This window comes from Bombus flavifrons, chromosome 6 (assembly GCF_040668555.2).
Source record: "Bombus flavifrons isolate JBK064 chromosome 6, iyBomFlav1_principal, whole genome shotgun sequence".
Taxonomy (NCBI): domain Eukaryota; kingdom Metazoa; phylum Arthropoda; class Insecta; order Hymenoptera; family Apidae; genus Bombus; species Bombus flavifrons.
In genome coordinates, this window is record NC_138447.1 from 1,475,960 (window position 1) to 1,764,317 (window position 288,358).

The following is a 288,358-nucleotide window of genomic DNA, read 5'->3' on the forward strand; positions in this document are numbered from 1 at the left end:
TATATTTTCGACTTCCTTTTACGCGTAGAATCACCCCCTTTCCGCTTGTACCACCAGTTACCAACCACTCTGTATAAATGTGAATTTACATGTGACAATAGACGCTACTTCCCTGTATTTGACTGCAAAATGTAAGCACATTACGAATAAAGTGGAAACTTTATAAACTAATGGAATTAAAATATTTTTTCCCAAGAGAACAGTTGAATTTGATGAACCTATGATTTTATCAAGACTTTCGATCCTCATGATGAGTAGAATACGATGCAATAAAAATTTGACCTTAAATTTTAAGATCAAAGTCAATTTTGCAGTCACTTTCTTGCAGATCTTCACCGACCCAGAAATGAAGAATAAAATCTTGGTCACAATTCATCTTGGAAGACTCTGTACACAAAACATCATCTTCGTATGCTATTATCATTAAAGCTCCCAATAAAGTTATATTAAACGTTGTTGTTGCCACGAGTAAAGTACCATCAAGCGAAAACATTCGATCACTTCCTTCGCATGTTTAGGTAGGTGGAAATTTCTTATAATAAACGTTAATATCATGTAAAGTATCGTTTAAATCATAAATTGTAAAATGTTACTTCTCAAACGAAATTGTTTCATAAAACAATAGGTCAACATACGAATATTTATAGTTTTCTTCATTTCCATGTCCAAACATTCGAATTTTGCGGCATTGAACCAGATTAAGAGCGCACCAACTACGCGCATGCATAGATGTTCAGTGCATGCGAATATGGGAGCATACTGATGCAGGTAGATGATAATATTTACTGGTATATAATCAACTTCAAATGGATATTCTACATTTATTGTGATAGGAATTAGTAAGAAGAAAGGACCAAATATACAACAAATCGCTGATGTATAAGCACCCACAATATAAATATTGTAAATGCTGCTGCATTTTGCATTTATATATACATTGAAAATGTCTCTTTCAAATTGCTGCGCTTTGTTAACACATTTCACCGTTACACGCATTTTTATTATTTATTATATATATTTATATTATATTATTTTAAACATCAGTGCTTTTTACACAAAGCAAATATTGATGTGAAGCAATAATTGATTAAAGCAAATATTAGGACAAACTGCGTGCCAAATATAAGAAAGATACCTCTAAAAAGAGTAGTTAGTTATAATTAAGTACAAATAACTAGAATACATCGGTTATGAACATTAGAAAAGCGTTGAAACTGCTACCGAATTGTAGATCTTTGAAACCAAAGATTCGACTTTTATTGCGGTCATCAGAAGACGGCAAGCAAAAGATTATAGCTACACTGAGCCAAATAAAGTGAATTACTTTCTCCGATGTTATTTATTTCCTAATGAATCGAATTAAATACGTTCTAATTCGCGCAGTAGGAAGATACGCCTCGATTCTTGAGAGCCAGCAAGTAAATATTTTTCTTTGAACGTAATTACGCAATCGTAAAATTGTCCTGCGCGCACGAGTATGTCAATAAATGATACTCGTAATGTGAAGAAAGTACGCATAGGATAGACGGTTACTGAGAAGGTTTTGTTTTTACGTTGCTAAATGACTCAATGTTAGCAATTATTGGTTATACATCAAAGCACGGCGCGTCATTCCACAGGCGTAAAGGGAAGCTATTACGCACAAGGGGTTAATTTCGTACCTTTCAGAAAATACAAAATGGCATATGGGTATCCAGCCACATATTCAGTACCTCACGCAACAGATCACTTGCGAATGTAATGAAATTACAATGTTAGCTGTAAAACACAAAACGAAAAGTTATATTTTATCAAAGATTTTTATTCAGATGTGTGCATTCCAAAGAAAAAGTAAAATTTTTATGTCTATTTATTTTCCTTGATACAACTAGTTATGAAATTCACTCATGTTTCTTATATTATGGTTCGTGATGATTTATATTATTTAAGTTATTTGTAATGTTAATTTGAAATGTAAGTTATTTAAACCTCAGATTCGGTTTAGGTTTACGTTTGAATAATTAGAGAACAGTATAATATTTCTTTTAACATAGATATTACTAAATTGTATTGTTGTATTTGAATCACTGATTAGAATTTTGCGGAGAGAAATGAATTTTAGAAAAAATAAAAAATTCAGACAGTCGGATTGAAAAATCTAACCCGAACCTAAACCCAGTACACATTGATGATATTTCGCTTTCATCATATTTCTTGCAGCCTTGCATATGCAGTTGTGTACGAGGCCTTTAAATGTTAAACAGAAAGTAAGCAGCCGGAGTAGGGCAATACTGATGCATACGCCACCGCAGATGCACAACTATAAGTAGAAGTAGAAATATATTGTGGTGATATCGATAATATTTACGAATATCTAAAAAATTAAAGCCGACGAGTTATATGTATAGACACAGACGAGACATAGAATAGACGTGACATGTAATGCTTTTTCATGTGTTACGTTTTGAGAATTTCTTATCCCCTTACCATTTTCGTGCCACATACGACGTAATAGATTCAGTATATAGTGCTGGTTTTAATTAAAACTACATAAAGTCTTATACATATAAAATTGCAAACAAAATATAAAACAGGATATCCTATAATCATATAAACAGAATATTTTATAATCGCAACGAAGTATAAAATTCTATACTTCTACAATACTTCAGAAAAAATTATAGAGCCATCAAAATAATAAAATACAGTGCATCATGCGCATTATGTACATTACACATGCACTATCAAAATAATAAATTACTAAACAATAATAGTTAAGTGGTTCGTTTAATTAGTTTGGAATAAAATTGTAATTTCATATGTCTGAAACATAAAAATGTGAATTTTTTAATCTTTTCTACTTTCATCTGTACACTCTCAAATTAATTATTAATTATCAAAAATTACGCCCAATAGGAAGAGCCAAAAGCCACCAAAAAGAACAAAAGATCACCTTCCGTAAATAACTACATATATCAATCAAGGACTCGATCTTCACAAATATACTAAACTTAAGGCTCAAAATAAACACTGCGACTTAGAATCAAAACTTAACAATAACGATGAAAACTAACAACGCAACTTAAAACTAAGATTATAAATAAAGCTTAATATTTCGACTTAAAAATAAGGTTTGAAATTAACAATAAGATTTAAAACAAAGAATGAGTCCCTCGTCGTCCGATAATGAAGCTTAAAGTGAACTTAATGTAGATCTTAACATGATTTTTCTTGAACTAAAGTACATTAGATCGCAGCCTTACCGCCATTCTTTCGTATCAAAGACTCTTGGAGCGAAATTTAAAAAATGAAACTGTAAACGCTTTCTTAAATTGTTTTGTTTAATGATTTAATATTTAAAATAATTAAATAAAGGAGCTTTTAACTTCTCTAATTTGTCTAATCTAAGTTAGACAATGTATCTTTGTAGAAAAGGCGCGCTTTGAACTCGGCCTAGATATATTTATATTAAAATTACTTAAAACTAAAACATACATATCTCCCGATATACCTGCAATATCGCACGGCGTCCAACAACGAGTTATTAGTCTAGCCTAGATCACCCACAGAATCCGAAGAGAATTTTGAATGCTTTAGACTGGTCTACTGTATTAGCGTAGTTGTTAGCTTGGCATCATTTTCCAAAGATTAATTAACTGATATAAAAGCAATGTTAATGTTGAACTATGTAAAGATTAATTTTTGAAAAACGATATCAATTATCAGGCCTCACTATGAGGAGATGACTACGAACGAGACTAAGCCATGAGACACTCAACATTATTAATTTCAATAGCTCTTTCGGTATCTAGTAAATCGCCCTTATTATCTAATATACTTTTTGAATTGACTTCTGTCTCTACAGTTTCTTCTTTTGTATTTTCTTCGACTTTTCTTTGTTCTCCTAATCCACTCTTTTCATTTTGTAAGATTTTTCTCGTATCTTCATTTTTTTTAATTTCAACTTTACCCGATCTCCTAGGTCTGCCTCTATGTTTCGCTTCTCTCTTTGCAATACTAGCACCTTTGTCTTCTTCTGGTTGCTTTTTATCATCACAACTCTTCGATTGCCGACTACGTGATAAGGGACTATCAAATACCATATAAGTATACGAGATATTTTATTCCTAGTACGTTGGCTTAAATTCGCTTCATCAATTGCTGTTATTCTCGTTACTGCATTATCATTTTCTACAGATTTACACCTATCGCTACCACTAGCTGTGTTCGTTAAAAGAACTTCCCTTCGTTGGCGAGCATCAGTTGTTTCGCTTTCACTATCTGAAATTAATTTTTGTTTAATACCTTTTCTTTTTCTTTAATCAATTTATTTTCTACATTTTCCGTTGCTTTTTGTTTATTAATTATTTCAGACTTGTCTTCGATTAATTTCGTCTTTAAAGAGCTTCGCAAAATTTTATTTGTGTTTGACTGTCTTGTTTGATTGTAAACAATTTCTCCAAATTTTAGCGAAGTAGCAGGCTTTATAGCAACATTATAACGGCTGCTTCGTTTACTACTATCTAACATAGATGGAGATAGACTTTTGTCATCTTTATTTTCTAAAGACTTCTCCTGTGTATTAGTATCTAAATTTCTTGACATAAGATCTGCTGAAGTTTTTGGTTCTGCACTGTCACAAGCGTTTTTCGCTTTTATCATTTGGTCTTCTTCTATAAGCAAATTTTTATTACTGTAAGCATTATCTTTTGCCTTTTGTACGAATTATAATGATATGTTTTGTTCAACGTTGTCTGTTGGTTTTGTATCATTTTCAGCGGTTGATTTGCTAACTACCTCTAATTCCTGCATTTCAATTTTGTTTTCTTTATTTGCATCGTCGTCCAAAATATTTCTTATTGAAATATTATCCTTCTTGTTATGATCTTTCCCTGCTTCTTCTAAACTTTTACTTTTTTTATCAAACCATTCTTGTAAATTTTGAGTATCTTGTGACGAAGATTGTAACAAATCATTATACAATGCTGCAATATCCTCTTTCCTTCGTTTCAAAGGCTCTTTCTGGTATTCTGTCGAGCTATTGGCATCAAACATTAAGTCTGTTTTAATGAAAATATAATCCTGTAAAGCGGTGTCAATTGATACTTTCTTTTCGTAAGAATTTTCTACATTAGACTGCAATTCTTTTCAAAATTCTTTCAAAACCATCTCTTCATTTTCTACAGTAACGTCTTTTTTCTCCAAGCTTTTGTTCAAATTATTAGAAACTAATCTACCCTGATAACTCCAACTAGTCGGTTCTTTAATAGTCTCCTGTATTCTTAACTTGATTTCGGCAATTGTTTTTCGTAGAAATTCGATTTCTTTATCGAGAAGTTGACCCTCTTCTCTTGCTTGTTGCAAAAGGTCCATGCTTCTTCGCATTTTCGCGATTTTTTCTCGTATTTGGTTTGTCATTTCAATACTTTGTTCGTCTCTACCAGTGCATGCTTTACCTTTCGACATTGTTTCTAATTCTTTGTCTGAGTCTTTTTCAAAGCTAAATCGTCTGTCTTTATATGTAAAAATTTTACCTTGATTTGTTAGCTTCCGTAGATGCTTCCAATTCCAAAGGCCTTCTGATTTCGTGGATTAAGAATTCGTCGTCGAGGATGACCGTAGTCCAAGTTAGTCCTTCCCGTAGGTATGGATGTCCTTGTTTTCTAGACGAAGCGATGTTTCACAATCCTGCGATTTAGCGTCTGTAGAAGTTTTATGCTTTACGAGTGTTTCTTCCGGTTTCGTTGATAGTTACTTCGTTGTCGCGGATGACCGTAGTCCCAAGTAATTCTATCTTCCGTAGATAACAAAAAATAACAAAAAGAAAATAAAAAAAAGAAATTTGAAGTGAAAAATAAAAAAAGAAACTTTATTTTTCTAACAACAATCCACTTCACAATCCACTTCCGAACTCTAGGCGTGACTTTCCAAGACTGAAGCTCTTACAATTTGACTTTCGATCGGATCCAATTACTTTCTTTTGTCATCCCTTAACATCCCCACCGTCCATGCATTTGCTAGGCGTTCGCGACCGTTGCCACGTGCTGTTTCTTCTAGAACCTTTGGTAGAAGGACCGTTGGGATGTTGATGGTTCATTAGGCACTTCAGTGATATACATTGTCGCTGAGTGCCGCCACATCTTTATCTCCATCGTCAGTCCATCGAATTTGAAGTATGCCGATCGTGACAATGTCATCGACATTCAAACAATGATAAAGTCCGTTAAGAAAGATATCAACAAAGAGGATTACAAACTAAAAATAAAGAATAACCAAGTAAAAATTCTGCCGACTAACCCAGACTCCTATAGAAAAGTAACAAAGTTACTAAAAACCTTGAACGCAAACTTCCACACATATCAACTGAAACAAGAAAGACCTTTTCGTGTGATACTACGCAACATTCACCACTCAGCTAACTTAGACGAACTGAAGTTCGAACTCCTAAAACATGGCCATGAAGTAACCAATATTAGCAACATAAGGCATAGAATCTCGAAAAACCTGTTATCCTTATTCTTCATTGACTTAAAACAAAAGCCAAACAATAAACAAATTTACAACATCAATCGACTAATGAACTCAGTAGTAAAATTCGAACCTCCTTTTATAAAAAAAAAGATAGTGCAATGTAAAAGGTGCCAAAGGTACGGTCACACGCAGAAATATTGCAACCATAATTTCCGCTGCGTTAAATGTGCAAGTATTCACCCCATTGATCAGTGCACTAAATCTCCAGAAACCCCTGCGAAGTGCATCCTCTGTCAAGGAGAGTGTCACGTAAAATCGATACTTGGGTTGTAAGAGGAAAGAAAGCTGAGTCGTAACCCAACTATTAATTTCCTTTTATCGAACTTTATTATAATTTTGGCACTTACAACAGCAGAATAACGTTGAACCGAAAAAGGGGCGTTGTACAAGAACAGCAACTAGAACAAGAACTGCCCGAGCTGGGTGAAGTCTCAGCTTATATACAGCCTGGCTTGGGGATGTTGAGGGGTTCGGTGTGGGTTACAAAGGGATCCGAAAGTCGGGGGTTGAGACCTTATCTCTGATGGGGACTAAGATGCGTCGCAGCCCCTTGGCGTCCGACAGTCAGGGGTCGATGTTTTATCTCTGATGGGGTTGAGAGGTAAATGATGTTACAAGAGCATCCCGCGAACTATAAAGGTTGCTTAGCATACAAGACCTTGTACAAAAAGAAGTATCCTAAACCCAGGGTCAAGGAGATAACCAACCAAGTACTCAGTCCTCAAAAATTCTCTACTCCTTCAATCATCTATGCCTAGGCAGTTCAAGGAAATCAAAACAATCTGAAAATCCATAGTGACCATTCTTAAAATAGTGTTCCCAGTTCACAAAACACGGATAACTTCATTAGACTCGAAAAATTAATCGAGAAACAATCAGAACAAATTAATAACTTACTATCATTATTAACACTCATCATGGATAAATTAATACGCCCCGACGCAAAATAAAACCAAGACGCATAACTCTTTGGAATGCCAACGATCTAGCTCAGCACAAATACGAACTGGAACTCTTCTTAAAACAACAGCAAATCGACGTAATGCTCATATCTGAAACTCACTTCACCGACAAAAATTACCTGAAAATAAACGGTTATAACTTCTACCATACCCAACATCCCAGTGGAAAGGCCCACGGCGGCACTGGAATTATTATCAAAACCAGCATTAAGCATTATGAGCTTCCATCGTTCCAGAAGGACTACCTTCAAGCTACAAACGTAGCGATAGAAGATTGCCATGGTACAATCACCACTTCAGCAGTATATTGTCCTCCTAGACACTCCATTTCTAAAGAAGACTTTGATAACTTCCTTGATGTTTTGGGCAATAGATTCGTAGCTGGAGGAGACTATAACGCCAAACATACCCAATAGGGTAGCAGACTTATCACAGTAAGAGGCAAAAATCTCTTGAATAACATAAACACCAACAGACTCAACTACCTCACCACATATGAACCCACATACTGGACCACTGACACTAACAAAATACCTGATTTACTAGATTTCTTTATAACTAAAAATATCTCGCCAAGATATGACCTAATCAACTCCTCGGCGGAACTCTCCCCAGATCATTCCCCCGTTATTGCAACAATTAACCCAACAATTATCCAAAATCCACCTAATGACTTTACTCATAACCAACTCACCAACTGGCAGCTCTTTAGAGAAGTCTTTAATCATTCAACATCAGCCTTAATTTCCCTAAAAACAAATGAAGATATTGAAACAGCCACGGAATACTTAAACACCAGCATAATAAACGCTATCCGCTCTTCCATACTTATTAAGAGTTCTATCAATAAATATGAATACCCCCTGTTACGTCGCGTGGGATAGTCCGTGTGACGTCCTTCATTGTCTGACCGTCAAGGCCCAAGCACCATTATAGAGACCCTCAATAAACCTAAGGCCCCACCATAAACTGAATCTTATTAGTTCGCAGGAACCTTTATTGCAAGCTAACTTTTATTAGGAACTTTTATTGCTAACCGAAATCATTAAAAACTATAAAAATGACTGTTTCCAAAAATATCTTGCCAATCTGTCTCCCACAGCAGGCTCCAACTACTCACTATGGAAGGCTTCCAGGAAACTCACGCGTCCCCCGCAAATAATCCCTCCAATTCTGTCCGTAATGTGGATGGGCGCGTAGCCCTATAGAAAAAGCCAACCTGTTTGCTAATCACCTATTTAACGTATTTAAACCTCATTCCTCCAATATTGCCGCGGAAATAACGGAATACCTGCACTGTCCCTTCCAAATGTCTCCTCCTATTGAACCTTTCACTTCTCTAGAAGTTACAGAATTAATCCGTCGCCTAAATCCCAGGAAAGCATCGGGGCATGATCAAATATGTAATAAAGCAATCAAGGAACCTCCCATAAAAGGAATTGCACTCATCAAATCAATTTTTAATGCAATTCTTCGCCTTGAATACTGTCCTAAGTCCTGGAAAATATCACTGATTACTCTCGTTCCTAAACCCGGAAAACCAATACACGAAACTAGCTCCTATCGCCCAATTAGTCTTCTACCTACTTTGTCTAAACTATTTGAGAAGATGCTAACGAATCGACTCCTGCCACTTTTAGAGGATTTGGAAACACTGCCAGATCATCAATTCGGTTTTCGAAAGCAACATTCTACGATAGAGCAAATTCATCGTATAACACATATTATCAGACAAAACTTAGAAAAGAAAAAATATTGCTCTGCGGTATTCCTAGACATTCAACAGGCATTCGACAAAGTCAAACTGGTCCTGCTAAAGAAGGAGGGTCGCCCCTTGGACTCGCCGGTGGCGTACGGACCGGTGTGCCTTTCGGATGAGGTGGGCAAACTCCTTGAAAGAATAATCGCCACCCGTCTGGAGGCCCATATATCGGAACGGGTGCCCGGATGGCACGACAGACAGTACGGCTTTCGACGGGGCCACTCGACCGTCGATGCTGTGAATTGTGCAAGGACCATAGCGGAAGCCATGGTGTCGCAGAACGGGGTGGCGTTGGCGGTCTCGCTGGACGTAACAAACGCCTTCAACGCCATTCCCTGGGACGTGATAGTGGAGGTGCTGGAACGCTTCGAGGTGCCCCCCTACCTTGTCCGTGCTCCCGCAGGGAGGACTTGCTTATGTAAGTCTATGGGAGCTGGCAAATCCACGTTCCCGCAGCCAGAGAGGACCGTCGGGACAAGCGTCCCGCTTACGTGAGTGCTCTATGTACACCGCAGGGAAGGTCGCCGGGAGTGTAAGGCGTTTAAATACCGTTACACTCTCTCTACGTGGCCTTGGGTAGTAGCGCACCCACGATCCTGATGCCAAGGATGGGACCGTCGGGATAAGTTCCCGGGTACTTTGTACCTTGAGGCCCCTGCTTACATGAGTCCCATCTGGAACTGCCGAGCACGGTTAGCAGGTCGCTGGCCGGCAGTGACGTGGCCGTACATCCACACGATAGTCCCACCAATGACTTAGGCTGGTACCACGGGGGTCGAGTGAAAGCCCGGAGGGAGTAGCGACCCCTCTGCTCGACCAATTATGGGTTCGGACTCGTGGTGACAGTGGTTGATGGCCTAGATGCTGGCAAGAGGGCCGATTTAAGGGGTATTGGCTCGCCCCGAATGGCCGAAGCCCGAAGGGCTTAGAAAGCGCTCCGTTCGACCTGAGACGAGCGACAGCCCCCGCAGACTTAGCTATTCGAGGTAGCAAGGCACTGGGTGCCTTGTGCGCTGGTTGGGCGTAACCCCAATCCCTATGGCCCTATGGGGAGTCTAAATATACGCTCAGGAAAGCACCCGAAACCAAAGATGAGAATACTTGCCTTCTCCGTGTCATCCAGGCCTATAACTGAGCGACAGGTGGGTCACCTGCAGGGACAATAGAGAGGAAGAAGCATGAAGGTCGGTTGAGCGGGCTGTTCCGTGTGTTGAGGGTTCTGTGTTGGGGCTCATCTTGTGGATCACGGCGTATAACTCGGTCCTCCGCTCCGCTGCTCCCTGCCTCCGAGCACGGGCATTGTCTGCTACGCCGATAACTCTTTGATCCTGGCCGGGGGACGATGGTTTTATGAGACACCCCAACTCGGCCAGGTTGCCGATGCCTGCGCGGTTCGCGCCATTCAGGAGCTGGGCTTGAGCGTGTCACCTGCCAAGTCTGAGGCCATGTGGTTCTTCGACCAATATCGTAGAGGAATCCCTCCTCCTGGCCTCTGTGTGTACATCTGCGGAGACGAAGTACAGATGGGGCTCCAGATGAAATATCTAGCCCTACCGATCGACAGCCAATAGACGTTCAGGCCACACTTTGAGCTCCTGGTCTCTAAAGTGACGGCCGCACCCAACGCCTTATGCGACCTATTGCTAAACATTGGCTGGGCTGGAGTCGAAGTTCGTCAACTATACGAGGGAGTGGTTCGATCCAGGGTCCTAAACGGGGCCCCGGTGCGGGCGGAAGATCTGCTGAGGAATCGTCGCAGCTTACTGCTACTGAGGAGGTTGCAGAGGATTACCTACATCCGAATAGTCAGGGGACATCGGACCATATCCCACGCGTCGGCGTCGGTGCTAGCGACGTCTCCTCCATTCGAACTACTTGCCCTAGCGCTTCGGCGGGTGTACCATCAACTGCGGAGCCCGTGCTCGGGCGGGGATACGCCCTCTGCCGACCAATCGGTCCGTGATGTCCGGGAGGAGGCAAGGCTCGAACCCTGGGAACGGTGGCGCATTCAGCTAGCCGCCGAGGATACGTTGCGGCCTCATCGAGCCGTTGGAGCGATCCTACCGAATTGGGTGGTCTGGAGAGATTGTGGCGGGCTCCTGCCGACATACAGGATGACGCAGGTGCTCACCGGGCACGGAGCGTTCGGGGAGTTCCTGCTAAGGATTCGGCGGGAGGTGACCAGCATGTGTCACCACTGCGAGGAAAAGGAAGACACGGCACAGCACACGCGGGTATTCTGCCCGGCGTGGAAGGAATCACGCCGTGTCCTACGGCTCGCTATCGGCGAGAGTTTGGCCCCCGAGATGATCGCAGAGGCCATGCTGAGGTGGCAACAGGAGTACATCGCCGTCCGCTCCTACTGCGAGCAACTCGTAAAGGAGCGCGCCGAGAGAGAAAGGGTGAGAAGCCATCATCCATCGAGGGTGCCGTCACGCCGGGGAGGGTCTGCTCCCCCCCCCCTCGGACTTGCACGACGGCCTAGGAAGCGAGGCATTAGGAGGAGCGGTCCCTCCTAACGGCCCAATCAACTAAGGATAGCTCCCGATTGCACCATCAGGGAGAAGACGAAGGAGTGCCCCAGCAGTAATACGTAGATGGTCCAGGGCACTCCTAGCAATCGTCGGGACGACTACCGTGGAGGTTTTAGCCGGTACGAACCCGGCATATTTAACCATGAATTGTCTATTGGTTAGGTAGGATTTTAGGATGGAGTAGTAGGTGTGTGGTAGGATTTTCTTTAGTTTAAACAAAAGTTCTTTATGCCACACTTTGTCGAACGTCTGCTGAATGTTCAGGAATACCGCAGAGCAATATTTTTTCTTTTCTATATCTTGGTTGATTTTATGAATTAGACGATGAATTTACTCTATCGTAGAGTGTTGCTTCCGAATACCGAATTGATGATCTGGCATTGTTTTCAAATCCTCTAGGAGTGGAAGGAGTCGTTTCATTAGCATCTTCTCAAATAGTTTGGACAAAGTGGGTAGAAGACTAATTGAGCGATAAGAGCTAGTTTCGTGAATTGGTTTTTTAGGTTTAGGGATAAGAGTAATCAATGATATTTTCCAAGACTTAGGACAGTATTCAAGGCGAAGAATTGCATTAAAAATAGAAGTGATGAGAACAACCCCTTTTATGGGAAGCTACTTGACAGCTTTGTTACTTATCTGATCATGTCCCAATGCTTTCCTGGGATTTAGACGACGGATTAATTCTATAACTTCCAGAGATGAGAAAGGTTCAATAGGAGGAGACATCTGGAAGGGAGAGTGCAAGTATTCCGTTAATTTTGCGGCAATAGTGGAGGAATACGGTTTGAAGACATTAGTTAAGTGACTTGCAAACAAGTTGGCTTTTTGTATAGCCACGCTACGCGCCCATTCACCTTGTGGATAGCGATTTGGAGGGATTATTTACGGAGGACCAGTGAATTTCCTGGGTGCTTTCCATAGTGAGTAGTTGGAGTTAGCTGTGGGATACAGATTAGCAAGATATTTTTGAAAACAGTCATTTTTGTAATTTTTAAGGATTTTGGTTAGTTTTCTTGTTGCGTTATTTGGTTTACGCTTGTCTTCAGGTATTCTATGACTTTGCCATACTCTTCTAAGTCTGCGTGTTTTACCGATTTAACATTAGAAATTGGAAATTTGAATCCGAACACATAATTATACAGCACAATATTGATTACGTTGACTCCCGATTTATCAAACTTCTGGCCATTTAGATAAGTTGAAATACAAAAATAATTCACTAAATATTTATATGGAATAATCGTAACAGAGATATAAGGAAATAACGATATTAGCTTGGCAAAGAACGACATATGTCATATTTATTTTATATATCGTTTAATACAAATAAATAATATTATAAAATAAATATTATAATATAAAATTCAACTTTTAAAAAGGCACACTGTTAATACTTAAACATTCATATGAACATTTTTATAAAAGATGTTATTAATAAAAGACGTTTGGGCATATTAAATGGTTAATGAAATAAAATTATCTTCAAATTAGTAACTGTTACCACATCAACATTAATAACCCGTTTCCTTTTTGAAAGAGTTAGATTTTATGGAATGTTAAAGTACAATTATGATCAATTTAATGCAAAACTAACAATCCAAGTATCACCTTGACCTGAATTTTCATTAGCATTTTATTCATCTTAATTCTTTATGCTCTCAAATGTTCTAAATGCTTTTAAGTAATAGTGATATACAACCTTAGTTCTAGCAGTTTATACATATAATGAAATATCTAGTCATAAGCACAGAGTGATCGTTTGTACTTTGGTCAATAAAATACTTAAAAATAGATTAACTTGTATACAATTGTAAAAAATATTAAAATCATTGATTTCATTAATATTGGATTCGAATGTCAAAAATTTAAGTCCACAGTGCTGTTGGCATCATTCCTTCTACTGTACCAGCAGCTGGTTTCAGATCCTCATTGCATAAAAAGTGCAATGGCATGTTTACTAAATGACCCTAAAATAAAATTAAAAGTGAAAAGATAAAGTTTGTTAAAATAATAAAAATAATAATAATAATTTTTTAAAACTTATACCTTAATCTGTTCAACCATTTCTTGGGCCAAAAGTGTATTTGATGAAGAAAGTGGCTCCTCATCTTGATATTGCTTTAACATAGAAAAATTAACAACTTTATCTGTCGGAATAACATGAAATACTTCTTCATAGATTTCTGTGTTTTGATTGCTCCTAGCACACCATACATCTTTGTAGAATGATTTTTTAATTATATCAGTTACATCTATATCTTCATTTGTTTTAAATAATCCCAAATGTTCAGAAATTAATTGTTTCCGCAATGATCCTGCAAATTTACCACAAGGAAACGGTATATCATTCATTCTTCCTTCTTCGAATTCTTGATCCTGTAAATTATAGAATAGTTAATATTGAAATGATAAAAAATTACACAGTTGAGTCAGTTAAAATAATACTTACATGAATTATTACTGCAATTTCGCTGTCCCTTGTTGCTGTCATGCTTCTATCATTAATATTAGCAGAACCACAGATGACAGTATTATCATCCACAATTAATAGCTTGCTGTGAACGTATATTAATTCTGTCACTAATGTACCATTTAACATTGCGTGTGTCCTTAAACCATGGAATGTAATGTACTCTCTAGGATCCTCTATTCCTGCTTCAATTAGCCGATTTAAAATAGCATCTTTACCCCTATTTATAATACAAATAATTCCAATTTTTCAACTCATTCACTTTTTATCCTTAGTTGCAGTTTAATTTTATAATAGAATTTTTACCTTGATATAGAAGCATAATTCCAATGAGTAATAGCACGTAGAGCAGTACCAGTTGGTCCTCCGACTTCGCCTTCAAAACCTGGTAATAAAGGCATTATTACAAATACTCTAAATACTGCACCTTCACGGTGTGCTCTTAAAATGCGTTTCAATAATGTTTCTCCAATACGATTTTTTACTGCAGATCGTTGCATGGATGCAAGCGTTATAAAAAATTGGTTCTCTATGTATATATACCTGAAATAGAAAAATGTGTATTATAATAGCAGGAGGGCAATTAATCATTTTTCATATTTTTAAAAATTAATTTCACCTTTCTGCTTTACTAATAGCCTCAATATAAGCTTCTTGAATACTTCGCTCTATTGTTTGTGAGTCGAGAAAACCAGCCGACCAAGAACTAACTGATCTTAGTACTTGACAGTTGACGTTGTGTATAGTAGATTTCTCAATAAATGGTACAGAGCTACTGCAATTATTGTACGTTTTTGGAAGCAAAAATGGATAACATGAATTTAATTTTGCTTTTTCCATCTACAAATATAAATTATATAAATGTTATTTAATTATTAGATTGTTACATAATTAGAAAGTACCTGCCTTAATTGCATTCCAACGTTGAATAAAATGTCTGGCAACATCTCTTGCTGTTGCACCTTGTACCATAACTCCTATATCGTGCCATGGCATTCTGGGAGTGTTGCTCCTATCTACTAGATCTTGATAAGGTTTTTCGAGATCATTAAAGTCTTTAACAATAAAATTTACATAGTCTTTTCCCAACCATAATTTAGCCACACCTGGATATTCTGAAACTTCATCTTCGTTATACACTAGTGACTGACTAGTTTCAATTGGAGTTTGCATTGCATAGCTGAAAATGTCAGTGATATTCTCTAATTGGTGCAAAAATATATTCAGTTTTTGCTACATATCTTTCTGAAGTATAAACTTACGTAGTCGTAACATTCTCCTCATCACTATCTTCTTCGTGTGGATTATACACCATATTAATTAATTCTTGTCTTTTCAACTTAATACTGTGTTTCATTTTATCCATGGTGTTTTTTGCCATCCCAAATAAATTTTTACGTTCCAGATTAGGTGTATCACATTTCATAGTATCTGATTCTTCTATTGGTTGTAATAGTAATAAATCACCAGCATTTAACTGTGATGTCGAGAATGGCGATATCGACGTCTTATTATTTATAATTGGCCTAAAGAAAAAAACAAAAAGTAAAATAAAATGAGTAGCTGAGCCAAACTTAAAGAAAATTTGAAATATAAAATTTATGGGGAATAATAAGAAAGAAACTTACAACACAGGTATAGATTTGGTAGTAGCCATCACAACTGTGTTAGTTGCAATAGCCAATGGTAATAAAACATGCTTATTTACATTGGCATTTGATACCTTTTTACTGCTGGTATTGGTAAATCTACCTTTAGATGGAATATAAATACTGGAATGATGGGTGCTGCCTGTAATTGAAAACAATAAAACTAAATGCAATTAATAACAATGATCGGTATTTAATTTCAAGTATCATGTACCTAAGTCTATTAATCTATGTTCATTGTTGTCCCATCGACCATAACATAGATCGATTCCTCCAAGGAAAGCAATACTTTGATCAACAACTACAATTTTTTCGTGGTGTGCCCACAGAAACACTCCCACTCGCGCGTGATCTGGATGACGTAATACTTTTATATTTTCAGGGCATTTTTCAACTAGACGTTGCTTGCTATAGAAACTGTTTATGCCCAGTGCAACTTCTACTTCTTTATAGATCATTATATATACTTTGATTCCTTCAAACTAAATAAAAAGTTGATTATTATAAACATATACATGTGATTTCTTTCAATTTTTGACAGTTGACATAACTGTTATATATTATAACAGTTATATTCAAAATTACATTAACCTTACCAAGAATCCTCAACTTTTGTCAGTATTAATAGGATAGAGTGTTAAAAATATTAGTATGAATAATTTGTAAACACAATGTTTTTAATGATATACTCACAGCTTTTCTTTGTAAAATGTTATCTAATCGCCAGTAATCACTATGAATAGCTGGTCTTTTCATATAAATCTCAGGTGATAACCACCAGTCTGCAATAAAAATTTCTTCTTTTGCATCTTCTAACGCGTCTGCAACAGCAGACATATAACTTGATCCATCTACAAACCATGTGGCTGGAATAGGGGAACGATAAGGTGCAAACGAGTTGTGCGGATTCGATTGTATAAAGTCTCGACCTGTACTAACATAACTTATTAATTAAGTTTTCAAAGTTTTACATTACGCACTAGTCAAAGAACTTACCTTCCCTGTTACTAACTTCTTGTATGAATTCCAGCCATTCTTTGGCCTTTCTTCTTGTCCAGCACTTAATTAGTATGTGCCTACTGAGATTTACTATTTGTATACCATTTCTTAATCCTGTTGTATACAGACCAAAACTGATTCCGAAGCCATTATCCATTAGAATTACTGATTTAATGCTACCATTTTTCGGTTCAATATAGGCAACAAAAGTATCTTTAACAACAAGATGTCGAGAATGCCATTTCCTACATAGAGATGTGCAGAAATGAGTACATCTAATACAACACATGCCCTCAAGAAGACCACAAAAGTTACATCTACTTCTTGCACCTGATCCAGTTCGTTTTAAAACAATTCCTTCTTTGCCTTTCATTCCTAAATCTTCTATAAATGACAAATGTGAGATTTCTAAAAAATCGACCTGAAAATGTTTTATACTTGTTAGTAATCATTATATAAATAAATGTAAATTATTAACTCACTGTTTCTGGATGATGCAAATAAATTTTTATTTTTAATAAATTAGTTAAGTACTCTTCTAATACTTTTTTCCTATGTTCTAGTTGCTCATAAGGTACTAAAACATCAGGCTTATTTGGAAATCTGAAAAAAATAGTTTGTCGCATTTTTTGGTCATTTACAATAAATAAACGTATTTTCTTTTTAAATGTATCTTTATACCTTGGTAGTGCACCTTTACGACCTTTCCCTTCTTTTGTATCCCCCAAACTTTTTAAACTAGTTCTCCTTTCTTTGTGACTTTTAGTTGGGAAAGGTATATTTAAACTGGTGCGATATATTTTCAATTGATTATGCAAATTTTGGATATGTTTGTATCGTTTCTTAATTGTCCAAATAAATGGTCCATGCCTAAATTCGATAGTGTACAAATTTGGATTCAATGGATGTGTTGTTACGCTACGTTCATTGTCTATAATGTCCACATGCACTTCTTCACCAGGAATAAAAACATTACGATACTGGCTTTTAAAATTTTTTGGTAAGTCGTGTATAGCAGAAAAGGGTATCACACCAGGACGTTCTAGTTTAAATAAAGTAAACAATGCACAATACATTTTACTAACATAGTTAGAATGTTATTTTTAAAGGAAGTCAGTTAAATAACACAGAAATAACAAACCAAAGTCATAAACTCACCACTATTATCAGTATCATTATTAGAATTAATATTTTCATTTTCATTTATAGTAATTTCTAATGAATCAGGTACACCCAGTGTATCATCATATTCAGGATCATGAGAAGCACAATTCTCAGCTTTTTCGTTTAAAATACTGTCAGACATTGTTAACAGTATTTTACAAAATTATCAATAGATAACTAAACATACGTAATTAAGTTAAACTAGTTTCACAGTATACTTTTCATTGCCTTCAACTTATAATAACTTTTACATTATACTTCTGTTTCTTGCAATATCAAATAATTTTTTTATGTTACACAAATTATCTTTATTAATGAGAAATAGTACATACAACAGTAGAAGTTATTTAAGAATAAAATACTGACGAATATGTACATCATTAATAGATAGGTGAATAGATAAGTAGTAATATGGTGGAACAAAAAAAATGTGATGACAAAGAACTAATGTATTTTCTTGATTAAGAAAATGATCTAATGCGCATGGGAGAGGTTTAGAATATTGACTATAAATTTGAGTCAGATGTAATTCACAGGAACAAGATTAAAGTAAATTGCCAGACTTGTTTCATTATATGTTTATCGGTATTTATCTATCGATTAAAATTTTTCCATATTGTACACTTTAAAAATATGAACTTAAAGTTACGATGAAAATTATGAACGATATAATAAAAGGATACAACCTATTTATTTATTAAATGTCACATGTCACGTTATTAAGGTTATAAATATTATCGCTTCTTTCCATAAACAGTTTTAAGGTAATGAATTTTACATGGTATTGTAAGAGATTGATATATACTTCTCAGATAATTCCATTATCATAGGTAGTATCGTCATAATTGATTGATTACACGAGCGATTTCATCGCTGTTCATTATGTGACAGATTAAGCGACTTATACATATCTCGTCTGTTCTTTTGTTGACTATTGTAGATCTGACTCTAAGAACTGTCGGTATGGATATTTTCTACTGAAACGTGTGAAGCGTTAGCTTAAAATTGTTTTTTTTTTTTCTATTAAAACTTTTTTCTATTAAAATTTTACATTTTGGAAGTAAAAATATCCAATAGATTTCACAAATTAACTAACTAAATTTTCACGAGTACGTGACTTTATTTATGACGATTATTTTCTGTTACATTGACGTGATCTATGTTTGATCATTCTGTTTTATCAACAAAGTTAGCAATTCCATAGAAAAATATGTATGTATGTACTTACAAATATACAAAATAAAAATCTTGTATTTTTCTTTTCACGTACGAATAATGTTCTGAAATCTTTAGCTGCTTTACGTAACGTGAATTGAGAATTTTGTTTGTCATATATGTAGCGTCCTCTCTTATACGTGATCCATTGATATGCATATTTACTTGTAAATGAAGATTTACTTAAAAGACGTAATAAATTACTGTATTACTTTTCTTTGTGGAGTTGTAGATAAATTACTTTTTCACAGACATTATGGTTTAATAATATGTTTATCTCTTTCGTTTGTTTATCAATATTGATGAATATACCATTACTCATGTTTATTATATTGCGAGTAGTACTTACGTAAGATACACACAATACTAATTAAAAATCAAATAGCAAAATTTTAGATATGTTTCTAAAACATCATCAAAGTCTAATTCAAATCTTTAAATATTATCAAATGATTGTTAGCACATTTGTTGTTTTCTTCAGCTACTATTTTCTAAGAATTATTTAAAAATCTATATATATGCATAGTTATTATCAACGACATCTTAACAATAACTTCTTGTTGTTGATATTTATTGACACATACATACGTTTCAACAAAGGAGACACTAATAAGACATAAAGATATTTGTGTAAAGTCCGTATCAAAATAATCTAAACGTAATTTATAGAAGGCTACGGAAAAAATTTCTTTTCAGAATTTCTTATTATTAAATTAATTTGTATTTTGTCCTTGATAAAAATGTATTTATATACAGATACGTTTATATAAAATGAATTGATCGATTAAAAATCATGACAATCCATGTAGATACAATTCCTTGCCGAAAATCGAATCGCTCTTTTATGTGCAGAACTTCGACTCGAGATGTCATTGAAATCGCAAAAACATTCACCGTACAACAATAACCAGTCAAACATTGTTATTATTATTTCGAACAATCGAGTTTAACGTATATATAGCGTATGTGTCGGATACAAAGAAAAGTGGAACGTTTTATGAAAGGGTTCCATGTAACCTCATTTTCCGTTAATAATATGTACTCTTTACGCTTGCAATCCGAAAACTCGATATTTCTTATATTACGGAGTATAGACAGGAAGCGCGCAGCCGTGTGATTATTAGGAAAAGTAATTGTTCAGTTTTGCGATCTACTTTCGAATTGGAACGCAAACGATCGATTTTATTCCTGGATTAGAATGTCAAGGGAAAGCGATGCAATGCACGCGTAATGCAATAATAATTCAGGAGAAGGAACATCTTTTATTTTCTTTGTATTCTTTTATTAACTTACTTGACGTTGCCTGTAGTTTTTATCGGATTATGATAAAACCTTCCTTAAATATTTAAGCTTGTTATTCAACCATTCTTTTATCTATTCCCATGATCGTATCTCCTTATTAATTGAGGTACAGAAAAATCTATTGCAAATTCTTTTCTTACGTTTGCTTACGGTAGTATGGTAATTTAAGGCCGAATATCATTGTAAATCATTGATTAGATACACTTCTGTAGACGACTAGGAAATCATTGGATTTGACGATTTTAGGTAATTAATCAAGAAATAGTGACGAAACACCGTGCTCCAAATAACGCAACATTTTTTATGATAGTTTAGTTTGTGCAATAACAGATTTCAAAATAATAGGGGATGGAACTGTTCGAGCAAGATACTTTAGAATTGTTTGCGTCATCATTAACACTACGTGTTGCAATGGTGTTTTATTCCTGTGTGTTCTATGGTATACGTAATGTAAATACGTGTAATGTAGCATATAAATTATGTAAATCTAGTTATTAACGTTGGTAGATCAAGGCATTTGTAAATGCGATTCTACATCACTAATTATATAAAATGATTTGTCTATTGAGTCGAATAAACGTATTCCATTTTATGAACAATGTAAGGGAGTGCTTCATGTAGGTACATGCTCTTTAAATGTAATCGTATTAATAGATTACAAAGTTAGAAGTGTTTCATTTTATATTTATATTGGTATTATGTGAAAAAGATTTCATTGGATAATATAAATTCACAAAGTGAATAATTCAACTAAAATTTTGATTTTTTATGGAATTTTTTAAATGAAATTTTCTATTAATATGAGTGAAATTTTAATTGATGAAATTAGCATGTTTTGAACTATATATTTTATTTTTTAAATGACTGCATGATGCAATTTTCATAAAAAAGCAGTTGTTATTAAACTTGTCAAGATTGTTATAGTTTATTTACATTCGTGTAAAATACCAGGACTAAGCGTTATACCTTTTTAATCATTCTTTCAGATGATAATCAAAACATCTTCTAAATTGCAAATATGTAGTTTTCGTAACATAATAATCATGTAAATAGTTGTTTACATAAGAACTTATTCGATTAGCCATTCTTTATTGATATATTCGCTATTCGTTATACTTTTTACTTTTTGATGGAATAACATTATGCGAAGTAATTAAAGGGACTCGTATTTAAATCGTTTGACATCTGAGGTTACAAGTTATATCGTATCTAATCTTTCACTAATTCTTTAACTAGTTCTTATTATGTATTGATTTAAACTTATATCCTAATAAATAGTAATTTTATATGCTATTTACGATAATTTTGCTTTTATACGATTCTCTTCTTTGAATTCTCGATCATCAGCAAACAAAAGGGAATTCATATCGCTTCAAGATTCGATCTTTAAGATCATCTGGTCTACAAACGAAAGAGAATTTGTATCGGTTCAGGATTCGATCTTTAAAAGTATCTGGTCCAAGCAACTTTTAATTTCATCCTTCTTCTGCTATAGTTCGGTTCGATAATCATCGAAGTGGCCCATAATCGAACACGCGTATCCGTGTTAGTAAGTAAGTACGTATTCTCGTATCGCAGGAAGTCACGCATATCAAAGTAGCTATCAGTCAGTAAGAGGAACGAGGCGACGTGTCGCGGGAGGGGATGCTTTCGAAGTACCTGTACCTGGAGGTAGGGGCAGCGTATAGGACGCAGAGAACAGAAATGCGCTGGGTGGTGTGGCGATGGTAGTGGTGGTGGTGGTGGTGGTGGTGGCGTAGAGTCGGGCGAAAGGGAAAATAGTCGGGCGAACACTTTTTTTCTCCCCCATTTAGAGGCAGGTTTTTTGACACGGCGGTCGTTCGATCGACTTCCATTTGTCTCCGAGCATTCCGACGACTAACGTCCCAAACATACTATCACGCGTTGCCATCGGTGCAAAGCCGAATATCTCGCGAAGATGCGCGTTGATCGCTTCCATTTGACCTGATCGAGTTACGTGTACGGTCAATACACTCGTTACAAACTTACTTCGATTTCTTCTCAGTGATTTTCGAGGAACCTTTTTCGTTTTGAACTTGCGGACGTGCAAAACGTAATCAACAAATGGATTGATTCGATAGTTCGATAGTTGAATGTTCTCTTGCTATACGTTTGATACCGAGTAAAACGTGATCCTTGTGATTGATTCTGATAATTTGTGTGCGCTGAAAGCGAGGGCACTTTTGAACGTGTAGGAGGAACCACGACAAGACAGGTGGACTGAAATGATACACTGGATCGGGTTTGTCTAAGAAGTTGCAAGGTGAGTGGAATTCAAGTGCGTCTGGAACATTCAGCTCTTTTGTTTTGACATGGGAAAATCATGAGTCGTCTATTGAAATGAAACTTGGCAAGGTCGTTGTTGCAATGAGCGAAAAATAAGATGTGCCTCCTAGATTGTGTTTCATTTTTTTTCTGGTGTTCTGCGCTTCGTTAGTTGACTTATGGTTGGTTACGTAGTAGAGACGATCCTCGAGGTTGATGGACGATAATAAGGAGCATAGAACGATCGTCCTTAGACTAGTTGTGTAATCGTTCGGTGCGTTTAATCGGTGATATCGATGATCGGGTGGTGCAAAAATATCTCGGCTTCGTCTCGGTATTCAATATCGATAACGCGAAACTAAAATAATTTGAATCGATCGAAACTTAGTGTTTGAGGGAAGAAGATCTCGTCGATATGTCAGTTAGGAATTTTCCTGAGAGTAGCTGCAATAGAAATACATCGGAAAACCCGTTCGAATGATAGTCGGTTAATGAAAAAGTTGGTTATCGAATCTGTGTGCTTGGCTGTTCCGTAATCTCTACGTGAACTGGCTGGTGTTGCAGAATATTAACCGAACGGTCGCGGAATTAACTGACCGTTGCCTGTAACTTGGTAGTCCACTTTCACGCGCGCAAACTTCCAGATGTTCCCGGCATTTCTTACGTAAAACTCAGTTACTTGAGCAGGCCGTGCCGAAATGATCTTTTCTCTGCGACGAGGTTCGGTGCGGTAGTCCGTTCGTCGAGCACGACAAAGAAATTTAAATCGAACAGTAATACTGAAAATTGGCCTCGAGATCAGCGATGCATGAGCAACGTGCTTCGGAGAAATTTCTTTCCTTATCTCGCCAGTTTTCTATATTGTTTTGTTTTGTGAAATGAAAGTATGTATTCTTTTATATATGTATCGAAATTGAGCAATTGAAAAAAAGCGTATAGTTCGTTATATTAAGCCTGAGTTCGCGTTATAATTATTTTCTTTATACGAGTTTTGGTATTTTATTCAAAAATGGTACTAGGCGTTCCATACCTTTGTATATACATACATGTATCCTTGTTTAAGAGGAACAATCAATTCTTTTACGAAAAATTCATTCTCTATTGAAGAAACAGTTCTCTACGGAATATGCTTTACAATCGCGAGCGAAACTTGATACGTGCATATACCGTAGCAGAGAATTTACTTTCGATTGGCACGTAACAGATTCGTGCGCACGAACGATCGTGGAAAGGAATCGGACGCTGGAGTACTGTTCTCTCGAGAACGTTTTTAATCAGAGATTGTAATACATAATATTACAAAGGAATTAACGAATTTCCTTAATTGTCGATAAAAATAATTCGTTAAATCAAATTTAGATCTTCAATCCAATTCACTAAAGCAATTAAAATTTTTTCCATTTTATCGACAATTTTTACTAGTGCATGTTCCCCAAATATACGAGAAAAAGCTATGGAAATCGAGCAACAAACGTTGACAGATTTGTCGGTAGCAAATAAGGAGAAGTTGAATGGACGATGGTAATGAATCGTAATGCAACGCAGCTGAGTCTAACGGTATTTCGAGTACGGTCGTCGATCCATAGCTGATCTTGATCTTCCTCCTCTCCTTACTGATCTTCGCGCTAACAGAGGAAAGAGGATCGAAAGAGCTCACGATCATCACGACTGGCCGCGCACTTGAGACGACCTCGTTAGATCTGCCGTTTGTCAAATTCTCCGCATATAGAAACCGATATTTTATCCTCCTAATTTAGATGAAGTGCTTTTCCTCTTTTGCTTTTCTGATTAAATTCTATAATTTTACAATTCTTTAATTAAGAATCAATTTTTTAAAGAAAAAAATGTGGAAAAATGCACTTCTACGTAGAAATCTGACGTTATGATAGCTGTAAAAAAGTTTTTAAGGAGTTGTCGTTCATAATGTATCTTACATTAGAACATTACGTTATATTTGTTAATGAACTTAAAAATTCTTTAACATTGCACTGTTTCTAATGGTGCAGTATTTAGAATTTACTAGAGTGATCGAGATCTCGAGGAAAATTTTTCCTTTTGTCAAACTTGTTTCCTTTTCTCCGAGAACATTTCTATATGCTCATAGACCATTAGAGACACATGCTTAAATATTGTCATTCGTATACTTCAGTCTCCCAAAGCCTTCCAAAGCGAGGAATATGTTCTCACAGTCGAGCTTCTGCACGCTTTTTTAAGATAACTATGAAAGTTAAATTGGTATCGATTGCTCACGTATGAGAAGCATCGGTGCAACCGATTCAGGTTACCATTTAGTACAGAGGGTGGGGAGGAACTATGGGCATTTTTAAACCTTTGCAGTTGACACGAAATGTACCTTGACCTCCTTTCGAGATGTTACTTTTCCAGGCAGCGGAATTATTTGCGATACCAACGAATTTAATTAAACGACCTAACGCGTCTAACGATGTTTACAATTACATAAACGGAAATTAGAAGTTGAATTGACGTTTCTCGGAAAACCAAGGAATAACGATCGTGATATTATTAAATGACAGCGTGTCAGGTGCTGTTATTTTTAATGGAACGAATAGAGAGGCGAAGGCGTTCTGGTACAACGTTGCGAGATAAAAATAAGGTTCCGATCGATCTTTTTGATATAGAAGAAAAAGAGATAATTGTGTATTCATCCTTAACGACGTAAAAATAATCCGATCCGAGACAAGACACGTCGATGATATAATTTAATATCAGGGGAAATTTCGAAAAAAATATTTTTCGATTCGATGTACAAAAATCGCCCAGTTTTTAGTATGATCTTCTACGTGTTCTCTAACGTCATGGTACGGTTACCGAGAAATATACTCACCAGTTAATAGGCCAAGAATTATACGAGTAAAAGTAGACTTAAATGTAGAAGGTGGTGCTTGACTTTCACGCGTCTGCATTATGGGATCTTGCGTATTGGGTGATCCGAGAAAGGGGATGAAGATCGCAGATTCATATAGTATCTATAAAAATATATAAGCAGGTAATTCTTATAGACGCCACGTTAATCCATCAAGAAACAATAAGTGAAAAAATGTAACTAAAGCAAGTATGTTGTTTTGCAGAATGGTACGAAGATTTTCGTGGTGTACGCTGGTGGCATTGGTGGTGCTGCTTTTCGTCACAACCGATGGTCTTCGTGAGCATAGTACTCAGGTAAGTAAATGATTATCATAGAAGAACCAATTCCGCATAAAGATTACATTTAGATAGCAGCGAAAACTTAATTACATCTTAACGCATAATAAACGATTTCGGTTGATTTAGTATTATAACTTTATACTCATTAATGTTACTTTTAAAATGTAGGAAATCTTTAGAGTATGATTTATTATGTGATAACATATATCATTTAACGATCATATAATAGATACTACATTCTAGAATAGATATAAAGGATGCTATGGAAGATTTTATAATAGATTTTTTTTTATCGAATGCGCTTATGAATGATTTGACTTTTCGTAATTGTTACTGAAATTATAAATTATACTGGAGAGTTTTATTTTATTCGAGACATGATTTATATCTGCATTCTATTCCGATTAAGAAATTAATGATTATATTCTCTTTATACATTAATAAGTTTTTTTTATTTCAGTTTCTTTAAATGTGTTCTTTGCTTGAATATTTATTTATAACAATTTTGTTTCTAATTTTAAACATCGATTCATTTCAGAGATTTTTATGTTTCACACTTTCACCGAAGCCACGAATACATTGATTATACAAATTTTTAATCAACTACAGAGTTGTCCTTATATTTACTCGCGATACTTGTCAGTAATCTTTTTTCTTCAAAATACGATCCAAGAGTACCTCTATCTCAATTTTGTGTCAAGGATACTGTGTTGCTGATACCGCGTTTAGTATGGTGGCGGTGATAATTTACTTTTTTCTTCTTTTCTTTTCCATCGAAGGCTACCGCGCTAGTGGAACGAATTAATCCTTGTTATTTGAATACGTCTCGTAATTGAACCTGCATACGGATAATTAGTAACTGAGGAAGCAAGTTATTTGTATGAATGGCCTGTACGACAGCGGTGATTCGAGAAGGAAATCCTAGGCGTTTTTATCGTGGAGAATGCGACGCGTTCCTTTGCTTCCTGTCGTTATGTCGCATCTTCATCGTGATCGTTTCACTGTTTCCCGTTGGTCTTTGACGCGTGTAACGTTAACCTAATCGCGTCATGCGATTTAGGGAGGTTATCAATCGAAAAAAATCTATCACGTGAATGCGCAGAAACACGAGTTGCTAAGTTGGTAAACCATGATTGGGAGTTAGCAATTTACGGTATACCACTTACGTTAAGCGTTATTTCGAAGCTGTTCGAACATAAAAAATGATTAAACAAAATCGGTTGAAAAGAGGCAGAAAGGAGAAAATTGTAATAGGAAAAGAAACTAATTACATTATTTAGAAGATAGAAACGTGCTGTTGGTTTCTCGATAGAAAGTGTCCGGTATCGATGAATTCACTTTCCATAAAATGAACGTTAATAGAGCCGCGAATTCTTTTTTTTTATTTTGTTTTCTCGATCGAAAGGTGAATCTAGTTGCATCTTTTGATCTTATTTTCAGTTAATGATTTAATCTAAGTTGCGAATCTTTTTATTCTTAAACAAGTTAAGAGATCTTGATATTTTTCTGTGAATAGATAATTTAAAAATGGTTCTTTAGAGTGTTTTGTAGTAAGACTATTTGAGAAATTAATAAACTTTACGTTTTATTCTAACAGTTATGCCAGATCTATCTAATGGAAATTTTATTCGAAGCGCGTATTTCAAGCTTATAATGGTAACGTAGAAAGTAATGGTATTCTGCTTTACGAAGTGATTATTGTTACTTGATTAGAATTTATACGTAACTCAAGTATCACGGTTTACTTTGAAACTGAAATAAACATTCACAACATAACCGTAATGAGATTCTTCTGTAAACCCATTATTGTTATTCCAAAACATACACCCCATATAGGGAAGAGATAGAGATCAAAGTTGTCCGATCGTCGAATTGATTTCCCGATGCTATGCACTGTACAATCACGACGAAGATCATCTCGGACGTTCCCCCAACGCAAAGGTTATCGGAACGTGTTCGCCAGCTGCAAAAATGACCGTCGCGAATCCTTTCATCGTCCAACAAAGTCATAAGCATGGCCCCTAGTCACGTGTCCACGATTGGAAAGTTTTAATCGTAAGTAGAAGTAACGGGTATCGGTTGTAACGTTGCGCCAAACGCACTTCAGTTGTTCGTTAAATCACTCGAAGAAGGAAAGGGAAAGGGAAATATACCTATTACGTTACATTTATTCAAACTATTGAATTTTACGAGATAATCAAATAACAAGAATTTCAAAATTCTGTCATATGATCTTTCTTGATTTGATGGTCATCAATAATGCCAAACATTGAATCTCAATTACACTGATCATCGCATACATCGAGTGCCTCGAACTTTGATAGCACTCTTGCTTCAATATCATAGCATTGTCACGCACGTATTGTTGTTAGAACAGTATTTGAAATTAACAACATAAACGAATCCATCAATCAAGGTCCGTTCTAGTTCGAATTCGACAGCGATACCTCGTCCTTTCGTTCTCTGTCGTAATTACTTTCCTATTCTCGCCTCTCTCGCGAAATCATAGCTGAAACGCTTCAGCTCACTCGCGTAAATACCGGAATCATCGTCACTGGCATGCGTTTTCATTTTATTACGATATTGGAGTTGAATTGCAGTCAAGTTTAATTCGCATGCTAGGATTCACAGAATACGACAGAAGTGTTCAGAAAATTACGGATGATTAAAAAGGTATAAAAAATAGCAACCTTTACATTACTTAGAAGAGAAGACAAATCTCCATTTGAATTTAAATTATTTAGTTGTATTCATAAAAATATAAATTTGCGTAAACATTCGCAGTCTATTTACTAATTTGCTTAAAAACTACTGAAACTAAATATTCAACAAACACTCGTTAATAGCTATCGATACACACGACAGTTCGTGGCATTTTAAAAATTAGTTCAAAAATAAAAATCGTTAAGATCTGATATCTTATAAAAGAGAAGTTCACCTTATTAACTACGGGTGAAACCGAAAATTGTACGAACACCGGCGGGTTACATTGCGTGCTTACCTCGAACGTGCTCGCAAGTGTATCGTTGAAAAGCGGCTCGATAGCGGATAGCCGAGAGATACGGACAGAAATGAACGCGGAGGAAAAGAAAGGAAGGAAAGAGGACTGCAGGTTCGCGTGGACCACGCCTAGTCGTGCGCCGGTCTTTCGTAGCAAATAATACAACGGGTGTTCGTAAATTTTGTGCTTTTCCAATCCCTGTAGATATTTTCGCATGACGAATCCTGTGGCAGCTGGCATTTGCACAGTCTTGGCCTGTTGGAGCGGTGGACGGTGGACAGAACGGTTTAACCGGACGCAATTATGCGTGTCATTGAACAGTGACATTGTTGTGAGCGTGATAGAAAATAGTTGTTCCAAGCTTTGCACTTATTTAGATCTCGAATTTAATGTCAGGATCATTTAATGAATAAAATGTGAATATTAATACGAAGCGATTAAAACTAGCGGTCTGCTATATTAAGTTCAACACTTTGAAGGTCATATTACTTATTTATGGGATTACATTTCTATCGGTCTTCTTTGAGAGTCAGATTGTTGATTATAGTTTAACTATTCAATTCTGCTATTTATAAGCAGAAATTTGATCAATTAAAGATATATGTACTTATGTACTCATCGACTAAAATTAGAATATTTTGGAAACAGTCTACGCCTATCATTTATTAAATCGCAGCGGATCCACCATTTTTCTAATAGTTTATAAGTTTTCATAAAATTCCCTCAAATCACCGAGAATTGTGTTCTATCCACCCGTTATATAAGCTACTCAGATATCAACTATTTATTAAATTTTATACGTTACAGCGAGCGCGCAGTTGTAGGATTATCTGTTTTAGATTTCGATACGGTGTCACCTGAGCTCGCTAAATACGCCAGGATCGTGAAAACAGTCGACTAGTCGGCTTAGAGCGATTAATTATTCTGGTGTAATTACCCTAGATGCGACTAATTAATTCGATACGTAGTTATTTTCGTTCACACGCGGCTCGAAAATTGACCGTTTTTATACTTTTCCTAGTTCCGAGGAATTTCATAGTGGATATTCAGAGGCAGATTTAAAATGAGAAATGATTTTTACATTTGGAAAAAGAAATGCAATTGCAGCGGCGATACGCTCCTTTACATTGCACATAAGCATTTAAACGTTGTAATTTTTCATCGTTTAATTTTATTTTGACAATTTGTATTGTACATGTTGCGGAAGTTTCATTGGTATCAATGGTATTTAAACGTTCGTACAATACGTTCAGAACAGGAATGCAATTGACTAGAAATAATCCGTGGTTGACTTTCATGGTGGTTACATTTACGTCTCTCTAAAGGTAAATAATGTTTCATTAATAGCTTAAAAATTTACAAGTTTTGTCCAGCACTAAGATTAGTTTCATTTGTAGTTGATCGATGAAGAAGTTAAATATCTGTTTGTTCCGCGATGTTTTCTTTCGTATTATAGAGTGTAATATTGAGTAACGCAAAATTATTGGATCTTTATTATTAATCCCAAATGGAGTATTAATCGTCAAGCAACAACGTATCCCAAAATGTATTTTGCAACGTTAAATGAGTTCCGAGTCTTGAGTTTAGTTCGATGGTTTGATTCTCGAAGGATTAGCGCAAGGTAGAAACTCGTTTAGCATTTCGTAAATATGTTGAGATTTAAGCGTATCTCGAATAGAAAAAAAAAAAAGAAAAAAAATAGGACAGTCGCTGGTGTTATTGAATGCCTTTTGTACAAATACGCAATTCGTCTGGAAATATTAATGGTTCCGTTGGCTGTTCGTTGATGAAGTTCGGAGGAGAAGAGGTCGGCCGATCTTACTGAAAGTTAATGCACATCATCCACGATCCTTAATCTAAATTACACATCTATTACAGGCGTTGCTTCCCGTGTTACGGCACTACGTATTCCTTGCTCAGTTTTGCGCAATCGAATCGCAATGCGAAAAAAAAAGAAGCAGTAGGATGAGGTCAGCGGATTTCGTTTCGTCGACGAAGGGGCTGGCTACTTTAATAATGTAATGTAGCGTGTCTTCGTTATACAAGATTGCCCTTATCGTGAGATAATAATGACTAAAGAAGACGGAGAAATATCTGTATTTGTATGTTTAAACTATACAATAGAAATACAGAAAAAGTGGATCTTTGTTATAATAATCAGGAGAACACGAGCGTGAAACCTTGAATAATGAAAGTCGAACAATTGTGAATACGCGCGTTATAATGATGATTCGCGGCAAGCCGAATTAAAATTGCGCGTAGAATAACTTGTAACGAAAGTTGTCTATGCTCTGCAGCTTATTCGAATTTTTTATTATCATGTAAAAAATTATCTATGACTAAAATTATGAATTTCTAATTTTAGTTAATAATGTTTATCCATTATAAATTACCATATGTCTTTCCAAAGGGAATTAAAACATTCTGCAAATTCCGTCTGGTGATTTCTAGCAAAAAACACAGAAGAAAAAATAAATCTGTAAATAAAGCGTAGTGAATGCGACAGAATACTATAGTCGACATCATTCGTCAAACGTGAAATATGTCCGAACTCGATCGTTATCGTTTGTTTCTCTGTCGATGTACGAATACAAATTGATCTCTAATCTTTATTGCGGACAAATATTCCCTTCCTCCGTACGTGCAAACGTTATTTAAGATCATCCAAGCGGACAAATATTGCGTATATTGAAAACTATCGTTTCTTCATATCTCGTACCTAAAACGCATTAAGAGCTCATCTCACTCGTCCACCTAACGAGAAGACTGTATACTCACCGATATGTCGTTGCACAAGAGAAATTTTTGTAAACCTTAGATATAGAAACGACAGAGCGGTAGACATAAGGGAAATATTGCGCAAAGAGAGACGTTTATTAATCTGGAACGGTTTTTATGAGGCTTGACGATGCTTTGCAATATCCCGTTATTATCCATCTCCCTGGTTGCATATAATTATGGACAACATTAACATTTCGAGCATCGATCCGTGGATTTATAGATCGTCTTGTAGAATAAGGTGCACGGTACAAGGTCGTCTACTCTTACCACTGGATTTCTAGTATCCTTATCAGTCTCATCGGAAGGATAGCAGGATCCTTGATCGATTAATGCTGGACGCGAAAAAAATTAGAGCGTATCAGCTATTTCTGAATTCACTCAATGTTGTTTCTTATTGGCCACAGATTGGACGAAGAATATTATTTTAGTTTGTTGACAGGTTTTAGTAAACTGCGATCATAACGCTCGATCGTGAAAACGAGTTTAACGAAATTCATCTTTGCTGAATTAATTTAATTAAGTAGATTAATCAGAAAAAGTTTTGGGTTAATAACGGCAATAAAAATAAAGTTTTTAAATTCAAGGCAGAGAGGGTTGGAAAGGAGCTAGTTTTTATAGTGGCATTGAAATTTTTCGATAGGTTTTTGGACATTTTATTTCTTGTAACAATACGATGGATATACCCCGAATAAATTCTCTGAGGTGAAGGAGTTAAGGAGAAATCAAGAGAAACACGAGTGTTTTATATTTTAAAAAACACAATATATGTAAAAATGTATTGCATACTATTTGTTCTAATTTGTATTACAATAAAAATAGCAATACTGAATTAAATCGTAATGTAGTATCATAATGCGATATCTGAGGCACGATTCCCATAGATCTACTTTACTTGTTGCACGCGTTACTTAGATAACTCACAAAAACAGCTGGTGTATTTTTCCTGACATAGTTGTTCTTTCATAAATTTTTACTAGCACTTTACATTTTAGCTACTAAATTACACACACATATAATAGGTTTTTTTGTATAATAGCATTATCATATTATTTATAACTTATAATATTTACATATTAATATTTCATTGTACGAACTTTGGTTTTTATAATGTTGTATTCTGATGTTATATAACGGTACCTACAATAACCTTAATCAGCGCATATACATATAGTCAAGTAGCGTTAAGTAATTACTCTATGCGGGAACGCATAATGATAAAAATTATGCGTGAAAAAGTCAGAAACGCGTAAAAGGAAAAAGGCCTTCGATATACTAAAAACTAGTTAGTCAGTTAATCAAAGATTATAGGTATTATAGGTATTAAAGATAGAAGTATTTTATTGAGTTATCTATGTACTATTAGAGTTAACTATGATGCTTTATTATTCGATAAACTGGTGATAAACTGGTAGGACTTGTGTCATTGTTCCCTTGCGATGATTCACATTGGATAGAAAATTCTATTCAAATGACAAATTTTGATTTTTTAATTAATCATGTCCTTTAGTTTCGAGGAAAGATAAATATTCTATCATTTATAAATTTTCTTATTCAGACAGTGATATTGATTTCTCAATTGAGAATTTTGGAATTCTTTCACCAACAATTTCAAGTAGTAATGACGGAATTGTCGATCCAAATGTTATAATACCTTCAAATAAAAATTTTTTCGTGGCTTGTTCACCATTGAGGACGGTTAATGCTGGAAACCAAGAGCAGATGCCTACTTATATTTCTTGCCTTTAATCCTGTTACAGGTGTAGTTACGTTCGATATGTTCCATTACACTAACCTATTACATTCCGTGTATTCTGTTGCATCACTGTTGAGGCGAGTTATTTTGTGGTTTGCCGGCGATTGTCGTTCTAATTATACTCAGGAGGAAATTATGAACGATTGCAATAAAAGTTGGCTTGGCCATGGTGTATATTAACGTATAATTCAATTTCATAAAGTAGTCTCAGTCGTTTTTTTCTTATACTTATTTTTCATTCTTCGAAAGCCAGTATTCGAATTTTCCAAATTTTTCTAGGCACATATCATTCTTCATGTTATATCTCAAATACAAATTCGTTTTCGATAATATAAATATTGCCATTACTTCCAGAATACTTAAGTTATTTACAGTTATTTACAGACTCGCGTCTCCATCCTTCTAGATATCGTATACCTAGTTGTCCTAACGCAAATGACGTTCACTTATCGGTAATAGTGCGATGCGTTTGTCGAACCTTTCCATTTGAGCAAGTGCACCCATCTGCACCGGTGCAAGTTTATTGGCCGTGTCTTATACAAGTTCTCGCCGATATGTGCAGCATGATGTATTGCACAAGCATACATAAGCCTAATCTAAATCAGATTTTCCACCGGAGAAAGCGTCTCTTCTGCATCGTTTACTTTGACTGTCTTCCTGAAATCCGCGGCGTTATTTATTTTTTATGTTTTTATCCATGTTACGTCTCATGATTTTTCTGTTGCTACCGCTGGGATAATTGCTTATCAATAAGTGTTACACACACTCCACGAGTCGTTGTAGTCTTTTTTTGTTTCTATCTGTAGCTTGGTCAGTGTAGAAAACCCTTACCGTGGAATTATCTTTTTGCGTGTATCAGGTATTATATGTATTTTACTAGGAACATTAAGGACGTTTTTCTTCACCTTATGCCATTTCATTTATCTTGCGATATTCCATGTTATTCTATATCATTCGTTTTATCTCTGATTTATCACATTTTTAAGACTAATCATTTTCGAATTCAACGAAGCAATAAATACCAGTATCGTTTGTTTAATGTATTTCAATACGTACACCAAATATCTGTTTCGCGAATTATCTTAATTCCCACTTATTTAACAATAAATAGCGCCCATTATAAAACATTACGTAACAAGTTAGTCTGTAATTTAGTATTATTTATTTTCCCTGAAGCGAACTCTGGAAGTTATTATTGCTGAAATTGTCGTATGTCTCGTTAAGTTATGACGATTTGGCCAAAAGAAATGTTTGCATTTCAGAAGAGTTACACACCGGCATGTTTCCGCGTTCCTTTGTAACTTCACAGAAATCATGCAATCGAGAGCACCGCATAAAGGTGAAATAAAGAAACAACCGACGTAATTATTTCGCGTTTCATACGGTCCGACAGACTTCTGTTTGATTTCTCCACAGTTGACCGATGTAAAAGCGATTCACGTCGATCCTCTGGCACTGTGTCTAATTTTCCGTATTCTTCTTTCACCATTGTCGGCGGACTCTCTTTTCTCGCATTGTATGCAGGCTCGTGTGCGATTTTGCAGTTTTCGTGCTGAGCACACGCGTGTCGAGACCACGGTATTTACCTTTAATTTCAGTTTCATTTTTTTTTTTTACAGAAACAAAGCTAATCGGTGATTCTCATCACGGATTCGCTCTGTTATTGCACACCGCTTCTTCGTGCAAATTCGTTTCCGGTTTCTCGATAGGCTTGGTATCTTGTACGATTAAAATTGTTTTATGCTTTGCAGAAATCTATCGCGTAGATTTTTTCGGGGATTACGCGCAATAGAGAGAAATTCTTCGACGAAACGAATAGCAAAATTTCGTCTTTGATAGATGTAAAATGTTTAGATAACAGAGAGATAAGAAATTTGTTGAATCATTTCATTTCTTGGAAAATTGCTTCATACTATATCGTGCAATATGGCGCCATGAATTCTCCGTAATTAAGTTGGTTCGATTAGTTCATGTGTAACTGATTTTTAGTTCTTATGCAATTACACATCCTGCGTCGAGTGCTTTAAATCATATATATGTATATGTATATCAAGTTTTAGTGAATTCATCTACGACGAAAGAATAAATAATTCTAATTTAACGAACGTCAGTGATCAGCATGTTTTCTTCATTTTCTTGAAATGATGTACATTCTTACACTTAGAAGTAAATTAGTTGTCAATTTCAACGTAGAATGATTATGGATGTAATATCAAGTAATAGCGCGAGCTCAGAAATTGTAGTATTAGCATATTGTAGTTTCATAATTCATAGGATCACGATAATCTGTAATCCGAATTAGCGTGATTGGAAATTAGGTCTAACGTGTGAATAGCGAGCTCTGCATAATTCATGCTAACGCCGTGATTTCCATAATTCATAATGACCTCGCTGCTTTAGAACCGCAACTTGTTGTACTCTTCGTTAAAGATCGTGAATTGGAAGACTACTCGTGAATTTTACGCTGAAAGCAGTTTAATGTTCATGCATCAAGAAACCTGGTTTGTAAAATAACGTAACGTACTTAACACTTTACATGAGTTACGAACTAGTAAAATGTATAAGATTTAAAAGATCCGATTTGAAAGAGTTTATAGAACTTAAATTCTTAATTCGATGATAATATTATTTACAAAAGAAAAGGATAATAAAGTTTGAGAAAATTCTTGGTTTTCGGCCAAGATCTGCGATATGTAAATGTAGAGGAAAGGCGGAAGTTGTACGTCGGAAGTGATAGTTAAGTCGAAAGTGATCACATAATATGACGCGACAATCTATCTCTTCCACATTAATTTTCGAATCACTACTCTTTGACGATTCCTACATTTGTGTAATATACAAACATTTTTGAAACTAAAAAAAAAAAATTTTATTTCAAACGAATACAAATATTGCTTTCTGTCTTGATTTCTATAGATGCTATTTTACACAGTACATATAATTTTGGACACGAGCAATGATACAAACGTGAGATGACATAATAATAATAACAAATGTCAAGAAGACTTCTTTGAAAGATGCAAAAAGTGGATTTAAATTTATTCAACGGTTTGATCAATCATCTGGTTAAGTATAATCGCGGTATCAAGTACATAATTATTTATGTTTGTTTGTGTGTAATATACCTTCAGTGTAGTAATCTCAATGTTGAAGAAAGAAATCGAGTGAAACGCTTTGTTAAATCACGTCAATTAATCTACTGCTCACGTCTTGTTAAATTTCTTACGTTGAAAATTCGCGTCCTTCAACGTGAATCTTGCTTAATGTTTCAATTGTACCTGTTGCGGTATCGATCGACTCCGCTAAGAACAGAAACGACCAAATAATAGACGTATGTATTACTTCTTGGTTGCATATTTTATTTAACTCATATTCAATTTCTTTTTCATGAGCTCTTAAATTAAGTTCTAACTAGTTTGTGTCTGTAAATTACAATAATAAAAGTAATCAGTTTTGAACAACAGATAAAATCGATAGAATACTTAGATATTCCATGTACATGAGAAGTATTTTAGTTTATTAATTGACAGTGCTGTATATAAATTTTGTATTAAGCACCTTGGTTCCCACAGTGGTATCGCAAATATGTAGCGGTTTCGATCAACTTATTACGTAGTGAAAAAACTATAATAGGAGCGTTAGTGGGTTTACGATTCATAAATCGTGTGTGGAGGTAAATGATGAAGGGGACCTATGTTGCCTGCGGCACCGTAGAAAGTTGATGCCGTTCTGATTTGCGGTTTGAAATTGTGTTAAAGGTCGTTGTGATTTTGATAGAATGCGGCTCAATGCAAAATTCGAATCATCATTTTTTCCCCATGTCCAATTTCATTGTTATTTATCATTCTTAAAACAACTGTCTTTAAAAGATCTTACTTATTACGGTGAAGTACTGGGAAATGAAATCATCTTTCGATCGAGGAACGGTTTAAATTCGAAACGACTAGAGTGAATGTAGAATAACATAATGTCCCAAGTGAATTGCTTAAGTTGTCAATTTCACGTTGCGTGTAGAACGCAGTGACTCTAGAATCCATTTTGTGACATTACGGGGCCTTGCTCTCGGATCGTGTGCCAGAGGAATTCGAATTATATAAAAATTGCGGCATCTCGAGTCCACGGATCTAGCTTTTTTAATACCACTATCAGAGAAATGCTTAATTCGTTTCCGTCAATTTCTCTTTCGTTTCTGAATACGTTTCTTGTATTTCCATTATACGAAGAGAAACGAACTTTCCAATAACATTCGAATTTTAATTAAAAATGTGCAAATTTTAAGATTGTCAGCCGAAATTTCTACGTTTCTCTCAAGAGAAATTATATTGCTATATTATCGACTAAACTAAACTAAAGAGTGATATAAGATAAAGTAAAATTTAGGAAACGTGGCACATTTTACGAGAATAGAATAGAATTTTAAAAAGGCCGAAATTGCTTTAACGCTTGTAAGTATCGCGTCACGATATTTTATTTACATAGCTAGTGATTAAGACAGATAAAATCATTATAAATTCTTTTATTCGTACCTTTTTAATAAAAATATTTTATAAGACACTTTTGAACTGTATTGTGTACAGTATACGTATGTATGAAGTGAGAAATCGTCGAGGTTCCTTATAAAAGTCTGATACTGAAAAAATCGTACTTGAAAGGATCTCGTAGATCGGGCCAACAGGAACCACACCCTGGTGTTTGTGAACCAGTTTTTTCAGGTCGCTTCTGCATATTAACGTCTGCCACTCGTCGTTACAAATGATCTCAATGAAGAGGTTGAAATTTACATTTTCTTGCGCAATTCTGTCTACCTTTTCTTAGATGTATTTCATTAAATCTATTAGGTCAATGCGTTGCCTGATTTGTTGTTTAATCGTTACGAAATCCGGTTGTGGATTTTGTCCAAGTTTTTCTTTGTTAACTATCGTCATTCCATTTATTCCAACTTGATTGCAGTCACATGTACATGTTGTCAGATACAAGAAAGATATTTAAATTTGGATGAGTTTTTTTTTGTAACGGTTTTGATTGATCAATAGTATCAATGTGAACAATAGCTTTAGTACTAGCATTTAAATACTAATTGCTTCGATTCAATCCTGTAGAAACGATTGATGAATAATAATTCATTTTCAATGTTTATCCGTAAGATATCATCTAGTCTTCAAGATAATATCTATTTGGGATCTAGCTAGAATTTGAATAAATGATTATGAAGATTTCGCAAGACTGTTCCATCATTTTCTGGTTACAGTGAGAAGTGCTGATTAGGTGAAATCGCGTCTATGTCTCGGATCATGGAGTCAAGCGACGTGGAAAATATTTAATAATTCCATGAATAATTCACCGTTCTTGCCAGAGCTTTCTTATTGGTTAAATCGAGATGGTTGAACCGGTGATAATCGTCCTCTAGCTTTAGGAGCCTGTCGGTTTCGTAGTCTTAACCGCTAGATAATCAGCTGTCTTTTACGGATTCACCGATGTCGGAAGTCTAGACGGTGAAAGTACACCTTCGATCGAAATTGAGATGCAAACTGGCAGATCAAAGTCCTGTCGAAATCCAAGGACAATACGCTTAAGTATCGATCATTGACGACGAACACTCTTACTCTTTTTAATTTATATCATACAACAGTTAAATGTAAATAATATGTAGACATTAGTCAGTTATATCAGTTTTGGAAAAAAATGATTATAAGGGGGTAATGGGTATATTCGTCATTTATTAATTCATTTATTATTCATTATTTATAACCCTAAGACGCTTAAGAGTTTAGAATATTTAGCAACGTTTCGAATTCGGTGGATATCTTTTGACTCTCTCTTAAGCCTAGAATGAAGTATATGTTTATTTTATCGATGTATGTAGATTGCAATGGAATAAAAATTTGCACTCTTTAACTAGTAATTCCGCCCGTTTAAAACAAATTAAATAATAGAAAGAAAAAAAGGAAAATACGTATAAGGGTCTGAGATTTAAAATGCTTGGAGACATGTTTTCAAGGAGAACAAAATTCTGGTTGATTCTGGACACTCGGGTAGTGTCCTTCGCGAGTTGGTTCGACACTGGCGAAGCGGTCTACCTTCGAGGATATGAATCGGCCTCTCACCGTTGTCAGCGTAATACACTTTTCCAATAATTTGCAGCGCCCGATATTACATACGATTGCGCTGCCATATCGACAACACGTACATAACAACATAGGACATGATAACAGGAAAGTTTGGCTTCAAATAAATAATTACAGACCATGTGGATTATTTCTATTTTCATTCGATCATATTGTCGATGATACAGATGGTTACAAACAAGATTTATGCATTTCAGTATCTAAGTTATGTAACCTTCGACATGGTACAGTATGCACATTCTTCTTATCTGCCAAAATTTTGAGAAAAGATGTGGGAATTATATGATACCGATATCATGACGTAATTATTGTAAAAGTAATTTGACTATGATTGAAGTTCAAATTTATTTATTTATTAGCGTCGACAAAGAATAAGATTGTTAAAACCGTTTACTTTTGTTTTGTTAGATAATTAAGAGATTAGGTAAGGTTACAGTCAATTTCAAACATTTGAACATAAAATTCAGTAATTCGTTTGTACTAATTACGTGTAATAAAGCTTTACTTTTCAGTGCAATATTTGTAAAAATATAAAAACACCTTTTATTGAAATTGAATTATAGAAAATGCAATATTTTTATTTACTTTATTATTTACTTTGTTATATGATATTTACTTTAGCTCTTGTACACAAAGCCTGTTAACTGTTTTATGCAACATATTATTGAATCTACTATTTTTCTTTTATTAGGAACAAATTATATCTGGCCTATTAATCGCGTAACAATGTTACTTCATCGCGTAACGATTACACATACGAATCGAACCAATCTTTCACATCAGAACTATAGTTACATTTTTTTCTAATCACTGGAACATCGTGCAAGCCCAATTATGTTTGCCATTTCCCGTTACAGGACTGTTACATATTGTATTGCATGTTCATAATCGCCGGAGATGTATTTGAAATTACCAATGGCGAGAGTTCGACCGAAGATTCCCTTAACTAGCAAGAATCTCGTTTCATGTCTTCCAATTACGCAAATAAACAGGCAATTTGTAATTACATAGGGGAGGTATTCGTGTTGCAAGGATCTTCATTGTTACGTACATCCGTTCGAATGGAAAAATTCAAGATTACCTCTTGCTGATTTTTTATCTTATCGGAAAAAATAATCGAATATCACACGTTTGTTAGAAACGGGAGAAACTGCACTTTGATTTCAGCCTTTTAAAGGACCAATTTATTGGTTCGTAGGAAAGTTCTTGGGAAATCCTTCTGAACGTTAATAGCGATTACAAAAGAGAATCATCCAATTTTGTCCTACTTGTATGAATTTCGCGGCAATTACTACCGTTATTTTATTTTCAAATCTGAATATAATAATTGTACTACGATTGTACGACGATTGAAATATGAAACGATACTTAATATTTAAGAATAGAAATTAGGCAAATTATGTTACGTCTTATGTTTATCTGTTAACGTTATGTACATGTAAATATAGTGAAATTGAGCAGACACGAAAATGTTAGAGATATAAACTTGTTCAATAAGTTAAATATCGTAAAAGGATTTAGATTAATAATTCCTAAAATTATTACGATAAATCGCGAATACTCGATAGAGTTAAAGAGATTGGAAAATAATACTACCACCTTCACAGTATTTCTCACATGTTTCTCCTGTTAGCTAGATACACCATTGTCGCTAACCAGATACAGTTTTATGCGAATATCCATATCACCATTATGTAGATTCGATCTGGACACCATTTTGACTGGTTTGTGCCAAATAAGGAAAACTGTTGTTTCGCTTTGCTTCGAAAGCGAGCGCGGACGTAATTGCGACGTAGGTCGGAATGGCAATGTCCTGGTATTATTCATAGCGTTAATTTTCCTACGCGCTTTGCGATTTTTCAACTTCACTTGCGCGCTCATTGTGCAATTTCAAATATCTTCACTCAGTTTCAGAGGATTTTAGGGTACACCTCGTTTTGCTCGAGGGTGATACGTCGGGATCTCGGTTATTGATGGCAGATTGTGAAAATATAATTAGTGATCTCTCAGAATTCATAGAGTACATAGAGTATAATTTAGTCATTTACATTCCACAAGTTGAAAATGGATTGATTCAGTTGTATAAAGAGAGATTGAAGGAAAATGATGATCTTTCTGCAAATCTTCAGTTTGAATACTCGATTTGCATTTCGTGAAGAAAGTTGACTTGATGAATTTCGTTGACAGATGATTATCGTTCTCATCAGACGTTACTTATTCGGTATACGGTATTAAAATCGAGGTCATCTCAGAATGAAATTTCTCTTTTTATGTTAAACACGTAAAGCTTGATTGATGAATTTTGATTCGCCGTTGCAGCAAAAGAAGATCTTTAGTAGGACACATATGGAAAGTAGTATTCTAGAATATATGAACCGAACCAGCTAGAAATTAATATTAAAACTAGTTTTAGTCCACAAAGTCGTAATTACGAAATGTGTAAAATCAGTTTAGATATGCCTAAAATTCAATAAAAACGCGTGCTAGATTTCAGAGCAGATAAAACATAATCAGCTATCCTCCATAATGCTCCATAATGCATTCTATCATATATGATATAAATGGCAAAATTTCTCAACCCTGAAATTAATATTGTGCGCCAAATGAGGAACAACGAGTGTAACTCGCGTAGCAATTTATCATTTTATTTGCAGTAATCTATATTAATTCTTTGATTCTCAGATTTAACAAGTAACTATGCTCGCTTGAATCATAGTCAAGTTAATTGAGCGAGAATGGGAAGGTTTCATGTTACGAGTCTCATCCAGCGAAAGTGCGTTCACTTCTATCGAGATTCGTCTTTCCTTTTATCAGGACTTGAGAACACACCTTTCACAATCGAGAAGATCGATCGATAGATCCTCTTACCCCTTCTTTCGATCGTCTTCCTTGTCAATATCTGTCCTTTCGCTCTTTTATTTAAAGGAGGAGAAGCATATCTATCTAAAACAGTTTGTTGTCGAATCGTTCTATCTAGCTGATTTCAGCTGGTCTGACAAAAATGTCGAGAAAAAAAGTGATTCGTGCTTGGGAAACTCAGCAAAGACGTTATTTTGCAGGTCTATTTACAGTAGTTAGTCGCGCATTCAGCCAGCCGTGTTTAAGGCTGTTCTCGAGTTCGGCTGCATGCTTGACTAGGTAACGTGACGTGAAACACCGACTTTTACTTTCAGTGTCGATTCCACGCTACGTGTACCTTACGGGCAGATACGGATAAACGAAACTGGAACACCAAGCCACGTTCGAAGTATCACTGTCTTTGTATTATAATGCTTAAAAAATTCTTAGGTAAATACAGCCACTTGACCCGTGGTTGTGGAGGTTATTCGTATTGCAGAAACGGTAGAACTATCTTTTTTTTATCGTCAATGCGTCATTATTGCGTGATGCAACGATATTTGTTTCAAATATTGTTGTAAGAAAAAGATTTTTATTAGTTCCATAGAACAGTATGATGCGATGATACTCTGAGTATCAGCAATGTTAGATTTTAAGCTTAGTTTCTATTGGAAATAATTTAGGAAGGATCTATATAGAATAATATTAACATATGATAATGTTTACCCTGAATCGTTGTTAATGTAATCATAATGTTGCACTAGTAGTTTTGTTTCTAATCATAATGTTTCACGTGTACAAAGAACCAAGGAATGATTCATTCTTAGAGGAATAAGTTATCTATTAAACTCTAATTATGAAAATTGTATCGTTTAAAAGTCAAATTTATTAATTATCTATCTATCGTATTATTGTTGAGAAATCTCAAGAAGTCGCATTGATTTGTTGTTGCAATTGAAAGAGTGTAACTAATAGACTAATAAACTAACGTAGCCAACGCAACGGAAAATTATAGTAACTGCTGCTATTTGAGATGTTATGTTTAACTACTCGGAAAGGAAATAACAGTCGGGCAACGAATACTACATTCAGAATTCTATTTCACGATATGTTATTTGTTAATTAATTTCTTGCACAGTTTAATATAGTAAGATCTAAGAGATAGTCTTTTTTGTATTAATCTTCTCAACTGAAAGTGTAATTAAATTCACAAAAATTGTGGGTTCTCTAGGAATTGGAAATCAAAATTTGAGTCTTTTTTTGGCAAATTAATTTCGTGACTGAAGGTACGTTTAGCAGTGACCGAACTGAACGACTAGTAAATGAAATCACGAATCTAGTTATAACGTCGTTTATTGTCGTTAGACACGGAAGAATTGTAATTCAAGATGAATACTGGTTATCTGTTTAAACGGTGAAACGTCAACTTGTTAATTTTTTTAACTATTCTCGGCGAATATCTGATAAATATTTAATGCATATTCTTTCACGACTTGATAGAGTAATTCAATTCCTGCCATTTATACTATTCGATTAACTATAACCAGAATAATATCGATTTATGCGAGCTTAAATAGTCTAAATTCCGATTCACTCCCCTATAATTTCAATAATTTCAGTAGAAATAGTTCAACATAGTACGGAAATATTGTAGATTTTTTATCCGCTTGGCTAATTCACCTTTAACATTTTCGAAGACGTACATACACTTATATGTACGGGGCTAATGGTTCTCTATGATGTTCTAAATAATAAATAATTACAGTGCATGTAGTAGAGCATCATAGAGAACCATTAACTCCGTTTACTATTTCACAATCTAATCTGCAACATTCCCAAGAACATCAATAATCTGTTCTAAAAAGTCAAAGCAGTTGCGAATATTCCTGCATTTTGCTTAAGCACGATGCTTTCACCTTAACTTTATCTCATGAACCTGTTCTCTCTTCCTGATGTAGTAATAAACCATCAGCAGTTTGTTTCCCTTCGCTTCCCGCTTTTTCTTTGCCACATATTTTCCCAACTAAAAATATCAATATTGCCTCGCACTTTTCATTGGCAGTGTCGGCATATACATATATTTATTATAATATCTTCCTTTTACTTTTACTCTCTAGTATAGCAAACCTCTGGTACCGTTTGTGAAAAAGAATTTAAGACACCCTGTATATCGATATACATATGCACCTTCTATAATTAATACATCCTATTACATGGAACAAAACAAGTGCGCGCGTGTTAAAATTATCTGTTAGCCTATTAAGGATATTAATTTTGTCTCATCAACGTCAGAATCGTCAAAGCAAATGTCACCTATTACGTGGCACAACATTCTTCATCGGAGCTCGCCTGTAACACGATAAAGTTCTTCCTCGGCGATCCTATATTTACTTTGTATATGTATATAATGTCGACTATCATCATAACAGGATTTACAAAAGAATCATTGATCGCGATCGTGGTCGAACCGCTGATGCAACATCCTTTACACGCGAAATCGTCGCGTTATCGTCGCATTATGGAAATAGATAATGAGATTCGTCGCATTCTGATGCATTATAAATTGTGGTCCGCAAATCGATCGTTCTACAATTTCAAAACCGGTAGTTAATAGCGAAATATCCGATTAAACGACAATTTTCACTAACCAGGATCTAATGAACGTCGATCTAATAAACGCTGAAATCAACGATCTATTCTTCCCTGTCGTCGCGACGATTATTATGAAGTTTAACCATGAAGATGGAGATCGTGTAACGCATACATTTGAATAAATTTGAATGTTTGAACCAAGTCGAAAGCAGTCTGGGTCTGATTGTGAATGAATTTCTTAGTGTAGAGTTAATTTATTTAAAACACCGACTTAAACACGGAATGCAGGCACGTTACGTTAATGGTCACTGTTTGAGCAGGTAATTTAACCAATTAAATCTCTGTGACGTATCAGTGTTATACCGTTACGATTACCGTTATGATGAGGGAAAATTGTCTTAGGCAAATTGAGCAAACTTTTTGGATTTGCGAGTAGTTTAATACTAATGTCAATATTATAAAAATACTATTGTATTAAAAATTAGTAACAGTATAAAATAATAAATGCTAATGGTCATAATTTGTTCAGATCGATGATCATAAGGCTACAAATCGTGGCACTTTGAGATTCAATTCCAAATCACTGGAGGAAGCAACCACAGTATCACCTTCGCCGCTATCGAGATCCAAAACGAAGTGGGACAGATCAGCGCAATCGGAAACGCTCTCGAATTTCGAAAGAACAATCCAAGCTTCTGTGATCAATTCAGAACCAAAGTTCGACACGAGCGAACATTCGACCGTTAGAACGATCAGAACGACCGAAAGGGGAAGTGTTTCAACAGCGACAGATGTCACAAGCGAGTGGAGAAGAACTTCAGGCAAAAGATTCGAGGAAACTAAAAGGGTAGAGCCAACGATTAACAGACGAGACGGCAAAAGATATTTTTCTGAAAGCAACAAAGGAACAAAGTTAAAAAATAATGAACAAAAATTCGAAACGTCCAAAGGGATTTCTCGAAGAACGTCCAATGGAAGAGCGAATAATTCAACTGTCACTGAGAGATTGGACAACAAAGGACCATCCGTGTTCCTGGCAACCACGGAGTCTTCGAGATCTAGAACCGGAAGAAAGATTCAAACGACTTATTCGATGAAAGATCTAAAGACACAAATCCCTACGTCTAGAAGGTACAACAGTAAGAAATTTAGGGATGTTGAAACCACTACAGCTTCGTTTAGAAGAGAAAGTAGAGGTAGATCGACTACAGAGAAGATTGAAAGGAGTACCAGATCTGGTAGATCGAAGGTGAACAATGCGGAGAATAATTCTATTGCTCGAAGAGGTCCAGATCCTCTTTTATCAGAATCCGAAAGTGTAAGAGTCGATATTCCCCTCACTGTAGATGAAACAGGAAATCCAGCTTCGGATGTAACCACTGGATTTGATGTAGCTTCTCAGAGAAGATCGGACGCTAAGGAGTCATCCAGATCCAGTCGGACAGGATTCGAAAGATCGAAAAGTCGTGGACGGTCGAACGACTCCGAGGCTTCTGGATCATCTAGATCTGCTTCTCCAAGAGGATCTTCAAAGTTCAGCGATTCTACGACGACAGAAGCTAACGAACAGGTTGTTAGTTCGAGAAGGAATACGGTTTCTAGAGATCGTTCCAGAGGTTCCGAGATCAAGAAGAATTCTGTGAACGAGTCTAGATCAAGGTCTAGAGGTAGAAATGTGGAAAATAATATGAAACCTATTTCGGGAGGTGCTTCAGAAAGGAATGTGAAGCGGAAGGTGGCTGGAGAAAGAAACTCTTCGGATAGGAGATCGAGAATTCCCGATGTTACTCCAAGAGCTACCGACAGTCGTAGACAGGATACTCAGGATATGCGTGGAAGATCGAGAAGCAAGTCGAGATCGGATGTTACCACACCTATTACTATGGGTGAGATAATTAGTTAATCATATAATAATAATTTAAATATAGTCTTGCTGTTAAAAGAATATTTGATAACCTGATTGTAGATTGAATTTTGATGCAATAATTTTAATGATACATAAAAAGGTTCATTTATCTTACTTGAGGGTGAAACATCCAGTTTTATACGTAACAGTTAATTAAGTAATTACAATTAGCTGTAAAGAATAAAATTATATTATAAAATATTAAATTCTGTTTATATAAGTAATAAATTATATAACTAATATAAATAAAAATTATAGAAATATAATTTATAATAGAAGATATATAGAAGAATATAATAAAATAGAATTTTATAATAGAAATTATATAAATAAAAATTCCTTAAACAGATGTTACCACAACTGTTGCGCCAGATACAACAGTTTTTACCGACGTAACAGCCACCGATTCTGAGATAACAAGTACGACCATAAGATTAGCGACTACTCCAAGTCCAAGAGCAACATCAAGACCATTATCGACTTCTGCTTCAACCCTCGAAGCATCAGGACGAGGTAGAGGAAGAGGCAGAAGCGGAAGTCACGGTAGAAAACAGAAAGAGGATTTCTTCAATCACGGACTAGGGTTCAGAGGTCGAAAACCCTCGCCTGAAGGATCTGCAAACGTGACAGAGTCTAGAAAAACTGTTTCATGGAAAAACGATTCCCAGTCGCATGGAAATCCAGGCTGGACGCTCAGAAGGCGACCAGCTCATTTTAATTCTGAAAATATTTCGAAGACGATCGTGTCTTCGCCAAGGGATCAAACGAACGAAGTGGTACCATCCAACGAACAATCGACCAGCACCGAAACTATAACGACTATCGAAAGTTCCACGTTTGGCACGAAAAGAGGCCTCAAGAAGCTGCAAACGACGGACGAGAGTTCCACTGTGGTTGAAACCACGACCAAGAGCTACAGAAGAGGCAACAAAACCTTTGGAAATGGCAAGGTGATTGCGGCGCTTGAAGAAAGTGATAATTACCCGCCTGAATTTAAGGCGAGGTTAACTCAGTTGGTGAGTTCTATTTCTTAATTGGATTTTTTAATTGGAATTAAGCTTACATTTCAGTAACGAAATATCCTATAAATTTGTAGTTTCATCGGATAAAAAGAAATATAGATAGCTTTATAGAGACAGATATGTGTACTTGAACGCAATTATTGAATTACAAGGGGAGTGGTAACACTATGAATAGTACTTGTAATAAAACTGCATTGATTAAAGAATAGAGAACTTAAAACAAGAAATTGTATGCTTTCAGCTTTAAAGAATGTTTAAGTGTTGTCACTCCCATTACGAACGAACGATTTCTCAACTGTCTCATTACTTCAATTAATTTCATTGTGTAATAAGTAATAAGTCTCACACGCGAACGACTAGTCATATAACACTTACATATAACACTTTACTTCTTTTTAAACACGTTTCACATATAGTTTCTTTCATGCCTTGTGAAATATTTAAAATTATTTCCGAATCAATATACATATGATATATGCAATATATGGCAAAAACTTAATACGCGTATAACGATTAGCGTTACAATCCTGATTGATAGAATTCTAGAAAGAATATGGTGTGTCCTAATCGAAAAGTATTATTTCAGAAGAATACCAACACGAAAATACCAGCCTCAAAAACCACCTCTAGAACGCCATTGGAGGTAAGAGTTCAGAATGCCCTTCATATCAGCTTACAGCATCTAAATAAAGTCTCTCTTGTTTTTTAATTAATAAAGTGTAACATACATTTCTATGCTTCTATTCTAGTTCAACAGTCTACAGCTTTCATTACGACAGTACCTTAATACGTAGACGTCGTAATAGTTGACACTGACTGATATTATTGCGTTGTTGTAAAATAATGGTACAGTAAACCGCTGAAGGACTAAACAAAAAATTAAAAAACGACAAGTGACTGCGACGAAATGGGACGATGTATTATACATTTTCTAACACTAAACAACTTAATCAGCATGCACGTAACAAATCACACAATTACCACTTTACCGTTCTTATCTTTTGGCGAATTTTTTTCCAACGGCTTCATAAAATAGACACTAGTACTATTTCTATCGTAATAGTCAAGGAATCAGTAATTTGCATTTTGAAGTCAAAACAATTCGTGTAGGAACAAGAGAGGAATATCTATGGTCGACGCTCGAGGAACAACTCGATGGCGTTCGAGCCTGACGACCTCGAAACCGCAGCTTCAGCAAATGTTTTGACGGATGAAACTTTAGTCGTGAATCCCTTAACGTTGATAAATGGCACAGGATTGCGACGCGTAAGACTACAGATAAATCATTGTATTACGTGATCGCTTGTGCTCTATGTATCCACCATCCTCTATGTATCTCCTCGATGCGTTCGTAGAGCTTCTCTTCCATTTTTAGGAGAAACCGACTGCAAACGTTTCTAATGTGTCTCGTTTCTAACGGTTAGCGGCTTTTAATTATTGTTTTATCGATTATCTTTCGATAGAAGTGCTTGGTCTATATTTATGTCGATGTCATTAGTATCTGAAAATTCTTAAATACGTTGTTTCGTTCTGTTTTGCTTTGGTCATTGTGAATTTCATTTAGCTACTATTTTGTTCTAGAAAATGCTGCAGTTTCGGAAAACGTCATATGTGTGTAAACGTAGTACGATTGATTTATAATTATTTCTCAAACTATCGTAAATCTAACTAAGAAAGGTTCTTTGCTTAAAAGTGTTTTGCGAAGAACAGTAAATATCTATATGTCGACTGTATCTTTAATAGTTTAAGAAATAATTCTTTTGTTGTATATTCGCAAATGCTGTGATCGTCTAAGATACTTCTTCTTTCACTATTTTCGCAATGTTTGAAAAGCTTCAAAACAACTTACGTACGAATATGTGTACTAAAGTTTCGCCTTGGAATCAACACTAATTTGTTGGCGAGGTAAAAGTCTACGAACTATGTAATCGTTTGCTTGTAACATCATTGACGACCAATTGAGACTGGACAATGATGCGCGATTAACAAAGGGAAAGAAATGCCAACTGAAAGACAAGCTTTCCTCTGGTGGTTGGTGAAAAATCTGCATCGTTCCCACGATTTTGGTAAAATCAGATGCTTTTGAGATTTTGCGATACATCATCGTAACCAACTGCTTCGATGATATCGTTCATCTCCAAACGCGACTGGATCGAACGATATCCTTTAACACGAGGAACGACGAATCCTCGACGTGGAGTTCTCTCAAGGTCCAAACGAATATAAAACTTTGATCGAAACGTTCTTCGAAAGTGGACTTCTATTTTTACTTTCGTTTATCGCGGAAATGTGCTTACTTATCGAGCCCGACTTATTCAGGGCTCACGTGCATTACGCAGTTTATAAACTGGTTTTTGGTTTTCGTTCAGTTGCTTTTGTATTGGGTTCTCGATGGAGAAAGTGAAGGTTTATTTGACTTACCTGAACATAACGCGTCCCGATTTATTCCCAGCGAGGTAACTTTGATAGGTAGAGTTCGGAGTTACGTCTTCTACTGGAAGAGGTTTTCCACGTAAGATATCTATCTTATTGATGCTTAGACTTCTAAATTTCTTGTTCATTATAGACACGAGGAATGGTTAATGACAGGGATGAAGCAACCAAAAGAAATTATTCTATGTGAAAATAATGAATCGTGAATGCAGAGTAAAATTTGTTCTTGTGAAAATGATCTTAAGTATTTACCGAGCGTCTATATACCCCACGATGTCTTAACTTCGTGACTTTCACTTTAAATCGTTGCTACATTTGTCGCTTATATTTGTTCTTATATTTACCGCGTATGATAATAAATGGAAACAGGAATAAATGGTTTAAAAATTTTAAAAATTGGGAAAATTTCCTAGGTAGCACATTAGAATAATAGAATAAAATTTACATGAATGACGTTTTTCACATAAAGTGATGATTTTCTTAATTGCATCATCGGTTTCGAAACAATCAGAAGTTGTTGGATTTACTTTCAAGGAATTTCTTTTCGGCATTTTCTATTATCTTTAATTCCGATGATATCAGAGGTTCAGCAGTAAATTTTTTAGAACGAAAGGTAGAAGGAGAATTAAACGTGGCAGAAAGTAAACATAAGAGAAGAGAAACGCAATTTATTACAGAGTCAATAAATTTTTTATTCTGTAGGATCATACATTCTACCTCTGTTCGAAACCATGAACAAATGAACGACTTTCAGTCTCGTAATTACATGGAAATTGAGTTTGTTGTAAAAATCCTTTGTTTTCAAGTAAAAACTGTATTTAAAGATATGAAACAAAATTAACAATAATAGATGGTCAGAATGTAGAGTAACTCCTATATATCTAAAATTATTTTTATATCTAAAAATTTTTTCATTTCATTAAATCGATTAATTTAACTGATTTTCTCGAACATGCATGATTTCATTCTACGTCGTCGATAAAGAAACCCACGTTTTTAAGATCGATGCCCGAAATTGTCATTATTCATGAGTAAAACAAGTAACGAAAGATCTATGAACTACAAACTTGTTTCCTTTTGTTCTGCAATCGCTATAATTTACACCGAACCAGACTACAGTATAAAAAGAGCACAGAAGAACTTTCATGACTGTACGGGAAACTGAATTATATCACCTCCTCACCGCAGCTAATCGCTTGATCGGCGCTTTTAAGAACCATCCTCGAATAATCGTTAGATGATACATGATTTTTTTTTCCTCACTGGAACGATAGATAGTTTCACATTAGTACGAAGTTAACCATTCATTTTTATAGCATACGATTAATGGAAATAAGAAAAGCTTCATTGGAGCCAGGCTTGTGTTATTTTGTACATCGATTAGTTTGTCACCGCGTTTGTCACCGTCTCTATGGATCGTTCACAAAATGGTCGTTTTCACACTTCGCTCTCCTTCTTTCGCACTCAATGAAATGTATCCTCGAGTCGCGTGTGCTGATAACATTGATTAAACTTTCCAGTTGTTGTCCAGTACAGTGAAATCGTGGCTCGAGCTCGTTACGAGTCAAATGGCGGCCTGGATCGTCTCGTTTCTACGCTTCCTCAAGCTCCTATTCTTCATGTAGGAAAATATCGGCCGCGCGCTATGTCGTCTTCCCATAATCGAATCGGTACCGTCCTTCGTTTCCCGACCTGTTGCGAGTGTATGCTTTCCGAGCGACCTTGAGAACGTCTCCTGTCGATGGAAAGCTCGTCGAGACCGTGGCACACTAACAGAGTTCCCGCTCGAGCTTCCGGAGCCGGCTTCAGTCTCGACAGCGGTTTTCCACTATCTTAAAACGGAGCTGTTTGAACGACCCTTTCAGGTGAAAAAATCGTCAGCCGCTCTGTTCGCTGAAAGATCGAGGATGAAACTGGAGCTGGCTAGGAGGTTAGTGAAGCCAGAGTTGAACATCGAGGAGAATGATCTCGACGCAACCACGGCCTCCTCTTTCAGCAAACGGAAACCAACCGGCGTGCCGGTGGTCGATGAGACGAGCAAGGTCGCCAAATACTCTAAGCCCGCTGCCGCAGCACCGGGACGCAACAGGCCTTCCACTTCCGTAGAAAGCACTCAGGAAGAGGTCAGCGTAAAAACCTTGAAACTTCCTAGTTCGAGGAAAGCTCACGACGATTCTTCAAAGGTCACCGGCAGACCGTATAGTTTAAAGAAGGGGCGGGTCATTGCGGAGCGAATGGTCACTTCGATCTCGATCGAAGAGAGAGCCATTGCTGAGGAAACGACCAGACCGTACGCGCTAACCACGAACCCGTCCATGATCACCTCCGCTGAACAGGGATCGGCGACAACCATCGACTCGACGAGAGTTCGTTTAGCCAGTGATCGTGGAGGAAAGAAGTCGAAGGAAGAAGATTCGACGCCGACCAAGAACATGAAGGTTTCGCTTTACTCCACTCAACGCGTCGAGACTACCGATCTCGTTACTACTATCAAACCGAAGAAATCCTATAGCTATCAATCACGTAATAAATTGCGAGAGCAGTCTGCAACGATCGACCAAAGTTTCACGACGTCGACACCTAAGAAATCTTACTCCTCCACACAGAGCAAATCGCAAACGTCCCAGGAAGAGAACATTACAAAAAAATCGAAGTTTGCTACCAGCGCTACCAAGCCCATTTTTAGACCTCGTTACAGCAAACGAACCAATGAGAAATCTTTCGAGAAGAAGACGACGGATGAACAAGCAACCTTTACCACGAAACTACCCGTAGCTACCAGCAGATATTCGAAGAAGAAATCTTCGGTAAAATCTATCGATGATAAATCGGCGACAACGGAGGGGTTATCTGCACAGACGAGAAAGATCGAGTTTCGTCCTAGAACCGCGACCTATCGAAGACATTCAGAAATTCCCACGACTTTAACTGAATCCAGTACGAAGGTCGACGGTGTAGGAATCGCCATCACACCGAGGTCGACAAAATACCACGCCACTTTAAAGACCTCCACGGTATCTCCTCGATCGGTAGCACAGGGACCACAGGTAAACTTGAAGATCGCGAACGAGACGGCGCAGGAGACGCCAGGAATTACCGGCAGCAGCAACGGCGACAGCGGTAACTCGAATGTGTTCAATCCGACCAGAAGCACGTTTCTGAGCGGAAACAGTACACTACTGGAGCAACTGAGAAGCACGGTGGCACCGCTGCTGAGTTCCCTTGGTAACAAGACGCCTGTGTTTTCCGGATCATACAGTAACGTTAACAACGTGGTAAATATTAATCTTGATTATTTGACAAAAATAAAATGTCGATCGTCTTTCGGTTTGTTAATAATTCGAAACTTTATTTAAAAAAAGAATTTCCATTTAGGTCAGTAAAATGTTTATTTACTTGAAGTAATCGATCCTGTCGTTTGTGAACAGAATTCACCACCCAGAGTCACCCCCAGTGGACAACCACCCCGTTTTAGTGCGAGATACAAAGGAGCGGAATTATTCGTTAGAAAACAAAATAATATTTATCAGCCCACCGTGCCATCGATTACTAGTTCGTCGACTACACCAATTACACCCGTAGAGGTAAGATCGTTAAGATATTAAATGTTTAAAAAGATATCGACAACATTCAGGAAGTATTCACAAAAGATTAAACGTTATAAACATGTTAGACTTTCCTACATTCTTCAAATTCATTTTCTAACTTCTTCGAGCAAGATACTCTTTAGTCTCATCATATCTCATTGCACCGCAAGTTTCTTAATTTTCACAATAAGTTTATTGGATATTATTGAGAAAATTTAAGAATATTATGTTCGTTCTCGATAAATGAAAACTATAAAGTAGCGTTAAAAAATTATGGAAGGTCGTATATATGTGAAAGAAATGGATCGTGACGATGATTACCGAGGTAAGATTACGTGGCAGAAGAAGAAAGTTATAGGTGGTTAACAGTGAGTCAGTGTGGTCGTTTTTTCTGTGCTTAAAAGGTTTTCACCACGAAGGTAGCCGAGAAGATCGGAGCAGTCGCATCACCATCGTGGACCGATCACATTGGTGTCATCACAACTCCGTCTGGAAGTCTCGATTCTAATGACATCGATACGAATAAACTGCGTTGATTTAATCATTCGGATTGTACTTAGTTAGACGCGTTACTAATAATTATTAATCATCTTTTCTTTCCATTAATATTATAACGATTCATCGTTCGCAAAGGATTATCATACTTGCCGAGCTTTCTTCAAAATATTATCAATAATGTTAAAAGTCGTTTCTTCTTATCTCTTTTTATCCATTCCATACAGCTAGTACAATTTTGTATTGTCGACATAGATACGAGTATCGCACAATAAGTTTCAATAGTGTGAACAATTCCCGTTTACAAGACGCAACCTTTTCCATGGTTAAATTATAAAAAAAGATTATAAGTAACACAAGAAAACGAATAAAAACTACATAACCATTTATGTTATTAACGTTTATTTTTAGTTTTGTGATTCATGCTAATTGTTATCATGGGTTTGCATTTACTAATATGTACAGGTACTTACGTTGTTTTACTTACACCATAATGCATATATTGTGTTATACAAGATTATACACACACACACACACACACATATATATATATATATCTTTGATAATAAATATTTTGGTTTTTGGATCGCACGCGACATGCAGTTGTTCGTTCTTATTTAATCGCGTCCATAAATTATTCTTTCGAATCATATCAAAATTACTATCAGAATTATTAAAGGTAGATAGGGAAATGCCATAATTGAGAAGCAATAGCCAGTTCAAAAGTACACTCTCCTATTGATCTCTAAACTATAAATCCAGAAAATCATAATGAAAGAATATCACTGCACTGACTACGATGTAAGTCGGTTTGTTCGATTCTGACTTCAATGAATACTCTCACGATGATATCCACGAACTTATGAAAATTGAATAGACGTAACGTGACTATACTCCCAACGAGGCAACATTTTGTTGAAATTCGACGTAACGGGACTTGACTTTCTAATACGAGCGCATTCCGATTACATAGGCAAATTTTCGTGATCCGCGTTTCACAGCGTTCGAAGCGCTAACGAGTGAAAGTAAATGAACGCTGCGTCATGTGTTTGCATTAAAAGTGTCTCAACGTGGATGGTATTTAGGACATGTGGGTGGATCAAAATCATTATGAACGAAAATAAGGATACGCGACTTAAGGTCATGAATTCACTTCTCCTTCATGTAGCCTCGATCTCGGTTTTCTGTAACAAGTTGTCCAAATTCAAGTTTCAAATTAGTTTCATATTGCTTAATACATTTGTCAATTGACATGTGGAAATCTACAAATACCGTATGATATGTTATTTTTGAATCGGTTTGATCGTTGTTATCCTTAACCCGTTCTTTATCAGGTCTTTCTAAAAATATTTAAAATTTCTGTTAAATAAAATCACGTTTCAATGTTGTTCGAAGATACTGTTGTTAAAGACATATCACTGGAGACCTCTGTGAGAGAGGATTAACAGCTACGATAAAAAGGAAAAAATCAAAGTGAGCGGGCAACCAGTCTCTATTGCCCGTATAAACGATCCTTCGCTTGGAGAACGAGTTTCTAGCTCACCGTTCCTTTGCTAATAGCTGTGTTTTCTTGATGCATTAAAGCAACCTCGGTTTCTCCTCTTCCTTGGCTAGTTCGTATTTCTACCAAGAGATGGTGTATGCTCACTCAATTATGAGATCAATTAATCTGCGAAATGACCGATGTACTTTCATAATCCCTCGTTTTACATCGATTTATCTTTCAACTGTCGATTTTAATGAACGAACAACGCGTACTTTAGATCCCTTGTTCCATTGTAAATACACCGATCGACACAACGTAGAAACTGTACATAAAAGGAAGTCACCAGTTCCGATTCGGCACCGAATTTAATGTATAGCACCCCATGCACGCACGTAATTTCTGTTTCTAGAACTCTGGTTCGGCCCCACCAATCGATGTCTCAAGTCCTGGCGAGCCGAGATTCTTGACCCTTTATCAGGCATTGGAGTCGGCCAGCATCAGGAACGAACAGCTACAGGGAAACGCGATTGCACAGCTGCAAAAACAACAAGCTGGCAGTGTTTCCCAGGTAGACTTTAACGCCACCGCCGTTAACGATATCGGCGATAACGCTAACAATGACACCACAAGCCCCACTGTAGCAACTATCAGCCCACAGACATCAGACACCACCGCGAACACTATTCAGGACAGCACACAGACCCCGAGATTACCCGAGGATCCGGACAACTCCATCCCCGCGGTTACCACAGGAGCCCCTGAAACCCCTTCAACGACCGAACCAGTTTTCACAAGCACAGAATCGTCCTCTAGTACCGAGCAAGCCTCCACCAACACAGAATCGCCCTCCAGTACCGAACAACTTTTCACCAGTACAGAATCGGTTTCCAATACCGAACGAGTTTCCATCGGTAGAGATTCATCCTTCACTACGGAACAAACTTCCACCAACGTCGATTCCATGTCTGTCACCGAGTCAACTAGCACAGAGTCGTTTCTGCGGTCTACAGATGCAACGACGATGAACGTCGAAGGTGCGGAAGATGTTCAGACTTCCATGTCGGCAGATAACAATTCGACCAACCAGGAACTCGTGAGTTCTACCACGGATGCTTTTACGACTATTAGTTCTACATCCGAAGGTAGTAGTACCGAGTTCGAGGGTGATACGAGTTCCACCACTGTTAGTACGGCAACGCAGAGCACGACTGGCAATATCGATATTACGTCAAGAATAGACCTTTCGCAGAATACGATGGAGACGACTACCTTTTCGACAACTGTCACCAACACAGCGACAACGTTTGAAAATCTCGAGACTAATACCATACCGCTGTCTGATACTACTGCTACTCAGACAGCCGATATTAGCTCGACTGATGCTCTAACGACCGAAGCAGATTCGAGTAATATGATCGATATAGAGACAACTACGGCGATACCCACGTCCACTATTCGAACCAGGCTGATAGATCTCGCGCAAGATATTCTGTTTCGATTGCAAGCAACTATGTCTACGACCACAGTACTGAGTCAAGATTCGACGACGATGTTGTCTCCCACGACGGAAACATCGAACGTGATACGAGATTCGAGTAGCAATCGTAGTTTGGAGTCCCTGTCGCAATTGAGGGATGAAACGACGATCAATCAAGGAGAATCGGGAACAACTACTCCGTCGTCGGTTACAACGGAGCAATCGAGTTTAAGAACGATCGAAGAAGTAATTACCCAAAGCGCAGATTCAATTGCTGTTTCGTCACCAACAATGGTATTTACTCAGGAAGTCAACACGCAGGATGAAATAAATGCAATAACAACCACAACACCAGCAACAATAACATCTACAACAATCACACAAGACTTTCAGACAGTATCGAACACAGATTCGACCACTGTAGGCGATTCAAACGATTCTTCGACTTCCCCGTTAAATGTTGATGTAACTACTGTGTCGACGATCACTTCCACCGACGACACTTTACTAACAGAGTTAATGTCCATTGCCAAAACACTCTTTTCGGATGAGATAAACGATAATCAGGAAGAAATAGCCGGGCAAAATTCAAACGTCACATCTAGATTAGATAACTTAATGGAAAACGAGATATACCGACCGAGCTTGTCCAACGACGAACTCAGCACTACCCAAGTTGCAGAGACATCGTCTTTTTCCTTAAATACCATGTCAGAAAATGTAGAGTCTTCTACTATTCCGGTCGATCCCTCACAGAATGAGGTAGACTTTACTACAACCGTATCTTCTGAAAATCTGACAGATACACTGACAACAACCCCTCAGAGTAACATGCCCGATGACGAAGTAGAGAGCGTACAGACCGAAACCACACCAGTAGTGTTAGGACCCCTTGCCGAGATCATAGAATCGACGACCCCCTCGTTTAAGACAGAAATTGAGCCACGAGTCACTCTGTCGCTTAGCGGATCGTTCGATGCTGACACTGGCCTCAATACCACGACTCAGACACAGACAACCACCAGCACACAAAGTTCAGAAACGACAACCACATTCGCCATGAATTTCGAGCTAACCACTGACACGTTGGATTTGTTTTCGTCTAATCTGATCACAGCAACCAACCCTCACATAGTTTTCGAACAGGTTACAGAAAGTGTCACTGAACCTACAGGAGTCACCGTACCATTAACCAGTCTCACAACCGTAACATCACGGCTTATGACAGACATTGGCACTACTACTCAACCTGAAATAACTACCGTAGCTCCCGAAACTACCCCTTCCTCTGTAAATACGATCACTATGACACCCTCAATATCCTTCGAACAAACCACATTGGCATCTGCCGTAGAGTTTGTTGAACGTGTAAATGACGTAGAAGTGGAAACTAACCAAACAACAGAGTCCACGACTCAGTTGGCATCTTTGATCACCGAAAGCGCTGATAACGAAACCCCGGAACCCACCCCGTCATCGATTACAACCACTGCGCAGCAGGATTTTAACTCTGTTGACGATACGGGAGTCACTACTAACCAATTCTCGCTAACATCGACTACAATTCCCGTCATGGAAACCACTACTAATGCACCCAGCGAAAACGTCCCCCAAACGACCCCAAATCTTGAGAACAAATCTCCAACTATTGTTGCCCGTTTCCAGGATACGACATCAGCAACCGCCCAAGCGACGGCAGGTTCGGGAATCGGCCAAACGACCGAGATCACAACTCCTACGATCCCAGATACTTCGATCGTCTCATCAACGTCCTCAGAATTTCCCACTTCATCGTATCCCGACGTTCCCCTCATTACAACCACTTCATCTTCGGTCGAAACGACGACGACGACGATCACGACTGAGACAGCGACGTCGACGAGTACAGGACGCGTTCCTGACGGGGGGACATCGACACCTCAAACGACGAGAATGGACGTCGTCACCGTCACCCCTGTGACGGAAACTACTACGGTCAATATAGAAGAGAATCTCGTGTCTACCGAAGTTGGAACATCGACGACAACTGCTTCGTCGGAAAGTACAACTACAATGTCAGGAGGTACTACGAACGACTCCACGAATACAATTTCTGCTTCTACGGAAGCAACAACCGTGTCCATGCAAGCTACCCCTGGAACGACTGTGCGGACAGCTACTAGCCTTCCACCTAGGCCAGCTTCTCAGAGTTCCACGACGCCTTATTTAGGTCGCTTCGGCGGCAGCAGATTGACACCTGCCCCACGTTTCAGCCTAAGCTCGACTACCAGAGCTCCTCTACGAGACTACCTAGTGTACGGAATCTACCCGAACAAAACGATCGTGAGAAAGCGGCCAGAGGACAACCTGATCGATGCTAGAAACGTGGACAGCCCGTACGTGATATTCGGTATCTTCCCGGACGGCAGGCTGGTTCGAAAATACCCGAACGGAACGATAATACCGGATCCACCTAGGAACCCGGTCGAGGTTGTGTTCTCACTTAGCACTTCCACTACCACTAACAGGCCACCACCCAGACCGTATTATAACCAGGCTAACCAAGGCACTTACAATCAATATCGAGGCCCGGTGTACAATAGTAACGATAGACCTGTCGCTGAACCAATGAGAAACGTCCAAAGTCCCAGCATCGTTGATCTTGGCCTTACTGGTAACGCGATCGTCGGCCCCAATGGAGGTGGACCCGATAATACGGGGCCACTTGGTACCCCTGCTAGTGTCCCGAGCACCAACGAAATGGTATCTCTTATTCCACCTGTTCATCATCATCGATCGTTAGCCGTGCGTGCATCGCTCGAACTCGTACGAACATACGGTTTACTCCAAGTGAACCAGTCGTCTCTTTCTCATTTCGCGTGTTACTTTTGCCTCTGCTTAAAAAATTATTGTGTCATTGTTGCATAAAGTGTAAAAGGGTGAAATTTCTTTTTGGAAAAGTCTGACAACGTTTGAGTGTATGGATCAGGATGTAAATATTCGTAATTGTTTAGATATTTGGGGTTTTCTGTAAATATTTGAGATTCGATTTGTTGATTTATTTTATTTTTCATTTATATACATCTTTTCTTCGTTCTTTATGTCTTGTATTCATATACATGTGTGTATGTAAATTTTTTATGACAGGTTTTTTCGTTACTTATAATTAATGTCGTAATTTTTATGATAACAATGGCACAGAACACTTGCTTCTTGTTTAACGCTTTGGTTTTGTTAAAGTAGATTCTTTGGTAGTACTAATTTTCCAATTTCGCGTGGATTAATTGTATCTATTATCTCTCTTTTCAATTCTTTACGTTTCTTACTTCACGTTGTTTTAATTCGTTCTTTCGATTCGGTATCGTCGTAAAAAGAATTTATCCAATGCCTACTTCAACATGTTTTTTCATCCCACACAAAACTTTTTAATTTGTATAATAGGGAGTTGTATATAATTTCACTGTAAATTTGTGAATAATTATTTATATATGTCGCATGTTTGTTATTTTTATGCACCGCGCACTTTGAAACGCACTTTATGTTTAGTAAAGTTGAAGGTGCACTTTACATTGTCGATTACTTCAGTTCAGAAAATTGTAATATTTGAAATTTAAACTTTCCATGCGAAATATGGTATAGTAGGGAAAGAAAAAATGAGAAAAATGAAGAAAGAAATTAATAATTTTATGGTATTCGATAAACTCTTCGGAACAGGATTTGAAAAATATTTCATTTTCATTCATCGTTCATTCCCACCGATTACTTACCGAAGCCCGTACAATATAGCGAAATATTAATCGATCGTTTCTTATTTATTATTATCGCGTTACTAGATAAGCAGAGGAGAACCACTGCACTTTTATTATACGGATTTCTTCACCTTTGATAAAAAAAAAAAAAGAAAAAAAAAAAACGAAGTTCTGCTATGATTACAATTTTTCCTATTTATGAAATCGGAACGATCGATCGAAATTTCGCTATTAGAAGTTTCTCATGTATCGTTTTTGAGATGTAAGTTTGTTTTGAAAGGTTTAAAGAACGAAGGGTATGGTTTCGCATTGTTTAGAGCAATGCCCTGCTGAATACGCAAATGAGGACAGCGTCGGTGACGCCGATAGTAAGTACCGGTCGACCGCCGACCGATTCACAGGGCGGTCGTATCGTCCAGGATCGAGAGAGGGACGAGGCCACCAGGACGAAGGAGGCCGGAGGTCAACGCAGCTCCGTGTACATTGGACAGGTAAGAAAGCAAGAGAGACAGAACATGATTTACAACGATGCTGCGGCTGATTCTTTCAGCGCTGCAACATATCTCTGCAGCGAAAAAAAAGAGCAACGTCGAATGTTTCAGGACAAGTTCGTCAATTATTGGACCGATGGGGCTTCCACCTCTAACCCGCGCGTTCTCAGTGTGAATATAAATTCAGTAGCTGTAAGTTAAAGGAATAAGAGGAATTCAACGGTTTCTTATCTTCATCTTGCATATTTTATCGAAATATTATTCTTTGGGTGGTTTCGATTTGTTTGTAAAATATTTAAAATCTGCAAACCAAAGTTTACCATTATTCGTGAGATAATAATTTTGAATTTCTAAATTATATACATATCTATCTATATTATTTTCTTTAGACTGCTGCAAACGAAGGATCATCACCTTCTGTACCATCGTTTGAGAATCTCCTGAACAATCAACCAGGAGGTCGAGTCACAGCTCCGCCTGGATTCCCATGGAGGGATCCTTTGGACCAAATTTTTGGTATTACTACCTCCTCGCCGATAATAACAGCTTCAGTGTCATCAAACAGACTGGTTCGTATTCATTAAATTTTACCTTCGAATCACTGTTTTTCAGAATCAACTTACAATTACGTACTTCCTTGAAAAAGCATTATTTTTTCTATACTTCAATTATTTCATATTATTTATTATAGATATATTTCGTTGAAATTATATATATGGCTTTCGTTCCCAGGACGATTTGTCAGAACCAAATGGCCCAGCCTTAGCTCGTCCGATTAATCCATTTGTCGAAGTCTTTACTCCATTTTCTAATACGATTGGAGTTCCAAGAGGTAACATAGGATCCATTCCTCCTCCACCACCACCAACAACGCCTGTTGCATTTACAACTACACCTACAACTCCTGCACCTACTACTACTACTACTACCACCAGTACTACAATGGCACCAACGACAACTACTACTACCACTACAGTAGCACCAACAACTACTACTATGATGACACCAATAACAACTACTACTACGATGGCACCAACAACAACTACTACTATGATGACACCAACAACAACTACTACTACGATGGCACCAACAACGACTACTACTACGATGGCACCAACAACTACAACTATAAGGGCGCCGACTGTCACTATAACTACCACTACAAGTACAACAATGACCCCAACAACAGTGGCTGCAATGACGCCAACAACTACCACGATGGCAGCACCTATCATCACTTCAGAGCCTCCAACAATTGTTCAAAGGGTGATGATTGCGTCACAGGCAGGAGCTACTTCTGAAACAACAACTTCTTCTCAAATAAATTCACTTAATTTACCGAAAAATTTGTTGAATACGCGACAGCAGAATGCTTTCGGTACTACGTTCGATGATTTGGCCTTCCTGAATTCATTGGTAAGTAGATAAATTTTTATACGCATTCCTAATAACTATGCGAATTTTTATAAAATATTATGTATATTATATATATATATTTTTTTTTACATAGTTACAGAGTAATTCACGGAGTACCAGTCAGAAGACACTGACACAAGTGGAGCAACTCTTGGCAAATAAGGTAAGTAATGTGTACAATAAATTACATAGTATATAAAATATAAAAACGAAGTATTCAGTATATCCTAATAAATAAATCTCAATCGAAACAATATTACTATATCTCGACCTTGATCAAATGTGATACTACTGTATTTTATACACATAAATGAATAAATTGTTATGTTATGTTGTTATGTTATACTACATAGGACATCACGTTTTTTTAAAAATATGAAGTAGAAGAAATTTTAAAAACAAGATTCTTAGTAAACTTGTGATCTTCCTTGAAAACAAAATGCAATGATCGTTCGAGGGGAAAACCAAGGAACAAGTCGCGTCGCTAACGTTAAACGATCCTTTCACTCCTTTATATGACTGTGCAACGAATTGTGTTCTGTTTCTAATAAGATCGAGCTTCAGCTTCTAAGCTACATCACGTCGATTCTCTTTTTTCTCACTTCTAGAATAAACTTCTTTCTCGTGTTTCTACGCAACGTATAAATAAAATTGCAACGGTGGAAGTCGTACAAGACGAAAAATTCGATAGATCGCAAATTATCTTTAGTCACGCCCTTCTCGGAAAGACATAATGACGGATCTGCGACGATCGCAATCATATGATCGACCAGTCACGGTGAATGGACTGGAACGTCCTTGCCAGCGGCCTTCTCTATTCCTCGCAACAGCCGTTCAATATGTCATCTCTCGTTAACGTTGTCTGTCGACAGAACTTAATGCGTGCGTAGATGGCATTAATATAATAGCAATAAATAGCCCATTGGACGATAACGCTATTAGTACGTACATCGTTATCATATAATGAAATTAGTCCTCATTGTAGTGGGGAATAAAGAGAATATTTTTCCTGGAAATATTTGATTTGTAGAAGGTGTATTCGTAATATGACCGTATAAAAGTTCCGAATATTCCTGTAGATTTATGAAGTATAGGAAAGCGAAACTTTTTTTGTACGTGAAATTTGCTTTGATTCGATTGTGTTTTACGTTCTGATCAATGAATAAAATAAAACATACCATACATTCACGGGTATCCAGTTTTAAATATCTCATATGCATGTATATACACGTATATATGGTGTCCTAAAGAGAAGCATTATCAAATCTGCGCAGTGTAAAACGGAATTGTCATTTCCTAACTTTCTTTCTATATTTTATTTTCAGATTTTGGAACTGGCACTGAAAAATCCGGGACCGACTCGATCACCAAAAGCTATCAGTATCGAAAATGCTTCGCCAAATTCGATTTACAAGTCAGCAACGACATCTCGTTCTGAGCCAATAATAATCGATTTGTCTCCAGCGTCTACAGTTTCGACATCCACGCGGAAATCAGTAGAAACACGGCAACCAACCAGTCAGAGACCAGTAATTAGTAGTTTGACACCCGTGCAAGTGACTTGGAAACCAGTTACAACCACTAGTACCAGAAGAAGCGTGGAAATAAGCACGGCTTCTCCTTCGACCACGGCTAAAACGACTTTGATCAGCACCACTAAAGCTCCTGTAACTGTTAAAGCTAAACTAGCAACCACTCCTCGACCTAGAACAACCACTCAGGCGCCATTAGGCTTTGGTGGTCTTCTGTGGCAGGCTCTCCTCGGTGGAGGTTTATTCGGATCATCGACAACTCCGAAGCCCGTAAAAGCTAAACTTGTGCCAAAAACCACGCAAAAGTCGGTTAATATTATGCCGAAACCAATCCAAACCACGCAAAAGTTAGAAACGACAACAATTTCCTCTAGTGCGACTCTGAAAACTGTGGACATTTCGAAAATTCAAGTAAACAGTCCATATTCAATTGTACAGGAAAAGTCAGTGACCACGCCGTTTACAATCTCGACCACCGATAAACCATTGATTAATAATCCAAATCCGAGGTTGCCTGGCGTGGTGACGTCGACCTATTCTCCCGAAGAAGATGCAAAGTTCATAGTTGAGCTTCTGCGAGCTGTTGAACAGGGTAAGTCGTAAAACGATACTTGTAGATGTAGGGTAAATTACGGTAGGATATGATATATAAAATTGATTGAAATTCTGTAATGATAAGATCACGGAAACGATTGGTATCAGATGTGGCGTTACGTTTGTTTGTTACAGATAATAAAACTGGTTCGAAGAAAGTATCAGGATTAACTCAGGATGATCAATCCTTTTTAAGAGCGATTTTAAGCGGTCGAGCTTTAACAACAACGACTCCATCACCGACGGTAGAAGTCAGTAACGCCGCTTTGTTGGCGGCATTATTGAAAGCTCAAGGTATAGAACCACCAACTCCGGCCAATAATATTAGAGAGCAACTCCAGTTAGCCGTAAGTGTTGTCAATTAAATAGTTTGTAACGTACTGAAATCTTGGCAGCAATGTACTTAGCACATGTTGCAAATATACGATTCGTAGAATTTAGTTATTGATTTCAGATAACATTACTTTGATTAATCACGATAGTCTTTATATCAATTTACTTAGAACGACCATTTTTATCTGACTTAAGCTTACTCAATTAAATAACCTAAAGATAAAGAACTTTTGAAATAACTAAACTGATCTGGGAAACTTTAGGATAGTTGAACATCAATTTTTATGATTAAATTATATTATTCAAATTGTTTCTTACATAAAAAGTACGCAGGTATCCGGATACCCTGGAATTATATTCTTTTCTAATTGCAAAAATGCATAGAGTGTAATAACAGAAAGTTTAACGACACCAAACAATTTGATATAATTCTTACAAATTGGTCCAGTTAGACGCGAGCTCGGCGATAGTTAATCGAATGACAAGGGCGAAGCGCGAGGCAACAAAGAGCGGGGCGCGATGAAAGAAAATAATTGCTGGTCTTGTAACAGAGTCTCGGGCAGAGCGTCACCTCTGCTCCGACCGCGTCCCCTGCTAGCGAGTCTTCGACAATTACGACAAGGCCGGCATCTACTGCTGCAAGCCGACCAACGGATACCACGAAAAAGACGGTGACACCGAGACCAACCTCAGGACCAAGGATACGCACTACAACGTGGTCACCAAGCTCTACGTATCCACCACCTCTCTTCAGTTCTTTCTCCAATTACGGCACGCCGGGGCAGTCAACCGGTGATAATTCTGGAAATAGCGCATTATTTGGTGCTACCAGAGCATTCAGTCAATTTCTCGGTGCTGCGATAAGCGTAAGTTGTTCTTTTATTATCGTTATTCATTAACTTCCTCGCTGTTCGCGTTTTTCACGCTCGTTGGTGATAGATGATGAAGGAAACAGATGGCAACCAGCCCGACGCTCCTGTCACGTTACGTTCAATTACGTTTACCCAAACGTAGTTGAATTCTGTCGACTAGCGCACATAATTTAGAAAGATGAATTTGTTATCTATTACAGTTTTCGTCAGTCTTTTTTTTTTTTTTTAATAATACTCCTCAATTATAAGCTCGATGATATTCCTATTGATTCTTTATGTTTCAGGGAGCTGCGCAACAGTTGCAGTCACTGGTCAGAAATGGTACTAGAATCGTGTCCGAAGTGGTAGGGTAAAGCTTACGAAAAGGAAAGAAATTTAATATAATCTATAAAATAAAATTAATTCGCTCATGTGAAAATTTAGAATGATGCAAATGTGATAATTTAGACCGATCTACTTTGAGATACTTTTGCTTCGAGGGATGCTGTGATAGCAGTACCTCCGATAAGCATGTATTTACTGTCAATTTATTTACAGGTCTCTTTAAAAGATATCATCGGTAGATTAAATGTTTACCTGATGTTGGGATGAAATTTGTCAAATTCTGCTCTGTTATTTGTAATTGCATTACTTGTAATAGTTGTAGGTTGATTACATACTTTAATTTAATCGATCTAGCTAATAGCGAGCATGACATTTTAACTGTGACTTAATTCTTAAAACACGGAGGTTCCTTAACGACCGTTATCGAAATTTCTTGCTTTATCGCGTGTCAAAATTTTTCTTATCCTGCATCGTTTCGTTTCTCGGAAATTTGCTTATACGCTACAATTTGAATGCCTCTAATGACAAACAATGATATCTATTCCGTGTTTTAAGCATCAGAAGTACCTCTTAGCAGAGAGGTCCGACATCGAAGACGAAATCAATACAAAGTCTCGAGCGATGTGAGTCGCGATGGGATCGATCAGTTCCACGCCTTGCAAACGTTTCTCGGGGTAGGGCCGAACGACGCGACAGGGCCCTTTCTCTCTCTATCTCTCTCTTGACGGAGCCGTACCTCTTTGAAACATTTGTAACGTTCGTCGCAATTAAGGTAATTAATTGGAGGCGACGCGCCTCGTCACGATTTGCGAGACAGTGACGATTCGCGGCGTTTTACGTGTGAGACGCGGATCGATTTGCAGGGCCCACCCACAAAGATCGACTTAACCACGACCTTGTCGACGATGCTGCATAAGAAGAAGGTGGTAACTTAAACGTATATCTTTGAATGAGAGCGAGCATGAGAAAGAGTGTGTGCACGTGTGTGTATGTATATAAAAGAAATAAAATGTTTGAGAGAGAGAAAGAAAAAGAGAATATAAGAGAATAAGACAAGGGTATACAGAGAAGCGTGAAGGGAGCATTGTGTGTACGGTTCGCGAGCACCTTTCGCCGCTGGTGCGTCGCGTTCCTTTTCTCTTTTTTATATAATAAAGCTAGAAGCGTATGCACGGTGCACGATCCTTGGGTCTTGTTTGACTTTCGTTCGTACGTATGGTAGCTCAATGATAATGGTAGCGCTTAGTAATAAGCTTGGTTACTTAACTACCGCGTTAAGGGTTGAAACGTTGACGGGTATTTTCCTATTGGACATTTAGCGGCATTGCGTATTCCACGTAGCAAACGACGTTGTTATATTAATTTTTATCGCGCGATATTCCGTCGATCGGTCGTAGCAGTTCGATGGAATTCCAATTTTCCTGAGATCCGTCTCCTTTATTTCCCGGCTTAACTGTATTAGTTAATCGTAGGACTCACGAAGCCTTGTTTGTAAATGGATAATATAATAATAAAAATGTTTCGGGAAACGAACGTATCCTTTTTTCCAGTCCAGTATTGTACCTTTCTTCTGAATAATTTATAAGGTTTAATTTATAGGGAATAAGCTTTCGTTCTTTGCTTTGTGTATAAAGATATATAAAAGTTTATAAGTAGATAGAAATTATAGAGATATGTATTACTTAACCCCTTCACAGTGTAATGAAACGAACGAGAAACGAGGAATTTGGGAAGAACGATTTAAAGAATAATCTTTTTTAGTAGATCTTTTGTATTTCTGATGGCAGATATAAATAGAACGTACTTTCTGATTTTCCTAGTCAATAAATTTTAACAATCATGCTACGTATACATCGAAGATATAAAATATGTAGTAATATACTATTTTTAACTGTTTGTTCAGGTATCTCTCATACTAAACTAATACAAGTTCCTTATAAATGCACGATTGGGAACTTAATCACTAAACAACTATTATATATATATATTATATATATATTATTATATATACTATATATATAATTATAATATATAACAATAATTATAATATAATATATATATTTTAATATATATTTATTATAATATAATATATATATAACAATAATTATAATATAATATATATATATATATATACATATATATATATATATACATGCTATTGCTTTTATCCATAAAAGTTTATGACGCGCATTCGCCGCCATTTTTTCTTACCATGGCCGTTTTATTCGTGTCACCGTAGAACAGGACGGAAATTGTTATTCAAGATAATTCCAGATACAACGTCCGTCATCGTACCATAATAATCAGAGTGTGAAGATAAACTTGTTTCACTAGCATGATTAGCATGACACATGATTTCAACTATTGTCAACAACGATACAACTAACTTAAAATTGGATCAAAGTAGTTTGCAGGATATCCCTTTTTCATAAGAAAGATAAAGAAAAAAGCGAAAGTAAAAAAAAAGACGAAAAAGAGACGAAAACGAAAGGGACTGTAGCTTTTCTTTCTTTTTTCCTGCGCTTCGTATTCCCTTTCTTCGGCAAGAACAACGTCGAGGGTCGGTCTGGAATATTAATCACACGCTATGACGTATTTAACAGTCATTAGGGACAGCTGACTAGATAGGATGCAAAGTATGAAGAAGTAGAAAGTGACAGGAACCTTCCTCTCCTACTGACAGAAACAATAAATAATCCTTTCAGGTCATACAATATAATTACCAAGTATTTATGAGAACAGTTCGTTTTATGCCGTTGTATATACGCCTGAATCGGAGTTGCATATACACCGTAAATATGTAAAATAAAGTAAATAGAATAACGGAACAATCTTTTTATTTATAAAAGTTGTTCATTTTACTCTGTTGCATAGGCAGAGCACGAGGTAAAGTAAATAGAATAAAGCAAATAAAATAATGGATTAATTCGAGGCACGTTGTTTTTCTTTCTTCAAAAGATGAATCATAGAGGTCTTCGCGCACATTTTTTTTATTGTTCGACCTGTTTCGCTCGATCCATGTTGCATTCGTTATAATTTTACTATATGCAGACATTCTTCGTTCATCGTCATGAATATATATACATACTCAGAAAGCAATTATCGAAATCGCTCGCGATTTAATCGTTAAATTGACGGGCTAGATCGAAAAACTTTTTACTTTTTCTTTTCGACGATGATTCTCATTTTTTCTACAAATCGATCGCTTTCGGGTGATAATATGTAAAACTATTATAACGACTACAAAGAGATATCATTCAGTTTTATGGAGAAATTCCTTGATATAGTAGTCACTTGCAATAATAATGATGATTCGAAACGTAGAATAAACTGTGGGTGTGCAGAAGAAGCGAAATGTTTTTATGTGTGTAACTGGAACGAAAGTGTAATTAGTTTTAAATATATAGGGATTTAACTGTAATAATTAACAGACTTTAAACGCGGTGCATCCTTTCTTACTTGTACCATTTGGCGTTCATAACGTACGATGTTGCATTCCAAGATAAATGTGGTATTCGTATAACGTTACTATCGTTATACAGTTAAGTTTCGCTCGTAAGTGCTTGATTGTTTGATGCGAATCGAATAATATATACTACATTTAACTACATCAATGACGTTTAGTATTTACAAAGTATCGTATTTGATAATCTGATTCTCTGTGGCACTATCGTTCTGTGTTTTATGGCACATTCTGCAATATTCAGTGACATAAATTTCATCAAAATCGATTGTTTCATTTCAGTATTATTCCTTAAAGGCAAGGTAAATTTTATAATAAAAGTCGTATAATTAGTTTTCCACAGAAACCATGTGAAGAATTCAAGATAACGAAAGAGTAGTGTATCTTAATTGAAGGTGCCTATTAAATATATAATCAGCGATCATTTGATAAAACTGCTACTGAAAATGCTAAATAAACTATTCCAAGTTGAATAAAGAATAATTACCAGAGGAATATACTAGCCAGGAAAATATTATTACAATAATGTATTACATCGTTAGTACTTGAAGAACGAACTACGATAATTAAATATCATATTTGAGCAGCGGAATAATCCGTTCGTTAACAAAGAAACCTTTCATCCTATGCATACGACGACGATGCCTCTGCCTTAAACGAAACTATAAATCAACATAAATAAAAATTCATTATTTACTACTTTTCATATCTTTTTCTTTTTGGAACGTTCCTAATGATCGAAACAAGAATGCGTCTACCACTTTCGATATCGAACTACTGTTTATACTTCACCATCACCATTACTACCATGGCCCACGAGCAATAGCGTTCACCGTGGCTTAATGGTGGAAGCGCGAACCATGCTCGAGGATAAAAGGCAGAACGTGGTAAACCTATGTGCAGGTTTCACCGGCAGGCTTGCCACGAAAATCCCTGAAACGGAATTTCGCGCCGATAAATAACAAGAGAGCTCACCGACAATACCGGCTCGAATCGTTTGGTACCACATGCCACTTGGTACTCGGCAATTTAAATAAATTAACGGAGAGCAAGCGTATCCAGGCCCGGTTTGCCTATATGGTGGAGGTGAAGCAACAGCAGTAACAACAGCAGAAGAAGAAGAAACCGAAGGAGGAGGAGGAATATAAGAAGAACAAGAAGAAGTTGACGATGAAAGAGGAGGAAGCGTGTGCGTACGCACCGAACGATTGTAAGAGTGGAACACCCACGCGTGCTCGCGATGCCTTCGCGAATTCTTTTTTCTTTCTCTCGCGGATAATTACAGCTAATGGCAGTCATTGAGAATGCGAGATGCGTACCGATCTGCGTACGTGTACTGGTCGACGATGCTGCTCGAGAACTCGACGATAACGTTTTAAGTTCCTTGCAGGCTTCTTCGATATTTAATTTATTGGTTGAATTGCTAAGTAGACGCGGCATTATCGAGGCTGGCTCACTTCCACGATCGACGACGGGCGAGATAGGATCGATCGACGAGCGCACCGTACGGAAGATTCACGGAAGATGAAGAGGTACTGCTCTGCACGGGGATTTTCCGACGTCTCGACCAAAAGATTTATTTTCGTCAGGTTCTCATTTCTTCTCTTTTCTTTACAGATTGTGCCGCGGCTTGTTGTTGCTGCAGCGCGTGCTTGCTACGCCGATCGTTCTGTGTCGTACACGTTGCTCCTCGCGAACCGATAGCCGCACTGTTTGCAACGTATTTGTTCTCTTCGTTAAAGGGTGGATCGTAACAGGGTGTGGGAGAGGGATAATTTATAGGAATATCGCGGTTCGAATGATTCATTTGCGTTGGGAGAAAAGGCCGAATAGTGGATAAGTATTAATCGGTTGCTTAATAATGGTATAATGGAATGTTATCGATTTGATGAAAGGTTCTCCTTTTTGGTTGGTTTAAAATTTACTTCGAATTCCTCTTCGAAGTTCCTCCTTTTTTCTCTTTTTGTAACGTATATTTATATAAACATCTACCACCTTTCTATACTCTTGTAAGGTGATGCAATTTTACTTCGACAGCGATCAACCGTACCTTGTAACAAGGCATAGTTTTACGTCAGCGGTTGCAAATGTGTTAAGTACCCTCATGAACATTCGATATCTCAACAAAGTTGATCATTTTCGTACAAAGCACACACATCCTTTTACAAACAACGCCAGTCTAATTAAGCTCCCAAACATTAATTTTCGTCACCATGATCCGGTTACGAACAGACACCTTATCAAGGCTGGAAGTTTCACGGTTACTCAAACCTCCGTATCATCGATTGAACAACGATCTCAAGGGATAAAGTAACAAACCGGAGCGACTGCTAATCAAGCCGCGAAGAGCAAAATCGTCCATCAACGGACAAGAACGATTTATCGTTTCATTGATCGGTGGGGAGATTTTCACGAAAGTTCGCGATCGGTGTAGCGTATACGAGAGACGATCGAGCAGAGGCCGTGTAATTGCGATTCGATTCTCCATGTGTGCGCAATCGAGCCGCGCATTGTAGCGATTGCGACACCGATCTATCGTGGGAATGCGCGGGAACAGCGCGGTTATTTCTTTTTAACCAACGATTCCAGAGATGACAGGTTGTGACTCAGCTCTCCACGTGTATTGCTACACATTTTCTATGATTCAGTACGAAAAGGATTCGGTGCGCACATCGAACCGCAAATTGGTTCGCCGATCTGTCCAATCGCCGGATAATTAAAGACGTCCTTGCTCGTATATATTTATCGTCTCTCGCAGCCGAGATCAATCGCTATAATCCTATACGAATAGAAAGTTTGGAATCGTGAATATAACAATAGAGGAGATTTCATCTCTGTCGTTTCGAAATGCATTACCCTACGTTTGACTTAAAATTATTATAACGTATCTAACAAATCGAGTAATAATAATTGGAATCGTCTCTTCCTGCTTTTTTTTTTTTTTTTTCAAGCATACAAGGAATCGAATACCAATAGGAGCGACCGGAAATCTCTTGGCTCGAGGGAGGTATTCCAAAGAAACGGCCGCCAAACGGTAGATGAAGCAGGAAATTAGCATCATGTGGGCATTTGGAAAACGAGTCAATCGAGGTAGCAGCGCGCATAACTCGGGGTCCGCAAGCTCGAAGCCAACGGCATCGCATTCTCCCCTTGGTTCGTGTTTTACCGAAAGGCGAGAAAGAGGAGCAAAGAAGAGAGGGGCGAAGAAGGTGGCGAAGAAAGACGGCGGCGACGAGGGGAATAGAGGGAATCACGGTGGGAGTAATGCAGGAGCAAAAGGCAGAAAACACCGGTAGGCAGTTTTGTAGCTGTTTTTATCAGCTTCTGGGCATCGGGGGTTCAGGCCCGACGATGCCAGGACGCATCTTGGGGGGTTCGTGTGGGAACGTACGTCTCTTTAGCGTACTACCTCTCCTCCTCCCTCCGAACTCTGTTCCCTTTTATCCTCGTTCGTTCTCGCGCGGTCCTTTTCTCGCACGGCTCGACGGGTCGAGCTTCCCTGCTTGGCTTTCCTTTTTCCTCTGTTCGCTAGCTCGGCGACTTGTTTCTCTCCCGTTCGTCTTGCCCACCCTCTCGACCGCCCTCCACCTCGTCCCGCTTCTTCAGCCTCCTCTTCATCGTACGGCTGCCTCGGGTACCAAGGGTTATCGAGGTCACCCTCCACGGTGCACTCGGCTACGTGGTGTGCCCTATATTTACGCACGGTAAGAGCACCCTGAAGAGGAGGTGGTCGCCCCTCTCTCTATCTTCTTCTTCTTTCGTTCAATGTTTCTTCTCCGCCTTCGTCTTCTTCGCCGTTTTCTTCTTCTTCTCGTTCTTCTTTTTCTCACGTTGCCATTGTCTCTTTCTCTCTTTCTTCCTCTCTTGTCCCCTTTCTTCCCCCTCCCTCAGTCCCTCCTCTTCTTCTGCTTCTTACAGTACTCCTGTCTTTTTTCTCCACCCCCTACTCAGGTTTCTCTTCAATAAGCGCCGATCGCTTTAAGATCGACTCACAACAATCATTTCAATGCTTCGTTTCGTTCGGCTTGATCGAGTTATCGTGTCTTCGGAAAATTTACAGGCGTGAAACATCATTCTGGTGAAAGATTACGCACAGTAGATTATTAAAAGAGGGCAGAGTACAATCGGGGTGTAATAGGACTGGGATGTTTGTAAGTCCATTACTGTCACATTAACTTTTAGCCCAGAATTGCATGAGACATAACGTTTAGCTTTCGTATGAATACGATAAATCACTGATAAATTTAATGTTAATGCAATAACACGAAGATTAAGGCGCACTGTTTCTTATGCTTCGTTCTCTAACACCGAATGCTCATTAAGAAACTTATGACTCGAGGAGCTATGCGCGAACACCGATGACTCATGTGCGGATAGACATGCCATAACACCCTATGTTGTTACATTGCCAACGAACCGTGATGCAGTTCTTTACTAAATTACTAAAAGCCGTTCGCTAAACACGAATATTGCGTTTATTTCATTTTTTACTCCCTTGTTAGAAAGTAATCCAGTCTTGCAGAATTGATCCATTCTACCGAGGATAATCATTTGATTTCTGTTAAGATCTATTATAATAATCTATTAAGATCAAGAGGTATTTCTTAAAACTGGAATCGATTAATTTGGCTTCCAAACGGAAGAACTCATTAATAACGCAAGTATATAGGGTAAATCATTGATAAATCTAAAAAGAAAAGGTATTTATTGGTATTAATGAGAATTCTTAGCAGCATTTTCGTTAATAAAATAACCACATGAGGTGGAACATAAAATTAAAGTGCATGTAGACTACTTCCATCCAGAAAGGAACACAGTCACGGTAGTCTAATATCGCGTCATCTTATAAATTAAGGTGATCGCTAAAAAGCCGCAGAGCTTAATTTGTATGATAAAACGTATATCGATAGAAAGGACGCATATTCTGAAAGGTTGCAACAGTACCTTCGAAAGGTTACGATACGAATTGCAATGCCGCGTGTCGTAACCTTTCGCGAACCGCATCGTACGCCGCAAATATGTCAGATAATGGCTGGTATTATCTGTTGAGTTGTAATTACCTCGCCCTGGCTTTCACGCCCGTTCGATACACGATTTTTCGATCTGCGTCCTGTCGTTGGTGATTTTATCTAGCGAAAGCTGGCCGACTCGTTTCGCCATGAATCTGCGTCATCAGGTGCAGGTGCGAAACTAATAACTTTCGATGGCGTTTGGCGTCATCGTAGCCACGTTTCACCTCATTCCATGGCGTGAAACATTTCCATGGAATGGTTTTTCGTTCGGTTTAAAGCGTACGCCGGGTTGCTCACCTCGGTTAAGGAACAGTCGTGCTAGGAACACGTAAACGTCTAATGAACCACGCGAAACGCGAATCTGCTGGGCGTAACAAGCGACTGGTTTGTTAATTAGCTGCTTAAGAGAAACTAGACGTGGCGATCATTGCAATACTATCTAGATGAATGGTTGTTAAGCGCGCCGTCGGCTATTAACTCGCCTGAAAAAGAAGATATAACGCTTACTTAGTCCCGGTGAAAGGGAATGGTCTTTTCTGCTAGACGATTACAGGTGTTGGTAAAAACCCACGCAGTCGATTGTGAGATGGTTATTTTACCAAATCGTAATAGAACTTTTCTTGATATTTGAAAAGTACAAATTTCAATTCTGTTAAATATCATGTAAGTACTATCGACTATCCATGTGACACAGAAGATGTCATCCAAAGAAATAATTGTAAAGATTTTTATAGATTCTAAGATTTGAATAGATCGGAAATATTCTTTACGATTAAACAATAGCCACAATTTTTGAAGGTATCGGTATACGGGTGTGTACGGGGCCTAAAGATGCTACGGAGACCTCATGCAAGATACCACAGGGTGGTCGCAATACGCGAACGTTACGAAGATGCAGGACGATGAAAAATCTCTGGTATCTCAAGCCAAGATCCCTCGAACAATGGGATATCTTCGGGACCGACTCGGTTACGGTGGACAATTATTGCTCGATTGCCGGAAGATAATGTTTCATCGTGGATGAAATAATGATTTTCTTTCGGCCGGACGAAAACATGTGAAAATTCCACGATAATGGCGGCCGTAAATTATTTCTGTCCTCGGTTACCGATGGCATCACGATAATTGGATACCGAGATTCTAGCAGATGACCGGAGCACGATAAATTTTGAAGAAAGGAAAAGTGATCTGGTTCACTTTCCTCTCGAGCCTCGCCGCGCCTGAGATACGATAATGTCTCGCCGTTTTGTTTTATGGCTTGCTCCGAACTTTAATCGAATGGTTACAGGTTAATGTATCGGTAAGTTGGTTTAAACGGTTTCTTGATTACTAAGGCGTTTATCATTTTCGTTTAATGAAGCGTGGAGAGGGATAGGATTTGTTCCTTTCAATTTTTTATTCGAGTCATTTGAAAAATACAGATTAACTATCTTCAAATATTTTTATTTTTATTTTACTTAATATTTTTATTTTACTACTTTTGTTTTGATCTTCGATCGAAGAAGATATATATAACGACGAAACCACTTCCGTTTCTTCGATTTTTCTAAGTCTGTACGCTTTCTAGCCTGATTCGTCCATTTCCAAAAAGAGAAGAAGAAATGTACTGAATGTCAACTTATACCGCATATCCGCCACAAATGTCGCAGATTGCGAATAGGGCGTACGTGCCCTTGTACTTGAGCAGTCGCATACGAGCTGCAGTTCTTTCCTTCCCGACATAAATCCTCTTCGTTTTTTCTTTTCTCATGCTTTCTCACAGCTGAACGACGTTAACGCGGCGAACACCGACGTCACTACCAGTCGACCGCTTTTATTTTCTACTCGCTTCTGCCATTCTCACACGATCCTCTCCTGCGAAACAGACTGCACAAAACAGACCGCGAGACGACCGAGACTGTTTTCACTGAAGCAAGTTCCCCCGATTTCCGTCCCAATGACGCAATTCTGCTTATCCAATCAAATCGACGATAAAACAATAATAAGTAAGATGATCTCCCATTAAAGTAATTTAGCCTTTTTAATCTTGCTATCTTAACGTATTAAAGATCGACGATAGTACTTTACGTTAACGTAACATCTCATTTATAACTTTTTTAATCAATCTACATTAGCAAGGGATTGATTCAAATGTGGTGGGAACAAAAAGGAATCGTTAAATTATACGAAATGCCCTAGAGAAAAGCGTATCTGCGCGTGATAATTTGCATCAATGAACGTAAGTCGATTTTTTCAAATGCAAACGAATTAATTTCCCAGCCGGATACAGACTTTCACAATGGGGAAAGACTGATTCGAGCACAGTCACGTAAACTACGTACTTGAGTGGTAGACCTGATCGTTAGCCCGTGAACGGTTTTACAATAACGCTCAAAGTGTTTTTATTGGGTAGTAAGAGCCATTGAAATCGATAGATCAATAGAGCGGTAAAATTTATCATCACGCTTTGTACGTATCTCGTATATTTGCATAAGAATTTTTTGCCTGCTCAAAACAGAATCTCGTGAAACAAAAATTTGGATCAACGGCTACCACCCTGTTCTCTTGTAATCGTTTAAAAATAATCATCTTCTTATAATCTATTTCCGTAATGTCATAATTAGGTAGCTGGAATTTTATATATTTAATCAAAATAATGTTAATTAATTGGAATATTTAATAACTCAAGTGTATAAATCCAAGCAAACGATCCATATAATATTAAACACAATCGATTGTGATTCATTGGATAAAACGTTAGAAAGTCAGTGATGTAAAGGTAAGACAGTCGAAAGAAGAAAATTAAGAGGAGAAAAAGAGAGAAACGAATGCTACCTACCTTTCTTGAAAGACACACGTAATCGTTCGATTTCTCGTGCGAGCTTAGTTCATTCGATGCTTTTTTAAAAGGAGAATTTAGGAACAAATTTACATATATGACGCACGTAGATACAAAAACCAATAGTGATCGTTGCCACATGATTGATCATTTCCTCTAATCAGAATTACATTATGAACGATATAATTAAAAGTTAATTTGTACTTTCAAAGTTAGCAAAGTTAAGTTAATCATTTTTTTCTTCTTTCTTTTCCCGTGGATAAAAGCGTTACGGTAATTTGCGATTTCCGTTACTTTTTTTAGTAAACCGATTTATCTCATTCTTACGTTCGCGCTAAAAGTTTTCTTCCGATCAGATTACTCGACGACCGCATGATCTATAATGCGCGCTAGCACGCGTCTTTGCTAGTGTGCCACGAAACATTTGAAGAATCCTGAGCATTTCGTCTTTTGTAGAATCGTACGTATTGTAGAATAGTAGAAACGACCATGATGCTTAAATATTTTGCAAAATTATTTTTCACAAGATTCAAAGCGTTTCAAATCGGTTCTCTCTTTTGAGGTCTCGTAAAGTATGGTATAAATGAGCAAATTGTAATTTTCATCAAAGAAAGCATCGCAAATAAAGAATAAAGTTTCCTGAATGCAGTGGTTTTTGTCGTAGAGCACGGGTGCAACTGATTATCTCTATGCATTTTTACCATTGTGTACTATTGTACATATTCGTTAAATCTACTGTGGTCCTCGAATTAATTTCTTGTCTCATCATAGATTATATTTCCATTTTCCAAATAATCCCTTTTGTTCCTTATAATCGAATCACCGTTTTTTTTTTTTTAAAACATCTTCCCATTATCTTTAGCATTTACATGATCGAGCATAAGCAATTAGTAATTTCCGGCTTTTTATTGATAGTTTGATCTTTGTAAAGTTTTACAAATGTCTGGACTGGAATCCGTTTCACAATCCTCCAACGGCGCCATCGTCCTGCACCGCCATAAGTCAGAAAGGGCTATTGTGTCCACTTTTCCTCCATAAAGCGTGTCGCGGATCTAATCGCTGACTAATCGCCCACGCAAATACCTGCGTGCTCTCGCGCGAATCGTTAGAGTGCGTTTCCAAGGAGCCCGCTACGCGTGTACCGGGATATTTACTGTCGGATCAAGGCTAGTAGCGGATTCTACTCTAGCGTCCCGTGCGAAAAGAATGGCATAACAAAAGTTTTCATCGGTTATTTTCGCCCTTTATGATACTATTTTTGTTCATATTTCTCTTTTTCTTCATATGTCCTATGTTTTCCTATCGTAATGTCCACGTTAACATGTAATACGTCATAACATTTTGTTTCGATGCTTGTAATTGTCTAAGTATAACTCTATTTAAACTATCTATTTGTTGGAATGAAGTCTTAATGTTTATTTTAAAAGATTGGTCTCTTTTTTATTTCATAAATTATTACAATTAATAATTATTAATTGTTAAGAAATTACGGTTGTAGAATCATCGGTAAAAACGGAGAGAATACTGCGCATGCGCAGGAATCTTTAGTAGGTCGTGTCGACGGCTTGAACGAACTCGTCCCGCGCCGTTCGTTCAGACCAGTCATACCAAAGGTGACTCGAGATATGCCACGCGTATAAATCGCTATAATCGACTGAACAAGTACCTTCGCCTACCTCGAATTCGTGTAATTGTCGTATAACATAAGTGTAATTTGAAGAAATTTGAAAATCAAGTGATATGTGAGTTGACAGAACCTCAAAAACACGTGAATATGTCAAGTGAATGTACCGTACTCGCTACTTTCTCGAGGTTATCACGTTGAAATTGGCGGTTGGACGGAAGGGGTGAGATATAAGAAAGGAAGAGGAAGCTTCTAAAGATAATCGTTCAAGTGACCCAGAGGAATAGATCGGTTCCGCAGAGGGTGCCAGTACGTAAGGATTGTCGGAAGTTTTGCGAGGAAGGCGCGCGAGAGAGGCGCGCGCACGATAGTAGGTCGAGTCGTGTTCGATGAAACTCGGCTAGGCTCGGCTAAGTTCGATACGCTCGAATTCGAAGTTCGTTCGCGGCGACCGCGCGTTCGCTGTTCGGTCAGTCAGTCAGTCGCACGCGGCAAACGAAGTCCTCAAGAAGTGGAGGAGGTTAGTAAACGCGCGAGGAAACATAGCGAACGAGACATAACAGAGAAAGAGACAGAGACTGAACAAGGTGAAGAAAAGAAACGATAAGTGAGTCGAAGAAAACAAAACATTGGGTGAGAAGGCGATACAGCGAATCTTACATAGCGCGTTACATTCACGTGAAGACTGGAGCTACTCTAGCGAGTGAGTCGATCTCTCTGTTCGATTCGAGAGATCGACTGCTACCCTTCGAGGCAGCGTCAATAGGCAGACGGAGAAAAAATCGTCAAAAGTGTAATAGCACAAAGAGTATCACCGACGAATACGACGATGGTATACAGTGGTGGCTTCGACATGGTGGAGACGGTGAGCTATTTGTTTTTGTTTACTTGCTGCGAGCTATAAAATGTGGATAGATACGTTCAATAACAGTTTGAGCGTGTGTATATTGCGTTTGAATAGCTATTTCAAATCGAATAAATCTTAATTATATAATTGCTTCCTGTTATTTATCTAACTTTTTGAGGAATGTAGAATTGTATTTCATTTATAAGATATTTCTTGGGTTAGTAAAGGTAAATATCATATTAATTTTTCAAGAAAGTCAAATTTTGTTAGACTATAATGTTACTCAGTCAGAAAAAAACGCTAATATACTATCAAATTTTAAATAAAAATATCGTAAATGTAAATCCTTTCCTAAAATAGATTTAAGAAATTGTATTGTACGCGAAGTAATGTTTTGAATTAGATGTTGTGTTCTGAATACGTACGTAATAGTAGGGAGAGAATTCGCGCCAAAGCTGACACTGTTTAAACGTACAGTACCCTCGCCATGAATACAATTATAATTAAGCGCAAATTTTGTAACCGCTACTATACTACATGCTATAACTTTAACTGATACATTAACTCGATACTCAAGATGTACAACAATATATTTTCATTATATAAAATAAAATAAGGTATAATAAGATAGAATAAAAGATAAAATTTCAATTGAGATATAATTATAAGCTACAAATCAGTAGGACAATAAACACAACATTAAAATTTTTTACTGGAAGAAGAAGTCACGATATTTATTTTCTTTCTATCTATTTTAATTAATCTAGGATAATGAAACATTATTCAAAATTAATAAAACGTTACAAAATATATTATAGTTTACTGACTAATGATTGTTCTCAAAAATTAGCTATTCTCCGAAAACAATAGGATAACGGACTCACGCGATTTTTAATAGTGAATTCTGACAAAACTCTCGAGGCTCTTTGAGGTAAAACTTATTAGCACGCAAGGCGTACGCACGGCAATTAGAATTAATTTAAGCGAGCCACTTTAAAGGCAACGGGTGTTTTATAAGTGAAATGCCATTCTAAGCCGGCTGGTTGACGATAATGAGCAAAAACGTCGTCGACCTGTCAACGAGGACCCGGATAATTTTTCCGCGAAGATTAAAGTTGTGTCCATACGTAACATCTGTCCTTTCGTTAGTTGTCTCTAAAATTGCTGCTTCTCGAGATGTATTTGCAAATCAGCGAGATAAATTTGTCTGACTGGAATATCTACACCGATGGATAAAAGCCAGGATTCTAGGAAACACCTTGCATAATATTTTTGTTCCTCGACGAACGTTTTCGTGCTCATACAGACATGTGTATTGTAAATAATATATACCTGCATATAAAGTACAAACACGTAATTTTTATCATCATGTGTTTTGCTATATGCGTTAGAAATTTTACGATTAATGTAGCATTTTCATACAACTGCAGTTTCATTACTCAAATCGAATTTCCATACTCGTACTTCTCTTTTTAAAGTGTTCTTTTATTAGTATTTCTACTAGTGTACTTCTTTCTGAAGTAATTGTATACATATTTTATGATTCAATTGAGCTTCATTTAAACGACTAACATAATTCATTATCAATGCTGTTACGAATTGAAGATATTTGTAAATCTATACTTCATTTAATATTATGTAATTCATAAATTTTATTTTGGTAAAAAATAGACTTTTATTAACAAAAGCTACACGTAAATTCATATTAATTATTTTGAATAATATGTCACTCAAAATACATCCAGTGTCTTTTGAATTTTATGCAAATGAACGTCGCGTTCTTCTTTCATAATTTCCTACGAGTCAAAATAGACGTGTTTGTTCTACAATTTAATCGAGGTTGAGTATAATTGAAATTATTCAATACAACTATCTTTCGCGCAGACTGATGAAAATGCAGTTTCGCTGTTATGAACGCATTGTCCCAGTTTGTTTAACTAGATACGGCCCTGTTGTAGAAAGACACAAACAGTCGGAGACGGTCGCGCGGAAGGCTAACTTTCGAATCTACTACAACTAAACAGTTGATAGTCAGATACGAGAAATTCACTCAGCTGGTACGTAATGGAAAATTTTGCAGTAAAAACGAAGCAAAATGTGCTGTTTCTCTATCTCGAAATTTCATTAGGAGATGCATTTTTTGTTTTACGACTGTACCAATTACCGGTCATAATATAATCACATAATTAGATGTCTCTCGACCAACTAGGGTCAAGTTTTCTCTACTGTTATACTTTTGTAATTGCAATATTTAATTCGGTTAATTTGTTATTTCATTCGATCAGGATAAAGCAGAGTAAATAGATAATTCATTTCGATAAAAAATTTAATTATTAATTTAAAACTTCCTCGGGATACTCGATATAAAAATTGCCATTTTCTTTCAGTTATAATATTCTGGTTGACATGACATTCGGATTATTTTCAAAGCATACAGAATTTTTATCTGGTTATGTACACAAAATCGAGGTAAAGCGGTAGGTGAGAATTGATAGGGGAGAACGGTTAATCCATTCCTTTTTATCTGGTTCCTTTCATTCTTGATAACTTGACGATAAACTTGACGTGTAATGTAGTCGCTAAAATTGTTTGTTGCTCGTCGGTGTTTTTCTTTTTTTCTTTGTAGATAGCAGGTAATAGTATAGTATATATAGCAGATAATAATAAATAAAAAGCGGTCAGGAATTTCGCTTTCACAACTTATTTTTACTTCGGTCGAAAAAGACGTAATTGCAGTTCTTCTTTGAAGTTTCTTCCTCGAGCTGTGCGTAACTGTTCGACCTATTTCTGTTTTACACTTCTCTATATGTCACTCATAGGAAATTTGTATCGTTGTTCCGCTTTTATATCGCGGACAATTATTTCACGTGTGGGCTTGCTTTATCTCGCCTCTCAAATCATTTTTTTCTCCATTTCATCGAGTGGTTAATGCGTATATTCTGTAATAGAATTATGTATTCATGAAAGAGGTCTGTAAAGCCCGACGACATGAATTTTACATTACCATATTCACGTATTAGATATATCTAAAATTTCGCTACTCTGCATTGCCACCTTCGTCTTTCAATTGCGCGCATAAAGTTTTCTTTTAAGACTGCCTAGTTGTACGTTATCGATGTTTTCAGCCTTCTTAAAGTCATTTAACGAACTGTCAGAACGGAGTGTTGTTCCTATTAAAATATTCCTTCTTCTTGAATACGATACTTCATTCCGTATTCACTTTGACATTTGCACTCGATCAATCATTGGCAAAGTTACTGTGGAAATTTGAAGAATAATAAAGTATCTACTCTGTTTGTGTTTATGTTAATAGATTTATCGATTTGGTGTGTATCGAATTGTGTCGGTCTCTTTTACGCGATATTTTACCATGGTAGTTATAATTACATTTGCGTTTATACATTAATATTTAACGTTAGTACATTCAGTGATCCATTTTGCATATACATCTAACGGTGATGATTCCTATAACGTATTCATCTTTTCCTAACCCTATTTTAGACTTTTGGTGATGTTGCGTGATAGCATTGAAGTGTTTACGTCATAATACGCATTATTAAGCTTTCTCAATATCCGCTATTATCATTTAATTAGATACACATCACTTATTATTTTATTTTTTAATTTATTATCATTTATTATTTTATGTGTTACCTTCTACAGTTTTAAATAGATATACAATTCTAACACTTTTACAATATCCGTACAAGCTTCTTTCGCGTATCTTTTTTGCCTATAATGAAAATTGTATCTTATTGTGCTCGTAAAATTACTCATAAAACAGCGACACAACACAGGTGCGTACGTTGTCCGCTACGATTTTTAGGAGCGTAAATACTTTCCTGATTCATACGACCTTCGTTTGATATACCTTTTATTTAAACACCGTATTTATAAATACGATCCTGAATTTGAAAAATGAATATTTTCAAACTACGCATAATATATGTTTGCAACATTACGAATGTCCATAGAATACAAAACGATCTAACACGATCATGGTTCATCGCAACCATTTGCAAAACTTTTTCTCACACCTAAAGTATACGTCAAAAAGAAGTCTATTTCATCATACCGTGATTCACCATATCCATACTCAACTTTTTCTACGTAACACGGATCTTTTGCGGAATTCCATGTTCACGAACAACCGCGAAACACCCGGATAATTATCCGAAAAGGAGATCGTCGAAACTTGAGTTAAGCATGGTGAATAGCGCTCGTACATCATAAATCGGTTGGTCGGAGAAGAGACGGTTAGAGCTGGCCAGACATACAAACAGGCAGTCAGACATACTCTCTCGCGGCTGACCACGTAAACAGGGTGTAATTAAAAATCTCACTAGCCGGTCTTTGTGTCGGATGTTGTATATAGTTGATGTCCTTGCCGAGGCAATTCGAAATCCTGTCCCGGTCTCGCATTAGCGAGGGCGTGGTTGGTCGTTCGTTCCTGGTCCGAGGATAGCAGGCCTCGTAGTAATTGCACCAGACTCGTTTCCATGACGCGACTTTTGCGGATTCGACTTCGTTTTTTTTTTCTTCATCGTTTATTTTTGATCGCGCTTTTACGGTGCGTACCGCGTCACCACGAGATGCAAAGAACGCTATCCGCGTAGCTTGTTTTCGCGTGTTGACCTTTGTCTAACATTTTAGTTAGTGTTAAACAGACGCATAGTATGTAATGGAGGAACAAAAGAGATACGCAACATCGAAACGTTAGACGCGTTTGTTATATAACTGGAGTCGCGAGATTGTAATTACGATCTCGCGCGTCTTAGTGTAGAGGAGTACCGTTGTCGAGGCACGGGGAAAAGAAAATCGCGGTGTTTATTAATAGAGTTCTCTTAGACCGTATTGATAAACGATATAACCGGAGTCCTTGAATGAGTTGCACGTAGCTGAGCGTGACCGAATTCGAACGGCGATTCGAACGATTTGGATCCTGAGTAGACGATGCACGGAGCTCAGGGAATGGTAAATGTTATGTTTTATCACAGAAATCTGTATTTTCAGAAATAAGAGGACTAGGGAAATTTTCATAAGAATAGCAAATATATTCGTAGTAATTCATTTTTTGATATTTAGAGAAATAATTTATATCTTATAGTTAGAAAGCACCGCTTGGTAATATGAGGAAAAACAGATAGAAGTCAGCGATGAAAGAAGTAGTGGATTTTCCATGGTATTCAGAGGACGCAACGTAAACAAGCTGAGGTGTAAAAGTGTTGTCCGTGATAATTGTAGTTGCTGGCTGTAGATGTCGCTGCTGGGGTTACTGCTGTATTTTCTTCTTATTTAGATGATGTGGAAGAAAAATCGGACTATGGGCGCCGGGATTTGAACCCAGGTCCCGAACGTTCATAACCTAAGCCGCTAACCACTGCGCTGCCGTTGTCTGGTGTTAGTGTTGAGTGGTGATATTTGCGCTGTCGAGTGCCGCCACAAAGGTATTGTCAGACTCTGAAGACACGCGGTGCTATATAGACAGGAAAGACCAAGTAGGCGTTCTGAATAAGACGCTGGAGCCTAGTTATTTCTCATTTCTAAATCAGAATATCTTCTTCGAATTAAATGTTTTGTTTAATGTATGTCATTTAAAATTTTATTTGCCTCACGAAATACCAATGATTTATCTAAATCCGGTCTTTGCTGCTTTATACACAAAAGATAATTATGCCTATAATAAAATGTTTTTTAGTCGAATTTTATAGAGAACAGATACGAAATTGGATTAAAAGACTTACAGATAATAGAAAACTTGACATATATAGATTTAACTAATCAGTATCTTAATATCAAAATAAAAATATCAAACCGTTTTTTTTTTTAAGAAATTGGCACAGTTGTGTGATCGTCGTTTTTAGTTATTTTTAAACCATCTGTTCGAGTAAAATAATAGTAAGAACAAAAGTTCGAGTGGATTCTTTCGGTAGATTCATTGTTTCATTGGTTTCTGGTAGTCGAGAAAGAGTTCGCGGTGACCTTCTCGACTTTCTTGGAACCGCATCGCGCCTGTCCCCTTTCGCCCTTTTGCTCGTTCTTCACCCTCCGTTCTTTACGCTGCTTCGGGGCCAAACGGACCAAAGAATTCGCCGGTATTATTCCAACGAAAAAATGTTTAAGTGCACCGACGGAACCACGTTTCCCCGCGTGCTACTCAGGTGTCTACCCCCTTTGTTCTCCGGCGAACGTTGCGAACTTTTCAGTTGGGTTGCACGGATTTACACGCATACGGCACAATACAGCGATCATTGCAACGTCCTGCGAACAATGCCGATTTACATACGTGAGATTTGTCGATTTTTCGTTCTACCAACGCTAGATTCATTGATATATGTACATACATCGATATACGTATACCACTGATCAGAATATTTACCAGAGTCGTTATACTTGCTTCGAATATGATTGTTAAAAGATACGAAACAATGCTGTTTCGCTTGATACTTTATAAGTAAATGAAAGAATGAGGGAACAGTTTTCAATAAATAGCAATCTTGCAATCTAGGCGTATTTTAAGATTCTTTTAGCGCGCATAGGGTCTATGTAGAAAGTAAAAGAAATGTGTTCATAACGAATCGAGAACATAGTATAGAATTGTTCGCTTCCTAACACTCTTTTTTTTCGTATCTAATTTTGCTTGGAAATACATATTTGGGAAATTAACGCACGAGAGAATCATTTCAGTAGTTATTATCACCGACGTAATCTAGCGTGTACCTTGGAATTATATCATTCTGACCCGAGAAAGTATAATAGTCGAGGCTTTATTATCGTTTGAGTTTTACACAAATATCGCCTTTCAATTTTCATAGTCAAACATCATTAATTTTTTAAACTTAAATGAAATTGTTTTTATTGGAAGTAATGAAATTCGAAAAACATTTATTACCCATTATTCCATACGAAATTCGCAAATCATCGCTTCGATTTCAAGACAAAACGAAAAGTCGTATCGATTTACATGATATTAATAAATCCACTCGAATGCTGACTGAGTTTGTGGTATTAACCACACCGAAGATCAATGGTATCTCTAGACACCAGTAAGAAGGTCATTTGACCAAGGTTTGAAAAGTGATCACGTGATATTTAGTACTGGCGTATTTTTTAAATTTTATTAAATATTGCTTGTCATAATGCTGTAATGCTTACTGAAAGATTATGATGAACTATGGACGATATTAAAATACTGTTCGCTTTAATAGCTGTATTTTAGGTTTCTTTTTTACAAAAATTTGTTAATTTGTAAATTACTTTTAACGGGCTTATATCTTCTCTCATTTTCAATTATGTCTGTTGACAGAATATTTCTTAATTATAAAATAACATTAAGATAAGAAAATCAAAACTGGATTTATCATATTTATTTATATTTATTATGTTTGTCGTGTCATATGCTAACATAATTATCAGACCCGATTAAAAGAATGGTGCTAAAATTCCCTGTTCCTCGTCAAATGAAATGAGGTAAGGTAGTTTGTCGTTATTCGTATAAATTAAATCGGCTAACGCCCGATTTTATTGCTGACTGACGAATATCAATGGCATCTTTAAATACCAGTAGAAAGGCCGTATCGCGGAGGCCTGAAAAGTGGTTGCGCGAGGCCTTGCACAACCGTTACGATCGAGCGGTACGTCGGTACGTGTAGCAAAAGTGACGCCAGCTCGCGTGTCGGCCCGCCGCGATCTACAACGATCTAGCAACGATCTGGAGCCCGAAATCGGAGGCATTAATCAGCGTTCGGGTGCGTGCACGTGGGTGGTCAGCATTGACGCAAATAGTAGTAATGATCAATACACAGGCGTTTTATATGCCGCGGAGTAGAGAGATAAATCGAGCGAGGTCGAGGCTTTGCCGAGGCTAGAGAGCGCCGATTTTCGAAAGGCAACTTTTCAAAGGTCGATCGCCCCTTGATATTTCTCCGGTTCGCATCGAGAAAGTTACGCGCGGCGATCGGCTCGACCGAGAGAGGAGGAGGGAACGATAAAAAGAAAGAAAGCAGCAAGTAGCTTCTAAGGAACTTGAAAACACGCGAGTTCTCACGACTCACCGCGTGTGAAATGATATTGAAACGCCAGTTGCATGAATACGAGCGATATACCTGGATATTGGCTGCAAGAAAATCGTGATAAAGATACGATGAGATAGTTTGGCGAATTGAATGTGTGCTAGCAACGATTGATTTATTTTTGACGTTAATTTATGATAAACGCAATTATGATTTTGATATTTAGTAATATTGTCGCAGAGTACCTATATATATTTTTATTAAAATTTAATTCATTCATTTCAATCTTATTCATTAATTTACTCATCTTATATATTCTAGTTCGGCTGTTTAAACGCATATAATTGAATATTTGCATGTAATATATTAAGTGCCGAGTAAAAAATTATTGAAATAATATTCATACTATGTTTTAATCGGTATTTGGGATCTTAAGATATATTTTATTCAGAAATAAAATGATTTAAATGGGCAATTTATCAAGTTCCGAACACGGTCAGTCAAGGAACCATTAACCAAAATACCACCCATTTTAATTTCTTAAATAAATATGGAACATGGACGATCATAATGCTAATTTTCTGTAATTACACATAATTACAGTAATCAAGATTCCATTATTCAAAAGCTCAATTGATCCGCCCATCATTTTTTCCTTATATTAAACATATCGTTACCATACGTTGACGCTAACATTAAACGTCGTTCGGAAAACTCACAAAACCCAATATCTTCGACATGTATCGATACTACACGTCACAGACAAACCGCATTGCGTCCATGTGACACTTGTTCGCAAAAAGACGCCCAAGAAGCCGGCTCTCGAGGGTGTCCTTCGCCGTGGAATTATCGCGGCCCGTGCAACGCCTTCGGGGAATTATTCCTACTTAATCCTGTTATGGTGGTTGAAATTTTTTCCACCCAACCGCCTTCTTGTTCCACGAGAAAAGCATTTCTGAATTTTATAGAAAATGAAACTTTCCTTATCATTTTATTCCTTAAATATCACTTCTAGTATCTAATAGGAGAGGTTACGTTAATGATGACTTACTATTTCTTTGAAAAATAGAGAATCCTTTAACAAAAGAAAAACAGGACTGCCTAAAAATGATCCAAGGGCCATGGTAGAGTTAATGAATTGAGGTATATCCTTGATGGTCGATGGATTTCGGCAGAAAGTAGAGATTACGAGAAGATGGTCCTCAGTTTGCGTTTCTCACAATCTCTTCCCCACCGCATTGGGAACGAACGCGTCCCTTTACGCGTTGTGTCGTACGTGAACGTCCATCCGTCTGTCTGTCGGCCGGTGTATCGTTTCGGCCTCGGTAACGCGAAATTTACAGCGGCCATTACGAGCTGATATTCTTTGTCTTGTCGCTCAACCTCGTCCGTTCTTCTCCTCTCGGCTCGTGGTACCGCCTTTAAAATATACTTTGTTGCCACGGCGAGCAGCGCACCAACAACGCTCTTACCTCCCGGGGATTCCCGTCCTGCAGAACGATTTGCTCGCTTCGTGTGTGCACACGCTCTTAATACCCGATCCGCGAGAATGGACCGTTGTTCCACTTTATTTTCTGCGATGCTTATGTCCTAAGCGAGGATAAATCGCGATAGCTTCTTCGAGCTGCGTGGAATGTCTGTGTTCTAGTGGACGAGCATTTTTCGTTGACCCTTACTACTGGGAATCAATGAAGGTGGTAAAGTAGATAGTTAAGGACTTTGCACGGACACAATGCAGTGTTCTAGATATTGGTAATTTGGGTATCTGTCGATTCAAAATGTCGAATATTGAAAACTAGTTAAAAAATATGAAGAGTTTAATAATAATTTCGTATTATCAAAGGAGTATAAGGGGACAATTCGTACTCTCCATTTGTGTGTTTATTCAGTCATTCAGTAGATTCGTGTTTGTCAACGTCGTATGTAGTGAGATAACAGAGTTATTAATTAAGGAATTGCAGGAATCAACGACAATAAGATACCGTCTAATACCGCGTGTGATCATTTACGATACGTTGTTGCTCGTCGAATCGAGATACACTCAAGGTTTCGTTGTCTCGATCTAGACTACGTTGGCGCCCGTCTCTTACTTTCACCTCGTTTATTACACGTACACCTTTTCATCTTATACGATTACACGGAATTCTTGCCGACAATTGACCCCAGCAAAACGCTCGCGTACGCGTGGTTGCATCTCATAAACGGATTTCAGACGCTAATTCGATGTTAACAAATCCATTCCTAGTTACTTGGAAGCTAGCATCGTTGCTTTATCCCTTTCACGTGATCCTCGTATACCAGAATTAATGAATGCTTCAAATAAGTTTCAGTTTGTAAAATATGCCTCGTTGGTTAGTTATTTATTGCGCTGAAAATTTTCATGGAATAATTTTCCATTTTCGATGGAATATCACTATATGTAGTGTCTAATAGATGTCATGATTTTAGAAAACTACCAGTTGATTAAAATATCTTATAAACATATACTGTGGACATTATTGCTTTAATGAAATTTTTAGGTTAGAAGAAAGAATTACAAGAAAGCTACTAAACAGTATTTAACTTTCGTTTAGCTTTGGTTTTATAATTTTCTGTGTTTTCTGTAGCGGTTTCTATGTTAGAAAAGTTGTTTGATGGCTTTATGCATAGTTTCGAACTTTTATAACGGCGAATTTCTCGGTGGAGAAACTATATTTTATACATAACTGAATAATTTATTTCCTAGGAACAGCTCGCTATTACTTAGTAAGTACATATAATTACGTGAGATGACTATTTACTTGTTATCTTAAGTATAGTTTTGCTTAATTTACCAGATATTCTATATAACAATGCCTACATCCGTTGCTACTACTAACAATTTATTGACTGGAAAGAAATATGAAGAAATATGTATAATACAAGATAATATTAGAAAATTTCGTGTCTAGATGCTTTAGAATCTTCTTTCGATATTTAATTAACATAATAGGTATAACTTTCATTGCCAGCCAGCAAATCTTCTAAAATAACGTTTCTCTCTTCCAATTTAGATTGTATTTCCCTAAATATGTATGTATTTCAAATAGAATAATTCCAACTTACATCGTTACAACTAAAATTTCATAAATCCATTGCAATTACTGTTACCTTGTGTGATTGTGCTACTAATTGTAAGATGCTTCGTCGAACCGAGTGAATTCTCTCACAGTTTAACTAAGCTAATTAAACTAGAAACAATGGTCGCAACATATTTTAATGAACCTTCTACACAGCTTGTCTGCCGCATTCATTTTTCCAAACATAATTGCATCACATCGTCGTGTAATGTTCTCAAGTTCCATTTCAAAACTCAAGCAATCGATTACCACAATCGCTTTAAGCGCAAACCTTACACTTCGCCACTGAAAATGAATTTACCTATTGATATGCGTCGTTTGACCATCAAACATAATTATATCACGTGAAAAAAGATATTCGCAGAACACGTGTGCGAAATATACGAGATACACCAGCCGATCGAGGTTAATGAGCAGCTCTCGTAGGTTTCAAGCGTCAGGAAAGGATCATTAATAACGTTGGAAAATCAATTAATTGATCGAATGAATAGTTTCGTGATGCAAGACGCGCGCGCGGCTCTTGCAGCCTGTATCATCTTTAGAAAGCATATAGGTAAATAGCCAGACCTCAAATATGCGCGTGCGAATAGGTCGGTGAGTAATACTTACGGTTAATGTTCTGTGACGTTCGAACGTAAGACGTCCAAGTGCGACCGGATTCCGCGATAGCAGCGACCGTTTCACGCATATCCGGATGAGGAAGATAGAAGGAGCAAAAGTGCATGCACCAACGAGGAACAATAAGTAGCTGTTACACCGCGTTACGCGGGTGCATTTCAATTACCCAAGTCTGCCCTAACATTATCCGTAACTACTCACGCGTCATGCAAACATAATTAAGAATCGTCGCGGGACCGTTCGTCCATTCATGCTTTTGTCCCGTACCTACTACATTCTTTTCTTTTTCCTTTTCTTTTCTTTCCTCCGTATACCTTTTCCTCTTCTCCTTTTTCTCTTTTTTTTCTTCCCTTCTCCGCTTTCTTTGCTTCTCTGATTTTGTTTTTACGTCTTCGTACTCGAACTGAGAGACGAAGGTTCAAGCCACGACCTGAACGGAATAGTAATGGGCGGCATTATTAGTTGAATGCCAGTACGTAATCGACGAACAACGTTTAGTTTGAAATTAGCGTACGTGAGTAGAAAGGACAAAGTTTTTCTATTAACTTTTAGTTGGTAGGTGGACTACAGAGATTGTATGAAAGTCGACTTTCTAAATTTCGAAAAAACATCCAGTTTTTTTTGTGCGCAAATATTATAGAGGGAAAGCACTAGAAAAGGTATTTGGAAAACATTTTTAATGACGATCGAGTTCACGCGTAAATTTTAATTGTAGTTGCATTCTTCCCTTCTTCAATTTTAAAATTTTGTTAGATTTATTTTCTTAGTGAAATTGGACGATAAAGTGGATGATTAAAAGTAAATAGATATCGTTGCACTTCCTTCTCTTATTCTCATAACAGCCTTAAATGCAAAATAGTTACCACGTCATAGTTACCACAGTGTGTTGTGGTTTTACCATTTTATGACGACGCGCTGTTTTTGTTAGAACGGTTTTCCTTGCGCGAGTAGGTACCGTTTTCATGAAAGAAAGTTCAGCAAAATCTCCATGCTATGATGGAATTTCTTCACTCGTTGACGAATGCCATACATATTTCACCGTGTTTCGTCATTCTACTCGGCAACGTGTTTTTAGCATTTCGTTGATATCATTTTTTCGTTGCATACATTTAAAAATTTTGATTTTGTTTATAAAGTAATAGTTGCAAACACAGAGAAAACAGAAATCTTCGAGTGGTTTAATAACATTACTATCAAGGAAAATATACAACTACTCGACTGTGCATGTTGGTAAATTGCTTATTGCGGAAGAACAAAATTAATTACATAAATACTGGCAGTTTGGAAAATATCAAACTTTAATAACATCGAATCAGCAGTATCCAAAGGTTAACGTCTTAAGCAAATTATGTAAATCTAAGAAAACACATGCAACGTGGTTGTTCAGAAAAATTAATTATCGCTCATGTCCTTTTAGGCGCGATAAAATATTTTCAGAGTTTGCAAATTCTTGGAAGAATCATCATTTTATCGCGGCCTGGAGGTGTTCATTTAACATTACTGCGCTTATACCGTAGAGATTATATTTTCTCTTACACTGTAAAACCCTCTAATGGTAATCATAATCAGCCTTTCTTTTTCACGTCTGATCGTGCGAAACGTTTGACGCGCTCGCGAGTTGTCCATAAATCCTATTTTCGCGTACGACTCGATGGAAAGGCAAAGAATAATCGGTGAAAAATTCGCTAACGTCTGTGGAAACTCGTAACCTTCGTTTACGATCGTCGCGAACGTTACAGCCGTGTCACGTCCTCGATGGTTTCGTAATTACAAGGGCCTCTGTCGTTGAATTTTTCTCTTCTAGTATTAAACGTAACGGGTTTCGTGGACGCGTGACAAGAGTAATTAATCAAGATTATGATAATCGCTCGTTAATTTTCTCTCAATCGTTCTGTTTACTACGACTACATGGTAAAATTGATTTTATCTAGGACAATCTAATAAGAATGTATTATTATAAAAATTGAATGTCATTTATGATTAATACGCGAGTTAAATATTATATATTAGAATATAACTTTTACGTACAATTATTAACGGTTGCACAAATTTTACATTAAAATTAGATCAAATCATATATTTTATTGTACAAAATGGGATTTCCTGTTCATTTCGGCTAAAATCTAATTTTTCAAAATGTTTCGGCAGAGTTATTCCGTAAAAATAATCAGTACGTCATCTGCGTCAATCGTTGCTTTCAACTCTTATTACCTTGATTCCTGTTAATCATATTAAATCGGGCGTCGGATATCGAATCAACCGATCAAATTGTTTGTTAACTTTCATGATAGTGCAACTAACGCGAGGAGGATGTTCACGCTTGTACGAATGAAACGCTTGCGGTAATTGGCTTTCCCCTCGTTCTACTTTTATAACCGCGAATGCATGCGTTTTCGAGTTAGACGTGAAACTGCAAACATCAAGAGCTTGTTAATCACGTAACGCGTGCCAGGGATATCAATGTCGGCAATTTTTTCAAACGTTCAAGATTGCATTGTACCTATCGTTTCCTCTCTTGCGTACTCTCTGGTTTATACAGTGTAAAAATCATGAAAATTACAATGGATGAATACAAACGCAGACAAAGAACATTTTTATAAATTCTTGTTGCGACATTTGCGATTATTATCCCATTGTTAATCAGAAAATTATCAGAAAACTCTTCTGTTGTTACGGAAGTTGGTAATGGAGCTTCTTTTTTTCATGTCACTAAGTTCTACGTATTTTCTATGATATAAATATGTATATATACTATTAACGTGTTCGTAATGATAGAGATTGATGACGATATTACTTACACGGTACAGTGTTAGGTTTCGCAAGAATTATTTTTCTCATCCTGAAAAATCGTATAGTTATTAAAATGTGATAATTATTTTTATGCGTCGTTTTGCCAAACTGTTTGGTCGAAGGTAAAAACGTTAATAATTACGTAGATGTATGTATCTTAAGACTAGTTTCGGTGAATGAAAATTCGTTGAGTAAATAAACTTTAATTAATGTACTATATATGATAAAAATACGAATATTTAACGACATAATGTGTCATCGACGATTAAAAACCATATAAATAGTCTCTGTAAACTGCAACATTTTACATTTTACACTATATTACAAATTTCGCTGGAAACAAAGTAGGTCAACGAGCAAATCACATTTCAAGAATTTTACGAATTTCCAGAACAATCAAAGCGAGCTGCTGATGATAGCAATGTTAACTGGTGCGCATATATTTGTATGTATAAATGTTAGTCCAGTTATGCCTTCACATTATTTTACAAAGATCGTAAAATATGTACGGTAGCCGGCCATTCGCGAAGATTTAACGTTCGTGCTAATTAGCTTTTTTTCTTGTTTGGTTGAATTTTCTACGCGTAAGTGACCGTGCTCACGCACCCGAGCACGCACATTAATGCAAAGGTATATACGTAATACGTACGTGTCTCTGGTGGGTAAGTACGTAGGCAGTCGTGCAGCAACCGAGTTTCTTCGATACATGGCTTTACCGTTAGGCCGCTTGATACTCTTGTCCGCGAGTCGCCTACATACGGCCGGCCTTTACGTACGTTTAATGGACGGATTCTCAAAGCTTTTTCTTCGTTCTTTTCGTTTTTCGTGCTCACGCTCCAACGATCCGGCGGTGGTGGTAATTTGAATACGCGCGCAGAACGCGTTTCCTCGATTTAAGACGATCGAAATCACGGACGCTTTTGGCTTAGCTAGAAAGTCTTCCTTGGATGATTTCTCTCAGTCCTAGAATCAGCCTTTATTATACCGCTGCGTTTCTGCTCTCGTTTTTCTCTTATCGGTTCTAGCCGATCCTTCTCATACTATGTAACTAGCATTTTGATCACATGATTGTTTTTAATAGCTTTTGTATATATGTATGTCTTGTGCTTTCTATGTCTTTTTATTATTCGTGTAATATCTAAAACTAGGATTATACGTGTATCTTACAAAATATTCCTAAGATAATTTTAATAAACAAAAAAGCTTGTACTGTTTTACAAAGATCTTCCTTAATCGTAAGAAATTTTTTAATAGTAGAAAATCACGAAAATATCCTAAAGAACGTAACGAGGTCAACTAACAGGTGACAACGCAATGAATTATATATGATACATTAAAACTTGTTCATAGGTTATTTTGTTACGTGAACCATGAAAGGGTTATGCGATTTCATTAGTAGTGTCCCAACATAGTTTAGTCCTCTCCCTTTTAATGAAAACAAATGGCTTCAATTTAATCGCAAATGTAATCGGCCAGCTCGGAATATCAGATAAGTCCCTAATACTTTCGTTAACGCAGGAATTCCAAGTAAAACAAAATCCATGGATACATTGTACGAACAGAGAAAGAAATAACGGTAGGGGGGAGTAAAAGACGTTGCACAGAGGGAGAACACGAGTTTCATTTGAATAGAATAGGTCGATAGTGATTTACGATACCTGAGGCTCGTCCGCTCGTGACTGTTTTCCACTTCTTCTTTATTTTTTTTCTTCCGTGCTACACCTCTCGTCGCGACCTCTGTTTTTAATGACATTACAAAATTCGTGTGCTCCTGTCTTCCCGTACTTCATTCCCTATTTCTCTTCATTCGCTCTGGGTACAAAAACAATGCCCTCCCATGATAATCAATGTTAGATATCTACGAATGAGTCTATTAGTTAACCCCTTAACCTACAACTACGGGCATAGCTCGTAGCACGATGATCGAACCAAACGTAAATATTACGGGCATAGCCCGTAGTACAATGATCGGGCCAAATATAATATATAATATTATATATAATAGCTTGTTTACGTCTTCGGCCCAAAATTCTCGAACGTAAATCGTAGGTTAAGGGGTTAATAGACTATAAATCTTTTAAAGATCTACAACATTTTTCACGGGGTTCAAGATATTAGGTGAAGTAAAAAGTTCTGAGCGCTTTTTCGCTTTATTTCGACGATGAAATTAACATAGTCAAGATTATTCGATTTAGATTAAATATGCGCCGTTTTGTTCGATTACTTTTGTCCATTTTGAAGGCAATTTCATAATTCCGCGGTTGAAGAAGTCCTCGTCCCTATTGGTAAAAAACTTGACCAGCTCATTTTCACAAGCCTCTCTTGAGGCCAGTTTTGTACCATCAAGAAAATTTTGCAAAAACTTAAAAAGGTGATAATCGCTTGGTGCCAGGTCTGGACTGTACGGCGGATGCGATAGAACCTCCCAGCCAAGCTCTCGGAGCTTCTGACGCGTCGTTAAAGATGTGTGCGGCCTGGCGTTGTCTTGATGGAACACAACACCTTTCCTATTGGCCAATTCTGGCCGCTTCTGGTCGATCGCCTGCTTCAGTCTGGTCAGTTGTTGACAATAGAGGTCCGAATTAAGTGTTTGCCCCGATGGGAGCAGCTCATAATGGATGATTCCCTTCCAATCCCACCAAACACACAATAAAACCTTCTTGGCCGTTAATCCACGCTTGGCGATCGTTTGGGCCGGCCCACCGCGATTGGACCACGATCTTTTTCGGCTGTTGTTCTCGTATGTGACCCATTTTTCATCGCCAGTCACCATCCGCTTCAAAAATGGGTCGATTTCGTTACGTCTCAACAAAGAATCGCAGGCATCAATTCGGTCCAAAAGGTTCTTTTGCGTCAATTCATGTGGCACCCATACGTCGAGCTTCTTCTTGAGACCAGCCTTATGCAAATGGTTCCAAACGGTTTTCTGGCTAATCTTCAGTTCCTGGGCAATGGAATAAGTGCTCACATGCCGGTCCGACTCGACGATTTCCATGATTTTATCCACATTTTCGACGATTGGCCTACCAGAGCGTGCCTCATCTTCGACGTCCATATTACCAGAACGGAATCGTTGGAACCACCGCTTTGCTGTTGCATTCGATACTGTACTGGGTCCATAAACAGCACAAATTTTTTTGGCCGCCTGCTCCGCCTTTTCACCTTGGTCGTAGTGGTACTGAAGAATGTATCGAATTTTCTCTTTTTTTATCTCCATTTTCGAACGCTGTAACACACAACTGGCTTCACCGAACACAAAACTGACAAAGAACCTTTTTGATGCGTAATATCACCTTGAAATCGGTGTATACTATGACTCGATGCGATGTGCACATCGTGAGATATGGCTCACTAAAGACATCTAGCGAAAAACGCTCAGAACTTTTTACTTAACCTAATATTCAATAAAGAAAGGATTTTGCTTCGTCGCAACATGTACTTCCTGCCTCTGAATTGCAGTGGTTACAGAGAGTGTTGGCACACCCTTATTTTCCAATGAAGCGTTTTTTGAAATCAAATATTGCATTATATTTTCAGAGCATTACGTTTTTATAATCATATGAAAGTATCAAATATGATACGAAATTTAATATACTTGGACGTAAATGCTATAATAGACAAATTGGTGTATTGATACTACTTCTAGCAGTTGTATCTGAAAACGTGAATCTCTTATTATTTTAAATAGATATCAGTACCCTCTGCCAAATATTTTTCTAAGTTCAAACCCACTAATCTTGATCACATTTTTGTAACGTTCCACAAATGATTCTTCTCATAAACTTCTCGCAAATTCTCACAAATCCACACAAACTCGAGCAATTCTGACTCACATGACTCAGAATAATCCCGATCCCGACCATTCGCACGATCTCTTAACGCGATCGTTCTCCAGCAACCCTAATAAATTCCGGTGAAATTCATTTCCTTGATCCAGCAGCACCGCCAGTCCGTCTGTTGAATCCCTCCGGTCGACGTCTTCCGCCTGGCAAGATTTAATGCATCCTGAAAGAGTTCACACCTGTAGCCTAGCATTGCGCGGGCTCCAACTCATATTTATCAAGGTTGAGTCAAACGGCGGGCCGACGCGTAAACGTCAGATCTGTCGGTGGAAAAAGAAAAATCTGTCGAGGAGTTATAGTATCGAGTTTTAATTCTACACGTTCACGTACACGGCACAGAATTTACGGCACCACGCTCTCCCTCTCACCTTTTCGTTCATGAATGCAAGTTTATAAGTTATGATGCCGAGATAGAGACCGATGCAGCGTATCAGAAGCGAGAAGGGCACGCGAGCCGCGCTACATGAACGGCTTCTGAGAATCAAGGTCCACCATTGCCGCAGTCACCCACTGATATCTCAATAAGGATCCGCGATTTCGATCTAGTCTAATCCTGGATTCCACGCGACATCTATGAAATGTGAGACTTTAGGAACGTAGCGTCGACTGTAGATCTTCCCTTTCATTTTTGTTCATTTTTGTAAAATGTGATTAATGTTTGAAATTTGCCGAAGATAGTATCATCTTTTTTAATTATTCGAAGGCGCGATCTGGATACCTTGCGAACGAAAATTGTGTTCCAAGAGTAAAGATACAGGGAAATTTAGCTACGAATTGCCCGAATAATACTACAGAAACAGTAATATAAACTATTAAATGTGGGAGGAATAAAGTTCATCTAAATTCGAGGTGATTTCGGAATGATTCAGTTATAATGTTCTGCGGCGTTTCCCATAAACGACATTAAAATCCGTTTTGCATCGTTAGAAAGGAAAAGAGGGGGTGAAATCTGAGATTACAGCTACACGGTTACATATATAGATAGTTATACCCCACATTGCACACGCGGAAAGAGAGAGTACCGTGCATATTCTATCTGCTCTGGATACACAGGAGGTGGGTTCTTAGAACAGGAGGCCATTACCGGTGCCCGGCCACATACTGATATCTCAATACAAACCCTTAGTTTGAATCCATTATAATGCCGGACTACGCGAGCACAATCGTCGCGTCGTGTACTCGTCTACGTATGCGGCTATACAGTATTATCTTCCGAGGATGCCATCCATACCACGTTCCAGGAACGCCTGCTGGAACCCTTTCTCTTTCCTAGACATGAATTCTCTCGTGTTTGCCTTTTCGTTTCTTTCATGCATGGCTCGCTTTCGTTGCGTTGACACTCGATTAATTAAACTTTATAGCCAATAGAAATATATCGATTCTCTGTGTATTAGATATTTTAGACATTATATTAGATCTTTTGTTTCAGCATTGTCTCAAATATCAGGAAGTATCAGAATGTTTTGATACAGACGGATAAATCGATGGGTGAAAAAACATTTGGGAAAAGTTAGTAAATGTGAATTATCTTTTCTAGGAATTTGTGTAATTTTTAATATACAGATATTCATATCTTACCGATGCTTTTATGTTTTTAATTCGTTAAACCTTTCTCCCTATTTAAAAACCTCATATACATCAGCTTTTACACAACTCCTTTTTCCGTACATCCTTTATCGCATGCTAATATGATTTAAATATAAATGTTAATTGTAAATAACGAATCTATACAAATATATGCGAAAAAAGTAAAATGTAAATCATTTATATCTCTTACTGGTTATGCCAGATCTAGTCCAATAATTTCACTCCAATTTTTACATTTATCTTTTTTCTGCTACTCCCCGTCTATTTATAGCACACGACAGTACCAAAATATGTAATGTTACGACATTCGATTATTTTCGAACGGTATACGGAAAATATCAAGTTGCCGGAGGATTTTCTATTTTTACTTCTTTCGATTCTCTGGCACAAATTTTCGCATTGACCTTTCGCGAAACCTTTCTCTCGTTTAACTCGTACTTTACACAGAGAATAGAAACCGCAAATATCCAATTCAAAGATATATTATTAGCCTATCATATTTCAGGAACACTTTTTCTGGCCTTTATTGTTTCTTCACACTCTTATCGCGTTTGCCGTATCATTTATCTTCTTTGCCTTTCCCTGCTACTTTGTTGCCAGTCTACATCTCGTTTGAATCGTGAAAAACGAGAGCAATTAATATTACTTTCCAATGTGAGCTAGAAATATCATATTTCAAGAGAGTTCCGGAGAATGTTGCATTGTGCTACCGATTCTAAAGACATTCTTCCTGGCCACTTTCATCAAATATTCTATAGGCTTTCAAATTTCCTTTGTCTGTCTAACTCTTATGAATAATGCGCCATTACTAATTACGAATAATTTCTTCTACTAAAATCTATCCATGATGGAATGTTCGTGGTACATGGATAACGCCTTTTATCTAATTTTCGTAATGCAAAGGTTAAATCTTCTCAAAAGCCTTAGAATAAAACAATTGGGATCCAGCTATATCCGAGTCAAAATACTAGCTCGCACCGAATATACGATTCTTCTACGTATTGTCTTCATAATTCTTGGACGATACCTCCTTTGACCTTTCGATCACGAATCCAAAGATCAAGTCATTCTCAACCTCCGAGGAATCGCACGCGCGTGAACAAAATCGAGACTTAAACGAGTGTGAAATTTTGCGAAGGCGCATACACACACGTAACACCTTTGCCATGGATTGTTCGATGTTCGTAAAAACCGTATCAGCACGGTGAATAAGGCCGCGCCTGTCGCGCGAGCATATTCTTGCGAACAAACTGCGAATAATACGTTCGCGCGGCTACGTACGCCCTTACCCAGCGAATTATCGTCGCGGCCAGGTATCGTAAACATGAGAACGTTATGTCTTTAGCAGCCTCGCAGGAAACATCGATCGGTGCCCTCGATTGCATCGTTGTCGGTGGAACGATAGTCCAGTCGCGGAGACATTCGCCTCCGCAATGTCGATGCAATCGTAGAGCGGAGCTCTTGTTCTGCTCTAAGTATCGCGGCTGTTTCGAACGAGACCGTTCTTGCGACAGTGTTCGCAGCGATTTTACGATAGAAAATACGACGGTGAACGTCTCTTCGGGCCATATTCGATGCATATACGCGCGTACTTTCGTAAGACGGTACAACGAGCACCCGGTGAAAAAATATCAAACGAGAATGACGGTCCTCGTAGAACCCTCTCGGTGATTTTATCGCTCAAAACGTTCTTTTATATTTCTCTTGGATGATCTTGCAATTTTATATTTAAATTTAGGGATGTTTTCCTTCCTCCGTGGGAGATTAGGGTGATTCAAAGTGGAATCAGTGTTCTGTTTTATTGTTTAACAATAAAATAGTTTGATACGTATAGATAAGGTAGTTGCATTTGCAAACTATGATTTCTCTGGGTAATTTATAATTGCGAATAAAATTACAGATAGGAATTGTTTCTGATTGAGATTCATGCATATGCCGCAATTAAGATTCGAGCACAATTGCACCAACAAAACTTCTCAATTATCGAACCCATATCGACTTGTAAATCGACGATAACACGAAGAAAGAAGTAATAACGTAGCACAGATAATATTATTGGCGCAAAGATTAGGTTTCATGGGTTTTATAAATTTTATATGTGCCGATGATTATGAAAGTGACTTATCAAGAATCTAAAAAAGATGGATTTATTAATGGCTACTTTGCGGTGCGTCTATTTGTTATAATCTAAAACTATTTTTCCAAAGTAATAGAAATTGAGCCGCTGCAGTTAGTTGTTTGAATTCAGTTCATGCGTCAGACGCAAAACCGTAGATATCTCGAAACGAAAAATATATGGCTCAGGTCAATTTTATAATCACCTACACATATAATACTAGCTATTGATATAAAACCACACCAACCCGTTATCTTATTGATTGTCTTTCAAGAGATAGCACAATCTACATTTTCAGAACTCGTATACGATATAATAAAATGAGTATATACATAAAATATTGATGATAAGTTTCAGAAAAACCAATACAGATTATCAAATAAATCGCTACGTCGATCAATTACAACTTTTCCAAAGTCGTATGAAATATCAGGGACGTAAATCATCATGCCGCAGCGCACCGATCTACCTCAATTTCTCGAAAAACCTCACGCGTCTATGGAACCTATCCGACCAATTATAATTTCCACAACATCTGTTCTCTGGCTCTACAATACCGTCCCGCGGTAAGATGGATCTCGATCCGAAGGAAACAGTGCCGACGAGTCGCACGAAGTACCCTCGCGCAGCGTCATCAATTCATCATCCGGACTTTTCGAGCGAACGTCACTATATCATCCGAGCATGAATTCACGCTACGACAACACATCGTGTGTCCCGCGAGCGTGTAACGTGCGTTATATTTAAAGCAGTACGCACCGCACGATGTAGCAAATACTACAGTCCACCCACCGGTGTTTTGTGAAGCGCGGGTGTGACGACAGTCGGCGGAACGTGGGACGAACAGGAGAAAATTGTGACCAGAGAACCTCCTACACCAGCTCGCAATTTTCTGCGACAGTCAGACGTTTCCGAGAGCGTATCTTGTCATCCCCTTTTCCTGCGAATCGCTCTTTCTCAACCGTCGACTCTTTATCGGGCGCGAGAGCGTTGGTCGACCGCAAATATGGCAAAGCCCCGACCAGAACCTCTCCAATAAAAACGTCATAAACCAAGAGTCGCGAATGTGTCGTGGATTTTACCTGTCGAATTGTTGACCGATCGTTTAGGTGAAGTCGCTCGGGATAGGGCAAGACGTTTTTGGGAATCTCACTGTCAGTGAAAAGACAGGAGACATACCTCGTGAAAGGATTAATCTCAGTCAGTCCCCTTTAAATCAATTAAGAGCAAGTCACATACAATACAATTAATGTTTTCATCCATCTAGAATCTTTTCTTCGTTGAGCACTTTTTTCTACAGATTCTTCGCCTAATCCGAACGTAGAAGGAGGAAATACATGGGGGTAGGTGAGAGGAGTCAAAGGGGCGAGAAGACCAAAGGCGATCGCGCATCGAAATGCTCGAGGCGTGGAGCGGGTCGACATGGAAGGCGCGCTCGGATAGCGAAAATAAATTATTGCCGCGTTTTCAATTTTTAACCCGTTCCGGCCGTTCTTTTTTCACGACGTTTGCTCCCTCGACCCGGCCAATCTACGCTCAATCTTCCCGCATTCGCCGATCCCTCTGTCTGTATGCGAGCTACGGAGCCACGGTGTTCCGCTGAATTAAACATAAGTCAGCGAGTATAAAATATGCCGCGAACGTTACCGGCAGATATAAAACGCGACTCGTTGGTAGGTGTACGTGCCACGTGCACAGCCGGAATGCGCGGGATACCACCTTTTCTTCCCTAGCCCGGGAAAAGCTTTACGTACCACCGAAAACCGATCGATCGACCTGTCCAATGTCGTAAGCTATGTCGCGATGAAAATCCCAGATATTCCGCAGTCTAGCGTGCGTTCCCTGCAATATGTCGATTGTTATCAACTGAAAACCTAGTGGACGTGCCTTTGAGGAAACGCTGATCGAAAACATCACGATTTCATGGTTTATCAGCTTAGAGATTGAAGAGATTGCTTAGCATAATACGTTCACTGATTTAATAATACATTCACGTATGTATATTATACCTATGATGCATCTATGATACTCCAAATGCAATTTCTCTTTACGCGTAATTTGTTGTCAATTAACATGGTATTTTTGCGTGTATTATGAAAAAATTACTTAGGAGTTTCCAGTAAGTAATATCACGATATCAAGTTAATAAGTATATGTAGTAAATTAACACCAACGAAGGATTCCGATAGTAGTCTGATAAGTAGTTGAAAAAAAGAAATTTGTTTTATTCACGATGACAGGTTTGCAATTTTTCGTTATTAAGGGTGATAGTTATCATAGTAAAATATCCCAAAATACATGTTAAATTTGTAGAGTGTAACCATGGAAACACGTTCCGCGAATAAAAATATGTAAAACAGTTGCCAGTTTGCATAAACGTATGCTTCAAGCTTCTTTATTACCATGATATTAAACGCTATACATGGGTACAAAGCTCGCCACAAATTGAACTCATACCTGTATAAGCAATGAATAAAAGACCTATCGGTGGACGCAATGATGATAGCGTCAGTTTATATCAACTAGTTGTTACCCTATAAGATATTCCATTATTTCAGGGGACAAATATTTTCGAGAAATTTAATCGTTGAAATATTTTTGAGAACGAGTATTCAAATAAGAAATTTTAAATATATGTGCATTTATAAGTACTGATTTACATGAAGCTTGTGTTTTACCTAGAAGCAAAGTAGAAGTTAATGAAATGTAAAAGGATAAAAACTACTTTAAAATTGACACCGTTAACGGATAAGAAATTCTAGATTTCCTTAGAATTCAATATTAACCTAAAATTCTATCCCACATTTACGAAGCTCTCGGATTAATTTGTCGAATATATAATGCAGTATATATAATTTAAGCACAGGAAATATGCTTTTCATCAGTCTTTGACGTGCAAAACACAAATCCCTCGAATTATTCTATCGTACGTCGTATTTAATGCACTGCTCCTTTGTATTTGATTCATAGATCCTTCGTTTCATAAATTTCACGTGTCGTAACATCTTCGATTCTCGATCTGTAGGATTGTGGCGATGAACTCGCACAAAACAAGAAAAAGCATCTAGATCATTTGTACCGAAGGGGAAGAAACGATCCTCAAAGTAGAAGATTGAAAATATATTTGTAGCAATATCTTAACCGGAAGATAGGAAAAATACTAAAGTAGTCAGAAGGCTGACGCTTAAGGTCCTACATAGTGTCAAACGTGCATAGAAAATATCCAAATCGGAAGTACCATCAATCAACTGGATCGAGCACGAACTGACGATCGTCAGTCGAAACGTATGTATAACCTAATTACGTATGTTCGGTCGAAGGAGGAGCGGATCGTCCGAATGCACGACGAATACCGAGTGTTGCTTCGCATGCAAAAAGTTCCGTATTCATTGAACGGCAGCGTTTCGAGATCAGGCCGCCTATACCTATTTCTTTCGTTGGTTACACCGTTGTTCACGGTATTCTCAATTAAACGCGCGACTTAACAACGCGACTTAACAACGCGACTTAACAACGCAACTTAACAACGTGACTTAACAGCGCGGCTCGTTGTTAATGCACGGCGTATAACGCGCGTCAACATTCCCCGGCGTTTTCCCCGAGTTTTCCCTCGCCTTTCGTTCATGGCGAATCGTCGACCGTTGCGACTAGCTTATTAACGAATAAATTATGTCATAACGGTCTGATCGGTACCCGTTGCGTAAATGGTAATAGATGGCGGGCTTTGTGAACACTCTCGACGTGTTACGTGCCGCTCTACGGTGTGCGGTTATGTTAATTAGATACGGGAAACGCAGCGATAACACGACAGGCAAACCGTCCAGCAATTATATGTGGTTCTTAGTCGTTTTCTTTTTAATGTTTTTGTAATTAATTTGTCTGAAAAAGGGTTATTAAACACGGAAGAGAATAAATCATATAGTTTGTATTCACAAATTGGTTTTCATCATATCTCTTTAATTATGCAAAGACAACAAATAGTTCATTGATCCTCTCTACTACATAGAATGATTGCAAACAGTATTGACACATACCTTTATTTTCCAATGCAGTCATACCAAATTTTACATTTCATTTTCATAGTATCAAAGCTTTCTAGTCATATGAAAGTATTGTAGTACTAAATGATATTGTATGATTTTTTTTTAATGTCAATTCGTTCTCCTTATTTAATAAGTTAATAGAGAGAGAGAGAGAGAGAGAGAGAGAGAGAGGGAGAGGTATCTTTCGTTCGAATGTATTCCTTCGTCGAATTAACTCCTTCTTTATATCGCGATACAAATTTCACATATCAGCCGGTGCTCGGACATTTTTAACGCGCAGCCCAGCGTAAAATCACGTAATTCGCGCGGCTTGTTAAGTAGAAGCGTCCGTACGCTACTTACTCACCCTCTTGCACGCATACATGTCCATGTGCACCCACCCAAATCTACTTGCCTACATTCGAGACCGGCGCTGCGCGGCGAAGCACGAAGCGAAGCTTCATAAGAAAAGTCTCTCTCGTCCTGTTCGCAATGCGCGATCCCGTTCTTAATTAACCATATTTCCAGCACGATGTACCGGTCGTGTGCGAGAGTAGTGAACCCCGATTTGACAAATGCGCTCTGAAACGCGTGTTTCATCGTGTTGTACCAGCATCGTGCTGCTTGAGCACAATGCGCGTAAACGAGCACAGTTTAAGAAACGTAAAAGCAATGAATTTCATACGGCTAATAGAGTAGAGCGGCCGCGATCCTTTAATTAAATCCATTTACGAGCCGTACTAATCGAAGGCGGCCCTGACTCAATGTCGGAGCAACGAGTCGGTTATAATTCATATGTCAGATTCGCAGACGAAGCTACGCGTTGTAACACGCAAAGGCGGATTTATACATTCGCCATTCAACAATAAATAAATAACGAATATTCGTCATTCATGGTGGTACCATATGCGTCGAATGTGACTTCTAGATCGAGCCTGGATTGATGCAGTAGCTCATATAGACGTGAAAGGGGTCAAGAGTAAGCTTAAATTCATGATAGAGTTAAGATTAGGTTACAATTTTTTGTATGTCCAAGTAAGTTGCTCATTATGAAATTTAGAGTGTAAAACAATCTATTCATATTGTGTATACAAACATGGATTCGAATGAATATTAGCAGCCTACTTACGGAAGGAAAACAATACCAATCTAAATACTAATTGTCGTTCATCGAATGTCATTTATTAAATAAACGCTATATACGTACATACATATGCTATATGCTATTCCACTGATGAACAATTCTCCGAATCCAGTATATATAAAACTGACTTTATACCAACTACTTGTTAGCCGTGATATCGAATTATTCGGTTTCTCGTGAACCAAATCTCGTTGACCTTAATTAGTTCTACTGTTTTAGTTTGATCTTGGTTCGAGTTAATTATTATCGTTATTATAGTTGCGAACGCGAGGTGAGTCTGACAGTGATTGATTTGTGAGTAGATGATAGCTTTTTCGTGTTACACGGATTGAATTTAATCTAATTAAGGATCGTTTGTTTCTATTTAAAGCACAAACAAACTTGTTAAAATACGATGTTTCGTCAATATTATCTTTTCATTATAAAATATTCAGTTCCTTCGAAGAATTAAACGGGAATGTAAATTTAACATGTAATAACGAAATGTAATAACGAAAAATGAAATTACCTATCCCTTATTGCTGTTAAACTTCGCAAAAACTATTAAGGAATTGAGGAACGTGTATTTTCTTGCGGTGTACATGCGCAATTGCTTGATGTTACGATTTATCGTGCCACTCTGAAAACTGGCGCGAAACGAGTCGGCACGATCAACACATCGCGTAAAATAGTGTTCTCAAGTGAAATATGTATCCTCGGGTGATTGCGCCTCCGACAGTTTATTCTCGCTTCAATAATAACAGTGAAGCATAAAATAGCGATGCGATTTATGTCCATGCACGATGTACTTATAGATTTTCGAAATGGCCACAAAGAAACTTAACTTTTACGTGTAAGTTTTTATTTCAATTTAATCCTAAATTAATTACCTTGAAATATACTTTTGCTTACTTATAATACTTAATATATACTTTTTCGTAAAAGATGTCTTTCAAACCTTTCATGTTCGGCAAAATAACAAGGTGCATTTTATGGTCTTCGAATCTACAACATATCATTGAATCTTGATCAATCGAAAATCGAGAAACAAAGAAAGACTTCGTATTACTGTTCACGTCGTAATATATCTTATGATATTATCCTGAATCTTCGTGACAATAATATTCGATGGTCAATCACACGACAACATTTAATTATGTTTTACCATTTCCACATCGGCTAATCGACAACAACGATCGGTTCAATCTTCGGACAAGTATTCTTGAGTCTGCGCTGGCTGTTTCGATTCTTTCACATTTCTAAATCTTTCAGATTACTGTCGTTATATCAACAGAGTGATTAAATTGGAAAGTACGAAACTTTGACCATTTAAACCGAGTCGAAAGGCTCGAAGAGAAAGTCGTGCGTTGAATAAATATTTCAATCGGTCAAGTCGCTTGGAAATTAACGTAAATGATGCATTTTAATTTTCCGGAGGAGCGAAGCAGTGCGGATGTAACGCGTGTTCTGGCCGAACTATGGATAATTAATGAGCGTATCTTTCAGGCGTTTATTAGGAAATCGATAAAATTGTACGAAACAATTTACGCGGTGATTCACGGGATTCAACGCTTTGCCACGTTGCTTAACGATCATTTATCGCAATGCGATTTTTTATGTGACTCCCGATGGTTTAAACATTGCGATCATGTTGGGCAAATAACTGTTTATCATCTGTAAATTAATTTAAAACGCTCGCGGAAAAATTGTTAATTATTTGGACTGCCGGTGGCTGGATCGAACGTGAAGTTTTTCAATCGAGATTAACCAGATACGGTTCACGGGGCGAAATAAATTATTCAAGTATGTAGTTCGACATTTACCTGCTTAGCAAATCCTATTAAACCTTTTTCTCAGCGATACGTGAAGCATCGACTGGCTTTTGTTGTCTGGAAATGGAACGGTTGCGCAAAGAGAAAGGCGCCGCACGATGCCTCCTTGAATAAAGGAAAAGAAACTACTCTGTCTAATCTTTTATACAGGTTCTGTTGGCCGGCTAACTGCCTTTGGAATTATTTTAGACAGTCGTGCTCGTTCGCAATTGGAAATTAAAATGTTCGATGTTTTCCGAACGATAACGAAATGTTCATTGTGTGAAAATTCGCCTAGACCTTATTTACTCTGATTAGAATTTTAATCGTGGATTGTGTGGTGACGAATCTTCGTATGGGTAATAGCAGCATGATATATTATTTGCTTAGTATAACACGCGATTAAAATATTCGATTAAAAATATTTTTTAGAAATTTTAAGTATAGAAGATAGCAATCTTGCGAAACAACTATGGGTTACTAAACCAAGGTTCAAGACGAAACATATTACGAAGCAAAAATTTTAAAGTTAAAGATGTAACTGATTCATCACGGTAAAGTATCGAGATATTAGAAGTTATACGTATCTTATACGCGGAATACAAAGAAATTCGACGCAAATAACAGGTCTCCATCCCCTCCTCACCACTTTCACCCTGTCAACGTTTCAATCGGTACATATATTGCGCAAGCCACAGCGTGAAGAACCGTAACTCATAACATTCTTCGCTACGTAGCGCTTGAAATAGTTGAACGACTTCGTTATTCGTCGTTTTGAATGTCGTTTTGAATGAGGCGGAAGAACAGTCCAAGAAAATGATGGATCAAAATAACCTATCCTCCTACTCGCTGTACGGTTTAGAAAGGAATTAAGAAGAACAAACGAGCAACAAACAAGCAACACGAATGTACACAAGTTCGCGGGATAGAAAAAAAATATATAAATAGTAGCGCTATAGAAGAACTAAGATAGACACCGTACGAACAAATAGAAAGAAAAAAAAATGAGGAAAGAGCGATCGAAGGAACCATAAAGGCAAGGAAGAAGAATAAATTATAGAAAGAAGAAAACGAAGACGGACGATCATGGTGCAATAAAAAAGATCGAGAGAGACTCCAAAACGATACTGTAGAATAGTGAGACAAGAAACGAGGCAAGGGAAAGGAAAAAATAAGGCAGCAAGAAAGAGCTAGAGAGAAGCTCGAGAAGAGGAAAAGAGAAAGAAGGTTGGAGATTGTCCTTCTCCCGCGTGGAGAACGGCCTGGCACCTCCAAGGTCGGCCACTTCGGGTTTTCCAAATCGCGGTCCCACATGACGAGACCGACTTCCTAACTCTGTCTTTCTTCCTCCCATCGAAAGTACCATCTAACGTGAATGAGATAGAATGTCTCTGTATACTGAGAACGGGGTGCAAAAAAAAAAAAAAGAAAAAAAAAACAGAAGAAGGAGGAAACGAGCGAGTGCGTGCGTGCCAACGTAACCGAATAGAAAGAAAAAAAAACGCGCATGTTTGATGTACAGGGTGAGTCAGAAAGAGTGACTAACTCACCTGTGATTGCGATTTACGCATGCACTTTTTTACCGTGAATATGGAAGCCCGCGACGTTACGATGACACGAGTTAGCGATCTTGTAGCACGCGAGAATCGAGACAGATGCACTCTCAACTGGCGTGGATTGATGGGAACATAAAATTAAAGCCGCTCGTCAACGTGCATTTTAATGGTAATACGACACGTTGTGACGGACACTGATACAAATATTAAATGAAAAATGCGATAGTTCTGAATCAACGGAATATGTAATGTTTCCGTGACTCTGATCGTATCGGGGTTGAGTGACGAATGTGAACTTAGTCATCGTGTTTTATGGGTGTTAATATTAATGTTTAACAAGGGATCAGAGTTGGGTGGCGAGCGTTTTATCTCGACACGGTATCATGGTTAGATAGATGAGAGTGACGTGTGGTAAAAAATTCAATTCGATTTCATGGAAATTTAATTTTTCTTTGGGGTGATTTGGGTAAGGTTGATCACTTGATGATTTCAATTGCTGAATTAAAATTAGTGGACGAATTGAAATTTCAACTCGAAAGGTAAACGAGACAGCAAGAAGACAAAATTTTGACTTGAACTACGAAAGTCGAAACAGTCCGTCTGCTTTAAAGTTTTTCGATTTGTAGAAACGGTACAACCAAACTACAAAAGATTAATATCTCTCTCCAGTAGAAATACGACACGAATAACATACTACTCGCCGAACTGAAAAAAGAAAGAAAAGGAAAGATCGTAGACTAGAAACAGTAGTCATTTTTCGAATACCGAAACACCCATGGACTATTCCTTCTTTTTTCCTGATCAAGAATCAATAATCGTTTAGTAAACGCGCTCGTTTGATGTGTATCGATCGTTATACGTTCGATTCCCCGGGTTTTTTCTACCGCGGACGTGGGTGATCGGCATTCTTCCGTGTAGTTAATTTAAAAGCAGAGCAAGGTTTTATCTTATCGTAAACAACGATTTGTGCTCCTATATCCGGAACTCGACGAGCATCGAAGCAACTCGTTTAATATGTATACACATTATTATGTATACACATCTTTTTCTTTCGCTCTCGAGTCTTGCTTCTTTTTTTCTATTGAAGTTATGATCTCCTTCGAACGGCAGAAGACAGAAGGATAGATAAAGAAGGCAAGAAACGAAGAAAAAGAGAACAAAGCAAAGTCAATCAGGCGGAACAATTTTCAAGAATTATATTTATATTTGTTCGCCTGGAAAAAACCGCGTATCACGTTGGGGAATGCATAAAAAGTCGTAGATTGTATCGGCGTCGTGGCTCGTGATTCTTTAACAATAGATATACGACTCATGACTTCATGAGACGGTTTTTCCCGATACAAATCTTTATTCACTGATTTTCTTATTTAACGATCGTTACGATCGATACGTATCGCAAACTTAGTCGCGATTTACAGTCGATCACGATCGACCAACTACGCGATACAAACTACTGCTCCATTTAAGAAAATTAATGGTCGCATTCGTTTATTTATATACGCGCGCGGTGAACAAGATTACCGGACGATGTTTAAGTAGCTATTGTTTCATACGATTGGGTGAAAATGAGAAAATTTATAGATAATGAACGAAGACTGCATCGTGGAAAATCGCAAAATCTCGTGAAATTGCACATAGTAGATCGAGAGGATACTGGGTTTAGGTAAGTTGTCGATGATTGCAAAATTGTATCTTATTCGTTTAAACATGGTGCGCTCATCTCGTATTAATCTGTAAGAGCTAATTAGAGAAATTTGAATGAATGTTTTCCTCATTTGTCACCTTGCTGAGAAAGACATAAAATCTTGGTGTTCTTAGATTTAGTGTTTTTCAATTACAATAAAAAAGTATATGCTAAAAGCTCTTTCGTGAATACCCACGCAGTTATGGATGCCTTCAAATCTAAATTTCAAATATCTTAAAACATAAATTTACGAACAATACTTCCTCAATAAAATAAGATACACTATGATGCCATTACAATATACACATAACATTATGCTTGCAAAAATCCATAGCATCTATGCGGAAACTTGAATCGTCAGAACGATCCTGCACATTCAATTATCAAAACACAGCAATTTCGACCCGTTACATTATTCCCACGATTGTTAATTCGAGTGGTGACGTTCCTCGGCCCCCTTTCCGCTGATTTGTGGCATTCCTTGGCGATCGGTTCGATTGCTGAACGAGCGAAGAAGTAGAAAGAAAGACCCGCGGCGCGGCAGATGAATACGGTCTGGATCGGAGGCCCCCGCACAGCATCGGTAGAATTGAATCGTTGGATTATGCGGAACGCGAGCTTTTCGCGCCTTTGTTGGACCGCTGTGTGCATCCTCGACGCTGGATCGCAATGTATGCACCGTGATCGCGGCGTTGCACACGTGTAACGCGCGGGACCCACTCGCAACAATGGCGATGCGTGGGCGGCTAAGTGTTATTAATAGCGAACACTGCCAATATCTCGGCTACAAGCGATGCGGCGCAACGGTGCGCAATAATGAGGCAATTATTAACGAGACTCGATTATGCGGTCGAGGTAGCGTGCGCAGAACCGCGTTTTAGCGGCAGAAAGCTTACGTTTAAGCTGATTCGCGTAAAGTAATAGCGGCACTGGTGCCGTTTAGTTTGTTCACGCGTCTTTTACCAAGATTTATCTCCCACCTTGTATCTTGTCCTTTCTCATTTCTTTCGAACGATGAATGCAGAAAATAAAGTTCCCAGGAAAGTAACAAAGTTGATGAAATTGGTTGACGGTAGGCGCTAAATTTTCCAGAAAAGTAGAAGATTGAGTACAGAGAAAAAAGATTTATTTTCCTGTTAAGAGAAAGTATAATGCAAATTTTCTAGAAAGGTAGAAACTTATATATAATGTTTGAAAAATTCAATAGAAAAAGTTTTCTATTTTTCCGAGATAAGATTTTAATATATTGGCTTCTTAGGTTTTTGTCTTCCTTTCTCTCTTTCTCTCTTACTCTCCATGACAATGTACACTTATTGTCTCAAATATTGTCGAGTTATTCGGAACGAGGTACTCGATCATCTTAAGTAGCTTCTACATTATTTTGCTCTGTTTTTTTTTTCTTTTTTTTTTTGAAATTTTACGATCACTCAAGAGAAGTACTTCTCTACTTTTGGTTTTAAATACAAACTGGCTGGAGAGTGCGTTATTGTGCGTCTTACATACCGTTTCTCGAATATGGTTTCAAGTACGTTTCAGTTCCAATCGTTCCTATAAAATCTTGCAACATATAGCGTGGTTGCACTCTCCTCGTTATACCGTCTTCAACCATATTGAAGAGAAACATGTTTCGTTTGAAAGGATTTAAGTGCCTTTAAAATCTTACAGTTTTCTATTATTCTTTGTAAGACGTTTCTTGTTAAAATCATAAAATTTGCATGTACAGTAATTTTTCTTTTTAACTTGCAAAGTATTAATTAAATGTAAAAGATAACAGTTAAAATTGTATTCGATATGTAAACGGAAGAAGCGTATCATTTCTTGAGCTTTGAAGTTTAGGCAGCATCCTGTTTCTTGAGAAAATATATACCTAATTCCGGTGGGCGATAGGCAGTTCGTTTGCTTAAATTCTAATGCCAGGTATTCTCCATTCGGATAATTTATTTTTGTAGGTAGTATACGGTGCAGTAAATGTTTGAGTTTTCTTAAAGTTGTAATGTCTTATGACTCATTGTTTCGATGTGTAATACATATGTGCATGTGGAAATGTTATTTTCGGACATACATGCGGCGATCTTTCCCATCCACGCATCAAAGTCTCCGCAAACCAAGTATCACTACAATCTCAGACAATCTTAATATTACTGTACTATCGTTTCAAACAGTCAAAGCTTAAATTTGAACAGACGAAATAATTTCCATTAAAATAATACAACTTATTTAACGTAGGTAAACTTTTAAAATATCATTTATAATTCTCCAATATTCAAACATAAGTGAAAATATCTATTCTATTTCTTTCAAACTTCTTTTTAATCACAGAACTGTGGTAAATCGCGCATAACAACGATAGAAACGCAAAATTATCATACAAACGAGGCATATTATCGTTTTTCCATGGCAAAAACACGAGAGGATCGTTTGCGATATCGAGTTGAGCCGGTACGAACACCTGGATGTTCGTACTGGCAACAGGTCAAATTTATAACGTCCACGTAGCCGTTCTAGGACAAGGACCTTGCAAAGATCCGACGGGCTCTATAAAACGCTTAATAACGCGGTCTTAAGGGCTGCTCATGGCGGACAAAGCCATACCTGCCGTAACTTGTTCATGGTGATGCACCGACGGCATTACGAAGCTGCGTTATGCCCCCATTATGCGGTATTATGTTACTATTTACGCTATTACAACTCCCTAATTATTTGTCTTCTCTCGCCGACCACGTTTCCCGCTTCATCTTCTTCCCGATTCCGCCATTTTTTCGACATGCGCGCCGCCTAACTTGTATTTACAAATTACGGGTCAAGGTGCCCTTCTAACGAGATCAAATTTGTAAAATAAAAAAGATCCTTCCTGAAACGTGGATAACTCGAATACTTTGAAATATTCGATCGTTGTTTTATAACCTTCTTTAAACTATATACTATATGTTTATAATATATATGATATGATCTAAAAAAATCAAGCAATGAAACTTTATGAATCGAAAGATGTGCAGAACATTAAATATTAAAAATGTTATGTCTTTAGATAAGAAGTAAAAAGACGTAAGATATAATATTGTTCAACAAAACGAATTCACGTTATCTGTGAAATAGCTCTGAAACTGAAGAACATCTCGAATATCTTCTTTAATAACGTATACGACCGATATCCATATAAAATTATTTCTTTCAAGTGACGTTTATATCTACTCTCTGAGATATTGTTACGCCTTATTTAGCGGTTTATTTTATTACCCCACGCTATTGTTTATATTATAAATTACAAATATCTCAATAATGTATTTTACATATTGGCAAGAATTTCTATCCCACTATCTTGATCGCCTTGAAATTGTATGATCTTTTTGCTATTTTGTTCTATGCAGCGAAGTAGCATTGTAATAAAGTCTCGCTGGTGAACTCGACGAAAGACAAGCGTGAGAATAAGGAACTGCGATAGGCTCACAGTTACGTTTGATTATTTAATGTCTGCGACTACGTCGTTTAACTATGCAGAGAACTTGAAAGGGTTTACGGTTCTTAGCGCGAATATCGCCTTGTTATTCCGCATTTTTCAATCACCAGGCGGGTATCTCGTTTTGTATTGTTACACAACTTTGTCGATGTGATCCTTGTTCTGCTACATCGAATACGTGAAATCTAAATTCGAGTTTTCGGTATCATTATCCTGTTTCATTGGATTTAGTATCGAATCTTAAATTAATTATGCACTTATCAAGTTAACTAATAACATTCGTCTACTAAACTGACTTTAAATTATTCAGTTTTTTCAATTTTCTCACTGTCTCATCCCCAAATTTTACTCATTTTAGAACTCATAAAATTAGCCTTACTTTGACAAAAGAAGAATTCTTTTATACAAATTATAAAGTCAACCGTTAAGAATTGCCTGTTAAGAATTGTCTATATTCCGAAGTTCAAAAGAACATTGATAGCCACCAGATGTGTAGGTGTGGATTCCTTCTTGAGCGAAGAAAGATGCAGGAATAAGGAGACCCGTTCCCGCGACCGTGTTTAGTCAACATTATTACCATTCGGAATCTTTAGTTAGTTTACCGTGGCGGCATTCCATATAGCAATGCCACGAAGGTGCAACGCTACGATGCGATGGTTCGCGCGGCATACTCGCATTATATGCGCATAAGTTATGCACATTATCGTTATGCGCCAGTTCGAGCATAATTTCACCTCTCAAGAGGTTCGTATACACGCAACTCCGTACAAGTTACTTAGGAACTCTGATTTCAGTTTCTGTTCCTGGCCGTTTCTTCCCTCTAGCCCTCTTTCACCTGTTTCTCTTTATTCCTGTTTTATGTGTGTCGACCAGCTTGTTTCGCCGTGTCTTTCCTTTGTACTCCATTTTTCTCGTCTACTCCCTTATTGCTCTTATTTATCGTATCCGTTGTACATACGGAACGATCTTTATTCATTTTGGTTCCTACAAACAACTTTTAAGAAGAAATGAGACAAAGTTCTGTGGATGTTTATAGTTTTGTGAATGATATGCATATCTGTATTAGTGTAACAGAATTAATATTATATTAGTATTTTATGAGTATTATAACAAAATTTGAAGCTAATTTAGTTGGGAAGCAGATAATTTTTTATTTCTAGGAAATAAGATTAGAACAGTTAAACATAGTTGGATTATATGGTTGAATTATAAATAAGATACTCGTGTGTTATGTTTTTTGATTTTAGATTAATTTTATTAAGCCAGACATCCTATTGATGTGATCTAGTTAGCGGTTCGGTAGGAGTATCGTGAACACCAGTTTTAGGAATCTACAATTAAAAAGTGTCGAAGGATTTTCAGTAAGGTCACCGAGGTTCGTACGTTATAGATTGTGGTGAATCGATAATTGAGACGTATCGAGGGTTTCGATCATAATTGAGTTCGTACGGTATACTGGGGGCAGTTGAAAATAATTAAGGTAACATCTATGTGATTCTCATAAAGCTCTTGCTAGAGAAAAGAATTTTTTCGTCCTTGTAATCGAGGAAGAGAAAAGGGATAGCTGCGAAGAATAAAAGACAAATATGCGTTTCTTTTTTTTTTTTTTTTTATGTCAAAGTATTCTAGTCCTTTCAGAAAATCCTGGAAAGGTGAGCAAGAGCATTGTAGAAGTTAACATGAAAATTGAAATAAACTTGGAATATTAATAGTCATTTATTGCAAATTCGAAGGAACATGAATGAAAAATTTATGTAAAAATCTATGCAAATCCGACTTCAAAGAATTTTGAATGTATTCTTCGCTATCGTTCATAACTTCGAGTCATGTTTTGTGCATAAATTATGTGCTTAAGTTCAAGGTAGATATTACTGGTGATACTCAAATAGATAAGGATTCATTGTAAAAATTAACAATTACATAGTCTGTAGTATAGAATCTAGGAATAAGTATCGTTTCTAAGAAAAGATGCAAGTGAAGTAGAAAAAATATTTCTCGGAATCAGAAAATAAACGTACTTATGTATGTATATATGTAAATCGATGACTTATTGTCAGGCTCGAGAAATATTGTTGTTTAAAATATCCATAAACTACCAAATGCTTATCGAAACTCAATGTAGAAATTCAATGATTCAATGCAATAAAAATACCACCGTATAAATTAATTGTAAAAGAGACGAAGAAATTCTAAAATTAATCGAGAGAAATGTATGTGGGAATTATCGCTTTTCAATTCCTTACTTAAATCGGGGATCAGACCGTTCATAGACGCGAAAAATTGTGCTCCTCCTTCTAAGAGAAATGGGAGGTAGAATGATCGTGAGGGACAACGATCTTAGATAGTACGCAACTGTCATGGATGGTACACGTGTTTCAGAGCGACGGCCGTTCACGTCCGTTTCAAGTACTCGACCGCCCGCGTAGTCACGTGAGATTTCTAAGACAATATTCAGTTTTCAAGGAGTGTTTTCATCATTCAGCACTTCAGAAAAACATTGGCATTCACGATGCTGGTCAACCCTTTATGATAAATAATAATTAAATTCTTAAAATACTAGTGAGTCTTAGAGTGATCTGTGGTTCAGTGATTTCTATAACGTGACAAATTAAAACAATGCAAACCTTCATTAAATTTTTTGTATAATGAAAATTGAATTCACTTAATATGCTTCGTTCAACGATTATTTCAGTGATGTGAAATTGGAAAAAGTACGTTCTTCGATTATCTTATAGTTACTAGTGCTTCTGATTGATAGAAAATTAAAAGATATTTATATGACAGTGTGTATAATTTATAAGAAATTACGAATCCGTGTTTTTTGAAGTGGATTCTCAATGTCGATGATTTAATAACATTTCTTTCGATGCTGCGAGAATTTTTAAGAAACGGACTACGTGATTTAATATTATTATTTAAATTTACGATCGATTGTCAAGGCTAAAATAATTGAATCTCGCATGGAACATTATTTCTTGATTCTCGCCGTGTCTACAGATAATCGATTTGATTCAAAGACATAATTCATTCCACCGGTTACGTGACTTCAGAAAGATATCTTTGTAATCGACGATTCCTATTTACATCGTTTTCTATCATTTCTTCGTAGCAAGATTTACATCAGCCTCTTTGACGTTCGTTTTATTTTCCATTAATTATCTGACTACTAACATCACATTTCGTACACGCCAGTACTTGGAGCTTCAGTGAAAAGCATACTCTGAAATTATTTTAAAAGTTTCTCAAGTTGTTTGACAATGTTCTAAAGATTCGTGAGGATAGTGTTATTCGTGCCATTTATAAGTTTACTTAAACAATTGCAATTGGTTAATTCTGTCCACTAGTTTAATATCCATTGCATAATTGTTTTTATATTAAAATGCTACATTGTTTTTTATCAATGTTTTTCCTCTACTTTCAAAGTTTAGGTAGAAATGGTCAATTCTCCCGATTATCAGAAAAGAGAAGTCTCGATAACCCGAATCAAAAGCACAGTACGAAGATTACGATTTAACTTATTAATTTTGGCTTCTCATTAAATCCAATTCCCCAGCTGATTGAAACCGCAGAGCAAGTCGGTTTCCGTTATCGATTTCTCAAAGAACAAACATCAATTAAATCCTTTAATTCCGACTATTCAGTTTTCTATTCATCTAATTCCACGTAATTCATCATTGCCCTGTAGATAAACTCCTGATAATCGCGTTACATAATAGAATACGCATAATTGCTCCGAAGAAAGAATATTAATCGATCGTTCTTCTACTTTTTTCTTCTTTTTGCATCGAGTATTATACAATTATCTGTGCTGTCGTCGTGATTGTCATCAACGTGTTGCCATGCAATTACAAACAATATACTCGCAGATTAAACGTTCCAAATGAAAAACTACTTCTCTACCGTTATTCGATGGGCTATCGTTTCAGGAACAAAAAGAAAGCAAAGGTTAATTGAGACCAGACCTTCTTTTCTACATTGTCGATCGACCAAACGGTGTCGAATGAGATTCGATTGGCTTCGTTAAGTTGGCCCCGATGAGTTCTATGCTCGCGGCTCGTTCCACGTCGCCTCGGATGGTAATTATCTGAACGAGAAGTATGCGGATCGGCGCAGAATGTCATGACAGGTAACGGTATAATCTTGTGACATTCGAGCGTATTAATATTGCCGCGCGTTTCGTTCGTTCATGGAAGTGTATCGAACTGGATTCCTGAATACGAAATCGTCTCTCTGCCGTTTCCACGTGGAGGGCGGTTACCATTTAAAAAGAAACACGCGAAGGAAGTTGAAAACAATTTCGATCGACTTGCCCATTACCGAGTACCTATCGTATTTTCGACCGTAGTTCGTAAATTCCTTTCAAAAGAAAATTCTTCCAAAATTAAAAAATATACAAGTACTTCTAACATGATTGTCCTTGGTTTTCATTGATAGGGAAACATATTTAGATATATGTATTTATTTTCATTATAAAACATTAATTATAATCATCATATGTACATACACATTGCAAATTTATTTATTTTTTGAATTTAGTGATCAACGCTTTCGCAATAAGTTACGTCGTTCATTGATTCGATCCATATCCGCAGAAATAATACTTCCAATTGGCAAAGCGCCAGGCAACAATCTGAAAATGACATTTCCGGAGTTATGTTCAATTATGTGATACAGTCGAAGTATGATTTACGCATACACCAGGGTAGCTGACATCGGTTATCCGTGTGTATCGTAACTGGAACTAATTACGCAGAACACCGGCAAACGACACACACATGGCTGAATTGGCGAGAATAGACGATTACGATCGACTCGTGTGTTGTCATAGCAATGATAATTCGCAAGGGAAATCCCTGGCATAAATATTCTCGAACGATAAAACGATCGCGATCGAGACCCTGTCTCTGCAACTGTATTACGACAAAAAGTTACGATCACTGATTTTTTGCTCGTTCGTAACCTTGTACAGTGGCTTCCTATCGAATGAGTATAATCGAGAGAACCATAATGGTCTAGACGATTTTTATGATTTTAACGCTTTAGTTCCTTTAATCGAATACTACTTCTTTATTTAACATTTGGAAGTGAAATATAAACTAGATTTATAAATACTCGTCACATAAAAATTGGATTCCAAACTCTTTGGACATGAAAAATTGTTGACTTAAAATTTTTAATTGGAAGTATATGCATCCTGTATAGATACTAATACCAATTGACCCATAAGAAACATTCGGAGCCATAAAATCGCGCGAAGATAAAATGTAATAAGCCTATCATTGATGGAACATAAAGCTAAGAAATGAATGGTTCACAATCAGATTTGTTGAAAAATTAAAAGTTTAAAACTCGGGAATCGTCTTACAATTATGACTTAAAAATATCAGGCTCGAATGGATTAAACAAATCCAGCCTATTAGTGGCTGAAGAATTAAACTGTGCGAATAATGGTCATTTGCTTATTTATATCCGAGCTTGCCTCATTGAGACTGCTTCTTTAGGAAAGAAAAAGATGCGCGAAGTTGGTTTTCCTTTGTGTTTGACTCAAGGCAAGTAGCCAGACGAGAGGTATAATTGTTTATAACTTCACTTGACTGGTTGTTTAAAGATAAAGTGACGGTGGGGAGTTTGCAACTGATGCGCGTGAATGAGCGAATGAATGAACTCGATGAAAACAACGTGAGAAGTTCTCGCGATGGAATTCTTGTGGTTCCCCTCGTCCATTTTTCGTTGTTTCACACATGATATTGAAATTATTTGCACTGGTTTAAATAAAAAATAGAACAATTTTTATATTTAACAGATATTTATAATAGAAAAACTTTACTTAAATGAAAATGTTGAACTAGCTATAAAACAATATCGTCATCGCTTCATACTCGAGGAGACAATTTGCCAGTAATTTATACTTTTACGTCAGTATATAAAAAATAAGATTATTGCAAAATCAATAGATACTTTATACCAAGTAATACATATTATAATAACCCGAGTGTAAGATAAATCAGAACATCCTCATCTTGGGAATATAATACGATGATAATTACATACTACGTGCAATATTTTGTTTCAATTAAATATTTCACAAAAAGGTCGATATACGATATTTAAATTTCTTCATTCACAAGATTTTTTACCATCAATATTTTTAAACAGCGTGTAGATATTCTTTATCTTCGTGTAAGAACTTTTACCACACCTTAAAACTTCATGAATACAGATCTACTTTTATGGAGTCATCCATTCTCGGATATAAGTATTATCTTTCCTTTCTTCTGTCCATCACTGTATAACACAGTGGATACGCAGACTGACAACAACCGTCAATGCCAACTACGAACGACTAAACGATTAATGAAAGATTAATGTACGCGCGTCTCGCAAGAAACGATTAGAATTTCAATGAAAACGATTACAAATGCACCTGGAGAAAAAAACACGTGCATAATAACAAGCACCAAAAATATCGTTAGATCGTTATCTATTATATAACAGATATCATAATATCAAAAGAAATTGCTTTGATTCCTCTGAAAAAAACGTATTTGAGAAAACGGTCTAATTCATACAATTGATTGCCAGACTAATCAAGCCACCGTATCGACCGGATAAAAGTAGGAAAAAGATTTATTGGAGCTTGGTAAGGCGCAATTTCGTCGTGGCCGTCGAAAAATCACGGTAAAAAGAAGTTGAAAAAGAATTATTGTTAAAGCTGACGTCATTCTCCTTTCTAATTTCGTTACGTCACGATGGATTAGAGATCATCCAAGGCGTATGATCCTATGAACCGTAAAATTACCGTCCTTGAACCTGGCTGTTGTTCTCTTGCCGGGTCAAGAACCCCCCTTGAACCCTATCTTGGAATTTTAGATATAATTCGGTCTCGGTTTAAAGTACATGAATTATATTGGTAGGTGAAAATAAAATGAAATGTTGTATAATGTCATATCTTAATTGCAAGTCTTGACGAAAAACTTGCAATAAAAGTGAATGACTGATCACGAGAAATGGATTTCCGGTCAAAATAAATTCGTCGCCACATGATGAACACAAATTCAAATGCTCACATGGAAATCAATTGAACGCCGCGCCGAGAGAGTTTAACGGAATTCGACAAGAGATTTTCTTCGATCAACGCTATCGAAGGTCAAGATTTTTTAACTGAGGGTACTATCGATCACGCGCAAATTTAATTTGGCTCAGACGTTGTTCGTTATGAAATCCCAACTGTGATAATCCCTTAGTTATCATAAAACGTTGGTAACTGGTATCCTCTGGAAACTGTTTCTTCGAAGGTGCATATCACCGTGAAACCGATAATTTCTTATCGATCTTCTTCAAATTCGACACTGGACTTTGATATTTGCATTTTATCTACGTTTATTTTGGAGCTGGACTGGAAGTTTAAATATAAACAGCTGTTTAAGGGTAAAATTTAGGGCGTCGTATGAAAAATTTTTTAAAATTTATCTATTAACAACATAATATGTCTTTTGTTTAACGTTTTGTTATTTCAATTGTGTAACTTAGATAAATACGAACTTCTAGCTGACAATAAGAAGATTGATTATTTCGCAATGATTGCGAGACGCCAGAAATTTCAGGTTTTCTATTAAATTAATGATTCAGCGCGAATCAATGAGTTACTACCGTCTTATCAGAGTTGTCACGAGTTATAAATATAAACGAATCACGAAAAAGTGTCGAAAAATTGTATCGCTTATGTAATATGAAGCATAGATACGATATTAGTATAACGAAGTCGTAACTTTAAGTTGGGTTAGAAAAATCGTCTTTTTATCACGACGCAATAGAAAGGCATCGTGATCTATGAAAATAACATTTTCTCTCTATAATTACGAATCGATATATTTTATTATGAAAAGAATAAAAATTGGATTTATAAACATATTTAACAAGAACAGTATCAGTTTCAAATCGTTACGTTTCCAGATATTATCAGAAGCAAAAAAATGACAAGTAATATATTCTCTGTTCTTTTTGCCCAATTATATCAAACGCTTCAACCATCCCAATTAATATCCCCAATGAGTTCCGCAAAAAACACAGCTACGAGTCGATTCATGGCCAAGCACGAGCCATTAAAATGACATTTTATCGTGGCTCTTCGCGGAGATACTCGTTTGTCGCGCAAAAAGTAGCCTTTTAAGCAAAATTAATTACGACGAGAAAACCGTACATCGATCTATCGAGCTCTTAAATCGCGGCTCGTCGAAGCTGGTTTTTCTGGACAGAGCAATCGAACTAAGAGGTGTTGATTTCTCGAAAATGATGAGGTCGGATCCGATGTACGAAAGGAAAGATCGCATTTGCACCGTTGGCCAGTGATGTCAATCTCTAGTCCCTAGGAAAGGCCAAGCAGGAGACTGAGGAAATCTTAAAAACTCGTCATTACGGAGAAGATTTTGTGATACCTAACATCCTATCACGTAAAAACGAGACTTTCGTTCGAACGGGTATATGTCGCAATCCATGTTGTCAGTTAATTAAGCAGTTCAAACGATACCGTCTGTTTTTATGTCGTTTGACTTAAGTTTCTTAATTATAACAACTTATATCGTGTGCAAAAAGTATCGGTGGATTTCAAGGAAGCGTGGATTGATCAGTAATTAATCGATAATCGTGTAACTATTTAAAATCTGTTAAATAACATTGGATTTAATTTTCTTAAACAAGATGCCAAACATCAGTCATTCGTCTAGGATACTCTTAATTATAAACCTGTTCTAATCTACATCGCAAAAGTAAAACTCAACGACAACATTTAAAATTTCATTCCAACAAGTTGATCAGTTTCCGGAATACCAATCTCTCCGTGTCCTGCTTGTGCGGCAGAGGGGTTAAAGCAACCCATTCTTTTGCGCAGGCGATTCAGGAAAGCTCGGCCGAGGATTCCATAGTCCATAGATCCCATCAGCATAGATAAACATTCTCTTTCTTGCCGGGACCTTTCGCGGGAGGCTAGAGAGAAGTCGAGAAATACGCGGTCCTCTTTTGTGGCTCGGCCTTCCCGTATCTCTTCTCCTAGAACTGTCCTCTCTTTCTTCCTTCTACTCTTCTCTATCCTCGTTTCTCTAGCCATGACGGTATACGCGATGTTACACGGTTCCAGATGGAGAAGGGATGGTATTGTGTCTCTACGTTGGTATATACACTGTAAGCGTGCAAATCCGCGGCCTCGTGTATGGGTATAATCGTTTATTTCGCGTCGACCTTTGCGGGGCACTACGTCAAAATGTCAGACGCGACCCCGCCTGAGCGTAGGGAAGATGCACTGGGAACGTTGTAATGGGCTTACAAAGCGTAACAAACTGATGCGAGGTCAAACACACGACGGGCAATAAACACACGGAAAGATAAATGGGCCCTTAAGGTGCACAGGCATACCACGTCGGGGAAAGTGTTTCGTTTCGTTTCGGCTCAAACCACTAGGACTTCCTTTACTCGCCCACTTTTACCTTTATTTTTTACCTTTCTTTCGGCCCTAGACTCGAGATAATAGCGAGTCGTTAACGATTATTTACAAGGAAACCAAGGCAGATATTTATTATTACAGCGAGGATCGCGAGACCAGATAGCAAAGCCGCGCTATTTTCACGCCACAATATCCTGCGACTGATCCTATCGAATCCTTTGATCCCGTGAACTCGTACTTGGTGGACCAACCGAATGAAGTTTTAATTACCGCGTGCTCTTCCTTTCACCGATGGTGAAGAGGAATTTTTATTGTATATTTCGCTGAATTAATAACGCTGTAAGACGTAGCGTACATAATTATAAATAATTAAAAAGTATTTATAAAATATACCAAGAGTCTCATATCATTTATGAAAATGATTTTTCCAGCACTTGCTAGTAGGTTAATTTAATGTTATTGTGCATTCTGCATATATAACGCTCGTTTTTATCGCGAGATACATTGAATTTAATCTTATGCGACTTCATGTAACTTAGAAGCTTTTATATCATATGCCTAGATTTCTTAAAATTTTGTTTTACTTGTTCTCATTTTACTGTATTTCAGTAGTATATTCTTCGGTATTTTTTCAAGTCTAATTTTACACGCTTACCACTGTATTAGTTTATTACGTCACTATACCTTCATACTGATACCAAACAGTCTATGTATATATAGCGATTATTGATTCTTAATTTCCAGATCAAAATGAAACAATAGTCGACTATAATTTCTTGTATAATAAAATTATGTATAATAAAATTCCGATTACGCTTACATAGTGTAATATTTCTATTTATCAATTTTCTCAAAGCAGTATGAAAATTTTCAGTGAAAGACGAGAGATAAAGTGCTTGTGAGCGCAATTACACGTTCATATCGAAATGATCATGACGTTAACGTTCGAATTAGACAGTTGACAGAACGATATCGCGACCTCGGCCGGTTCGCAAGTTTCAGAGATGAGTAGGAAGATCGCCTTAAGCCATAAGTGACTTACGAAGCGTAACAAACTGACACGAGTTTAAGCACGGGACGGGCAATAAACACGCGGAAAGATAAATGGACCCTTGGTCCGTCGTTGTACTCTCGAAGAAAGTGTAACATTTCGACTAGATTTTTTTTCACTTGTATACGCGCCGAAATAAATCGTGAGTCGTCGGGGGTGGAAAGTAAAAACATTATAACCTCCGTTGAGTTTCTGTACAGTTCGTTTTCTTCTCGTCAAATCATTCAAGTTATTGATCATTCGATATAAAGTATTGAATTATATTCTCCTGCCTCTTTCTTATGCATACGTGCATTATAATGATATGGGAATGCATAGGTATTGCATTTTATTAATCTAATTTCAACTGCCACATTCAACAAAATTCGAAAATACAGAAGGTCATCTTGTAAAAAATATAGAACATTCTTCGCAACAAATTCTTCTACAAACGTAAAACTCGTAAAATCGATCATAAAATGTTTGTTTCAGATGCCACAGACAGTACCTACTGCAGCCGGCTATTCGCCGTCATTCGATTACAGCACATTCCAGTTCGATTTGTCCCTTCTGTCGGACGATTATGCCACTACGAACACGCAGAGCACACTGAAAGCAACGCAAATCAAACAGGAAGCACAATCGCCTCGCCCCGGTTCACCGACCGCTTACTCGAGTTCACCTTACCCCGGTGCTGGTGGTGAACTATCCCCTAACTACTCGCATGAAGGTTCACCAGGATACCCAACGAGTCCATACTACGTGCCGAGGAGTCCTCAGAGTGCTCAATTCTATCCGACCAGTCCAGAACCTTCCGCGAAGCAACCGGTTAAGAGAGAAAAGAGCCTCGATCTTCTTGCTATTTTGCAGGAGTCCAGGTAAATCATATTCTGCCTATTTTATTAGTTTCTTAAATTAAACGGATTTATGAAACTCTATTTTGACATTTTTCGATAAAATACTAATTTGTTTTAAAGTTGCAGTTGCAAGTTAAAGTTGCAATTTGAATCGTATATTATATTAACAAACGGTCTCCACAATCCTAATTTCAGACTCCTAGCCGAGAGTCTAGGCTACAGGGAGGATTCTACTGACTGTACAGTGCCGTGCACACCACCCAGGACAGAGGAGGATATTTACAACAGCCTTGACGCGGACTTCTTCGCGAAGAAAGAGGATACCGCAGTGCAAGGACACCCGTTGCTGAAGGAAATCCTGTTCAAGGAAGAGCCTCGATCCAGCTGCAGCAGCAGCAATAGCAGTACCAGTGGCAACACCAGCAATTCCTCCTCCCCGTTGTCGTCCTCCTCATCGAGTACTCCTTCCTCACCAAATCCTGTGGAACTCGAGAACAGTTCTCCTTTGAGAAACTTGCTGTTTAAAGGTACCAGAAAGGATTTTGCAGATGCCGCGAGAACAAATGTTCTGAAACTTGAGAGAATACAGGACGAGGTCCGAAATCCTCTGCAAAAGGAGGAGGAGCTGTTCAAGGACGGACAAAAGAGCGATCATCAGTTGCTCAGAGAGGTTTTGAGGGATACCAGCTTTCAAAGAAAGTACAATTTGAGACCCGTGGATCTGGGTAGCGTCGGGACAGGGTTCGTGGAAGACATGGAAGCCGGCGAATGTGTCGGTGATCTGACCAGAGAACAGATCGAACCTGTCCTCAGTCTGGCCATCCAGCAGCTCCAGAAGGACTTCGACAACACCTGCGTGGCTCTTGGTATTCATCCCGGTGAGTGTTTTCTTTGATTAATCAATTAATATTCAAAAAATTCACGTGTCTGCATACAGTACACGATACTTCGTTGTTACATAATAACTGGTCACGTTCTTTGAATATTAAAAGATAAAATATAAAGTATGTGGCGATAGCTGACTCGGATTATGACTTCTGAACTTCTGTTTTTAATTCTTTATAACATGATTCTTCTTCGTATAATTATTAAATTGCGCAAGACCTATGCCTTATTAAATGACATTGTTAGAACATACTTCCAACAAAACAGAGTCGAAAAATTATCATCGCGAACTAACGCAACGTAATGAATAAGTAAACCACGGATAGATGTAACCTCGAGAAGCAATAAGAAGATGCGTGAGCGTCCATTAGACTCTTAGACCTTCTTGCTACCTTGCCGCGGGCAAACGTTCGACGTTATCTTCGTGAACGTAGGAGCGACCGGTTCGACTATTAGTTGGTCGCATGATGTCATGCTCGGAATAAGTTACGGAGTCACACCGTGCTTTCACGGTTACGAAATTTTGAGGGCTTCACTCAAGGTCATCTACGGTTCTTCCGCACCTTCTCTAACTAATTGAAAAATTTTCGATACCTGTGATCGCGTCGCAATGGGATGACACGATTTTAGTGCGAATGACTGTAGTCTCGTTTGCAACCAACGAACAAGAGTTCGCGAGGTAGATCGGCGAAATAGAACGAGCTTCGCGATGGAACGTAGAAAGTTCTGCAGTGAAATCGAAAGTAACTGTATCGATCGCGTGTCGTGAAACTTCGATACGTGTGTTCCAAAGCTAAAAATTGTCTCGACTATATGAGAAATGAGTGTACGCAATGGCATAAGTGTCGAATAGAAGTGACAATAGATGTCGTAAGTATGACAAAATTGTATTGTATCGAGTACGTAAATAAAATCTATGTCGACGTTTCGAGTAGTAAAACTATAACATGGAATTAGAAACTAAAGAGAACAAAAATACATGGAAAATTGTATTGTTTGAAACTAATGAAAATGAAATTTATTTATTTTGCACTATTTATATTAGTCAAACCTAGCGCCGTAATTATTATGCTTCATCAAACGTGTTTTCCTCTTCGCAAATAAATTAACAGTGTGACAAAGTAAAAAGTTTAATATCGAAATAATATCTAATAATGCATGTGTATCGATAATTATTGGAAACAATTGGAATAATTGCAGAGCCACGACGCTGGAGTGCTGCGGACGTAGCAGCCTGGATCCAGTGGGCCAGAAGGCAGCTGCAATTGCCCTCGGTGCCACTGGAGAGCTTCAACGTGGACGGTGCTACGTTAGCTTCCCTGACGGAAGAGGAATTCTGTCAGCGTGCCCCTCAGGTAAGTCGAGAATAATCTTACGAAAGATTGATTACGGCTCTGCTGGTTCTGTCGTTCGCCGACTCGTCTGCTTTTAAATCGGCCAGTGCATAAGTCGCACTTTCAACGGGTACCGTTACGCAATGCCGTTCTTGAGACAGCAACCAACGATGATTATTCGCAGACCGTTTTAACGAAGCAATTAGTCAATGGAATTTCGTGGTGTTTCGATAAATTGCCGGTGCAAAATGTTTGGTTGAACGTCATCGTCGGTGATTGCCGGCAACGATAAACGCGCGTCATCCTGCTGGTGACGTTCAGGAGCTGAATAAGAGAATCGTGCCGGCAGATGAGGAAGTTCCATCGTTGTTACCCACTGGTTACATATAATTGCGTCAATTACTAGAATTGGTTATTAGCGACTCCCATGAAAGTATTAATTTGAGTTTCATTTTGAAAACAGTTCGTTCATCTATCCCAAAGATATCGATTAATGTAATTGGAGATAAAAATTTGATTTGAAAGATTTTCTGGTGTTTCTTCAAAAGGAAATTATATTTATTAAGAGGAAAAATTCATTTCGATTCAGAATAAAATTATGATAAATCTAGCATCAAAATATCTTTTGTTTCCTTAGAAATTGAATGAGCGATCGTTTTATCTTTAATTGCATCCTAGTTGCACAACGTACAAAATAATAATAATGTAACAAGTTTAAAATATGACGTAACATTTCAATTAATAAACCATTCGTTCTTTTAATCGTTTCTGAATTCTTTTATCGGTTTACTAGAATGACTAAAGAATACTTGTTTATAATTAAAGAGAAAAACACATAATCTCGATAGCGAAATGCTTCAATGAATTACGATTGCTACGCATAGGCAATATTTTCGTTCGTTATCTGTCGACAATGTCGTTTGCGTCGATATTTTTAAAAAGAGGTTATCTAGTGTCGGTCCAAGAATTTACAACGGATTTCATTTCTGGCGTTATCGTTGTCGGAATTTCTTTTTAACAGACAATGCACGTGGTTGTGTTATTTTAAATGCTACTAATACAACTTAATTTAACTTAACTTACTAAATCAAATGCAGCAAAGTGTTTTAATTGTACAGAAAGTGTGTACGCTTTCAAAAACAATGCTGTTTAATATCACACAAATTCCAATCAATCAAGGTAAAAATGCAAAAGTAGTTTCAAAAAGCCGTCAAATCCATAACCAGGTAGTTTCCCCGATCGATACATAAAAAATTCTTCAACTACATTGCTACAAAGAACGACTTTTATATGAATAAAACATTTCCAATGTTCGACAGAAAGTGCCCAAAAATTCCGATACACGTCTGTGGAAGCTAATATACGAAACTACGTTTTATCGAACACCATTTTGTACGCACAATATTGCGGTTTAGTGGTTCTCGTTGCGAAAAGCAGGGAAACATAACGAAATAAAAAGTCTGACCTGACCACATTCGATGAAGAAACTAATGGCGCGAGTCACTCGAGAAACGCTCATGGACAAGGTCCGGTGAAAGTGAATTTCCTGGGAATCGATGTGCGTCCACGTTTTTTCCTCGTAATCCATGCTGGACGGGCTAGAAGGAACGGCGCGACGCGACGGTATGAGTAAGCAACTGGCGTAATAATACGGTTTGTGCCGCTTAACGGAACCAGAATTCTCCAGATACACCTTTTGTACGTCGCTGGAATACGTGCTTTTAGCATCACACAAATTGTAGATTTCTGTACTCAGCTCGATAGACCGTTATTGAGTAGAGTCGACGAGCCTTAAAGCGAGAATTCTCCGACTTGACGTACGAATTAAAATAGCTGAACTTCGCGATTTTTTGTCTAGGAGAGTGTTAGCAAGATCGACCACGAATTTAGAAAGTGTCTACTATAAAGAAATTTTTCAAACAGGGAGAAAGAAACTATATTTGTATTTTCGTAGCGTATATGAAATTTTATGAGAAAGTTTCCTGCTTTATTTTCCTATCTTGACGAAGAATAATACGTAATCTCGTTTTCTTGTTTAGCGTGGTTCTATAGGTATATAGATGCGGATTTATGTCTGGTCAGTTTTCAAGTAGCACCACTTAAATAACCACGATGAAGACAAATTAACTCCTGTTAACATGAATATAAAATGTCTTCGTCTTGATTTACTGATTATTGCTTGAGTTGTCACGTTCACGTGATATGTCCTTTCAGATAGTATGTTACCATCTAGTCATGTTTTATGATTTCGAGGAGACAGAATATTCATTAGACATATACGTAGAACGTTCTGTAAATTATTGGATATGAATGATTTTAAAAAATGTCACGCTTCCCTAACGGTGTCCTTAGATAAACGAAAGGGGGCAATAACTCCCGGTTAACGTCTCGAACGAGTGTCCGAAGCTGAAGTTGATGATAATCACGATCCGCGATGAGACGTAGCGTAATTTCGCAGAGTGAACGAAGGTTAACGTTCTGACTCGTAGCACGGAAACCGGTGATCTCGATACGTCGGCAGCCCTCCTGTCTCTTAAAATCATATCTCGAGAACGCAATGGAAATTAATAGCGGGCAGACTGGATATACCTGCATTAGCAGAGGGAGATAGAAGTGGTCATGCATAATGGATTCAGCTTTATATCTTGTAATTGGATAATTGTACCGTACGGCATCCACCGCTGACTTCTTAACATAGAATCATGATCGAACTCACGGTCATGTACTATTCCTAATTTCGTGAATTCTTTCGTCGGTCGCGTACCCTTTGGTCTCGATGTGAAAATCGCTATTAATCAGATGCTAACAGGAAATTTTTAATATTTATCTGACATACGAAAGCCAATAATCTAATATATAGAACTAGTAGATATATTGTCAAGTAGCGTGTGCACTCTTACAATCTTTCTTTCATCGTATAACTCTTCAACTCCTTTCGTACAAAAGTGCTTTCTTATCCAGTCACGCACCGTTACAGGCAGAAATTTCACACCCTGCTTCGATCAAAGTGTGCTCGCACGAATTCTTCGATAATGATCTTCACGCGGTAGCATGGCCGCTCATTGTTCGTCCATTATGGTTTGCGATGTGGCTAGAGTAAGAAGATGGTGGGTTGGCAAGCAAACTGTTTTACCTTTGACCTGAAATTGAACGCGATTCCCGCGGGTTAAATAATTCATACGGCGCCGCAGCGAATCCTGAAGAAGTTATTAACGTAATATTCCGCATTCGTTATGGATATTCGTTCGGCGTGCGAGCCCGGCCTGGTATGTATAATCGACCGCTGAGAATTCGATTCTTCGAACGTTTCGTGGATCGAACATCGTGCCGAGTTCCCATTGCTCGCGTCGCGATCTCACTGCTTGAAAATTACACAGAGCCAGCTCGCGTGCGCCATTCGAGCCTCTGGCCAGACCACGTAACATAGTTCTAACCGATTTAAAAATCTGCGACCACTCTATTACCAACGAGCATTTGCATTTAACGAATATGTAATTTATCCAGTCCCCTCTTCCTCTCTCTTAGTGTTTTCTGCCTTTCTCTGACTGGCTCTGATGTTCCAATGGATGAGTTCATCCGTAGTTTAGCGATCAGAAACGATCATGTGATATTACTTTACTATTTTCGTGTCTCATGTACTTCTTAAAAATTCCGAACGAAAGAAATATGTCTTTCACTAGCACGAATTATTCTAATGACTCTAAGTAGACATTTAAAAGAAGTATGGAAATAAAGATACTTATTCGATGATAAAATCGCAAATTTAAAACCTTACTGAACATGGTACGGTACCATAAGAACACACAACCCCCAAATACTACTCCCAATATCTGCACTGACACGCTATGTTTTTAATTCTGATTCAAATTACAAACTTTTAAGAGATCCAAATAATCACCCTAAAAATAACCCCAAACTTATTCGAATTCCATATTTCATCCAACTACCTCAAGTGCAACCGTTCCAACGCGTCATTCTATTGCCCAAAGTGCAACGACTTCGACGCACGCAACCTGTCGCCATCGCTATCTCTAGATGGTAGAGGTCCGTTGACGTCGCGCATAGAGTCCCTACAGTATGCGTGACACATAGTCACCGTATGCACGGTCCTCGCAGCACATAAATGCATCCAGGTGCGTTGGATATCCCCGTGGTTCCCCTCGTGGGATCCTATGTTCCAGCTTCCAGCGAGTCGAGCAACAGGATTGGTGATCGCGCGTGTACGTGTACAGGACGCGCTATTTGGTCAGCAGAAACGAACGAAAAGTGGGTCAACGGCTGGCTGAATGCCTGGCTCTTTTGCCTGGCTCGCTCGACTGCCTATTGCGTCTCAGCGGAGCCGCTTTCTCTTCTCTTGCGGCTCAACGACATCGTCGCGTCGCAGGAATTCTAACGCTTACGTATTCCAACCTCCCACTTCAAACTCTTCTTCTTTCTCTTCTTCTTCTTCTTTCTTGTCTTCTGTTATTTACGATTTCTTCGTTGTCAAAGTTCATTGCTAGTTGATTGGCAGATAACTATTAGTTGGTTATCGCTCTTTCGAACGTACTACCTCGTTTTGGATGGTCTTGGGTTAGGTTGGTTAATTAAGAAAGGAATGCTGCTGCGTGGACGTGCAACTTTACGGAACGTTGCTGGTCGACCTTGATAAGGTAGCAGCGGGTTCAACAGCGCGTATGTGAAGTTTAAGGTTTCCGGTGGAACCTTGAAACCGGGTCGAAGAGATACGTTACTGCTGTTTAATTAAGTATCGAAACGCGTATCGAGTCCGTTTAATAGATCGTTTCGTACATGTGTTAGGGATCATGTTTGTGCAATTCCTTTTTTCGGTTTACTGTTACAAGTACGATTATTATTTGAATGATATCGAACTTTTATAGAGTCACCGAAGAAAAGAATCCCGTGTGTACTTAAAAATCTCTAACATGCTTAAACGTAATTGAACGCAAAGAATAAAAAATTATTCCGAATTTTAATTACCATAATCAGTATATTATACATTTGATTGATAAAAGAATTGCTTTCTTCTGCTCCTGTACGCCTGTTAGCGGTTCTACTGTACATGGTAATCTCATAAATCCTTTTAATTACGATCTGTCGCATCTTCAAAAGTATTCACTCGTGAATTTACAGTTATCATCAGATACTCCAATTTTTTTTAGCAACTTTTATCGACTGCCTTCAATTTGCATTTCTGTTCATCCACCAGGTGCTTTAAGTGCATATGGTTACCGTGAAGCTTAATTGTTTTACATTACTATAGAATTTGTGCAAGCCGCTATTAATCTTCGGCTATGATAAATTTATCTACTCGGCTCTTCTTGACTTCTCCTCTTCCCATCATTCCTTCTTTTTCTCCCGTTCGTTCCTACCGTTGCCAAATGGCAACCGCTAAAAGTACATTCTTGGAACACCTTACCGTACCGAGAGACAGGTATTCATGCAAATGGGCTCCATATGGAGCCATTAAAGATAACGCGATTTTTTTTTCAGAATGCGAGAGAAAACGACTCTTACGAGCGATTCGACAGGAAAATTCTCGGATGAGTTATAACGTGGTTAATGAAATTTCGATGAACAATTCGTTTTAAATGATGAAAAACGTGGGATAATCTTTTTGTCGATTTTATATGTATGTTTTTAAACATAACATAACTAAAACAATTTATATGTATATTTTTACAGTTTAGTTCTAGAAAATTGTTTCTGTCAAACAGTAAAAATTTCTATTTGAGAAATATGATTGATTAGATCGATAATATATTTCTTTGATTAAATAATTATTTAACTTTTTTATACAATCTTTTGGCTTCTTTTGTTTCAGTGTGGAAGCATTCTTCATGCGCAACTAGAAATTTGGAAAGCAACAGTCGAAGAATCTCCACGTAACACACTAGCAGCTTCCTGGGTTCCCCCAGTTGTGCAAATATCTAACGGTAACAATAACACCTCATCCCCTATTACGAATACAACTCCAGCCAGTGTTAAGGGCTCCACTTGCAGCGGAGATTTCTCCGATGGTATGTCAATCTTTAAACGTTGTCTAGTATTTTATAACTGCTTTTAATATGTCAAGATTACTTTAACCTCTTTTGTCTTACAATGTCGTGTCAGCTCCAATCTAACGAAAAAGGATTTTATTTATAATAGGATTTCGTCAATGATATTATATAACAACCAAAAAAGAAACCGCAAGGCAAAGGGTTCGGATATCTCTAGAACTTAGTTTCCATTCCTGCTAAAGATAGTGAGATTCGTGAATAATAATATACGAAAATCTCATTTGCAAACACGCGACGACTATAGAACTTCTCAAACGATGAAATCATTTCGCTGCTTAAACATATTCATTAAAATTATAATACTCACATATGATGCTCTACTATTCTCTACATAATATGCTCTGCAATTTTCAGCGTAAAAATTTCCATCTTTATAACTATATATATATATATATGTCCAGATTAATTAACTCCGCTAACGTTTAAAAAAGTAACGGCTATGGCAGTAGACTAACTTTAATATTCTAAACATCTTAGCTTACTACAAGAAATCAGGATGTCTGATTATGATTAATTATATACACTCCATAATTATGCATTCTCTCATAACCATTTATTAACTATACACCACAGACACAACATATCAATATGTTAAATTACCATCACAGTGGAGATAGCTTGTATCGATGTGATTAATAAATTATCTTAGACTATAATAACCCGAAGACATAGTTAGAATTCGAAGTAAACATTAATATCGTAATTGTAAAAGTAAATGGTATCTATTCACCGACAGAACACTATAATCTTTTATCGCAACGAACTTTGCGCACTTATTAACCATATCATTATAATGGATTAAGCATCCTTATCACTGTATCTTATCACTGAACCTCATCCAGTTACGAGCTATAATTGTCCGTAAATATTAATATTCTAATCAGAAATAACTTCGTGTTATATGTATATGTGTATATGTACCCACTAACCAAATACCTAACGCATGAACTTAATAAATATATCTACGTATTTAGTCAACGAAAGAATTCACCTTGCAAATTAGATACTGCTAAAGCTTTCATTCCAGTTTTTAATCTAGCAATAAATTATGTAAACAAGAACTTAAAAAGATGATTATAATGACAAACGCGCACGCTTAATATCTAGAATAACTCTAAAAATGAGCATGCCCAAAGATACAACGAAATGGTTGTCCTTCTATCATGTTTCCTCCTTCGCTACATTATCTAAAATATCGTGCATACCGTTATAACGAACACTCGGTATACTTATCAATTAGCTAACAGCAAGAACGAGTTCAAAAGAACATACCCATAACTCATAACCGTATAACTATCCAATAACCAAATAACAAAAAATAAAGCTGGTCAACCATCGCAGCGATTACCAAGAATATCAAGCTACATATACTTAATCATCACACTGCTCGGTAGAAGCACGCCAAAAGAAAATCCTCAAACTTTTAATCGCCAGGACACTATCACCGCACGAAGCACATCCGGGAAAGTCCTAGATGTTTCACAAAACCGAGGCGTTTTGGCTGGACGCCGTTTCTTTTTGCAGACGAGGACGAGGACTGCGGCTCGCAAGCTGGAACAGGTGGTGGCGGTGGCGGCGGTGGTAAAATGCGTAACGGTGGCTCGCACATTCACCTCTGGCAGTTCCTGAAGGAGCTGCTGCAAAGCCCTGGCATCCACGGTTCCTGTATACGTTGGCTAGACCGTGGCAAGGGCGTGTTTAAGATCGAGGACTCGGTCCGCGTGGCCAGACTCTGGGGCAAACGAAAGAATCGGCCGGCCATGAACTACGACAAGCTTAGCCGTAGCATCAGACAGTACTACAAGAAAGGGATCATGAAGAAGACGGAACGTAGCCAGAGGCTGGTCTATCAGTTCTGCCATCCTTACTGTCTGTAAATCCCGGTTCCGTTAAGCCTTTGCGCTCACGGACATCGAACGTGTTACCTCGACGCCTTTCAAAAATGTTTCATATTTATTCCCGGCGAAACACGTGACGAATGGACGAGTCGAGTCTTGATCTCGTTCGATCGCACGATTTATAATATTATTTATTGTAATCGCGATACGTGTCGGGGTAACATCGATGAATAGAGTCGCCTATCTTTGTCGTAATTACTCGTCGATTCTCGTTTATGATTAGAATATATACATCGGCGATAAATTTGTTGTCATTGTGGACGATCGAATTATTCTAGTTATCGATGGTTTATCAAACGAGCGCAAGGAGTTTAACACTTTCTCACCGGTTCGAGATTCAAGGTCGTCTAGGCTGAATACCTTGAGGCTGGCGTTTGTTTTCAAAGGGAGTTACGACGAAGGGCTTCCGACTCTTTCTGCGTGCAATCTTTCCTCATAGGGCTCGTCGCGAAGACGAACGATGGTGTGCGTGCCTGTTTCTCTCGTTGCGTGCGTGTCTGTTCGGTGTGGTTGATCTTTTGAACAAAAAAATGAGAAGACAAAGAAAAAGTAAAACAGTGAAGAATCAGTACGGAGGTCAAAGATAAAAAATACGATCCACCGTGTCCGGTGTATTATCCTTGCAAGGATAACGTCGTGCCACGGGTGGGTACCACTAAGTACGCCCGTTTTGGGCGATCCTGTTTCCTTCCCTCTCCCTCGCCCCAAGTTTTCTTCCCCACTCTGTACGTCCCTTTTTTCATTTCTGCCCCGACTTATCTCGTTGTAACATAAATGATTACCCCTTAAAAAGTAAGTTACTCCTTCGTTTCACGATCCACAATTTCCCCATTCCGATTATCGGAGGCGTCGGGACGTATGCAGAGTCGGTTTCCAAATCTTTCGACTGGTACGCTTTCTGTAGAAATATCATCTTTCATTTTCAACTTGTCTTTTAAATTCTTTTTCTTCTGATATCAAATTTTAAATAACGTATAACTTCATAATAATATCGACGTAATCGATGATCGCGTGTTAACGTATCGATACCACTTAACCACCAACGGTATATTATGGCTCGTACTAACACTAACGTTTTACTAATGTAACGATAACGATATACATAGTACGATAATGCTGCTAGTATTATTACTATATTCCCAAGATATCAGTAATACTACTACAATGTTATGAGCGATGTACTAACCATAATGTTAATGTTATAACATACTGATGGTGGTATTAAATCGGTATTATATACCGTTGTATTATCATTAGCACGTTATCGATGCACTTAAACGCAACGTTACGTTAACCCGCGATATTTCTACGACTATTAAAGCGGCGATCGAAAGACGAGAAGATCGACGCGTCCGAGATCTCGTTCGGAGGTACGTCCTACGAGGTTCGAACGTGCAACGTCGTGATGCCGACATTATTGTTGTTCGAGGATGGAAGAACAACAAGGAAGAAGCGAGTCAGTGGAGATTTCGTTGGAGAAAAGGGAAGAAACTCCTCTTTCCTCTCTGTTCTCACGATTGCTTACCAGCGCCGGTCGCCAAAGCCTCGAGCTGTATCCTATCCACGGATCCACGATCTATGGACGATCCAGCGCGCGGAACTATTCGCTCATGCTGGATCCGTCCCGCCATTTTAATTTTTCTTTTTCATAGGAAATCGGAGTAAATAGAATGAGAGGGAATTATTGAGTCCTTTGATAGTTTTGAGATTACCTATGCTTGGTGCTATGAATCGAATATTTTTTATTAAACATCTTTACAACATTTATATTCCACAAGGCAATGCTAGTTTATAAAACATGAATTTTTTCGCTTGTATAAAAAGAATTAACTATTTTTGATGCGAAATATTTGTAAAATTGTAGTATATATATATAGATAGAAAGATATTTTTGATACTATAGACATATACAAAAAGAACATATTTTTCTAAACATATTTTCCGAGCCTTTACACACTCAAAAGTGCCTTCTTCGATGTTCTTAAAGATAAAGAAAGGAAGAAAGTCCCGGCAATCTGACACGCGTCCTTTTGAGGTACGTGCAGCATCGAGCGTCGAGCGGTGCGGAAAATTTTACTCGCGCGGCGTGAAACGATCGACGCACGATCGATTCGTCCTACGATGCGCGATCACGTCTTTCTTATCTCGAAGAGAAGGCATAGAGTTTTTTCGAAAGACGGAAAGAGAAATAGGAATAAATTGAGAAAAAAGGAAAAACAAAGAAACGGCAGAAAAATGGCGGTCGTGAATAGCTCGAAGCTGATACGTTTGCGCGGCTGGTTCTGGTGATTTTGGTCCCATATATCTATGATATATTAAACATTGTATGTTCCATGAACGATCTAGCGTGTAAGTTTCACTTTAGGTGTATAGATATCATAGCGGCTCACGTGAGCCGTCTGTTAAGTTACTCGAAGAGATTCCCCTCTATATCTTCACTCCACCATTTCCTCTTTTTCTAACCTTTATCTAAATAGCGTTTAATTCCGTTAATCGTCGTGCTAACTTATCATTAATTAACCGTACTTCTTATTAAGATTTATTTAAAACTGCTCTGAATACTTAAAATAGAATTCCTGACAATCATCGAGCTTTGATCGCATTCATTCTATATGTCTTCTCTATCCTTATTCGTTTATTTTTGTTTTTCTTTCATTCAATATCGGCTTAAATATCGAACGATGATTTATTCGAGAATTTTAGGGCTACACGAATCAAATATAAGGATCCTCTGGAATTTAGATCAGCACGAAGTATCCAGCTTCTTCTTCTGTTCGAGGCTTCCGGGTGTAAGTCATCAGGATGCAATTGCTATTATAATTCCTCACGCTTCAGATCCTAAAGTCTGGAATAGAAACGATTTTTTCGTTCGATATTTAAGAAAAAACCTTAGAGATCGAAGATCGAGTGAACAGTTGGAATTCGTCTCTGTGTAATGTTTATTTAATGCGACTTTATTCTATGATTATTTAAGAACTCATCCAAACGAACCCATTGATAGGTTTTGCTAACATCCCAATTGTTTCGCTCACCGATATCGGTTGTATATAATACTCGACGTATAATCATTTTGTATGTTCGTTTTATTTTATTATTATTTTTATTATTATTATTATTATATTATATATTTTTTAATAATTATTTATTTAACTGAGTTCGTTTGTAATCGTATTAATATATTTTATATATGTACGTTACATTGTTAGAAAGTTGTTCTCTACGTAAGATGTCGAGGTCGTCGTGGCGTGGCATGCCATGGAACTGGTTTCAATTTCGCGTTTCGGCTCTGCCTCCGCGGACCATGTTAAATTGAACGATAAAGAAGAACGAGTCACTCGGGGAAGATTTTATTATTTAAAACGATGAAATTGATACGACGGCACGCGATCGAAGGACGACCTGCAACTTTCGCCCCGTCCTGAACTACCGCGCCAAATATATCGGAATCTCGAAATAGGTCTTTAAGCCAAAGAACATGACGACGAGCTCGATTATGTTCTCGAAACTAGAGACAGAGGACGATATGTTCATTCTTAATTCCGCGCATTTGTGATTCGCAAATTTTAATGACTTAAAATTCTGATAAAAAGTTAATTCCATAGACTATATACGTGTATATTATCATCGAGGTCATGAAGTCGTGAACGTTATAAACGTTCATGGAATTCTGTTGAATTTTAACCGGTGTATCGGTCGAATTTCGAGATTACAAACGTACGAGTATTTAAGCCTGTAATATTTCTATTGCCAACACGAATACTCACTGCTATTACCCATGATTCAATCACGTATTCCAAAATTCCAGTTTCAAATAAAAATGCAAAACGAAAGCAACCTGTTAGTTTTTTATTCTAAAAATTGTTCTGAATATTAAAGACTGCATCAACCGTGCAATATCAAATTAATTTCGATATTAAATACAATAAGCTCTGATAAACGAGTAGAATTACCCTCATGGGTACCTGTGAATTTGTTCTTAATGCCAAACGCTGCAGATATCCATCGACATAAAACGTTACACATTCAGTTTTAATGATATTGTAATTTATAAATAGCCAATATGAAACGGAATAAACGAGTAACGTTTTAATCATTTCAATCTGAATATTTAAGTAAAAACGTTTCGGGACGAAACGATTATTAAAGCAAAAGCTTAAACGAGATCATTTACAAAAGCTACCAGGAAACGTTCCTTTTCTTTTGACGAACTTTGTTTAGATTAAAATGTAAATTTGGTCACGTTTCTTAACCTTCTTAAGCCTGTCTCACGATCCTCGTAATATCGCGAACGGAAAGAAAACGAAATCGAATTGTTTCTTCGGTCGCCACTCGAGCGAGCACTTGTACGCTCGGCAATCGCCATAAAGTTGCTGTTATTAGAATCTTAAGTTGACGATACGACATACGTCGCAACCATCTTTTATCGGGATTACTTTTAAAAATAACCTGATCCTTCCCCAATGAAAAAAAAAGACTGCTGTTGTCGTACGTTCGAACGCATTGAAAAGATCGCACATAATCGTAAACCACGGCGGATTATCAGTTTCCAGTTCGGCAATGTACGTGATTTCGATCGGGCATCTCTCAGATTTATCTCCACCCCCTTTTAGCGGCGAGATCGGTGCACAAGCAGCAACATGCAGACTATTCACTTAAGAATCGATTCGTTTGTGACCAATGAAAGATAGTCAGTCTTGCGGTTTCTCTGCAGGTTTTCAAGGATTTCTGTAGAGAGATGCTTTGGTCCTTGTAAATGAAAGATTTATTGAAGTAGCAGTGTAGGTTTTAAATTGACGTTCGTTATGATGTAAAAACGATAAGGCAGTGTGGAGGTAATCGTTCAACCTGAAAGATTTGCATTCTGTTTCTCCGTTTCCTTCACTTCCCGCTGTTTAAAAGGATCGTCAATCGAACACCATATCGTTCCTTCCTTAACAAGATCTTTTTGTTCGCTGAAATTCGATTGAGTTTTTAGCGTTCTTTGGAAGATTTCTTGTTTTTATCATGACAAAATGTTTTATTTCGAATTAGTTGCAAGATTTTATACAGAGAAAAATTTGTATGGATGATAGTCTTTAAATATTCTTCCAGATTAATTTACGAATGGACAAGATCATTATCCTACATTTTTCACAAAATCATCATCTACTCCAAGTTACAATAACAATTAAGAAACAATTTCTAGTAATTAACCACGTGTAACCGAGCGACAGCGTTCAAGATTTCTAAGCAGCTTTCAGTTTGATAATTCCTAAACATTCCATGTAGCACGTCGATTCTCTCGTGACGATCGCAAATCGTTCGTTTTCAACCCGAGACTTTACAGAAATCGTGCACCGGTTTACTAACGCGGCCGTTCCTTCGGGGATTTTACGATAATCCATTGTGTGGCAGGCTTCGTAGCGTTTCGTAGCTTTAGTGGTAGCCGGTGCTTCCGTCAGCAGTAAAGTATACGAGTTCCAAAGTACACGCTGTATTTTGTGGTTCCAACACGATTATATATACGAGCGACTATTCAGAGATAATAGCATTTCTACTTAAGAATTGTGATTAATTCTCAATCCTCCTCGATGACTTTAGGAATTACAGTGGGAAAGCGCGATGGTAAAATTAATGAATGACGAATAAATATCGGTTTATTTAGGCGGCTTTATGGACGATTGTGATCTTGAAAAAATGCTGAAGGAAATTTTTCTTTGAAATTCTTTTACGAGATAAAAGTTTGGATGAAACATCTTGTGAAAAACAAACTGAGTTACTTTCGGTCAATAATTTTGCGAAATTTTTAAGAATGATGTTTATAGGAATAGTTTATTAGACAATGCAAATTCAAAATAAAAGTACACAGTACCTCGTTCCACGTTTCGTTAGAATATAGAAAATGGAATTGCAATAGCAGAGAAGACGAAACCAAGCGTAATAGAAAAATCGTGAGCGTCATAATGACTCCGTTATTACGTTACAAATGATCTATTGTCACCGGTGAGGGGGCAGTGTAAAAGGATATCGTTGAATTATTCCCAGAGATTAGATTAAAGAATCCAGGTAGTCGTTTGTGGTTGGGAGGAGAGCAGCTTGCTTTTCAGTTGCAGCTGCACAACGAGATTTCGTCGTTGCCGTGACTAACAGTCGAAACTAATACGAACGAAGAGAACAATGTCGATAATGCAACTGCCAGAGCACAGTTGTACGCCAACTATCCGGGGCGTGGCAATTAGATAAGTCTTGCTGTTATAAAATTGATTCTAGGACTGATAATTATAATTGGACGGTGTAAGCAGTAGACAAGTACAATAACGAATGTGCAATGTGAAAACATTCCACGAATCGAAGGTTGAAAGTTCTCGGAAGACAACTTTTTCGAATACTTCCTTGTCTTTTCTGTTGTAAAGAGACTGTGATGTTCTTAAGAGAACAGAATTTTTAAGATAGTAAAAAACGTTCGTGTTTCGAATGAAAGTGAGGTATACAATATTTGAAAACTTGGCGAAAATTGGCAAAATAACCTCTACTAAGAAAGATAAGAAGTGAAAGTAATTAAATGTTCTATATAGTCAAATTATAAGACCAGAAATGATCTCGACTCAATTTTACATGAATTAAACTGATTGTATTTAAAGCAGCATCACACCCGAAACTATGTAAAGAGAATAAAAAAAAAAGGGAAGAAACGCGTGCTTCCATTTTCTTGAACGACCGTGAGTCGAATCGTCGAGTCGAGTTGTTATAAATTTGTACATAATCACGAAACGGCGCGGCGTGCGAGCGTATTATTTATCAATGGCGGTGAGACTCATTCATTCGATATGTTACTTAGCGTTAACGAGTTTATTTAATTAGGATTAAGAGTTGTTTCATCGTTACTTAAAACGATCGGTCTTGTTGTAAGGCATTTTGTTATGAGTTAAATATTTATACCATCGTCGATCATTCTACCCTATCACTGTCCCTATCAAATTAGATTAAACTGAAAATACCGCGCGCAATGATTAACAACGATCAACATCAATATCAACGATACCTAATTGCATAGAAATCAGAAATCCACAAACACACGCATGTATGTATGTATATGTATACATTATATTTTCTATTGTATGCCGATGTTCTTGCTGTCGGGATTTGAAAGCGAGATACTAACACAAAGCAAAGATAAAAAGAAAAAAAATAAAAAAAAAATGATTGCAAAACCTCCCAGAAAAGCATTTCATTGAGATTGCCCTTTGTAATCAATCATAGTCTATGCCTATTAGCTTTTTCTTTCTTTAGTTCAGTTAATATTTTAGATATTTCTTCAAATCTTCATAGTTTTGATAAATATAGTAATTATAAAAATGTAATTACCCAATTAACAAGCTAGAATGTTGTCTAATTAACTAATTCTTTAATTGATCGAGGAAAGCCTATTATATGCATCCTATACACAAATAGAAGTATTTAAGGAACATGTTTACGACACAAGTATTTTAAAGAGTAATAAATGACTCACTAGAAGCTGCAACTAATATTTCCTAGAAACTCACGTAAGTGTTTTTTATATCTCGAAGGCAATCTTTACCTAAATGAGTATCATTAAAAGATGAAGGATAAGAAATAAATACTTTCAAAGTAATTAGCAATATCTTCCATTGTACTCGAAAGCAAGAAATCCCTACCATGTAATGTAAAGTAAAAAGTGGATTCGTTGACTCGAGGAATGCAAGAATATTCGAGCGCACGATCAAAACTTCAAGTCCTACTTATTTCCATAGCCAAAAACCAATAACGTAAAAAGAAGCGAAAGCAATTCACGATTGTGGGCGAGTGAAAGTCCTGAAATTATGCGAACCTAATCGACAATAAATTCAGGTGACTCATCTCGATTAAACTTCCATTCAACGATGATATCCAAATCGCAGTAGAATTAAATCTTGGAAGAATTTCGTTTCAGTCACGAAGAGATAAAAAAAAGTAAAGGCAAAGCGGTAAAGAAGAAAACTACGAAGTCGTTAAGTAGAAAATAATTGTTACTGGCTTGTGATTTTCTAAAATGAAACTTCAGGAATGCAGAGGAACATGTGTATACAAATAAAAACATGTTTCATATTATTCCTGCGACGCTTTCAAAAGCAAACGAGACGAGAAATGAAATCGAAGATCGAGGAGATTTTCGAATGAATTTTCACACACTTGTTTCATGTGTTTACGATATGGAAATTGGCATTTACTTTCGAGTCAATTAAAAAGAAGGAACTGGAGGAGAATGGCTCCCTCTTTAATGGTATTAAAAATAACAGTAACAAATAAGGCAGTAATGTGTCGCTTTAATGGTACTACGGTCTAGCAATTTCAATTACAGCGTTTTAATTGGCCCTTGCTACATCGGAGCAATTACGTCGATTAATGGGAAGATGCACGGCAACTGGAGCGCGAATTTTATACCAACGGCCAGGATTTATTGATCGGCAAACATTTCTTAAGGGAAATGTAAACAGGTATTCATGAGCGTACTGTGTGATAAGATGCGATAAATAATTGTAACGTTCACACATATCGTAGCGTGTGAATGATTACGATAGATAGTAAGGATAGTTGGAAAGTTTACATATTCTCTACTCAGTTTACTGCAAATTCGAAACATGTAAAACAAAAAATTTATTGATTTTCACGCTCTTATACAAGCCTGTACGTTAAAAATGACTGCATATATCTCACAACAGATGTCTATACAAAAAATTTCTTCCTGTCATGAAAATCGAGAAAGTTTGGATCTCATAACTGAGTGTACTTTATAATAACTATAATAATTGATAAGTAGCTCAAGTAACTGTGTTTCACGAAACGGTAAGTAGAAACAGATGTTTGAAGTCAGACATAGGTTAAATGAGCTGTAATGCTGGCACAAATCTCGAAGAACGATTAAAGGTAACCAGTGTATTATAAAATAACAATATTCGTGAAAATTTAATAAACAAATTAAAATGTAAATCGTTCAATAAAATGTTCGTCATAAGTATTAATAAATCGGTAATATTGCGTATATCGTTAAAACAAATGTAAAACTTTAATTATGTTCGATTGCATCGTACCATCACCCCCGAGCTTCTATATATTCAAACCAGTGTAACACCAAACTAAACACCCAAAACTTAAACACTTAACATAAAACAAACATTGAACATAAACTTAAACACGCAAAAGGCAGCTGTTTGATCTCCTTCAAATACGAGCATACCAATTTACGCCGTGCAATCAACGGAATAGCGAATTTGCGAACTCGGCCAAACAAACGGAGAGTAAGAGGCCGAGCGAAGGAACAACGGCAACAACAAGCAAAAACAAAAGGGTTGAACTCCGAAGGATGGCGAGAATCTCTCTGCCATAAAGATTCGTATCGCTCTCGAAACGTCGAGCTGCTCTCTTCTCTCTTCGATCTATCTCTCTTTTTCTCGTTTCCTTTTCCTTATTCACCTTTCTGCGATCATCCCTGCGCGGAGTAAAGGGGGCGGGCACGAGGGCAGTGGGCGTCCCTTTTCGAGATTTACGACGATTTAATCGTACAATTAATCTAACACCTTGTTGCAACAACACCTCGCACCGCGTATCTCCGTTACCTCCGACTCTCCACGATTCCAGGGGAAAAAATCGAGCCGTCTGCTCCAGGAAGGAAGAAAGAGTAAAGGAGGGAGGTAGGAGAACGGTGGACGGATCGACGAAGAAGCACAGGCTAGGCCTCTTCCCAACGATCTATCGTGGCTGAATCGCTGGCAGAAAAGGAGTACCGCGGCGTTAAAGGGGAGTAACTAACCAAAGCGATCGAAGCAAGGGTGTACATAGGTTAAGGGAGACGAGGAGCAGAAATAGAGGAGCGAGTGTTGAAGAAAGAGAGACGGAGAAGGATTTTTAAGGCCATAGATATAGCAGTGGTGCGCAAAGTTCATTTTTAACGAGTTCGAGATGAGGTATTCAAGATTGAACTTGATGAGGAGGCGATTTACTTTTTCACGTAGGTGTTACGTATCTTTTGTGTTACGAATTTATGAGAATATTTCCTTTTATGTGCAGTGGCTATGAGAAGTATTTGCACCACATTGTATCCACTGTAGAATGTATACACTAATTAGGTCCAAGTGCATATCTTAAATTACAGTAACATTCCGCTAGAAAACAAAGATGAAAGCAAATACTTTTCGTAGTTATCTTATTAATCGTGGATGAAGAAACAATCAAACGATATTTCATTCGATTATCGTCTCGAAATATTCGTCTCAAAGGTGTTAATATAATAATTTGTCATAATTAATGATTAACGCCTTGTGTATATTTAAATACAGCTACCGTTGCTATTAATAATATTTAAAATGAAGAAACACATAAGGAAGACGTTCGAAAATATTTTAAGAACTATGTCGGCTCTTTATTGTAATCTTTAGATAATCAATATTCTACCGAAGATACATCGAATTGCCTATTAATATCGTATTTAGTGTTTCGATCTCATGGTGATTATGATACTCATTAAAAATTTAACATTGATTGGCGTCTGCAGTGTTTCAACTTAACTCGACCACTTTGAGTGCTTCTTAAAAGGTAGGAAAAATAATTAATGAAGCAACAGTTTCTTGAAACGAACCACTAATTTTACGATTAATCAGAATCTTTTTTTAGACACCTGAGGTTTTAAGTATCTTGCCTGGCATGATGTATTTTCTTGCAACCTTGAATCTAAGAATTTTTTTGGTACCTGATAAGCAACTAGCTATTACGATTTTCAATTACTTAAGAAAGAAAAGAAACCTTTGTGAAAAGAGGATACTAATAATAATAATATTATTATATATAGAAGCAAATCCGAAAAAGCAAAGTTTCAAAGATTTATACAGGTCATGCGGAGCCAATGATTGCGCATCACTGATCCGTAGGGTAGTCTGTATTTTTACGAAAACGTTGGCACGTATAGTTACGTAGAATAAATGAATCCTCCAGTTATTTTATCGGGTCGCCATTGTTTTGCGATCTGAGAGCGGACCCGTAGCCGACACTCTTAAGCAGATGTAATTTAAACGTGGATGTGTTTCGCTTCGAATCGAGAAAAATTGGTATCGTGCCTGTTTTAACGCTCCCCCGAGATAACGAGTCGATAGAAAGGGCGAACCTAAAAATGATTAGCCACAGATATCATTCAAGGTATCGTGTACTGTTCCTATTATTACACGTATAGTCTCTTGGTTAAATTTATAGACTTCCCTTTTATTGGAAGAGACGAACGTGGAAACTTGTAAAACTTGTGAACGTGGAATCTTGTGAACGTAGAAACTTGTGAAAGTGGAAAATTGGTATTTTCTAATATTATTTCCCTGACCGCACTTTATTATTTAGAAAACAAACAAATACATCGATTAAAGTAAACTCCTCCAAAGTAATCATACATCTTTTAAACATTCCTATACTGCATCATCTGTCATTGCCAAAAACCTTCACAAAAATCATCAGATTACTGATTCTCGGTAAGAAACTTTTGTACCTGGAAGACCCTAACCAGGAGTGGAAACAACTGAAAATCCGATTATACGTTGATTAATGCAACGATGGATCAACGGACGAAGAGAATCGAATAACGGATGCGAATCGAAGAAAATTCCAGGCACGTATGAGCGTGGAACTTCTAAGAGGTGTGCACCTGCGATTCCTGCGAGGCCGCTTTTACGGGTCTCGGAGAAGCCGCGAGTGGAAGCCGTCCACTGCGTTGTTCCGCGCCGATATAGAGACTGCCGTGTGCATGGGGACACCCCCGCAAACAAGCGAATCGCGCGTGTGTCCGTACGACCAAGGACAACAACATTCTCCGCAAAACTAATTGCCAGGTAAGTATATACGAGCGACGAGCCTGGTCGAGCGCGGCCGAACACGCGCCGATACACCTTCACGTAAACCGCGAAGCTGCACGTAGCGCGGCGGAGGCGCAAACCAGAGGAACGTAGACGAACAATGAGATGCGAGCTAAGATAGAACCGCGGGAATAAAATGGGTGAAAGAGAACTGAGGAAAAACTTCACCCACGATCCGCGGAAGGTATCCTGCGGAGACGCAAAGAAAGGATTCGTTGAAAAGGGAAAATTGATGCAAAGATGGAAAAGAAGAGCAAGATACAAGGAAAAAGTTATTTCACATAGAAAAATTTGAAGAGTAATTTGAATAATAGTCAAACAAATGCAGGTAATTTTGAATGAATTCTTTACAGAAGAGGAATGAGACAGAAATTGAAACGTCGAAGACGAGATATTGGCACAAGAGGTAAGGGAAGATAGTGATAAGAGTGGCAAAATTAATAAGGAGAAGTGGGAGATACGAAAGTGAAATATGGGACCACCGTGAAAGACGGATAAAAGAAAAAGCAACATAAATAAGAGATGATATTCAAAAGATAGAACACTGTAGAAAATTAAAAAATATGACAATAACAGAGAAATGATGGAGAGGTGAATATTTTTTTACACTAACAATGGAACAAGGAGATAATTAATGAAATAACAATTGTAGAAGGGTAGAAAATACAAATATATAAGAAATAAAAATTTAAAGAACAATAAGACAACTTCTAACTTTGTCGAACTAATTAATTACCAGAAAATTTTCAAAAGCTTAGAAAGACCAGTAAAACGCAAAGGAAGGAGAGGGAAAGGAAGTCTAGATGAAGTGTAGGTGTACGGAAAAACCAAGAGCGAAAGGTACGAAGTGACTGAAAAAGAGAAAGAGGAAGAACAAAGAGAGAAGGAGAATACGGAAAGAAGGGGAGGAAAGAGAGAGGCAGAGCAAAAGTATGGTCTGTATAGCATAGAATTTATTGCAGGGACCGGGTTGGATCTCGTTGAGGAGCAACACAGAGAAAAGGATACTCGTACCAGAGCGCATAATTTATGCTCTCATTATGCGACAACCAAGATTCATTACGGCCAACAAGCATTGTCGCGCCAATTCGGAGATCGATCGTGGCTCGGTAAGTAAATGCACGAACGATGATCGGACACTGGTATTATTTTGCGTAAAGTAATCTGATAGTACAAATCGAAAGAAACGAACCAAGAATATTATGTCCTTGGAAATAGAAAACCGATGAAACATATTAAAATTCCAACATTTCCCGGAGAGTTAACAGTGCGGCAAAAGTAACAAAACTATTAAAATTGTATTTGCAAGACGTGAAACAAAAATTAGAGAAGTCAAGAAATTAGTAGAAATGCGAAAACGAATATTGAATTAATCGATCGATAACAATTGGTTATTAAATCAATATAAAAAGAAGGCAAAGATGCTTAATTTGTCCAGATTATACTAAAATTATTAAGAGTGAACCATGTGTATCGAAGTGTATAAAACGTCGAACTCGAGTGAACCTGCGGCGAAAGAAAAAGGACCTCCGTACCACCGAACCGCAATTATCGCCTTTCTTTGGATTATCCATCGGCCTTGAAACGTACACTGCGCTCTTTATAGAAGTGTACATTAGCAATTTACTTGGTCGTTGAAGCGCGGTTAATGAATTATAACTTTACGAGTAATATTTTGGAGTCGAAATATTCATCTGCATAAATTTTTTCTCATTCTCGTGTAATGTGCATGTCAGCACTGGCAATCAGCAAGCTTTTACATTTACAGCATTAGCCCCCACTTTCTCCTCTATAAAAAGAAACTTTTATCAATCGTAACTTACGTTCTTATAATCGAAGAAAAATTTGTGCAAGGTTAAAGTTGCGACAAATGGATTTTCTCATTTACGACTGCACTTAATCCTTCGTAAAATCGAAATAAACTTAAATTCTATCGTCTCCCTCGGCCGCCGTTATCTAAAAAAAAGAAGCTATGCAATATGCACTGAATCAAGAGATCCCCGATATGTTTCAGCAATGATTAAACGATTTTTCTAAGTAGCTTTTGTCCATTTTCGCGTAATGATATCTCGGAGATGCGTACAATGCCGCGGCCGACCTATCGGAACCACGATTTTCACTTATCCTTGCATTCCATCGGCACGCGTATCTGATTTATCTGCGTCTACTCAGTGTCCCCGTTGGCCACGGAAAGAGATATTCAATTTATCCACGACCGAATCGCGAGAAGTATTCAATTATCGACTCTGAACGATCACCGTGTGTTCAACGTTTTATCTCGATGCCCGTGTGCGACCTCGGAAACGGGTCTGACGTCAGTTCGATATTGTTCCCGGTCCTCATATTCGTAAATCGATCTCGCGAAAAATACGCGTGTTACCTCCGTTTAATTCGAGAGAGAAACGATTGGATTTGCGAATTTAAATTTTGTCGCCGCTGTTCAAGGATCATGTGTCCAGGGATCTGCCTTCGTTTCGTTCGATATCGTAAATGATCGTCCCTCTAGTCGACGCTAATTATTGTTAATCCTCTGATGATGACTTTTTACAGGTTTCCCATTACCTACAATGTCTTGACCTGATTGTGGTAATGGGATCAAAAATTATTCATGGAAAATTATTTGTTTGATAGGCTGCAGTTATGATGGGAATATATAGGATTCGTTTTTGCAAGGAGAAACAATTTTGAGAATTGAGCTTGCCACAAAAATCTAACGATAGAAAATATTTCACCCATTGAAAACCTACATTTACAGGTTATTATATTACAGGATATTAAAAAAGAAACGTTCAAAGTAAATAATTTAGCAGGATAAAAGTGAGAATGATAAATATTAAATGATGACCGGCGTCAACAGCGAGTCGAGTCACTAAAACGTAGACATTGATTGAGCAATTATTAATCGAACAACGTACCAGGGAGGAGGTATTAATAATAAAATATTGTTGCGCGCACATTTCATAATATTCCAAACGAGTTTCTGCTTTCAAGATGATTATCGTAATCGTAATCATCTACAGAATGACCGAGCGACAAAGAGGGGAAGAGGGTGGTGTTGAATCGCGGAGTCGTTCATATATGTACGTATTCAAGACAGAAGGTAACCTCGCGCGTTTGATAGCTGCCGATAGCAAAGCCATCCGAGATGATTAATCTCCTTCGTATTTATCCATCTCACGATCCCGTATATCTCATCCTTCTATCGAAAGAAGGTTAATTTCCCCTCCCTGTTTCTGTCGAGATTCCCACTTATCGTCATAACCTTTAACCTCCTGTTTAATTCTTCCTGTGTGAATGCTTTAGCTTTGTTTTTCCCTCGTTTTTCACTCGTTACATCCATCGTGCCAAAAAATTGTGGAAAATATCTGCAGACGATTATCCAGGTTTTAAAATATTTCGTTTAAGACGAAAGAAAGTATAATTGAAACTGAGAGTTCATTGATAAACTCAAAATAATCTTTCTGACGGATCGAGGATTGAATAATTTTGGTGCTTAGAAAGTTATTTTGTCCATAATAACGTAACGTTGTTACGTATTACTGTGTTATTATATTTTATGAACATATCGTTATATCGAACGGTTCATTCGTAGCAATTATATTAACTTCAAAACTTTACTATAAACGTTGTCCCATAAAATCAAAGAAAACCCGAAGTATTAGCAAGTTTCGCGAACACCTTCAACGCGTAGTATTAACGCGCGAAGTTCGTTTATTCTGTATTCTTGAGTTTCCTTTTACATATTATTACCTCGACATAGACACGTTCACCGGTCTTTCTCCTGCCCTTTCCAACAACCTTGTCCTGCAAGAATGTAATCGGTCCCAAGGATGCGGCGGAACCGAAGAGGAAGAGGTCGATTGGTTAAAGGGGTTAAGAAAGATAGAATTAATTGCTCACCGAGTAATAACTCAAAGAAATACACACGATGACAAGGGACAAATAAAAATCACCAAGCTCGTTTATCCAGAGTCATTTAATTAGAGGCTCGAGATATATTAATTCAATCTCGTTCGCTGTCTTTTAATCGATGCTTTAATATCCGCTCTCTAATGACTAAGCCTTTCAACGCACCTGGAGCAAATTATTTAATTCTGGAAGTCTGCATATACGTGACATTACACGCACTGTTTTTTATCGTAATCTATGGGAAAATATGTCTCGTAAAGTTTGTTCGATTGAATTCCATTTTTATAGAAAATGTTTTTGATAAAAATTGCGATTTATAAAATATTCTTGGATTTTTTATCCGAATGGTTTACGACTTAAAATATATAGTATCGTATCACAGATCAAACCGATGCAGTGGAAGTTATTTGGCAACTTTAGATCTATAAAGGATGTATCAGAAATCATCAGTTATTTAGAGGACTACACACGAAAAGAATCGATATCTTATCGCGAAATGAGATTTACGGCTGTGATTCGTTGGTTTCGGAGCACCTTTTACGCGAATTAGTAAAATCAGTGAATTAACAATGCAAATTGGCTGGCTACTGTAATCGATGTGTCATTTTTAAAAATAGTATTAGGATAAATTTGACGTTCGTAGCATTCCTGATATATTTCGTAATAATTTTTAAATTGTTCAAAACGTATTCAGCTATGATCAAATGTGACATTCTGTAGAAAGTAAAAATGATTCTCTTGATAAGCTTCTGCTTAAAGAGAAACAATTAATATGATAATTTAACACATTATTAATTTATCACGAGAATAATAATTAGCAATTTAGAGGATAAAATACTTGTTTACATGATAAATTAATGTATGCACGTAGAAAGTATCAGAAGCTTGGAATTTGGCAAAAACCGTTTGGCAAAAAAGAAAAAAAAAATTTCATCAAAATTTATATTATACTTGCACGTTTGAAATTCAACGATCATCAAATGATTTCAACGGTTAAAATCAATTAGTACACGCTTTTCAAATTCACTTCAAATTCGCTCCCACTCCTATTACTGCAATTATTGCAATACTAACCAGAGCATTGTAGACAGATAAAAATAGCTATGACACAATTAAAAGTCCTTAATCAGGTAATAAATTCCAAAGAACTCAATAAACACTGATGAGATGAAAACAAAAACTCGTTGCTCATAAAATTTCTTCGACTATTTTCAAGACAAACCATCATCTACGACTTTTTGCAATTTCTTCTACTTTTAAAATAATGCTGTCCTAAATCGATGTTTTAACGCTGGAACATCAATGTCGAGAATCAGAAAAAGAAGGGTATGCTTATTCCCCGTGTTACGTTCGGTGACTCTCTACATAAATCAGAATCCATCCCTCGGTCAAAACGGCCACTAGCTGTGCAAATATAATTAGTCGGATCGCAATAATTCTAAGGAACTATCATAAAACTAAGCATTTTTATTTGACCGTCAAGGCCCTTAATTGTTATAAAGCATCTACGAGTCGAGGCGTTCCTTAGTGTTATTATTCAATCAGGTAAAAAATGGGAATGTCGGATTTTTCCCATATTCAACGGTCATTTCCACCCGCAAGCGACTAACATCCATTAATAATTTTTCTTTGCGACAGCATCGTCACCGAACTTCACTGGTTTTTCATCCATTGATCAGGCAATATCTTGACTGTTTCTCCATTCTTAGATCAGTTACCATCTATTGACTGGTTTTCCGTTCATTTATCAGTCATGAGTTTAACTTACTATTTACACTTCGCTGAGAATGCATCTACACGCACCACGCATAACTACTTATATTTACAAAGTTGTTGGAATAAAGTGCATATATTAATTTGTTAACCAAGTGTTATCATCAGTTCAACCACCTTTATTATGCTAACCGAAATAGAGGATCGACCGACTCGTGGCATCGATTATCAAATCATAACGGTAATTTGCGACTCTCGTTGGCGCGTTTCTTCGTGGTCACGTCTCTCCCGAACGGCCGAACACCCTGAATAAAGAAAGAAACTTGCTTTACCTTTTTTCACTAACAATGTCCACACAAGGTAAATTGCGTATTGCGAGATATAGATACTCGGTTTTTTAATCCCCATAATAGTCGATCTCCTCCTTTTTCCAATTCGTGACGTAGTCAGAGTCAAAACGAAAGGTCAATGCGTGCACGACTGTGAAACTGTTTCCAGCGCTACGATACCAACAATGTTCTGCTTCATTTTGTTTCGCTAATTACAGGGAAAAAATTCTTTATCTCGCAAAAGTCCGGCTCATTATTGATATTTTCTTTACTTTTTGAAACTTTTATTTTTCATGTTATCGTTAAGAAAGCGTTATAGTGGGGTAGTTTGTTTAAAAACATGATTTGAGAAATTCTAAGAGCTTTTTAATTGAAGGGATCGCTGCAAATCTTTCAGAAAAAATTCATCACGACACTGATCAACATCCATAGAGCAGACGTTACAAATACCACAAACTTTGAAATCAGAATCTCCAAACAAATTCTATCCAACTCCACATTCACGGAAGACTATTCTCATTCCCTTGTGGAACACTTTAATGGAAATGATCTCGTCAACCATGCTGATTGCAGCAACGACAACTCGCGGAAAAGACGAGAGCCGAAGGGGTGGAAGGTGCAAACCGACGAGTACGTCCAAGGGGAGCTCTATCGCGGAAACTATCGGTCGTCGTTGGACGATGCCTGTAATCTACGGCCGTAACAACTTGCTCTCGGAAGAGACGGGGGAAGAGGGAAGGGAGCAAAAAACCGGCAGAAAATGAAATACGGATTACAGTGGTTGGCCGAGCCACGATAATGACGGGTAATGACGACCTCGGCCAGTACCCTCGCTACCACGCCGCTGTCCGGATCAGATTTGCCATTTTTTCGCGCCCGCCCCCGCTCTCAACTTTATCTCTCTCCCTGTCTCTCTCTTGCGTGCCATTCTGTCATCGACGGATAAGCAATTTTCGTACAGAGTTACCACCCCTTGTCGTCGATGAGTCTCGATCCACCGATATAAGGTTACCATTTGTCCTCGTCGTCGATTTAATGCACATTTTCGCGCTGAATTACCCGTCGCTTAGCGATCCTACTCGATTCTCTTTTTCTCGGCTGTTCAGCTTGCTTGTTGGGTTACGTGTAAGATTTTCGTATAAGGGTTTCCTTTTTATCTCATTTTTCTTTCCTTTTTTCTTTCCTTTTTGAGAGAGGGAGAGAGAGACAGACAGACAGACAGAGACAGAGACAGAAACAGAGAGAGAGGTTATTTTGAAGTATGTCCAGATTTTTGTGGATAGTTGGATAAATTGAAAGATTTAATTATTTTGGATTTCTGCTTTGCTAGTACTATGGTATAATGATAGAAATAATAGAGAACAAATTTTATTTGATGTAGCGATCAAAATGATCAAAAGTATATTTTCTATTAACAAGAAAAACACGCTTAAATTAGGTTTTTCATTTATCACGAGACGCCCACCACGCTACAAAATACAATGCAAATACGAATGTAGCATTTCAAACAATTAAACTTTTAACTTACTTCGTATTTTTATATGGAACAGTAGGTTCTCTTGTCGCACGAACGCAATTCACATCCTGATGAATTTAATGATCATAGTTAAACAGGGTCAATGAAGGCCATGTCACATAGATAAAGATAAAGGGAAAGTAGTAATATTTCTTTAGATGTTGAAATCATTTTGAGCGATTGAATTTATTTGAATAATGAATATAGCGAATATACAGATACAAAATAGAAAAAGTGTCAATTTTGAAATTACTGAAACTTTCATTGCAAGGAACAATAAGAATTTTAACTTGGTCTATTAATATTTCTCCATAGTCATGGAAAATAGTGAAAAGGAATCTGTCACGTAATGATAAAAAATCATGTCTAAGACAATTTTCGAACAATATTAAAACCAAGTAAATTGTCGCTCGTCCAACATTCTCTCGAACTGGTTCTATGCTCTTCCTCTATCGTAACATCGCGATCGAGAGACGATTCAGAGGAACTTCTACTAAAAGTGAAAAAAAGCGTTCGATCGGAGATTCTGTCGGTAGTGGCGCGAACGGTCGAGCGACGGGGCCGCGACGTGCGAATGCGAACATAAATCCAAATTAGCGGCAACATAACGCAACCATGCGCTTCTATCGGTATTACGATTCAGAGGGGAAGAAGCTCCTCTATCTATCTAGAAGCCGGTGTTCGCGCGAATGACAGTAAATCGTATCGCGATATCGGAACGCTTGATCGCTCTGACTAGTTTCGCGGATGCCACCCTCCTGCTCTTTCAACTACTGTGAAAACCGCCTTGATACCGCCGTGATCTCCTCGTGTTCCGCCGATTTCTGATTCTTCCTGGTTCGTCAGGTCCAGATATATTAGACTTCGCTCGTCGTTGGTCGGACAAGTCAAGTATACTTCTGGCGAAGATGTCAATATATCTGTTTGATAGGATTGCGTCAATGAAAATTTGTACAAGTTTGCTTTGTAGAGTTTTTGTTTCTTTCGTTCTATTTATGAGATACAATTTGAATATGATTCTCTAAGAGATCGTAAAATTGAACGTGCATCAAGTACGTGTTTCCAATGAAACCACCTATTCCCCTTTCACTTTCTTTTCCTTTCTTATTAACACGGTCGTGTTGCTTTTACCCTATGTGACGTTGAGTCAGCAATGCTGACTCCTGTATATATTAATTACAAGTATACATGAGTATACCAGATAGTCTACCTGAGACATCTAACTGACCTATAGCGAACTGGATGGAATTGCGATTCTTTGTATCTTACCGACAATCAAGGACTTCGATGGAATTATTTACCTCGTCGATGATTCTATTAAAACATCGATTATATACAGAATATACCTGACATTATATCATTCATTAAGGACAGGATAGACGTTACATTAAATGGGACTTCGTGTATCACGTTCTGAAATACCGACCTCGAAAAAGATCAGAGTGTTTCTAACGCCCCCTACAACGTATAACATCGCAACGATTATGATCATGTAGCGCTCTGTTTATTTCTACAAGACTCTATTCACTGTTCGATTAAATAAACTTCTGCTCATTGAATTCATTTATGTGAACGTGAACTACTATTATATGATCAAGAAATATTAAGAACATAAGTATTTGTCGTACGACAGGTCCAAATAAATGGAATGCTGCAGTATATTAAATATAGATTTCAGACGTTATTAAATAATAGAACTTAAATAATTAAATTAATAATCCAACTAAAACGACACTTTAACATAATCTTAGATTTATATATTTAATAGTTAATTGTTGAACAACGTTGTATATTTAGAATTAAGCTAAGAAAGTGTATAAATCGCTGTAAAACATTATGGTGGGTTGTGAAAGTTAAATATCTTGTAAAAGAATTTCGAAAAACTTGTAATTATTAAAAATTGAAATATTATATAAACTTCTTTCCGTTTGGAATGGGTGATTATTCTTAACCACTGGTCATATTTGGCTGTATAGTATAATCATTTTTGTCACAAGTGGCATTTAATGTAAATTAATACTTTTGTAAACTAATTCTAAATGAAAAACAAGCATCACAGAAGTGTAAGTTTAATTTTAGCTTATAAATCTTGTATAGAAATTATAAGACTAATTGTTGCAATAAATTGGTGAAGACTTCAATTTATAATAAAAATTTAAAAAATTTAATTAAATTTAATTGTGTTGTAGCGGAAAAACTTTTCATGACCTTGTCGAGGGCATGGCAACATCTGATACATATCTGATGCTGATACATACTGACAAAAATGTATATAAAGAACATCCGACTCGCGCGCGAGTATATATAGACTTGAAGCTTTGTACAATGCTAATCGAAAAAGAAATGTAACATTAATATAAAAGACTTATACCACTAAATTAAAATAATTTTATTGTTAATTTATAATAATATATCATTAAATAAAAATAATTACGCTGTTAATGTGTGACAATTATATCCTCAATTTAAAACAGTTAACAATTAATGCCGTAACAATAAACAACCATAATAATACGATCAATTCGCAACAATTAAATTAATGAGTTATTTTATTTTGTATAATATTAACTAAACCTTTGAAATCCTTCCTGAAATGTTATTTTATTTAAACTTAATTTTAGATACAATACTTAATTTTTCATTTAACTGCTTCATATAAAATCAGTGCCAATGCAAAGTGCAACTATTGACTGACTATGGATGGAATTTAACTCTTTTGTGTCCGCTCAGAGCCAAGGAATCAAGCCGTGTTCAGGGATTTAAGAAACAAAATGCAATCAGATCAAAGGCAACAAAATGTAATCGTCCAATAATGCATGCTACGATTGGTAAAACTTATGATTTAGTTGCTTTTAGTGTATTCTCCGGTTTCGAAAATTTATAAAATTATCTGAGAATCAAATATAATTTAATTGAATTATGTTTAGATTGAAATATCTTTAACAACTTCTTACGTGCTGTACCGTATTCCCTTTAACAAATTAGATATTAAATTATAATTAATAATAAGATATGATGTTGCGTATGAAGGACACATATTTTACGAATAAATAACACTAACTTGCACATTATATTTTGCTAATAACTTGTACTCTCGCGCGCATGTAAATAAAATCATATTAAAATCAAATATTACAAATATATAACGGTAGATTACAAACCTTCTCAGTACCTTTAGACCTTCACTAATAAATTTCAGTTCTCACTATTTTGTTACTATCACGTAATTTTACAGTATCTGCTCCTGATAACATAAATAACGATTACTGGTAAACCATGAACCATAATAGAAACACAAATCTTCTACGTAATCTATCCAATCATTCCCAATTATGCATTACTTTTATAGAAACAAAAACGTAGAATGGATATTTTATCGATAAACATCCTCGTGGCGGGACCTAATAATTGGTATCGTTTTCCAAATATTAGTAGCTTGGAATACTGTTGTAAATATTATTATAAATTAAATTTTAATATCAGAAATACGTTATCCACTACTTGTAAAACGATTCACATATTAGTATTTCTGAGTATGTACTGTTACTTGAAAAACGATAACAGCCTAAGAAATACTTTAACAAAGTCTAATATAGATCATTCAAAATCTTCTTCGGAATCTTTTGGTGATCTAGGCTGCGCTTATACCTCCGTCGTGGGACACCGTAGGATACGTGTGTTTTAGTATGAATTAATTTTATGCAAAATATATCTAGGATAAGTCCATTGTGCACGCTTTTTATACAAACATACAGTGTCCATCTTAGTGCGAGAAGTTCATCTACAGAGGTAATTTATTGGTGATCTCTTTGCTTCTTTCGTTGGTTTTTTTATATCTTTCGTTGGTTTACTTACTCTTGTCGTTGGTCTTTTGCTCTTTTCCTTGGGTTTACTTTATCTGTTTGAGGTATCCATAAATTGTATTGAGAGATTTTCAGGCAGAAGTATGTGGAAATAAAATTTTAAATTATTATAGGACATCCTATTATTCTATATCCGTTTTATATTCTATTAGTAATGTCATAGAAGACTTTAGTTTTTATTTAAACTGTTACTATATTGCATCGATAATGTTGCATATGACACAAAAATGGTAAAGAGGTCAGATGACACCAAAATGTGGGATACAAAATAGCATTATGCAGCACGTTTATTCTGTACCTAGTCAATAATCAAAGTCACGATCGAGGATTCGTACTACTATAGATAGTATACGGAATATCACCCAATGCATTTTCTGTGTCTCACTATAAGCTCAAAATAAAATGAGTCTGCAGAATAGGCCTAGAACAATATAAGACGACGTGTGATATTCTGAAATATTAATAGGCCACCATGAGTTAAAATGATGACTATTAAAATTAGCCAATATTGAATCCAACTACACAGGTTGACAAAGTAAATATAAAAATAAAAAAATTTTATCTAAGTTCTGCCCGTTCTATTCGTCATATTCTATAACGTTATATTATATAACCTTATATTCTATTACGTTATATTATACCATGTTATATACTATTACGTTATATTCTATTACCTTATATTATATCACGTTATGTAATGTTACGTTATATTATACTACGCTATACTATATTACGTTACATTGTAATAGGTTATAGGAACACTAAATTTACACTTGGAATTAATATTAAAATAGTTATATATTTATTATATGGACGATTCACACACATTCATCGATACACACTTGCACGCGTCTCAGTACTTTCTTCCATACCCGATTGTTAACCGACTGAAGAGTTTACATTCATCTGTATTCGAGACACCGCTCACACACATACCTCCACACACTGACACAAACATGCATGTATCTCTTTTTTTTTCTTTTTTTTTTTATTAACGTGGAGGAAATCCGCACGGACATCAGGCCGCTTCTGGAGAAAAGCGGCGTAGTAGTGACGGACTCCAGCCGACCAAAACCTCCACGATGACCGTCCCGGCTGCGATCGAGTGGGGCCCGGGAACTGGGAACCGGGAGTGGGGTTCGTCGACGGAACCACCGTGCCAGGCAGTCCGGTTCCCCTACTGGACTGCTTTGCGGCCCCGAGGCGCTGAGCTGCCAGCGCCTAAGTTTGAACCCCACCGGGGGTTCGCCGGTCAATCCTCTGCGGGTGAGAGTACCGCACCCTCACCCTCTCAGCGGCCTCTTTCCGAAGCATAACCTGCTCACAGAAGGAGGTCACGGCCTCCTCCTTCTCTCGCTTACCAACAATGCCTCGAGGATTATCGGCGGCGAGAGGTCCCATCTGATTTCCACGATGAGGTCGTGGCGCGGCCACGCCGGGCAGTATTCCAGCGTGTGCTGTGCCGAATCCACGCTCGTGTAACGCCAATTCACATCAGAGAACAGGCCACACACCGCGGACAGGATGGCACCCAGATGTATGCACATCCTTGGCGCGTACCTTCAATAGTCCTAAGTACCCACCAGGAGTATTGGAATTTTCATAGTTAAGGTACTTCGGAACAAGCGAGTACTTGTTGCCTAAAGATTTCCTCTACGTTTGTTGTCTACCACGTGTTAGCATAGAAAGATGGCTCTCTTCACATCTGGAATGTTCCGTTAGCAACTTTCTCGCGAGGGCGGCTAAAACCCTTCTTGATCCACCAACTGTCTTATTATGCAACCGGAGACGGTGTCTACTGCGCTCACATCCTTAACCAAAATAGTCATCATCAAATCCGATAGTCCCGTGATCTAGGACACACACACCCCTAGCCTTCCTCAGACACAGTATCGTCAGTAAAATTCACTTATCCTGTATCCTCAGGATAGTCAACATATCTTTACCGGTCTCTACCCTTATAACAGTCGCGTACTAAGTGTTACATAACGTGGTTGGAGTGACTTGTGATTTATGTTAATGCAGTGTGTATTAAATTGTGCTTGCTGAGTTCATAATAAAGTTTAATTAAAACAAAATTAATAGTTGTGTTACAACTCAGCTATTTTATTTCATCAACCAACCCTTAACATTTACGTGACACTCGCATCGCAGTGGTGGCAACGCGCGGTCGCCCCTTTCCGGATTCGGTGCAGATACTCACTGAAACAACCGTGTCCGGTGAACACCTGCGTTACTCTCTAGATCAGGGGAGGCCCGGCGCCGTCCAACCAAACGACCCAGTTTGGAATAACGTAATACGTTATAAAGTATGACGTTATATGGTATAACGTTATAACGTATTACGTTATATGGTATTGCGTTATATGGTATTACGTTATATGGTATAACGTTACAACGTAATACGTTAAATGGTATAACGTTAGAACGTAATACGGTATATGGTATGACGGTATATGGTATAACGTTATAACGTATTGCGTTATATAGTATGACGTTATAAGGTAGAACGTTATATGGTATAACGTTATAACGTAATACGTCATATATTATAACGTTATATGGTATACCATAATATGGTATAACGTTATAACGTATGACGTTATATAGTATAACGTTATATGGTATTAAATTATAACGTAATACGATATGTAGTATAACGTATTATGGTATAACGACATAACGTAATACGTTATATGGTATAACGTTATAACGTATTACGTTATATACTATAACGTTTTTTGGTATAATGTTAGAACGTAATACGGTATATGGTATGACGGTATATGGTATAACGATATAAAGTATTAAGTTATATAGTATAACGTTATATGGTATAACATTATAACGTAATACGTTATGTAGTATGACGTTATAAGGTATAACGTTATAACGTATTACATTATATACTATAACCTTATGTGGTATAATGTTAGAACGTAATACGGTATATGGTATGGCGGTATATGGTATAACGTTATAACGTATTGCGTTATATAGTATGACGTTATAAGGTATAACGTTATAACGTAAGACGTTATACAGTATAACGTTATATGGTATAACGTCATAACGTATTACGTTATATAGTATAACGTTATATGGTATAACGATATAACGTAATACGTTATGTAGTATGACGTTATAAGGTATAACGTTATAATGTAAGACGTTATGCAGTATAACGTTATATGGTATAACGTTATAACATAATACGTTATATGGTATAACGTTATAACGTAATACGTTATATGGTATAACGTTATATGATATAACGTTATAACGTAATACGTTACATAGTATAACGTTATATGGTATAACATTATAACGTAATACGTTATGTGGTATAACGTTATATGGTATAACGTTACAACGTAATACGTTATGAAGTATAACGTTATATGGTATAACGTTATAACGTATTACGTTATATATTATAACGTTATATGCTATACCATTATATGGTATAACGTTATAACGTATTACGGTATATAGTATAACGTTATATGGTATAACGTTATAACGTATTACGTTATACAGTGTAACGTTATATGGTATAACATTATAACGTAATACGTTATGTAGTATAACGTTATATGGTATAACGATATAACGTAATACGTTATATGGTATAACGTTATAACGTATTACGTTATATACTATAGTGTTTTTTGGTATAATGTTAGAACGTAATACGGTATATGGTATAACGTTATATGGTATAACGTTACAACGTAATACCTTATATGGTATAACGTTATAGCGTATTACGTTATATAGTATAACGTTATGTGGTAAAACGATATAAAGTAATACGATATATGGTATGACGTCATAACGTAATACGATATGTAGTATAACGTTATATGGCATAACGTTATAACGTATTACGTTATGTAGTATAACGTTATATGTTATAACGGTATAACGTAATACGTTATATGGTATAACGTTATAACGTATTACGTTATGTAGTCTAACGTTATATGGTATAACGTCATAACGTAATACGTTATGTAGTATGACGTTAAAAGGTATAACGTTATAACGTAAGACGTTATGTAGTATAACGTTATATAATATAACGTTATAACGTAATACGTTATATGGTATAACGTTATGACGTATTACGTCATATAGTATAACGTTATATGGTCTGACGTTATAACGTAATACGTTATGTAGTATAACGTTATAAAGTAATACGTTATGTAGTATTACGTTAAAAGGTATAACGTTATAACGTAAGACGTTATGTAGTATAACGTTATATAATATAACGTTATAACGTAATACGTTATATGGTATAACGTTATAACGTATTACGTTATATAGTATAACGTTATGTGGTTAAACGATATAACGTAATACGATATATGGTATGACGTCATAACGTAAAACGATATGTAGTATAACGTTATATGGTATAACGTAATAACGTATTACGTTATGTAGTATAACATTATATAATATAACGTTATAACGTAATACGTTATATGGTAAAACCTTATAACGTATTACATTATATAGTATAACGTTATATGGTATAACGTTATAACGTATTACGTGATATAGTATAACGTTATATGGTATAACATTATAACGTAATACGTTATGTGGTATAACGTTATATGGTATAACGTTACAACGTAATACGTTATGTAGTATGACGTTATATGCTATACCGTTATATGGTATAACGTTATAACGTAATACGTTATATACTATAACGTTATATGGTACAATGTTAGAACGTAATACGGTATATTGTGTGACGGTATATGGTATAACGTTATAACGTATTGCGTTATATAGTATGACGTTATAAGGTATAACGTTATAACGAAAGACGTTATGCAATATAACGTTATATGGTATAACGTTATAACGTATTACGTTATATATTATAACGTTATATGGTATACCGTTATATGGTATAACGTTATAACGTATTACGTTATATGGTATAACGTTATATGGTATAACATTATAACGTAATACGTTTTGTGGTATAACGTTATATGGTATAACGTTACAACGTAATACGTTATGAAGTTTAACATTATATGGTATAACGTTATAACGTATTACGTTATATATTATAACGTTATATGGTATACCGTTATATGGTATAACGTTATAACGTATGACGTTATATAGTATAACGTTATATGGTATAAAATTATAACGTAATACGTTATGTAGTATAACGTTATATGGTATAACGATATAACGTAATACGTTATATGGTATAACGTTATAACGTATTACGTTATATACTATAGCGTTTTTTGGTATAATGTTAGAACGTAATACGGTATATGGTATGACGGTATATGGTATAACGCTATAACGTATTGCGTTATATAGTATGACGTTATAAGGTATAACGTTATAACGTAAGACGTTAAACAGTATAACGTTATATGGTATAACGTTATAACGTATTACGTTATATAGTATAACGTTATATGGTATAACGTTATAACGTATTACGTGATATAGTATAACGTTGTATGGTATAACATTATAACGTAATACGTTTTGTGGTATAACGTTATATGGTATAACGTTACAACGTAATACCTTATATGGTATAACGTTATAACGTATTACGTTATATAGTATAACGTTATGTGGTAAAACGATATAAAGTAATACGATATATGGTATGACGTCATAACGTAATACGATATGTAGTATAACGTTATATGGTATAACGTTATAACGTATTACGTTATGTAGTATAACGTTATATGGTCTGACGTTATAACGTAAGACGTTATGAAGTATAACTTTGTATGGTATAATGTTATAACATAATACGTTATATGGTAAAACGTTATGACGTACTACGTTATATAGTATAACGTTATATGGTATAACGTTATAACGTAAGACGTTATGTAGTATAACGTTATATGTTATAACGTTATAACGTAATACGTTATATGGTATAACGTTATAACGTATCACGTTATGTAGTCTAACGTTATATGGTATAACGTCGTAACGTAATACGTTATGTAGTATGACGTTAAATGGTATAACGTTATAACGTAAGACGTTATGTAGTATAACGTTATATAATATAACGTTATAACGTAATACGTTATATGGTATAACGTTATAACGTATTACGTTATATGGTATAACGTTATGTGGTAAAACGATATAACGTAATACGATATATGGTATGACGTCATAACGTAATACGATATGTAGTATAACGTTATATGGTATAACGTTATAACGTAGTACGTTATATGGTATAACGTTATGACGTATTACGTCATATAGTATAACGTTATATGGTCTGACGTTTGTAACGTAATACGTTATGTAGTATAACGTTATATGGTATAACGTTACAACGTAATACGTTATGAAGTTTAACATTATATGGTATAACGTTATAACGTATTACGTTATATATTATAACGTTATATGGTATACCGTTATATGGTATAACGTTATAACGTATGACGTTATATAGTATAACGTTATATGGTATTAAATTATAACGTAACACGATATGTAGTATAACGTATTATGGTATAACGATATAACGTAATACGTTATATGGTATAACGTTATAACGTATTACGTTATATACTATAACGTTTTTTGGTATAATGTTACAACGTAATACGGTATATGGTATGACGGTATATGGTATAACGATATAAAGTATTAAGTTATATAGTATAACGTTATATGGTATAACGTTATAACGTAATACGTTATATGGTATAACGTTATATGATATAACGTTATAACGTAATACGTTACATAGTATAACGTTATATGGTATAACATTATAACGTAATACGTTATGTGGTATAACGTTATATGGTATAACGTTACAACGTAATACGTTATGAAGTATAACGTTATATGGTATAACGTTATAACGTATTACGTTATATATTATAACGTTATATGCTATACCATTATATGGTATAACGTTATAACGTATTACGGTATATAGTATAACGTTATATGGTATAACGTTATAACGTATTACGTTATACAGTGTAACGTTATATGGTATAACATTATAACGTAATACGTTATGTAGTATAACGTTATATGGTATAACGATATAACGTAATACGTTATATGGTATAACGTTATAACGTATTACGTTATATACTATAGTGTTTTTTGGTATAATGTTAGAACGTAATACGGTATATGGTATAACGTTATATGGTATAACGTTACAACGTAATACCTTATATGGTATAACGTTATAGCGTATTACGTTATATAGTATAACGTTATGTGGTAAAACGATATAAAGTAATACGATATATGGTATGACGTCATAACGTAATACGATATGTAGTATAACGTTATATGGCATAACGTTATAACGTATTACGTTATGTAGTATAACGTTATATGTTATAACGGTATAACGTAATACGTTATATGGTATAACGTTATAACGTATTACGTTATGTAGTCTAACGTTATATGGTATAACGTCATAACGTAATACGTTATGTAGTATGACGTTAAAAGGTATAACGTTATAACGTAAGACGTTATGTAGTATAACGTTATATAATATAACGTTATAACGTAATACGTTATATGGTATAACGTTATGACGTATTACGTCATATAGTATAACGTTATATGGTCTGACGTTATAACGTAATACGTTATGTAGTATAACGTTATAAAGTAATACGTTATGTAGTATTACGTTAAAAGGTATAACGTTATAACGTAAGACGTTATGTAGTATAACGTTATATAATATAACGTTATAACGTAATACGTTATATGGTATAACGTTATAACGTATTACGTTATATAGTATAACGTTATGTGGTTAAACGATATAACGTAATACGATATATGGTATGACGTCATAACGTAAAACGATATGTAGTATAACGTTATATGGTATAACGTAATAACGTATTACGTTATGTAGTATAACATTATATAATATAACGTTATAACGTAATACGTTATATGGTAAAACCTTATAACGTATTACATTATATAGTATAACGTTATATGGTATAACGTTATAACGTATTACGTGATATAGTATAACGTTATATGGTATAACATTATAACGTAATACGTTATGTGGTATAACGTTATATGGTATAACGTTACAACGTAATACGTTATGTAGTATGACGTTATATGCTATACCGTTATATGGTATAACGTTATAACGTAATACGTTATATACTATAACGTTATATGGTACAATGTTAGAACGTAATACGGTATATTGTGTGACGGTATATGGTATAACGTTATAACGTATTGCGTTATATAGTATGACGTTATAAGGTATAACGTTATAACGAAAGACGTTATGCAATATAACGTTATATGGTATAACGTTATAACGTATTACGTTATATATTATAACGTTATATGGTATACCGTTATATGGTATAACGTTATAACGTATTACGTTATATGGTATAACGTTATATGGTATAACATTATAACGTAATACGTTTTGTGGTATAACGTTATATGGTATAACGTTACAACGTAATACCTTATATGGTATAACGTTATAACGTATTACGTTATATAGTATAACGTTATGTGGTAAAACGATATAAAGTAATACGATATATGGTATGACGTCATAACGTAATACGATATGTAGTATAACGTTATATGGTATAACGTTATAACGTATTACGTTATGTAGTATAACGTTATATGGTCTGACGTTATAACGTAAGACGTTATGAAGTATAACTTTGTATGGTATAATGTTATAACATAATACGTTATATGGTAAAACGTTATGACGTACTACGTTATATAGTATAACGTTATATGGTATAACGTTATAACGTAAGACGTTATGTAGTATAACGTTATATGTTATAACGTTATAACGTAATACGTTATATGGTATAACGTTATAACGTATTACGTTATGTAGTCTAACGTTATATGGTATAACGTCGTAACGTAATACGTTATGTAGTATGACGTTAAATGGTATAACGTTATAACGTAAGACGTTATGTAGTATAACGTTATATAATATAACGTTATAACGTAATACGTTATATGGTATAACGTTATAACGTATTACGTTATATGGTATAACGTTATGTGGTAAAACGATATAACGTAATACGATATATGGTATGACGTCATAACGTAATACGATATGTAGTATAACGTTATATGGTATAACGTTATAACGTAGTACGTTATATGGTATAACGTTATGACGTATTACGTCATATAGTATAACGTTATATGGTCTGACGTTTGTAACGTAATACGTTATGTAGTATAACGTTATATGGTATAACGTTACAACGTAATACGTTATGAAGTTTAACATTATATGGTATAACGTTATAACGTATTACGTTATATATTATAACGTTATATGGTATACCGTTATATGGTATAACGTTATAACGTATGACGTTATATAGTATAACGTTATATGGTATTAAATTATAACGTAACACGATATGTAGTATAACGTATTATGGTATAACGATATAACGTAATACGTTATATGGTATAACGTTATAACGTATTACGTTATATACTATAACGTTTTTTGGTATAATGTTACAACGTAATACGGTATATGGTATGACGGTATATGGTATAACGATATAAAGTATTAAGTTATATAGTATAACGTTATATGGTATAACATTATAACGTAATACGTTATGTAGTATGACGTTATAAGGTATAACGTTATAACGTATTACGTTATATACTATAACCTTATGTGGTATAATGTTAGAACGTAATACGGTATATGGTATAACGTCATAACGTATTACGTTATATAGTATAACGTTATATGGTATAACGATATAACGTAATACGTTATGTAGTATGACGTTATAAGGTAAAACGTTATAACGTAAGACGTTATGCAGTATAACGTTATATGGTATAACGTTATAACATAATACGTTATATGGTATAACGTTATAACGTAATACGTTATATGGTATAACGTTATATGATATAACGTTATAACGTAATACGTTATGTGGTATAACGTTATATGGTATAACGTTACAACGTAATACGTTATGTAGTATGACGTTATATGCTATACCGTTATATGGTATAACGTTATAACGTAATACGTTATATACTATAACGTTATATGGTATAATGATAGAACGTAATACGGTATATTGTGTGACGGTATATGGTATAACGTTATAACGTATTGCGTTATATAGTATGACGTTATAAGGTATAACGTTATAACGTAAGACATTATGCAATATAACGTTATATGGTATAACGTTATAACGTAATACGGTATATGGTATGACGGTATATGGTATAACGCTATAACGTATTACGTGATATAGTATAACGTTATATGGTATAACATTATAACGTAAGACGTTAAACAGTATAACGTTATATGGTATAACGTTATAACGTATTACGTTATATAGTATAACGTTATATGGTATAACGTTATAACGTATTACGTGATATAGTATAACGTTATATGGTATAACATTATAACGTAAGACGTTAAACAGTATAACGTTATATGGTATAACGTTATAACGTATTACGTTATATAGTATAACGTTATGTGGTAAAACGATATAAAGTAATACGATATATGGTATGACGTCATAACGTAATACGATATGTAGTATAACGTTATATGGTATAACGTTATAACGTATTACGTTATGTAGTATAACGTTATATGGTCTAACGTTATGACGTAAGACGTTATGAAGTATAACTTTGTATGGTATAATGTTATAACATAATACGTTATATGGTAAAACGTTATGACGTACTACGTTATATAGTATAACTTTATATGGTATAACGTTATAACGTAAGACGTTATGTAGTATAACGTTATATGTTATAACGTTATAACGTAATACGTTATATGGTATAACGTTATAACGTATTACGTTATGTAGTCTAACGTTATATGGTATAACGTCGTAACGTAATACGTTATGTAGTATGACGTTAAAAGGTATAACGTTATAACGTAAGTCGTTATGTAGTATAACGTTATATAATATAACGTTATAACGTAATACGTTATATGGTATAACGTAATAACGTATTACGTTATATAGTATAACGTTATGTGGTAAAACGATATAACGTAATACGATATATGGTATGACGTCATAACGTAATACGATATGTAGTATAACGTTATATGGTATAACGTTATAACGTAATACGTTATATGGTATAACGTTATAACGTATTACGTTATGTAGTCTAACGTTATATGGTATAACGTCATAACGTAATACGTTATGTAGTATGACGTTAAAAGGTATAACGTTATAACGTAAGACGTTATGTAGTATAACGTTATATAATATAACGTTATAACGTAATACGTTATATGGTATAACGTTATGACGTATTACGTCATATAGTATAACGTTATATGGTCTGACGTTATAACGTAATACGTTATGTAGTATATCGTTATATGGTATAACGTTACAACGTAATGCGTTATGAAGTTTAACATTATATGGTATAACGTTATAACGTATTACGTTATATAGTATAACGTTATATGGTATAACGTTATAACGTATTACGTGATATAGTATAACGTTATATGGTATAACATTATAACGTAATACGTTTTGTGGTATAACGTTATATGGTATAACGTTACAACGTAATACCTTATATGGTATAACGTTATAACGTATTACGTTATATAGTATAACGTTATGTGGTAAAACGATATAAAGTAATACGATATATGGTATGACGTCATAACGTAATACGATATGTAGTATAACGTTATATGGTATAACGTTATAACGTATTACGTTATGTAGTATAACGTTATATGGTCTGACGTTATAACGTAAGACGTTATGAAGTATAACTTTGTATGGTATAATGTTATAACATAATACGTTATATGGTAAAACGTTATGACGTACTACGTTATATAGTATAACGTTATATGGTATAACGTTATAACGTAAGACGTTATGTAGTATAACGTTATATGTTATAACGTTATAACGTAATACGTTATATGGTATAACGTTATAACGTATTACGTTATGTAGTCTAACGTTATATGGTATAACGTCGTAACGTAATACGTTATGTAGTATGACGTTAAATGGTATAACGTTATAACGTAAAACGTTATGTAGTATAACGTTATATAATATAACGTTATAACGTAATACGTTATATGGTATAACGTTATAACGTATTACGTTATATGGTATAACGTTATGTGGTAAAACGATATAACGTAATACGATATATGGTATGACGTCATAACGTAATACGATATGTAGTATAACGTTATATGGTATAACGTTATAACGTAGTACGTTATATGGTATAACGTTATGACGTATTACGTCATATAGTATAACGTTATATGGTCTGACGTTTGTAACGTAATACGTTATGTAGTATAACGTTATATGGTATAACGTTACAACGTAATACGTTATGAAGTTTAACATTATATGGTATAACGTTATAACGTATTACGTTATATATTATAACGTTATATGGTATACCGTTATATGGTATAACGTTATAACGTATGACGTTATATAGTATAACGTTATATGGTATTAAATTATAACGTAACACGATATGTAGTATAACGTATTATGGTATAACGATATAACGTAATACGTTTTATGGTATAACGTTATAACGTATTACGTTATGTAGTCTAACGTTATATGGTATAACGTCATAACGTAATACGTTATGTAGTATGACGTGAAAAGGTATAACGTTATAACGTAAGACGTTATGTAGTATAACGTTATATAATATAACGTTATAACGTAATACGTTATATGGTATAACGTTATGACGTATTACGTCATATAGTATAACGTTATATGGTCTGACGTTATAACGTAATACGTTATGTAGTATAACGTTATATGGTATAACGTTACAACGTAATACGTTATGAAGTTTAACATTATATGGTATAACGTTATAACGTATTACGTTATATATTATAACGTTATAAGGTATACCGTTATATGGTATAACGTTATAACGTATGACGTTATATAGTATAACGTTATATCGTATAAAATTATAACGTAATACGATATGTAGTATAACGTATTATGGTATAAAGATATAACGTAATACGTTATATGGTATAACGTTATAACGTAATACGGTATAAGGTATGACGTTATATGGTATAACGCTATAACGTACTATGTTATATGGTATAACGTTATAACGTACTACGTTATATGGTATAACGTTATAACGCATTACGTTATGTAGTACAACGTAGTGAGGTATAACGTTATTACGTATAACGTTATATGGTATAACGTTATATGGTATAACGTTATATGGTATAACGTTATATGGTATATCGTTCTAACGTAATTCGTTATATGGAATAACGTTATAACGTATTACGTTATGTAGTACAACGTTGTAAGTTATAACGTTATAACGTATTACGTTATATGGTATAATGTTATAACGTACTACGTTATATGGTATAACGTTATAACGTATTACGTTATGTAGTACAACGTTGTGAGGTATAAAGTTATTACGTATTACGTTATATGGTATAACGTTATAACGTACTACGTTATATGGTATAACGTTATAACGTATTACGTTACGTAGTACAACGTTATATGGTATAACGTTATAGCGTATTACGTTATGTAGTACAACGTTATAAGGTATAAAGTTATAACGTTATTCGTTATATGGTATAACGTTATAACGTATTACGTTATGTAGTACAACGTTGTAAGTTATAACGTTATAACGTACTACGTTATATGGTATAACGTTATAACGTACTACGTTATATGGTATAACGTTATATGGTATAACGTTATTTCGTAATACGGTATAAGGTATGACGTTATATGGTATAACGTTATAACGTACTACGTTATATGGTATAACATTATAACGTACTACGTTATATGATATAACGTTATAACGTATTACGTTATGTAGTACAACGTTGTAAGTTATAACGTTATAACGTATTACGTTATATGGTATAACGTTATAACGTACTACGTTATATGGTATAACGTTATAACGTACTACGTTATATGGTATAACGTTATAACGTATTACGTTATGTAGTACAACCTTATATGGTATAACGATATAACGTATTACGTTATGTAGTACAACGTTATAAGGTATAACGTTATTACATATTACGTAATATGGTATAACGTTAAATGGTATAACGTTATAACGTAATTCGTTATATGGTATAACGTTATAACGTATTACGTCATGTAGTACAACGTTATATGGTATAACGTTATAACGTATTACGTTATGTAGTACAATGTTATAAGGTATAACGTTATTACGTATTACGTTTTATGGTATAACGTTATATGGCATAACGTTGTAACGTAATTCGTTAAATGGTATAACGTTATAACGTATTACGTTATGTAGTACAACGTTATAGCGTATTACGTTATATACTATAACGTCATATGGTATAGCGTTATAACGTAATACGGTATAAGGTATGACGTTATGTGGTATAACGTTATAACGTACTACGTTATATGGTATAACGTTATAACGTACTACGTTATATCGTATAACGTTATAACGTATTACGCTATGTAGTACAACGTTATAATGTATAACGTTATTACATATTACGTAATATGGTATAACGTTATATGGTATAACGTTATAACGTAATTCGTTGTATGGTATAACGTTATAACGTACTACGTGATATGGTATAACGTTATAACGTACTACGTTATATGGTATAACGTTATAACGTATTACGTTATGTAGTACAACGTTGTAAGTTATAACGTTATAACGTACTACGTTATATGGTATAACGTTATAACGTACTACGTTATATGGTATAACGTTATATGGTATAACGTTATAACGTAATACGGTATAAGGTATGACGTTATATGGTATAACGTTATAACGTATTACGCTATGTAGTACAACGTTATAATGTATAACGTTATTACATATTACGTAATATGGTATAACGTTATATGGTATAACGTTATAACGTAATTCGTTATATGGTATAACGTTATAACGTACTACGTTATATGGTATAACGTTATAACGTACTACGTTATATGGTATAACGTTATAACGTATTACGTTATGTAGTACAACGTTGTAAGGTATAACGTTATAACGTATTACGTTATATGGTATAACGTTATAACGTACTACGTTATATGGTATAACGTTATAACGTACTACGTTATATGGTATAAGGTTATAACGTATTACGTTATGTAGTACAACGTTGTGAGGTATAACGTTATTACGTATTACGTTATATGGTATAACGTTATAACGTACTACGTTATATGGTATAACGTTATAACGTATTACGTTACGTAGTACAACGTTATATGCTATAACGTTATAGCGTATTACGTTATGTAGTACAACGTTATAAGGTATAAAGATATTACGTATTACGTTATATGGTATAACGTTATATGGTATAACTTTATAACGTTATTCGTTATATGGTATAACGTTATAACGTATTACGTTATGTAGTACAACGTTATAACGTATTACGTTATATACCATAACGTTATATTTTATAACGTTATTTCGTAATACGGTATAAGGTATGACGTTATATGGTATAACGTTATAACGTACTACGTTATATGGTATAACATTATAACCTACTACGTTATATGATATAACGTTATAACGTATTACGTTATGTAGTACAACGTTGTAAGTTATAACGTTATAACGTATTACGTTATATGGTATAACGTTATAACGTACTACGTTATATGGTATAACGTTATAACGTACTACGTTATATGGAATAACGTTATAACGTATTACGTTATGTAGTACAACGTTATAAGGTATATCGTTATTACGTATTACGTTTTACGGTATAACGTTATATGGCATAACGTTATAACGTAATTCGTTATATGGTATAACGTTATAACGTACTACGTTATATGGTATAACGTTATAACGTATTACGTTATGTAGTACAACGTTGTAAGGTATAACGTTATAACGTATTACGTTATATGGTATAACGTTATAACGTAATACGTTATATGGTACAACGTTATAACGTATTACGTTATGTAGTACAACGTCATATGGTATAACGTTATAACGTAATACGTTATGTAGTACAACGTTATAGGGTATAACGTTATTACGTATTATCTTATTTGGTATAACGTTATATGGTATAACGTTATAACGTAATTCGTTATATGGTATAACGTTATAACGTATTACCTTATGTAGTACAACGTTGTGAGGTATAACGTTATTACGTATTACGTTATATGGTATAACGTTATAACGTACTACGTTATATGGTATAACGTTATAACGTATTACGTTACGTAGTACAACGTTATATGCTATAACGTTATAGCGTATTACGTTATGTAGTACAACGTTATAAGGTATAAAGATATTACGTATTACGTTATATGGTATAACGTTATATGGTATAACTTTATAACGTTATTCGTTATATGGTATAACGTTATAACGTATTACGTTATGTATTACAACGTTATAACGTATTACGTTATATACCATAACGTTATATTTTATAACGTTATTTCGTAATACGGTATAAGGTATGACGTTATATGGTATAACGTTATAACGTACTACGTTATATGGTATAACATTATAACGTACTACGTTATATGATATAACGTTATAACGTATTACGTTATGTAGTACAACGTTGTAAGTTATAACGTTATAACGTATTACGTTATATGGTATAACGTTATAACGTACTACGTTATATGGTATAACGTTATAACGTACTACGTTATATGGAATATCGTTATAACGTATTACGTTATGTAGTACAACGTTATAAGGTACATCGTTATTACGTATTACGTTTTACGGTATAACGTTATATGGCATAACGTTATAACGTAATTCGTTATATGGTATAACGTTATAACGTACTACGTTATATGGTATAACGTTATAACGTATTACGTTATGTAGTACAACGTTGTAAGGTATAACGTTATAACGTATTACGTTATATGGTATAACGTTATAACGTAATACGTTATATGGTACAACGTTATAACGTATTACGTTATGTAGTACAACGTCATATGGTATAACGTTATAACGTAATACGTTATGTAGTACAACGTTATAGGGTATAACGTTATTACGTATTATCTTATTTGGTATAACGTTATATGTTATAACGTTATAACGTAATTCGTTATATGGTATAACGTTATAACGTATTACCTTATGTAGTACAACGTTGTGAGGTATAACGTTATTACGTATTACGTTATATGGTATAACGTTATAACGTACTACGTTATATGGTATAACGTTATAACGTATTACGTTACGTAGTACAACGTTATATGCTATAACGTTATAGCGTATTACGTTATGTAGTACAACGTTATAAGGTATAAAGATATTACGTATTACGTTATATGGTATAACGTTATATGGTATAACTTTATAACGTTATTCGTTATATGGTATAACGTTATAACGTATTACGTTATGTAGTACAACGTTATAACGTATTACGTTATATACCATAACGTTATATTTTATAACGTTATTTCGTAATACGGTATAAGGTATGACGTTATATGGTATAACGTTATAACGTACTACTTTATATGGTATAACATTATAACGTACTACGTTATATGATATAACGTTACAACGTATTACGTTATGTAGTACAACGTTGTAAGTTATAACGTTATAACGTATTACGTTATATGGTATAACGTTATAACGTACTACGTTATATGGTATAACGTTATAACGTACTACGTTATATGGAATAACGTTATAACGTATTACGTTATGTAGTACAACGTTATAAGGTATATCGTTATTACGTATTACGTTTTACGGTATAACGTTATATGGCATAACGTTATAACGTAATTCGTTATATGGTATAACGTTATAACGTACTACGTTATATGGTATAAAGTTATAACGTATTACGTTATGTAGTACAACGTTGTAAGGTATAACGTTATAACGTATTACGTTATATGGTATAACGTTATAACGTAATACGTTATATGGTACAACGTTATAACGTATTACGTTATGTAGTACAACGTCATATGGTATAACGTTATAACGTGATACGTTATGTAGTACAACGTTATAGGGTATAACGTTATTACGTATTATCTTATTTGGTATAACGTTATATGGTATAACGTTATAACGTAATTCGTTATATGGTATAACGTTATAACGTATTACCTTATGTAGTACAACGTTGTAAGTTATAACGGTATAACGTATTACGTTATATGGTATAACGTTATAACGTACTACGTTATATGGTATAACGTTAGAACGTATTACATTATGTAGTACAACGTTATAAGGTACAATGTTATAACATATTATGTTATATAGTATCACGTTATATGGTATAACGTTATAACGTATTACGTTATGTAGTACAACGTTTTAAGGTATAACGTTATAACGTATTACGTTATATGGTATAACGTTATAACGTACTACGTTATATGGTATAATGTTATAACGTACTACGTTATATGGTATAAAGTTATAACGTATTACGTTATGTAGTACAACGTTGTGAGGTATAAAGTTATTACGTATTACGTTATATGGTATAACGTTATAACGTACTACGTTATATGGTATAACGTTATAACGTATTACGTTACGTAGTACAACGTTATATGGTATAACGTTATAGCGTATTACGTTATGTAGTACAACGTTATAAGGTATAAAGTTATTACGTATTACGTTATACGGTATAACGTTATATGGTATAACGTTATAACGTTATTCGTTATATGGTATAACGTTATAACGTATTACGTTATGTAGTACAACGTTATAACGTATTACGTTGAATACTATAACGTTATATGGTATAACGTTATTTCGTAATACGGTATAAGGTATGACGTTATATGGTATAACGTTATAACGTACTACGTTATATGGTATAACGTTATAACGTACTACGTTATATGGTATAACATTATAACGTACTACGTTATATGATATAACGTTATAACGTATTACGTTATGTAGTACAACGTTGTAAGTTATAACGTTATAACGTATTACGTTACATGGTATAACGTTATAACGTACTACGTTATATGGTATAACGTTATAACGTACTGCGTTATATAGTATAACGTTATAACGTACTACGTTATATGGTATAACGTTATAACGTATTACGTTATGTAGTACAACGTTATATGGTATAACGCTATAACGTATTACGTTATGTAGTACAACGTTATATGGTATAACGCTATAACGTATTACGTTATGTAGTACAACGTTATATGGTATAACGTTATATGGTATAACGTTATATGGTATAACGTTATAACGTAATTCGTTATATGGTATAACGTAATAACGTATTACGTTATGTAGTACAACGTTGTATGGTATAACGTTATAGCGTATTACGTTATGTAGTACAACGTTATAAGGTATAAAGTTATTACGTATTACGTTATACGGTATAACGTTATATGGTATAACGTTATAACGTTATTCGTTATATGGTATAACGTTATAACGTATTACGTTATGTAGTACAACGTTATAACGTATTACGTTGAATACTATAACGTTATATGGTATAACGTTATTTCGTAATACGGTATAAGGTATGACGTTATATGGTATAACGTTATAACGTACTACGTTATATGGTATAACGTTATAACGTACTACGTTATATGGTATAACATTATAACGTACTACGTTATATGATATAACGTTATAACGTATTACGTTATGTAGTACAACGTTGTAAGTTATAACGTTATAACGTATTACGTTACATGGTATAACGTTATAACGTACTACGTTATATGGTATAACGTTATAACGTACTACGTTATATGGTATAACGTTATAACGTATTACGTTATGTAGTACAACCTTATATGGTATAACGATATAACGTATTACGTTATGTAGTACAACGTTATAAGGTATACCGTTATTACATATTACGTAATATGGTATAACGTTATATGGTATAACGTTATAACGTAATTCGTTATATGGTATAACGTTGTAACGTATTACGTCATGTAGTACAACGTTATATGGTATAACGTTATAACGTATTACGTTATATGGTATAACGTTATAACGTACTGCGTTATATAGTATAACGTTATAACGTACTACGTTATATGGTATAACGTTATAACGTATTACGTTATGTAGTACAACGTTATAGCGTATTACGTTATATACTATAACGTTATATGGTATAACGTTATAACGTAATACTGTATAAGGTATGACGTTATATGGTATAACGTTATAACGTACTACGTTATATGGTATAACGTTATAACGTACTACGTTATATGATATAACGTTATAACGTATTACGCTATGTAGTACAACGTTATAAGGTATAACGTTATTACGTATTACGTTATATGGTATAACGTTATATGGTATAAGGTTATAACGTAATTCGTTGTATGGTATAACGTTATAACGTATTACGTTATGTAGTACAACGTTATATGGTATAACGTTATAACGTAATACGTTATGTAGTACAACGTTGTAAGTTATAACGTTATAACGTATTACGTTATATGGTATAACGTTATAACGTACTGCGTTATATAGTATAACGTTATAACGTACTACGTTATATGGTATAACGTTATAACGTATTACGTTATGTAGTACAACGTTATATGGTATAACGCTATAACGTATTACGTTATGTAGTACAACGTTATATGGTATAACGTTATATGGTATAACGTTATATGGTATAACGTTATAACGTAATTCGTTATATGGTATAACGTAATAACGTATTACGTTATGTAGTACAACGTTGTATGGTATAACGTTATAGCGTATTACGTTATGTAGTACAACGTTATAAGGTATAAAGTTATTACGTATTACGTTTTATGGTATAACGTTATATGGCATAACGTTATAACGTAATTCGTTATATGGTACAACGTTATAACGTATTAATTTATGTAGTACAACGTTATAACGTATTACGTTATATACTATAACGTTATATGGTATAACGTTATAACGTAATACGGTATAAGGTATGACATTATGTGGTATAACGTTATAACGTACTACGTTATATGGTATAACGTTATAACGTACTACGTTATATGGTATAACGTTATAACGTATTACGTTACGTAGTACAACGTTATATGGTATAACGTAATAACGTATTACGTTATGTAGTACAACGTTGTATGGTATAACGTTATAGCGTATTACGTTATGTAGTACAACGTTATAAGGTATAAAGTTATTACGTATTACGTTATATGGTATAACGTTATATGGTATAACGTTATAACGTACTACGTTATATGGTATAACGTTATAACGTATTACGTTATGTAGTACAACGTTATATGGTATAACGTTATAACGTAATACGGTATAAGGTATGACGTTATATGGTATAACGTTATAACGCACTACGTTATATGGTATAACGTTATAACGTACTACGTTATATGGTATAACGTTATAACGCATTACGTTATGTAGTACAACGTTGTAAGGTATAACGTTATTACGTATTACGTTATATGGTATAACGTTATAACGTACTACGTTATATGGTATGACGTTATAACGTATTACGTTATGTAGTACAACGTTATAGCGTATTACGTTATATACTATAACGTTATATGGTATAACGTTATAACGTAATACGGTATAAGGTATGACGTTATATGGTATAACGTTATAACGTACTACGTTATATGGTATAACGTTATAACGTACTACGTTATATGGTATAACGTTATAACGTATTACGCTATGTAGTACAACGTTATAAGGTATAGCGTTATTACGTATTACGTTATATGGTATAACGTTATATGGTATAAGGTTATAACGTAATTCGTTGTATGGTATAACGTTATAACGTATTACGTTATGTAGTACAACGTTATATGGTATAACGTTATAACGTAATACGGTATAAGGTATGACGTTATATGGTATAACGTTATAACGTACTACGTTATATGGTATAACGTTATAACGTACTACGTTATATGGTATAACGTTATAACGCATTACGTTATGTAGTACAACGTAGTAAGGTATAACGTTATTACGTATTACGTTATATGGTATAACGTTATAACGTACTACGTTATATGGTATAACGTTATAACGTATTACGTTATGTAGAACAACGTTATATGGTATATCGTTATAACGTATTACGTTATGTAGTATAACGTTATATGGTATAACGTTATATGGTATAACGTTATATGGTATAACGTTATATGGTATAACGTTATAACGTAATTCGTTATATGGAATAACGTTATAACGTATTACGTTATGTAGTACAACGTTGTAAGTTATAACGTTATAACGTATTACGTTATATGGTATAACGTTATAACGTACTGCGTTATATAGTATAACGTTATAAGGTACTACGTTATATGGTATAACGTTATAACGTATTACGTTATGTAGTACAACGTTATATGGTATAACGTTATAACGTAATTCGTTATATGGAATAACGTTATAACGTATTACGTTATGTAGTACAACGTTGTAAGTTATAACGTTATAACGTATTACGTTATATGGTATAACGTTATAACGTACTGCGTTATATGGTATAACGTTATAACGTACTACGTTATATGGTATAACGTTATAACGTATTACGTTATGTAGTACAACGTTATATGGTATAACGTTATAACGTATTACGTTATGTAGTACAACGTTATATGGCATAACGTTATATGGTATAACGTTATATGGTATAACGTTATATGGTATAACGTTATAACGTAATTCGTTATATGGTATAACGTAATAACGTATTACATTATGTAGTACAACGTTGTATGGTATAACGTTACAACGTATTACGTTATGTAGTACAACGTTATAAGGTATATCGTTATTACGTATTACGTTTTACGGTATAACGTTATATGGCATAACGTTATAACGTAATTCGTTAGATGGTATAACGTTATAACGTACTACGTTATATGGTATAAAGTTATAACGAACTACGTTATATGGTATAACGTTATAACGTATTACGTTATGTAGTACAACGTTGTAAGGTATAACGTTATAACGTATTACGTTATATGGTATAACGTTATAACGTACTACGTTAAATGGTATAACGTTATAACGTACTACGTTATATGGTATAACGTTATAACGTATTACGTTATGTAGTACAACGTTGTAAGGTATAACGTTATAACGTATTACGTTATATGGTATAACGTTATAACGTACTACGTTATATGGTATAACGTTATAACGTACTACGTTATATGGTATAACGTTATAACGTATTACGTTATGTAGTACAACGTTATAACGTATTACGTTATATACCATAACGTTATATGGTATAATGTTATTTCGTAATACGGTATAAGGTATGACGTTATATGGTATGACGTTATAACGTACTACGTTATATGGTATAACATTATAACGTACTACGTTATATGATATAACGTTATAACGTATTACGTTATGTAGTACAACGTTGTAAGTTATAACGTTATGACGTATTACGTTATATGGTATAACGTTATAACGTATTACGTTACGTAGTACAACGTTATATGGTATAACGTTATAGCGTATTACGTTGTGTAGTACAACGTTATAAGGTATAAAGTTATTACGTATTACGTTATATGGTATAACGTTATATGGTATAACGTTATAACGTATTACGTTATATGGTATAACGTTATAACGTACTACGTTATATGGTATAACGTTATAACGTACTACGTTATATGGTATAACGTTATAACGTATTACGTTATGTAGGACAACGTTATAGCGTATTACGTTATATACTATAACCTTATATGGTATAACGTTATAACGTAATACGGTATAAGGTATGACGTTATATGGTATAACGTTATAACGTATTACGTTATATGGTATAACGTTATAACGTACTACGTTATATGTTATAACGTTATAACGTATTACGTCATGTAGTACAACGTTATATGGTATAACGTTATAACGTATTACGTTATGCAGTACAACGTTATAAGGTATAACGTTATTACGTATTATGTTTTATGGTATAACGTTATATGGCATAACGTTATAACGTAATTCGTTATATGGTATAACGTTATAACGTATTACGTTATGTAGGACAACGTTATAGCGTATTACGTTATATACTATAACTTTATATGGTATAACGTTATAACGTAATACGGTATAAGGTATGACGTTATATGGTATAACGTTATAACGTACTACGTTATATGGTATAACGTTATAACGTACTACGTTATATGGTATAACGTTATAACGTATTACGTTATGTAGTACAACGTTATATGGTATAACGTTATGACGTATTACGCTATGTAGTATAACGTTATAAGGTATAACGTTATTACGTATGACGTTTTATGGTATAACGTTATATGGCATAACGTTATAACGTAATTCGTTATATGGTACAACGTTATAACGTATTACGTTATGTAGTACAACGTTATAACGTATTACGTTATATACTATAACGTTATATGGTATAACGTTATAACGTAATACGGTATAAGGTATGACGTTATATGGTATAACGTTATAACGTACTACGTTATATGGTATAACGTTATAACGCACTACGTTATATGGTATAACGTTATAACGTATTACGTTATGTAGTACAACGTTGTAAGGTATAACGTTATAACGTATTACGTTATATGGTATAACGTTATATGGTATAACGTTATATGGTATAACGTTATAACGTAATTCGTTATATGGTATAACGTAATAACGTATTACGTTATGTAGTAAAACGTTGTATGGTATAACGTTACAACGTATTACGTTATGTAGTACAACGTTATAAGGTATATCGTTATTACGTATTACGTTTTTCGGTATAACGTTATATGGAATAACGTTATAACGTAATTCGTTAGATGGTATAACGTTATAACGTACTACGTTATATGGTATAACGTTATAACGTACTACGTTATAAGGTATAACGTTATAACGTATTACGTTATGTAGTACAACGTTGTAAGGTATAACGTTATAACGTATTACGTTATATGGTATAACGTTATAACGTATTACGTTACGTAGTATAACGTTATATGGTATAACGTTATAGCGTATTACGTTGTGTAGTACAACGTTATAAGGTATAAAGTTATTACGTATTACGTTATATGGTATAACGTTATATGGTATAACGTTATAACGTATTACGTTATATGGTATAACGTTATAACGTACTACGTTATATGGTATAACGTTATAACGTACTACGTTATATGGTATAACGTTATAACGTATTACGTTATGTAGTACAACGTTATAACGTATTACGTTATATACTATAAAGTTATATGGTATAACGTTATTTCGTAATACGGTATAAGGTATGACGTTCTATGGTATAACGTTATAACGTACTACGATATATGGTATAACATTATAACGTACTACGTTATATGATATAACGTTATAACGTATAACGTTATGTAGTACAACGTTGTAAGTTATAACGTTATAACGTATTACGTTATATGGTATAACGTTATAACGTACTACGTTATATGTTATAACGTTATAACGTATTACGTCATGTAGTACAACGTTATATGGTATAACGTTATAACGTATTACGTTATGCAGTACAACGTTATAAGGTATAACGTTATTACGTATTATGTTTTATGGTATAACGTTATATGGCATAACGTTATAACGTAATTCGTTATATGGTATAACGTTATAACGTATTACGTTATGTAGGACAACGTTATAGCGTATTACGTTATATACTATAACGTTATATGGTATAACGTTATAACGTAATACGGTATAAGGTATGACGTTATATGGTATAACGTTATAACGTACTACGTTATATGGTATAACGTTATAACGTACTACGTTATATGGTATAACGTTATAACGTATTACGTTATGTAGTACAACGTTATATGGTATAACGTTATGACGTATTACGCTATGTAGTATAACGTTATAAGGTATAACGTTATTACGTATGACGTTTTATGGTATAACGTTATATGGCATAACGTTATAACGTAATTCGTTATATGGTACAACGTTATAACGTATTACGTTATGTAGTACAACGTTATAACGTATTACGTTATATACTATAACGTTATATGGTATAACGTTATAACGTAATACGGTATAAGGTATGACGTTATATGGTATAACGTTATAACGTACTACGTTATATGGTATAACGTTATAACGCACTACGTTATATGGTATAACGTTATAACGTATTACGTTATGTAGTACAACGTTGTAAGGTATAACGTTATAACGTATTACGTTATATGGTATAACGTTATATGGTATAACGTTATATGGTATAACGTTATATGGTATAACGTTATAACGTAATTCGTTATATGGTATAACGTAATAACGTATTACGTTATGTAGTAAAACGTTGTATGGTATAACGTTACAACGTATTACGTTATGTAGTACAACGTTATAAGGTATATCGTTATTACGTATTACGTTTTTCGGTATAACGTTATATGGAATAACGTTATAACGTAATTCGTTAGATGGTATAACGTTATAACGTACTACGTTATATGGTATAACGTTATAACGTACTACGTTATATGGTATAACGTTATAACGTATTACGTTATGTAGTACAACGTTGTAAGGTATAACGTTATAACGTATTACGTTATATGGTATAACGTTATAACGTACTACGTTATATGGTATAACGTTATAACGCACTACGTTATATGGTATAACGTTATAACGTATTACGTTATGTAGTACAACGTTGTAAGGTATAACGTTATAACGTATTACGTTATATGGTATAACGTTATATGGTATAACGTTATATGGTATAACGTTATATGGTATAACGTTATAACGTACTACGTTATATGGTATAACGTTATAACGTATTACGTTATGTAGTGCAACGTTGTGAGGTATAACGTTATTAAGTATTACGTTATATGGTATAACGTTATAACGTACTACGTTATATGGTATAACGTTATAACGTATTACGTAACATAGTACAACGTTATATGGTATAACGATATAGCGTATTACGTTATGTAGTACAACGTTATAAGGTATAAAGTTATTACGTATTACGTTATATGGTATAACGTTATATGGTATAACGTTATAACGTATTACGTTATATGGTATAACGTTATAACGTACTACGTTATACCGTATAACGTTATAACGTACTACGTTATATGGTATAACGTTATAACGTATTACGTTATGTAGTACAACGTTATAACGTATTACGTTATATACCATAACGTTATATGGTATAATGTTATTTCGTAATACGGTATAAGGTATGACGTTATATGGTATGACGTTATAACGTATTACGTCATGTAGTACAACGTTATATGGTATAACGCTATAACGTATTACGTTATGTAGTACAACGTTATATGGTATAACGTTATAACGTATTACGCTATGTAGTATAACGTTATAAGGTATAACGTTATTACGTATTTCGTCTTATGGTATAACGTTATATGGCATAACGTTATAACGTAATTCGTTATATGGTACAACGTTATAACGTATTACGTTATGTAGTACAACGTTATAACGTATTACGTTATATACTATAACGTTATATGGTATAACGTTATAACGTAATACGGTATAAGGTATGACGTTATATGGTATAACGTTATAACGTACTACGTTATATGGTACAACGTTATAACGCACTACGTTATATGGTATAGCGTTATAACGTATTACGTTATGTAGTACAACGTTGTAAGGTATAACGTTATAACGTATTACGTTATATGGTATAACGTTATATGGTATAACGTTATATGGTATAACGTTATAACGTAATTCGTTATATGGTGTAACGTAATAACGTATTACGTTATGTAGTACAACGTTGTATGGTATAACGTTACAACGTATTACGTTATGTAGTACAACGTTGTAAGGTATATCGTTATTACGTATTACGTTTTATGGTATAACGTTATATGGCATAACGTTATAACGTGATTCGTTAGATGGTATAACGTTATAACGTACTACGTTATATGGTATAACGTTATAACGTATTACGTTATGTAGTACAACGTTATAACGTATTACGTTATATACCATAACGTTATATGGTATAATGTTATTTCGTAATACGGTATAAGGTATGACGTTATATGGTATGACGTTATAACGTACTACGTTATATGGTATAACGTTATAACGTACTACGTTATATGATATAACGTTATAACGTATTACGTTATGTAGTACAACGTTGTAAGGTATAACGTTATTACGTATTATGTTTTATGGTATAACGTTATATGGCATAACGTTATAACGTAATTCGTTATATGGTATAACGTTATAACGTATTACGTTATGTAGGACAACGTTATAGCGTATTACGTTATATACTATAACGTTATATGGTATAACGTTATTTCGTAATACGGTATAAGGTATGACGTTCTATGGTATAACGTTATAACGTACTACGATATATGGTATAACATAATAACGTACTACGTTATATGATATAACGTTATAACGTATAACGTTATGTAGTACAACGTTGTAAGTTATAACGTTATAACGTATTACGTTATATGGTATAACGTTATAACGTACTACGTTATATGTTATAACGTTATAACGTATTACGTCATGTAGTACAACGTTATATGGTATAACGATATAACGTATTACGTTATGCAGTACAACGTTATAAGGTATAACGTTATTACGTATTATGTTTTATGGTATAACGTTATATGGCATAACGTTATAACGTAATTCGTTATATGGTATAACGTTATAACGTATTACGTTATGTAGGACAACGTTATAGCGTATTACGTTATATACTATAACGTTATATGGTATAACGTTATAACGTAATACGGTATAAGGTATGACGTTATATGGTATAACGTTATAACGTACTACGTTATATGGTATAACGTTATAACGTACTACGTTATATGGTATAACGTTATAACGTATTACGTTATGTAGTACAACGTTATATGGTATAACGTTCTGACGTATTACGCTATGTAGTATAACGTTATAAGGTATAACGTTATTACGTATGACGTTTTATGGTATAACGTTATATGGCATAACGTTATAACGTAATTCGTTATATGGTACAACGTTATAACGTATTACGTTATGTAGTACAACGTTATAACGTATTACGTTATATACTATAACGTTATATGGTATAACGTTATAACGTAATACGGTATAAGGTATGACGTTATATGGTATAACGTTATAACGTACTACGTTATATGGTATAACGTTATAACGCACTACGTTATATGGTATAACGTTATAACGTATTACGTTATATAGTACAACGTTGTAAGGTATAACGTTATAACGTATTACGTTATATGGTATAACGTTATATGGTATAACGTTATATGGTATAACGTTATAACGTAATTCGTTATATGGTATAACGTAATAACGTATTACGTTATGTAGTAAAACGTTGTATGGTATAACGTTACAACGTATTACGTTATGTAGTACAACGTTATAAGGTATATCGTTATTACGTATTACGTTTTTCGGTACAACGTTATATGGAATAACGTTATAACGTAATTCGTTAGATGGTATAACGTTATAACGTACTACGTTATATGGTATAACGTTATAACGCACTACGTTATATGGTATAACGTTATAACGTATTACGTTATGTAGTACAACGTTGTAAGGTATAACGTTATAACGTATTACGTTATATGGTATAACGTTATATGGTATAACGTTATATGGTATAACGTTATAACGTAATTCGTTATATGGTATAACGTAATAACGTATTACGTTATGTAGTAAAACGTTGTATGGTATAACGTTACAACGTATTACGTTATGTAGTACAACGTTATAAGGTATATCGTTATTACGTATTACGTTTTTCGGTATAGCGTTATATGGAATAACGTTATAACGTAATTCGTTAGATGGTATAACGTTATAACGTACTACGTTATATGGTATAACGTTATAACGTACTACGTTATATGGTATAACGTTATAACGTATTACGTTATGTAGTACAACGTTGTAAGGTATAACGTTATAACGTATTACGTTATATGGTATATTGTTATAACGTACTACGTTATATGGTATAACGTTATAACGCACTACGTTATATGGTATAACGTTATAACGTATTACGTTATGTAGTACAACGTTGTAAGGTATAACGTTATAACGTATTACGTTATATGGTATAACGTTATATGGTATAACGTTATATGGTATAACGTTATATGGTATAACGTTATAACGTACTACGTTATATGGTATAACGTTATAACGTATTACGTTATGTAGTGCAACGTTGTGAGGTATAACGTTATTAAGTATTACGTTATATGGTATAACGTTATAACGTACTACGTTATATGGTATAACGTTATAACGTATTACGTAACATAGTACAACGTTATATGGTATAACGATATAGCGTATTACGTTATGTAGTACAACGTTATAAGGTATAAAGTTATTACGTATTACGTTATATGGTATAACGTTATATGGTATAACGTTATAACGTATTACGTTATATGGTATAACGTTATAACGTACTACGTTATACCGTATAACGTTATAACGTACTACGTTATATGGTATAACGTTATAACGTATTACGTTATGTAGTACAACGTTATAACGTATTACGTTATATACCATAACGTTATATGGTATAATGTTATTTCGTAATACGGTATAAGGTATGACGTTATATGGTATGACGTTATAACGTACTACGTTATATGGTATAACGTTATAACGTATTACGTTATGTAGGACAACGTTATAGCGTATTACGTTATATACTATAACGTTATATGGTATAACGTTATTTCGTAATACGGTATAAGGTATGACGTTCTATGGTATAACGTTATAACGTACTACGATATATGGTATAACATAATAACGTACTACGTTATATGATATAACGTTATAACGTATAACGTTATGTAGTACAACGTTGTAAGTTATAACGTTATAACGTATTACGTTATATGGTATAACGTTATAACGTACTACGTTATATGTTATAACGTTATAACGTATTACGTCATGTAGTACAACGTTATATGGTATAACGATATAACGTATTACGTTATGCAGTACAACGTTATAAGGTATAACGTTATTACGTATTATGTTTTATGGTATAACGTTATATGGCATAACGTTATAACGTAATTCGTTATATGGTATAACGTTATAACGTATTACGTTATGTAGGACAACGTTATAGCGTATTACGTTATATACTATAACGTTATATGGTATAACGTTATAACGTAATACGGTATAAGGTATGACGTTATATGGTATAACGTTATAACGTACTACGTTATATGGTATAACGTTATAACGTACTACGTTATATGGTATAACGTTATAACGTATTACGTTATGTAGTACAACGTTATATGGTATAACGTTCTGACGTATTACGCTATGTAGTATAACGTTATAAGGTATAACGTTATTACGTATGACGTTTTATGGTATAACGTTATATGGCATAACGTTATAACGTAATTCGTTATATGGTACAACGTTATAACGTATTACGTTATGTAGTACAACGTTATAACGTATTACGTTATATACTATAACGTTATATGGTATAACGTTATAACGTAATACGGTATAAGGTATGACGTTATATGGTATAACGTTATAACGTACTACGTTATATGGTATAACGTTATAACGCACTACGTTATATGGTATAACGTTATAACGTATTACGTTATATAGTACAACGTTGTAAGGTATAACGTTATAACGTATTACGTTATATGGTATAACGTTATATGGTATAACGTTATATGGTATAACGTTATAACGTAATTCGTTATATGGTATAACGTAATAACGTATTACGTTATGTAGTAAAACGTTGTATGGTATAACGTTACAACGTATTACGTTATGTAGTACAACGTTATAAGGTATATCGTTATTACGTATTACGTTTTTCGGTACAACGTTATATGGAATAACGTTATAACGTAATTCGTTAGATGGTATAACGTTATAACGTACTACGTTATATGGTATAACGTTATAACGCACTACGTTATATGGTATAACGTTATAACGTATTACGTTATGTAGTACAACGTTGTAAGGTATAACGTTATAACGTATTACGTTATATGGTATAACGTTATATGGTATAACGTTATATGGTATAACGTTATAACGTAATTCGTTATATGGTATAACGTAATAACGTATTACGTTATGTAGTAAAACGTTGTATGGTATAACGTTACAACGTATTACGTTATGTAGTACAACGTTATAAGGTATATCGTTATTACGTATTACGTTTTTCGGTATAGCGTTATATGGAATAACGTTATAACGTAATTCGTTAGATGGTATAACGTTATAACGTACTACGTTATATGGTATAACGTTATAACGTACTACGTTATATGGTATAACGTTATAACGTATTACGTTATGTAGTACAACGTTGTAAGGTATAACGTTATAACGTATTACGTTATATGGTATATTGTTATAACGTACTACGTTATATGGTATAACGTTATAACGCACTACGTTATATGGTATAACGTTATAACGTATTACGTTATGTAGTACAACGTTGTAAGGTATAACGTTATAACGTATTACGTTATATGGTATAACGTTATATGGTATAACGTTATATGGTATAACGTTATATGGTATAACGTTATAACGTACTACGTTATATGGTATAACGTTATAACGTATTACGTTATGTAGTGCAACGTTGTGAGGTATAACGTTATTAAGTATTACGTTATATGGTATAACGTTATAACGTACTACGTTATATGGTATAACGTTATAACGTATTACGTAACATAGTACAACGTTATATGGTATAACGATATAGCGTATTACGTTATGTAGTACAACGTTATAAGGTATAAAGTTATTACGTATTACGTTATATGGTATAACGTTATATGGTATAACGTTATAACGTATTACGTTATATGGTATAACGTTATAACGTACTACGTTATACCGTATAACGTTATAACGTACTACGTTATATGGTATAACGTTATAACGTATTACGTTATGTAGTACAACGTTATAACGTATTACGTTATATACCATAACGTTATATGGTATAATGTTATTTCGTAATACGGTATAAGGTATGACGTTATATGGTATGACGTTATAACGTACTACGTTATATGGTATAACGTTATAACGTAATACGTTATATGATATAACGTTATAACGTATTACGTTATGTAGTACAACGTTGTAAGTTATAACGTTATAACGTATTACGTTATATGGTATAACGTTAGAACGTATTACGTTATGTAGTACAACGTTGTAAGGTATAACGTTATAACGTATTACGTTATATGGTATAACGTTATAACGTACTACGTTATATGGTATAACGTTATAACGTATTAAGTTACATAGTACAACGTTATATGGTATAACGTTATAGCGTATTACGTTATGTAGTACAACGTTATAAGGTATAAAGTTATTACGTATTACGTTATATGGTATAACGTTATATGGTATAACGTTATAACGTTATTCGTTATATGGTATAACGTTATAACGTATTACGTTATGTAGTACAACGTTATAACGTATTACGTTATATACTATAACGTTTTATGGTATAACGTTATTTCGTAATACGGTATAAGGTATGACGTTCTATGGTATAACGTTATAACGTACTACGTTATATGGCATAACGTTATAACGTACTATGTTATATGGTATAACGTTATAACGTATTACGTTATGTAGTACAACGTTATAAGGTATAACGTTATTACATATTACGCAATATGGTATAACGTTATATAGTATAACGTTATAACGTAATTCGTTATATGGTATAACGTTATAACGTATTACGTCATGTAGTACAACGTTATATGGTATAACGCTATAACGTATTACGTTATGTAGTACAACGTTATATGGTATAACGTTATAACGTATTACGCTATGTAGTATAACGTTATAAGGTATAACGTTATTACGTATTTCGTCTTATGGTATAACGTTATATGGCATAACGTTATAACGTAATTCGTTATATGGTACAACGTTATAACGTATTACGTTATGTAGTACAACGTTATAACGTATTACGTTATATACTATAACGTTATATGGTATAACGTTATAACGTAATACGGTATAAGGTATGACGTTATATGGTATAACGTTATAACGTACTACGTTATATGGTACAACGTTATAACGCACTACGTTATATGGTATAACGTTATAACGTATTACGTTATGTAGTACAACGTTATAAGGTATAACGTTATTACATATTACGTAATATGGTATAACGTTATATAGTATAACGTTATAACGTAATTCGTTATATGGTATAACGTTATAACGTATTACGTCATGTAGTACAACGTTATATGGTATAACGCTATAACGTATTACGTTATGTAGTACAACGTTATATGGTATAACGTTATAACGTATTACGCTATGTAGTATAACGTTATAAGGTATAACGTTATTACGTATTTCGTTTTATGGTATAACGTTATATGGCATAACGTTATAACGTAATTCGTTATATGGTACAACGTTATAACGTATTACGTTATGTAGTACAACGTTATAACGTATTACGTTATATACTATAACGTTATATGGTATAACGTTATAACGTAATACGGTATAAGGTATGACGTTATATGGTATAACGTTATAACGTACTACGTTATATGGTACAACTTTATAACGCACTACGTTATATGGTATAACGTTATAACGTATTACGTTATGTAGTACAACGTTGTAAGGTATAACGTTATAACGTATTACGTTATATGGTATAACGTTATATGGTATAACGTTATATGGTATAACGTTATAACGTAATTCGTTATATGGTGTAACGTAATAACGTATTACGTTATGTAGTACAACGTTGTATGGTATAACGTTACAACGTATTACGTTATGTAGTACAACGTTGTAAGGTATATCGTTATTACGTATTACGTTTTATGGTATAACGTTATATGGCATAACGTTATAACGTGATTCGTTAGATGGTATAACGTTATAACGTACTACGTTATATGGTATAACGTTATAACGTATTACGTTATGTAGTACAACGTTATAACGTATTACGTTATATACCATAACGTTATATGGTATAATGTTATTTCGTAATACGGTATAAGGTATGACGTTATATGGTATGACGTTATAACGTACTACGTTATATGGTATAACGTTATAACGTACTACGTTATATGATATAACGTTATAACGTATTACGTTATGTAGTACAACGTTGTAAGTTATAACGTTATAACGTATTACGTTATATGGTATAACGTTAGAACGTATTACGTTATGTAGTACAACGTTGTAAGGTATAACGTTATAACGTATTACGTTATATGGTATAACGTTATAACGTACTACGTTATATGGTATAACGTTATAACGTATTAAGTTACATAGTACAACGTTATATGGTATAACGTTATAGCGTATTTCGTTATGTAGTACAACGTTATAAGGTATAAAGTTATTACGTATTACGTTATATGGTATAACGTTATATGGTATAACGTTATAACGTTATTCGTTATATGGTATAACGTTATAACGTATTACGTTATGTAGTACAACGTTATAACGTATTACGTTATATACTATAACGTTATATGGTATAACGTTATTTCGTAATACGGTATAAGGTATGACGTTCTATGGTATAACGTTATAATGTACTACATTATATGGCATAACGTTATAACGTACTATGTTATATGGTATAACGTTATAACGTATTACGTTATGTAGTACAACGTTATAAGGTATAACGTTATTACATATTACGTAATATGGTATAACGTTATATAGTATAACGTTATAACGCACTACGTTATATGGTATAACGTTATAACGTATTACGTTATGTAGTACAACGTTGTAAGGTATAACGTTATAACGCACTACGTTATATGGTATAACGTTATAACGTATTACGTTATGTAGTACAACGTTGTAAGGTATAACGTTATAACGTATTACGTTATATGGTATAACGTTATATGGTATAACGTTATATGGTATAACGTTATAACGTAATTCGTTATATGGTATAACGTAATAACGTATTACGTTATGTAGTAAAACGTTGTATGGTATAACGTTACAACGTATTACGTTATGTAGTACAACGTTATAAGGTATATCGTTATTACGTATTACGTTTTTCGGTATAACGTTATATGGAATAACGTTATAACGTAATTCGTTAGATGGTATAACGTTATAACGTACTACGTTATATGGTATAACGTTATAACGCACTACGTTATATGGTATAACGTTATAACGTATTACGTTATGTAGTACAACGTTGTAAGGTATAACGTTATAACGTATTACGTTATATGGTATAACGTTATATGGTATAACGTTATATGGTATAACGTTATAACATAATTCGTTATATGGTATAACGTAATAACGTATTACGTTATGTAGTAAAACGTTGTATGGTATAACGTTACAACGTATTACGTTATGTAGTACAACGTTATAAGGTATATCGTTATTACGTATTACGTTTTTCGGTATAACGTTATATGGAATAACGTTATAACGTAATTCGTTAGATGGTATAACGTTATAACGTACTACGTTATATGGTATAACGTTATAACGTACTACGTTATATGGTATAACGTTATAACGTATTACGTTATGTAGTACAACGTTGTAAGGTATAACGTTATAACGTATTACGTTATATGGTATATTGTTATAACGTACTACGTTATATGGTATAACGTTATAACGCACTACGTTATATGGTATAACGTTATAACGTATTACGTTATGTAGTACAACGTTGTAAGGTATAACGTTATAACGTATTACGTTATATGGTATAACGTTATATGGTATAACGTTATATGGTATAACGTTATATGGTATAACGTTATAACGTACTACGTTATATGGTATAACGTTATAACGTATTACGTTATGTAGTGCAACGTTGTGAGGTATAACGTTATTAAGTATTACGTTATATGGTATAACGTTATAACGTACTACGTTATATGGTATAACGTTATAACGTATTACGTAACATAGTACAACGTTATATGGTATAACGATATAGCGTATTACGTTATGTAGTACAACGTTATAAGGTATAAAGTTATTACGTATTACGTTATATGGTATAACGTTATATGGTATAACGTTATAACGTATTACGTTATATGGTATAACGTTATAACGTACTACGTTATACCGTATAACGTTATAACGTACTACGTTATATGGTATAACGTTATAACGTATTACGTTATGTAGTACAACGTTATAACGTATTACGTTATATACCATAACGTTATATGGTATAATGTTATTTCGTAATACGGTATAAGGTATGACGTTATATGGTATGACGTTATAACGTACTACGTTATATGGTATAACGTTATAACGTAATACGTTATATGATATAACGTTATAACGTATTACGTTATGTAGTACAACGTTGTAAGTTATAACGTTATAACGTATTACGTTATATGGTATAACGTTAGAACGTATTACGTTATGTAGTACAACGTTGTAAGGTATAACGTTATAACGTATTACGTTATATGGTATAACGTTATAACGTACTACGTTATATGGTATAACGTTATAACGTATTAAGTTACATAGTACAACGTTATATGGTATAACGTTATAGCGTATTACGTTATGTAGTACAACGTTATAAGGTATAAAGTTATTACGTATTACGTTATATGGTATAACGTTATATGGTATAACGTTATAACGTTATTCGTTATATGGTATAACGTTATAACGTATTACGTTATGTAGTACAACGTTATAACGTATTACGTTATATACTATAACGTTATATGGTATAACGTTATTTCGTAATACGGTATAAGGTATGACGTTCTATGGTATAACGTTATAACGTACTACGTTATATGGCATAACGTTATAACGTACTATGTTATATGGTATAACGTTATAACGTATTACGTTATGTAGTACAACGTTATAAGGTATAACGTTATTACATATTACGTAATATGGTATAACGTTATATAGTATAACGTTATAACGTAATTCGTTATATGGTATAACGTTATAACGTATTACGTCATGTAGTACAACGTTATATGGTATAACGCTATAACGTATTACGTTATGTAGTACAACGTTATATGGTATAACGTTATAACGTATTACGCTATGTAGTATAACGTTATAAGGTATAACGTTATTACGTATTTCGTCTTATGGTATAACGTTATATGGCATAACGTTATAACGTAATTCGTTATATGGTACAACGTTATAACGTATTACGTTATGTAGTACAACGTTATAACGTATTACGTTATATACTATAACGTTATATGGTATAACGTTATAACGTAATACGGTATAAGGTATGACGTTATATGGTATAACGTTATAACGTACTACGTTATATGGTACAACGTTATAACGCACTACGTTATATGGTATAACGTTATAACGTATTACGTTATGTAGTACAACGTTATAAGGTATAACGTTATTACATATTACGTAATATGGTATAACGTTATATAGTATAACGTTATAACGTAATTCGTTATATGGTATAACGTTATAACGTATTACGTCATGTAGTACAACGTTATATGGTATAACGCTATAACGTATTACGTTATGTAGTACAACGTTATATGGTATAACGTTATAACGTATTACGCTATGTAGTATAACGTTATAAGGTATAACGCTATTACGTATTTCGTTTTATGGTATAACGTTATATGGCATAACGTTATAACGTAATTCGTTATATGGTACAACGTTATAACGTATTACGTTATGTAGTACAACGTTATAACGTATTACGTTATATACTATAACGTTATATGGTATAACGTTATAACGTAATACGGTATAAGGTATGACGTTATATGGTATAACGTTATAACGTACTACGTTATATGGTACAACGTTATAACGCACTACGTTATATGGTATAACGTTATAACGTATTACGTTATGTAGTACAACGTTGTGAGGTATAACGTTATAACGTATTACGTTATATGGTATAACGTTATATGGTATAACGTTATATGGTATAACGTTATAACGTAATTCGTTATATGGTGTAACGTAATAACGTATTACGTTATGTAGTACAACGTTGTATGGTATAACGTTACAACGTATTACGTTATGTAGTACAACGTTGTAAGGTATATCGTTATTACGTATTACGTTTTATGGTATAACGTTATATGGCATAACGTTATAACGTGATTCGTTAGATGGTATAACGTTATAACGTACTACGTTATATGGTATAACGTTATAACGTATTAAGTTACATAGTACAACGTTATATGGTATAACGTTATAGCGTATTACGTTATGTAGTACAACGTTATAAGGTATAAAGTTATTACGTATTACGTTATATGGTATAACGTTATATGGTATAACGTTATAACGTTATTCGTTATATGGTATAACGTTATAACGTATTACGTTATGTAGTACAACGTTATAACGTATTACGTTATATACTATAACGTTATATGGTATAACGTTATTTCGTAATACGGTATAAGGTATGACGTTCTATGGTATAACGTTATAATGTACTACATTATATGGCATAACGTTATAACGTACTATGTTATATGGTATAACGTTATAACGTATTACGTTATGTAGTACAACGTTATAAGGTATAACGTTATTACATATTACGTAATATGGTATAACGTTATATAGTATAACGTTATAACGCACTACGTTATATGGTATAACGTTATAACGTATTACGTTATGTAGTACAACGTTGTAAGGTATAACGTTATAACGTATTACGTTATATGGTATAACGTTATATGGTATAACGTTATATGGTATAACGTTATAACGTAATTCGTTATATGGTGTAACGTAATAACGTATTACGTTATGTAGTACAACGTTGTATGGTATAACGTTACAACGTATTACGTTATGTAGTACAACGTTGTAAGGTATATCGTTATTACGTATTACGTTATATGGTATAACGTTATAACGTACTACGTTATATGGTATAACGTTATAACGTGATTCGTTAGATGGTATAACGTTATAACGTACTACGTTATATGGTATAATGTTATAACGTACTACGTTATATGGTATAACGTTATAACGTATTACGTTATGTAGTACAACGTTGTAAGGTATAACGTTATAACGTATTACGTTATATGGTATAACGTTATAACGTACTACGTTATATGGTATAACGTTATAACGTACCTCGTTATATGGTATAACGTTATAACGTATTACGTTATGTAGGACAACGTTATAGCGTATTACGTTATATACTATAACGTTATATGTTATAACGTTATAACGTAATACGGTATAAGGTATGACGTTATAACGTATTACGTTATGTAGGACAACGTTATAGCGTATTACGTTATATACTATAACGTTATATGGTATAACGTTATAACGTAATACGGTATAAGGTATGACGTTATATGGTATAACGTTATAACGTACTACGTTATATGGTATAACGTTATAACGTACTACGTTATATGGTATAACGTTATAACGTACTACGTTATATGGTATAACGTTATAACGTATTACGTTATGTAGTACAACGTTATATGGTATAACGTTATAACGAATTACGCTATGTAGTATAACGTTATAAGGTATAACGTTATTACATATTACGTAATATGGTATAACGTTATACGGTATAACGTTATAACGTAATTCGTTATATGGTATAACGTTATAACGTATTACGTCATGTAGTACAACGTTATATGGTATAACGTTATAACGTATTACGTTATGTAGTACAACGTTATAAGGTATAACGTTATAACGTATTACGTTATATGGTATAACGTTATAACGTACTACGTTATATGGTATAACGTTATTCGTTATATGGTATAACGTTATTCGTTATATGGTATAACGTTATAACGTATTACGTTATGTAGTACAACGTTATAACGTATTACGTTATATACTATAACGTTATATGGTATAACGTTATTTCGTAACACGGTATAAGGTATGACGTTATATGGTATAACGTTATAACGTACTACGTTATATGGTATAACGTTATAACGCACTACGTTATATGGTATAACGTTATAACGTATTACGTTATGTAGTACAACGTTGTAAGGTATAACGTTATAACGTATTACGTTATATGGTATAACGTTATAACGTACTACGTTATATGGTATAACGTTATAACGCACTACGTCATATGGTATAACGTTATAACTTATTACGCTATGTAGTACAACGTTGTTGGGTATAACGTTATTACGTATCACGTTATATGGTATAACGTTATAACGTACTACGTTATATGGTATAACGTTATAACGTATTACGTTACGTAGTACAACGTTATATGTTATAACGTTATAACGTATTACGATATGTAGTACAACGTTATAAGGTATAACGTTATTACGTATTACGTTATATGGTATAACGTTATATGGTATAAGGTTATAACGTAATTCGTTATATGGTATAACGTTATAACGTATTACGTTATGTAGTACAACGTTATATGGTATAACGTTATAACGTAATACGGAATAAGGTATGACGTTATATGGTATAACGTTATAACGCACTACGTTATATGGTATAACGTTATAACGTACTACGTTATATGGTATAACGTTATATGGTATAACGTTATATGGTATAACGTTATATGGTATAACGTTATAACGTAATTCGTTATATGGTATAACGTAATAACGTATTACGTTATGTAGTACAACGTTGTATGGTATAACGTTACAACGTATTACGTTATGTAGTACAACGTTATAAGGTATATCGTTATTACCTATTACGTTTTAGGGTATAACGTTATATGGCATAACGTTATAACGTAATTAGTTAGATGGTATAACGTTATAACGCACTACGTTATATGGTATAACGTTATAACGTACTACGTTATATGGTATAACGTTATAACGTATTACGTTATGTAGTACAACGTTGTAAGGTATAACGTTATAACGTATTACGTTATATGGTATAACGTTATAACGTACTACGTTATATGGTATAACGTTATAACGTACCTCGTTATATGGTATAACGTTATAACGTATTACGTTATGTAGTACAACGTTGTGAGGTATAACGTTATTACGTATTACGTTATATGGTATAACGTTACAACGTACTACGTTATATGGTATAACGTTATAACGTACTACGTTAAATGGTATAACGTTATAACGTACTACGTTATATGGTATAACGTTATAACGTATTACGTTATGTAGTACAACGTTGTAAGGTATAACGTTATAACGTATTACGTTATATGGTATAACGTTATAACGTACTACGTTATATGGTATAACGTTATAACGTACTACGTTATATGGTATAACGTTATAACGTATTACGTTATGTAGTGCAACGTTGTGAGGTATAACGTTATTAAGTATTACGTTATATGGCATAACGTTATAACGTACTACGTTATATGGTATAACGTTATAACGTATTACGTTACGTAGTACAACGTTATATGGTATAACGTTATAGCGTATTACGTTATGTAGTCCAACGTTATAAGGTATAAAGTTATTAGGTATTACGTTATATGGTATAACGTTATATGGTATAACGTTATAACTTATTACGTTATATGGTATAACGTTATAACGTACTACGTTATATGGTATAACGTTATAACGTACTACGTTATATGGTATAACGTTATAACGTATTACGTTATGTAGTACAACGTTATAACGTATTACGTTATATACCATAACGTTATATGGTATAATGTTATTTCGTAATACGGTATAAGGTATGACGTTATATGGTATGACGTTATAACGTACTACGTTATATAGTATAACATTATAACGTATTACGTTATGTAGTACAACGTTATATGGTATAACGTTATAACGTACTACGTTATATGGTATAACGTTATAACGTACTACGTTATATGGTATAACGTTATAACGTATTACGTTATGTAGTACAACGTTATATGGTATAACGTTATAACGTATTACGCTATGTAGTATAACGTTATAAGGTATAACGTTATTACGTATTACGTTTTATGGTATAACGTTATATGGCATAACGTTATAACGTAATTCGTTATATGGTACAACGTTATAACGTATTACGTTATGTAGGACAACGTTATAGCGTATTACGTTATATACTATAACGTTATATGGTATAACGTTATAACGTAATACGGTGTAAGGTATGACGTTATATGGTATAACGTTATAACGTACTACGTTATATGGTATAACGTTATAACGCACTACGTTATATGGTATAACGTTATAACGTATTACGTTATGTAGTACAACGTTGTAAGGTATAACGTTATAACGTATTACGTTATATGGTATAACGTTATATGGTATAACGTTATATGGTATAACGTTATAACGTAATTCGTTATATGGTATAACGTAATAACGTATTACGTTATGTAGTAAAACGTTGTATGGTATAACGTTACAACGTATTACGTTATGTAGTACAACGTTATAAGGTATATCGTTATTACGTATTACGTTTTACGGTATAACGTTATATGGCATAACGTTATAACGTATTTCGTTAGATGGTATAACGTTATAACGTACTACGTTATATGGTATAACGTTATAACGTACTACGTTATATGGTATAACATTATAACGTATTACGTTATGTAGTACAACGTTGTAAGGTATAACGTTATAACGTATTTCGTTATATGGTATAACGTTATAACGTACTACGTTAAATGGTATAACGTTATAACGTACTACGTTATATGGTATAACGTTATAACTTATTACGTTATGTAGTACAACGTTGTAAGGTATAACGTTATCACGTATTACGTTATATGGTATAACGTTATAACGTACTACGTTATATGGTATAACGTTATAACGTACTACGTTAAATGGTATAACGTTATAACGTATTACGTTATGTAGTGCAACGTTGTGAGGTATAACGTTATTAAGTATTACGTTATATGGTATAACGTTATAACGTACTACGTTATATGGTATAACGTTATAACGTATTACGTTACGTAGTACAACGTTATATGGTATAACGTTATAGCGTATTATGTTATGTAGTACAACGTTATAAGGTATAAAGTTATTACGTATTACGTTATATGGTATAACGTTATATGGTATAACGTTATAACGTATTACTTTATGTAGTACAACGTTGTAAGGTATAACGTTATAACGTACTACGTTATATGGTATAACGTTATAACGAACTACGTTAAATGGTATAACGTTATAACGTACTACGTTATATGGTATAACGTTATAACGTATTACGTTATGTAGTACAACGTTGTAAGGTATAACGTTATAACGTATTACGTTATATGGTATAACGTTATAACGTACTACGTTATCTGGTATAACGTTATAACGTACTACGTTATATGGTATAACGTTATAACGTATTACGTTATGTAGTGCAAAGTTGTGAGGTATAACGTTATTAAGTATTACGTTATATGGTATAACGTTATAACGAACTACGTTAAATGGTATAACGTTATAACGTACTACGTTATATGGTATAACGTTATAGCGTATTACGTTATGTAGTACAACGTTATAAGGTATAAAGTTATTACGTATTACGTTATATGGTATAACGTTATATGGTATAACGTTATAACGTATTACGTTATATGGTATAACGTTATAACGTACTACGTTATATGGTATAACGTTATAACGTACTACGTTATATGGTATAACGTTATAACGTATTACGTTATATGGTATAACGTTAGAACGTATTACGTTATGTAGTACAACGTTGTAAGGTATAACGTTATAACGTATTACGTTATATGGTATAACGTTATAACGTACTACGTTATATGGTATAACGTTATAACGTATTACGTTACGTGGTACAACGTTATATGGTATAACGTTATAACGTACTACGTTATATGGTATAACGCTATAACTCACTACGTTATATGGTATAACGTTATAGCGTATTACGTTATGTAGTACAACGTTATAACGTATTACGTTATATACCATAACGTTATATGGTATAACGTTATAACGTAATACGGTATAAGGTATGACGTTATATGGTATAACGTTATAACGTACTACGTTATATGGTATAACGTTATAACGTACTACGTTAAATGGTATAACGTTATAACGTACTACGTTATATGGTATAACGTTATAACGTATTACGTTATGTAGTACAACGTTGTAAGGTATAACGTTATAACGTATTACGTTATATGGTATAACGTTATAACGTACTACGTTATATGGTATAATGTTATAACGTACTACGTTATATGGTATAACGTTAAGACGTACCTCGTTATATGGTATAACGTTATAACGTATTACGTTATGTAGTACAACGTTGTGAGGTATAACGTTATTACGTATTACGTTATATGGTATAACGTTATAACGTACTACGTTATATGGTATAACGTTATAACGTACTACGTTAAATGGTATAACGTTATAACGTACTACGTTATATGGTATAACGTTATAACGTATTACTTTATGTAGTACAACGTTGTAAGGTATAACGTTATAACGTATTACGTTATATGGTATAACGTTATAACGTACTACGTTATATGGTATAATGTTATAACGTACTACGTTATATGGTATAACGTTAAGACGTACTACGTTATATGATATAACGTTATAACGTATTACGTTATGTAGTACAACGTTGTAAGTTATAACGTTATAACGTATTACGTTATATGGTATAACGTTAGAACGTATTACGTTATGTAGTACAACGTTGTAAGGTATAACGTTATAACGTATTACGTTATATGGTATAACGTTATAACGTACTACGTTATATGGTATAACGTTATAACGTATTACGTTACGTGGTACAACGTTATATGGTATAACGTTATAGCGTATTACGTTATGTAGTACAACGTTATAAGGTATAAGGTTATTACGTATTACGTTATATGGTATAACGTTATATGGTATAACGTTATAACGTTATTCGTTATATGGTATAACGTTATAACGTATTACGTTATGTAGTACAACGTTATAACGTATTACGTTATATACTATAACGTTATATGGTATAACGTTATTTCGTAATACGGTATAAGGTATGACGTTCTATGGTATAACGTTATAACGTACTACGTTATATGGTATAACGTTATAACGTACTATGTTATATGGTATAACGTTATAACGTATTACGTTATGTAGTACAACGTTACAAGGTATAACGTTATTACATATTACGTAATATGGTATAACGTTATATAGTGTAACGTTATAACGTAATTCGTTATATGGTATAACGTTATAACGTATTACGTCATGTAGTACAACGTTATATGGTATAACGTTATAACGTATTACGTTATGTAGTACAACGTTATATGGTATAACGTTATAACGTATTACGCTATGTAGTATAACGTTATAAGGTATAACGTTATTACGTATTACGTTTTATGGTATAACGTTATATGGCATAACGTTATAACGTAATTCGTTATATGGTACAACGTTATAACGTATTACGTTATGTAGTACAACGTTATAACGTATTACGTTATATACTATAACGTTATATGGTATAACGTTATAACGTAATACGGTATAAGGTATGACGTTATATGGTATAACGTTATAACGCACTACGTTATATGGTATAACGTTATAACGCACTACGTTATATGTTATAACGTTATAACGTATTACGTTATGTAGTACAACGTTGTAAGGTATAACGTTATAACGTATTACGTTATATGGTATAACGTTATATGGTATAACGTTATATGGTATAACGTTATAACGTAATTCGTTATATGGTATAACGTTATAACGTACCTCGTTATATGGTATAACGTTATAACGTATTACGTTATGTAGTACAACATTGTGAGGTATAACGTTATTACGTATTACGTTATATGGTATAACGTTATAACGTACTACGTTATATGGTATAACGTTATAACGTACTACGTTAAATGGTATAACGTTATAACGTACTACGTTATATGGTATAACGTTATAACGTATTACGTTATGTAGTACAACGTTGGAAGGTATAACGTTATAACGTATTACGTTATATGGTATAACGTTATAACGTACTACGTTATATGGTATAACGTTATAACGTACTACGTTATATGGTATAACATTATAACGTACTACGTTATACGATATAACGTTATAACGTATTACGTTATGTAGTACAACGTTGTAAGTTATAACGTTATAACGTATTACGTTATATGGTATAACGTTAGAACGTATTACGTTATGTAGTACAACGTTGTAAGGTATAACGTTATAACGTATTACGTTATATGGTATAACGTTATAACGTACTACGTTATATGGTATAACGTTATAACGTATTACGTTACGTAGTACAACGTTATATGGTATAACGTTATAGCGTATTACGTTATGTAGTACAACGTTATAAGGTATAAGGTTATTACGTATTACGTTATATGGTATAATGTTATATGGTATAACGTTATAACGTTATTCGTTATATGGTATAACGTTATAACGTATTACGTTATGTAGTACAACGTTATAACGTATTACGTTATATACTATAACGTTATATGGTATAACGTTATTTCGTAATACGGTATAAGGTATGACGTTATATGGTATAACGTTATAACGTACTACGTTATATGGTATAACGTTATAACGTACTATGTTATATGGTATAACGTTATAACGTATTACGTTATGTAGTACAACGTTGTAAGGTATAACGTTATAACGTATTACGTTATATGGTATAACGTTATATGGTATAACGTTATATGGTATAACGTTATAACGTAATTCGTTATATGGTATAACGTTATAACGTACCTCGTTATATGGTATAACGTTATAACGTATTACGTTATGTAGTGCAACGTTGTGAGGTATAACGTTATTACGTATTACGTTATATGGTATAACGTTATAACGTACGACGTTATATGGTATAACGTTATAACGTACTACGTTAAATGGTATAACGTTATAACGTACTACGTTATATGATATAACGTTATAACGTACTACGTTATATGGTATAACGTTATAACGTACCTCGTTATATGGTATAACGTTATAACGTATTACGTTATGTGGTACAACGTTGTGAGGTATAACGTTATTACGTATTACGTTATATGGTATAACGTTATATGGTATAACGTTATAACGTAATTCGTTATATGGTATAACGTAATAACGTATTACGTTATGTAGTACAACGTTATAAGGTATAACGTTATTACATATTACGTAATATGGTATAACGTTATATGGTATAAAGTTATAACGTAATTCGTTATATGGTATAACGTTATAACGTATTACGTTATGTAGTACAACGTTATAACGTATTACGTTATGTAGTACAACGTTATATGGTATAACGTTATATGGTATAACGTTATATGGTATAACGTTATAACGTAATTCGTTATATGGTATAACGTAATAACGTATTACGTTATGTAGTACAACGTTGTATGGTGTAACGTTATAGCGTATTACGTTATGTAGTACAACGTTATAACGTATTACGTTATATACTATAACGTTATATGGTATAACGTTATTTCGTAATACGGTATAAGGTATGACGTTATATGGTATAACGTTATAACGTACTACGTTATATGGTATAACGTTATAACGTACTACGTTATATGGTATAACGTTAGAACGTATTACGTTATGTAGTACAACGTTATATGGTATAACGTTATAACGTATTACGCTATGTAGTACAACGTTATAAGGTATAACGTTATTACGTACTACGTTTTATGGTATAACGTTATATGGCATAACGTTATAACGTAATTCGTTATATGGTATAACGTTATAACGTATTACGTCATGTAGTACAACGTTATATGGTATAACGTTATAACGTATTACGTTATGTAGTACAACATCATAACGTATTACGTTATGTAGTACAACGTTATATGGTATAACGTTATGTAGTACAACGTTGTAAGGTATAACGTTATAACGTATTACGTTATATGGTATAACGTTATATGGTATAACGTTATATGGTATAACGTTATAACGTAATTCGTTATATGGTATAACGTTATAACGTACCTCGTTATATGGTATAACGTTATAACGTATTACGTTATGTAGTGCAACGTTGTGAGGTATAACGCTATTACGTATTACGTTATATGGTATAACGTTATAACGTACGACGTTATATGGTATAACGTTATAACGTACTACGTTAAATGGTATAACGTTATAACGTACTACGTTATATGATATAACGTTATAACGTACTACGTTATATGGTATAACGTTATAACGTACCTCGTTATATGGTATAACGTTATAACGTATTACGTTATGTGGTACAACGTTGTGAGGTATAACGTTATTACGTATTACGTTATATGGTATAACGTTATAACGTACTACGTTATATGGTATAATGTTATAACGTACTACGTTATATGGTATAACGTTAAGACGTACTACGTTATATGATATAACGTTATAACGTATTACGTTATGTAGTACAACGTTGTAAGTTATAACGTTATAACGTATTACGTTATATGGTATAACGTTAGAACGTATTACGTTATGTAGTACAACGTTGTAAGGTATAACGTTATAACGTATTACGTTATATGGTATAACGTTATAACGTACTACGTTATATGGTATAACGTTATAACGTATTACGTTACGTGGTACAACGTTATATGGTATAACGTTATAGCGTATTACGTTATGTAGTACAACGTTATAAGGTATAAGGTTATTACGTATTACGTTATATGGTATAACGTTATATGGTATAACGTTATAACGTTATTCGTTATATGGTATAACGTTATAACGTATTACGTTATGTAGTACAACGTTATAACGTATTACGTTATATACTATAACGTTATATGGTATAACGTTATTTCGTAATACGGTATAAGGTATGACGTTCTATGGTATAACGTTATAACGTACTACGTTATATGGTATAACGTTATAACGTACTATGTTATATGGTATAACGTTATAACGTATTACGTTATGTAGTACAACGTTACAAGGTATAACGTTATTACATATTACGTAATATGGTATAACGTTATATAGTGTAACGTTATAACGTAATTCGTTATATGGTATAACGTTATAACGTATTACGTCATGTAGTACAACGTTATATGGTATAACGTTATAACGTATTACGTTATGTAGTACAACGTTATATGGTATAACGTTATAACGTATTACGCTATGTAGTATAACGTTATAAGGTATAACGTTATTACGTATTACGTTTTATGGTATAACGTTATATGGCATAACGTTATAACGTAATTCGTTATATGGTACAACGTTATAACGTATTACGTTATGTAGTACAACGTTATAACGTATTACGTTATATACTATAACGTTATATGGTATAACGTTATAACGTAATACGGTATAAGGTATGACGTTATATGGTATAACGTTATAACGCACTACGTTATATGGTATAACGTTATAACGCACTACGTTATATGTTATAACGTTATAACGTATTACGTTATGTAGTACAACGTTGTAAGGTATAACGTTATAACGTATTACGTTATATGGTATAACGTTATATGGTATAACGTTATATGGTATAACGTTATAACGTAATTCGTTATATGGTATAACGTTATAACGTACCTCGTTATATGGTATAACGTTATAACGTATTACGTTATGTAGTACAACATTGTGAGGTATAACGTTATTACGTATTACGTTATATGGTATGACGTTATAACGTACTACGTTATATGGTATAACGTTATAACGTACTACGTTAAATGGTATAACGTTATAACGTACTACGTTATATGGTATAACGTTATAACGTATTACGTTATGTAGTACAACGTTGGAAGGTATAACGTTATAACGTATTACGTTATATGGTATAACGTTATAACGTACTACGTTATATGGTATAACGTTATAACGTACTACGTTATATGGTATAACATTATAACGTACTACGTTATACGATATAACGTTATAACGTATTACGTTATGTAGTACAACGTTGTAAGTTATAACGTTATAACGTATTACGTTATATGGTATAACGTTAGAACGTATTACGTTATGTAGTACAACGTTGTAAGGTATAACGTTATAACGTATTACGTTATATGGTATAACGTTATAACGTACTACGTTATATGGTATAACGTTATAACGTATTACGTTACGTAGTACAACGTTATATGGTATAACGTTATAGCGTATTACGTTATGTAGTACAACGTTATAAGGTATAAGGTTATTACGTATTACGTTATATGGTATAATGTTATATGGTATAACGTTATAACGTTATTCGTTATATGGTATAACGTTATAACGTATTACGTTATGTAGTACAACGTTATAACGTATTACGTTATATACTATAACGTTATATGGTATAACGTTATTTCGTAATACGGTATAAGGTATGACGTTATATGGTATAACGTTATAACGTACTACGTTATATGGTATAACGTTATAACGTACTATGTTATATGGTATAACGTTATAACGTATTACGTTATGTAGTACAACGTTGTAAGGTATAACGTTATAACGTATTACGTTATATGGTATAACGTTATATGGTATAACGTTATATGGTATAACGTTATAACGTAATTCGTTATATGGTATAACGTTATAACGTACCTCGTTATATGGTATAACGTTATAACGTATTACGTTATGTAGTGCAACGTTGTGAGGTATAACGTTATTACGTATTACGTTATATGGTATAACGTTATAACGTACGACGTTATATGGTATAACGTTATAACGTACTACGTTAAATGGTATAACGTTATAACGTACTACGTTATATGATATAACGTTATAACGTACTACGTTATATGGTATAACGTTATAACGTACCTCGTTATATGGTATAACGTTATAACGTATTACGTTATGTGGTACAACGTTGTGAGGTATAACGTTATTACGTATTACGTTATATGGTATAACGTTATATGGTATAACGTTATAACGTAATTCGTTATATGGTATAACGTAATAACGTATTACGTTATGTAGTACAACGTTATAAGGTATAACGTTATTACATATTACGTAATATGGTATAACGTTATATGGTATAAAGTTATAACGTAATTCGTTATATGGTATAACGTTATAACGTATTACGTTATGTAGTACAACGTTATAACGTATTACGTTATGTAGTACAACGTTATATGGTATAACGTTATATGGTATAACGTTATATGGTATAACGTTATAACGTAATTCGTTATATGGTATAACGTAATAACGTATTACGTTATGTAGTACAACGTTGTATGGTGTAACGTTATAGCGTATTACGTTATGTAGTACAACGTTATAACGTATTACGTTATATACTATAACGTTATATGGTATAACGTTATTTCGTAATACGGTATAAGGTATGACGTTATATGGTATAACGTTATAACGTACTACGTTATATGGTATAACGTTATAACGTACTACGTTATATGGTATAACGTTAGAACGTATTACGTTATGTAGTACAACGTTATATGGTATAACGTTATAACGTATTACGCTATGTAGTACAACGTTATAAGGTATAACGTTATTACGTACTACGTTTTATGGTATAACGTTATATGGCATAACGTTATAACGTAATTCGTTATATGGTATAACGTTATAACGTATTACGTCATGTAGTACAACGTTATATGGTATAACGTTATAACGTATTACGTTATGTAGTACAACATCATAACGTATTACGTTATGTAGTACAACGTTATATGGTATAACGTTATGTAGTACAACGTTGTAAGGTATAACGTTATAACGTATTACGTTATATGGTATAACGTTATATGGTATAACGTTATATGGTATAACGTTATAACGTAATTCGTTATATGGTATAACGTTATAACGTACCTCGTTATATGGTATAACGTTATAACGTATTACGTTATGTAGTGCAACGTTGTGAGGTATAACGCTATTACGTATTACGTTATATGGTATAACGTTATAACGTACGACGTTATATGGTATAACGTTATAACGTACTACGTTAAATGGTATAACGTTATAACGTACTACGTTATATGATATAACGTTATAACGTACTACGTTATATGGTATAACGTTATAACGTACCTCGTTATATGGTATAACGTTATAACGTATTACGTTATGTGGTACAACGTTGTGAGGTATAACGTTATTACGTATTACGTTATATGGTATAACGTTATAACGTACTACGTTATATGGTATAACGTTATAACGTACTACGTTATATGGTATAACGTTATAACGTACTACGTTATATGGTATAACGTTATTACGTATTACGTTATATGGTATAACGTTATAACGTACTACGTTATATGGTATAACGTTATAACGTATTACGTTACGTAGTACAACGTTGTAAGGTATAACGTTATAACGTATTACGTTATATGGTATAACGTTATAACGTACTACGTTATATGGTATAACGTTATAACGTATTACGTTATGTAGTACAACGTTATAACGTATTACGTTATATACTATAACGTTATATCGTATAACGTTATTTCGTAATACGGTATAAGGTATGACGTTCTATGGTATAACGTTATAACGTATTACGTTATGTAGTACAACGTTATAAGGTATAACGTTATTACATATTACGTAATATGGTATAGCGTTATATAGTATAACGTTATAACGTAATTCGTTATATGGTATAACGTTATAACGTATTACGTCATGTAGTACAACGTTATATGGTATAACGTTATAACGTATTACGTTATGTAGTACAACGTCATAACGTATTACGTTATGTAGTACAACGTTATATGGTATAACGTTATATGGTATAACGTTATATGGTATAACGTTATAACGTAATTCGTTATATGGTATAACGTAATAACGTATTACGTTATGTAGTACAACGTTATAAGGTATAACGTTATTACATATTACGTAATATGGTATAACGTTATATGGTATAAAGTTATAACGTAATTCGTTATATGGTATAACGTTATAACGTATTACGTTATGTAGTACAACGTTATAACGTATTACGTTATGTAGTACAACGTTATATGGTATAACGTTATATGGTATAACGTTATATGGTATAACGTTATAACGTAATTCGTTATATGGTATAACGTAATAACGTATTACGTTATGTAGTACAACGTTGTATGGTGTAACGTTATAGCGTATTACGTTATGTAGTACAACGTTATAACGTATTACGTTATATACTATAACGTTATATGGTATAACGTTATTTCGTAATACGGTATAAGGTATGACGTTATATGGTATAACGTTATAACGTACTACGTTATATGGTATAACGTTATAACGTACTACGTTATATGGTATAACGTTAGAACGTATTACGTTATGTAGTACAACGTTATATGGTATAACGTTATAACGTATTACGCTATGTAGTACAACGTTATAAGGTATAACGTTATTACGTATTACGTTTTATGGTATAACGTTATATGGCATAACGTTATAACGTAATTCGTTATATGGTACAACGTTATAACGTATTACGTTATGTAGTACAACGTTATAACGTATTACGTTATATACTATAACGTTATATGGTATAACGTTATAACGTAATACGGTATAAGGTATGACGTTATGTGGTATAACGTTATAACGTACTACGTTATATGGTATAACGTTATAACGTACTACGTTATATGGAATAACGTTATAACGTATTACGTTATGTAGTACAACGTTGTGAGGTATAAAGTTATCACGTATTACGTTATATGGTATAACGTTATAACGTACTACGTTATATGGTATAACGCTATAATGTATTACGTTACGTAGTACAACGTTATATGGTATAACGTTATAGCGTATTACGTTATGTAGTACAACGTTATAAGGTATAAAGTTATTACGTATTACGTTATATGGTATAACGTTATTCGTTATATGGTATAACGTTATAACGTATTACGTTATGTAGTACAACGTTATAACGTATTACGTTATATACTATAACGTTATATGGTATAACGTTATTTCGTAACACGGTATAAGGTATGACGTTATATGGTATAACGTTATAACGTACTACATTATATGGTATAACGTTATAACGCACTACGATATATGGTATAACGTTATAACGTATTACGTTATGTAGTACAACGTTGTAAGGTATAACGTTATAACGTATTACGTTATATGGTATAACGTTATAACGTACTACGTTATATGGTACAACGTTATAACGTATTACGTTATGTAGTACAACGTTATAACGTATTACGTTATATACTATAACGTTATATGGTATAACGTTATAACGTAATACGGTATAAGGTATGACGTTATGTGGTATAACGTTATAACGTACTACGTTATATGGTATAACGTTATAACGTACTACGTTATATGGTATAACGTTATAACGTATTACGTTATGTAGTACAACGTTGTGAGGTATAAAGTTATCACGTATTACGTTATATGGTATAACGTTATAACGTACTACGTTATATGGTATAACGCTATAATGTATTACGTTACGTAGTACAACGTTGTATGGTATAACGTTATAGCGTATTACGTTATGTAGTACAACGTTATAAGGTATAAAGTTATTACGTATTACGTTATATGGTATAACGTTATTCGTTATATGGTATAACGTTATAACGTATTACGTTATGTAGTACAACGTTATAACGTATTACGTTATATACTATAACGTTATATGGTATAACGTTATTTCGTAACACGGTATAAGGTATGACGTTATATGGTATAACGTTATAACGTACTACATTATATGGTATAACGTTATAACGCACTACGATATATGGTATAACGTTATAACGTATTACGTTATGTAGTACAACGTTGTAAGGTATAACGTTATAACGTATTACGTTATATGGTATAACGTTATAACGTACTACGTTATATGGTACAACGTTATAACGCACTACGTTATATGGTATAACGTTATAACGTATTACGTTATGTAGTACAACGTTATAAGGTATATCGTTATTACGTATTACGTTTTACGGTATAACGTTATATGGTATAACGTTATATGGTATAACATTATATCGTAATTCGTTATATGGTATAACTTTATAACGTACTACGTTATATGGTATAACGTTATAACGTACTACGTTATATGGTATAACGTTATAACGTATTACGTTGTGTAGTACAACGTTGTAAGGTATAACGTTATAACGTATTACGTTATGTAGTACAACGTTATAAGGTATAACGTTATTACGTAATACGTTATATGGTATAACGTTATATGGTATAAGGTTATAACGTAATTCGTTATATGGTATAACGTTATAACGTATTACGTTATGTAGTACAACGTTATATGGTATAACGTTATAACGTAATACGGTATAAGGTATGACGTTATATGGTATAACGTTATAACGTACTGCGTTATATGGTATAACGATATAACGTACTACGTTATATGGTATAACGTTATAACGTATTACGTTATGTAGTACAACGTTATATGGTATCACGTTATAACGTATTACGTTATGTAGCACAACGTTATATGGTATAACGTTATATGGTATAACGTTATATGGTATAACGTTATAACGTACTGCGTTATATGGTATAACGATATAACGTACTACGTTATATGGTATAACGTTATAACGTATTACGTTATGTAGTACAACGTTATATGGTATCACGTTACAACGTATTACGTTATGTAGTACAACGTTATAAGGTATATCGTTATTACGTATTACGTTTTACGGTATAACGTAATATGGCATAACGTTATAACGTAATTCGTTAGATGGTATAACGTTATAACGTACTACGTTATATGGTATAACGTTATAACGTACTACGTTATATGGTATAACGTTATAACGTATTACGTTATGTAGTACAACGTTGTAAGGTATAACGTTATAACGTATTACGTTATATGGTATAACGTTATAACGTACTACGTTATATGGTATAACGTTATAACGTACCTCGTTATATGGTATAACGTTATAACGTATTACGTTATGTAGTACAACGTTATATGGTATCACGTTATAACGTATTACGTTATGTAGCACAACGTTATATGGTATAACGTTATATGGTATAACGTTATATGGTATAACGTTATAACGTAATTCGTTATATGGTATAACGTAATAACGTATTACGTTATGTAGTACAACGTTGTATGGTATAACGTTACAACGTATTACGTTATGTAGTACAACGTTATAAGGTATATCGTTATTACGTATTACGTTTTACGGTATAACGTAATATGGCATAACGTTATAACGTAATACGTTATATGGTATAACGTTATAACGTATTGCGTTATATGGTATAACGTTATAACGTACTACGTTATATGGTATAACGTTATAACGTATTACGTTATGTAGTACAACGTTATATGGTATAACGCTATAACGTATTACGTTATGTAGTACAACGTTATATGGTATAACGTTATATGGTATAACGTTATATGGTATAACGTTATATGGTATAACGTTATAACGTAATTCGTTATATGGTATAACGTAATAACGTATTACGTTATGTAGTACAACGTTGTATGGTATAACGTTACAACGTATTACGTTATGTAGTACAACGTTATAAGGTATATCGTTATTACGTATTACGTTTTACGGTATAACGTTATATGGCATAACGTTATAACGTAATTCGTTAGATGGTATAACGTTATAACGTACTACGTTATATGGTATAACGTTATAACGTACTACGTTATATGGTATAACGTTATAACGTATTACGTTATGTAGTACAACGTTGTAAGGTATAACGTTATAACGTATTACGTTATATGGTATAACGTTATAACGTACTACGTTATATGGTATAACGTTATAACGTACTACGTTATATGGTATAACGTTATAACGTACTACGTTAAATGGTATAACGTTATAACGTACTACGTTATATGCTATAACGTTATAACGTATTACGTTATGTAGTACAACGTTGTAAGGTATAACGTTATAACGTATTACGTTATATGGTATAACGTTATAACGTACTACGTTATATGGTATAACGTTATAACGTACTACGTTATATGGTATAACGTTATAACGTATTACGTTATGTAGTACAACGTTGTAAGGTATAACGTTATAACGTATTACGTTACGTAGTACAACGTTGTAAGGTATAACGTTATAACGTATTACGTTATATGGTATAACGTTATAACGTACTACGTTATATGGTATAACGTTATAACGTATTACGTTATGTAGTACAACGTTATAACGTATTACGTTATATACTATAACGTTATATCGTATAACGTTATTTCGTAATACGGTATAAGGTATGACGTTCTATGGTATAACGTTATAACGTATTACGTTATGTAGTACAACGTTATAAGGTATAACGTTATTACATATTACGTAATATGGTATAGCGTTATATAGTATAACGTTATAACGTAATTCGTTATATGGTATAACGTTATAACGTATTACGTCATGTAGTACAACGTTATATGGTATAACGTTATAACGTATTACGTTATGTAGTACAACGTCATAACGTATTACGTTATGTAGTACAACGTTATATGGTATAACGTCATATGGTATAACGTTATATGGTATAACGTTATAACGTACTACGTTATATGGTATAACGCTATAACGTATTACGTTACGTAGTACAACGTTATATGGTATAACGTTATAGCGTATTACGTTATGTAGTACAACGTTATAAGGTATAAAGTTATTACGTATTACGTTATATGGTATAACGTTATTCGTTATATGGTATAACGTTATAACGTATTACGTCATGTAGTACAACGTTATATGGTATAACGTTATAACGTATTACGTTATGTAGTACAACGTCATAACGTATTACGTTATGTAGTACAACGTTATATGGTATAACGTCATATGGTATAACGTTATATGGTATAACGTTATTTCGTAACACGGTATAAGGTATGACGTTATATGGTATAACGTTATAACGTACTACATTATATGGTATAACGTTATAACGCACTACGATATATGGTATAACGTTATAACGTATTACGTTATGTAGTACAACGTTGTAAGGTATAACGTTATAACGTATTACGTTATATGGTATAACGTTATAACGTACTACGTTATATGGTATAACGTTATAACGCACTACGTTATATGGTATAACGTTATAACGTATTACGTTATGTAGTACAACGTTATAAGGTATATCGTTATTACGTATTACGTTTTACGGTATAACGTTATATGGTATAACGTTATATGGTATAACATTATAACGTAGTTCGTTATATGGTATAACTTTATAACGTACTACGTTATATGGTATAACGCTATAACGTACTACGTTATATGGTATAACGTTATAACGTATTACGTTATGTAGTACAACGTTGTAAGGTATAACGTTATAACGTATTACGTTATGTAGTACAACGTTATAAGGTATAACGTTATTACGTAATACGTTATATGGTATAACGTTATATGGTATAAGGTTATAACGTAATTCGTTATATGGTATAACGTTATAACGTATTACGTTATGTAGTACAACGTTATATGGTATAACGTTATAACGTAATACGGTATAAGGTATGACGTTATATGGTATAACGTTATAACGTACTGCGTTATATGGTATAACGATATAACGTACTACGTTATATGGTATAACGTTATAACGTATTACGTTATGTAGTACAACGTTATATGGTATCACGTTATAACGTATTACGTTATGTAGCACAACGTTATATGGTATAACGTTATATGGTATAACGTTATATGGTATAACGTTATAACGTACTGCGTTATATGGTATAACGATATAACGTACTACGTTATATGGTATAACGTTATAACGTATTACGTTATGTAGTACAACGTTATATGGTATCACGTTACAACGTATTACGTTATGTAGTACAACGTTATAAGGTATATCGTTATTACGTATTACGTTTTACGGTATAACGTAATATGGCATAACGTTATAACGTAATTCGTTAGATGGTATAACGTTATAACGTACTACGTTATATGGTATAACGTTATAACGTACTACGTTATATGGTATAACGTTATAACGTATTACGTTATGTAGTACAACGTTGTAAGGTATAACGTTATAACGTATTACGTTATGTAGTACAACGTTGTAAGGTATAACGTTATAACGTATTACGTTATATGGTATAACGTTATAACGTACTACGTTATATGGTATAACGTTATAACGTACCTCGTTATATGGTATAACGTTATAACGTATTACGTTATATGGTATAACGTTATAACGTACTGCGTTATATGGTATAACGTTATAACGTACTACGTTATATGGTATAACGTTATAACGTATTACGTTATGTAGTACAACGTTATATGGTATAACGTTATAACGTATTACGTTATGTAGTACAACGTTATATGGTATAACGTTATATGGTATAACGTTATATGGTATAACGTTATAACGTAATTCGTTATATGGTATAACGTAATAACGTATTACGTTATGTAGTACAACGTTGTATGGTATAACGTTACAACGTATTACGTTATGTAGTACAACGTTATAAGGTATATCGTTATTACGTATTACGTTTTACGGTATAACGTTATATGGCATAACGTTATAACGTAATTCGATAGATGGTATAACGTTATAACGTACTACGTTATATGGTATAACGTTATAACGTACTACGTTATATGGTATAACGTTATAACGTATTACGTTATGTAGTACAACGTTGTAAGGTATAACGTTATAACGTATTACGTTATATGGTATAACGTTATAACGTACTACGTTATATGGTATAACGTTATAACGTACCTCGTTATATGGTATAACGTTATAACGTATTACGTTATGTAGTATAACGTTGTGAGGTATAACGTTAGTACGTATTACGTTATATGGTATAACGTTATAACGTACTACGTTATATGGTATAACGTTATAACGTACTACGTTAAATGGTATAACGTTATAACGTACTACGTTATATGCTATAACGTTATAACGTATTACGTTATGTAGTACAACGTTGTAAGGTATAACGTTATAACGTATTACGTTATATGGTATAACGTTATAACGTGCTACGTTATATGGTATAACGTTATAACGTACTACGTTATATGGTATAACGTTATAACGTATTACGTTATGTAGTACAACGTTATAACGTATTACGTTATATACTATAACGTTATATCGTATAACGTTATTTCGTAATACGGTATAAGGTATGACGTTCTATGGTATAACGTTATAACGTATTACGTTATGTAGTACAACGTTATAAGGTATAACGCTATTACATATTACGTAATATGGTATAGCGTTATATAGTATAACGTTATAACGTAATTCGTTATATGGTATAACGTTATAACGTATTACGTCATGTAGTACAACGTTATATGGTATAACGTTATAACGTATTACGTTATGTAGTACAACGTCATAACGTATTACGTTATGTAGTACAACGTTATATGGTATAACGTTATATGGTATAACGTTATATGGTATAACGTTATATGGTATAACGTTATAACGTAATTCGTTATATGGTATAACGTAATAACGTATTACGTTATGTAGTACAACGTTATAAGGTATAACGTTATTACATATTACGTAATATGGTATAACGTTATATGGTATAAAGTTATAACGTAATTCGTTATATGGTATAACGTTATAACGTATTACGTTATGTAGTACAACGTTATAACGTATTACGTTATGTAGTACAACGTTATATGGTATAACGTTATATGGTATAACGTTATATGGTATAACGTTATAACGTAATTCGTTATATGGTATAACGTAATAACGTATTACGTTATGTAGTACAACGTTGTATGGTGTAACGTTATAGCGTATTACGTTATGTAGTACAACGTTATAACGTATTACGTTATATACTATAACGTTATATGGTATAACGTTATTTCGTAATACGGTATAAGGTATGACGTTATATGGTATAACGTTATAACGTACTACGTTATATGGTATAACGTTATAACGTACTACGTTATATGGTATAACGTTAGAACGTATTACGTTATGTAGTACAACGTTATATGGTATAACGTTATAACGTATTACGCTATGTAGAACAACGTTATAAGGTATAACGTTATTACGTATTACGTTTTATGGTATAACGTTATATGGCATAACGTTATAACGTAATTCGTTATATGGTACAACGTTATAACGTATTACGTTATGTAGTACAACGTTATAACGTATTACGTTATATACTATAACGTTTTATGGTATAACGTTATAACGTAATACGGTATAAGGTATGACGTTATGTGGTATAACGTTATACCGTACTACGTTATATGGTATAACGTTATAACGTACTACGTTATATGGAATAACGTTATAACGTATTACGTTATGTAGTACAACGTTGTGAGGTATAAAGTTATCACGTATTACGTTATATGGTATAACGTTATAACGTACTACGTTATATGGTATAACGCTATAACGTATTACGTTACGTAGTACAACGTTATATGGTATAACGTTATAGCGTATTACGTTATGTAGTACAACGTTATAAGGTATAAAGTTATTACGTATTACGTTATATGGTATAACGTTATTCGTTATATGGTATAACGTTATAACGTATTACGTTATGTAGTACAACGTTATAACGTATTACGTTATATACTATAACGTTATATGGTATAACGTTATTTCGTAACACGGTATAAGGTATGACGTTATATGGTATAACGTTATAACGTACTACATTATATGGTATAACGTTATAACGCACTACGATATATGGTATAACGTTATAACGTATTACGTTATGTAGTACAACGTTGTAAGGTATAACGTTATAACGTATTACGTTATATGGTATAACGTTATAACGTACTACGTTATATGGTATAACGTTATAACGCACTACGTTATATGGTATAACGTTATAACGTATTACGTTATGTAGTACAACGTTATAAGGTATATCGTTATTACGTATTACGTTTTACGGTATAACGTTATATGGTATAACGTTATATGGTATAACATTATAACGTAATTCGTTATATGGTATAACTTTATAACGTACTACGTTATATGGTATAACGTTATAACGTACTACGTTATATGGTATAACGTTATAACGTATTACGTTATGTAGTACAACGTTGTAAGGTATAACGTTATAACGTATTACGTTATGTAGTACAACGTTATAAGGTATAACGTTATTACGTAATACGTTATATGGTATAACGTTATATGGTATAAGGTTATAACGTAATTCGTTATATGGTATAACGTTATATCGTATTACGTTATGTAGTACAACGTTATATGGTATAACGTTATAACGTAATACGGTATAAGGTATGACGTTATATGGTATAACGTTATAACGTACTGCGTTATATGGTATAACGATATAACGTACTACGTTATATGGTATAACGTTATAACGTACTACGTTATATGGTATAACGTTATAACGTACTACGTTATATGGTATAACGTTATAACGTATTACGTTATGTAGTACAACGTTGTAAGGTATAACGTTATAACGTATTACGTTACGTAGTACAACGTTGTAAGGTATAACGTTATAACGTATTACGTTATATGGTATAACGTTATAACGTACTACGTTATATGGTATAACGTTATAACGTATTACGTTATGTAGTACAACGTTATAACGTATTACGTTATATACTATAACGTTATATCGTATAACGTTATTTCGTAATACGGTATAAGGTATGACGTTCTATGGTATAACGTTATAACGTATTACGTTATGTAGTACAACGTTATAAGGTATAACGTTATTACATATTACGTAATATGGTATAGCGTTATATAGTATAACGTTATAACGTAATTCGTTATATGGTATAACGTTATAACGTATTACGTCATGTAGTACAACGTTATATGGTATAACGTTATAACGTATTACGTTATGTAGTACAACGTCATAACGTATTACGTTATGTAGTACAACGTTATATGGTATAACGTCATATGGTATAACGTTATATGGTATAACGTTATAACGTAATACGGTATAAGGTATGACGTTATGTGGTATAACGTTATAACGTACTACGTTATATGGTATAACGTTATAACGTACTACGTTATATGGAATAACGTTATAACGTATTACGTTATGTAGTACAACGTTGTGAGGTATAAAGTTATCACGTATTACGTTATATGGTATAACGTTATAACGTACTACGTTATATGGTATAACGCTATAACGTATTACGTTACGTAGTACAACGTTATATGGTATAACGTTATAGCGTATTACGTTATGTAGTACAACGTTATAAGGTATAAAGTTATTACGTATTACGTTATATGGTATAACGTTATTCGTTATATGGTATAACGTTATAACGTATTACGTCATGTAGTACAACGTTATATGGTATAACGTTATAACGTATTACGTTATGTAGTACAACGTCATAACGTATTACGTTATGTAGTACAACGTTATATGGTATAACGTCATATGGTATAACGTTATATGGTATAACGTTATTTCGTAACACGGTATAAGGTATGACGTTATATGGTATAACGTTATAACGTACTACATTATATGGTATAACGTTATAACGCACTACGATATATGGTATAACGTTATAACGTATTACGTTATGTAGTACAACGTTGTAAGGTATAACGTTATAACGTATTACGTTATATGGTATAACGTTATAACGTACTACGTTATATGGTATAACGTTATAACGCACTACGTTATATGGTATAACGTTATAACGTATTACGTTATGTAGTACAACGTTATAAGGTATATCGTTATTACGTATTACGTTTTACGGTATAACGTTATATGGTATAACGTTATATGGTATAACATTATAACGTAGTTCGTTATATGGTATAACTTTATAACGTACTACGTTATATGGTATAACGTTATAACGTACTACGTTATATGGTATAACGTTATAACGTATTACGTTATGTAGTACAACGTTGTAAGGTATAACGTTATAACGTATTACGTTATGTAGTACAACGTTATAAGGTATAACGTTATTACGTAATACGTTATATGGTATAACGTTATATGGTATAAGGTTATAACGTAATTCGTTATATGGTATAACGTTATAACGTATTACGTTATGTAGTACAACGTTATATGGTATAACGTTATAACGTAATACGGTATAAGGTATGACGTTATATGGTATAACGTTATAACGTACTGCGTTATATGGTATAACGATATAACGTACTACGTTATATGGTATAACGTTATAACGTATTACGTTATGTAGTACAACGTTATATGGTATCACGTTATAACGTATTACGTTATGTAGCACAACGTTATATGGTATAACGTTATATGGTATAACGTTATATGGTATAACGTTATAACGTACTGCGTTATATGGTATAACGATATAACGTACTACGTTATATGGTATAACGTTATAACGTATTACGTTATGTAGTACAACGTTATATGGTATCACGTTACAACGTATTACGTTATGTAGTACAACGTTATAAGGTATATCGTTATTACGTATTACGTTTTACGGTATAACGTAATATGGCATAACGTTATAACGTAATTCGTTAGATGGTATAACGTTATAACGTACTACGTTATATGGTATAACGTTATAACGTACTACGTTATATGGTATAACGTTATAACGTATTACGTTATGTAGTACAACGTTGTAAGGTATAACGTTATAACGTATTACGTTATGTAGTACAACGTTGTAAGGTATAACGTTATAACGTATTACGTTATATGGTATAACGTTATAACGTACTACGTTATATGGTATAACGTTATAACGTACCTCGTTATATGGTATAACGTTATAACGTATTACGTTATATGGTATAACGTTATAACGTACTGCGTTATATGGTATAACGTTATAACGTACTACGTTATATGGTATAACGTTATAACGTAATTCGTTATATGGTATAACGTAATAACGTATTACGTTATGTAGTACAACGTTGTATGGTATAACGTTACAACGTATTACGTTATGTAGTACAACGTTATAAGGTATATCGTTATTACGTATTACGTTTTACGGTATAACGTTATATGGCATAACGTTATAACGTAATTCGATAGATGGTATAACGTTATAACGTACTACGTTATATGGTATAACGTTATAACGTACTACGTTATATGGTATAACGTTATAACGTATTACGTTATGTAGTACAACGTTGTAAGGTATAACGTTATAACGTATTACGTTATATGGTATAACGTTATAACGTACTACGTTATATGGTATAACGTTATAACGTACCTCGTTATATGGTATAACGTTATAACGTATTACGTTATGTAGTATAACGTTGTGAGGTATAACGTTAGTACGTATTACGTTATATGGTATAACGTTATAACGTACTACGTTATATGGTATAACGTTATAACGTACTACGTTAAATGGTATAACGTTATAACGTACTACGTTATATGCTATAACGTTATAACGTATTACGTTATGTAGTACAACGTTGTAAGGTATAACGTTATAACGTATTACGTTATATGGTATAACGTTATAACGTGCTACGTTATATGGTATAACGTTATAACGTACTACGTTATATGGTATAACGTTATAACGTATTACGTTATGTAGTACAACGTTATAACGTATTACGTTATATACTATAACGTTATATCGTATAACGTTATTTCGTAATACGGTATAAGGTATGACGTTCTATGGTATAACGTTATAACGTATTACGTTATGTAGTACAACGTTATAAGGTATAACGCTATTACATATTACGTAATATGGTATAGCGTTATATAGTATAACGTTATAACGTAATTCGTTATATGGTATAACGTTATAACGTATTACGTCATGTAGTACAACGTTATATGGTATAACGTTATAACGTATTACGTTATGTAGTACAACGTCATAACGTATTACGTTATGTAGTACAACGTTATATGGTATAACGTTATATGGTATAACGTTATATGGTATAACGTTATATGGTATAACGTTATAACGTAATTCGTTATATGGTATAACGTAATAACGTATTACGTTATGTAGTACAACGTTATAAGGTATAACGTTATTACATATTACGTAATATGGTATAACGTTATATGGTATAAAGTTATAACGCAATTCGTTATATGGTATAACGTTATAACGTATTACGTTATGTAGTACAACGTTATAACGTATTACGTTATGTAGTACAACGTTATAACGTATTACGTTATATACTATAACGTTATATCGTATAACGTTATTTCGTAATACGGTATAAGGTATGACGTTCTATGGTATAACGTTATAACGTATTACGTTATGTAGTACAACGTTATAAGGTATAACGCTATTACATATTACGTAATATGGTATAGCGTTATATAGTATAATGTTATAACGTAATTCGTTATATGGTATAACGTTATAACGTATTACGTCATGTAGTACAACGTTATATGGTATAACGTTATAACGTATTACGTTATGTAGTACAACGTCATAACGTATTACGTTATGTAGTACAACGTTATATGGTATAACGTTATATGGTATAACGTTATATGGTATAACGTTATATGGTATAACGTTATAACGTAATTCGTTATATGGAATAACGTAATAACGTATTACGTTATGTAGTACAACGTTATAAGGTATAACGTTATTACATATTACGTAATATGGTATAACGTTATATGGTATAAAGTTATAACGTAATTCGTTATATGGTATAACGTTATAACGTATTACGTCATGTAGTACAACGTTATATGGTATAACGTTATAACGTATTACGTTATGTAGTACAACGTCATAACGTATTACGTTATGTAGTACAACGTTATAACGTATTACGTTATGTAGTACAACGTTATATGGTATAACGTTATATGGTATAACGTTATATGGTATAACGTTATAACGTAATTCGTTATATGGTATAACGTAATAACGTATTACGTTATGTAGTACAACGTTGTATGGTGTAACGTTATAGCGTATTACGTTATGTAGTACAACGTTATAACGTATTACGTTATATACTATAACGTTATATGGTATAACGTTATTTCGTAATACGGTATAAGGTATGACGTTATATGGTATAACGTTATAACGTACTACGTTATATGGTATAACGTTATAACGTACTACGTTATATGGTATAACGTTAGAACGTATTACGTTATGTAGTACAACGTTATATGGTATAACGTTATAACGTATTACGCTATGTAGTACATCGTTATAAGGTATAACGTTATTACGTATTACGTTTTATGGTATAACGTTATATGGCATAACGTTATAACGTAATTCGTTATATGGTACAACGTTATAACGTATTACGTTATGTAGTACAACGTTATAACGTATTACGTTATATACTATAACGTTTTATGGTATAACGTTATAACGTAATACGGTATAAGGTATGACGTTATGTGGTATAACGTTATAACGTACTACGTTATATGGTATAACGTTATAACGTACTACGTTATATGGAATAACGTTATAACGTATTACGTTATGTAGTACAACGTTGTGAGGTATAAAGTTATCACGTATTACGTTATATGGTATAACGTTATAACGTACTACGTTATATGGTATAACGCTATAACGTATTACGTTACGTAGTACAACGTTATATGGTATAACGTTATAGCGTATTACGTTATGTAGTACAACGTTATAAGGTATAAAGTTATTACGTATTACGTTATATGGTATAACGTTATTCGTTATATGGTATAACGTTATAACGTATTACGTTATGTAGTACAACGTTATAACGTATTACGTTATATACTATAACGTTATATGGTATAACGTTATTTCGTAACACGGTATAAGGTATGACGTTATATGGTATAACGTTATAACGTACTACATTATATGGTATAACGTTATAACGCACTACGATATATGGTATAACGTTATAACGTATTACGTTATGTAGTACAACGTTGTAAGGTATAACGTTATAACGTATTACGTTATATGGTATAACGTTATAACGTACTACGTTATATGGTATAACGTTATAACGCACTACGTTATATGGTATAACGTTATAACGTATTACGTTATGTAGTACAACGTTATAAGGTATATCGTTATTACGTATTACGTTTTACGGTATAACGTTATATGGTATAACGTTATATGGTATAACATTATAACGTAATTCGTTATATGGTATAACTTTATAACGTACTACGTTATATGGTATAACGTTATAACGTACTACGTTATATGGTATAACGTTATAACGTATTACGTTATGTAGTACAACGTTGTAAGGTATAACGTTATAACGTATTACGTTATGTAGTACAACGTTATAAGGTATAACGTTATTACGTAATACGTTATATGGTATAACGTTATATGGTATAAGGTTATAACGTAATTCGTTATATGGTATAACGTTATATCGTATTACGTTATGTAGTACAACGTTATATGGTATAACGTTATAACGTAATACGGTATAAGGTATGACGTTATATGGTATAACGTTATAACGTACTGCGTTATATGGTATAACGATATAACGTACTACGTTATATGGTATAACGTTATAACGTATTACGTTATGTAGTACAACGTTATATGGTATAACGTTATATGGTATAACGTTATATGGTATAACGTTATAACGTAATTCGTTATATGGTATAACGTAATAACGTATTACGTTATGTAGTACAACGTTGTATGGTATAACGTTACAACGTATTACGTTATGTAGTACAACGTTATAAGGTATATCGTTATTACGTATTACGTTTTACGGTATAACGTTATATGGCATAACGTTATAACGTAATTCGTTAGATGGTATAACGTTATAACGTACTACGTTATATGGTATAACGTTATAACGTACTACGTTATATGGTATAACGTTATAACGTATTACGTTATGTAGTACAAGGTTGTAAGGTATAACGTTATAACGTATTACGTTATATGGTATAACGTTATAACGTACTACGTTATATGGTATAACGTTATAACGTACCTCGTTATATGGTACAACGTTATAACGTATTACGTTATGTAGTACAACGTTGTGAGGTATAACGTTAGTACGTATTACGTTATATGGTATAACGTTATAACGTACTACGTTATATGGTATAACGTTATATCGTACTACGTTAAATGGTATAACGTTATAACGTACTACGTTATATGCTATAACGTTATGACGTATTACGTTATGTAGTACAACGTTGTAAGGTATATCGTTATAACGTATTACGTTACGTAGTACAACGTTATATGGTATAACATTATAGCGTATTACGTTATGTAGTACAACGTTGTAAGGTATAACGTTATAACGTATTACGTTATATGGTATAACGTTATAACGTACTACGTTATATGGTATAACGTTATAACGTACTACGTTATATGGTATAACGTTATAACGTATTACGTTATGTAGTACAACGTTGTAAGGTATAACGTTATAACGTATTACGTTATGTAGTACAACGTTGTAAGGTATAACGTTATAACGTATTACGTTATATGGTATAACGTTATAACGTACTACGTTATATGGTATAACGTTATAACGTACCTCGTTATATGGTATAACGTTATAACGTATTACGTTATATGGTATAACGTTATAACGTATTACGTTATGTAGTACAACGTTATATGGTATAACGTTATAACGTATTACGTTATGTAGTACAACGTTATATGGTATAACGTTATAACGTATTACGTTATGTAGTACAACGTTATATGGTATAACGTTATATGGTATAACTTTATATGGTATAACGTTATATGGTATAACGTTATAACGTAATTCGTTATATGGTATAACGTAATAACGTATTACGTTATGTAGTACAACGTTGTATGGTATAACGTTACAACGTATTACGTTATGTAGTACAACGTTATAAGGTATATCGTTATTACGTATTACGTTTTACGGTATAACGTAATATGGCATAACGTTATAACGTAATTCGTTAGATGGTATAACGTTATAACGTACTACGTTATATGGTATAACGTTATAACGTACTACGTTATATGGTATAACGTTATAACGTATTACGTTATGTAGTACAACGTTGTAAGGTATAACGTTATAACGTATTACGTTATATGGTATAACGTTATAACGTACTACGTTATATGGTATAACGTTATAACGTACCTCGTTATATGGTATAACGTTATAACGTATTACGTTATATGGTATAACGTTATAACGTACTGCGTTATATGGTATAACGTTATAACGTACTACGTTATATGGTATAACGTTATAACGTATTACGTTATGTAGTACAACGTTATATGGTATAACGTTATAACGTATTACGTTATGTAGTACAACGTTATATGGTATAACGTTATATGGTATAACGTTATAACGTAATTCGTTATATGGTATAACGTAATAACGTATTACGTTATGTAGTACAACGTTGTATGGTATAACGTTACAACGTATTACGTTATGTAGTACAACGTTATAAGGTATATCGTTATTACGTATTACGTTTTACGGTATAACGTTATATGGCATAACGTTATAACGTAATTCGTTAGATGGTATAACGTTATAACGTACTACGTTATATGGTATAACGTTATAACGTACTACGTTATATGGTATAACGTTATAACGTATTACGTTATGTAGTACAAGGTTGTAAGGTATAACGTTATAACGTATTACGTTATATGGTATAACGTTATAACGTACTACGTTATATGGTATAACGTTATAACGTACCTCGTTATATGGTACAACGTTATAACGTATTACGTTATGTAGTACAACGTTGTGAGGTATAACGTTAGTACGTATTACGTTATATGGTATAACGTTATAACGTAATACGGTATAAGGTATGACGTTATATGGTATAACGTTATAACGTACTGCGTTATATGGTATAACGATATAACGTACTACGTTATATGGTATAACGTTATAACGTATTACGTTATGTAGTACAACGTTATATGGTATAACGTTATAACGTATTACGTTATGTAGCACAACGTTATATGGTATAACGTTATATGGTATAACGTTATATGGCATAACGTTATAACGTAATTCGTTATATGGTATAACGTAATAACGTATTACGTTATGTAGTACAACGTTGTATGGTATAACGTTACAACGTATTACGTTATGTAGTACAACGTTATAAGGTATATCGTTATTACGTATTACGTTTTACGGTATAACGTAATATGGCATAACGTTATAACGTACTACGTTATATGGTATAACGTTATAACGTACTACGGTATAAGGTATGACGTTATATGGTATAACGTTATAACGTACTGCGTTATATGGTATAACGATATAACGTACCTCGTTATATGGTACAACGTTATAACGTATTACGTTATGTAGTACAACGTTGTGAGGTATAACGTTAGTACGTATTACGTTATATGGTATAACGTTATAACGTACTACGTTATATGGTATAACGTTATATCGTACTACGTTAAATGGTATAACGTTATAACGTACTACGTTATATGCTATAACGTTATAACGTATTACGTTATGTAGTACAACGTTGTAAGGTATATCGTTATAACGTATTACGTTACGTAGTACAACGTTATATGGTATAACATTATAGCGTATTACGTTATGTAGTACAACGTTATAAGGTATAAAGTTATTACGTATTACGTTATATGGTATAACGTTATATGGTATAACGTTATAACGTATTACGTTATATGGTATAACTTTATAACGTACTACGTTATATGGTATAACGTTATAACGTACTACGTTATATGGTATAACGCTATAACGTATTACGTTATGTAGTACAACGTTATAACGTATTACGTTATATACCATAACGTTATATGGTATAATGTTATTTCGTAATACGGTATAAGGTATGACGTTATATGGTATGACGTTATAACGTACTACGTTATATGGTATAACGTTATAACGTATTACGTTACGTAGTACAACGTTATATGGTATAACGTTATAGCGTATTACGTTATGTAGTACAACGTAAAGTTATTACGTATTACGTTATATGGTATAACGTTAGAACGTATTACGTTATGTAGTACAACGTTGTAAGGTATAACGTTATAACGTATTACGTTATATGGTATAACGTTATAACGTACTACGTTATATGGTATAACGTTATAACGTATTACGTTACGTAGTACAATGTTATATGGTATAACGTTATAGCGTATTACGTTATGTAGTACAACGTATAGTTATTACGTATTACGTTATATGGTATAACGTTATAACGTTATTCGTTATATGGTATAACGTTATAACGTATTACGTTATGTAGTACAACGTTATAACGTATTACGTTATATACTATAACGTTATATGGTATAACGTTATTTCGTAATACGGTATAAGGTATGACGTTATATGGTATAACGTTATAACGTACTACATTATATGGTATAACGTTATAACGCACTACGTTATATGGTATAACGTTATAACGTATTACGTTATGTAGTACAACGTTGTAAGGTATAACGTTATAACGTATTACGTTATATGGTATAACGTTATAACGTACTACGTTATATGGTATAACGTTATAACGCACTACGTTATATGGTATAACGTTATAACGTATTACGTTATGTAGTACAACGTTATAAGGTATATCGTTATTACGTATTACGTTTTACGGTATAACGTTATATGGTATAACGTTATATGGTATAACATTATAACGTAATTCGTTATATGGTATAATTTTATAACGTACTACGTTATATGGTATAACGTTATAACGTACTACGTTATATGGTATAACGTTATAACGTATTACGTTATGTAGTACAACGTTGTAAGGTATAACGTTATAACGTATTACGTTATGTAGTACAACGTTATAAGGTATAACGTTATTACGTAATACGTTATATGGTATAACGTTATATGGTATAAGGTTATAACGTAATTCGTTATATGGTATAACGTTATAACGTATTACGTTATGTAGTACAACGTTATATGGTATAACGTTATAACGTAATACGGTATAAGGTATGACGTTATATGGTATAACGTTATAACGTACTGCGTTATATGGTATAACGTTATAACGTACTACGTTATATGGTATAACGTTATAACGTATTACGTTATGTAGTACAACGTTGTAAGGTATAACGTTATAACGTATTACGTTATGTAGTACAACGTTGTAAGGTATAACGTTATAACGTATTACGTTATATGGTATAACGTTATAACGTACTACGTTATATGGTATAACGTTATAACGTACCTCGTTATATGGTATAACGTTATAACGTATTACGTTATATGGTATAACGTTATAACGTACTGCGTTATATGGTATAACGTTATAACGTACTACGTTATATGGTATAACGTTATAACGTATTACGTTATGTAGTACAACGTTATATGGTATAACGTTATAACGTATTACGTTATGTAGTACAACGTTATATGGTATAACGTTATATGGTATAACGTTATATGGTATAACGTTATATGGTATAACGTTATAACGTAATTCGTTATATGGTATAACGTAATAACGTATTACGTTATGTAGTACAACGTTGTATGGTATAACGTTACAACGTATTACGTTATGTAGTACAACGTTATAAGGTATATCGTTATTACGTATTACGTTTTACGGTATAACGTTATATGGCATAACGTTATAACGTAATTCGATAGATGGTATAACGTTATAACGTACTACGTTATATGGTATAACGTTATAACGTACTACGTTATATGGTATAACGTTATAACGTATTACGTTATGTAGTACAACGTTGTAAGGTATAACGTTATAACGTATTACGTTATATGGTATAACGTTATAACGTACTACGTTATATGGTATAACGTTATAACGTACCTCGTTATATGGTATAACGTTATAACGTATTACGTTATGTAGTATAACGTTGTGAGGTATAACGTTAGTACGTATTACGTTATATGGTATAACGTTATAACGTACTACGTTATATGGTATAACGTTATAACGTACTACGTTAAATGGTATAACTTTATAACGTACTACGTTATATGCTATAACGTTATAACGTATTACGTTATGTAGTACAACGTTGTAAGGTATAACGTTATAACGTATTACGTTATATGGTATAACGTTATAACGTGCTACGTTATATGGTATAACGTTATAACGTACTACGTTATATGGTATAACGTTATAACGTATTACGTTATGTAGTACAACGTTATAACGTATTACGTTATATACTATAACGTTATATCGTATAACGTTATTTCGTAATACGGTATAAGGTATGACGTTCTATGGTATAACGTTATAACGTATTACGTTATGTAGTACAACGTTATAAGGTATAACGCTATTACATATTACGTAATATGGTATAGCGTTATATAGTATAACGTTATAACGTAATTCGTTATATGGTATAACGTTATAACGTATTACGTCATGTAGTACAACGTTATATGGTATAACGTTATAACGTATTACGTTATGTAGTACAACGTCATAACGTATTACGTTATGTAGTACAACGTTATATGGTATAACGTTATATGGTATAACGTTATATGGTATAACGTTATAACGTAATTCGTTATATGGTATAACGTAATAACGTATTACGTTATGTAGTACAACGTTATAAGGTATAACGTTATTACATATTACGTAATATGGTATAACGTTATATGGTATAAAGTTATAACGTAATTCGTTATATGGTATAACGTTATAACGTATTACGTTATGTAGTACAACGTTATAACGTATTACGTTATGTAGTACAACGTTATATGGTATAACGTTATATGGTATAACGTTATATGGTATAACGTTATAACGTAATTCGTTATATGGTATAACGTAATAACGTATTACGTTATGTAGTACAACGTTGTATGGTGTAACGTTATAGCGTATTACGTTATGTAGTACAACGTTATAACGTATTACGTTATATACTATAACGTTATATGGTATAACGTTATTTCGTAATACGGTATAAGGTATGACGTTATATGGTATAACGTTATAACGTACTACGTTATATGGTATAACGTTATAACGTACTACGTTATATGGTATAACGTTAGAACGTATTACGTTATGTAGTACAACGTTATATGGTATAACGATATAACGTATTACGCTATGTAGTACAACGTTATAAGGTATAACGTTATTACGTATTACGTTTTATGGTATAACGTTATATGGCATAACGTTATAACGTAATTCGTTATATGGTACAACGTTATAACGTATTACGTTATGTAGTACAACGTTATAACGTATTACGTTATATACTATAACGTTTTATGGTATAACGTTATAACGTAATACGGTATAAGGTATGACGTTATGTGGTATAACGTTATAACGTACTACGTTATATGGTATAACGTTATAACGTACTACGTTATATGGAATAACGTTATAACGTATTACGTTATGTAGTACAACGTTGTGAGGTATAAAGTTATCACGTATTACGTTATATGGTATAACGTTATAACGTACTACGTTATATGGTATAACGCTATAACGTATTACGTTACGTAGTACAACGTTATATGGTATAACGTTATAGCGTATTACGTTATGTAGTACAACGTTATAAGGTATAAAGTTATTACGTATTACGTTATATGGTATAACGTTATTCGTTATATGGTATAACGTTATAACGTATTACGTTATGTAGTACAACGTTATAACGTATTACGTTATATACTATAACGTTATATGGTATAACGTTATTTCGTAACACGGTATAAGGTATGACGTTATATGGTATAACGTTATAACGTTCTACATTATATGGTATAACGTTATAACGCACTACGATATATGGTATAACGTTATAACGTATTACGTTATGTAGTACAACGTTGTAAGGTATAACGTTATAACGTATTACGTTATATGGTATAACGTTATAACGTACTACGTTATATGGTATAACGTTATAACGCACTACGTTATATGGTATAACGTTATAACGTATTACGTTATGTAGTACAACGTTATAAGGTATATCGTTATTACGTATTACGTTTTACGGTATAACGTTATATGGTATAACGTTATATGGTATAACATTATAACGTAATTCGTTATATGGTATAACTTTATAACGTACTACGTTATATGGTATAACGTTATAACGTACTACGTTATATGGTATAACGTTATAACGTATTACGTTATGTAGTACAACGTTGTAAGGTATAACGTTATAACGTATTACGTTATGTAGTACAACGTTATAAGGTATAACGTTATTACGTAATACGTTATATGGTATAACGTTATATGGTATAAGGTTATAACGTAATTCGTTATATGGTATAACGTTATATCGTATTACGTTATGTAGTACAACGTTATATGGTATAACGTTATAACGTAATACGGTATAAGGTATGACGTTATATGGTATAACGTTATAACGTACTGCGTTATATGGTATAACGATATAACGTACTACGTTATATGGTATAACGTTATAACGTATTACGTTATGTAGTACAACGTTATATGGTATCACGTTATAACGTATTACGTTATGTAGCACAACGTTATATGGTATAACGTTATATGGTATAACGTTATATGGTATAACGTTATAACGTACTGCGTTATATGGTATAACGATATAACGTACTACGTTATATGGTATAACGTTATAACGTATTACGTTATGTAGTACAACGTTATATGGTATCACGTTACAACATATTACGTTATGTAGTACAACGTTATAAGGTATATCGTTATTACGTATTACGTTTTACGGTATAACGTAATATGGCATAACGTTATAACGTAATTCGTTAGATGGTATAACGTTATAACGTACTACGTTATATGGTATAACGTTATAACGTACTACGTTATATGGTATAACGTTATAACGTATTACGTTATGTAGTACAACGTTGTAAGGTATAACGTTATAACGTATTACGTTATATGGTATAACGTTATAACGTACTACGTTATATGGTATAACGTTATAACGTACCTCGTTATATGGTATAACGTTATAACGTATTACGTTATGTAGTACAACGTTATATGGTATCACGTTATAACGTATTACGTTATGTAGCACAACGTTATATGGTATAACGTTATATGGTATAACGTTATATGGTATAACGTTATAACGTTATTCGTTATATGGTATAACGTAATAACGTATTACGTTATGTAGTACAACGTTGTATGGTATAACGTTACAACGTATTACGTTATGTAGTACAACGTTATAAGGTATATCGTTATTACGTATTACGTTTTACGGTATAACGTAATATGGCATAACGTTATAACGTAATTCGTTAGATGGTATAACGTTATAACGTACTACGTTATATGGTATAACGTAATAACGTACTACGTTATATGGTATAACGTTATAACGTATTACGTTATGTAGTACAACGTTGTAAGGTATAACGTTATAACGTATTACGTTATATGGTATAACGTTATAACGTACTACGTTATATAGTATAACGTTATAACGTACTACGTTATATGGTATAACGTTATAACGCACTACGATATATGGTATAACGTTATAACGTATTACGTTATGTAGTACAACGTTGTAAGGTATAACGTTATAACGTATTACGTTATATGGTATAACGTTATAACGTACTACGTTATATGGTATAACGTTATAACGCACTACGTTATATGGTATAACGTTATAACGTATTACGTTATGTAGTACAACGTTATAAGGTATATCGTTATTACGTATTACGTTTTACGGTATAACGTTATATGGTATAACGTTATATGGTATAACATTATAACGTAATTCGTTATATGGTATAACTTTATAACGTACTACGTTATATGGTATAACGTTATAACGTACTACGTTATATGGTATAACGTTATAACGTATTACGTTATGTAGTACAACGTTGTAAGGTATAACGTTATAACGTATTACGTTATGTAGTACAACGTTATAAGGTATAACGTTATTACGTAATACGTTATATGGTATAACGTTATATGGTATAAGGTTATAACGTAATTCGTTATATGGTATAACGTTATATCGTATTACGTTATGTAGTACAACGTTATATGGTATAACGTTATAACGTAATACGGTATAAGGTATGACGTTATATGGTATAACGTTATAACGTACTGCGTTATATGGTATAACGATATAACGTACTACGTTATATGGTATAACGTTATAACGTATTACGTTATGTAGTACAACGTTATATGGTATCACGTTATAACGTATTACGTTATGTAGCACAACGTTATATGGTATAACGTTATATGGTATAACGTTATATGGTATAACGTTATAACGTACTGCGTTATATGGTATAACGATATAACGTACTACGTTATATGGTATAACGTTATAACGTATTACGTTATGTAGTACAACGTTATATGGTATCACGTTACAACATATTACGTTATGTAGTACAACGTTATAAGGTATATCGTTATTACGTATTACGTTTTACGGTATAACGTAATATGGCATAACGTTATAACGTAATTCGTTAGATGGTATAACGTTATAACGTACTACGTTATATGGTATAACGTTATAACGTACTACGTTATATGGTATAACGTTATAACGTATTACGTTATGTAGTACAACGTTGTAAGGTATAACGTTATAACGTATTACGTTATATGGTATAACGTTATAACGTACTACGTTATATGGTATAACGTTATAACGTACCTCGTTATATGGTATAACGTTATAACGTATTACGTTATGTAGTACAACGTTATATGGTATCACGTTATAACGTATTACGTTATGTAGCACAACGTTATATGGTATAACGTTATATGGTATAACGTTATATGGTATAACGTTATAACGTTATTCGTTATATGGTATAACGTAATAACGTATTACGTTATGTAGTACAACGTTGTATGGTATAACGTTACAACGTATTACGTTATGTAGTACAACGTTATAAGGTATATCGTTATTACGTATTACGTTTTACGGTATAACGTAATATGGCATAACGTTATAACGTAATTCGTTAGATGGTATAACGTTATAACGTACTACGTTATATGGTATAACGTAATAACGTACTACGTTATATGGTATAACGTTATAACGTATTACGTTATGTAGTACAACGTTGTAAGGTATAACGTTATAACGTATTACGTTATATGGTATAACGTTATAACGTACTACGTTATATAGTATAACGTTATAACGTACTACGTTATATGGTATAACGTTATAACGTATTACGTTATGTAGTACAACGTTGTAAGGTATAACGTTATAACGTATTACGTTATATGGTATAACGTTATAACGTACTACGTTATATGGTATAACGTTATAACGTACCTCGTTATATGGTATAACGTTATAACGTATTACGTTATATGGTATAACGTTATAACGTATTACGTTATGTAGTACAACGTTATATGGTATAACGTTATAACGTATTACGTTATGTAGTACAACGTTATATGGTATAACGTTATAACGTATTACGTTATGTAGTACAACGTTATATGGTATAACGTTATATGGTATAACTTTATATGGTATAACGTTATATGGTATAACGTTATAACGTAATTCGTTATATGGTATAACGTAATAACGTATTACGTTATGTAGTACAACGTTGTATGGTATAACGTTACAACGTATTACGTTATGTAGTACAACGTTATAAGGTATATCGTTATTACATATTACGTTTTACGGTATAACGTAATATGGCATAACGTTATAACGTAATTCGTTAGATGGTATAACGTTATAACGTACTACGTTATATGGTATAACGTTATAACGTACTACGTTATATGGTATAACGTTATAACGTATTACGTTATGTAGTACAACGTTGTAAGGTATAACGTTATAACGTATTACGTTATATGGTATAACGTTATAACGTACTACGTTATATGGTATAACGTTATAACGTACCTCGTTATATGGTATAACGTTATAACGTATTACGTTATATGGTATAACGTTATATGGTATAACGTTATATGGTATAACGTTATAACGTAATTCGTTATATGGTATAACGTAATAACGTATTACGTTATGTAGTACAACGTTGTATGGTATAACGTTACAACGTATTACGTTATGTAGTACAACGTTATAAGGTATATCGTTATTACGTATTACGTTTTACGGTATAACGTTATATGGCATAACGTTATAACGTAATTCGTTAGATGGTATAACGTTATAACGTACTACGTTATATGGTATAACGTTATAACGTACTACGTTATATGGTATAACGTTATAACGTATTACGTTATGTAGTACAAGGTTGTAAGGTATAACGTTATAACGTATTACGTTATATGGTATAACGTTATAACGTACTACGTTATATGGTATAACGTTATAACGTACCTCGTTATATGGTACAACGTTATAACGTATTACGTTATGTAGTACAACGTTGTGAGGTATAACGTTAGTACGTATTACGTTATATGGTATAACGTTATAACGTACTACGTTATATGGTATAACGTTATATCGTACTACGTTAAATGGTATAACGTTATAACGTACTACGTTATATGCTATAACGTTATAACGTATTACGTTATGTAGTACAACGTTGTAAGGTATATCGTTATAACGTATTACGTTACGTAGTACAACGTTATATGGTATAACATTATAGCGTATTACGTTATGTAGTACAACGTTGTAAGGTATAACGTTATAACGTATTACGTTATATGGTATAACGTTATAACGTACTACGTTATATGGTATAACGTTATAACGTACTACGTTATATGGTATAACGTTATAACGTATTACGTTATGTAGTACAACGTTGTAAGGTATAACGTTATAACGTATTACGTTATGTAGTACAACGTTATAAGGTATAACGTTATTACGTATTACGTTATATGGTATAACGTTATATGGTATAAGGTTATAACGTAATTCGTTATATGGTATAACGTTATAACGTATTACGTTATGTAGTACAACGTTATATGGTATAACGTTATAACGTAATACGGTATAAGGTATGACGTTATATGGTATAACGTTATAACGTACTGCGTTATATGGTATAACGATATAACGTACTACGTTATATGGTATAACGTTATAACGTATTACGTTATGTAGTACAACGTTATATGGTATAACGTTATAACGTATTACGTTATGTAGCACAACGTTATATGGTATAACGTTATATGGTATAACGTTATATGGTATAACGTTATATGGTATAACGTTATATGGTATAACGTTATAACGTAATTCGTTATATGGTATAACGTAATAACGTATTACGTTATGTAGTACAACGTTGTATGGTATAACGTTACAACGTATTACGTTATGTAGTACAACGTTATAAGGTATATCGTTATTACGTATTACGTTTTACGGTATAACGTAATATGGCATAACGTTATAACGTACTACGTTATATGGTATAACGTTATAACGTACTACGGTATAAGGTATGACGTTATATGGTATAACGTTATAACGTACTGCGTTATATGGTATAACGATATAACGTACCTCGTTATATGGTACAACGTTATAACGTATTACGTTATGTAGTACAACGTTGTGAGGTATAACGTTAGTACGTATTACGTTATATGGTATAACGTTATAACGTACTACGTTATATGGTATAACGTTATATCTTACTACGTTAAATGGTATAACGTTATAACGTACTACGTTATATGCTATAACGTTATAACGTATTACGTTATGTAGTACAACGTTGTAAGGTATATCGTTATAACGTATTACGTTACGTAGTACAACGTTATATGGTATAACATTATAGCGTATTACGTTTTACGGTATAACGTTATATGGCATAACGTTATAACGTAATTCGTTAGATGGTATAACGTTATAACGTACTACGTTATATGGTATAACGTTATAACGTACTACGTTATATGGTATAACGTTATAACGTATTACGTTATGTAGTACAAGGTTGTAAGGTATAACGTTATAACGTATTACGTTATATGGTATAACGTTATAACGTACTACGTTATATGGTATAACGTTATAACGTACCTCGTTATATGGTACAACGTTATAACGTATTACGTTATGTAGTACAACGTTGTGAGGTATAACGTTAGTACGTATTACGTTATATGGTATAACGTTATAACGTACTACGTTATATGGTATAACGTTATATCGTACTACGTTAAATGGTATAACGTTATAACGTACTACGTTATATGCTATAACGTTATAACGTATTACGTTATGTAGTACAACGTTGTAAGGTATATCGTTATAACGTATTACGTTACGTAGTACAACGTTATATGGTATAACATTATAGCGTATTACGTTATGTAGTACAACGTTGTAAGGTATAACGTTATAACGTATTACGTTATATGGTATAACGTTATAACGTACTACGTTATATGGTATAACGTTATAACGTACTACGTTATATGGTATAACGTTATAACGTATTACGTTATGTAGTACAACGTTGTAAGGTATAACGTTATAACGTATTACGTTATGTAGTACAACGTTATAAGGTATAACGTTATTACGTATTACGTTATATGGTATAACGTTATATGGTATAAGGTTATAACGTAATTCGTTATATGGTATAACGTTATAACGTATTACGTTATGTAGTACAACGTTATATGGTATAACGTTATAACGTAATACGGTATAAGGTATGACGTTATATGGTATAACGTTATAACGTACTGCGTTATATGGTATAACGATATAACGTACTACGTTATATGGTATAACGTTATAACGTATTACGTTATGTAGTACAACGTTATATGGTATAACGTTATAACGTATTACGTTATGTAGCACAACGTTATATGGTATAACGTTATATGGTATAACGTTATATGGTATAACGTTATATGGTATAACGTTATATGGTATAACGTTATAACGTAATTCGTTATATGGTATAACGTAATAACGTATTACGTTATGTAGTACAACGTTGTATGGTATAACGTTACAACGTATTACGTTATGTAGTACAACGTTATAAGGTATATCGTTATTACGTATTACGTTTTACGGTATAACGTAATATGGCATAACGTTATAACGTACTACGTTATATGGTATAACGTTATAACGTACTACGGTATAAGGTATGACGTTATATGGTATAACGTTATAACGTACTGCGTTATATGGTATAACGATATAACGTACCTCGTTATATGGTACAACGTTATAACGTATTACGTTATGTAGTACAACGTTGTGAGGTATAACGTTAGTACGTATTACGTTATATGGTATAACGTTATAACGTACTACGTTATATGGTATAACGTTATATCTTACTACGTTAAATGGTATAACGTTATAACGTACTACGTTATATGCTATAACGTTATAACGTATTACGTTATGTAGTACAACGTTGTAAGGTATATCGTTATAACGTATTACGTTACGTAGTACAACGTTATATGGTATAACATTATAGCGTATTACGTTATGTAGTACAACGTTATAAGGTATAAAGTTATTACGTATTACGTTATATGGTATAACGTTATATGGTATAACGTTATAACGTATTACGTTATATGGTATAACTTTATAACGTACTACGTTATATGGTATAACGTTATAACGTACTACGTTATATGGTATAACGCTATAACGTATTACGTTATGTAGTACAACGTTATAACGTATTACGTTATATACCATAACGTTATATGGTATAATGTTATTTCGTAATACGGTATAAGGTATGACGTTATATGGTATGACGTTATAACGTACTACGTTATATGGTATAACGTTATAACGTATTACGTTACGTAGTACAACGTTATATGGTATAACGTTATAGCGTATTACGTTATGTAGTACAACGTAAAGTTATTACGTATTACGTTATATGGTATAACGTTAGAACGTATTACGTTATGTAGTACAACGTTGTAAGGTATAACGTTATAACGTATTACGTTATATGGTATAACGTTATAACGTACTACGTTATATGGTATAACGTTATAACGTATTACGTTACGTAGTACAATGTTATATGGTATAACGTTATAGCGTATTACGTTATGTAGTACAACGTATAGTTATTACGTATTACGTTATATGGTATAACGTTATAACGTTATTCGTTATATGGTATAACGTTATAACGTATTACGTTATGTAGTACAACGTTATAACGTATTACGTTATATACTATAACGTTATATGGTATAACGTTATTTCGTAATACGGTATAAGGTATGACGTTATATGGTATAACGTTATAACGTACTACATTATATGGTATAACGTTATAACGCACTACGTTATATGGTATAACGTTATAACGTATTACGTTATGTAGTACAACGTTGTAAGGTATAACGTTATAACGTATTACGTTATATGGTATAACGTTATAACGTACTACGTTATATGGTATAACGTTATAACGTATTACGTTATGTAGTACAACGTTGTAAGGTATAACGTTATAACGTATTACGTTATATGGTATAACGTTATAACGTATTACGTTATGTAGTACAACGTTGTAAGGTATAACGTTATAACGTATTACGTTATGTAGTACAACGTTATAAGGTATAACGTTATTACGTAATACGTTATATGGTATAACGTTATATGGTATAAGGTTATAACGTAATTCGTTATATGGTATAACGTTATAACGTATTACGTTATGTAGTACAACGTTATATGGTATAACGTTATAACGTAATACGGTATAAGGTATGACGTTATATGGTATAACGTTATAACGTACTGCGTTATATGGTATAACGATATAACGTACTACGTTATATGGTATAACGTTATAACGTATTACGTTATGTAGTACAACGTTATATGGTATAACGTTATAACGTATTACGTTATGTAGCACAACGTTATATGGTATAACGTTATATGGTATAACGTTATATGGTATAACGTTATAACGTAATTCGTTATATGGTATAACGTTATAACGCACTACGTTATATGGTATAACGTTATAACGTATTACGTTATGTAGTACAACGTTATAAGGTATATCGTTATTACGTATTACGTTTTACGGTATAACGTTATAACGTACTACGTTATATGGTATAACGTTATAACGTACCTCGTTATATGGTATAACGTTATAACGTATTACGTTATATGGTATAACGTTATAACGTATTACGTTATGTAGTACAACGTTGTAAGGTATAACGTTATAACGTATTACGTTATATGGTATAACGTTATAACGTACTACGTTATATGGTATAACGTTATAACGTACTACGTTATATGGTATAACGTTATAACGTACTACGTTAAATGGTATAACGTTATAACGTACTACGTTATATGCTATAACGTTATAACGTATTACGTTATGTAGTACAACGTTGTAAGGTATAACGTTATAACGTATTACGTTATATGGTATAACGTTATAACGTACTACGTTATATGGTATAACGTTATAACGTACTACGTTATATGGTATAACGTTATATCGTATTACGTTATGTAGTACAACGTTATAACGTATTACGTTATATACTATAACGTTATATGGTATAACGTTATTTCGTAATACGGTATAAGGTATGACGTTATATGGTATAACGTTATAACGTACTACATTATATGGTATAACGTTATAACGCACTACGTTATATGGTATAACGTTATAACGTATTACGTTATGTAGTACAACGTTGTAAGGTATAACGTTATAACGTATTACGTTATATGGTATAACGTTATAACGTACTACGTTATATGGTATAACGTTATAACGTACTACGTTATATGGTATAACGTTATAACGTACTACGTTAAATGGTATAACGTTATAACGTACTACGTTATATGCTATAACGTTATAACGTATTACGTTATGTAGTACAACGTTGTAAGGTATAACGTTATAACGTATTACGTTATATGGTATAACGTTATAACGTACTACGTTATATGGTATAACGTTATAACGTACTACGTTATATGGTATAACGTTATATCGTATTACGTTATGTAGTACAACGTTATATGGTATAAAGTTATAACGTATTCCGTTATGTAGCACAACGTTATATGGTATAACGTTATATGGTATAACGTTATATGGTATAACGTTATAACGTAATTCGTTATATGGTATAACGTAATAACGTATTACGTTATGTAGTACAACGTTGTATGGTATAACGTTACAATGTATTACGTTATGTAGTACAACGTTATAAGGTATATCGTTATTACGTATTACGTTTTACGGTATAACGTAATATGGCATAACGTTATAACGTAATTCGTTAGATGGTATAACGTTATAACGTACTACGTTATATGGTATAACGTTATAACGTACTACGTTATATGGTATAACGTTATAACGTATTACGTTATGTAGTACAACGTTGTAAGGTATAACGTTATAACGTATTACGTTATATGGTATAACGTTATAACGTACTACGTTATATGGTATAACGTTATAACGTACCTCGTTATATGGTATAACGTTATAACGTATTACGTTATATGGTATAACGTTATAACGTACTGCGTTATATGGTATAACGTTATAACGTACTACGTTATATGGTATAACGTTATAACGTATTACGTTATGTAGTACAACGTTATATGGTATAACGTTATAACGTATTACGTTATGTAGTACAACGTTATATGGTATAACGTTATATGGTATAACGTTATATGGTATAACGTTATAACGTAATTCGTTATATGGTATAACGTAATAACGTATTACGTTATGTAGTACAACGTTGTATGGTATAACGTTACAACGTATTACGTTATGTAGTACAACGTTATAAGGTATATCGTTATTACGTATTACGTTTTACGGTATAACGTTATATGGCATAACGTTATAACGTAATTCGTTAGATGGTATAACGTTATAACGTACTACGTTATATGGTATAACGTTATAACGTACTACGTTATATGGTATAACGTTATAACGTATTACGTTATGTAGTACAACGTTGTAAGGTATAACGTTATAACGTATTACGTTATATGGTATAACGTTATAACGTACTACGTTATATGGTATAACGTTATAACGTACTACGTTATATGGTATAACGTTATAACGTACTACGTTAAATGGTATAACGTTATAACGTACTACGTTATATGCTATAACGATATAACGTATTACGTTATGTAGTACAACGTTGTAAGGTATAACGTTATAACGTATTACGTTATATGGTATAACGTTATAACGTACTACGTTATATGGTATGACGTTATAACGTACTACGTTATATGGTATAACGTTATAACGTATTACGTTATGTAGTACAACGTTGTGAGGTATAACGTTATTACGTATTAAGTTATATGGTATAACGTTATAACGTACTACGTTATATGGTATATCGTTATAACGTATTACGTTACGTAGTACAACGTTATATGGTATAACATTATAGCGTATTACGTTATGTAGTACAACGTTATAAGGTATAAAGTTATTACGTATTACGTTATATGGTATAACGTTATATGGTATAACGTTATAACGTATTACGTTATATGGTATAACTTTATAACGTACTACGTTATATGGTATAACGTTATAACGTACTACGTTATATGGTATAACGCTATAACGTATTACGTTATGTAGTACAACGTTATAACGTATTACGTTATATACCATAACGTTATATGGTATAATGTTATTTCGTAATACGGTATAAGGTATGACGTTATATGGTATGACGTTATAACGTACTACGTTATATGGTATAACGTTATAACGTATTACGTTACGTAGTACAACGTTATATGGTATAACGTTATAGCGTATTACGTTATGTAGTACAACGTAAAGTTATTACGTATTACGTTATATGGTATAACGTTAGAACGTATTACGTTATGTAGTACAACGTTGTAAGGTATAACGTTATAACGTATTACGTTATATGGTATAACGTTATAACGTACTACGTTATATGGTATAACGTTATAACGTATTACGTTATGTAGTACAACGTTGTAAGGTATAACGTTATAACGTATTACGTTATATGGTATAACGTTATAACGTATTACGTTATGTAGTACAACGTTGTAAGGTATAACGTTATAACGTATTACGTTACGTAGTACAACGTTATATGGTATAACGTTATAGCGTATTACGTTATGTAGTACAACGTAAAGTTATTACGTATTACGTTATATGGTATAACGTTATAACGTTATTCGTTATATGGTATAACGTTATAACGTATTACGTTATGTAGTACAACGTTATAACGTATTACGTTATATACTATAACGTTATATGGTATAACGTTATTTCGTAATACGGTATAAGGTATGACGTTATATGGTATAACGTTATAACGTACTACATTATATGGTATAACGTTATAACGCACTACGTTATATGGTATAACGTTATAACGTATTACGTTATGTAGTACAACGTTGTAAGGTATAACGTTATAACGTATTACGTTATATGGTATAACGTTATAACGTACTACGTTATATGGTATAACGTTATAACGTATTACGTTATGTAGTACAACGTTGTAAGGTATAACGTTATAACGTATTACGTTATATGGTATAACGTTATAACGTATTACGTTATGTAGTACAACGTTGTAAGGTATAACGTTATAACGTATTACGTTACGTAGTACAACGTTATATGGTATAACGTTATAGCGTATTACGTTATGTAGTACAACGTAAAGTTATTACGTATTACGTTATATGGTATAACGTTATAACGTTATTCGTTATATGGTATAACGTTATAACGTATTACGTTATGTAGTACAACGTTATAACGTATTACGTTATATACTATAACGTTATATGGTATAACGTTATTTCGTAATACGGTATAAGGTATGACGTTCTATGGTATAACGTTATAACGTACTACGTTATATGGTATAACATTATAACGTACTACGTTATATGATATAACGTTATAACGTATAACGTTATGTAGTACAACGTTGTAAGTTATAACGTTATAACGTATTACGTTATATGGTATAACGTTATAACGTACTACGTTATATGTTATAACGTTATGTAGTACAACGTTATATGGTATAACGTTATAACGTATTACGCTATGTAGTATAAGGTTATAAGATATAACGTTATTACGTATTACGATTTATGGTATAACGTTATATGGCATAACGTTATAACGTAATTCGTTATATGGTACAACGTTATAACGTATTACGTTATGTAGTACAACGTTATAACGTATTACGTTATATACTATAACGTTATATGGTATAACGTTATTTCGTAATACGGTATAAGGTATGACGTTATATGGTATAACGTTATAACGTACTACGTTATATGGTATAACGTTATAACGTAATTCGTTATGTAGTATAATCTTATATGGTATAACGTTATAACGTATTACGTTATGTAGTACAACGTTATAAGGTATAACGTTATTACATATTACGTAATATGGTATAACGTTATATGGTATAACGTTATAACGTAATTCGTTATATGGTATAACGTTATAACGTATTACGTCATGTAGTACAACGGTATATGGTATAACGTTATAACGTATTACGTTATGTAGTACAACGTTATAAGGTATAACGTTATTACGTATTACGTTTTATGGTATAACGTTATATGGCATAACGTTATAACGTAATTCGTTATAAGGTATAACGTTATAACGTATTACGTTATGTAGGACAACGTTATAGCGTATTACGTTATATACTATAACGTTATATGGTATAACGTTATAACGTAATACGGTATAAGGTATGACGTTATATGGTATAACGTTATAACGTACTACGTTATATGGTATAACGTTATAACGTACTACGTTATATGGTATAACGTTATAACGTATTACGTTATGTAGTACAACGTTATATGGTATAACGTTATAACGTATTACGCTATGTAGTATAAGGTTATAAGGTATAACGTTATTACGTATTACGTTTTATGGTATAACATTATATGGCATAACGTTATAACGTAATTCGTTATATGGTACAACGTTATAACGTATTACGTTATGTAGTACAACGTCATAACGTATTACGTTATATACTATAACGTTATATGGTATAACGTTATTTCGTAATACGGTATAAGGTATGACGTTATATGGTATAACGTTATAACGTACTACGTTATATGGTATAACGTTATAACGTAATTCGTTATATGGTATAACGTAATAACGTATTACGTTATGTAGTACAACGTTGTATGGTATAACGTTACAACGTATTACGTTATGTAGTACAACGTTATAAGGTATATCGTTATTACGTATTACGTTTTACGGTATAACGTTATATGGCATAACGTTATAACGTAATTCGTTAGATGGTATAACGTTATAACGTACTACGTTATATGGTATAACGTTATAACGTACTACGTTATATGGTATAACGTTATAACGTATTACGTTATGTAGTACAACGTTGTAAGGTATAACGTTATAACGTATTACGTTATATGGTATAACGTTATAACGTACTACGTTATATGGTATAACGTTATAACGTACTACGTTATATGGTATAACGTTATAACGTAATTCGTTATGTAGTATAATCTTATATGGTATAACGTTATAACGTATTACGTTATGTAGTACAACGTTATAAGGTATAACGTTATTACATATTACGTAATATGGTATAACGTTATATGGTATAACGTTATAACGTAATTCGTTATATGGTATAACGTTATAACGTATTACGTCATGTAGTACAACGGTATATGGTATAACGTTATAACGTATTACGTTATGTAGTACAACGTTATAAGGTATAACGTTATTACGTATTACGTTTTATGGTATAACGTTATATGGCATAACGTTATAACGTAATTCGTTATAAGGTATAACGTTATAACGTATTACGTTATGTAGGACAACGTTATAGCGTATTACGTTATATACTATAACGTTATATGGTATAACGTTATAACGTAATACGGTATAAGGTATGACGTTATATGGTATAACGTTATAACGTACTACGTTATATGGTATAACGTTATAACGTACTACGTTATATGGTATAACGTTATAACGTATTACGTTATGTAGTACAACGTTATATGGTATAACGTTATAACGTATTACGCTATGTAGTATAAGGTTATAAGGTATAACGTTATTACGTATTACGTTTTATGGTATAACATTATATGGCATAACGTTATAACGTAATTCGTTATATGGTACAACGTTATAACGTATTACGTTATGTAGTACAACGTCATAACGTATTACGTTATATACTATAACGTTATATGGTATAACGTTATTTCGTAATACGGTATAAGGTATGACGTTATATGGTATAACGTTATAACGTACTACGTTATATGGTATAACGTTATAACGTAATTCGTTATATGGTATAACGTAATAACGTATTACGTTATGTAGTACAACGTTGTATGGTATAACGTTACAACGTATTACGTTATGTAGTACAACGTTATAAGGTATATCGTTATTACGTATTACGTTTTACGGTATAACGTTATATGGCATAACGTTATAACGTAATTCGTTAGATGGTATAACGTTATAACGTACTACGTTATATGGTATAACGTTATAACGTACTACGTTATATGGTATAACGTTATAACGTATTACGTTATGTAGTACAACGTTGTAAGGTATAACGTTATAACGTATTACGTTATATGGTATAACGTTATAACGTACTACGTTATATGGTATAACGTTATAACGTACCTCGTTATATGGTATAACGTTATAACGTATTACGTTATGTAGTACAACGTTGTGAGGTATAACGTTATTACGTATTACGTTATATGGTATAACGTTATAACGTACTACGTTATATGGTATAACGTTATAACGTACTACGTTAAATGGTATAACGTTATAACGTACTACGTTATATGCTATAACGTTATAACGTATTACGTTATGTAGTACAACGTTGTAAGGTATAACGTTATAACGTATTACGTTATATGGTATAACGTTATAACGTACTACGTTATATGGTATAACGTTATAACGTACTACGTTATATGGTATAACGTTATAACGTATTACGTTATGTAGTACAACGTTGTGAGGTATAACGTTATTACGTATTACGTTATATGGTATAACGTTATAACGTACTACGTTATATGGTATATCGTTATAACGTATTACGTTACGTAGTACAACGTTATATGGTATAACATTATAGCGTATTACGTTATGTAGTACAACGTTATAAGGTAAAACGTTATAACGTACTACGTTATATGGTATAACGTTATAACGTATTACGTTATGTAGTACAACGTTGTAAGTTATAACGTTATAACGTATTACGTTATATGGTATAACGTTAGAACGTATTACGTTATGTAGTACAACGTTATATGGTATAACGTTATAACGTATTACGTTATATGGTATGACGTTATAACGTACTACGTTATATGGTATAACATTATAACGTACTACGTTATATGATATAACGTTATAACGTATTACGTTATGTAGTACAACGTTATAAGGTATAAAGTCATTACGTATTACGTTATATGGTACAACGGTATATGGTATAACGTTATAACGTATTACGTTATGTAGTACAACGTTATAAGGTATAACGTTATTACGTATTACGTTTTATGGTATAACGTTATATGGCATAACGTTATAACGTAATTCGTTATAAGGTATAACGTTATAACGTATTACGTTATGTAGGACAACGTTATAGCGTATTACGTTATATACTATAACGTTATATGGTATAACGTTATAACGTAAAACGGTATAAGGTATGACGTTATATGGTATAACGTTATAACGTACTACGTTATATGGTATAACGTTATAACGTACTACGTTATATGGTATAACGTTATAACGTATTACGTTATGTAGTACAACGTTATATGGTATAACGTTATAACGTATTACGCTATGTAGTATAAGGTTATAAGGTATAACGTTATTACGTATTACGTTTTATGGTATAACGTTATATGGCATAACGTTATAACGTAATTCGTTATATGGTACAACGTTATAACGTATTACGTTATGTAGTACAACGTTATAACGTATTACGTTATATACTATAACGTTATATGGTATAACGTTATTTCGTAATACGGTATAAGGTATGACGTTATATGGTATAACGTTATAACGTACTACGTTATATGGTATAACGTTATAACGTAATTCGTTATATGGTATAACGTAATAACGTATTACGTTATGTAGTACAACGTTGTATGGTATAACGTTACAACGTATTACGTTATGTAGTACAACGTTATAAGGTATATCGTTATTACGTATTACGTTTTACGGTATAACGTTATATGGCATAACGTTATAACGTAATTCGTTAGATGGTATAACGTTATAACGTACTACGTTATATGGTATAACGTTATAACGTACTACGTTATATGGTATAACGTTATAACGTATTACGTTATGTAGTACAACGTTGTAAGGTATAACGTTATAACGTATTACGTTATATGGTATAACGTTATAACGTACTACGTTATATGGTATAACGTTATAACGTACTACGTTATATGGTATAACGTTATAACGTACTACGTTATATGCTATAACGTTATAACGTATTACGTTATGTAGTACAACGTTGTAAGGTATAACGTTATAACGTATTACGTTATATGGTATAACGTTATAACGTACTACGTTATATGGTATAACGTTATAACGTACTACGTTATATGGTATAACGTTATAACGTATTACGTTATGTAGTACAACGTTGTGAGGTATAACGTTATTACGTATTACGTTATATGGTATAACGTTATAACGTATTACGTTATATGGTATATCGTTATAACGTATTACGTTACGTAGTACAACGTTATATGGTATAACATTATAGCGTATTACGTTATATGGTATAACGTTAAAACGTATTACGTTATGTAGTACAACGTTGTAAGGAATAACGTTATAACGTACTACGTTATATGGTATAACGTTATAACGTATTACGTTACGTAGTACAACGTTATATGGTATAACGTTATAGCGTATTACGTTATGTAGTACAACGTAAAGTTATTACGTATGACGTTCTATGGTATAACGTTATAACGTATTACGTTATATGGTATGACGTTATAACGTACTACGTTATATGGTATAACATTATAACGTACTACGTTATATGATATAACGTTATAACGTATTACGTTATGTAGTACAACGTTATAAGGTATAAAGTTATTACGTATTACGTTATATGGTATAACGTTATATGGTATGACGTTATAACGTATTACGTTATATGGTATGACGTTATAACGTACTACGTTATATGGTATAACGTTATAACGTATTACGTTACGTAGTACAACGTTATATGGTATAACGTTATAGCGTATTACGTTATGTAGTACAACGTAAAGTTATTACGTATGACGTTCTATGGTATAACGTTATAACGTACTACGTTATACGCTATAACGTTATAACGTATTACGTTATGTAGTACAACGTTGTAAGGTATAACGTTATAACGTATTACGTTATATGGTATAACGTTATAACGTACTACGTTATATGGTATAACGTTATAACGTACTACGTTATATGGTATAACGTTATAACGTATTACGTTATGTAGTACAACGTTGTGAGGTATAACGTTATTACGTATTACGTTATATGGTATAACGTTATAACGTATTACGTTATATGGTATAACTTTATAACGTACTACGTTATATGGTATAACGTTATAACGTACTACGTTATATGGTATAACGTTATAACGTATTACGTTATGTAGTACAACGTTATATGGTATAACGTTATAACGTATTACGCTATGTAGTATAAGGTTATAAGGTATAACGTTATTACGTATTACGTTTTATGGTATAACGTTATATGGCATAACGTTATAACGTAATTCGTTATATGGTATAACGTTATAACGTATTACGTTATATGGTATAACGTTATAACGTACTACGTTATATGGTATAACGTTATAACGTATTACGTTATATGGTATAACGTTATAACGTACTACGTTATATGGTATAACGTTATAACGTACTACGTTATATGGTATAACGTTATAACGTATTACGTTATGTAGTACAACGTTGTGAGGTATAACGTTATAACGTAATTCGTTATAAGGTATAACGTTATAACGTATTACGTTATGTAGGACAACGTTATAGCGTATTACGTTATATACTATAACGTTATATGGTATAACGTTATAACGTAATACGGTATAAGGTATGACGTTATATGGTATAACGTTATAACGTACTACGTTATATGGTATAACGTTATAACGTACTACGTTATATGGTATAACGTTATAACGTATTACGTTATGTAGTACAACGTTATATGGTATAACGTTATAACGTATTACGCTATGTAGTATAAGGTTATAAGGTATAACGTTATTACGTATTACGTTTTATGGTATAACGTTATATGGCATAACGTTATAACGTAATTCGTTATATGGTACAACGTTATAACGTATTACGTTATGTAGTACAACGTTATAACGTATTACGTTATATACTATAACGTTATATGGTATAACGTTATTTCGTAATACGGTATAAGGTATGACGTTATATGGTATAACGTTATAACGTACTACGTTATATGGTATAACGTTATAACGTAATTCGTTATATGGTATAACGTAATAACGTATTACGTTATGTAGTACAACGTTGTATGGTATAACGTTACAACGTATTACGTTATGTAGTACAACGTTATAAGGTATATCGTTATTACGTATTACGTTTTACGGTATAACGTTATATGGCATAACGTTATAACGTAATTCGTTAGATGGTATAACGTTATAACGTACTACGTTATATGGTATAACGTTATAACGTACTACGTTATATGGTATAACGTTATAACGTATTACGTTATGTAGTACAACGTTGTAAGGTATAACGTTATAACGTATTACGTTATATGGTATAACGTTATAACGTACTACGTTATATGGTATAACGTTATAACGTACCTCGTTATATGGTATAACGTTATAACGTATTACGTTATGTAGTACAACGTTGTGAGGTATAACGTTATTACGTATTACGTTATATGGTATAACGTTATAACGTACTACGTTATATGGTATAACGTTATAACGTACTACGTTAAATGGTATAACGTTATAACGTACTACGTTATATGCTATAACGTTATAACGTATTACGTTATGTAGTACAACGTTGTAAGGTATAACGTTATAACGTATTACGTTATATGGTATAACGTTATAACGTACTACGTTATATGGTATAACGTTATAACGTACTACGTTATATGGTATAACGTTATAACGTATTACGTTATGTAGTACAACGTTGTGAGGTATAACGTTATTACGTATTACGTTATATGGTATAACGTTATAACGTATTACGTTATATGGTATATCGTTATAACGTATTACGTTACGTAGTACAACGTTATATGGTATAACATTATAGCGTATTACGTTATATGGTATAACGTTAAAACGTATTACGTTATATGGTATAACTTTATAACGTACTACGTTATATGGTATAACGTTATAACGTATTACGTTACGTAGTACAACGTTATATGGTATAACGTTATAGCGTATTACGTTATGTAGTACAACGTAAAGTTATTACGTATGACGTTCTATGGTATAACGTTATAACGTATTACGTTATATGGTATGACGTTATAACGTACTACGTTATATGGTATAACATTATAACGTACTACGTTATATGATATAACGTTATAACGTATTACGTTATGTAGTACAACGTTATAAGGTATAAAGTTATTACGTATTACGTTATATGGTATAACGTTATATGGTATGACGTTATAACGTATTACGTTATATGGTATGACGTTATAACGTAATACGTTATATGGTATAACGTTATAACGTATTACGTTACGTAGTACAACGTTATATGGTATAACGTTATAGCGTATTACGTTATGTAGTACAACGTAAAGTTATTACGTATGACGTTCTATGGTATAACGTTATAACGTACTACGTTATACGCTATAACGTTATAACGTATTACGTTATGTAGTACAACGTTGTAAGGTATAACGTTATAACGTATTACGTTATATGGTATAACGTTATAACGTACTACGTTATATGGTATAACGTTATAACGTACTACGTTATATGGTATAACGTTATAACGTATTACGTTATGTAGTACAACGTTGTGAGGTATAACGTTATTACGTATTACGTTATATGGTATAACGTTATAACGTATTACGTTATATGGTATAACTTTATAACGTACTACGTTATATGGTATAACGTTATAACGTACTACGTTATATGGTATAACATTATAACGTATTACGTTATGTAGTACAACGTTGTGAGGTATACCGTTATAACGTACTACGTTATATGGTATAACGTTATAACGTATTACGTTATGTAGTACAACGTTGTAAGTTATAACGTTATAACGTATTACGTTATATGGTATAACGTTAGAACGTATTACGTTATGTAGTACAACGTTATATGGTATAACGTTATAACGTATTACGTTATATGGTATGACGTTATAACGTACTACGTTATATGGTATAACATTATAACGTACCACGTTATATGATATAACGTTATAACGTCTTACGTTATGTAGTACAACGTTATAAGGTATAAAGTTATTACGTATTACGTTATATGGTATAACGTTATAACGTATTACGTTATATGGTATGACGTTATAACGTACTACGTTATATGGTATAACATTATAACGTACTATGTTATATGATATAACGTTATAACGTATTACGTTATGTAGTACAACGTTGTAAGTTATAACGTTATAACGTATTACGTTATATGGTATAACGTTAGAACGTATTACGTTATGTAGTACAACGTTGTAAGGTATAACGTTATAACGTACTACGTTATATGGTATAACGTTATAGCGTATTACGTTATGTAGTACAACGTTGTAAGGTATAACGTTATAACGTATTACGTTATATGGTATAACGTTATAACGTACTACGTTATATGGTATAACGTTATAACGTACTACGTTATATGGTATAACGTTATAACGTATTACGTTATGTAGTACAACGTTGTGAGGTATAACGTTATTACGTATTACGTTATATGGTATAACGTTATAACGTATTACGTTATATGGTATAACTTTATAACGTACTACGTTATATGGTATAACGTTATAACGTACTACGTTATATGGTATAACGTTATAACGTATTACGTTATGTAGTACAACGTTATATGGTATAACGTTATAACGTATTACGCTATGTAGTATAAGGTTATAAGGTATAACGTTATTACGTATTACGTTTTATGGTATAACGTTATATGGCATAACGTTATAACGTAATTCGTTATATGGTATAACGTTATAACGTATTACGTTATATGGTATAACGTTATAACGTACTACGTTATATGGTATAACGTTATAACGTATTACGTTATATGGTATAACGTTATAACGTACTACGTTATATGGTATAACGTTATAACGTACTACGTTATATGGTATAACGTTATAACGTATTACGTTATGTAGTACAACGTTGTGAGGTATAACGTTATAACGTAATTCGTTATAAGGTATAACGTTATAACGTATTACGTTATGTAGGACAACGTTATAGCGTATTACGTTATATACTATAACGTTATATGGTATAACGTTATAACGTAATACGGTATAAGGTATGACGTTATATGGTATAACGTTATAACGTACTACGTTATATGGTATAACGTTATAACGTACTACGTTATATGGTATAACGTTATAACGTATTACGTTATGTAGTACAACGTTATATGGTATAACGTTATAACGTATTACGCTATGTAGTATAAGGTTATAAGGTATAACGTTATTACGTATTACGTTTTATGGTATAACGTTATATGGCATAACGTTATAACGTAATTCGTTATATGGTACAACGTTATAACGTATTACGTTATGTAGTACAACGTTATAACGTATTACGTTATATACTATAACGTTATATGGTATAACGTTATTTCGTAATACGGTATAAGGTATGACGTTATATGGTATAACGTTATAACGTACTACGTTATATGGTATAACGTTATAACGTAATTCGTTATATGGTATAACGTAATAACGTATTACGTTATGTAGTACAACGTTGTATGGTATAACGTTACAACGTATTACGTTATGTAGTACAACGTTATAAGGTATATCGTTATTACGTATTACGTTTTACGGTATAACGTTATATGGCATAACGTTATAACGTAATTCGTTAGATGGTATAACGTTATAACGTACTACGTTATATGGTATAACGTTATAACGTACTACGTTATATGGTATAACGTTATAACGTATTACGTTATGTAGTACAACGTTGTAAGGTATAACGTTATAACGTATTACGTTATATGGTATAACGTTATAACGTACTACGTTATATGGTATAACGTTATAACGTACCTCGTTATATGGTATAACGTTATAACGTATTACGTTATGTAGTCCAACGTTGTGAGGTATAACGTTATTACGTATTACGTTATATGGTATAACGTTATAACGTACTACGTTATATGGTATAACGTTATAACGTACTACGTTAAATGGTATAACGTTATAACGTACTACGTTATATGCTATAACGTTATAACGTATTACGTTATGTAGTACAACGTTGTAAGGTATAACGTTATAACGTATTACGTTATATGGTATAACGTTATAACGTACTACGTTATATGGTATAACGTTATAACGTACTACGTTATATGGTATAACGTTATAACGTATTACGTTATGTAGTACAACGTTGTGAGGTATAACGTTATTACGTATTACGTTATATGGTATAACGTTATAACGTATTACGTTATATGGTATATCGTTATAACGTATTACGTTACGTAGTACAACGTTATATGGTATAACATTATAGCGTATTACGTTATATGGTATAACGTTAAAACGTATTACGTTATATGGTATAACTTTATAACGTACTACGTTATATGGTATAACGTTATAACGTATTACGTTACGTAGTACAACGTTATATGGTATAACGTTATAGCGTATTACGTTATGTAGTACAACGTAAAGTTATTACGTATGACGATCTATGGTATAACGTTATAACGTATTACGTTATATGGTATGACGTTATAACGTACTACGTTATATGGTATAACATTATAACGTACTACGTTATATGATATAACGTTATAACGTATTACGTTATGTAGTACAACGTTATAAGGTATAAAGTTATTACGTATTACGTTATATGGTATAACGTTATATGGTATGACGTTATAACGTATTACGTTATATGGTATGACGTTATAACGTAATACGTTATATGGTATAACGTTATAACGTATTACGTTACGTAGTACAACGTTATATGGTATAACGTTATAGCGTATTACGTTATGTAGTACAACGTAAAGTTATTACGTATGACGTTCTATGGTATAACGTTATAACGTACTACGTTATACGCTATAACGTTATAACGTATTACGTTATGTAGTACAACGTTGTAAGGTATAACGTTATAACGTATTACGTTATATGGTATAACGTTATAACGTACTACGTTATATGGTATAACGTTATAACGTACTACGTTATATGGTATAACGTTATAACGTATTACGTTATGTAGTACAACGTTGTGAGGTATAACGTTATTACGTATTACGTTATATGGTATAACGTTATAACGTATTACGTTATATGGTATAACTTTATAACGTACTACGTTATATGGTATAACGTTATAACGTACTACGTTATATGGTATAACATTATAACGTATTACGTTATGTAGTACAACGTTGTGAGGTATACCGTTATAACGTACTACGTTATATGGTATAACGTTATAACGTATTACGTTATGTAGTACAACGTTGTAAGTTATAACGTTATAACGTATTACGTTATATGGTATAACGTTAGAACGTATTACGTTATGTAGTACAACGTTATATGGTATAACGTTATAACGTATTACGTTATATGGTATGACGTTATAACGTACTACGTTATATGGTATAACATTATAACGTACTACGTTATATGATATAACGTTATAACGTATTACGTTATGTAGTACAACGTTATAAGGTATAAAGTTATTACGTATTACGTTATATGGTATAACGTTATAACGTATTACGTTATATGGTATGACGTTATAACGTACTACGTTATATGGTATAACATTATAACGTACTATGTTATATGATATAACGTTATAACGTATTACGTTATGTAGTACAACGTTGTAAGTTATAACGTTATAACGTATTACGTTATATGGTATAACGTTAGAACGTATTACGTTATGTAGTACAACGTTGTAAGGTATAACGTTATAACGTACTACGTTATATGGTATAACGTTATAGCGTATTACGTTATGTAGTACAACGTAAAGTTATTACGTATGACGTTCTATGGTATAACGTTATAACGTACTACGTTATATGGTATAACATTATAACGTACTACGTTATATGATATAACGTTATAACGTAATACGGTATAAGGTATGACGTTATATGGTATAACGTTATAACGTACTACGTTATATGGTATAACGTTATAACGTACTACGTTATATGGTATAACGTTATAACGTATTACGTTATGTAGTACAACGTTATATGGTATAACGTTATTTCGCAATACGGTATAAGGTATGACGTTATATGGTATAACGTTATAACGTACTACGTTATATGGTATAACGTTATAACGTACTACGTTATATGGTATAACGTTAGAACGTATTACGTTATGTAGTACAACGTTATATGGTATAACGTTATAACGTATTACGCTATGTAGTACAACGTTATAAGGTATAACGTTATTACGTATTACGTTTTATGGTATAACGTTATATGGCATAACGTTAAAACGTAATTCGTTATATGGTACAACGTTATAACGTATTACGTTATGTAGTACAACGTTATAACGTATTACGTTATATACTATAACGTTATATGGTATAACGTTATAACGTAATACGGTATAAGGTATGACGTTATGTGGTATAACGTTATAACGTACTACGTTATATGGTATAACGCTATAACGTATTACGTTACGTAGTACAACCTTATATGGTATAACGTTATAACGTATTACGTTATGTAGTACAACGTTATAAGGTATAACGTTATTACATATTACGTAATATGGTATAACGTTATATGGTATAACGTTATAACGTAATTCGTTATATGGTATAACGTTATAACGTATTACGTCATGTAGTACAACGTTATATGGTATAACGTTATAACGTATTACGTTTTGTAGTACAACGTTATAAGGTATAACGTTATTACGTATTACGTTTTATGGTATAACGTTATATGGCATAACGTTATAACGTAATTCGTTATATGGTATAACGTTATAACGTATTACGTTATGTAGGACAACGTTATAGCGTATTACGTTATATACTATAACGTTATATGGTATAACGTTATAACGTAATACGGTATAAGGTATGACGTTATATGGTATAACGTTATAACGTACTACGTTATATGGTATAACGTTATAACGTACTACGTTATATGGTATAACGTTATAACGTATTACGTTATGTAGTACAACGTTATATGGTATAACGTTATTTCGCAATACGGTATAAGGTATGACGTTATATGGTATAACGTTATAACGTACTACGTTATATGGTATAACGGTATAACGTACTACGTTATATGGTATAACGTTAGAACGTATTACGTTATGTAGTACAACGTTATATGGTATAACGTTATAACGTATTACGCTATGTAGTACAACGTTATAAGGTATAACGTTATTACGTATTACGTTCTATGGTATAACGTTATATGGCATAACGTTAAAACGTAATTCGTTATATGGTACAACGTTATAACGTATTACGTTATGTAGTACAACGTTATAACGTATTACGTTATATACTATAACGTTATATGGTATAACGTTATAACGTAATACGGTATAAGGTATGACGTTATGTGGTATAACGTTATAACGTACTACGTTATATGGTATAACGCTATAACGTATTACGTTACGTAGTACAACCTTATATGGTATAACGTTATAACGTATTACGTTATGTAGTACAACGTTATAAGGTATAACGTTATTACATATTACGTAATATGGTATAACGTTATATGGTATAACGTTATAACGTAATTCGTTATATGGTATAACGTTATAACGTATTACGTCATGTAGTACAACGTTATATGATATAACGCTATAACGTATTACGTTATGTAGTACAACGTTATAAGGTATAACGTTATTACGTATTACGTTTTATGGTATAACGTTATATGGCATAACGTTATAACGTAATTCGTTATATGGTATAACGTTATAACGTATTACGTTATGTAGGACAACGTTATAGCGTATTGCGTTATATACTATAACGTTATATGGTATAACGTTATAACGTAATACGGTATAAGGTATGACGTTATATGGTATAACGTTATAACGTACTACGTTATATGGTATAACGTTATAACGTACTACGTTATATGGTATAACGTTATAACGTATTACGTTATGTAGTACAACGTTGTGAGGTATAACGTTATTACGTATTACGTTATATGGTATAACGTTATAACGTACTACGTTATATGGTATAACGTTATAACGTACTACGTTAAATGGTATAACGTTATAACGTACTACGTTATATGCTATAACGTTATAACGTATTACGTTATGTAGTACAACGTTGTAAGGTATAACGTTATAACGTATTACGTTATATGGTATAACGTTATAACGTACTACGTTATATGGTATAACGTTATAACGTACTACGTTATATGGTATAACGTTATAACGTATTACGTTATGTAGTACAACGTTGTGAGGTATAACGTTATTACGTATTACGTTATATGGTATAACGTTATAACGTATTACGTTATATGGTATATCGTTATAACGTATTACGTTACGTAGTACAACGTTATATGGTATAACATTATAGCGTATTACGTTATATGGTATAACGTTAAAACGTATTACGTTATATGGTATAACTTTATAACGTACTACGTTATATGGTATAACGTTATAACGTATTACGTTACGTAGTACAACGTTATATGGTATAACGTTATAGCGTATTACGTTATGTAGTACAACGTAAAGTTATTACGTATGACGTTCTATGGTATAACGTTATAACGTATTACGTTATATGGTATGACGTTATAACGTACTACGTTATATGGTATAACATTATAACGTACTACGTTATATGATATAACGTTATAACGTATTACGTTATGTAGTACAACGTTATAAGGTATAAAGTTATTACGTATTACGTTATATGGTATAACGTTATATGGTATGACGTTATAACGTATTACGTTATATGGTATGACGTTATAACGTAATACGTTATATGGTATAACGTTATAACGTATTACGTTACGTAGTACAACGTTATATGGTATAACGTTATAGCGTATTACGTTATGTAGTACAACGTAAAGTTATTACGTATGACGTTCTATGGTATAACGTTATAACGTACTACGTTATACGCTATAACGTTATAACGTATTACGTTATGTAGTACAACGTTGTAAGGTATAACGTTATAACGTATTACGTTATATGGTATAACGTTATAACGTACTACGTTATATGGTATAACGTTATAACGTACTACGTTATATGGTATAACGTTATAACGTATTACGTTATGTAGTACAACGTTGTGAGGTATAACGTTATTACGTATTACGTTATATGGTATAACGTTATAACGTATTACGTTATATGGTATAACTTTATAACGTACTACGTTATATGGTATAACGTTATAACGTACTACGTTATATGGTATAACATTATAACGTATTACGTTATGTAGTACAACGTTGTGAGGTATACCGTTATAACGTACTACGTTATATGGTATAACGTTATAACGTATTACGTTATGTAGTACAACGTTGTAAGTTATAACGTTATAACGTATTACGTTATATGGTATAACGTTAGAACGTATTACGTTATGTAGTACAACGTTATATGGTATAACGTTATAACGTATTACGTTATATGGTATGACGTTATAACGTACTACGTTATATGGTATAACATTATAACGTACCACGTTATATGATATAACGTTATAACGTCTTACGTTATGTAGTACAACGTTATAAGGTATAAAGTTATTACGTATTACGTTATATGGTATAACGTTATAACGTATTACGTTATATGGTATGACGTTATAACGTACTACGTTATATGGTATAACATTATAACGTACTATGTTATATGATATAACGTTATAACGTATTACGTTATGTAGTACAACGTTGTAAGTTATAACGTTATAACGTATTACGTTATATGGTATAACGTTAGAACGTATTACGTTATGTAGTACAACGTTGTAAGGTATAACGTTATAACGTACTACGTTATATGGTATAACGTTATAGCGTATTACGTTATGTAGTACAACGTTGTAAGGTATAACGTTATAACGTATTACGTTATATGGTATAACGTTATAACGTACTACGTTATATGGTATAACGTTATAACGTACTACGTTATATGGTATAACGTTATAACGTATTACGTTATGTAGTACAACGTTGTGAGGTATAACGTTATTACGTATTACGTTATATGGTATAACGTTATAACGTATTACGTTATATGGTATAACTTTATAACGTACTACGTTATATGGTATAACGTTATAACGTACTACGTTATATGGTATAACGTTATAACGTATTACGTTATGTAGTACAACGTTATATGGTATAACGTTATAACGTATTACGCTATGTAGTATAAGGTTATAAGGTATAACGTTATTACGTATTACGTTTTATGGTATAACGTTATATGGCATAACGTTATAACGTAATTCGTTATATGGTATAACGTTATAACGTATTACGTTATATGGTATAACGTTATAACGTACTACGTTATATGGTATAACGTTATAACGTATTACGTTATATGGTATAACGTTATAACGTACTACGTTATATGGTATAACGTTATAACGTACTACGTTATATGGTATAACGTTATAACGTATTACGTTATGTAGTACAACGTTGTGAGGTATAACGTTATAACGTAATTCGTTATAAGGTATAACGTTATAACGTATTACGTTATGTAGGACAACGTTATAGCGTATTACGTTATATACTATAACGTTATATGGTATAACGTTATAACGTAATACGGTATAAGGTATGACGTTATATGGTATAACGTTATAACGTACTACGTTATATGGTATAACGTTATAACGTACTACGTTATATGGTATAACGTTATAACGTATTACGTTATGTAGTACAACGTTATATGGTATAACGTTATAACGTATTACGCTATGTAGTATAAGGTTATAAGGTATAACGTTATTACGTATTACGTTTTATGGTATAACGTTATATGGCATAACGTTATAACGTAATTCGTTATATGGTACAACGTTATAACGTATTACGTTATGTAGTACAACGTTATAACGTATTACGTTATATACTATAACGTTATATGGTATAACGTTATTTCGTAATACGGTATAAGGTATGACGTTATATGGTATAACGTTATAACGTACTACGTTATATGGTATAACGTTATAACGTAATTCGTTATATGGTATAACGTAATAACGTATTACGTTATGTAGTACAACGTTGTATGGTATAACGTTACAACGTATTACGTTATGTAGTACAACGTTATAAGGTATATCGTTATTACGTATTACGTTTTACGGTATAACGTTATATGGCATAACGTTATAACGTAATTCGTTAGATGGTATAACGTTATAACGTACTACGTTATATGGTATAACGTTATAACGTACTACGTTATATGGTATAACGTTATAACGTATTACGTTATGTAGTACAACGTTGTAAGGTATAACGTTATAACGTATTACGTTATATGGTATAACGTTATAACGTACTACGTTATATGGTATAACGTTATAACGTACCTCGTTATATGGTATAACGTTATAACGTATTACGTTATGTAGTCCAACGTTGTGAGGTATAACGTTATTACGTATTACGTTATATGGTATAACGTTATAACGTACTACGTTATATGGTATAACGTTATAACGTACTACGTTAAATGGTATAACGTTATAACGTACTACGTTATATGCTATAACGTTATAACGTATTACGTTATGTAGTACAACGTTGTAAGGTATAACGTTATAACGTATTACGTTATATGGTATAACGTTATAACGTACTACGTTATATGGTATAACGTTATAACGTACTACGTTATATGGTATAACGTTATAACGTATTACGTTATGTAGTACAACGTTGTGAGGTATAACGTTATTACGTATTACGTTATATGGTATAACGTTATAACGTATTACGTTATATGGTATATCGTTATAACGTATTACGTTACGTAGTACAACGTTATATGGTATAACATTATAGCGTATTACGTTATATGGTATAACGTTAAAACGTATTACGTTATATGGTATAACTTTATAACGTACTACGTTATATGGTATAACGTTATAACGTATTACGTTACGTAGTACAACGTTATATGGTATAACGTTATAGCGTATTACGTTATGTAGTACAACGTAAAGTTATTACGTATGACGTTCTATGGTATAACGTTATAACGTATTACGTTATATGGTATGACGTTATAACGTACTACGTTATATGGTATAACATTATAACGTACTACGTTATATGATATAACGTTATAACGTATTACGTTATGTAGTACAACGTTATAAGGTATAAAGTTATTACGTATTACGTTATATGGTATAACGTTATATGGTATGACGTTATAACGTATTACGTTATATGGTATGACGTTATAACGTAATACGTTATATGGTATAACGTTATAACGTATTACGTTACGTAGTACAACGTTATATGGTATAACGTTATAGCGTATTACGTTATGTAGTACAACGTAAAGTTATTACGTATGACGTTCTATGGTATAACGTTATAACGTACTACGTTATACGCTATAACGTTATAACGTATTACGTTATGTAGTACAACGTTGTAAGGTATAACGTTATAACGTATTACGTTATATGGTATAACGTTATAACGTACTACGTTATATGGTATAACGTTATAACGTACTACGTTATATGGTATAACGTTATAACGTATTACGTTATGTAGTACAACGTTGTGAGGTATAACGTTATTACGTATTACGTTATATGGTATAACGTTATAACGTATTACGTTATATGGTATAACTTTATAACGTACTACGTTATATGGTATAACGTTATAACGTACTACGTTATATGGTATAACATTATAACGTATTACGTTATGTAGTACAACGTTGTGAGGTATACCGTTATAACGTACTACGTTATATGGTATAACGTTATAACGTATTACGTTATGTAGTACAACGTTGTAAGTTATAACGTTATAACGTATTACGTTATATGGTATAACGTTAGAACGTATTACGTTATGTAGTACAACGTTATATGGTATAACGTTATAACGTATTACGTTATATGGTATGACGTTATAACGTACTACGTTATATGGTATAACATTATAACGTACTACGTTATATGATATAACGTTATAACGTATTACGTTATGTAGTACAACGTTATAAGGTATAAAGTTATTACGTATTACGTTATATGGTATAACGTTATAACGTATTACGTTATATGGTATGACGTTATAACGTACTACGTTATATGGTATAACATTATAACGTACTATGTTATATGATATAACGTTATAACGTATTACGTTATGTAGTACAACGTTGTAAGTTATAACGTTATAACGTATTACGTTATATGGTATAACGTTAGAACGTATTACGTTATGTAGTACAACGTTGTAAGGTATAACGTTATAACGTACTACGTTATATGGTATAACGTTATAGCGTATTACGTTATGTAGTACAACGTAAAGTTATTACGTATGACGTTCTATGGTATAACGTTATAACGTACTACGTTATATGGTATAACATTATAACGTACTACGTTATATGATATAACGTTATAACGTAATACGGTATAAGGTATGACGTTATATGGTATAACGTTATAACGTACTACGTTATATGGTATAACGTTATAACGTACTACGTTATATGGTATAACGTTATAACGTATTACGTTATGTAGTACAACGTTATATGGTATAACGTTATTTCGCAATACGGTATAAGGTATGACGTTATATGGTATAACGTTATAACGTACTACGTTATATGGTATAACGTTATAACGTACTACGTTATATGGTATAACGTTAGAACGTATTACGTTATGTAGTACAACGTTATATGGTATAACGTTATAACGTATTACGCTATGTAGTACAACGTTATAAGGTATAACGTTATTACGTATTACGTTTTATGGTATAACGTTATATGGCATAACGTTAAAACGTAATTCGTTATATGGTACAACGTTATAACGTATTACGTTATGTAGTACAACGTTATAACGTATTACGTTATATACTATAACGTTATATGGTATAACGTTATAACGTAATACGGTATAAGGTATGACGTTATGTGGTATAACGTTATAACGTACTACGTTATATGGTATAACGCTATAACGTATTACGTTACGTAGTACAACCTTATATGGTATAACGTTATAACGTATTACGTTATGTAGTACAACGTTATAAGGTATAACGTTATTACATATTACGTAATATGGTATAACGTTATATGGTATAACGTTATAACGTAATTCGTTATATGGTATAACGTTATAACGTATTACGTCATGTAGTACAACGTTATATGGTATAACGTTATAACGTATTACGTTTTGTAGTACAACGTTATAAGGTATAACGTTATTACGTATTACGTTTTATGGTATAACGTTATATGGCATAACGTTATAACGTAATTCGTTATATGGTATAACGTTATAACGTATTACGTTATGTAGGACAACGTTATAGCGTATTACGTTATATACTATAACGTTATATGGTATAACGTTATAACGTAATACGGTATAAGGTATGACGTTATATGGTATAACGTTATAACGTACTACGTTATATGGTATAACGTTATAACGTACTACGTTATATGGTATAACGTTATAACGTATTACGTTATGTAGTACAACGTTATATGGTATAACGTTATTTCGCAATACGGTATAAGGTATGACGTTATATGGTATAACGTTATAACGTACTACGTTATATGGTATAACGGTATAACGTACTACGTTATATGGTATAACGTTAGAACGTATTACGTTATGTAGTACAACGTTATATGGTATAACGTTATAACGTATTACGCTATGTAGTACAACGTTATAAGGTATAACGTTATTACGTATTACGTTCTATGGTATAACGTTATATGGCATAACGTTAAAACGTAATTCGTTATATGGTACAACGTTATAACGTATTACGTTATGTAGTACAACGTTATAACGTATTACGTTATATACTATAACGTTATATGGTATAACGTTATAACGTAATACGGTATAAGGTATGACGTTATGTGGTATAACGTTATAACGTACTACGTTATATGGTATAACGCTATAACGTATTACGTTACGTAGTACAACCTTATATGGTATAACGTTATAACGTATTACGTTATGTAGTACAACGTTATAAGGTATAACGTTATTACATATTACGTAATATGGTATAACGTTATATGGTATAACGTTATAACGTAATTCGTTATATGGTATAACGTTATAACGTATTACGTCATGTAGTACAACGTTATATGATATAACGCTATAACGTATTACGTTATGTAGTACAACGTTATAAGGTATAACGTTATTACGTATTACGTTTTATGGTATAACGTTATATGGCATAACGTTATAACGTAATTCGTTATATGGTATAACGTTATAACGTATTACGTTATGTAGGACAACGTTATAGCGTATTGCGTTATATACTATAACGTTATATGGTATAACGTTATAACGTAATACGGTATAAGGTATGACGTTATATGGTATAACGTTATAACGTACTACGTTATATGGTATAACGTTATAACGTACTACGTTATATGGTATAACGTTATAACGTATTACGTTATGTAGTACAACGTTATATGGTATAACGTTATAACGTATTACGCTATGTCGTATAAGGTTATAAGGTATAACGTTATTACGTATTACGTTTTATGGTATAACGTTATATGGCATAACGTTATAACGTAATTCGTTATATGGTACAACGTTATAACGTATTACGTTATGTAGTACAACGTTATAACGTATTACGTTATATACTATAACGTTATATGGTATAACGTTATTTCGTAATACGGTATAAGGTATGACGTTATATGGTATAACGCTATAACGTACTACGTTATATGGTATAACGTTATAACGTAATTCGTTATATGGTATAACGTAATAACGTATTACGTTATGTAGTACAACGTTGTATGGTATAACGTTACAACGTATTACGTTATGTAGTACAACGTTATAAGGTATATCGTTATTACGTATTACGTTTTACGGTATAACGTTATATGGCATAACGTTATAACGTAATTCGTTAGATGGTATAACGTTATAACGTACTACGTTATATGGTATAACGTTATAACGTACTACGTTATATGGTATAACGTTATAACGTATTACGTTATGTAGTACAACGTTGTAAGGTATAACGTTATAACGTATTACGTTATATGGTATAACGTTATAACGTACTACGTTATATGGTATAACGTTATAACGTACCTCGTTATATGGTATAACGTTATAACGTATTACGTTATGTAGTACAACGTTGTGAGGTATAACGTTATTACGTATTACGTTATATGGTATAACGTTATAACGTACTACGTTATATGGTATAATGTTATAACGTACTACGTTAAATGGTATAACGTTATAACGTACTACGTTATATGCTATAACGTTATAACGTATTACGTTATGTAGTACAACGTTGTAAGGTATAACGTTATAACGTATTACGTTATATGGTATAACGTTATAACGTACTACGTTATATGGTATAACGTTATAACGTACTACGTTATATGGTATAACGTTATAACGTATTACGTTATGTAGTACAACGTTGTGAGGTATAACGTTATTACGTATTACGTTATATGGTATAACGTTATAACGTACTACGTTATATGCTATAACGTTATAACGTATTACGTTATGTAGTGCAACGTTGTAAGGTATAACGTTATAACGTATTACGTTATATGGTATAACGTTATAACGTACTACGTTATATGGTTTAACGTTATAACGTATTACGTTATGTAGTACAACGTTGTAAGTTATAACGTTATAACGTATTACGTTATATAGTATAACGTTAGAACGTATTACGTTATGTAGTACAACGTTATATGGTATAACGTTATAACGTATTACGTTATATGGTATGACGTTATAACGTACTACGTTATATGGTATAACATTATAACGTACTACGTTATATGATATAACGTTATAACGTATTACGTTATGTAGTACAACGTTATAAGGTATAAAGTTATTACGTATTACGTTATATGGTACAACGGTATATGGTATAACGTTATAACGTATTACGTTATGTAGTACAACGTTATAAGGTATAACGTTATTACGTATTACGTTTTATGGTATAACGTTATATGGCATAACGTTATAACGTAATTCGTTATAAGGTATAACGTTATAACGTATTACGTTATGTAGGACAACGTTATAGCGTATTACGTTATATACTATAACGTTATATGGTATAACGTTATAACGTAATACGGTATAAGGTATGACGTTATATGGTATAACGTTATAACGTACTACGTTATATGGTATAACGTTATAACGTACTACGTTATATGGTATAACGTTATAACGTATTACGTTATGTAGTACAACGTTATATGGTATAACGTTATAACGTATTACGCTATGTAGTATAAGGTTATAAGGTATAACGTTATTACGTATTACGTTTTATGGTATAACGTTATATGGCATAACGTTATAACGTAATTCGTTATATGGTACAACGTTATAACGTATTACGTTATGTAGTACAACGTTACAACGTATTACGTTATATACTATAACGTTATATGGTATAACGTTATTTCGTAATACGGTATAAGGTATGACGTTATATGGTATAACGTTATAACGTACTACGTTATATGGTATAACGTTATAACGTAATTCGTTATATGGTATAACGTAATAACGTATTACGTTATGTAGTACAACGTTGTATGGTATAACGTTACAACGTATTACGTTATGTAGTACAACGTTATAAGGTATATCGTTATTACGTATCACGTTTTACGGTATAACGTTATATGGCATAACGTTATAACGTAATTCGTTAGATGGTATAACGTTATAACGTACCACGTTATATGGTATAACGTTATAACGTACTACGTTATATGGTATAACGTTATAACGTATTACGTTATGTAGTACAACGTTGTAAGGTATAACGTTATAACGTATTACGTTATATGGTATAACGTTATAACGTACTACGTTATATGGTATAACGTTATAACGTACCTCGTTATATGGTATAACGTTATAACGTATTACGTTATGTAGTACAACGTTGTGAGGTATAACGTTATTACGTATTACGTTATATGGTATAACGTTATAACGTACTACGTTATATGGTATAACGTTATAACGTACTACGTTAAATGGTATAACGTTATAACGTACTACGTTATATGCTATAACGTTATAACGTATTACGTTATGTAGTACAACGTTGTAAGGTATAACGTTATAACGTATTACGTTATATGGTATAACGTTATAACGTACTACGTTATATGGTATAACGTTATAACGTACTACGTTATATGGTATAACGTTATAACGTATTACGTTATGTAGTACAACGTTGTGAGGTATAACGTTATTACGTATTACGTTATATGGTATAACGTTATAACGTATTACGTTATATGGTATATCGTTATAACGTATTACGTTACGTAGTACAACGTTATATGGTATAACATTATAGCGTATTATGTTATGTAGTACAACGTTATAAGGTATAACGTTATAACGTACTACGTTATATGGTATAACGTTATAACGTATTACGTTATGTAGTACAACGTTGTAAGTTATAACGTTATAACGTATTACGTTATATGGTATAACGTTAGAACGTATTACGTTATGTAGTACAACGTTATATGGTATAACGTTATAACGTATTACGTTATATGGTATGACGTTATAACGTACTACGTTATATGGTATAACATTATAACGTACTACGTTATATGATATAACGTTATAACGTATTACTTTATGTAGTACAACGTTATAAGGTATAAAGTTATTACGTATTACGTTATATGGTATAACGTTATATGGTATAACGTTATAACGTATTACGTTATATGGTATGACGTTATAACGTACTACGTTATATGGTATAACATTATAACGTACTACGTTATATGATATAACGTTATAACGTATTACGTTTTGTAGTACAACGTTGTAAGTTATAACGTTATAACGTATTACGTTATATGGTATAACGTTAAAACGTATTACGTTATGTAGTACAACGTTGTAAGGTATAACGTTATAACGTACTACGTTATATGGTATAACGTTATAACGTATTACGTTACGTAGTACAACGTTATATGGTATAACGTTATAGCGTATTACGTTATGTAGTACAACGTAAAGTTATTACGTATGACGTTCTATGGTATAACGTTATATCGTACTACGTTATACGCTATAACGTTATAACGTATTACGTTATGTAGTACAACGTTGTAAGGTATAACGTTATAACGTATTACGTTATATGGTATAACGTTATAACGTACTACGTTATATGGTATAACGTTATAACGTACTACGTTATATGGTATAACGTTATAACGTATTACGTTATGTAGTACAACGTTGTGAGGTATAACGTTATTACGTATTACGTTATATGGTATAACGTTATAACGTACTACGTTATATGGTATATCGTTATAACGTATTACGTTACGTAGTACAACGTTATATGGTATAACATTATAGCGTATTACGTTATGTAGTACAACGTTATAAGGTATAAAGTTATTACGTATTACGTTATATGGTATAACGTTATATGGTATAACGTTATAACGTATTACGTTATATGGTATAACTTTATAACGTACTACGTTATATGGTATAACGTTATAACGTACTACGTTATATGGTATAACGTTATAACGTATTACGTTATGTAGTACAACGTTGTGAGGTATAACGTTATAACGTACTACGTTATATGGTATAACGTTATAACGTATTACGTTATGTAGTACAACGTTGTAAGTTATAACGTTATAACGTATTACGTTATATGGTATAACGTTAGAACGTATTACGTTATGTAGTACAACGTTATATGGTATAACGTTATAACGTATTACGTTATATGGTATGACGTTATAACGTACTACGTTATATGGTATAACATTATAACGTACTACGTTATATGATATAACGTTATAACGTATTACGTTATGTAGTACAACGTTATAAGGTATAAAGTTATTACGTATTACGTTATATGGTATAACGTTATATGGTATAACGTTATAACGTATTACGTTATATGGTATGACGTTATAACGTACTACGTTATATGGTATAACATTATAACGTACTACGTTATATGATATAACGTTATAACGTATTACGTTATGTAGTACAACGTTGTAAGTTATAACGTTATAACGTATTACGTTATATGGTATAACGTTAGAACGTATTACGTTATGTAGTACAACGTTGTAAGGTATAACGTTATAACGTACTACGTTATATGGTATAACGTTATAACGTATTACGTTACGTAGTACAACGTTATATGGTATAACGTAATAGCGTATTACGTTATGTAGTACAACGTAAAGTTATTACGTATGACGTTCTATGGTATAACGTTATAACGTACTACGTTATATGGTATAACATTATAACGTACTACGTTATATGATATAACGTTATAACGTAATACGGTATAAGGTATGACGTTATATGGTATAACGTTATAACGTACTACGTTATATGGTATAACGTTATAACGTACTACGTTATATGGTATAACGTTATAACGTATTACGTTATGTAGTACAACGTTATATGGTATAACGTTATAACGTATTACGCTATGTAGTATAAGGTTATAAGGTATAACGTTATTACGTATTACGTTTTATGGTATAACGTTATATGGCATAACGTTATAACGTAATTCGTTATATGGTACAACGTTATAACGTATTACGTTATGTAGTACAACGTTATAACGTATTACGTTATATACTATAACGTTATATGGTATAACGTTATTTCGTAATACGGTATAAGGTATGACGTTATATGGTATAACGTTATAACGTACTACGTTATATGGTATAACGTTATAACGTAATTCGTTATATGGTATAACGTAATAACGTATTACGTTATGTAGTACAACGTTGTATGGTATAACGTTACAACGTATTACGTTATGTAGTACAACGTTATAAGGTATATCGTTATTACGTATTACGTTTTACGGTATAACGTTATATGGCATAACGTTATAACGTAATTCGTTAGATGGTATAACGTTATAACGTACTACGTTATATGGTATAACGTTATAACGTACTACGTTATATGGTATAACGTTATAACGTATTACGTTATGTAGTACAACGTTGTAAGGTATAACGTTATAACGTATTACGTTATATGGTATAACGTTATAACGTACTACGTTATATGGTATAACGTTATAACGTACCTCGTTATATGGTATAACGTTATAACGTATTACGTTATGTAGTACAACGTTGTGAGGTATAACGTTATTACGTATTACGTTATATGGTATAACGTTATAACGTACTACGTTATATGGTATAACGTTATAACGTACTACGTTAAATGGTATAACGTTATAACGTACTACGTTATATGCTATAACGTTATAACGTATTACGTTATGTAGTACAACGTTGTAAGGTATAACGTTATAACGTATTACGTTATATGGTATAACGTTATAACGTACTACGTTATATGGTATAACGTTATAACGTACTACGTTATATGGTATAACGTTATAACGTATTACGTTATGTAGTACAACGTTGTGAGGTATAACGTTATTACGTATTACGTTATATGGTATAACGTTATAACGTATTACGTTATATGGTATATCGTTATAACGTATTACGTTACGTAGTACAACGTTATATGGTATAACATTATAGCGTATTACGTTATATGGTATAACGTTAAAACGTATTACGTTATATGGTATAACTTTATAACGTACTACGTTATATGGTATAACGTTATAACGTATTACGTTACGTAGTACAACGTTATATGGTATAACGTTATAGCGTATTACGTTATGTAGTACAACGTAAAGTTATTACGTATGACGTTCTATGGTATAACGTTATAACGTATTACGTTATATGGTATGACGTTATAACGTACTACGTTATATGGTATAACATTATAACGTACTACGTTATATGATATAACGTTATAACGTATTACGTTATGTAGTACAACGTTATAAGGTATAAAGTTATTACGTATTACGTTATATGGTATAACGTTATATGGTATGACGTTATAACGTATTACGTTATATGGTATGACGTTATAACGTAATACGTTATATGGTATAACGTTATAACGTATTACGTTACGTAGTACAACGTTATATGGTATAACGTTATAGCGTATTACGTTATGTAGTACAACGTAAAGTTATTACGTATGACGTTCTATGGTATAACGTTATAACGTACTACGTTATACGCTATAACGTTATAACGTATTACGTTATGTAGTACAACGTTGTAAGGTATAACGTTATAACGTATTACGTTATATGGTATAACGTTATAACGTACTACGTTATATGGTATAACGTTATAACGTACTACGTTATATGGTATAACGTTATAACGTATTACGTTATGTAGTACAACGTTGTGAGGTATAACGTTATTACGTATTACGTTATATGGTATAACGTTATAACGTATTACGTTATATGGTATAACTTTATAACGTACTACGTTATATGGTATAACGTTATAACGTACTACGTTATATGGTATAACATTATAACGTATTACGTTATGTAGTACAACGTTGTGAGGTATACCGTTATAACGTACTACGTTATATGGTATAACGTTATAACGTATTACGTTATGTAGTACAACGTTGTAAGTTATAACGTTATAACGTATTACGTTATATGGTATAACGTTAGAACGTATTACGTTATGTAGTACAACGTTATATGGTATAACGTTATAACGTATTACGTTATATGGTATGACGTTATAACGTACTACGTTATATGGTATAACATTATAACGTACTACGTTATATGATATAACGTTATAACGTATTACGTTATGTAGTACAACGTTATAAGGTATAAAGTTATTACGTATTACGTTATATGGTATAACGTTATAACGTATTACGTTATATGGTATGACGTTATAACGTACTACGTTATATGGTATAACATTATAACGTACTATGTTATATGATATAACGTTATAACGTATTACGTTATGTAGTACAACGTTGTAAGTTATAACGTTATAACGTATTACGTTATATGGTATAACGTTAGAACGTATTACGTTATGTAGTACAACGTTGTAAGGTATAACGTTATAACGTACTACGTTATATGGTATAACGTTATAGCGTATTACGTTATGTAGTACAACGTAAAGTTATTACGTATGACGTTCTATGGTATAACGTTATAACGTACTACGTTATATGGTATAACATTATAACGTACTACGTTATATGATATAACGTTATAACGTAATACGGTATAAGGTATGACGTTATATGGTATAACGTTATAACGTACTACGTTATATGGTATAACGTTATAACGTACTACGTTATATGGTATAACGTTATAACGTATTACGTTATGTAGGACAACGTTATAGCGTATTACGTTATATACTATAACGTTATATGGTATAACGTTATAACGTAATACGGTATAAGGTATGACGTTATATGGTATAACGTTATAACGTACTACGTTATATGGTATAACGTTATAACGTACTACGTTATATGGTATAACGTTATAACGTATTACGTTATGTAGTACAACGTTATATGGTATAACGTTATTTCGCAATACGGTATAAGGTATGACGTTATATGGTATAACGTTATAACGTACTACGTTATATGGTATAACGGTATAACGTACTACGTTATATGGTATAACGTTAGAACGTATTACGTTATGTAGTACAACGTTATATGGTATAACGTTATAACGTATTACGCTATGTAGTACAGCGTTATAAGGTATAACGTTATTACGTATTACGTTCTATGGTATAACGTTATATGGCATAACGTTAAAACGTAATTCGTTATATGGTACAACGTTATAACGTATTACGTTATGTAGTACAACGTTATAACGTATTACGTTATATACTATAACGTTATATGGTATAACGTTATAACGTAATACGGTATAAGGTATGACGTTATGTGGTATAACGTTATAACGTACTACGTTATATGGTATAACGCTATAACGTATTACGTTACGTAGTACAACCTTATATGGTATAACGTTATAACGTATTACGTTATGTAGTACAACGTTATAAGGTATAACGTTATTACATATTACGTAATATGGTATAACGTTATATGGTATAACGTTATAACGTAATTCGTTATATGGTATAACGTTATAACGTATTACGTCATGTAGTACAACGTTATATGATATAACGCTATAACGTATTACGTTATGTAGTACAACGTTATAAGGTATAACGTTATTACGTATTACGTTTTATGGTATAACGTTATATGGCATAACGTTATAACGTAATTCGTTATATGGTATAACGTTATAACGTATTACGTTATGTAGGACAACGTTATAGCGTATTGCGTTATATACTATAACGTTATATGGTATAACGTTATAACGTAATACGGTATAAGGTATGACGTTATATGGTATAACGTTATAACGTACTACGTTATATGGTATAACGTTATAACGTACTACGTTATATGGTATAACGTTATAACGTATTACGTTATGTAGTACAACGTTATATGGTATAACGTTATAACGTATTACGCTATGTCGTATAAGGTTATAAGGTATAACGTTATTACGTATTACGTTTTATGGTATAACGTTATATGGCATAACGTTATAACGTAATTCGTTATATGGTACAACGTTATAACGTATTACGTTATGTAGTACAACGTTATAACGTATTACGTTATATACTATAACGTTATATGGTATAACGTTATTTCGTAATACGGTATAAGGTATGACGTTATATGGTATAACGTTATAACGTACTACGTTATATGGTATAACGTTATAACGTAATTCGTTATATGGTATAACGTAATAACGTATTACGTTATGTAGTACAACGTTGTATGGTATAACGTTACAACGTATTACGTTATGTAGTACAACGTTATAAGGTATATCGTTATTACGTATTACGTTTTACGGTATAACGTTATATGGCATAACGTTATAACGTAATTCGTTAGATGGTATAACGTTATAACGTACTACGTTATATGGTATAACGTTATAACGTACTACGTTATATGGTATAACGTTATAACGTATTACGTTATGTAGTACAACGTTGTAAGGTATAACGTTATAACGTATTACGTTATATGGTATAACGTTATAACGTACTACGTTATATGGTATAACGTTATAACGTACCTCGTTATATGGTATAACGTTATAACGTATTACGTTATGTAGTACAACGTTGTGAGGTATAACGTTATTACGTATTACGTTATATGGTATAACGTTATAACGTACTACGTTATATGGTATAATGTTATAACGTACTACGTTAAATGGTATAACGTTATAACGTACTACGTTATATGCTATAACGTTGTAACGTATTACGTTATGTAGTACAACGTTGTAAGGTATAACGTTATAACGTATTACGTTATATGGTATAACGTTATAACGTACTACGTTATATGGTATAACGTTATAACGTACTACGTTATATGGTATAACGTTATAACGTATTACGTTATGTAGTACAACGTTGTGAGGTATAACGTTATTACGTATTACGTTATATGGTATAACGTTATAACGTACTACGTTATATGCTATAACGTTATAACGTATTACGTTATGTAGTACAACGTTGTAAGGTATAACGTTATAACGTATTACGTTATATGGTATAACGTTATAACGTACTACGTTATATGGTTTAACGTTATAACGTATTACGTTATGTAGTACAACGTTGTAAGTTATAACGTTATAACGTATTACGTTATATAGTATAACGTTAGAACGTATTACGTTATGTAGTACAACGTTATATGGTATAACGTTATAACGTATTACGTTATATGGTATGACGTTATAACGTACTACGTTATATGGTATAACATTATAACGTACTACGTTATATGATATAACGTTATAACGTATTACGTTATGTAGTACAACGTTATAAGGTATAAAGTTATTACGTATTACGTTATATGGTACAACGGTATATGGTATAACGTTATAACGTATTACGTTATGTAGTACAACGTTATAAGGTATAACGTTATTACGTATTACGTTTTATGGTATAACGTTATATGGCATAACGTTATAACGTAATTCGTTATAAGGTATAACGTTATAACGTATTACGTTATGTAGGACAACGTTATAGCGTATTACGTTATATACTATAACGTTATATGGTATAACGTTATAACGTAATACGGTATAAGGTATGACGTTATATGGTATAACGTTATAACGTACTACGTTATATGGTATAACGTTATAACGTACTACGTTATATGGTATAACGTTATAACGTATTACGTTATGTAGTACAACGTTATATGGTATAACGTTATAACGTATTACGCTATGTAGTATAAGGTTATAAGGTATAACGTTATTACGTATTACGTTTTATGGTATAACGTTATATGGCATAACGTTATAACGTAATTCGTTATATGGTACAACGTTATAACGTATTACGTTATGTAGTACAACGTTATAACGTATTACGTTATATACTATAACGTTATATGGTATAACGTTATTTCGTAATACGGTATAAGGTATGACGTTATATGGTATAACGTTATAACGTACTACGTTATATGGTATAACGTTATAACGTAATTCGTTATATGGTATAACGTAATAACGTATTACGTTATGTAGTACAACGTTGTATGGTATAACGTTACAACGTATTACGTTATGTAGTACAACGTTATAAGGTATATCGTTATTACGTATCACGTTTTACGGTATAACGTTATATGGCATAACGTTATAACGTAATTCGTTAGATGGTATAACGTTATAACGTACCACGTTATATGGTATAACGTTATAACGTACTACGTTATATGGTATAACGTTATAACGTATTACGTTATGTAGTACAACGTTGTAAGGTATAACGTTATAACGTATTACGTTATATGGTATAACGTTATAACGTACTACGTTATATGGTATAACGTTATAACGTACCTCGTTATATGGTATAACGTTATAACGTATTACGTTATGTAGTACAACGTTGTGAGGTATAACGTTATTACGTATTACGTTATATGGTATAACGTTATAACGTACTACGTTATATGGTATAACGTTATAACGTACTACGTTAAATGGTATAACGTTATAACGTACTACGTTATATGCTATAACGTTATAACGTATTACGTTATGTAGTACAACGTTGTAAGGTATAACGTTATAACGTATTACGTTATATGGTATAACGTTATAACGTACTACGTTATATGGTATAACGTTATAACGTACTACGTTATATGGTATAACGTTATAACGTATTACGTTATGTAGTACAACGTTGTGAGGTATAACGTTATTACGTATTACGTTATATGGTATAACGTTATAACGTATTACGTTATATGGTATATCGTTATAACGTATTACGTTACGTAGTACAACGTTATATGGTATAACATTATAGCGTATTATGTTATGTAGTACAACGTTATAAGGTATAACGTTATAACGTACTACGTTATATGGTATAACGTTATAACGTATTACGTTATGTAGTACAACGTTGTAAGTTATAACGTTATAACGTATTACGTTATATGGTATAACGTTAGAACGTATTACGTTATGTAGTACAACGTTATATGGTATAACGTTATAACGTATTACGTTATATGGTATGACGTTATAACGTACTACGTTATATGGTATAACATTATAACGTACTACGTTATATGATATAACGTTATAACGTATTACTTTATGTAGTACAACGTTATAAGGTATAAAGTTATTACGTATTACGTTATATGGTATAACGTTATATGGTATAACGTTATAACGTATTACGTTATATGGTATGACGTTATAACGTACTACGTTATATGGTATAACATTATAACGTACTACGTTATATGATATAACGTTATAACGTATTACGTTTTGTAGTACAACGTTGTAAGTTATAACGTTATAACGTATTACGTTATATGGTATAACGTTAAAACGTATTACGTTATGTAGTACAACGTTGTAAGGTATAACGTTATAACGTACTACGTTATATGGTATAACGTTATAACGTATTACGTTACGTAGTACAACGTTATATGGTATAACGTTATAGCGTATTACGTTATGTAGTACAACGTAAAGTTATTACGTATGACGTTCTATGGTATAACGTTATAACGTACTACGTTATACGCTATAACGTTATAACGTATTACGTTATGTAGTACAACGTTGTAAGGTATAACGTTATAACGTATTACGTTATATGGTATAACGTTATAACGTACTACGTTATATGGTATAACGTTATAACGTACTACGTTATATGGTATAACGTTATAACGTATTACGTTATGTAGTACAACGTTGTGAGGTATAACGTTATTACGTATTACGTTATATGGTATAACGTTATAACGTACTACGTTATATGGTATATCGTTATAACGTATTACGTTACGTAGTACAACGTTATATGGTATAACATTATAGCGTATTACGTTATGTAGTACAACGTTATAAGGTATAAAGTTATTACGTATTACGTTATATGGTATAACGTTATATGGTATAACGTTATAACGTATTACGTTATATGGTATAACTTTATAACGTACTACGTTATATGGTATAACGTTATAACGTACTACGTTATATGGTATAACGTTATAACGTATTACGTTATGTAGTACAACGTTGTGAGGTATAACGTTATAACGTACTACGTTATATGGTATAACGTTATAACGTATTACGTTATGTAGTACAACGTTGTAAGTTATAACGTTATAACGTATTACGTTATATGGTATAACGTTAGAACGTATTACGTTATGTAGTACAACGTTATATGGTATAACGTTATAACGTATTACGTTATATGGTATGACGTTATAACGTACTACGTTATATGGTATAACATTATAACGTACTACGTTATATGATATAACGTTATAACGTATTACGTTATGTAGTACAACGTTATAAGGTATAAAGTTATTACGTATTACGTTATATGGTATAACGTTATATGGTATAACGTTATAACGTATTACGTTATATGGTATGACGTTATAACGTACTACGTTATATGGTATAACATTATAACGTACTACGTTATATGATATAACGTTATAACGTATTACGTTATGTAGTACAACGTTGTAAGTTATAACGTTATAACGTATTACGTTATATGGTATAACGTTAGAACGTATTACGTTATGTAGTACAACGTTGTAAGGTATAACGTTATAACGTACTACGTTATATGGTATAACGTTATAACGTATTACGTTACGTAGTACAACGTTATATGGTATAACGTAATAGCGTATTACGTTATGTAGTACAACGTAAAGTTATTACGTATGACGTTCTATGGTATAACGTTATAACGTACTACGTTATATGGTATAACATTATAACGTACTACGTTATATGATATAACGTT

General features: G+C 33.9%; 4 protein-coding genes across 11 annotated transcripts; 2 read left to right on the forward strand and 2 right to left on the reverse strand.

The window, feature by feature from the left end:
• Positions 1 to 4,266: 4,266 nt before the first annotated feature.
• On the reverse strand, positions 4,267 to 5,445 carry LOC138181239 (tropomyosin-like). The gene is made up of 3 exons (XM_069115946.1): positions 5,146 to 5,445; positions 4,777 to 5,061; positions 4,267 to 4,692 (listed from the first exon to the last, which is right to left on the reverse strand). The coding sequence occupies exons 1-3, from the start codon at positions 5,443 to 5,445 to the stop codon at positions 4,267 to 4,269; spliced, it is 1,011 nt and encodes a 336-aa protein (XP_068972047.1).
• A 7,699-nt stretch (positions 5,446 to 13,144) lies between these two features.
• Positions 13,145 to 19,116, reverse strand: Pld (Phospholipase D). Of its 2 annotated transcripts, XM_069114822.1 has the most exons (15): positions 18,734 to 19,109; positions 18,045 to 18,227; positions 17,568 to 17,928; positions 17,369 to 17,489; positions 16,884 to 17,307; positions 16,581 to 16,816; positions 16,102 to 16,369; positions 15,867 to 16,029; positions 15,501 to 15,764; positions 15,145 to 15,418; positions 14,858 to 15,078; positions 14,545 to 14,781; positions 14,218 to 14,458; positions 13,815 to 14,144; positions 13,146 to 13,735 (listed from the first exon to the last, which is right to left on the reverse strand). In XM_069114822.1, exons 2-15 carry the CDS (start codon positions 18,190 to 18,192, stop codon positions 13,634 to 13,636), a joined length of 3,390 nt encoding a protein of 1,129 aa, XP_068970923.1. In that variant the 5' UTR covers positions 18,193 to 18,227; positions 18,734 to 19,109; the 3' UTR covers positions 13,146 to 13,633. The 2 variants fall into 2 exon arrangements, with proteins under 2 accessions (XP_068970922.1, XP_068970923.1); XM_069114821.1 differs by having other exon boundaries at positions 13,145 to 13,735; positions 17,369 to 17,928; positions 18,734 to 19,116.
• A 3,203-nt stretch (positions 19,117 to 22,319) lies between these two features.
• LOC138180598 (mucin-2) lies at positions 22,320 to 68,376 on the forward strand. Of its 5 annotated transcripts, none has more exons than XM_069114617.1 (20): positions 22,326 to 22,851; positions 25,943 to 26,033; positions 45,638 to 46,994; positions 47,363 to 48,030; positions 48,623 to 48,679; positions 49,147 to 49,302; positions 52,335 to 53,744; positions 53,898 to 54,053; positions 56,447 to 56,605; positions 59,180 to 60,256; positions 61,560 to 61,733; positions 61,845 to 61,925; positions 62,123 to 62,302; positions 62,466 to 62,565; positions 62,710 to 63,149; positions 63,244 to 63,312; positions 64,475 to 65,273; positions 65,411 to 65,622; positions 66,160 to 66,474; positions 66,765 to 68,357. In XM_069114617.1, the coding sequence occupies exons 2-20, from the start codon at positions 25,944 to 25,946 to the stop codon at positions 66,831 to 66,833; spliced, it is 7,569 nt and encodes a 2,522-aa protein (XP_068970718.1). In that variant the 5' UTR covers positions 22,326 to 22,851; position 25,943; the 3' UTR covers positions 66,834 to 68,357. The 5 variants fall into 5 exon arrangements, with proteins under 5 accessions (XP_068970720.1, XP_068970718.1, XP_068970717.1 ...); XM_069114616.1 differs by having other exon boundaries at positions 52,335 to 52,399; positions 52,466 to 53,744; positions 62,466 to 63,149; XM_069114619.1 differs by having other exon boundaries at positions 22,320 to 22,851; positions 56,447 to 56,920; positions 57,014 to 60,256; positions 62,466 to 63,149; positions 66,765 to 68,376.
• An 11,311-nt stretch (positions 68,377 to 79,687) lies between these two features.
• Ets98B (DNA-binding protein Ets98B) lies at positions 79,688 to 138,008 on the forward strand. Of its 3 annotated transcripts, none has more exons than XM_069114717.1 (7): positions 79,688 to 80,586; positions 82,527 to 82,625; positions 127,243 to 127,628; positions 127,803 to 128,485; positions 129,693 to 129,847; positions 135,651 to 135,846; positions 137,323 to 138,008. In XM_069114717.1, the coding sequence occupies exons 1-7, from the start codon at positions 80,551 to 80,553 to the stop codon at positions 137,763 to 137,765; spliced, it is 1,998 nt and encodes a 665-aa protein (XP_068970818.1). In that variant the 5' UTR covers positions 79,688 to 80,550; the 3' UTR covers positions 137,766 to 138,008. The 3 variants fall into 3 exon arrangements, with proteins under 3 accessions (XP_068970818.1, XP_068970819.1, XP_068970820.1); XM_069114718.1 differs by having other exon boundaries at positions 79,690 to 80,586; positions 137,413 to 138,008; XM_069114719.1 differs by lacking the exon at positions 82,527 to 82,625 and having other exon boundaries at positions 79,690 to 80,586.
• Positions 138,009 to 288,358: the final 150,350 nt, after the last annotated feature.

Coding starts and splice junctions, on each gene's coding strand:
- LOC138181239 (XM_069115946.1), bottom strand. CDS start 5,445: ATGTCGAAAGGTAAAGCATGCACTGGTAGAGACGAACAAAGTATTGAA. Junction 5,062..5,145: donor CTGTAGAAAATGAAGAGATG/GTTTTGAAAGAA, acceptor ACCGCTTTACAG/GATTATATTTTCATTAAAAC. Junction 4,693..4,776: donor TTGAAATGCAGGAATTAGAG/GTAGTTAGCAAA, acceptor TTCGTACAAAAG/GCAAAAGATAATGCTTACAG.
- Pld (XM_069114821.1), bottom strand. CDS start 18,192: ATGTCTGACAGTATTTTAAACGAAAAAGCTGAGAATTGTGCTTCTCAT. Junction 17,308..17,368: donor ATTTGCATCATCCAGAAACA/GTGAGTTAATAA, acceptor AAACATTTTCAG/GTCGATTTTTTAGAAATCTC. Junction 16,817..16,883: donor AGAAGTTAGTAACAGGGAAG/GTAAGTTCTTTG, acceptor ATGTTAGTACAG/GTCGAGACTTTATACAATCG.
- LOC138180598 (XM_069114619.1), top strand. CDS start 25,944: ATGGTACGAAGATTTTCGTGGTGTACGCTGGTGGCATTGGTGGTGCTG. Junction 46,995..47,362: donor TACCACACCTATTACTATGG/GTGAGATAATTA, acceptor TTCCTTAAACAG/ATGTTACCACAACTGTTGCG. Junction 66,475..66,764: donor TTCTCGGTGCTGCGATAAGC/GTAAGTTGTTCT, acceptor TTTATGTTTCAG/GGAGCTGCGCAACAGTTGCA.
- Ets98B (XM_069114717.1), top strand. CDS start 80,551: ATGGTATACAGTGGTGGCTTCGACATGGTGGAGACG. Junction 82,626..127,242: donor ACGAGAAATTCACTCAGCTG/GTACGTAATGGA, acceptor TGTTTGTTTCAG/ATGCCACAGACAGTACCTAC. Junction 127,629..127,802: donor GCTATTTTGCAGGAGTCCAG/GTAAATCATATT, acceptor TCCTAATTTCAG/ACTCCTAGCCGAGAGTCTAG.